At 41.0% G+C, this 262,366-nt stretch overlaps 2 protein-coding genes and 1 pseudogene across 6 annotated transcripts; all 3 read left to right on the top strand.

Moving 5' to 3' along the window:
* Positions 1 to 32,537: 32,537 nt before the first annotated feature.
* Positions 32,538 to 110,388, top strand: CLMN (calmin). Its single transcript, XM_068399217.1, has 13 exons — positions 32,538 to 32,743; positions 84,087 to 84,148; positions 86,758 to 86,853; positions 88,396 to 88,479; positions 91,209 to 91,301; positions 92,604 to 92,794; positions 94,582 to 94,775; positions 95,772 to 95,854; positions 97,303 to 98,619; positions 99,669 to 99,850; positions 101,393 to 101,453; positions 102,499 to 102,560; positions 104,131 to 110,388. The coding sequence occupies exons 1-13, from the start codon at positions 32,662 to 32,664 to the stop codon at positions 104,282 to 104,284; spliced, it is 2,661 nt and encodes an 886-aa protein (XP_068255318.1). The 5' UTR covers positions 32,538 to 32,661; the 3' UTR covers positions 104,285 to 110,388.
* A 12,068-nt stretch (positions 110,389 to 122,456) lies between these two features.
* On the top strand, positions 122,457 to 124,239 carry LOC137661756 (uncharacterized; annotated as a pseudogene).
* A 3,368-nt stretch (positions 124,240 to 127,607) lies between these two features.
* Positions 127,608 to 197,217, top strand: DICER1 (dicer 1, ribonuclease III). 5 transcript variants are annotated; one of them, XM_068397582.1, is made up of 29 exons: positions 127,608 to 127,635; positions 145,119 to 145,184; positions 149,541 to 149,641; positions 158,128 to 158,320; positions 159,261 to 159,423; positions 159,870 to 160,000; positions 161,156 to 161,290; positions 162,151 to 162,311; positions 163,424 to 163,592; positions 165,754 to 166,226; positions 171,468 to 171,600; positions 172,615 to 172,857; positions 172,958 to 173,112; positions 174,027 to 174,159; positions 174,650 to 174,725; positions 175,836 to 175,975; positions 178,348 to 178,527; positions 179,347 to 179,560; positions 179,944 to 180,097; positions 182,288 to 182,470; positions 182,818 to 182,923; positions 183,024 to 183,199; positions 183,490 to 184,273; positions 186,152 to 186,307; positions 190,183 to 191,065; positions 193,109 to 193,377; positions 195,965 to 196,127; positions 196,214 to 196,289; positions 196,581 to 197,217. In XM_068397582.1, the coding sequence occupies exons 4-29, from the start codon at positions 158,177 to 158,179 to the stop codon at positions 196,744 to 196,746; spliced, it is 5,766 nt and encodes a 1,921-aa protein (XP_068253683.1). In that variant the 5' UTR covers positions 127,608 to 127,635; positions 145,119 to 145,184; positions 149,541 to 149,641; positions 158,128 to 158,176; the 3' UTR covers positions 196,747 to 197,217. The 5 variants fall into 5 exon arrangements, with proteins under 5 accessions (XP_068253683.1, XP_068253688.1, XP_068253684.1 ...); XM_068397583.1 differs by lacking the exon at positions 127,608 to 127,635 and adding an exon at positions 127,783 to 127,903; XM_068397585.1 differs by lacking the exon at positions 127,608 to 127,635 and adding an exon at positions 128,782 to 128,846.
* The last annotated feature ends 65,149 nt before the right edge of the window (positions 197,218 to 262,366 follow it).

The raw sequence follows: 262,366 nt of genomic DNA, 5'->3' as shown, positions 1-262,366 counted from the left end.
AATTTTTCCCTGATGGCTGATGGATCAGTCATCCCATCCCTTCCTACTGTAACCACTGGCCTGAATTCAGAGGCACAAGTGAGTCTCAAGGACTGACCCTAATGCTTGCCTACAAATAGGCTTTATGACTTACGCTGAACAAGACACCCAAGCAGTAAAATTATATACTGCTTTCTATATTATGTTTCTTATTTTTCTGCCAATTCCTCCCAAGGATCTCAAGGTCTGCTGCAAGGTTTAACTAATTCTCAACAGTCACCTGTGAATTAAGTTCTTTTTGCTCATTACAGCTGAAATACTATTGCCAGAGCGGAAGATTGCCCCTCTTGAGCATCTCTCTACAATAGCACACAATAGTTTCACTCAGGATTGTAAAAATAAATAGTAACTGCCACAGTTCCTTGCATTCAATCATTTTCATTGTGGATTTTGACGTTCCACTTAAATAATTTCAAATCCAGGAATAGTAAACGCCGAGTCATAAAAGCTTAGGAAATGGGTCGAATCCAGAGTGCAAGGCAGCGTTACAGTGTCCGATCTGCTGTCTCTGATAATACCCTCGCAAGATAAGGGTCTTTTTTTTTTTCATTCCTGAACAAATGAATTGCAGCATGTATGAAATCTCCTGAGGCCATCTGTGACTGTGATTCATTTACCCACCGTATTATGGAACAGATTTTCCAGTGAGTTCAAAACCTGGGAAAGGGGGGAAGGGACTAGTATGATGAGAAGGATCTGTGATCCATATCTAAAAATAAAAATATTATTCAATTGTCATATTTGATGGATAAAGTGTCTGACACACCAGGCGAAGCCATAGCAACTAGATAAATATGTTTAAAACATTTAATTTTGATACATTAAGAATGAGTTGGAGCAGGGGCTTATCGACATTGAAATTAAGCAGACATTTCTAAGTTCTTAAAAGCCTCTGATTTTGTTTAGCTTGGAAGAAATTTTGCTGTAGATAACTTGGAAGTGCAAGGGGAAGTTGGACTTGGTGTACAAAGGAGCAGCTCTGACAGGTCAGGGCCAGCAATTACCTTGCTTTTTCATCTGTTATTTTCCAAGTGCCAGCAGCCCCTACCTGATTTGCGTTAGACCACACGAGGCCCCTCGCAAACTAACAGACCCTTGGCTTCGGCTTTCACATTCAAATTAGTACGTTCATTTATGACCTTAGCTGCTACAAAAATATTTTTATATATCGGGCACTCTCAATATTTCTGCAGTGCTGTTAACATTCAGTAATTGTAATTAGTAACACATCCCCATGAACAGCCCATTGGTTATGTGGCTGTAAGCATCACATTTCCTCCCTGAGTAATTCCACGGATGTTACCGAAGTTACAGCAGGAATTAATTCAGTCCATGGTGGCTGGCAGGGTCAGTGTTTCCACTGCGTGTCATGTTGGTACCCACTGCGGGGTTTTACGTTCTGCACCAGGTCCTGTGTTTTTCATAAAGTGATACCATGCAGAAGGGGGAAACAGTGCAAACTTCTAAAAACTGTTTTCTGCGGACATCTGACCAAGAGTTATATGGCTGGATGAGGAAAATGTTCACTTCCATGTAGTAATTAAGGGGCTGTATCTGAGCAGAGAAGGGTGGAAAGGAAGGCAAGAGGAGTGACACCCCGGAGGAGCAATTTAGCTTGCCGTCAGTCTGAAATCAGCGTGGCCTTTCGCCCGCAGCCGCTGGCACTTGTAAGCACCAGCATCAACTTTTTCCTCCTAAATATTATTCTTCTTAGCCAGTACAGAAGTGAAGAAGACTCATGCAAACACTTTCTTTTCCCTCCTCTTCAAAGGATTGCAAACGCACTCATCTCACCTAACTCACACGGGTGTTGTGGGGCATGAGCTGAGAAGGTGCTGGGGAATAGCAGGTCCAGCTGAGCGTTAACAGCCCAGCTTCCAGCCTCTGGAGAAGGGTTCGCAGCTCTTCAGTTGGGCAAAGCAAGCCAAGTGTGCTTTCTTAGGGGCCGAATGTAGCCTAATACTGCTAATACTGCTACATTACTGCTTTCAACATGACCATCACAGACCATTAAGGACGAAGTAGCTGCAGATTGTACTTCTTTTTTGCTCATGCCTTCACATCTATAGCAAATAAAATATTTCGCGGAGTGCCCATAATGCTGAGTGTAGCTTTTTGACTGAAATTCTACAATATTGGCAAAACAGTGACAGGACATGGTTTACACCAGCAAAACTGCATCTTTTTAACAACATTATTTATTTTTCTAGTGGAGAACTAACATGTATTGGCAGAAATATGCTTTTACTGGTACAACTATACCTGTGTAACAGGCTTTTTTTTTTTTTACATGCCTACGTATATATACCATGATACTCATGATGAGCAACACTTGTAGTGTCGGGTTTGTCTTAGAGAATGCAGACACTAGGCAAGAGGCTAGTAAGTAAAAACAGTTTAGGCTCCTCTCTGTCTCAGCTCTGCTCATTGCTCTTCGGAAAACTGGGGAAGATGATGAGAAACGTGACTGCTTTGGCATTATCACTTGATTTACACAGGGTGGCAACTTGATCCCAGAAAACAGAAATCGAATTTAAAGAAAACCAAAAATCATTCAAAACTGAAGCTGTCCAAAGCAAAACCAAGGAAATGGAAATAAGGGAAAGACACAGCAGTAAGGTTAAAAAAAAAAAAAAGGATAATAGCATGGAAGTGCAAGCTGGAACACAGGAGGTTCCACTTAAATTTGAGGAAAAACTTCTTTACGGTGAGGGTGACTGAACACTGGAACAGGCTGCCCAGAGAGGTTGTGGAGTCTCCTTCTCTGGAGACATTCAAAACCCGCCTGGACGCGTTCCTGTGTGATATGGTCTAGGCAATCCTGCCCCGGTAGGGGGATTGGACTAGATGATCTTTCGAGGTCCCTTCCAATCCCTAACATTCTGTGATTCTGTGATTCTGTGATTCTGTGATTCTGTGAAAATAAAAAAGGTAAATGACAAATGAAGTGACAGCTTTCTAACAAAGGGAAGAGGAAAGCGGGGCGAGCTGCAGATGGAAATGCTGCGCCAGGGGAAGAGGAGGGAGCTGCAGGGAGTGGGAGGAAGGAGGGGGCTACAGAGGATGCTGAATGGAGGGCTGGCCCCGCGGGAGGGTGACACAGAGGTAACAGCCTGATGCCAAAATGGGCCTTTTGCAGAGGCACTGGACAGGGCTGAGATCTCTGTTCTGCCTCTGGCTGGGTCACAGGTGTCTTCCAGTCACTGGGGGGACCAGGGTGAGATCCTGCTGTCACCGGGAAATCACTGCCAAAACTCCTCTTGGCTTTCATTGATTTCACAGTGCAATGGTGATTTCGCACTTTGGGAATCTGGCTCATGGAAGTGGAGGGGAACTGGGGAAGGCTTGATATTTTCCATGACCAGCTGTGGGTGGGTACCTGACTTGCAGGAGACCCATGAGAGGCAGGACTCAGGGTCGAAGCGAAGGCACAGTCTCAGGCACAACCACATGCCCCACTGGGCATGGGAGCCACATCGTGCTTCTGCCAGGGGATGCCGGTGCCACCTCCCATCCACCCCGGACAGCTGAGATGCAGTGAGTCCTCCAGGAGCTGATCTGGAAAAAGGGATAAACACGTCCCCACAGTGCTTCCTATGGCTCTGATGAAATTCCAGCCCCAGCTACATGTCCTGAAGCAGAGCTGGGTTTCCCAAGGGGAGGGGAGGCAGCAGGGCAGCATCCTGGGCAGTCAGGCTCCAGCCTGGGCACAGCTGTCAGCCTGGAGGGGCACGGCCACGCTGGGGATCTGCTGCCCCACTTCAGCTTCTTTCCTCGGAGCTGAGCAGAAAAGCAAATGCCTTCTGCTAAAAATCAAGTCTAGAGATACTTTTTAATAACATTTCCAGTCAGGAGCCACATCACTCGTGGTAAGAAATTCCAACATCTTCCACGTTGTCGCTGCCTTGCTGTGTTGGGCTCTCCAGCTCTCTTTTGGCAATTGGCCAGGGGAAGAGTGCTCCTGGCGCAGGGGGATGCCCCATCGCCTGCAGAGGAGCCGGAGGCTTCACAGCAGCCAGCCCTGGCCCTGCTCGCCGCTGGCAGGCAGACTGGCAGGGAACCAGTGAGTCTGGTCTCTATCAGGCGTTTGGCAGAACTCACCCATACCCACAACATCCTTATAACCAGCAGTTTTCGAATGGCTCCATTTTCCCTCCAAAACCATCTTCGTCAGCGTTGTACTGCAAGGCTGAGGCCAACAGAAATCGGCTTCTGACCATGCCCGCTGCCAGACAGCATCACACACTGTGCCTTTGCCTCCTGGGCTGTCTCCAGCCTCCTTGGATGGTCCCAGCCCTTCCTTCAGCCCCTGCCATGGGGTGCTGGTGAGTTGTAGCGCAGCTGCCTGCCAGCAGCACAGTCCTCTCCAGAAGGCACCTGGCAAAGCCTGAGAAAAGCTAGAGGGAAATGGTCTTCTGAGAGGAAGGTTAAGTTTCTGCATGAATGCAAGTGACCTCTGCCAGCGCCTGCCTGCTGTGCTGGAAGGGCAGCTGGCGAGTCTGGGTATCTCCTTTCGCTTCAGAGCAGTCCTGAAACTTGAGGTTTCATCCCAGGACGAGCAAGCTTGGCCGCTCTTGTCTTCCTGGGGCCAAATTTTGAGAAGACCTGTTCCTGCTCTTGTACGCAGTGCCCTTTCTAACGCAGATGAGCAATTCATATTTGTCCTTGATAGAAGCCTTGCCTCACCTCAGTTATTTTTATGGTATTTTAACCACTAGTCATCCACCTTGGTTTTGCTGTGGAAGGAGCTAAATGCGGCAATTAGCAAGAACTGGCACAGTGCCGCAATATTTTGTGGTGTGTTTGGTGGCTCTGTCCCCTACCCACCTGGCGTGGCAGGGTGCGTTACCCTGTGAGATGGCAGGGGTAATGCAGATGGGAATGGCCAATACGTGCGTTGCTGGGTGATCCCTCCAGGACAGAAAAAAAAAGTGTTTGATTTCTTATGACAGAAAACAGGGTCATGAGGAGAAGACTCATGTTAAGCAGGAGGAGGAGAAATGTAAGCATTTCTTTTGGTGCCACTTTTTTCCCAGCCTCTGAAAATGGAAGTCAACGTCTTGGAGAGCTGTGGTGGATCAAGTCAGTAATCCAAGGTAGCACCACACTACTGTGAACACAGGTTTCATGCTATCAGTATCGGGAGCTGGATGTCACATTGCTCTGGATGTCTTTGCCTAAACTTGGGGGAAAACTTGAGTTCAATAAAAAATGACATTATTTGTGTTAAGGCACAGGCAGCTCTTGCTTGCTTTTGTGCAAACCCATTGATACCAGAGAGAGAAGAAAGCCAGAATGTTTCTACTGGCACCTAACAAGTATCTAACAAAAATCACACTCAGGTGTGTGTGCCATGCTGCTCAATCTCTGCTCAGGTGAGCACAGGCAGAAGCGCCAGCACCTGGCCAAAAAAGGATCACTTCTATTTTTAAACCCATTTGTTTAGCATCTCACCTGTGAGGAGCCTGGGCACCCAGGCGGCAGTGAGAAAAGCTGGGCAGCTCCACGAGCAGAGAAGTCCGTGAGGTCTGCAGGCCAGGACCGCCCACCTGGGAGCCTGGGACCCTCACAGAGAGGTGTATTCCCATAGTGCTGGACACTCACTCAGTAGAAAGGTGCCAGATGAGAGTGGCTGGGACTGAACTATGATCTGCAGAATGACGGATTATCTGATTTTTTTATTTTATTTTTTGGAGGACTTCACTGATAAGACCCTCCTTGGAGAGCCCATGTGCTGACTGGATGCAATCAAGTTTATATCTCCAATTTGCACTGTTGCTATAGGAAGCTCTTTTAGGGGCACATGTGTGTGCACGCACACAGGAGGCTGAGAGGCTCTGTTTCCTCTGCCCCTTTCATACCATGGCCTGAAACATTTGTGTTTAAATTACATCATATCGTGCAAAACCTCTTCTGTTTCAGCTGGCCAAAACCAGCTGTTATTTCTTCTTTTGTTTGAAATAGCAAACCAAAACAGTGTTTACTTTAATTCTTGAGAGTGTCACAGATAATCTGTAGGATGGAGTCCTCATTTTCTATGTACTCCGAAACCACTGAGTGTCACGCACAGCTGTTGGTAGTACAAAAAAATGAAATCAAGTTGCTCAGCTCAGACAAAAGCAGATAAAAGTTCTGTGTGCATTTTCCTGTAAGAAAAAAAGGAGGAAGAGATGAGGAGAAGAATCTTAATGTAAAAGAAATGTGAGGATTTTAGAGACTCACAGGAGGATAAAAGAATCTGAAATCTGCCAGTAAAGAGGGATCTGTTGCCTTCCTGAAGCATGGGGATCTAATTACTCTTTTTTCCTCCCCTTCATTATAAAACAGCTATTGCAGAACATAAATGACCTTGTAGACTCACTAGATATTCCTGCCAAAAAGCGTATCCATTATCAAGTAATACATTTTCTGCTTGTGGAGATCCGGTGTGCTCTTTTGAAAAGCAGTAAGTTCTCTTCTGACTCCCTTATCACATTTCAGGATGCCTTTAGTCATGGGACTCTGCTTATTCAGTAGTTCATGTCAAATTTACTTCAGTAAGCAAAAGTTAAAGTTCTTTGAGAGTTGCTTTCTTGTTCCCCAGTGAGGGAGGTGCTGGTCTTGCTCCTTCGCTCACTAAAAAAGGTTTGAGGTTTGCTGTTGATTTCCTGGTGGCCACGAAGGCACAAAACAATACTTCTCAAGAACAAGTCTCTTTGGAGCTATGCTAATTCGCACCATCTGAAGTGTCTTTTTGCAAGAAATCAGCAGCAAAAAGAAAATTGGTGTTTGAGACAGGCACTTTGAAAGGTAGAAATGATGACAGAAGTGGGTCTGTAGAATTTTAAAAGGCATCATAGTTCAAATCATCCTGGTTGGCTGTACTGCTACACAACTTGCACATCACGAAACCTAGGTCTCTGATAGGGAATAACTTTAGATTGAAATTAGACAACAATAATTCTGGAAAAACAAAAAACCCAAACACTAGATGCCATCTGAAATGGGGTGGCTGCACCCCAGTGCCTTTGGGGACAGTCCCGGCCAGCCCTCCCTCCTCAGCTGTTCCCAGCAGCAGCTCAGGACTGGCTGCAACCCGACTGTGGACCATCCCAACAGGTTAACCACAGAGGTGACCACGCAGTGGGAATGGTCACTGCGAAAAGTAGTAATATAAGTGCAATTGAGAGTCTCAAGTTCAGGTGAGTACATTGGCCTCTGATGCCAAAACCTAGATTTGAGTCCTTTGCTTCGTGATACATTAAATGCCACAATAATAAAAGATTATAGTTTTGTTAAGACTGAAAAAATATCCACTGTTTTTGGCTTAGAGAGTGAGCCTTTTGTTTGCTCAAAGTAAGTCATAAATGCGAGTTGTGCCCTTAAGAATACAGCTACTCACTTTCATTTAAGAAAAATTAATATTGCTGTTGTTACTGTGCCCCACATTGTAGTCGACCATAATGGCACTTGAGTTTTTATTGTTATTGTAAAGTATTCAGATAGTTCAGTCCCATGGGGAATGAAACACCAACCATTCGTGTGCGATGCATCTTCTAAGTGCAGGTTTACAATAAAAGAAAACAAAACAAAAGGGTTTGCAGTAAAAGAATCCCAGAAATGCAGAAAATTGTTCTGATTTTTTTAAAAGATATTTCTTGTCAGGACCGGTCAGTTATGATGGCCTTCCCAGCCGTGCCGAAATACTGCGTGTCTCATGTTCACACCAGGGTCATTAACAGCTGTCCCACGTGCTCTGCGCACCCAGAGGAAGGCACCTTATCTCTGTCATTTTGTGGTTTCCCTGAATTCTGATATGAAGCGACATGGACTTGGTCTGTTCCACAAGTACGTGTTAGATATTCGAGGCTTTCTCAGCGTAAGAAGTCCAGCGTCGTCACCGGGCTGAAATTCATGGCTCTTCCCAACTACAGTATTGCCTCCCACCCATCCTCTTGACAAAGGGGAAGAGGGCAGTATCTGAGCATGCTTTAGTACAAGTTCAAGCCGTTGCTCAACAGGCTACACAAATGAAACTTGATGTGGATGAACAGTCCACTTCAGCAGCAAATAATACTTTGGCTTTGGCATGGTTACGGCTACTCTTACCTTCTCCTTGCAGATGGGGCCAGAAAGTTCTTTTGCAGGATCTGGAGTGACCCATATCTAGCTCATTATGTTCTTGGAAATAATAATGAATACTTGAGAGAAGATCCCCTTCAAGGTTCATGTCGTTGTCCCCACTTACAGAGGGACAAGGAGAGGCCACAGACTGCCTGCACAGGGTTACCTGGCAGCGCGAGGGCTTCAGGATGACAGGGCTAGTGTGATGGGTCCTTCACAAGAAATACAGTTTTGGGAGTAGGAGGGCTTTTCCTGAGCCCAGCATCCCTCTCAAGCCAACGTCACACCAGGGAGCTGTGCAGTTCATGCTCTAGGGAGAGAGATGACCAGGATTGCGCCTGAATGCCAAATCCTCCTGCCCGCTGTGCTGTGCTGGGAGCCCGCGGCTTCCCCAGCCATGGGCAAAATGAACCTGGTTTCTGGCTCACTTGAAGGAAGCAAGGGGCAAACCCCATTGCTTCTGCAGGAATGGGGCTTCTGGCAAAACGTTCTAGAGCCACTGATTCATTGGGCCAAGCAGTCTCTAACAGCTCATCACAAAGTTCTCTATTTTGATTTGAATAGAGTGGATAAAAATATCAGTATTTACAGCTTCTGTTTTAATTTCTGCTGATCAGTTCAAATTTTTCTTCTTGTTTGCAAATAAATTCTTTTTAAATGAGCTTTTCCCCTACTCATAGTGTCCCAGTAGCTTCATCTGGGTGGATGTGACCCCTGGGATCCTTCCAGTCTTGCTGCTGACCTGGGAATGGTTCAGTCAGGTCACCTGTAGACTCCAGGCAAGTCAAGGCTATCAGTCTCACTGTGCTTTAGTTTTCCCTTTTCAAGGTAAATATAGTTCAGTATTAGATAGTTCTACCATTCTCTATCCCTGGAAAAGAGCTCCATGCTGAAGGAGAAATGGTCTTTCAGGTAAGGCAGCGGACTTGTTTGATAAAGACTGTCTTCATTGCTCTGCCATCGATTTGTTACGTGATCTAGTCCTGAAATACAAATTTTCCCTCTCATAAATAAATATATTAATATGTGTGGCAGGTTAAATGGAAATATATATTGATATTTTTGAAACTACTAATAATTCCATAGAAAAGCTTTATAAGTAGCTCTAAGCAAATACCCATGTCTATCAGCATCAGAAGAAGCAGATCCTGGTTTCAAGTGAATTTGCATCTTGTAGTTGATTTTTTTTTTAACTGGGTTAGGCTAAAGCTGCAGCATGTGTTTGTGAGAGAAGACTTTATGAATGCCCTTAGCACTGGAAAGAGCTCAATCAGAGTTACCTTTTATTACACACAGGATATGTACTTAATCTAGAAAAGACAACTTAAATGATGGGTGGATTTTTATGCCTAATAAAGCATTAACCATGATCTAGGCTTTTCCTGCAGTTAAAGTATTTAGAATGGCTCTTTCCTGTGTGGATTCTCTGATGTCTCTCTCCTCTACCTGGCTGCTTATTTAACGTAGAAATTGCAGAATCATTTTGTGATTTCTACTCCTCATTCAAATCTGGTTGAAACTGGTCCATGAGGTCAAAAGTGGTTACTGCAAGGGCAGATAGAGATGCACAAACACACAGAGTGTGATCACATAAGCCTTCTTACCCAAGCTAAAAATAGAAAACCAATGAAATACCTAAAAATGACTTTAAAAGATTAAGCTTGGGTTGGAGACACTTTTTTTCATCTCCAGTATTAACCATCAGTATTTTGCTGTCTGGCCTCATCATGCCTATGGGGTGCAGGGTAACCCACTGGCCCCGGCAGTGGTTTCGGTGATATGGACACCAGGCAGTTGTACCACGACCTCATCACCTGAAGGACTAGCACGTGGGTGTAACTGTTGCCTTCAGGGAGGAAAAGCTTTTGGTCCTACCCTGTGTAGCTGGGTTGCCAAATCATCCCTTCTACACAACCCTCTCCAGGGAACACCACTGCCTCCTAACTTACATATTTTGATATCACAAATCATCATGGAAATAGGATTAAGCCAAGACTCAGATGAGAATTTCTTTCGAAATTTGGATTAAAATCCTCACAGCGGGGCCCCGGGGGGGCTGGGAGCCTCCAGCATCAGCACCTTGATGATGTGACTGTGAGGGTACACCACTCTTTCCCCATAGGACCTTCCCCAGGACAACAAACCCACCAGCCTGCAAGACACCGAATCCATCTCTATTAATGAGGATGACCTACCCTGATGTACCCCAGTGGAGCATGGATTAACCAAGCAAAAACCATCATCGGGTCACTTTTTATCAGAGAGTAGCTTTTTGCAGGCGTGCGACCTGTTTTAATTTGTCTACTCAAAGCCTAGGACTTTTTGCTTTTGCAGAGAACAGTTTCCATTCCACCTGCCGCTTGCCACAAAAGTGTAGTTGTGTTGCCACGCAAAACGGAGACGGCTGCAGAAAAACACCCAGGCTGGCTCAACAAAAGGCCCTAAACGTGAGGGAAATGTCAAAAAAAAAAAAAAAAAAGCAGATGTAGCTCAGCCAATGCAAACATGTAGGAAACTGTGCAAGGGCTCAGAAGAGAAACCAGATTGCTGTTGAAATAGCTGGTTAACATTTTGTCTGGAAGCACAGCTTCAATAAAATAGGTAAGGAAACCAGCTAAGGACCCCCAGTGGCAAACATATTTATTGAGAATCCAATAAAAGTCTCAGAACAAATAGCCTGAAGGACCTGTAGACACAGCCTCTGCTGTAATAAAAATGCAATACAAGGCATCAGGGAACTGGTAAGGGAAAAGGGCTGCTCCATGAGAAAGCCAAACAAGAATCCCAGAGCACGAGGCCTGGAGACACAGGCTGGGATGTAATAAAATAACTGCCGTTGGGGAAAAAGAAAGGAAAACAAGACATCTAACAAAGGCACAAAGAAGCCCCAGATACCCCAGCTAGTCTAGAAAATCAGCATAAGTTGCCGTAAAAACACATGGGAAAATAGTAAAAGAATAATGGCTGCAAAGTGATCGACTCCTGCAGGTACCTAAAGGCAGCTCGTAGGCGAAGGTCCACAGGAAGCCATGTCAGCTGCAGTAAACTCTGAGGGTGCCTAGGAGACAAACCTGTAAAAGGTGACAAAACAGCGGCCTCGGAGGGGCTAAATCTCTGCACTGGAGAGAGATTTACATTAAATGCAAACCCCCACATCGCATGGAGCTGCAAATTTTGTTTTATTTATCTTGGTCAGCAAAACTTTTCAGTAGGTACAAAAAGATGCTAAAGAATTTCTATTACAAGCTCACAGGAAAAATTGGTTTCAGAGAAAACTGTTGACTCAAAGAGTTCAATCTGTACCCACTATATTGTGAATTTTCATGTACTGTAAAAGCAGTCAGAAAAATGGACGATTATTTATTGTCAAAGTCATTGTCATGTTAAGTACTGTTAATGAAAATGACATAAAATAAGGGTTTGTAGGAATAAGCAAGACTTTTTTATTAAGGCAAATGAGTAAATTGAGAAAGAAGGTGATTTTCATTTCCTGGCTTCAGTCACACGCTGCGGGTCATGGCCATAAAAGAGCAGTTGCCTGTTGCAAGGCAGGGACCCTCATTCTCGGGCTGCGCTGCTCTCTGGACCCCTGCCCTGCTCACAGAAGGCGTGTGCAGACAGGACAGGTCTAGGCTGGCACCTCAGCAGCACATCCTCCTGGCTGATGGCACACCAGCGTGCCTTGCTGCAGAGAAAGGTTTCCGTATTGGTAGGTCTGCACCGCTGCCCCTGGCTTCACGGTCAGTGAGCGAGGGTAGCATGTGACGGTCCTGCCTGGGTTTGGGCATGTCACCGGATTTTCTCCAGATAAATGCCAGCCGTGGAGGAGCTGTGGCACACACTCGTGCTATGACTAGCACAGCTCTGCAGTTGGGCTCTTTGAGTCTCTTCAAAAATTCATTCAACCCATGCCCAGAGGTTTTGCTGCCTTCTTTTTTTTAATACATAAACTTCTTCTGGAACAACTGCAGAGTTAATTTGCTTAGGAATGTGTTAGTAGTTGGCAGTAACAAAGTATTTTTTTTGTTTACAAGCCTCTGAACTAGGAAACCTAACACTGAGGGTGTTAAGTGAGACCCATGAATCCACTTGTAAAGTTTTACTTTACATTGCTGGCAAAGAAGTATGTGCTTTTTCAACAGCTCTCCTTCCACCTGTGTGTCAGCTCTGTTCCTTGCATGAATCCCTCTAAACCGCCTGCGCTCCTGAAATTGTCCTTCCTGAACTGGGCTTCCTGGGCTGCAATGATCTTAGGGCTTGCTGGGCGCATTTTTTAATGGCAGAGCATGGTCTTTCTAAGATTTCTGAATGACTCTTCAGCCAAGGAGGTAGCAGGCTGTTCCTCACAGCCTAGATCTCTCCAGCTCCCATTGATAGCTTGGGGTGAATTTGCCCTCCTCGGGTTATTCACAGTGTCACTCCCTGCCAAGGAGACTTCAAGTTATAGCCACCTCTTCCAGTTGTCAGGCCACCTGATGTGGATTCATCCAGCACTACCCAGGTCGTTCCCATCCACTGCTACGCCATGAAGTGCTCTGAGGACACGGTGGTGTCTGCAGTTTGCTAAGCCGTACGTGCAGGGGTGCTCTCATCACGTGCAGGTCTGGAAGGAAGGAAACCCAAAAAGACCAGTTACAGCCAAAAAAGGTTAAGCTGTTATGTCTGTGGTCCAAAAGGGTGGTGAGCTGAGCTCATTCCACCAAGTCTCTTACTAATCTGGTGCTCTCATGGGTGTGAAATATTATCAGCTGTTAGAGTTATTAACCAGTGTTAACCAGGTAATGCGTGCACTGAGCTATGTTTAAGGTTAACTGTGCCATTAAGGGCTTACAAACTCAATTAAAGATTTTAGTGCTCAACAGTTAATGGTTAATTTCTGCAGATGTCCTGTTTCCAATTACTATTCATGTATAATGTAAGCAGCATGGCATCACACTTCAACTCAGACAGACCGATTTTTTTTTTTAATATATTTTATACCAGCAGAAGGTTTCACTTAATTGTGTAATACCCAATATTGAGTATTCCTGGAGTGTCTTTGAAATCCCTCTTAAATCCCAAGTATTTTCACCTTTCTTTTTCTATTATTATCATCACCGTTCCCTGCCTCACTTGTGCTCATCTAACTCCACAAAAGCATGGAGGTGTTCTCCGCGTTGTGCCACGACCCTGCTGCCCTACGGGAAGGGATGCACGCTGAGAAATGGCCCTCCTGGACCCTGCAGCCACAGGGAGAGCCTCGGAGATCTTTTTTCTGTCTCATTGGAAATGACGTGGGAAGCTCACAACCCCCAAAGCGTATTGAGAGGCTCAAATGCAGATTTAAAAGCCTCCATTTGAGCCTGCTGAGTTTGGAAAATTTTAAGCAACAAAAACGCTATTGTAAGACTAACTCTGATAAGGGAGCGTTTGACTAAATCTGCCGATGGGACTTAACTGGAAAGTTCTGGTTCCTGGAGTTACACCCAGGTAGAAGGAAGCCTGCTACTGTCAGTAAAGAGAAAGAGTGAATAAATCAGCTCTCAACTAATGAGACAAATAAATTCATAACTGGAAGTTACATTCTTAGCAACTCACACGTTAAGAAAAATCAATTCCTTTCTATACACACAACTGTGATATTCCTCAGGAGAAATACTCTCAGTTCAGCAAAGAACGTGAACACGTACCTAACTCTGCACATGCGAGTAAATCTACGCTTATCGATAAATTTAAGAATATAATTAAATTGAAATTAAATATGAAATGCCTTGGGAATTACTCAAGAACTTAAAATTCAGTCATTTAAATGCAACGTTGAACTGGGGCCTCTGGGAAAAAAGGACCCAGGGAGATGCACACCACTCTTGGCTTGCAAAACCCTCTGAGATGGTTTCACAAGCACTTTGAGCCATGTGATGATTGCACTGTTATTAAAAAGGCATGTCCCACCTTTTTCCCTGCCGTGCTTCCCCAGTACAGCAATCGTTCAGGTTGTTTGGCCAACTGAATCAGCAAAATCACCTAGGCAAGAAACAATCCTACAAATATACTAATAATTTTCAGATGTGTGTGTTCTCCGGTTGATCTAACCACGTGACTGCAGGCACTGGCACATGAGACACAGAGGGGAGGGCACGGAGTGATCCCACCTCTTCTGGTGGCTGCAGTCTTTATCAGGTCAAGCTGATAAGGAAACCTCACGTGCTCTGAGGGCCTGTTACAAAGTTCGCGTCATTTGGAAAGTCTTCACAGTCACTTCTGATCTGTTCTATTACATATGAAATTGCTGCTCTTTGAGTCATTCTTTCAGGTAGAAGAGGTGTTCTGGAGGATATCTACGGAGATAATGTTCTTTGAGATTCACAGAGATACGACATCAGTGCCTCCTATGGTGATACAGGCTATAGTCAGTCTCTGCAGAAAATGGGTGAGCCACCCAATGGTAGAGATCTATTTTTTTCTAAAAGAAACATCAACAGGAGTCATTAACTAATTAGTGGTCTAAGTGTGCTCAACCATTGTAAAGTGGGAAAGATCAGAACAAGAGGCTAACAGAAGGGAGATACAACTTCAGCTATTAAATACAAAAGAGGCAGTGCGAAGTTCATGTGATGGCATATCTAAAAAATACCATGGATGGAGATAACAGATGACTGGGGCCCAGAATTTGTCTAGATGTCTCCAAAGTTTTGGGGTGAGATCCATCCTTTTCAGGTGTGCAAAGATTTTACAGTGTGGATAGAGCTGCTCAGGGCAGAAGTTTCCACTCTGGTGGTTGTTCATAAGCTGGGGGAGAAACTCCAGCAGGATGTAAAGCCCATCCTAATGCTCAGTGCTTCTTTCTCCAGATGTTAGGGGCACTTTTTAACCTTGTCATCTCCACAGGAATACAGACTATTGGGCACCTCTAAATGCCCCCCACCGAATCCCCAAAGGAGAGAGACCAACCCACACAAGTCTGTCAATGGAGAGCAGGTGAGAGGAGGAATGAAGCATGTATAGTCATCATGTCCTTCATGGGATCACTGGATGAGGTTCACACGGGCCACGCAAGTACCGTGCAGTGTAGAACAGATCCGAAAACACAGGATTTATCTATTAAAGGACAATATGTGGCCAACATTTTCCTTCATTTAAGCTAGTGAAAATAGAGATACAGACAATCCTGCTTAAGGATGTGTTTCCACTTAGTGCTGAGCACCTTGCTGAAGACATCCGTTTTTATCAGGCATTTATTTTACAACAGCAGTGGCACCTTTAACCAAGACCAGGCCACCAGAGTAGAGAATAACCCCAGCTCCCTATGAAGAGATGAAATCAACTGACGAGTTGAAAGGGTTTCTCAGACCTCATTGGATTTTTCTTTGCTTTTCTTTTTTCCTTGATGGAAACTCAGAAAAGTACTCAAGCAGATGGCAAAGTGTTTCACAAATACCTTGTATAATTTGGCAACCACCATGTTCCACATCTAATTTCATTACAGCACACTGAATGTTTTGGGATTTTTTACAATGGTTTTTACACCTTTAACAACATGTTGATTATTGCGTTTCGAAATAACTGACTCACTTCTTTAAGAATAACTTAAGTGAAAATTTCATTTAGATTTGCAACACCTGGAGAAAATCAACATCATGTGACTTGTAGGCACTTCTAAACAGGAAATACTCCATTTATTTTTTTAGCTGTGTTTGTGTAATAAAGTCTAGCATCCAAGTGTGAGCAACACATTTTCTTGTTTTATTAAACAGCATGAAAGGATTTATTACTTCTCCACTGAATGCACTTCTGGCACCAAATGGAGCTGGACAATAATTGTCAGGCACTGTGTTTAACATTATGAGAAAACACCTTTGGTGGAGTTCAGAGTTTATTGTATAATGAAAAATACACCTAAATGGTGAGGCTTCCTTTGAGAATTTGCTTGGTGAGTGTAATCTCGGGTACTGCTGCTTAATAAATTGGATTCTTTGAAATAGAAATTAAAGTACTGAAATAATATCTAAGAAGGTTATTTTTCTTTTCCTCATCCAGCTATGCAAAGTTCCTTGAGAAAGAAAGCAAAATAGAGGGAACGGAGAACATTTGTTCCACTGCTCAACAGGTTAGGGCTGTGAGATGCTCTCAAAGAGAGTACCACGCTTGGGGCTTCTCTCACCCCGTCCTCTGATCTCTCTCAACTGCACTGGCTGCTCCTGTCATCCCACCCGAGGATGGAGCTGGATGTGAAGGACTTTCTTCTCTGTTTTTATTCCCTATATTGCAAGGGAAATGCGCCCTGGGCAGGGAAGGAGCCTTGAAGATGGGCTTGGCTGGAGAGAAGAAGGTGCTGAGTGTTTTGCAGGTGTGCAGTGTTCTTGCGCCATCAGGAGTTCCCCAGAAACAGAGACTGATGAGAAAAGGGAGAGGTGTGGTCAAAATCAAAGTCCTGCTCTTCGGAGGATGAGCAGAGGGGACCGATCTGTAGTGGTCTGTTCACAAGTTCCCTGCACTTCGTACAGGCAAAGGTGCCCACGCAAAGTGGATGGAAAACATGGGTGGCAGAGCTTTATGCTCTCTTGACACTGTCACAAATGACTGCTCAAGGTTGAAATAAGGAAAAGACCCTGTATATCTCTATGGTCCTGGGCTGACAAATTCTCCCCACGGTCTCAGTGGAGCATTGCAACACTCAACATATGATTCGTTTTCCACTGAGACTGGCAGTGCATGTGTTAGAGGTTTCAGGTTAACTACAGGAATGGGAAAATGCTTTACACAATCCCCAAATTAGGGGTTCTGACTAAAGAAAAAGCTCTCCCATTAATTGCCTTCCTCAGTCCAGGACAGCAGGCTCTGAGCGCCAAAGCATATCCTGCCCTGCTGCTCCGATGAGGAAGGCAGAAAGATGGGGAGGTGAGCACGGATGGGCCTGGTCCCCCAGATCCTAAAATCATAGAATCCTTTAGGTTGGAAAAGACCTTTAAGATCGAGTCCAACCGTTAACCTAACACTACCATGTCCACCACTAAACTATGTCCCTGAGCGCCCCATCTAAACATCTTTTATATTCCTCCAGGGATGGTGACTCCACCACTTCCCTAGGCAGCCTGTTCCGGTGCTTGAAAACCCTTTCCGTGAAGAAATTTTTCCTGATATCCAACCTAAACCTCCCCTGGCACAACTTGAGGCTGTTTGCTCTCATCCTATCACTTGTTACCTGGGAAAGAGCCTAACACCCACCTCACTACAACCTCCTTTCAGGTAGTTGTAGAGAACGATAAGGTCTCCCCTGAGCCTCCTTTTCTCCAGACTAAACAACCCCAGTTGCAGGGAAACACTGAAAAGCTTCTTTCTGAGAATTACCGCAGTCTTTGCCTGCTAACCTTTAATCCCCCTCCTCTTGAGGGATCTGTAAATGAGTACGTTGGGTTATAACCTGGGAACTTCACCTTTTTTTGCATCGTGCCTCGTGTATCCCCGTGGTGCGGTTTTACCCCCCGCATCCCGCAGTACCCCCCACCGCAGTGTGCTGCCGAGGCCGCGGGCAGCGCGGCGAGCTGCGGGCGGCGCCGGGAGAGGGCAGCGGTGCGCAGCGGTGCGCAGCGGTGCGCGGGGCTGCGCCCTGCCCGGCACCGGGGGCTGCGCCCTGCCCGGCACCGGGGGCTGCGCGGCTCCCTCCGCCCAGCGCCAACGCCCGGCTCCCCAGAACACGGGGCGGGGGGCGCACACGCAGGCATTAGGGGCGATTTTTTGCATCAACCAGAGGGGCTACAAACTTGCTTCTTGGCTGAGGTTCTTTGCTTTGACGGTCAGATGGTGCGTTAATCATCAGGCGTATAGAAATGCATCCTTAAATCGCCCGACTAACACAAGAAGTTTCCTAAGGAGCTGCAGGTTTTAAGGCCAGAAAGGACCTTTACAGTGAGACAGTCTGATCTCTTGTCTGAAATGGGCCTTTCACTGTGAGCCCTGCAAACAGCACGGATCCCTGTGGAGATCCCTCCTGTGTGTAATGCAGAGTGAGGTGGGTGTGTGGTGGGAAAGTGGCGTCCTCCTCTGATGGCCTCTCCTCTGCTCCTCACAGGGTTCCCACCAGCTTGGCCTGGACCTTCCTGCCCTGCAGATGCATGTGCAGGGAAAGGAGCACCAGAGGAGGGAAGAAGAAGAAAAGTGGCCTTTAGTCAGCATGGAGACCACCCTCCCAGAAAAGCTACCAGGCTAACAGCCAAAGGATTACAGGGCGGACATAACAAAGATATCTACAGATCAGGACTATTGCTGGAGCTCTGGTTTTCCCCATCTTGTAACACCAGAAAAGAGGGCCTTACTTGAAAAGTGAAGGTGGGGAAATCCAATGAGTCATTCCTCTTCACACAACCAGGCAGCACAAAAGCTGCTCCTAGGACAAACTCAAAAGTTCTTCATTGGCCAATTTAACCTGTTATCAGACCTGTGTGTAGGTAACACTAACACTCAGAATTGCATTAGTTAGTATTGACCAAAAAAATCAGAAGCAACGTTAATAATGTGTCTTCTTTTATGCCACTCTCTGTTTAGGCAACCAGGAAGGCTTCCAACACAGAGGTCAGACTAATTCACATCTGCTCAGCAAGAGGTTCTTGTGTCTTTTGATTCTCGCAGCGCAAGTCGCGCTTCCATGAGAGGACACCGGACAAGATGCCCCTCCTGCCTGACCCCATCTGACCAACCCTGTGCTCCCGTTTTCCATAGTGAAGAAGAGCTGCCATGTATGTTTTCTTTAAATCGCATTTATTGGTTACTTTCAGTTACTTCTTGTGAGTTTACATGATCCTTTTCATTTGAGTGTACTGAAGTTCTCATTGGCAATGCATGAGATCCACAGGTGAGGCAAACAGAAAACAAAAGAAAAACCTGTCTGTTAGTCTGTGCTTCTTGCACTCACTGAAGGAAATACAGAAAATGACAGCCAGTAAATATAGTTAAAAGTAATATAAATCTCCAAATTATTTATGCTTTTACACACTAATGTCTTGATGCAGAAAACAGTTACGCACAGAATTAATGTTACCACCATGACAATCCCATCATGGCACATTTGCTGTAGGTATTTGCATTTTTATAGAACCAGAAGCCACAATAAGATCTTTCAGTTCTACCTCAGTTATGCAAGTTGCAGGATATTATGTCCTTATGAACATGTGGATAAATGTCATTTTGAGGAAAATTATTACAATTAATAGATATTATAGTATCAAGACCTGATTATAAATAACAAGGCCATTGCTAAAATGGGGATACTTTCCACCCAGTTTTAAAATTCGTCTGGCAAAAATAGGTCAGGCCACCCTAAATTGCATTTGCTGCATGGTTCCAGGCAGTTCTGAAATCAGTTTGGAGGAACTGATTTAAAACTGATATAAGATGCATGGAATAAATTGCAACCTCAGGGAAAGCGGATCGTATTTTTGTGATTCTGCTGTGAGCATGAAACTTTGGTTGCCCAAGGCAGAATAATACCTGAACCTAAGAAATCAAATTTGAGGCAGAATTGGTCAGAAAATGTCCTGAAAACAGTCTTTTTCTTATATTATAGGTATGTATGGGAAATGAATGGCGAACTTCTGATGCAGTTCTTAGGGTCATCCTCATTACCTTCATAATCCTCACTCCTCACAGATCATAGCTGTCTCCTGGCAATCAATCAGACCCAGGGGTCACTGATCCAGGGCATCAAGCCTTCATTTGGCTGGGAAATGACTCCTCCCGAGTATACTGCAGTTGCACACACAAAGGTATGCACTGTATGAAGGCCTGTTCCTATGGAAAAATGCAGCTGGGATTTGAGCCATTGCTTATATTTTTACTTGGTCTGTTTTTTCATTAAGGTATATCCTGTGTGATACTGATGAGAATTCTTGGGTGACTAGACAACCCCATGCCTGGAGACTGTTTCCACAGACAAAAAAAAACTAGCCTGATAACTCATATCGGTGAAACTGAACTCTGGTAGGAGTAAAAATAGTTACAAGTATTTTTTTAAATATGTCTAATTCCTAGTTTCTACACAAAAATCCAGAGCTGGCACTCTCATCTCATTTTAACAGGTGAGACATTGTTCCTGTCTTACGATTCAGCAAAACAGCTAAGCATGTGCTTATATGTGAACGACAGCAGGGATGGAGGGAGGGAGAAAAAAATAATCGAACATAGCAGTTCTTCCTAGGTGGGCCTGGACCCTGGAGGTATCTTGGGATGAGGAGGTGGTCATTAGAAATCAGGTAATTACATCAGGGTTAGCCAGAAAAGATTACTTCTCAAGAGGACAGGGAACTGGGAAGACCTACATGGCATTGATAGTCATTGGTATTGATTAATTGCATGACAATCTAAAACCAAGCCAATAAATGCATAGCCAGGCTCCAAGTCACGTCTGCTCCAGCATCATCCCCACGAAAGACATGCACATGGCAATAATTCCATCATCCCAGTGTCTGCGACCTGTGCAGGAAGAGGTTAATTCCCTCTCAGCCTTGAGAGCCAAAGCTCTTGTTATTTTTGTTTTGTTTTTTTAAAAATTGTGTGGAGAAAGAGGCAGGCTTTAAATATTTTCGTAGGCTACTTGGCAACAAATTGTATGTGATCTTTATAAAAACAATGACTTCTCATAGAACTTGCATTGTGTTTGAACTGTGTGCTAATGGCTCCTGACCAGCACTCAGTGGCTGGTTTGTGGGAAGAGACAGGGAGAGACGTGTTGTATTGTGCACTGCTACTCCGGCTCTCTGAGAAAGATGGAGCTGTCAGAAGTTGAGGACCAGGGTGGGAATAAAACTGTGGCTTTTACAGGACATAAAATGCATTAGGTGAGACTTGACACTGGCTGTGGTTGCGCACTTAAGGCCACTGCTGCGGGGTGTAATCTGCACACGCGATGTTGGGCTCCCAAATATAACTGATGGCTGCAGGCCTGTCTCCTTTGGTCTCAGGAAATTAGCTGCCTACCCAATATTTTTCCTTCAGAAATGATGTCTACTTGTCTGTGGTAAAGGCACAATTAAACAGATTGTAATCCTTTCCCTATCAGCTGAGAACTGATTTAAAACTGACACATCGTCTGTTCAGCTGTGCAGGAAAGGCAGAGCATACCTGTGCTGGCAGCTGCTCAACGTTCATTGAAATCAGCTCAGAAATCATGAGATTTCTCAAACAATAAGCTTACTTTTTTCTTTTTCTTTTTTTTTTTTTTAATAATTTTTTCCCCCTCCATTTTGGCCCTTTCACCTTTGGGATACAACTGAAGCACATTTTCTCAGGTTTCTTCCGCTACTGCTGAAGCCAAAAAAATACTTCAACCCCCCAAAAAATTCTCTTCCTGGTAGGAAAATGGACTTTTAAGAGAATATCATTTGCAACAGCAGTGAGAAGAAAACAGTGAGGATTTCTGGTACTGGGTTTGCAACCCCTTCCATAACCTGGGGAGGTTACACCATTTCCCTGCACTGATGGCCTTAGGTTGGGACCTTTTGAACCATTCCCGGTGAGGGTAGAGGGATTAAGCACGTGCAGTATCAACTGGGTTGCTCTAAAAGAGGGTATAACAGAGAGTTGTACACAGGTGTATCTGATATCCTACCTTAAAATGTGCATGAATAAAAATTCTGATCACTGTTGCTTCGCTTTTACCAGTCAAAATGCAGCCATTGCTTTCTGTTTATACTGGTAATAATGAAACCACTTGGCTTTCCTGAAACTTCCTCCATGTGAAGACATGTGAGTGTAGCAGCTCACAAGAGCTGGGAGAAGTAGGGCATGGTAAGCAAACAGCATCCAGTCCTGTAAATAAGATAATATGAATTCAGAGAAGTTAAGCGACTTACATATGATCATGTATGCCCTAAGCCAGAGCCAAACTCAAACTAATGTCCAGATTTTACAAGTTCAGGTGCTCTGAATTCAGTGACTGATGATGATAGCTTCCTGTAGGTGTGTAGCTATTTGTGTTTTAACTCTCAGAACATACCTAAATGGGGAAAAGGAGCTCTCAAAACGTGTCATGCAGTAGCAGGGCACCCACTGACTATCTGAGCCTCTCTCTGCAGATATCATGTGAATGTCATGAGTCTTTGTGAAGTTGCATGAGAGGAGCATGAGGCAGTGGCTCTTTGTGAACAGATGTGTATAACTGGTAGAGATGGCACTGAATGAACACAGAAGTGTTCACATGTTCATATTCCACAAACACTCTTCTGTTTACTCCCATATTCATTAATTCCATATATACATGTATGTACATACTTAGATAATTTTATACACACCCATGGCAGAGAGGCCATACAGGCTACACACGTACACAGGTATGAACTGTCCCATAACAAATATCTAGCAATATGTGTTTTCAAACATTGAGGCAATGGTTCTGTCTATAAACGCAGGATAACCCTGCGAAAAATGGACCGTGTGTTTTAGTGACCATCTTGCTGAACTGATAGCAGAGAATTAAATTATGACTATCAAACTATTCACCTTTGTCAACGGATCTAATTGCAATCTGTTTGATAGTGACAAAAAAAATGCCATCTGATTGCAGCTTTGTAGCTTTGTGAATGAGTGAATTAGTTCACAGTGGCTGAGCACTAACTGCAAACTGTTATCACCTCGCAGTTGCTGTTACTACTTCTGCTTTACTCAATGGCTTCATTTTCTAAGGTAGAAATCTGTAAGGAACGGAATTAAAGCTCTTTGACCTAGTCTGTGTAAGAGCTGGAAAAATGAAAAGAAAAACAACACCCTTTTAAGATAAACCTCGCAAAACTAAAGGCAAAGGACCATTAGCCAGATCCTCTGATACCGCTTTTATGTTACAGGCAATTACGCTTTGCACCATTAACCCCCTTTTGAATAAACTGTACTGTGTTTGAGTATGGCACATCTTCTAGAAAGCCATGCTCTCTCTCTGAAGACAGTAAGAGTTGGCAAATCGTCATTTCTCTGGATGACTGGCTCACTATTAAAATCTCATCATTTGGATTCATCTTGGCTTCAGCTTCTGGCCATTGGTTTTTGTCTTTCTTGTCCCCAGTGCACTCAAAAATGCCTTGATGCCTGCTGTTTTCTTATTAAGAAGAAAATTAACTGTATGTGTGAAGAGTCCTGAACACTTTGCCTCTTCATGAAACACTTGAATAGTATTTCACCAATCATCATAAGAAAGAGCTGCTGGATGGATACATATTTTTTTAATCAATTGTGCAATAAAATGCAACAAGATGTGTAAAAGCACGTAAAAGTCACTGAATACAACAAGCAGAACTCTCCAGCATGATGGCATGTGGTCACACTCTCACCTTATCCTGGAATCTCGAAGAGCTCCCATGAAAGTTTGTTTGAATCAAATGGGATAAGCCATTGACTTGTGTAAAAACACGTGAACTATAACAAAGAAAATCCTGGACTGTTCAAGGTCTGGGCAATTGGGCAGCCTTACCAGACCTTACCAAAGCTAGGAGATTTGGCAGATTTTTTCATTGTCAGTTCTGCACTCTTGGAAACAGTTCTTGCTCTTGGGACTTCCATTCAAACCCATCATTCGCTACTGTGTTGGTTTTGGCAGGTAGGAGATTGCACCAAATGCCTTTTGTTTACCAGTTCGTCTATGAGGAGAATTACAAAGTGTTTTCCATCCTCAAACTTTCTTTTCAAATTACACCAGTTGAATTTTGTACTAGGATATAGTCTACCAATTCAAGTCAAGGGAGTTATAACATAAATGGATGTATTCCTAAGCCCTTCTCAGAAGCAAAGTACACGCATTTCTGTCAAAGTTGACTTAAGAATATTTGCCAAGTGATGATGCCTCATACTCTTGTCTTCCTCCTTAACTGCTGTTCATTTTTGCAAAGAAGTTATTAAACCAGAGAAAACGATGCATAAATACATACAAATCTATCAATTCCTTAGCCCCTCAACAGTCATCTCTGTGATCCAGGCGTGATTGGGCGATGCAGGGGGAGGTTGGACATGGGGAGAAGCAACTTTAATGAAATCCCCATGCTGAACCATTGGCAAGTTATCACTTCAGCCTTCATTTCTCTGCTCATGCACACATAAACCAAGCACAGGAAGTTCTTTTTGGTGCCTCACACCCCACAGATACCATTGTTTGTTTTCTCACCAGATTTTTCTGTTTAAAGGATGTGTTTAAAAGCCAGAGCTTGATTCTTATCTATTCTTGTCCCCCTTTACCAAATGCACAGTGATAGGAAGCAGGCAGCCACCTCTCCCTAGAAACATGTCCTTACTGGGATGCTGCTCTCCAACCCAACACCAGGGCCCTGATGACCCCAGCAAAGCAGGGACATCAAAATTTCCTTAAGCAAAGGCTCCACTGTGTGTTCTCTAACATGACTTTTAAAGTGATTAGTCTTTAAGGACATATTGGTTAGAGGTTGATAAAGCCTGATAGATGCTTGCGGTTAACTGTGGTCAGGTGAAGTACCACCAACTATGACTTTTAAACTTCCACCTACAGCAACCAGAAGGGCATGTCTGACATTAGTAGCACTCCTCAAGGTCACGCTTTGAAACATGGTAAAGAGAAACTTCCGAAATCATCAGCCTCTTTCTGCTAAGTAATGACTGCTGGGTTTTAATTCACCCTATTTTCAGAGGCTTCTGGCAGAAATCTTGACATTAAATATTCAGTGAAATACAAGTTAGGTATGAAAATGCCTGCTCCAAAAGAGCTTGGAACCATTAGTGCATCTCATCCTGCAAAAGCCTCCGCCTGGCAGGTTATGCATCAGAGTCATACACTTTTTACCTCAAAAAATGATCAGCTTATTTATCAGCTACGGGAAACTGCCCCTCCATTTGAACCATTTACATATTTCTGTTACTTGCAAAGCTAATATTGTTTGGGAAGGCCAGGGAAGGAATCTCTTCTCACATCTCTTTCACAGTCAAGCTGACTTGACATTTGATGTAAAACTGAAACCTCTTCTTCAAATAGAAACAAACAAATAGGAGAAAGGTTGAATTACTTCTGAAGGGAGCTGCATCGACAGGCAGTTTAGCTGAATGTTGCATTTGGAGAATATTTGACATCCCCAGTGCTGTGAAAGAGGTCAGGAAGTTCAAAAGGAGCCTTCTTGTTTGCTTGCTTCTAAGAAACTAATTCATTTTGTTATTATGATGAAGTACACAGAATAGATCACATATAACACACACATTCGTTCTTCCACAAACATTTTATTGCAAAAATATGCAGGTTGCTTTCTATAATATAAAATACTATTTCAGGGCTTGTAGATTTTGTTTCAATCAGGTTAAGCCAGGAAATTACAGAAGATTGCAATATACAAGAGATTTGAAATCTGCAGATGGAAAGCTGTGTATAAAAGCCAGCAATGTTATCATTATTTTTATAGCATCTGCAACTGCAGTGCTTAAATACTGTAATCACTACCTGCTGCCCTGCTTTCCAGTCCTAGTATTCACAGGGTAAAAACCAGCCTATGCAATCTCCATTGTCGACTTGAAGCATTCACTTCTGGTTGGTGTTGGAGACAGCTGATTTATAAATTACACTGTGTTAAATATTTGTAGTTGTGTCCAGAAATAGTCTTTCCCAGTGAATATTATTGCAGAGGCCTTGACTTGTATCTATTGTGTATACAGTGAAAGTACCCCAAGTTTCTCTAATCAAGATAATTCAGGCAGAAGAAGGTAACCTGGCTAGCTACGGTCACCTGAAGCTGAACATAGGGCAGCAGAGTGAGTTGGCCTGCCCAGAGTGACGTTCAGCTCTGGCTGGATTGCTTCTCCCTACACGACTTCACCAGCTTACATAGCTCTACAGGATCTTACTGTCAGGCATCATCACCTACAGAAATATCCACCATACCACATCACTGCTTTGTTGTCCCTACGTCCTTCCATTCCCTATGTGGCATAGGCTCCTCCGTTTCTTGGGTCATTGTTTAAGCTGCTGCTTGCACCAGGCTGGCATCTCTACCTTTGCATGGAGACCAGATAGGATGAAACAATAAATCTCATGTTATGGGAGCGGGCTGGGAAGAGTTGGAAACTCCTAGGAGATACTCATTTCTCTCAAGATGAAAGCCTTACTTTGTGGGCCTTTTTCCTGGCCTTTAGGGTGCTACACAACACCTATAGCTGGAAAAATGATCCAACTGTTGCAAATGAGCAACTTTGCTCAGTATCTACTGGGGCAATGAATCTTCATAGCGTGCTGGAGCATACAGAAGGGAATCTGAAGGTACTGAATTCAGTTGGCCACAGATGACTGAGAGCAAGTCAGGCTCAAAGGGGCCGAATGACACAATACTGTCACATGGATGAGACCAACTGCATCCCACATCCATCAGAAACAGAGGAAAAATAGGAAGGGGGAAAAGGGGAAAATTAATGAGCAAGTTTCCAAAAACTAGATGGAGTTTTTACTGTGTCAAGTCCTCTCTGAATCAAGGAAGGGTTTTGCCCTAGTAAAGGGGGAGATTTTGAATGAAAGGCCCATGGCAACAGAAACAAATCAGCTCCACAAGTACATAATATTCAAATGAGTTTTACATAACTACTCTCCTTTTCTTCCAACCTTCAGACTGCATGAAAGAACAGCAGAAAACTAAATGAATGTAAGAAAACCAGCCTGCAGGCCAAGGAAGGACCTTTCCCATTGCTTCTGTCAAATAAAGCATGCATGTTCTCAATAAATCACACCTTAAAATAAACCACACTCACCAAAGCAAATGAAAAAACAACAACAGAGGAAGGACTGGGAGTGACCTACACAACCCTGCTCTCACCACCCCAGCTTCCCTGGTGAAGAATCAGAAGGACCTCACCTGCACAGCCCTTCTACATGGAAGCTGTGCCTGATGTGACACCATCACCCCAAAAGACCCAGCCTTGAAAATAACACTGCTCACTGGAAAGCGCATTTTGCTACTAAGTTGGTTCACCTTGGTAGCAAGCAAATAAAACAAATTCAGCTGAACTTGTCCAAGTTAGAAGCCACTGTAACTCCTGGCATTATTCGGAACTGTGTGATGAAACTTATTTACAGCACATAGAGACCTTCTAGCAAGTCCCATAGTCTACTTATTGCCATTATGTGGCAACAGTTGTCATGAATCAGTGTGGCTCATCAGTGTGGCCTACGTAATGAACTTCTGGGAGTCTAGGAAGGAGGAGACACGAGTGAGTAGAAGAAGGGAGGCTGGTCAACATCCAGAGTTTGTACATATACTCAGAGGTACATTGAGGAAGGGCAACAGTCAACACACCTCTTTCCCTGTTAGCATTTGAAAGGGACCAAGAGGAGGACTGGATAGTGGGGCAGAGCACCCCTGTTTCTAAGCTGGTATTCATTTTATTGATTATATCAATTTTATAAATTAATTAATTTCCTGTTATCGAACTTCAGCTAGAGAAGTAAAACACACATTTTAGTGTACTCTCCCTTGCCTTTAAAGCAAAAGTCATAAAGCACTTACATTTCATAGCTTATTTGTTTTTTTGCACGTGACCTCACCTCCTCCAGTTGCTTAATCCTCTTACTACAATATCTCTTATTCCTTTTGCTCCTTTCCTGAGTGTCTCCTGTTTACTTGGTTGAATTAGACTGTCTTTTTCTCCTGACTTTTCTGGTGTTTTGCTTTGAAAGTCTCTTTTACATGGTTCCACTCCCATTTTTTACATGTGTGTGGGCAGAGGAGCCAGACTAAGGGGTGGCTGCTGTCAGACAGGGTAATAGAAACGAAATCTTCGCTTAGCTATTCATCTGGCACAGCTAATGAGTTTTTTCTCATGGTTGGCACTCCTTGGTGTTTCAGATACAGGCTAAACAAGGAAAATGAAGTGTCGATGAGACCTACGGTGGCACGATTATTGCCTTGAAATGGAGTCACCATTCAGGTCAGGCTGTGCTGTATCTGTAAAATATAAGAGTTAAATAAGAACTTGGATTACTTTCCTGTGTTACAGACTTCAACTTTCCTCCCTTTTCCTCATTCAGCTGTAGGGTAAGAAAGCCTCCATTTTCAGTGCTCTTCCAGGAAGACTTCAGAAAAACTAAATAGATGATTAAACGTTGAGCGAAATCCTCACCCTCTCTGTAGCCCCTTTAACGAGCCAGAAGAGCATGCAAAGACTCGAGGGCCACGCCAGTAGTGTAGGGGCAGGACCCAAATGCCCACCACCTTTCCAGAAACACTATTTGTTGTGGGCAGAGGAGCACCTTGCAGGCTTGTAGCATTCAACGAGGATGTTTCGGGAATGTGGGCAGAGGGAGGTCTGGCAGGGATCAGTGTGGAGTTATTTTTGTAGCTCTTTGCCCAGAGCAGCCAGGGATGGCTAAGGCATGCCTGGATAGGAAGTTACACTCTCTGAGGTTTGGGTTGAATTTACACAATGTCCTCACATGGACGTACCTATTGCAAGACAGACAACATCTTTTTCTGGTTACCATTGGTCTGGAACTGGTTTAAACAAAGACAGAAAATAATCTATTCCTGGAATGACTGTTCATATGGGGAACTCTGTTTATAAAGCCAAAGCAATTTATCTACAATGGCATAAAATATCTTCCTTAATCTCATAAATAGGTTCCTTTGTGTCAGACACCTTCCCTTGACTTTTCATCAGGAACCACAAGGCACCCTCCATATGGACAGGCACAAAGCCTAGCTGTAGGATTTGAGGGTTTTGTTGCTACTGTCAGACAATCTTCAAGTATAAATCTTCTTCTCAAACTGAGAATTCAACTCATTAAATCACTCACAGGTAAGATATGCAAAGGATGGTAAACTAAAAGCTTTTTAACATCTTTACTCTGCATACACTAAGAAGAAAAAAGATGAAGGTGATGTAGAACAGTGGTAAGTTCCCCATGAACTTCCTATTAGACTCCCTGCCTTCTCATATGTGACCAAAATCTTTTTTTTAATAAACTTGTTATTACAGTTCAGAGTCTCTGCCAAGTGTTTACGGTGTTGCCCTAAGCAACAAGTCTGAGCCAAGGGACTTAATTAAATGTAACCTCCTTTTTCAGTCATAGAATTGTCTTTAAACATCAAAAGGCAAGTGAACTTTAATAATAAAATCTGAAATCACTTTTTCTTTAAGAGAAGTTCTTTACTCCTCACTGTATATAATCAGTTGCTTCTTAGAAGGCATATAGTATTTTCACAGATAATTTCCCACAAGCATTTACAGATTTTATGACAAGTAACATAACGTTTGGAGTTCTGGCTTTATGTGAGAATCTCAGATTTCATACTTTCTTCTTGAGCTGATTCATAGACCACACAGTTGCAGGGAAGAATGTAAAAACTTAAAGAAAAATGTTTATAAAGGATGCCTGCTTTTGATCTCACAATTTTTTAGTGTCCTTACAATTTTAGAGGCTTTAGAGCTTTTCATTTTGGAGCACTTAGTTCCACATATATTGGAATTTTTTCTACAACCATCTCAGAGGAGGTTCTACCTATGAGGGCTTCTGCTAACCGCAAAGTTGGTTTGGGGAAGGTGCTGAAGAGCTATCTGAAAGTCTCGGATGGACAAACGCAGGTAACATGGCTGCTGCCTCCCTGGGCAGAACTGCAAACCTGCTACGTGAAACTGGACCAGAGTTTTCATTCACAGTAGCTCACGGCCCAGCGTATTAATGTAAGACGAGGTCAATGCAGCTTATATTGATGTGCTGGGCTAGAAACTGGAGTGGCCAAACCTGCCAGATGAGCCTGGACCCCGGGCCAAGGTTGAGGTCCTGCCTGACTCACTGCCAGGAGAAGGGCAGTCTGCACTGTCGATGCTCTCGCCTCCCATGGGCGCAGGAAGAGAGAGCAATCCCAGCCTGTGCTGCCTGCTGGACCACACTAGCTAGGGCCATCTTGCCTTCAGAGGATGGGGCTGCACAGAGCAGATGCTTTCCCAGGTACAAAAGGTTCAATGCCTTTCTCCTCTCCCTAAGCGGAAGTTTTAACTTCCCCATGCCCACAATGTTAATCATTTACAACATCTTAAACCCAACCTGACCCTGAGACCCAGAGTGGCCAGGACAAATGCAGCTACCTGGCAGGCTTGGAGATATCAGAGGCACTGGGGCTGTACCCTCAGCCACCTTGACAGTGGAGCTGGGCAGCTCTCGCACAGGGGCATGGAGCAGGGAGAAACCAGTAATTAGCCCCAGAAAAATGTGCAGAGAGCAATGAATCACAGCTGTAATATCACACGTCAGGTGGGGCTGGCAGCGAGGAGTTACTGGATTGCTTTCTCTGACCTTTGCTCCTTCTACTACACCTCAGTGTTCACTTTCTGTATCAGAAATAGTGTGGCCAGTGGGGCTAGGGAAGTGATCGTCCCCCTGTACTCGGCACTGGTGAGGCCACACCTCAAATACTGTGTTCAGTTTTGGGCCCCTCGCTACAAGAAAGACATTGAGGTGCTGGAGCAAGTCCAAGGAAGGGCAATGAAGCTGGTGAAGGGTCTAGAGCACAAGTCTTATGAGGAGCGTCTGAGGGAACTGGGATTGTTTAGTCTGGAGAAAAGGAGGCTCAGGGGAGACCTTATCGCTCTCTACAACTACCTGAAAGGAGGTTGTAGCGAGGTGGATGTCGGTCTCTTCTCCCAGGTAACAAGTGGTATGATGAGAGGAAACAGCCTCAAGTTGTGCCAGGGGAGGTTTAGATTGGATATCAGGAAAAATTTCTTCATGGAAAGGGTTGTCAAGCAGTGGAACAGGCTGCCCAGGGAAGTGGTGGAGTCACCATCCCTGGAGGTATTTAGAAGACGTGTAAATGGGGTGCTCAGGGACATGGTTTAGTGGTGGACTTGGTAGTGTTAGGTTAACGGTTGGACTTGATCTTAAAGGTCTTTTCCAACCTAAATGATTTTATGATTCTTCTGCTGAAGGTTGCAACTGTACTGATGCATTCAGCCCACTTGTGTAACTCCTGGAAAAAACAGGTCTTCCCTGTCCTCCAAAATGAAGTCAAAGCCCAGCACTGAGATATGTTCAAAGCTGGCTGAGTTCAGATCCATTTTCCTTTTCACAAACTGTTTCTTCTGCTCCTTGCATTCAGGTTTATAAACTCTGTGGCACAGCATTCATCTGTCTTACATTTGTGCAAAACTTTTGAGCTGTGATATGTCAACAGCTGAAGATCGCCGCAGACTCCTGGAGACCAGATCTTGGGATTGTTGACTGCTGTGTGTTATAGCGCTCTGAATAATTCACTTATTAGATGCTTTATGGATGACTTTGCCTTTTCACCATCTCCATCTGATGTTGAGTCGTAACAGAGGAATCACCAGAGCCGGCTGTGGGAAGAGCGCTGCATTCCTGAGCTGGGTGAAACAACTGGTTGTGTGGAGTAAGTGTTTACTTGGGGTCACATAAACACTTCCAACTTGAAAGGACCACAATCTCTAGATCCCAGTTTGTTTATATTTAACTTTGTAGATCTCAGCTTGTGTGTTTTGCTGGTCTAACTAATGATGCTATACTAGTCTGACTGGATTGTGTCAAAATTTGCTGTTTACTTTATACAGCCTTCATGGTTTGAAAAGAAAATAGGCACCAAAGTACAAATAGTGGTATATCGTAATGAAATGCCTTGTATGTAAAGGAAATTTGTAAAGCGCAGATCTCAGTGATACTGAAGAGCCTTGATAACAATTACTGTCCAATTTTGATGAAAACCCGTGTAAATTAAGATATTCAATGTGAAAATTCACCACAAAGGAAATCTGACAGCCTAAACAGACTAGCAAGAGCAGGCTAACTGAGGATGCAAACGGCGTATTAGTGCTTTCAATTTACAGCGGTGCTTATTGCACCTCCACGAGGAAAACCTCTGTGCCGTTCATACTTTCTTCTTTCATTTCTGCCGGGGATGCGTGACATTTGTTCCAGGGGACGACACTTCTCCCGTCCCCAGGCACAGCAAGAGACAGCGGGCAAGAGCTCGGTATTGTTCGCAGCCCCCCTGCTGCCTCAGCAAGAAAAAACGATTTATTTGGAGTGCCGACAGGCCGCTCCCGAACGGGATGGGGCCAGGGGCGGCAGGGTGGGCGCTCTCGCCGGGGGCAGCGCCGCCGGGCCGGGGGTCGCGGGGGCCTCCGCAGCGCCGGGGCCGGACCCGCCTGCGCCCGAGGGGGTGGCCGGAGCGGGGGGCGCGCTGCCGGCCACGCCGCTCTCTGGGGAGGCGATGCCGGAGCCCCCCGCCGCTGGTGAGGGGGGGAAGGGGGGCGGCAAGCGGGGAGCTGCCCGCGACGGGTGCACGGCCGCACCCGCGCCCCGCTCCGCCCCGCGGCGCGCCAGCGCTCCACCGCCCCCGGCCGGGCGGAGAGAGGCAGGCGGGCGGGCGGGGAGGGCCGCGGGGCGGGGCGCAGCGCGGCACGGAGAGGGGCCGGCCCCCCGCCCGCTCCGCTCCGCTCCGCTCCGCTCCGCGCCCGCCGTCGGTGCCGGTGAAGGCGGCGGTGCGGTGCCGCCGGCTCCTGCCGTCCCCCCTCACCCCGCCCCGACCCCGGAGAGGGCGGCCCCGCGTCCCCATGGCCGGGCAGGAGTGGGACTGGTTCCAGCGCGAGGAGCTCATCGGACACATCAGCGACATCCGAGTGCAGAACCTCCAAGGTAAACCGACACCCCCGGAGAAACCCCTCCCTCCGCCCCCGCGCCGCCCCGCTCGCCTTCCTCTCCTTCCCCCTGTGCCGGTCCTTCCTCCTCCGCCTCTCCCCGTGCCCCCGCGTGGGGCTGCCGCGGGCTTCCCCGCCCGCCCCGCCGGGCCGCCCGGTGCGGGCTCCCCCGGCTCCCCGAGGCGGGGCCGGAGCGGCCCAGGGGGAGGACGGCGGGGCCAAAGTTTGCCCCGAGCGCGGCGCCGGGCCCGCACAGCCCGCGGAGAGCCCCGGCGCGGGGGCGAGCGGCGCCGGGCCCCGCCGGAGGGACGGGGCGCGGGGACTCCGCGAGCGCTGGGGATGCTGCGGCGGCGGCACAGCCGGTGTCCCCGCCCCGGGGGCACACTGCCACCCACAGCCTCCTCCCGAGGGCCGTCGGGGAGGGGGCTGCGGGCTCCGGCTCACCTCTCTCCCTCTCGGGGGGACCTGGCCGGCGCAGAGCGAGTGGTGCCGGAGCTCACCCCAGCTCCGCGGGTAACGGGAGCTTTGCCTTGGGCTCCCCGCGGAGCCCGGCAAAGGCGCCTCGCAGGCGGGAGGCAGAGCCCGCCCTGCCACTCCGACCTGGAGATGCGGAGGTACTCGGCCGCAGTCAGGGTACGGCCCTAGCTCCGCATCAGCGCAATCCGAAGGGAAGCCGGTGACTATCCGAGTGCTCAATTTACTGTACCTTCTCATAACCCACTGTTGAATAAACATGGGCAGAGCTTTTGGATAAATCATCTACGAGATGCTCTCCTATTCTGCCACAGGCTGTGCTGGCGTAAGGGATGCAAATACCTAGGTTTGAATGTAGTTCGGTGTCAAGGTAGTAGTTCCTCCAAAGTTATGTTTGCTCCACATCAGCTAACTCCTCATGATTGGCAAGGACAGCAAGAATCGATGAAAGAAGAAAAAGCAGCAGTGGTTTATGGGAGAACAATTCATTTAATATAAGATACCAGTCTTAATCAACAGCTCACATTATACTGCAATGTATCTTCATGTTCCATAAAAATAATAAACTTGAATTATAGGTCATTATCTCTTCCTGTTTATGCATAATGATATTAAAGCACTGTCTACTGGCAGAGGCAGTGCAGTTGCTCGGAATTAGTTTTGATTTGCCTTGATTATAGAAGATGTATAATTTATCAGAAAAGAGAGCCAAATTAGCCATCCTTTCAGCTCTGATGTTGTATTAATGCAGTTAACTGCTCATGGGGTCACTCCACAACATTTTGATCTGCATCATCATAACCTCTGAAATTCAGATTTTGCGTACAGCCAGGGCTGTTGATTCTAGGTTGAACTCCCCTTGGGTTTTGACAGTCTCTCATTACAGTGTAATTCTACATTTCTGACTCCTGGCTCTGTCTCTTTCGATTGTGTGTGTTAGCATGGATGGCCTGCTTCTGATCTCTTGTTGCTCAAAACTGTAGGGATTAAACCGGGTTTAATCGTTAATTCATGGGCGTTTTTTGAGAAGGAATAGAAGGAGACATCTGTTCTTAAAAAGAATAACACGATTTTCATTTTGCCTCTCAATCATTTGTGTAAGAAGGAGTTAAACTCATTTCCCTTTCTGGAACTTAAAATGCATTTATACAGATGCACACAGCCTTCTCTAAAATTCCTATAGTCCTGTAGGAGAATGTCATCCTACGGGGCAAATTCCTTTGAATAACATTATGTTCATGAAAAAAAAACGCCTGTTCCCTTCTTACTATACAAGAGGAATTTTGAGAGATGTATTAGTTGTCACCTTGCTTGCGCTACTAAATAGGGTTTTAAGAAGTTTTATGCCCGGTGTGTGCTATTACAGAGGAGAAAAGGCATTTGTTCTAAGGTGCTGCTCCAAAGCAAGTGATAACATCTATCATCACTTACAGTATATATGATTTGTAACACATAGTTCTCACATTATCTTCTGGAGATGAAAAACATTTTACAGATGGTGAGTCTGATACTCGGGAGAGTGTGATTTCACTCAGGAGCTCAGTGGCAAAGCATGTTGCTTCTCTTCAGGATAGCTTCTTGTAAAATGGCAGCATATGCTCTATGTTCATATGTAGTAATTAAACTTGCTCCTGCTTTATTATTCAAAATTCATTCTCTCCTCTCAAAACAATGCGATATGAATCACCGCTAGTATCGCCTATCAGTTGCAGAATCAGTAACAGTTTTGATGTGCTAGAAAGTCGTGAGTCTAGGATGGAAAACTAGCTGAGGATGATGCAGAGTTTCCAGCAGCCCCAGCAGAGCTGCTGCAGACCCCTGCTACTCAGGGCCACCTGAAGGACCTGGCGTGGTGAGGGTCCTTGTCTGCTGCTGCATCTTCTGCTCCTGCAGCACTCTCTTGCAAGACCAGCTGTGTTTAGGGTAGGTGCTAGGAAGTTGATGGTTTGTTTTATTCCAGAATGCTCCCTTTCAATGGGACATTTTACATGTGTGAAGGTGCTTCCCAGTCTTGGGGACCCCATGACGTGAATATAGACCCAAGAGGGAGTATATTGTAAGGAAAGGATGGGAGGCAGCAGCTAAATATTTGCAGATACGAACAACACATGAAAACACTGGCATGTCTGCATGCAGAGGTGGAGACTTCTGCTGCTGATGCACGCAGCCAGCCAAATATGAGGTCTTTCAGGTCTGAAAGGCTGATAGAGGCATTACTGTCATGCTGTGTCCAAGCCATCCTGCACAGCAGCTGATGGAAGAGCCCAAGGAGATGAGCCCAAGTGGTGATGACCGTGAGAAATGGTACCACCAGCACCTGAGCAGCCTAGCTGGTATTAAAGTTTCTGCAGGCATCACACAGCCATCTGATGTAGCAGTTTTCCATACCCTTTCTGCCTCCTTTTTTAAAAGCTAAAATGATTCATTTCTCTTGAGAAGTTGTTCATTATGTCTTAGCTAAGCTATAGAGCACTGCTGACATAAACTACTATTTGAAGATGACATATGCTGTTTCAGTCTGTTGCATCTTCCCTCTGTAGATCGGTAGTTCCACATCCAGGAAGGATCCAGGATGCTGATTAATGGGAAGTGTCTGCTCTCACAGAGGTGCTTTTGCAGTGGTATGATCCCACCAAATTCAGGAGTTGTTCTAGATACATGTGCTGGGTGCAGAAGGAGCCTCAGGAACTGGATATTCTGTCATGTAACTGATGGGTGAAATTATGGCGTGTGAGGGATTTTCAGCTTTTTCACAGGGACACTAAAACTGACAGCCAGGGGTGAATTTTGCTAAAAGGACTGGACATAGGGAAAAACAAGGATGGTTTTAAAAATGGGATTAAGTCTGGATATTTAGACATAGGCATATGATGATGGGCTTTTATTTTCCCTTTCCATCAAGATCTGAGATTTTTCATTTTATTTTTTCAGTGAAGGAACTGATAGTTCAAAGCTGTTGCAGGTAAGTGATGCTAAAAGCCAGGTGCACTGCTTCCGTTCTCGACAGAGGTCATTTCAGAGAACAGAAGCAAAAGTGGCAATCTGATGGCGAAGAGGAGAGGGGAATGTAAAGAGTGAATAAGCGCCAGGTGTAGTGATGCACAAACTGAGTTCCTCACTCCAGGTCTGTTCGGTTTCTAAATGCATTTAATAAACTGATATTCTTGTGTTCTTTGTTCTCTTTGTATATTCTCCATAGTGAATTTCTCCACATACTGAACGAGAAAAATAGAAAGCCTGTGCAGAATGTAGGAGCGCATCATCCAGCAGTGGAATGCTCAATAATTAATTTCCTGCCAGGAGACTGTTTTGTTTTTTTTTTCCTCTTTCTTTCTTTCTTTCATTACAACACCAGCGGGAACATTTTGTTACAACACAAGAATATTTTAAAATCTTCCCTACTGGAAGCTTGATTTAGGATCATCAAAAATATACTCCCTTATGTGGTGAATTGCACTGACTAGAAAGAGGCAACATCCTCAGCAGGAATTACTCTGTTTTAGATGATATTTTGGTCCTGTGCTTTGCAATACTCTGAATGTATATTTAGTAGTACATATCTCTCCTTACACTGCTTGGAATGAAATATATGGAGATGAATACTTGTGCAGTCAGATGTTTCGTTCATCTCTGGTGAACAAGTGCTGTAACCATCAGTTTAGAATAATTATGGTTTGAATGTTCATTTCATATATATATATATATATATATATATATAAAAAATAGAATACATAGGATGGAATAGTAGAAGTCTACCATTCTTCTATCAGACCACTAGGAAGCCCGGAGTCCTGCTACTCATCATTTCGCTACTCAGGGTTTGAGTCAGAAACCACAGAAATCTGTAGATTCTTATTCCTTGATTTCAGAATATTTTCCTGAGTCTCAGGCTTGCTCTGCTGAGGTTGCATGGCCTTCAAGTATACTTGGGGGGCTACACAGGAATATACTGTAGCCTTGTCAGAAATAATGCAAAAAGCAGTGATGACAGGCTGAAAGAAACACAGTGAGCAATACCAGCCCCACTGGCTCCCCGTCCTTGCCCTAGTTTGTACCTTGGGGTGAATCACTTTGTCATAAAGTCCCAGCACTCTCTGATTTTGCTTGTATCCCCATTTGGATGCTTAAGATCTAGACTTTTATAAGTTTTACACAGTGGTAACTATAGTCGTTACTGGTATGAACCTCAGCTTCCTCTGGGATAACAGGTCCCAAAGTCTATGTCTTAAGAAGTAATACGGGTCCTTAACTAATAATAGATAATTCTCTCTGTCAGTGAGAGTATGTACAATACTTTGGGGAGCTTATGCATCTCTGATGGACATCCAAAGGCAGGTGCTCATAGTCAGTCAGGAACTCTTGAAATTTTTTCTCTCTGTATCTCTGCTTATCCATTTATTTATAAAGCATAATTCTTATGACTGTTGCACTGAACTACAGAGAGTATTTTTTTTTTAATTACAATATACAGCAGCATTCAGCCTGTTTGCTATAGTTTGACATGCCTCTCAAACACATGGAAATTTTATAAATGGAAGGGAACCTTTTTTAATGCATCCATTTATTCTGACAAAAGTAAGGTGCTGTAACTGTTCATTACTTTAACAACTCTTCCATAAGTTGTCCCCATATTCAGCAGGATTTTGTTCTGCCTGTAGACATGTTCATTTCAGTGGAGCTCCTTGTAGATTAAGGTGACGTTTGGAAAGACTAAATTGCCTGGAGAACCTTAGGCAAAGTCCTGTTAAACCATGAAGTGATGCTATGCTATGTAAAAGTGAAGTTAAAGAGGCCTGAGAGTTATAATGCAAATCCCCAAAATAAAGTTTCAGATCCAGGAATAAGAAAGCAAAGATAATGCTGGAAACGGAAGTCTTCTGGTGAGGATGGTCTCTGTAAGGGCACTCTCATACCTGACAGTATTTGTCAGTGATGGAAGGCAGACTTACCTGTTCCAGATGTAGGAAACCCTGGCAGTGAAATAAAGGAGCAGTGAGAGGTAAGACAAAGTACAGATTGCATGTTTCAGCATGCAGTTTTAACAAGGTCAATGCCTAATTTCTCTAACAAATTAGAAGTCTAGGCTCTCTGTCCCATTGCACAGATGAAACTATACCAAATTCAAATCATGCCCAGTAGCTCCGCAGTCAAATGAACTCTTACACCTGCGTGTTAACACTTCATCGTGAGAGAGTGTTTGTATTTGGCATCCAGGCATGGACCTGACTCAAGGCATGGGGTAAATCTGCTGTCACTTGCCAACATCACCTCTTTCTTTCCTTGGTGAGCTGTTCAAGCACTGACCAGCCTCAGTGTTAGGAGAGCTGGTGACATCTCAGACAGTATCGCTTGCCTGAAGTTGAATGGCATTAGTTTAAAAATTACAGTCTTCAAAACACTCTTAAAACTAATGCTGATTTAAAAATATAAGGTACTTCTCATAGTTTCTCCTGATGGTTTTTTGTTTTGTTCACTCAGCTTGGACAGAAATTCAAACAATTTTCTTTCTCCTAAAGACAATTTCAAGGTTATGTCTCTTGTATCCTGAAGTATTTGTAGCATTTACTTTGAAAATATTACAAAGGAATTACTTTTTGTTTCCTTTTTCCATTTTAAAGACAGCTTTCTGTTGGACTAGAAGAAGCAACCTTGGGCATTTTGGCTTGTCAGTGTCCATTTAAACATTATTTGTTTGTGTCCTGTGCCGTTTAAACTTACTGTTATTGCAGAATGATTGTTAAGGGCATATGTCTAAAGGGGGAAGAGCCAAATCTATCTATCATCTGTCTTGTCATGTAGAAGTCAAAAAGATTCTCAAAATTATGTATTCAGGAGAAGGAACTACCAGATAAGCAGTCACATCTGTGTCAGTGCTTGGGTGGTGAAGGGCATCACAGCACCTTTAAGTATCTTTTTCTACATCTTTTTACCTGCTATTCTATTTTTATCTCTCCCCAACCAGCTACATACAGGGACTGTAGGTGGAGGATTGCACGATGGATTTTACTTCATTATAATTGCTGCATATTTCTGGGCAAACAGCTGAGCTGTGTTTTAGCTGTAGTTTGAGGCTTTACAGCCACACAACACAAGTTTAAATCAGCATCTTCTAAGGAGGCTCGTAATAGCAACAGCCTGGATGTCTACAAGAGTGAATGCCTATGGACATGTAACCTGCAAGCAGAGAGGATTTCTTTCTAAAACCAGAAATCCCACTGAATCTGAAAAGATGTTGTCAAAAACACTTAAATGATAACATTAATTTCTATGCTCATTACTTAATTCGATGGCATGATTCAAGACATATTTGTTGAAACAGTGTAATACTTCGAGGGATTCTGTTAATTATTTTCCACAAATTCAGACATATATAATTTTATGCTGTAGTGTCTTGAAAGTTACTTCTGATATGTATCAGTGTAATTCAGATCCAGTGAATCTATGAACAATGAGTTACCCTATTTTTTTATACTTTTTATGTTAGCATCTTTTGCTCTTTCTAGTCAAAAATGAGACTTTTCTAGACCAGTGTTGTTGACTGCTTCATTACAGAAATTTTAATGTTTTTCTCTTTTGGTAGTATCATTCCAGTTGTTTACAAAATAAATGCTTACTAAATGTGTGCCACAGGTTTAATTTCAAATAGAAACATTTTTATTGCAGTCCTTGTTGTCTTTAATGCATGTATCCCTTTAGATCTTCATCCTGTCCTAATTAAGACTGGGGATGTATGCATTTTGTCATGTCCCAAGCTGGGCAAAGAAGCCTCTGCTCTTGCGCAGTGTCCATTACCAGGAAACATGGCTGTTTAGTGGCGTGTTTATATTTACACACCAGCCAGACCCCGGCCCTGCGATGCAGATCCTGCGGGCTGCGGTGCTGCCTCGCTCTCTCCGGTGATGTTCCATACATCTGAGTCCATCCAGAGCCCTGCTAAAGTCAGGGATGCTCTACCCGTACCCACCAAATGGCCCAACTAGGTCAGATGGTGGCACCAGTACCTTCAGGTGCACAGGGATTTTAAGTAGCAGACCCAATCTTGTCTGAAGGCAGTAAATCTTATTCTACTTGTCTGTACTGGTGGATTTATGGCTTTTTTGGCAACTCGACTTACCACTTTTCTGTTTCACGTTTGAGTTGGCTTGGAGGCTCACTCTTGTACTTACCTGAGTTGTAAAACAAATCTCAAGTGTCTGATTAACCCCCATCACAGTGGATGCCATGGTGCTCCTGTTCTTATACTGGGACCCCCAGGGCAGGTGCTCCACGTTTTAACCAGACTTACATGGAAGATCAGATTCATAGAATCATAGAATGGTTTGGGTTGGAAGTGACCTTAAAGATCATCTAATTCCACCTCCACTGCCATGATTCAGGTCTTGCACCAGAGACTGTGCCTCAGAGGGACTGAAACTCTCTCAAGCAGTGGCTGTCCACAGTGGCACGGCAGTTGCAGTCTCCAGGTTAAGACAGTCCTGAAAAGAAAGTGGTTTGTATGTTGCACCAGGGAGAAGGTATTTACAAGGGAGAAAATGAACTTCAGATAAACTGCCTACCTGCATTTTTTCCCTCCCCGCCCAGCTTACCATCACCATCAATGGTAACATGGTAGGTCTTACTGTTTTGGACCTATCCCTCAGGATAATTCATTTGTTAGTACCTCTGAAACCTGTGAAAGGTCTCTGACGTGCACTAAGCTTGCTGGTGCCTCATAACTCTCAAGTGCTTACGGTAAACTACATTTTTATTCTTCCAGCCTGTTTTTCCTGTGTTTTCTTAAAGAAATCCACGTAACAGTACAATAAACCCCTCAATGATCCAGTGTCCATGTGTTATTCATGTGTTGTGAGAGCCGTATCACAGCCTGAACTGTCCATTTCAAGGGACTCCAGCTGAAGCTCTGAATTGCTGCCAAAGCCCAGGGACTGGTTGCGTGCACAGGTTGTCCTTCTGTTGTGCACTAATGGCCAGAAGTACTTTGTCGTTTTGTTCCAGTCTTTGCAAGGAAGCCCCTAATGTATATCAATAGGTGTTCTGCGTATGCAGTCAGAGTAGTTCACAACTAAGGGCTGATTATGCTTCTCTTGTCTCAGTGAAAAATGGGAAGGGCAAGAGAGTCCTGGCGACAAATGAGAGCAATGCCAACTAAGATAACTTTGTTAAAAACTGATCCTTCATATGACTGTGTCTGGACACGTGATTAAAGCTTTCTGGCTCTTACTGATGCTCATGATAAACACGGGCTGCAGTTATAACTTAATAAAGATAGAGTATTTATAAATAACATAGTATGAGATGTCCACTTCAGACTTACTGTCTGGGATATATGTAAGGAAGGAAACATAAATCTGTCTGGGCTGTTTGCCCAAGGAGAGTAACCAGGCGAACAGAAGTGGGCAAAGGGGGAAGAGCCACGGAAAGCAGAGTGCCCGATCCCAGCTGCGTGGTCCTCAGGAACCTAACGACAGCGCAGGAGGGACTGCGGCCAGCACCCTCGTGTGATACTGAAAAGTGGTGAATCATGAAAATCTTGCCCAAATGAGAAGAGAAGCTTTCAGAGACAAATTCCCATTGATTCTCCCTTTTTGGCAAGGCACTTGGTAGGCCTATTTCTGTTACAAATCCTGAGCAATTCCAGCAGTTACTGAAGCATTTGGTCCCTGTGCTTGTTCTCAGGTTCCATGCTGGGTAGGGGACTTCCCGGCCCTGATGATTAATGCCACTGAACAGCATTTAGTTCCTGTTACTCTCAGCTATTTTTTTTGGTCCTTTTTTTTTTTTTCTTAAAGATCTCCCTGGATACAGGGCAAGGAGTGATTTGAAGTTATAGGGACTCTTGTGTGAGTTTTTCCATTTCTGCCCATTATAAAAAAAAAGTTTTTAAGGGACTTAATGTTAGTTAAAAAGAACTTGTGCTCAGCTCCAGAAGTTAATACGATTATTGACCTTGGCTCAAGGAAGACAAGAGTATGAAATTTTGCTGGCTAAGCTGCATTTCTTCTTTTGAAGGTAGATGGTCTTTTTGATGTATTCAATGTTGGCCTTTCAAAACTTTAAAACACTGTGTGTTTATCAGAAGGATCAAAGAAGGTAGGAGATTTAACTGTCTTCAAAAACTGTGTGTATCAAGAGGAAGCACCATGTTTTGGTTGCTAATACAGTTAAGGGACACTATAAAGTCCTTCGTCTGTAGTGCTGCAGTTGACAGTATCACTCATCATGAGTTTATTTTAATTTAAGAACTTGGAGGTCACACTGGTGTGCCTCCTCTGAAGTAAGGAAGCGGTTGTGACCCTGGTGACGGTAGCCTGTGTCTTCAGAAGGGCAGCTCATGCTTCCTGTCCAGTCCCGGGCGCCACCGAGAGGGGCCATCCCCAGGTGCTGAGAGATCCAGATGTAGCTGCGGAGGTCTGGAAAGCTGATATCCATCGGTCTGTCAAGACTGGTTTGCAACTAATTAACATAGCCAGTTATAGTCAGTTTTTGTTTCACCTGGTCAGATCTGGGGTACCTTTCAAATCCTTGACTTCTGTTAATTTGGGGGGGAGTCTAAGCATTTTTTCATTGTCTATCCCTCAGCTGGCTCTAGAGCAAGTTTTTTTCATGCATATTGAGCCCTTCACTTTTATGCTGAGACTGATGATGGAAGTCAGCTGCAGAGGTGGTCTGGATGCCTACAGCAAGCTCAGATGAGACCCCTATGTTATGTCAGTCAAGTCAGTAGACAGCTTTGTCATTCAGGCACTTAATTATGAACCGAATGCTCACTTGACCTCTTATATTCTCATTTCACTAATGAACCAAAACTTAGGAAGAGTGACTGACTGCAGAGCTGCTGCGGTTTGGGCTCTATGAGCCAAAGTTTCCACTCATTTCATTTATCACACTAATGATCAGTTTTGGAGCCTAAAACCAGGCTGCTTCTCAGGAGCTGCATGGAAAACAGCTTAATGTGCTAACCTGACATCCACGTGATAAAAAGATTGGCGTGGGCTGCCCACTGCATTTTGGCTTGCTGGTCCTGCTGCATGTGTATGTTCTTGCACGCTGCATCCTTACAGGAGGATGGTGCTGTTACGGATGTGGAAGTAGCATTTAATAACCATGGTTTTACAGAAAGGGTCTATGCTTGAGTTCTAGTACTCAGATAATATTGATGTCCATAGGCTTTCTTTCCCACTGCTTTGTGTTCATCTTGACTAAAACTGAAATGTGTTCTTAATACATTCTAGCAGGGATTTATTTCTATTTCTTTAGTATTTGAGTGTCTCATGGTTTTGATGTATTTCTCTAGATGACACCCCTATGTTAGGGTTAGGGATCAAAGGCACATGACAACCAGAAGATTTATTTCAAAGTTATCCAGACAGCCTAACGGCATACTTTTCCGTGTGTGAACATGGAAGGTTTTCGTGGAGCAGGCCTTGAACCTTGGTCTTATCTTTCCAAGGTGACCATTATAACTACCTGACCAAATTCCTCTCTTCACACTTTCTTTTTCTCTCTTTCACCATCTGACAGCAAAAGGTAACAATGTCATCTAACAATTCACATGAGCTGTAATATATATATGCTGCCTTGTCTATTGTGAACTTTTACAACTTGATAATTCACATGAAGCTACTAGCCCATCTTTCATCCCAGCATGTGGCGTTCCCATGTTTGGTGGCAGGCGTTTTCTTTCTGCGTTTGCTCGTGCTTCTTGGTGTTCCTGCCAGTGTACACTAGTTGATGTGAAGGCTAACTGAGTGCAATCAGATTTCATTTTGCCTTGGCTTAGGGGTTTTTTAATGCAAGAAGAACAAACTGTTTGTGAAATGGAATCAACCTGCTTTCTTCTACTTCTCCCTATTTGTGAAGATGCATTTTTTCAAGTCTCATGTTGATCATCTTTATGAGTTACTATTTATAATCTTAAGGAAAGACCTTTTTTCCTCCAAGTGCTTTGGAATTACCTCAGTCAAGATCCAATGACCTGTGCTCCCTCTGCTTCTTCTTACTGTGCTTTCAGTTCACTGAGTTTGTTCCAGGAGTTTTGTTTGCTTTGATTTGAGTATGTGTTGCTAGAAAGGAGATAAAGTGGAGCTGGGAAAGGAAGAAAACTTGCTACTAGAAGCTGGAAAAGGGTAATTCACAATGAACATCTCCAGGAACTATAATTTGTTTTCTTTGAGGAATGTATGCTAATAAAAGCTTTCCGTTTGCATGCATAAATGAATCAGATTAAAATTTATCCCAGGCTGAACTTGCTGTCAAATCATACTCTTCAGTTCAGTTCTCAGAATCATCTAAATGTTGTTTTAAAAGAGAGCAGTGCTATATCCACTGTCCTGAAACCCTGTCTCCCTCGTGCATGGGTCTGAAAGAACCCGGCAGGGCAGAGAGGAAGACCAAGGGAGAGCTTGCTTGGGGCACTGATGAGACACATTAATCCTGCATGAATGTAGAGAGAGAACTACCTAAAGATGTCTGTCTGCCCTGGATTATTATAATGAATGTCCTGCAAGAGAAGGAAGTCAGAGAGTTAAGAGAAACAAAACTAGAAATAGTAGAGCAATCAGATTTTGTTTTTCCTTTCTGCAAAGGTCATAGAGGAATGAGGCAATTAATTGCCTCACCTTGAAATGCAGTTTATAATGGAAGCTCTGCAATACCTGAGAGTGTAAGCTGCCATGACTTGAAGCCAGTTGCAGCAGGTGTCTTGTGGAGTTACAGCTTGATAAATAAGCCATTCTGACCTGCTCCTGGAAGGCTCCTTCTTTGTTTTCTTTTCCCAGGTTCTCACGCTCTTTGGCATTTGTGTGGTGATCTCCATCTCGGCTTGGCTTCATGACGTGAGCAGAGGAAAGCATTGCTATCTAGTCTCATGATTCGCGGAGATGGGTTATTAATATGGAAAGGAATGAATAGATGAGAGGTGTTTTGCTGAGCCCTTTCCCCCCACTCTCTCAATCTTTCCCCCCACTGGAGAATAGGAAGCTCTGAGACCCGGTAACTGCTGAAACAGCCTCGAGTCGTCCCTGGGTAGGGCCTCCCCACTGCACACGGGCACTGACTTGTGATCAGCATGTGTGTAGGAGCTGATCCATCGCTTAACGCTTCTTTGGGAACCCCAAAGAACAATAATATCCTGTTGACTTGGATTTTACTATTTATATCCATCAGCTGAGCAGCCGCCTCCTCTGCCTGCTCCCTAGTTACCAGTCTGTAAATCTCTCTTTGGACCATGTTGTCTGTTGCATTGTTGATGATATGATTTTAATTTCAAGACAGATTTGCTTGAGGCACTTAGAAAGGCAAATGCATTGATGAAGAAAGGTGTCAGCTTTTCTTGCCTTGTTAACCTGTTAGCTTTTTGGACATCATGCAAAGAGACTGGCAGGAAGCTAACCTAAAAATAGGGGGTATCATTAGAAAACAGTACAAACCTATAGCTATGCAAAGAAGAAAACAATGTGGTCCCTTATAGGTATGTTTGTGGAGAAGTGCTGACATACACCTGTCACATTACATACTGAATCCTGCCACCCACATACTCTCCCAGCAGTTTATTCCTTTCTTTTTTCTTTCTTTCTTTTTTTTTTCCCATTTTTTTTTCTGCAGCAGATTTTCAGTCTGCTTGAGTAGAAAAGGTGTCATCTTCTTCCAGAAAAACCCTTCCCTGGCTTTGAAACATAGGGAAAAACATGTCAAATTTAGCCTGGTATTTCTAGGCTGCTTTTTTAAAGGTGAGCCTTTTAAGAGAGGCTGTACAATTTACTTCGAAGAGAAAAAATACAGTCAAGCCTGTGGGCGTCTGCTAGGGTGAAGTGAAAAGAAAGCAATTATTTCACTGCAAGCTTTTTATGAAGATTTTTGAGGCTCCTATCAGAAATGAAATTGTGTTAATAATGGGACTTTGTTATAAAGCCCAATTGCTTTGGCTCTGATATGGATAAACCCATCACGAGGGGAGGGAGTTAAACCTGATCTGAATCAGAAGCAGCCACGGTGCCTAGTTTGAGCTGTTTTAAATGCCATGAACATGGCTCACATAGTTCCCTAGTTCTGCTTCAGTGTCATCTTGCATGCAGGACTGTGGACTTAATTTCCAGAGACCAGGTCTTTCCTGAAGACCTTGCTGGTGTATCCACCAGGGAAGCACCACATAGCTCTTGGCTTCCCAGTTCCCTCTTGTTTGCACTTTGGGAATGCGATGGTGCTGTACAGCTCCCCTCTCCTGTGCTATCGCTCCCCAGCTCTGCCTTTTGAGGTTTTCTAGTGCATGTATATCCTCCTTGTTAAACCACTGCAAACAAAATACAGGGCATGTTCAGCAATTAAAAGTGAACTGGGAATACTCAGAGAAAATAGTATATTTTCTGAAACCATTTTTTAATTATAGTGAAAGCTTCGTGCTTATAGAAAGTTTGGAGTATTTTTGGTACCATCTGGATACCTAAGCTTGGACAGCAAATCACTTCTGACATAATGACGACAGTGTATAATACTGTGTGCTACTAACCCGTGGCTCATTAATGTGGAGGCACATGGATTTTCATGCAAAATGTTGATTTGCCATCTGTGCTAGTATTCTTTGTATGAAGTGAAAGACTGCCCTTTGTGTTGAGATTGCAATGGACCCATTCTGCTTTTAATGACTTCTCCCTCTTGGACCAAATGGGTAGGTCACAGGACAAAATAAAACTACACCAAACAGTACTTACTGCTAATGGTTATTTACTTTACTTCCAATGTGGGAGCTATCAAAATTTATTAAAGGTGGAACTCTCAAGATTAAGTGACATTTTTCTGTTCTTCTCACTTCCCCTTTCCCATGCTTTGGCTTTCATGTGCTTTTGTGGGCTCTAAGCCCCTGGTCTTGGGGAAAATGTGAATTCCTTGTATGCCTCTTGTAGATGACAAAACCTAAATCGGATAGTATGTGAAGGACAGTAACCTTGCTAGAGTTAAAATGGTATAGGTAGATTTAAAATGGCATAGGTGAGAGTTGCCCATTGAATGGCTTGCAGCTTGGTTTGAGTCGTGTTGCTCCTCAATTATAAAGTAGCTTAGAGGTTATTTACCTTCAGAGCTAGGAATTGGCATTTTGCATCTGGTCTAAGTCTGGTGATCCTCATCTTCATTGTACTTCTCCACTGACTTTTGAACCACTCTTTAAATTCTTCTGCCTTCGTTGTGAGGCCTTTTATATCTACAGATTCATAGTTAAGATTCTTATATAGAAGGCGTTGCAAAGCAGTCTGTCTCGTCACCGTCATGTGATTTGAAATAGCACAAAAAAAGATGGTTTAGTTGCTCAGAAACTTTATTCCACTATCATATAATTGGTAGCTTCATTCATCCTACTGAGTTTCACAAGCCAGTACTGATGGTTTCCAGATGAAACCCATCAAACCCAGGGACGTTTAACCATCTTAATTTTTCTTCATCTCTCTTGAGTCCTTCTGCTTTTTCATATTCTCGACCCTGAGAAATAGATGGAACATCTTTAAGTAAGTAAATAAGTATATTAGCAGTAAAGATTTAATCCACTTCAGTAAATTCATGAACATAGTATGACTTAGCACAGTACAATTAAGGGACAGATTCTGTTTTCTTGCACTTCCAGTAGTTCTACTTCTGCAACCTCGTGGAGATAAGCTGCTTTATGGAAGATATTGATCTAATTTATTAATGAGTTTTTAAGGTAATTTTGATATATAAGTAAACAATACCAAAGGGGAAGGAAAGGGCTTAAAAAGAGATTCTTTCTGATGTGTTGTGACAAGAGATGCAGAGTATCGGTTGAGGGGTTGGGCTTCTCTCAGGACGCTGTAGGAGAAGATGTTTACAACAGGACAGCAAGAGAAACACTGCTCCAAAGGGGCTGGAGCCAGAGAAGCTGATGGAGCAGGAAGGTGACTGATCCCGGTGCCTTAGAGGCAATTCCGTCTCTCTTAAGACACAGTGAATGACTCTAACTGGATTCAGTAACAAATTGGAAACAGCAATGGCGAAGGCTTTCGTAGCTCATTGCGGCTAACTTCTGGTGGGGTCTAACAAAGCAGAAGCAGCAGTGGCTGGCGGCAGTCGGCAGGATATTATCAGAGAATTGGCTGGACTAGCATTTTCTGAAACTAGAGAATGTGAATAGGAGAGACTTGAACACGTAGGTAGATAAAAGCCTATGGTTTTGCCTGCTCGGATGAGGCAATCCAAGGGCGTTTGCTGGGGACGTGGAAGAGGAGGTGGTTATGGCATAGGAAACAAAAAGATATTTTGATGCTGTGTTCATGACTTAGATCCACCAAATTATGCACATGCCCAAGCCTCTGTAACTATAAGCTGTTACGCTTGCCTTCATCCTCCCTTCTTGTCATATTAATATCCTTGCTTGCAGCTGGGATCTGATCTTGCACCCACTGAATTGTTTGCCACTGAGGTCAGTGGGGCTAAATTGGGCTACTGCAGTGGAGGAGCCGCTCATCTCTGCCGGTCTCATGTGCAGGTCTCACATGCAGAGTTGCATGCTAAGGCTCTGAGCACACAGTGAGGGTCCTCCAAGGGCTACAGTATGGCTGTGGGCAGTTTATATAAACATATCTGCCTGGAGTCCAAAAACCTGAATGTACAGAAATACATACCAGAATTAGATCCAGATCCTCAGATCAGCCTGCATCTCATGCACTTGTCCTTCTTTGGCATGTTGTCAGGCGGCCCAGCAGCACATCTATGCATCAGGGGTGATGTGGAAGCCCCCGGGTGGGTGGATGTTAAAACAGCTTTATGCATGTATTTGCCTAGGTGTAGGAGGCATTATTATGGCTTCTGGACTACTCAGCAAAGCAATTAGCAAGTCCGAAAGGTCTTGCCTCAAGGCTATCAGAAGCCATGAATTATACATTTAATTCTCTATCCTGCCTTCCATTTGTCTAACACGCACTTTCAGAAGATCGTGTAATGTCTTATTTTCCCCTCATGTAAAAATTCATCAGCCTAGTGCCCAGAGCAGGGCAATAGGAAAGCCTGTTCGCCATCTCTTCGCAACATACAACTTTTTTTTTTTTTCAGGTGGTTTTTATGAAAGAAAATGCTTATTGCCAGACAATAATATCTTTAGGCTATTCAGTACCTTCCATGATGAGAGTCCTGAGAGCAATAGCAATCTGCTGGGCCTTCAGCAGCAACAGCTGCTGCCTGCCCAATGCTATTAAAACACAGATTTTAGCATTTATTTACAGTACCATGGAGCAATGAACCTGGCCGCTGCCACTCTGATATGGTGTAGCTAAGGAATAACATAGAGTGTGTCTATGTAAGTACACTCAAAAGTTAATCCAAATTAACTTTCCTGAAAGTCGATCAGCTAAACCACTCTGGATGCCAGCATGATGGTTTCTCTGCAGAACGAAGGTGGCTCTACCTCAGCTGTTTATAGTTAAATGTAAATTGAATTAAGGATGCTTTTTTCCAGAGGTGGATTACCTCTGCTAGTGTTCTCCTTGAGACAAGCTGTTAGCAGCACAGGTCCATCACTGCCTGTTTGAAGTCGACCAAAGTCCCAGCAGTGGAGGTGGATGCAGAGCAAGCGGTGAGTGTGGCAGAGAGGACCCTGACCTCCGGGTTCGGACCGGCGGGCCGAGCGTGTGCTTTGTACCAGGATCAATACCCATGGGGCTGGGCTCAGTCCCAGCCGCCGGTGCTGGAGGCTATGCCGGGAGAGGCCGGCAGAGGAGCGGTTTAGCTGGAAAGGCTGAACACAGAGCCCTGTCTTGCCAGAGCGGTGGGGCTGAGGCTAATTTGGGTGTAATTCTGGCTTTTACTTTTGTTGTTGCCTTGAGGCAGTGAGGAGGAGTTGTGTGGCTACTCTAAACAAAAATAGGCTAGGAAGGAAATTCAGGAGTATTTCCCTGCATTTTGGTCCCAACAGAAAGTTCACTGGGGATGCCCGAGCTCTTCTTAATAACAAGGATGCTGAAAAGGACCACACGTCTGTGTGTGGGTATGTTTACTGTGCAGCTGACAAGGCAGACTTATATACCTTAATGTGCTTGGTTCCTGGAAGCAGTTTATTAGTCCTCTTCAGACTTTGGGATGCTCCAGGGAAACCTCAGCTTCCTTAAACTCTCGTGGGTATCCCTACGCTGCCCTGTGGCTATATATTACCTGCTCATCTGCTGATCCGTGGGATACAATTATTCCTCCAACCTTGCAGAAAATGCTTTCCTAGTGAAGTGCAGTGACAGTGAATGTGGAATGAAAAATGGCTTTCAACCACTTCAGGAGCTTGTTGCCGCCTCTCAGGAGTCCCCGAGGAATCCTGCGTGCCTGCAAGGGAGCCAGCTCATCTCCAGATCGGTTGTTTGGGATACAGACCCACCTGCACTAGCGATGGTAATTCCGGGCAGCGTCAGCTGGGAGGTAATTTGGTCCCCAGGCCCATTGCTTTGCTGCTGGGGATTGCCGCGGATGCTGGGATTGCAGCATGTGGAGATGGAGGAACTCACAGACCCAATGCCCGTTGCTAGCAAAATTATCCAAGCTTTGTTTCCAGGGCTGGCATTCCCATGCTTTCTTTGCCCTTCTGCACTGAAAATCTTGTTTGGTTACAAAAGTCAGTTATAAACTGAGGCTGGAAGTCTCTGACTTACAGTAAATGTAAAATTTAATTGTTAGGATGAGAAATATTTGGGTAGTGAGGTGGCTGCCATGATATAAGCAAGGCAAGGTTTGTAGGGAGAGGTAATGTCTTTTAATAGGCTGGCTGATAAATTGCTTTGTTGTTTTTCCAACTCCTGTTTGTTGGCCTAATAAAAGCTACTACCTCACCTCAGACTTTTTTTTCTGTGGCGTGCTTATCTGAGTAATAGAAATCAATGAAGTTAGACTAGTGCAAGTGGTCACGTTTCCAGATTGCAAACTAGGAAACAAACGAAGTCAAGGTTAATTTGTATAAATCCAGGTTATTTATTGCCTTGCTTGTGTCACTTTTGTTCTCTAACTTGTGACCACTGAGAAAAAAAAAAGTTCTTTCATTTATACAGTGTAATCTTTTGAAAATACATCATCGCTTCAATAGCATGACTACAAATAAATAAGATTACAGCAGTGACTGACTGAGAATGGCAAGTAACCAAAAAGCACAGCCAGGGCCTAGCCTGACTGCAGTTGCAAATGTGAAATTTTGGCCTTGATAGGTAGCAAATGAATGGATTAAACTAAAATGGTAGGCAGGAGAACATTGCTTAGCTATGCTGCTATAACCTGACTTTTCCAGGGTCTGCCTGTCCCTGAACAAAGTCACCCATTAGTGTTTCATGATTAAAAAGCAATGCATAAAATGCACCTGTCCAGTTTGCAGGCTTGTTAGTAATTCCAGCATGTGTAATGTATCAAAACAAGACGTTTCATTGCTTGGAATATAAATATTACAGAGCATACATACATTTTCCCTAGCTTATTTGACTACGTAGGGCAAGGCCTATTTGAAGTTCATCCTACCTTAGTTTATTTATGCATGGAAAGCACTCCAGGGAGGGGGCATGAGTGGAGGCTGGGAGATGCCTCAGTGTTTCCCAAGGCCCGGCCAGGCTGTTGACGTTGTTCCAGGATTGGACGTTCCCAGGAACAGGCACAGCGTTGAATTCACCTTTTCTGTTCTTGAGATGGCAAGTAGAGAAATGTGGAAATGTGCTTTAATTTACTAACTCAAGATTTGATTTACTAATGAAGCAGCCACGTTAGGGAGAGCGTCGGTGTAAACAGTAGGGAGGTTGTTTGGACTGCTCGCTTCGAAACTGTTTTGGCAAATGTTTCCTTGATGAAAACACAGTCTACTCCTATCTGCAGTCACCGTAACTGCTGGTATTACATGCCGGGAAGGTTCCTTGTGTTGACTTAGTCCTCATTAAAGCTGTGCATTTCTCATAGCCGTGACTCTTAATGACAAACACCTTGAGTCGCGGCTCTTTGTAGTGACTGGATGTGATCCCTGAACCTAGCCGTTCTGCCTCATAAGGCCCCCGGGATGCTCTTTACAATTTTGGCTTAATGGGTGGCATTTCTCTCGTTTGAGCCATAGCTGTCCGGAGGTTGGATCCCCTCAGCTAATCGTGCAGACTTCCTCTGGAGCCGTGACTTTCCCCTGTCTTCGATGGTTGTTTGCAGCATGTGAGAATGTGAAATGCTAAATGCTGGGAAGAGGAAAGGACCCTCATTTGCTGTGAGAGAATTAGGCTCAATTTCTGCCTCTGCTGTAACTCTGCAGACACAGAAAAAGATTTGGGGCCAGCAATGTAAACACTGCGAACTACAGGGTAAGCCCTGCTGCTACCAGGATGGCAGGAGCACAGGGAGGAGGCAGAGGTTGCCCCGATTTCCTTTTGACAGAGTCAGCAAACACTAATCCTTCTCTGCCAAAGGAAAGTTGCCCCGCTCGCTCGCAGGGAGCCCTCGCTCACGTCAGCCCGTGTTTATGCACCGCACATGGTACGAGAGCAAATAAAAGAGCAGAGTGTTCTCAGCTGAGCCCCCCGCCCTGTCCTACATAAACACCGCCTTGTTTAGGCAGCTTGGCTAGTCATTTTTATTTCATTTTGCTGGCACAAACTCCTTTTGTTTTTTTCCTGTGGTGTTTATAGAAGAGTGTGGTCCATCTATTAATCGAATATGGTCCTCGCTCGCCGTGTCTGCCTGGGAAACCTCCAGGTTTGCACATCGGCACTGCCCTGGGTGAAGACCATAACGTTACCGGCGAGAGTCAATGCCACTGCGTATTCTGAATTCACCCTTATCTACTTACCCATATTCCTTGTTTTCTTTCATAATGCAGATTGACTATATCAAGTGCCTATGCACAGGTAAAACTGTGTTTGTTAGAATTGAGTCAATCAATCAGGTTAATGCTGAATTAACGGGACAACTAAAAGTGAAGAAAACCTTGGGTATGGTTGAGATGTTCATCTCTGGAGCAAGGCAGGGTGCTCTGACTTACTTGGCAGAGATCCATTCATGCCCAAAGAGCATTTTGCTGAGGAAAAGAACAAACAACTCTACCAAATCTGAGTTTCTGTTAATCTAAAAAAAGTTGTCATTTGATTTCAGTTTTTGGTCTTTTATCCGTGTTCTTGCTTTGTTCCCTTGTCCTCCTCTTCCCCATCCCACCAGCCTGAAATCATCAAGTGTCATTAAATAACTTCTAACAAAATCAGAGCTCTGATAGTTGCAGAGCTCATTGCTTTTCATAGCAAAGCATGCAAGTGTGGAGCAGAAGGCAACTCTAGTCCTTCCTCTCCGGAAAAAAAAAATCTTTCCCAGGTCAAAGAGAGAATTTTCAAGTGCAAAACTTAATTAATACTTGGAATGTAACCTTGTTCTAGTGATGTTAACTGTTTTTAAACAACCATTGAAGTGGTATTGCACAAAAAACAGTGGAAAGCCCCTACAACACCCATCACGTAGGTGCTAACTCTTGTCAAGAGTCGCCTGGCTACTGTCTCCCTGTCACTTCTACCTCGCCATAGTGTGCCATCTTGTACGTGTCTGAACTATGTTGAGCTTGTCTGGAAAGAGACTGGAAGTGTTTTGGGGTAGTAGCTTTGTGTGTGTGTGTATAGCTATGCAGTCTGGATCAAACTCTCTTTGATTTTAAGCTCTGCTAATAATTAACCCTCAGCTTGTAATAACTATCCAGCATAATGATAACCACACCTCTGGCTCTTGTCCACGAGGTTATTAGGTACGTACCACACAGCGTATCACTTTCACTCCGTGTCTGAGAGCTGATGTCTGTGAATGTGAATTAATGTGAAATCATCTAAATTAGGGACACTTTCCGGTATCTTTTTCCAAATTCTGTTACTTTATAGGCAGATCTCAGTTCATCTGTCCTTTGACCTTTTACGTCAGGCTTGGGGAGAATTCTTCTTGCAGAGAGTTCGTTAAAGCTCTTGAGCACACATTGTGTGCTATGCTTTCATGTTTGCATTAGTGATGGTGATTTTTCATGTCAAACTGGTTTGACTGTGAACTATGTGAGATTAAGTCCACATCTGTTTTATCTAGATAATTTTTTCCTGCTTCCATGTTATGTGAAGGTGAGTATGCAAAGCAGTAGTTGGGTCTCTGTGTTTCTCATCAGTCTTTCTCTTGGACTCCTTGAGGTATGGGAGATGCAAACAGGCAGCAAGCATGTTTATTGCTGCCAATCACCAATGTTTTGGCACCTCATGTTACAGAGAGGCGCAGAAATTAATGTAATTTTTGCTTAAAATATCGTCTGCTTTAAATATCAGCTGCTCGTTCTTGTCAGGTGCTTATTTCCTTTGCCCTAGCTGTGTTCCCTCAACTGATGATTGTCATCTGAGCTGAAATATTGGCACAGGCGATTCGGCTGCAGAGCTGCATGATTGACTCTCATTCTGGTGGCTGAAACTCAGCGAGGAGAAACTTTCCGTTGCAAACCAAAGGGAGCTCACGCAGCCCGGGAAGGGGGAAGGGGAGCAGAAAACTCATCTCCCCTCCCTGCCTGCTGCCTGACCCGGCGCGGTGACCCCGCATCTCGCTCCGCAGATGGTCCCTCCTGAGTCTTCCAAGTAGGCGATTTACGGCCTCTCTCCTTAAGTGCATGAGTGAAGGAAGGGGAAAACTGAGCTGTAGTTAATCTCATGTTTCTAAGCAACCAGGTAATTCTCTACAGCCGATCCCTAAAGGGAAATTCCTGTTTTCCTGCACCCCTGCTCCGCTGCAGCGGAGGACACCTTCACCTCTGCCTTCTTCAGCTCCTGGGACCCAGGACCTGGGGCGGTGGAGTCTGAGGACAGTTACAGGTTTTCAGTATTTCTCCAAATGTCATGGGGGAGGGTGAGGAAGCACAAAAAGGGAGCTTTGTTAATGGTTTCCACACAGTGCATGTAACAGGTAAGGGATGTTCCTTGCAAAATCAGTAGAATAGAGGGAGTGTGAAAAGTTTAAATGTTTTACCCAGGGCTAAACTTAAAATCACAGTCACAAGTGGGGGCTTCCTCTGCTCCCAAAAGCATCTGAATAATGTATTGCAAATCCTGTTTACACTGCTGTAAAGTTTTGGTGATAAAAATGACTGAATTCTATTTTGAGTCTGAGCCTCTCAGGGTGACTATAAGGGACTAGCCTTTTATTAATAAGAGACTCTTGAACTTGAGACTGTAGAAATAAGAGTTAGAGGAAACAGAGATCAAATGACATCTCTGAGCTGCTCCACCATCTGAAGACTATGGATGCCTGGTTGGGGCTCCAGAGTAATAATTAGTAGACCTTTTTTTGAAGGAAACCACATGAACCATACACAAGCAGTTATACTGCATGAACCTAAATCTGTTCAGCCCCACTAGTAAAGGTGACATGTGGTGAACCCAGAGGTGTGCTGGAATGGTGTGGGAAACTGGGCAATTAGCCCGAGTCCCAGCTCCATCCCCAGTGGGGAACCTCAGCGCCTGCGCAGTGAAGCAGGGCTGGAGAACTTGAGAAATGCTCCTGTGGGTCCAGGGACATGTTTTTCTCTTGCTGAAGGCTGCCCCTTTAACCAAATATAAATGCTGGTTAGACTAGGGGAAAAAAACCCAGGGAATACAACAGTAGTCAACAGGAGGGAATATAGTTAAGAGAAATGGTCATGCCTTGGACATGCAGGACAGATAGAGCACTGACTCGGGGTTTGGGCTTTTTGACTTGCCTGGTATTTGATAACCTGAAGCTCAACTGAGAACTGGTCCCTGTTGTCCTTTTTCCTGTGTATTGACAAACATGGGCTATCAGCAGATGCGATTCTGGGTCATACGGACATTTAGGTCATATCCAGCCTTATCACTGTCCAGAAAAATGCACACTAAACCACCCTGCATGAGGGTTTTACAGCTTGGTTAATCAGATCCTTGAAGCACATTTCTTTAGAATAAGTCTACAAGCCTGATGCATTTAAGCCTGTAACAGGTATGTGCTTTTACAGGGTGGAGTACTGGAGTAGGTAAAGTGCTGACCAGGCATAGCACCTCATCTGTTGTACCTCCTCACTGACCACAGGAGAGCCACAGAGCCATGCTTCTGTAATGGCCAAGTAGCTTCTCTCCCCTCATCGCTCTGGCACTTCACTGGTTTGCATACTTGTAATGCAACTGGAGGTTCACCCAGACACGACCGACTGAATGGCTGCCCTGCCCATTGTGCAGCAGTGCACGGGCTCACCTCTCATGAGGATACGTGGAGGAACACAACCAGGGCTGCCTGGAGCTAGTCGGTTTGTATCTCAAGGCAGGAAATGTTGTCAGAGCAGATTATGTGAAATGGCCAGGAAATCTTCCAGCAAACTCATTTTAATCTTGGGTCTGGATATGTTTATCTGTTTTCACAGAGCCGTAGAAGAGTGTGCATTGCAGGGCAGCGTGGTTCACAGGCTTCCACTCCAAGTTCAGTTGTGTAACTACTATCAGCATGGCAGGTCCTGTGCCATGACATGAGGCTATGGGTAGATACCAAGGAGTAGTGTCTGACTGGTATCTGGCAGCATGTGCAGAGTAATAGGAAGCACGATGAGTTTCTTCCTCTCTTGTACCTTTGTTGAGGATCTGACCATGGGCAAAGAGAAAGATTAATGGGTAGGAAGTGCCTGAGAAGGCAGAGAGATTAAAGCTGTTGTAATTTTGGTTTGGGAACATGGCAAAAACATTCTAGCTGACACCACTGGAGTTGCATTTGAGGTAGCTGTTTTCTGTCAGGCGTGTCTCCTCTCAGCACCAACATGGGCTTTCATCTGTCCTTAAATTAGTGTTAATTACAAGTCATTAATTTTTTTTTAAAACAGCAAAACGCAGCTGAAAGCAATTACTGCTAATTGCTAATTTGTGTACATACACCCAAAATTGTAATCTCTTCATCTGAACACCCAGTTCTTACTGGAGTCAGTTGATGTGTTTTTGCTACCATTTTTTACTTCGAGTTTGGATCGCATGATAATTATTCTTTTTAGTGGCTTCTCTGAAAGCTACCAAATCTCTTCCTACAAGTGCTGTGATCTTCTTGAAAGCGTGACCTTGTTAACTGTTAACGAGGCCATAGTAAACAGATGTTCTTTGGTTTTGGAAGTAAAGCTTAAATGGCAGTTGTTGACATGGGGAATTGCTCAACTTAATTCTTGTAAGTTGTGCCTAAAATGCCCCTGAATTTCTGTTAGATCTCTATTTCATCTGTGAACAACGTCATCCTTTTTCAGCAAGCTAAGGGCCACACAGACTGCTGTTCTTGTGCTGGTAAATTCATGGTACAGTTCAGCGCTGACCTCTGCAATGCTAGGTCTCAGATTGTTTTGGACTTTAAAAATTTAATTCAGAGATATCATGGCTTCTCTTTCCATCTGCACATTTTCATCCTTGCCAGTGTAAAAAAGATTCAAAGCTGCCAAATTCTGCTAGTGGGAAGTGGCCTTTCTGATACTGCAGACACAATCTGGTTGAACAGATTGTTAGGTGGGTTGAAAGCTGACGGGATCACCTTTGGCTGGACTCCAGGAGATCAAAGGGCTGACATCCAGCTGGCACCAAGTAGTGAGCAGAGTACTCGGGGCTCAATACTGGGGTCCGTGTTGCTTGACGTTTTCATCAGCAGGCTGGTGAAGACAGTGTGCCTTCCCCAAATGTTTTGATGGCACTAAATTAGGGGGAGCAACTCACATGGCAAATGGGAGAACTTAAATCTAGAGGGATAAACCTGGGCATGAGGTCAACATGAAGCTCATGGAGTTCAGTAAGAAAAAGCAAAATGGTTTGCACCTCGGCCAGAAGGAAAGTGACTGTATAACTTGTAGCCCAGCTGATATGGATGTGGGTATTACCCTGGGTGCCAAAAGATGCCAGTAGATATGGAAGTTGCAAACAACCCAGCAGTGTACCCTGATCATGAATAAGGCAAACCCTCTATGGAGCTACATTGAGGGGGCCATGGCCAGCAGGTTGTGGGAAGTTATAATGCCTCTCTACTTGGTTACTGGGGAGGCCACAGGTGGAGTGCTGTGTCGAGTTTTTGCCCCCCACCCCAGGTCAAGGGGGATGTGGAGAGGGTCCAGTGGGGGTAAGGTAACTAGAGCACATCCTAGGAAAAGATATTGTGGGACACGGGCTTCCAGAGGTCCCTTCTATCCAGCATGCCTGTGACTGCATGAGGAGTGACCCGATGTGCATTGGCATGGTCTGTGTTTTCACGCTGTTCTTCTTGAACGCTGCCTTTTTGCAGTTCCAAAGGAGACCTGAAAAAATATTAATATGCTAATGCAGGAGAAATGTTAGTGGGTAATTACCAGGCATTAAAACAATGGCCTTTCTTTGTCTAAAATAGCCCAGCTTTTAAAAAGAACTGAAGGAGGAAATGCAAGTGATTCTTATGCCACCTAGTCATAGTGATGTTACAGGACTGCCTGCCGTGTTTAGAAGAAAGGCAGTGTTGCAAGTGCTCAGGAATTTCTTTCCAGAGGCCAAGAACTGCACCTGAGCCCAATGCTCGCTCTGCACGCTGCCCTTCGGGCTGCCGTTCCCACAGCCAGCAAATGCCAACTGTGATGTGATCGTTCCTTAGAGAATATTGGTTGTGACCGATGCTGAAATGCTTCATCCTCCAGTAGCGAGGACGCATTCGTAAGTGGAGGCGGACAGAGGACTTTTCCATGATCTGTCTTCAGGAGTCTCAGTTCAGTTTAGTAAGCTGAGTATTCAAAGGGACTTTGTCTTCAACAGCTGTTCCCTGATTTTTCTTGTTTTCACGTCCTTGCCTCAAATGATAGATCCACCTCTTAGCCTGAAGTATATCCGTAGTACTTTTCCTCCCACTAGTAAGGATAAGAGGACTTCTGACTGTGCCACTGGCACTTCAAAGCTGTTGGGTTGTTATGGAGGAAGGTGCAGCTGCCAGCTCTACTACAGACCTTGCACGTGTCTGTGGGCAGCAGAGCCAGCTTCCATCGCCGGGCTATAACACAAAGATTTTTGGAGTGGAGAAGCATTTGTTCCACCTCTCGTCCTGCCTGGATAGGTGTGGATCATGCTGTGTGTGCCCAGCTGATGTCAGCGAGCCCCAGCAGAGCTGGCAGCACCCAGCCCTCTCGGAGGGGCTGCCAGGGACCACACCTAGCAGCAACCTTTGCAGCTTCAGTGAGAGCAGGGATTTTAGTAGGCATCACCGATGGAAAGTGATTTTGCAGGCCTGGTCTATATTTAGTCAGCTTCTGTTTGTGCAGCATTAAGTCATTGGAACAAGAGAAGTTTATTGTTTCATTTCCACCAATGTGTCATCTTGCAGCTAATGCAAGTCAAATCCCACAGCCTGAGCGCAGCTCTTGTTTAATCATGTGGCACATTTCATCGGGGAGCAGCTTGTAAAATTAAACCGAAAAAGAGGGAATCTTCATCTGTCTGTAACGTGGCACCAGCGTGGGGAAAAAGGACAGCTGTGCGAGTCCCGTGCAAGGCAGGGACATGCCTGTGCGATGAGCATGTTACCCAGCTGAGAGCCAGAGTGACTCAGGACCAGTGGGTGAGCGCTTTGCACGTCAGACCTCTGCTGCCAGCCTGATCTGTGCACGTCTGAGTGATTGATCTTTGACTCTTCTACGCTTTTCCTTGTATATGAAAGTCTTGATCTGATAGATGTTGTTCTGCTCCTAAATAAAGATTTAATCCTTGTACAGAATACCTAGTGCCTTTTAATTATTCATTCCTTCAGATATGGAATAACCAGCATAGAGGATCCTTTTATGGTTAGCTGGGTTTAGAAGGCAGCAGCCCCTTGTGATTCCAATATTTAATGCATGAGCAGGGACTGAATCCTGCTATCATCAGGCCTCCTGAGATGGTGCATCAGCTGCTGCCTTTGGGCAGCGTAATGCATAGATGCCTGAGAGGCATTTTATTCATTTTGTCCTGACCTGAAATGTTACAGCTGGAGTGAGTAGGTATGTGTAACGCTGCTCTAACCACAGCTATCTCAGAGCAGCATCAGAAATGGGCTATGGATCGTTCTGGTTTTCTAACTTGTTGTCTGGTAAGGAAGGGAACTACCTCTGTAGATCTGTGCCACCTTATCTGCTGTGAGACGGAAAGAATGAACAGAGAAGGGAAGAGGAACAGATAACTGTGTACCAAGATTACAGAAAAGATCAAAGACTGAATGGGGAAATCAGCGCCAGTGAAACAGGGGGGTGGGAAATATAAATGCAAAGGCGGCAAGAGGGAAGGTGGTTCTTGATCCTTATGTCTTCAGCCACTTGTGAAAAACAAGTTCTGCCGTTTGCATGATTGGGAATAGGATTCAGATGAGCAGCTAACAAAATGTGTAATTCAACTGTTCTAAGTGAACAGTATGTCGACTTTATTCTGTGGCTTATCACAGGATAGGTAGAGGTAAGGATTAGGGACGGAAGAGAGAGAAAATGAATGAACTGTTAAGACAGGGACTTCTCTTGCAGTGCAGGCCTGGTGTCTCTTAGCAGCCCTGCAAATACACAGCAGAGAATGGACAGCACCCTCTTAACATACATTACGCTTAGTTTGTATCCCAGCTCTACGTTACAACTTTTAATGCTTTTAAGAATCTCAAGAATGTTAAGTTTTTGTCAGTTATTTTTTCATAGACATGCAATCAAAAGATTAGCTCTCATCCTGAGACCTTACAAAGTACTCATGAAAGGTGGTGACACTGGGGCATGGAGACGAATTCATTTGTTTGCTTCTCTCATGTCGGTGGCATACCTCAGCAATCCTCTGCTCTAAGTACTGGACTACAAATATTTCTGTAAATACAACCATTAGGTACAGCCATCGGATCACTCAATATTTGATTAGACATACCATAATTTTCCATCTTGTGTGAGGACTCATGCTTTGTTTATGAAGTGTCTCCAGTCTGGACAGCAGCAAAAATCTGTGTGATGTGTGTGTGACTCAGGAGACTAAATAAAGTGGCTCAAGGGCTATTAAGACATACTTTTACATACAGTTTAAATAGAAATAAGCCAGTGCTGCTGCCAAGACAGGCAGAGCTATAACACACCCTTTTCCCCCTTGGCTTGTACAGGCATAAGTGTTTGTGTGACTGTGCAGTGAACTGGATCGAATAACCAAGTTAAAATAAACCCTTTTGTCCACCAGGTTAATTTTAGCTGGCATCAAGTCCTGCATCTGGTTTCCCATAGAATCACAGAAGGATTTAGACCTCTCTTCCCTATTTCCCACTTTGTGCAGGCCATTTGAGTTTGTGAACTGCTGGAGAACATTAAGCAGCAGTTAGTGCAAAGGCTATCTGCGTGCCCTCGTCAGGTATGTAGACTGTGAATCCGTGATAAAGGTAGGGAAAAACAGATGTGGCACTATGCTTCGAGTTTAGTCATGTAGCGCTAAAGGATGAAACAGAAAGCAAGTCATCATTCTGTTGGGTCTTTTCTTCCTGATGAGATGCCTGATTGGCATTGCAGACTTGCAGTTGTGAAAAGCCTGCTTTTGCTGGTGAAGCCTGTTGTAGGCAGTTATTTCTCTGTTTCTCCATTTCTGATTTTGATTGCTTCCCAGGATAAAGTCTTGAATCCATCTACATTAACATTTCTAAGTTAGAGAGATATAGTTTAATGTTTTAGTTACAACTGCTGTTTCCAAGAACAGGTAATAGAGAATGACATGTGAATGAGTTATAAACCTGTTCAAATATTATATTAATATTAAAAGTAGTAGGTAAAACTTATTTGCTTTTAAAGACTGTCTCTCACTACCTTCCGTGAGAGTATCCCTTCCCTTGTGAATAAGCTCGGATCCAGGCTCTCCACAGCCATTCTGTTTACAGGTATAAGGGCTTTAGTTTGCTTCCAGACCTTCATTGGCAAGGAACTGAGGGTAAAGAGGGACATGCTGATTCTGCTCTTCTTGCTCTGCATTTGGATACCCTCAGTGGGTATAAAAGGAAGTCTGAGGCTGTCCTGGGTTGGGTAGCAACTGGCTGTGCTAAAATATAAGAAGAACCAAGAGCAGACTTGACATTAAATTTTTCCCTCCTTCTGTTCGATTCCGGGACATGGTGCACAGGCTAATGGATAACAGCCTAACTCATGAGGCAAGTGTTTCCTTACGCCCCAGCTCATTAAAACCAGGGGTTAATTTAACACTACCTAGCCCATAGCTGTTAATATTGAATATATGTTGTTACTGTACCATAAAGCAACACAGAGGTGATCGAGATCACACGTGGGCTCACTTCTCTGCTGAAGTCCCCAGAACGTGCAATGAAGAGTTTGGCAGCTCTGCGCTTACTTGCCGGCTCCAGGAGACCAGATAAGAACTGATGTCTTTTAAAACTTGGTGGTACAAAGTTAACTTGCTACTTGTTTTAAATAATAAAACTGCTAGGTTAAGTTTATATTAGTTCACCATTTTGTATTATGTGGGTTTTAAAAAAAATCTGGTTCTACAAGCTTCAGGATGGATTTACTGTACTGTTGAACTACAGTGTTGTTGTTTGCTGCTTATGCTATTAAGTTACTGTGTTTATCTCTGAAGATAATGAAAATGAACTCAAAATTGACTTTGCTTTGCAAAGCTTTTAGGAGGCAAACTCTTGGCAAGGGAAATCAGCCTCAACCCAGCATTAAGAATACCTTTTCGAATGATTTTCTGGAAAAAAAGATAAAACCTACATTTGGGACCCAAATTACTGTGGGAAATAGAGAAATTGAATGCGTATGGGGAAAAATCACACTGTCTCTAATTGCTTTTCTTGTCATGTGTCTTGGAACATCAATAAATGTTAAAATAAATGACATTTTTATAAGGGTAGGGGTGCATTTTTCTGAAAGCGTTAAGCAAATGCTTCAGCTGTTTTCAGAATGTAGCATAAAAACTAATCTGGCAAAGGAATAAAAGATGATGGAAATAATCCTATTAAAAACCCATGTCCAGAAAACACTGGCAGCTTACTAAAGAAATATCCAGTGGGTCATTTCAACAGTTTGCTAAACAACAGCTATATTGTTTGGGCCTCTAAAGTGTAGGTGACCTGAAATCTCCAAATAATGCTTCGGGCTCCAGAGGTGCACTGAGATACCTGTACTTTCTCATGAACACCTTGAGTCTCCCTGTGACACCTTCCTGCCTCATTCTTTTCCTGCTTGTGTGCCAGGAGAGGAGTCTAAGGTGTCTGTCTGCAAACATGGCTGCAGGGCTTATATCCTATTCACAGATATTTAAAGATATTTTGCAACTAGCAGGATTAGATTTTGGGTTCTGTAATAAAAAAGTTCCTTCTGCCAGGTAGACAGAATAAGCTAGTTAAAAATTCAACAGATCTCTTCATTCTTTATGGGTCCATAAAACTGAGTACACTTTGCAATTTAAAAAAAAAAATCAGAAATGCAGTATAAGTTTAGCCAAAACTTGCAGAAACTTCACGTTTCAGTAAATTGTTGGATTGGATGTTCCTTTTTTGGAGCTACAAAAGTATCTGAGATGCTAACACTGATATGAAGGGAAAATCTAGAGATGGATTAATGGACACTTAATAATGTGCATAAATCCTTCCTTTTCTCTCTTCCTTCCATCCAGAATCCTCTTGGCATGGGAAGTGTTATTTTCTGACACTTTGCAGTTGCGTGGCCCTTTTGATGCATCATACTTCCACACTTTTTTCATTTGGGGGCAGAAGCTCTGAGCTGCTGATTAATCTTATGAAGGAGTCAGTGGTCCTTTTGGAAATCTTCATAAATAGCCTTTAGTCAGCTGAGGAATAATGTACTTACTGATGAGAGTGATGCTTTTTAAAGGAAATGGCAGACATAGCTGTTTCCTAATTGTTGAAGACATTTAAACCGAAAGCAGTTTAAAGCATAATGCTGCTTCTGTGGATGCTTCTGTAGAGGAACCTTTCGTGTCCCTGAATTATTTACCATGCTGGTCTGCTGTGCTTGCTTTTCTGTCTGCTTTTCACATGTATGCAGAAAAAAAAAAGACATAAAAATGCTTATGATTTTGCAGCCACATTTTTTCCTTGCCCTTGAATAAAAGGAGATGATTTTCTGTCACAATGGCGTAAAGGGACGTTCCTACTGGAGGTCAAATTATCAAAGCTGAAGAAAGAGCCAGAGAAGCAGTATGTCTCTGAGGAACCACAAGAACTGCTAAAAAGCAAGATGGAGCAATTTATATTCAGCTTCAAGGAAGAAACACTGGTTACAGAGGGGAGGACTTTGGAAAGCACCAGCAAGACAGTCTGTGTGCACCTGGTGAGATACAAGCCATCCTTGCAGTGCTTCCATGAGCTGGTCTTGGAATTAGCCTGGGTCGTTCTGAAACCAGCCTTTTCTGATCTTTTCTGAAACTTGATATTTTCTGGTACTTGGTGTATGTAATAGAGCTGAAGTGGTCAATGTAGCAAATAAGGAATAGAAAGGGAAAGCAAAATAACAATACCTAGAAGGACTATACATCCAGTATAAATTACCTGGAGAAATGGGCTTCTTGGCAAAAAACGCTTATGTGCACATGGAAGCAAGAACAGAGCCTGAGTGCTGAGAGGACCATAGCAGAAAAAAAAATAAAATCAAAAAGCTTTACTTAATTTTATTGGCTAGTGGTATAATGGTGGAGGAGATGACAGGCTGGTGGAGGAGATGACAGGCTGGTGAATCTCCAGTATTTCTTTCTGCTGTTTGTTGCATCAGTTTTTAATAGGATGGAATGTACTTTTGGGGGAGAAAAAGGTATGCAGGTTGTTTTTTCTTTTCTGGCTTGATTCAAGCAGAAGAGGGATGGATGGTGGGAATGTGTGACTTTACATCCCAGGAAAAATTTAGAGGAACCCTAGAGAAATGCTTGTTAATAGCAAAGGCAGCTGAACTCTTTGGGGAGACGATAAAATAATACCAGCCACTAGCGTGGAAAAAGTTTCCAGGCTGCAATTAAAGGAGCTTGAAGAGATTTAAAACGACAGAAAAAGTAGCATCTTATCCACTGTGCACATTTTAGATAGTGGCACACAAAGTATTAAGTAAAACTCCTCATTGCAGGATGGGGCGAAGGAGGGAGGACGGCACCATGCGTGTCCCAGGCTGGCAGAAATCCCCACAGGGCAGCACCGTTGGTCTGCAGGGTCTGGGGAACCCGGCTCTGGGCAGGCATGGTGCTCCAGCCACAGCATGGCTGCTCCTGGGGTTCCGCCCTGCCGCCCTGATGTGCATATGGGACCCACTGTCGTTGCACAGGTGGTTTAGCAAATGGGGATCGTTTCGACAGAACTGGGTTAGGAGTGAGTTTCTCTGCAGTTTCAAGAAGAATTGGCAAGAGGGTACAAATCTGGGACGGTGATCTGGGATGCTGACAGTAGTGATGTGGAACACAAGGGCTTGCGTCCACAAATGTGCACCCAGAGGACGTGTGGATAGTTGAAGGAGGCCTCCTTGGGTCTGTAACTTCATAATGAGGGAGACACTTCTTTTTCTGTCTAAAATGACCAAGTTGAGGACAGAAATTATCCATTTCCAAGGACTGATATGCCTGATACTACTCATACCACCGACTATATTCAGGGCAGAGAGTATCCCTGTTTTAAACCAGGAATGAGTATATGGTTTGCAGAGCTAGCTGAAACACGTCATATCACTTATGAACCTCTTAAGTATAGACAACTGCAGACATTAACTTGGTTTCATGGATGTTTTGGTACAATTTGAAGCAAGAACTAGAAGGGCATCTAAGGGAAAAGCCTGAATTGGTGCTTCCAGACTGAAGGTGAAAATTCAGGTGTGTCATACTGGCCATTGACCTCTCATTGATTCATATTACAACCTGAGAAACTATAAGCTGCTAAAGAAGTCTCTTCTCCAAAATATGTGGATTGCTGACAGCATTCCTCAGTGGTGGAACAATTCCACTTCTCACCTCCATGTCTGAAGTGGATACAGTCTCAAAGCCATAAGAAATGGCTGATGAGTGTCTCCAGATGGATGCAGATCATTTGAGGTTTAAGGACTACAAGATGAGAAGTTCCTGCCCAGAAGCTGCAGGTGGTGGCAGATACACTGGAAGGGATGTGTCCTTGGGAGTGCAGCATGGGTGGCTTTGTGGAAAAAGTGCTTGGATGTTCATTGGATGTACACCTTACATGTAGGTCATGAGATGGGTAGTTGCAGCAGTTGGGGACTGAATTGCTTCCTCAGTAAGAACATAGAGTCCTTTTTGAAAACTGTGGGGTTCTTCTCCTTTGGTCCAGGTGCAATTCCTGGAAAAATACCAGTTAAGAAACACTTTTTTTTTTTTCTCAGGAAAAAAAACAGAGGCAGCAATGAGATGCTTTGAATTAAAATAGCACTCTCATATAGCACTGCACCAGCAGAATTTATCAGAATCAAATTCTTAGCTTTGTATTTGACTGATAACTTCTCTGCCCAGAGCTTGTTCCAAAGTACCAGGATGCTCTTATGGACCAAAGGCAAGTTCATTGGACAGTGGGTGCTGGCACTGCTAGAAGCTGCAGGTTTCTTTAAAAGCACTCAGTTGATACTGTAATGTTTCCTTTTTAAAGCAAGTAAATACAATGGCGACCTTGTCTGTCAAGAAATTCCATTGTTAGGCAAACCTTTAAGAGCAGCATTTTCCATATTCTGAGTTGTTCAGCAAACCTACACTTCAGTACAAGGACCTCTCCTGATGAAGGAAGGGGAAGAAGAGGGGTGTTCGTACAGCCTTGTCAGCCCAAGGCAAAGCAGGGACAGCCCAAGGCAAAGCAGGCAAAAGTGGCATTTTGTGATCTCTGAGATGCAATTAGAGGGCAGGCTGAACTAAACAGATCTGCAAGGGGATGGAGAAATAAATTTCCAGAGGATGTTGGCATCAGTGAAATAGTGCTTGCTATGTGGGTAAGAGAAAGTAACTGCTCTTTGCGTTGTAGTCCACATCAAGCAGACTGTTTCTAGTCTAAAAATATTCTCTGTGGTGACCTGTCTGAGAATAATTTCGTATCACTTTCCTGACTTTATTTCTGGCTTTTGATTTCCCATAGAGACCTGGAGTCTGATGGATTAGACCTGTTTCTGAGAGTAATTGTGGCAGTCCTGTCTCGGCAAGGAAGGACTCCGTATCTGGAATGTGCTTTCCTTGGCAAGCGCTGGGTGGTGGCAACCTTCAGGGTGTGACAGGAGACCTATTTATTTACTTTGGTTCTTATGCTTACTGTAGGGGTTTTTCTGTGTGTGTCCAACTTCAGATGCCAATACTTCTCTCCCACCCAGGGGCTCAGTGATAGCTACGCCCTGTAAGACATACGCTGCGGAAATTTTTCATGGCTGTTTTATTAACAGTCAGGCTGGTTTAACAAGGCCAGCTGCTTTATAAATAGGGTAATACATGTTAAATTAATAAAGTCATTTGTTAAAGTAGTTGACTTTAACAAGGGGTGTTACTTTTTACCAGTAAAAGTGAATGAAAAGCTCTTGGAGCAGGTAGCCAAAAGGGTTGTCTTAACCAGGTCCTTCCTCCTCCTCATTTTTTTTTAATGTTTCTGTCTGTCTAAGGGTGGGACCATCCAAGATCACTCAAAGAAGACTGTAAACTGATGTCGAATATGGTAACGGTCATCTACTTAATCTGCAGTGGTGAAAGTCCTATTGTAGATTGGACAGACTGGGCAATATTAAAAAAGAAAACCAAACCTGAACCTCTTGCCTTCCCATGAGCACATAGATTGCTATATGAGCATGAAACTGCAAAGGTTTCTCACTTCTCTATCTCGCAGGGCCTTTTATCCAAAGTGATCTTTTGCTTCAGCCTAAGGACATGACAGAGTGCCTTCAGCCCAGGTTCTCTCTGGCCTGTCCTCAGCTGAGACTCGTCCACTGTAATACTTGATAGAAGAATGTGCTGGAGGCCATATAGTCACAACAAAGGTCGGTCTAGTCAAGTATCTCTATCTGACAGTGACCAAAATGGGTACCCAGAATAAGAACAGGGCAAGCATTTTTCACAATTTCCTCATCTAGTCTGCAACCATTTGCAAACCAGGGACTTCCAGAGCCAGAAGGGAGTTCATTGTAGTTAATAAACGTGGGTGGATTTCCCATCTGTGAATGTGCCTCCCCTTAAGCCCTCACTAAATGTGTTGAATCCACAGTATCTGCCTGTGAGGGCTTCCACAACGCAACTATGTTGTGTGTGAAGAGGCAATCCCCTTAATTTTGTTTTTAAACCTGTGCTCTGATGTTTTCATTTGATGTTCCCTAGTTCTTTTGCTGGGAGAGACAACAACAAATTAGTCTCTCTCAGTGCCACTTACAATGTTACAGACTTCACACAAAGAGTAGAAAATATTCTGTCAAATCTTAAGTCTTCCTTTCTTTGGATCAAACGATCTTTCTCTTGCCACCTCTCTTGTATCAAAAGATAAAAGAATTGTTTGTCACTGAAAAAATCCACCTGCCAGGTGGGTAGTCACAAGAGACTGGCGTGATGTCTTCCAGCACCTCTGTTCTGGTGAAGCATAAAGAAGACAGGGCAAAGGCTGGTATCACCCACCCACTTTTTTCAGAGCCAGCTCTTCCTAGGCAGAGACACAAACCAGCAAACACTCTGACAAACACACTGCAGCTTGGAGATCTTGTTAGGAAACATGCCAGGACGAGCACTGCCTCCTAGTTGTAGGTGGATATTGGCAAGAAGTTCAATGCAGGGTAACCAGAAGGGATGCTGGAAATAGGCAGCTTCTTCTTCTTCTTGCATTCTCACAGTGAAGTATTCGCCAGCATTTATGCTTTATCCTTGAAGAAACTTAAGACTAATGCTTACATTAGTGCCTGGGCAAGGAGAGAACCCATCTCCTGAAACCAAGCACCATGGTTGACCTCACAGATTTCTTCCTAAATGCATTAGGACTTGCATCCACTGACTTCTGGAAGTAACTTGGACCACAGGTTACTGTTGTTGCTCTCTCAGTTATTAAAAATAGATGGATCCTGAGAAATTATGAGATTTGACTAGAGCAGGGAAGTTTCAGGGATACTAACTCAGCACTGATTAGCCCCTCTCTGTACTTGAAGAACAAACTGTTAGTACAAGATGAGTGGAGCAGCTGTATTTAGAAACATGTTTCCAGGGAAACATTAGTTTCTCTGGAAGACAACCCCGAGACATGAAATTTTATGTGACTCTCGGGACAAATGTAAGTTTGAAGACTTTTTTTTCCCCCTACTTTTTATAGCGAGTACATTCTGCTCCAGATTTATCCGTTTCAGACCTGCATGGTAAAACCTATTTTAACTGTGGAGTCCAATATCTCAGTGGATTTCATTAAGAAAAGAGCCCACACAAGCTGCAGTTTAAAGATCCATCTCTTGCATAGCAACTGAAGTCAAATCAGCACTTTCTAAGCATATCCTTACGTACCGTGCAAAGTGTGACTTCAAGAGCAAGGCTCGGGGTGTAACTTGGCTTCTTGTGTGACATTAGACAAATCAATTAACTGTAACTTGTTTGTAAAATCAGTATAGTAATAATTTCTTTTTCAAGTTTTTTCTTTCCTGCATGTTGTCTGTGACAAAAAATATGTCCTTTGCTGTATAATTGTACTTCTATACATGATTGTATCTTTTTTATTTTTTTTTTTAAATGGAGAAAGTGGCCTGGAAGTATATAGGTGGAAGGAATTATATAATTAAGCTTTAAAATCCTCAGTGGACACAGAGGTAAATCAATCGGTTATTATTTTTCCAGCAGAGACATATGAGCCAATGCTGGTATTTGTAAAAGTCAGCATTTATCTCCATTTTCAGTTTTCTGGCCAAGGTAGGAGAGGGCAGATAAAGTTTGTCTTGGGAGTTTGAAAAGCCTATGGTCCTCACTTCTCATCTGTTAATGTCAAAGAGTCTTTGTTTGCTTACACGTGTGAGGTTTAATGTGACCGTCTGTAAAACAGCTATAAAATTAAACCTTTTCAGTGTTGAAAGAACAGAGTAACCATTATTTATGTTGTAATAAAATGTACTACGGATTAAATCTGTTTGTTTTAGCAGACAAATAAAAGCTAAATCCTGATGCCTATCTTTAGATGTAGGTACTGTCGAGGAAGAGTCTCTGTGGGAGACGGCTGTGCCCAGAGCACTGCAGGGTGTCAGATGAGTGGGGGATGAAGGCTCTCCAGACCTTAGAGGTGTGCAGCATGTTGTGGTGTCATAGCATCAAATCCTGATTAAATTATGTGCTTAGGGATTTCTGACAAGCTTTTCCTACTTAATTGCCACCCACATGTTACATCTGGCATAGAATTGTTAGTAGTTATATTGCTGTCTTTGGTCCATACTTGCTTTCTTTACTTTTATCACCTGCTGATCTCCAGCAAAGCAGGAAAAGCCCTCTTCTGCCAACCTATCTCCAGTCAGATGGTTCCCACCTACTCTGCACACAACACAGAACGTGAAAATGAAGAGTGTGCATGTTATTGGTGTTGCTGTTGCTGACCGTTTGAAAACAAACAAAAAGTGAAATAACTGGTCTGGCGGCCAGATGCAGCTGTAGTCAATAGTGTGAGCTGACTGGCATAAAGCAACACGGAGTGAAGTTATTTTTCAATCAAGTGAGGCTTTACCGTACTAATCCACTGAAACTGCAAAGGCTGTTTTCAGTAAACTCGTCACTTTATTAAATGGGAGCCAAAGCCAAAGGAAATCCACTTAAGAAAGAAAAGTTCAACAATGTAATTCTGCAGCTGTAGAAATAAATTGAGATAGAGAAGGTGTATTTTCAAAGCCATTCTTACAGCTAAATTGCAGTCATTATTATTAATGGAGAAATAAACTAAAAGATAATCATGAAAAGTTTCACTCTCTTCTTCTAAGGGAAGTTACACCAACAAAATTCTCATCCTGACTTTTCCAGTGACTTGCTTAGGAATGTAATGTTGGTGAGCAAGGGAAGAATGGTATGCTGGTGAAGTTCAGTTGTAATTTTTTCCCCTTGGTTGCTTCCAGTATCATAAGGTTAGTAGGTAAAAGGTATAGCTGTCTTTGCAACTTTCCTGAACTGGGACTGAATTTTATACAGGTGCAAACAAAACTAGCACAAGAGTGGCACACTGTTGCATCAAGTCCTGCTGACATTCCTTTCTTGACTGGATAAATGATGTTACCGATAAGCAGTTGTGTTATTGTTAGATAGATGTATCACAAAAATCATCTCATGAATTGCTTGTTTTCTAAACATTAAGGCCTGACTGTGTAGTTGTCACCGAAGTATCTGACTTCCTCTGCAGTCAGTGTTTGTGGGTTTAATTTCAAGACCCTTTCAAAGCATGAATGGTTCCACTGTTAGAATTGAGAAGCACAAAGATCATGGAGATTTTCCAAAGGTCTGGAAGGGATTCCTTCAGTCATTTAAGACTTTAAGCCTTTCCCTCTCCACCTTCTACATAATATTTTTAATAGAGGTCATACTCTGGTATCCTTGACCTTCCCAGCAATATGTTGTAGCAGAGTCTAAATGCTGTTTGGCATTGAGAGTCCTTTTATTTTTTTTTTAATGATACCTCAAAGTAGCATCTTTTGCTTAAAGACTTACTGTTTCCCTGTTGCCATGCAAAAGGCTGCAATCAGGTAGTTGCGTTCCTGATTTTTTTTTTCTTTACGGAGATTTCATTGTGTTTCTAATCCAGAGGGGAACTGACTGTACAATCATGTTTTAGTCATGATTACCCAGTTCTCTAGTCTGACTTTGCTTGTACTGTGTGTGCTGTGAGTGCTTTGATGAAGCTCATTGCCATGCACACTTCAAGCCTGCCAGAGTCCTTGGAATACTTAGTAGTGTCTTTCCATGACCCCAAAATGACAGACACTGGGGATATATGGCTCTCAAAAGCCATGATTCAGGTCTCATATTCCTGAAACGTTTGGTTTGCCTTGGGTCATTTCATACAGCTGTAAAGAGTAGAAACTGTTTGCAAGAGTTAAGCTTCTCACCTTAAAGCCAGGCTCTCAAAACCAAGCAGTTGCTGAATGGTGTGAGCAAGGCAAGGCACTGACTGATCACTGAGCAGGACCTTTACCATCTGCAAGACCTTCTCAGCTTAAAGTCTCTAGGTCTAAGTGTAGACATGGCCTTAGTGAAGAGAACATCTCGTCATCCTCTGTTGCCCAGAATTCACTGTCCATGGTTGCACTAGCTCAGCTGATCTCAACGTTGTGGATAAGAAGGGGCTGCTGACATCAGAGGCTGCGTGCAGGGCAGCCTTCCTGGTGCTTTTGGTGTCTTTTCGTGTGTTACTGGATCGTCCAGCTGAGTTGCCATAAGGAGCTGGAGCGTGTAGTCCTGAAAGCAGCAGTGTCCTTGCTATCCTCTTCTGTTTCTCATCCACCCATCTCACATCCTACAGATGATGAAAAATGGAGGCCAAATAGTGATTTTTCTGTTGGAGAGCACACACATTCCAGCTCTGTAAGTACCTGCAGGCCTAAAAAAGGTGGATGTATCATCTGTTAACCATATCCAGCAGATACCAGCGGTCCTCAGTGGTGAAATTGGCAGGTGTGCCGGTGACAGTGAGGAAAAGAGGCAGAACAGGAACTGACTGATTAGAGCTCTTCTGACTCCTACAGAAGCAGGAATGCTGTCAGTCCTCATGCTCTGCGTTATTCCCATTGCACAACATTCATGGTTTGATGTGGCAAATGGATAAAAAATGCGAGGAACACACATTAACCAGAATCCTGTCGTTTGGACTTGAGGCGAGAGATGCAAGGCAGTGCAAAAGCAATGTCGGCGGGGGAGAGTGAGCTATTCTGATAGTGTTTGGGCATATATGTGCTCTCAGGCCAAGGGCTGATGTACACAGTAGGCCAGCTCTGCTGCCAAAATGCTGTTTGACACCCTCCCTTGTGCTGGCCAGAGTGTTCGCTAAGCCTCTTAGTGGCAGTGCGGGTCTGTACTGGGTTAAAAGGGATGTGAAACTACGCTTCTGCGTGGTGCAGCTTTGACATTCCACCAAGCTGGCTGCAGTGACTGAACGGTTCCTTCTCTTCATCTCTATCGGTCTTGGGGAGTGGCCAAGAGCACCAGGAAGCTAGGGAAAAATCATTTTAATTGGTGTTAAAAGCAAAATAAAAGTAGAGAACTGATTCAAAGGGCTGTTGAAACCAGACCCTCTGACAGAAGCTCCCTCGGTTTCCAAAGTGCCTTTACTCCTCTTGTGCTATGGACTATGACATATATTTGAAGGTCCGCCTTTCTCTGGAATGTCTGATTACTGTACTTCTGAGTACAAGCTAACATAGCAAATAAAATGGCTTACGTCCTGTTTTGAAGTATATCTCTTAAATCCATCTCAGGAGGGATCGTTATGCATGTTGAGCACAGTTCAAAGCAACAAAATACGTGTTCTTTCCGTGAGCTTTTTTTTTTTATTTTTGAACTTGCCTTTTGGAAAGGCATGATGCCATATGAGCACCATTGAGTGTGTTAAAGGAAGGGCTTGTTCCTTGCATGATAATTAGTCCCTGAAGTTCTTGGTGCTTCCTTTTTCTCCTTTGTAATGGGAGACAATGCTATGTCTTGTCTTCAAGGATGTGAAAGTCTGATAAGGAGGATCACAGAGCTCATCGGGTTGAAGAAACTGTGCAAAGACTATGTAGTAACAGGTTTTTGCTTGAAAGAAGATTATCTTGCTATGAGTAATACTGTACATCAGAAATGCCTCTCTGCTAAATTTTGTTTCTGGAAATGTCCATAAATAACACAAGTATTTGTTTGGCACTCAAGTCCAAATTCTTTTACGTTTGATTTTTCTTCCGGGTGGATATTCCCTGTGGGCCATGAAGGAGAAAGAGTGAGCTTTCATGGTTCCTGCCATATTCTTGTTGAATTTTGGAAAAGAATTGCAAAAAATAAACAAGTAGAAAGGTGGTTGTTGTCCTGGAAGTTACAGATTAATTATTTAATGAAAGAGTCAGGAGGGAGGACAATGTCAGTGTTGAAGACGCATGCAGTGTCTATAGCTCATTGTGCTATGGTCTTTTTATGGCATTGATTTAATGCCATAAAATGGTACTATTTCAGTGTTGGATCCTTAGAACAAGAGAACCTGTATACACATTTATTTTCCTTGGGTTTTCATCCTGGTGGATTTGCTGAAACCTGCCTTCAAGCGTACAGCTAAAAACGTGGAGCTCCATCAAGAGCTTCATCAAGGGCTGCATTGCCACATTCTGGGAGACTCTTAGGAAGAACTGGGATCCTGAGTGTTACAGCAGGCCTCAATCCAAGCCTAGTCCAAGATTTTGTCTGACACCTTCTAGTTTTGATTAATTGGTAAGCTGTGCCAATGCTATTTCTGAACGTTCTTCACACATTACAGCCTGGTTTCAAAGCCTGCTGGATCAAAAGAAAGACTGCTACTGACTTCAGAAAAATAATTTCTCTGCTAACTTTTGGCAGCTGGATAGCATCACCCAGAACAATGCCCAGGACTTCCAACTCATGGTTCCCTGTACTACCTAAAGCAGCGCTCACCAGTGTGCAGAGGGGACCAGGCTTTCTGCTGTGCTGCCCACGAAGCTTGTGTTAGGGTTAGAGTGGGGCAGAGTTAGGGTCAGAGTCGTGTGGGGGGAGGCTACACAATTGACTTAGCTGAGCACTCAGAAGTTTGCCATCCTTGATCTGCCCATAACTTCTTCTGTGGCAGCTACCTTTTTCTCAGAAAAGCAGGTGTGACTCTCTTCAAGCACACCTCCTAGAAGGTCATTTAAGGCACAAGGCAACTCTTCAGGGATATCCACTGGTCCCTGCTAGGCTCTTGCATTCTATAATGCATCTTAAAAAGGACCTCTACCGTAGTTCATCTTTTTAGCCATTTTAATCTAACTTTGGAAGCTTACACTCTGTCTTCATCCATTTTTAAGTGGCAGTTGCCTTGCTCTGTGACACAGCACCTTACAGCGCAGCTCCCATCTCTTACGTTGTGTTTTTGGCTTAGTTTTCCTCTCCATACCTCCAAAAACAGTCTCGTACCCTCTGCTTCAGATCACGTGTCTGGCCTACAATGGACAAAGCATCTGCTTATTCCTCCAAAGCCACAGGATTTTGTTCTAGTTAATATTAATCTCCGTAAATCGCTTCAATCTTTTGGTCTTAGAGTTGCATGTATTTCTGCATGTTTCTAATATTCATCTGACTACCATGCTTCTCACTCTATTTCTTCTGTGCTGCTTAGTGGCTTTGATAAGAGATATTAAAGGGATGGATAAATGCGAGAGAGGCAGAACACAGTGTGATTCTGTACAATTTTCACTAGGGAGACCCATTTGAGGCCCCTGCCTTTCTTGAGCATACCAGTAGGTTTTGGTGGTCCATGCAGTGGGTTACTCTTTCTGGCTTTTAATACTGTTTTTGCAGTACTGCACATGTATAATTAAGTTTTACTTCTGAACCTCTTCTGAATCTCTGTGGTGTCCTGTTCAGAAGGCTTCATAAGCATTTCTTGGTTTGGATTATATACTGGCTGGGTAGTGTCCCCAAGTTGTTTGAGGACAATGGGGGAAGCAGAAAAGAGGAATCTGGAAGCTACAGGCACCCCAACAGGCAATTCTTTGTGATTTCATGGCTTCTGCAAGGTAGTTCTGTGTCACACCACGTTTGTGGTCGCCTTTCCTTACCTGATTTTAGAAAATGAAACTACTGTCTTCTGAGTACAAGTTTCCCACAGGTAAAGGCAAATTCCAAAGAAGATTATATGTCTCTGGCAGTTGTCTCCTCAGCCCTTCTGTACCATACCATAGTTCTTTGAAGGTCCTGGTTACTAATTGCTAGAGTTAAAATTTTGTTATAAAGACTGATTCCTGTAAAGGAGCTCAGGAAGCTGCCCAGGTCTTCTGTTGGAAGTGGATGTGTTGCTGGTCTCCTGCACCTGCATCTTCTTCCTTCTACTCACAGATTCAGTTACATCATTTTCAAATGCATAAAAGTACAGTTATGCAACTGTATTAACCTATTAACCAACCTATTAACTGACGAATATAGGAAGCAGTAGGAATCTGGGCACACGCTAGTTCTCATCTGACACCAAATGTCAACAAATAACCCTGACACATAGTGTGGGTTTTGTTGGGCATCTTTGCTCCTCTCAAATTATTCAGGCTTTAGCACTGTTGTCAGAACTGATGTAAAGCTGAATATCTTGTTGCATTTCAGCTTTTGATGTCTCAACAAAATTAACCAGCCAAAAGGACTTCTTTTTCCTCTCTGGACGGAAAAAACATAAACAATAAGGAATGTTTCACATTCTAAGTTTGGCTTTCTAAGTTTGCCACAACAAATAAGGGTAAATACAGGGCAGTGGAGATGAAATGGACTGGACTTTGTGACTAGCCGTTACTTGGTTGAGGTAGGATGGCTTCTGGAAGCTGTTCTTTTCTTCTTAGATGCTACGGGCATAGCACGTAGATCTTCAGTCAGAAGTGGTATATAGATATTGGTGCAGATATTGGTGTACGTACAGGGCATTCTTCTCCATGTCAGTGGGAGAGACAGGGCTGTGCTAGTGCTGGTAAAACCACGTTGGTGTGAAGTCGATTCAAGAGCCATTCCTCTAACAAGAAGATAGTGCTAACAGGTACCTGGCTGAATGCAGTGACTACAATTTTGTTGTTTTCAGAAGGGCACTCCTCATTTTATTTTTGAGCAAGTGCAGAGAATCAGCCCTGATATACTCAAGCAGGTAGAAAAGGTGCAAGAAGAGGTTGAAATTGAAGCTAAGTATTGCCCTTTGAAGCAGAGTTCAGCACTGCAGCAATGGCAACGGTTGGACATTTGCCCATTGCAGAGCTAGGGACCTAAATACCCCCAAGAAACATGAGCAGTCCTAGGAGGTGAACCGTTTGTAGAAACCAGTACTAGTGCAGCAAACACCATTGGAACACAGTGAACCCTGGGCTAGGAGTAACTCTTGAGTCGAGATGCTGTAAATGTGCATTGCTCCTAATGGCCACTGCTGGTAACAGCAAATCCAGTTTATTTTCACGTACGGAAGGAGGTATTATGCTCCTTGTACAGCATGTAATATACCACAAGAGGTGGTGTGCAGAGTCTCAAACCCCCTTGCTGGATCAACGCTTAAATCACTTGTTAGATCAATTCCAAAGCCGTTGAATTTAACCTAATTACTACTTTGTTGTGTCCAGTAACATGCCCAGTAAACACTGATGTTTGTTTCATTCAAAGTGTTCAGAGAAGAATTGTATTTCTCTTCTTGAAAATTGTCAAGTTTTGTTTCATAAGAGAATTCCTGGTATGTAATGAGAAATTTTGTTAATCTGTTCAATAACATTTTCCATGTGTATAAAAAGTCATGAGAACAAAGATGTTTACTTTGTGATTGAAGGGTACAGGGAGGGGAATCTTAACCATCTGCCACTACCAAATTACTTTTCAAGGGAGAAAAATAAATCCTTCTTGTTTGAAGCTATTTTGATCAGTAATAGTAATATTTTATGTCGTATGTCTCTTCCAGAGCCCAGTAGAATTTACAAGCAAATTCATCTTTCTAATGCTTTGGTAAGAGGAACATCTGTGTCAGGCATCATGAGGATTGAAGCACTAAGAGTTTTTAGAAATCCCATACTCATCCTGCAATATTTGTCTGGTGTATGTAATCCTAATATACCAATTGCAGCAGTAAATATTTTGCTATAACCAGACACTGAACTGCAAAAGAAACCTGTTCAGCTGCAGCTAATGAAAATGTAAAATGTAATGCCCGTGATCCTGCCATGTTTGTGTTCTGCAGCACCAACCTGTGTTTTAAAGAATTTTGAACCAGTAAGACTCAGACTCTGCAACTTTGATGGAATGAAAAAGCCTCAAGCTTTCAACACCTGCCATAGAAATTTAATAAGGACCCTAATAAATGGGTCAGTTTCAACAAACAATTAACAACTTCATCTGGAAGTCTTAGAGGCCCTATTTCATAGGAGGTAACTTGAGAGCAGTCTCATGTTATATAGTGTAGTTAATGTTTCCTTTAGAAAACCAGAGTTTTTAAGATTTAATTTTTCATGTGCTCCAAATTACATCAAATTGGCATTTGGTACACAACAAAGCCTTCAACCCCTGTACAGATCAAAAAGAAAATTTATATTAATCTTCTAAGCTGTTTGGGGGTTACTTAAGCACAAGGAAAATATACAATTCCCAGGAATTCGGAAGCTTATAAAATGAATTTTGTGGGCAATTTGGATAAAATTATTCCTTACACTTTGATTATACCATTAAAATTCACGCCTCTACAAATACGGAGATTTTCTTTTAAGTACTGAATACTCACTGAGCAGAGTAGCTGCACTGCACCAAATAGACTTGAGAGGAATGTGTTCTCCTACATGCTGTCTTACATTGTGAGCTATTTTTTCAGCTTCTTGCAAAAATATATAATAAGAGATTAAGTCTCTGAGGGTTCATAGTTCAATGTGTTTAATGTAACTCTGTGCTGAGATGAAGCAAAAGTAGAAAAATTAATTGCACTTTTCCCTGCCCTACTTTACACACTTCATCTTAAACCCTCCATTTACTTTGCTGTCACTAGCTATCCCCCATCCAGTCTTCCTTTCTCATCCCCCCATTTTTTTTGTTACAGCTCCTCTCTAACCAGTCTTCCCAGGTTGGACGTGTTGCCTGCATGTGCCCTGTCTTTTGTCTTTGCGTCTGAACTTTGTCCCACGTGTTGTGTTTGAACAGCAAAAGTTCTCCTGGACAAGGATCTGTGCTTCCTTACAGCTGTCAATATCCTGTACCTAACATCAACATCCTGTATCTGATGTCTGACTGCTCATTGTAACTAAATTTGCCCATATGGCATATGCAATTATTTGCATCTACATAAGCAAAAAAAATGTAGAACAGCATTCTAGGACTCCTGTATCCCAGCTGCACTGTATACAGAAGCTTATTGAGGCAGATCTTGGTCAGACGTCACCCTCTTTTTTGCTGGTTTGACACCAAAATTCAACCTGGCTACTCAGTGCCATCAGTCTGGATCAATGCAAAGATAAAACCACCTAATTAAAACAAAAACCTAAATGAAGTTCTCTTTAGCTAATGCTATTACAGGCAGCCTCGTCATCATGTGTAAAAACAACACGGGCTTTCATGTCTGGAAACACACTTTTCAGTATTTGAGACATAGTAGCACAAGCTTGGAATGTTGCAGGCAGCAAATGAGCAATTTTAGGTAAAATCGGTTTTCTAAGATGTCAATCTGGCTTCCTTCATGAACGTTGTTTGCAGAGAAAACAATATTCAAACTCGATAGTATGATGACTAGTACTCAGAACAGGCCAGTCTGAGTCACAGTGTAGGAACACCATGGAGCCCAGTTTAAAATCCAGTTCTCGTTTTATTTAGTGGCCTGTAGTTTGGGTAGTTCAAAAGTAGATTGTTCAATGTGTGTTCGTTAGAGCCTGATTGATTGCTTGGCTGTATGAGCAGGAGTTTTGGGGTGACAAAGGCAGAAGGAGAGGAATTTGCATTTCCTAAGACTTAGGGTGTCTGAACCACATGTTTCATTTTGGAGTTAGGCTGTAGTATTTGAATACCATACATTTGCCCATATATTTTTTGTTGTTTAATAAGAAGTGCCATTTTCCCCTGATCTAAGACTTCGGCAGATGCTCGGATACCTCCAGAGCTGTACAGGTTATGAGCTGGTACTGTGGTAGCCACTGGTTACTGATGAAGTGGATATGGGACGATTCTCCTGGAAAGTCATTGCCTCTGAAGCCAAGAGCAATCAAAGCATCCTCTTTCATGATTAGGAGGCCAGCATCACCATTTCTGTCTTGAAAACTTGCTTAATGTTAATAACAGGTATATCTTGTATCTATAGAGGTTATAACCTGTGGTAGAAATGAGGAAGGTGGCTTTTGTACATATTATAAAACTAGTAGTTAACAAGATGTCTTGAAGGTAAGTTGCAAGTGGATCTAAAAGCCAGCTTGGCCTGTTGTGAAGGTTTTAATGTCATCTGATGATGATATCCTGGATGAAATGCTAATAGCTTTGGAAACAAATTTAAGTGACCTTTTGCTTTGCTTTGCGAATAATATCCATACATGCAAATCAAGCAGGTTTCTGAAGCTATGTAATTACACACTGACAAGTGTTCCACTCAAATCAGTTTCCACGTTTCATAGTTCCTTCATGTGCCCAGCCCCATGGTGGTGTGCCTCAGAGGATTATTCATAACTGGTTCTACAACAACAGAATAAATAGTATTTAAAAGCAAATCAATATTTGCTATCTCCAATTCGCTGTTGAATGCAGAGGCTGTTAGGGGATTGGCTTCTTGCAGGTATTGCAACAGTAGTGACCTTTGAGATTTCAGGGAAGAAGAAATGGCATTAGCAGTCAATGCCTGAGGAATTTCTAGGCTGGTGGGGAAGGAAATACTGCCACAAAGGGCAGCAGTCAAACTCTCTTGTCCATAACAGCTTAACGTTAAATTTGCCCAAGTGGTGTTTGAACTAGCTTAGTTTTACTCTAACAAACTCCAACAACTCTGACAAATTAGTTGCCTTTGCCGTAAGATTTGACAAACCAGAATACATATCTTTGTGAATATTTATTTGCCAAATGCCTAGGGTGCAGATACTGTGGCTGAGCCAAATTCTGCCAAATTCTGCTGTCCTTTAGGACACAGTTGTGGGGCAGAGAACTGTGTGGGTTGTACAATAGGGTCATCATCCTGCCAGTACACCTTTCCTTCTCTAAGGGTTTCTCCCCCTCTAAATTATTGCAGCTAATACCTGTTTTGCAGTGCCTTACCTGTGTACGTTGATAGACATACTGTGCCTCTGCAACACCTTAGACCCTACTGTGAAAGCATGCTGCAGTTCAGCTTATGGGAGGAGTATGGAAGACCCAGCTGCTGTGTGGTGGTCAAAATTTCTCTTTATAATTTTTTTCTTATGTCAAGGACTGAGTTGACCTGAACCAAAATGGCAATTTCTAACTTTTTAGTACCTTCCAGCATTAAATCTTTGAATCGAACCCTCACAGCAGGCATCCTTCTTTTCCAGCATAGGATCTGTGTGCAGGCCAGCCATATGGTGTGTGTAATTATTATTTTATAATGGTGTTATTGCTCTCTAGCTGCACAGTAAACCCAGTGCAGTTTCAGTAAACTACATGCATCAGCATAGGAACTTTAGACTTGAGTGATTTTCTTCACTTTTATACAATAGTAGGTGTGAAGGAGAAGATTCCATTTAATTTATAGAAACTGTATAAAGTTCACAGAGTCTCTACAATCGTCTCAAATTAAAAGGTTGTGGAGAAGAGGAGCTGTACCAACGCTGGGAGGTCCACAAAGCTAAAGAGGAATAACAGTTAAAGGCACACATCAGTAAATACCTGTGCTGAACTTTTCCCATTAACTCTACCATTGAGCATATGGACTGCATTAGGGGTCTTTCTGCTTTAGGGATTTTATAAACATGCTTCCTCCCCTTTCCTCTTCCCTGTCCAGTTACTATTGCTTTAGACTACTACAGAATCAAATCATGTCCATTCTGGGGTCATCGTTCTTACTGGAAAGAGGCTGTTTGCTATAGAAACATTCACTGATTAGTGTCAGAAACCTCTGTCTGTATGCAAGTGCTTTCCTGAATGTGCCTGGGGTTTTTTTTTGGTGTCTGAACTCCCTGAAGCAGTAATACCAACTTGGCCTGCCCATCCTTTCAGGCATATGTGCAACTCTAATTTGCATCGATGGCAGAATTTCTGCAGCAAAATTAGGAGCCTATGTGTGCTGAGTTTTATGGATGATCTGTAAATAAATACAGCTCTCTTTTGCATCCTTATTTACCCTGAAAATGAAGGTTGCCAAAGTGACTGGTGAAAAATAGGACCTGAAATGAAGAAACCAAGGCTCTGATAAAATCAGAAACTGTTGATTTTGCTTCTGTGTACCCTTCTGTGTTTCCTCTTTGATTTTGGTCGACTTTGAAAGTCTGTATAGCCAGCCCATTTGATAAGGTCTCCTGTCCTCTCCGAAAACTGGCACTACCCACCCGAGCATTCCTGAGCGTTTCAGACAAGCTTAACAAAGAGGTGGCCCTGCTGCCTGCACTAGCTCCTGTACCCGTTCTGCCTTCCCCTTTGCACCAACACGTGCATTTGAACAAAAAGAAGTATATCTGGGAACAGATCTGGCTTAACATTAACCTCCACCCACCCTCAAATGTTAATTTTAACAGATCGATTGTGGAAGTTACACCCTCGGTGATACATAGCACTTCTGCTGCTCAGGCACGGATGTGTGAGTGCATGGAAAGCCAGTTCTGGGGTCAGAGTGCTGAAGTATGGGAAGCCCAAGAAAGATGTGACACATCTCTTAGTTTATTGTACGTTGAGATTTGTAGGTGGTAAATGCTGTGGGTTTTTTACAGATATTCTGGAATCCTAATATAATTTACAGTTTCATTTGTAGAGAGCTGTTTCAAATCTGTGCACATTCTTCTAAGATATTTTAAGAGAAAAGCCAACAGCAATAATTAGTTTGGCATTTTCCATGTTTTCTAAAGTACTTTTTTTTAACCAATCTTACATAAAATCAGGTTTTACAGGAATAAGAGAACTTAAAAGGCTTGACTGGCCATCAGTGACAGATGTAATTCATGCTGAAAGCACCATTCCAAAACATCAAAATAAGGAAAACAATTATACATATGATTAGAGGCTGCTGACCCTTCAGTTAAAATGATCAAAAAGAACAATATTAAAATTTGATTTACAGAAGCTACTACTTAGCCTATAATTAGTCTGACCAATAAAAACAAACCAGACTTTTACAGAATGTGATTTCCCAGCAGATAGGTTAGCTATTTTCGTAGGGCTGAAGAAACACAAAATGGTTTTAAAATATATTTGATATGCTCTATGAGTAAATTGGAATACAGCATATAACTAGTTTTAATGGTTTTTGTTCATAAATTGCCAGATTTCCTTAATTCAAGTGAAATTTGAGAACCACTTGAGAATAATTGTCTCTAAAATGAAATATTAGTCAGTCTACTTCATTTATATGAAATATATGGTTTACTTTTTTATATTAGAAAGTAAATGAAAGTTGGTCAGTAATATGATTCCCCTTACACTTTTGCTGTAGTTCACTATGGAAATGAATTCAGGAAATGGCAGAAGTGATTAAAAACTCTTCAGCTGGCCCAAGAGCTATTTGTACAGCACCTAGCATACAGCACTTCTGGCAAGGAACAAGCACTCCTCATCTTACTGCAATATAAATAAAATGATTCTTCAGTGTAGGGACTTGGAATTTTGATTTTAAATGGACTCGTTAGGAGATTGGGAAGATGAGATTTGATGAGGCTTTTCCATCATAAGAATGAAGACAAAATTGTTGTGTTGGCTAATGCAGTCCTGTTCCCTTGTGCATGCTAGTAAGTACATTGGAATCCACACCAGCCCAATTTGCATGAGGGTGTCAGAGCAATAATCCTATAAATTGACATAGAAGGGTCAAGCTGCCTGCTCAGAGGCTAACATCACTGGAGAGCTGTGCACACCACATAAACGTTCACCTTTCAAAAGCTATGTTGAAGATTGCAAAACTAAGAGAGATTTCTTCCTACATCCTTTAGAATGTATCTACAAGTGTATAGCTCATGTCTGGGCAAAGAAATTGAATAAAACACCATAGCTCAACCTTGTATCTCCCAATTTGGAATGTATTTGTTTTATTCACAGGGCTCTCATGAATTCTGCCTTTTTTTGTGCATCAGTTTTTGAAATTTCCTACCAGCTTTCCCTCTTCTGAAAACTTAAGTTTTTTGTTTCTGATATTTCCAGTGGAACGGGAAAATGTACAGAAGAGGACCTTTACCAGATGGATAAACTTACATTTGGGAAAGGTAAGACTGACAAACCGTCTTGATATTGAGATACAAGGACACAGCCATAGACAAATTGCATTTAATTCCTTTTAAAGTAGTTAAAATTTGGAAACAAAGTTGACTTCTGTGCATATGGGGATGTTTGGAGGAGAATGAGGGGAAGTTGAAAGCATGTTTCTGGGTAAATGAAAATTGCTTTTCAGGTGCAACGAATGCTTGGCTGGCTTTAGTTCATCTCAGGTGCATTTAAGTCTTTAATGCTGCTAACTTATCATGAGGCTAGAATTTTCCCACAGAACGTACCCATATAAAATCAAATGTAGCTGAGGCTGCTCTGAGGTGATGATGACTGTGTTCTTCTCTGGACTGGAAGTTCAAACATCTGAGGCATCATGGCCAAAGACAGATGTTCTTTAGAATCTGGCTTCATCCCAGATCTGCAGATGGGAAACATTAATTCCTTGTCAGTCATGTTTTGGGGGGGCTGTATGATGGCATCTTTACATATCCACTTATGTTAGACAATTATTTTTTGGACATCACTTCATATTTTTATGATGTAATTTTTTCTTAATCACACCATAATATGGCTACGAAGCCTAATTTACTGTTCTTATTGATAGTAGATGAGTACTAACTCTCCTGAGTAGTCTGCCATCCAGAGAATGATTTTCCTCCAGTTGAGGATGAAAAGAGAAAAAAAAATCTTAATATTATTGAGACAGCAGCAATGCTTAGTGCAGGATCAAGGAATGAGACCAGTTTCCTGATCTAGACGAAGTCCTGACTTGGACTGGAGTTTGAGCTTCACAGTGCTTTTAATATCTGTGGCTAAATTTCATAAAGTACAGACTGAGACTAAGTTTGGGCTACAAGGTGACTCTTAGTTTAGCTCCTATAGTGCTTGGGAAGTGATTGCATTTCAGACATAGTAAAGTAAAGGAGTTTTAGAAGAAAGGCATCACATATATAGTTGCTTAAGTCCACTACTCTGCATGAGTGTTGCTGAAGGAATAAAGGAATACTCAAATCTCACTGGAAAATCAGAATAAGGCTAGTTGGAAATGTTTTGACTGCAGTTGCTTCCGAAGGTCTCTCAGAACGAAGACAGTGTTACGTGATGCCTTCGTGAACCAGGCTCTAGGGCTTTAAACTAACTGCAGTTTTGGAAGTTGTCAAAAAGGGTTGTCAAGTATGTGACTGTGGAGAAGGTCTTTGATTTATAGAAGGAATTAGATCATGAAAAAGGCTGTAGGGTGCTGTTAATTCTGCTGTGCCGAGCATATGAAGTCTTAGAAACTTTGTGGGTAGGTGAACTGTTTTCTCTGGAGTGCAAATTCTTTTCCTCTCTGATTCAACAAAGAAAAATGCTCTTCTGAAGAAAGGGCAAAAGTCTGCTGCTATATTAATGTTTTTCCTGGAAGTGGCATAATAAACATACCCATGTAAATAACGAGAGCTGCACTAGAGCTCTCTCTAATTACAGGTGATTCCCTGAGGACACCTACTGATGAACATGGCTTCTGCCTTTATCCTCAAAGAAGCACTTCTTGCAGAGTGGCTTCTTTTTTTTAAAGGCAGCAGTGAAGTCTTCTTCTTGTACTACTTCAGGAGACTTATAGTGTGGTGTGTCCCCTTTTGGAGCAGACCATCTCATTTGGGTCATCTTTTGAGAGGACCTGGTTCTGCTGGTCATGGGATAATTGGGAGTAGGCTGCATCTTCTGAGTTCTGGTTGTTCTTGTCCTAAGTACTGAAAGAATAAAAAAGGTTTGGGTTTGAGGCTTTCAGATAGGTTATTTAATTTTGAAATGAATGATACTTTGCTTTCGTTCAGTAGGCAACATTGTTTAGTACTCTTGGCTAGATTAAAGACTAGTAACAAAAATGTATGGTCCCAGTTTGCCAGAAGCAGTGCTTAATCGAACAGCAGTGCTTAATCGAACAGCAGTGCATTGGCCAACCAGAGATAAAAAGACTGGGCTCTTCAGGGACACGTGAGTGAGTGACAGCCAAACACAGCATAATTGCTGCAGCTGAGACTACCCCTAAGGGCTGAGCTGACTTGGTTGTGTGCCTCACAGCACACACATCATCAGAAACCTCGGTGGAGTGAGGAGATGGATCCCTTTGGAGGAGTTTGCTGAGAAGAGAGAGACATAATACAAGAAGCTGCTGTTCAGAGTACTTAGAAAATACTGGGAAACAGCATGGCACCACCAGAAACCTTGCAGAGGAGACAGGACATTGGGGCCGGCTGGATTGCGGGCTTACTTCAGCATAAAGTGGGAGTTGCTTCTGCTGGACTTGTCTTAGTCTGAGGGATCAGCACCCAGCCCTTGGGTGGTCACTTCCTAGGCAGTCTTTAGGGTGAGATTCTGTTATGGGAAATCTGGAATAAGTCCTTGTCTGATCTCAATTACATGAGTACTATATCTCAGTTTTAGCTCACACACTCCTAGAAGAGAGTTGCCACTAATGTGAAGAATAGTCAGCCCTTTCTTCCTGCAGGCTAAGATTTATTTTTAGTATTTCTGTCTTGTAAAATTCTCCTTCTTACTCTCTGAAATCATGGTGACTTACCAAGCAGTACTGCTTTAAAAGCTACCTGGTTTCTTTTCTTCACAGTGCAAGCCTCCTCTGAAAGTGAAAGACTTGTTTATTGATATACAAGACGGCAAAATCTTGATGGCACTACTGGAAGTCCTATCAGGACAGAAGCTGGTATGTACACAAGAGGGAGAAACCTCAGTAGGTATGGAGCTCTGTATGTTACAAGCAACAATGTATGGACATCCAAAGAATAAGGGAGAATTTGGTCCCCTGTCTTGGGTATAGTAATAAGCATTTCAGCAAGTTTGTGGTGATTTCGTTATGTTACAGGCTGGTGTCCTGAGCTGTAACTTAGATTTCAAGGAAATATATAACAATGAGGTGTAAATGGTATGTAATCAGTGTAAATGTTCCTACCCTCAGGTTTTTTAAAACTTTAATAGATTAATGCTCACATAGTCCATTTGGAGATCACCCAGGTCACATTACCAAGAAAAGATGTATTTGCTGTATTATTTTTTTAATCCATAAATTCTGCTTTTATTTTGTCTAAGATAATTATGACAGTTAATAGGTCTGCTGATGCTTGGTGCAGTTGTGAATTTAGTTCTGTTATCCTGGCTCAGGTTTCATTAGTCTTACCGATATGGTCTAAATCAGAAGGGCAAAGCTTCACTTATCAGAATCTTTTCCTCTCCTCCTTTCTTTGTAAGATCTGTATGAAGTTCCACATGCCAGAAATGGAAACACCCAGTGCAAATATAAATGACCAATTACAGCTGACTTCAACGTTTCCTTTCTACATCAATCTCGTCAGCAAGTACTCTCTTCTGTGTGGGTATCACACTTGGATAAGAGGAGAGACCTGTTCTGTGGCCGTCTCACCACTGCAGATGCACTTGCATCTGCAATGAGGAGATGCAAGACCTAGTGATGCTCTATAGTGACTGAACCATCTGCATACTGCAGCATGAATGGACACTGGGGTCACACATTCAGAACCACCTGTTTTTTAATATTCTTGCAGTTTTAGGGAGCTGTAGCAGAAGCAGCAGTGTCTCAGTGTACATTCACACAGATTGCATTGAGAGCCAGGCTGGAAAGGAATTGAAGGGGAAATCACATCCCTAGGCTATGCCCCAGGAGGTCAGGGAGAAGGGCAAGGAAGGAGGTAAGGTCAGCTGGTCAAACGTTGCACCGGCAGCTAGGTGTTCCTGCACACATATGATACAAACAGTGTGCCAAAGTGCAATTGCAGGGAGACAGGCATGCAACAAATCTGTTTCATTTCTGCCAAAATGAAGGCTTCTACCTCCCACCTGCCCATGTCTGCTATGAAAACTGCTCACACTTCCTAATTAGGATCATTTAATTCAAGAGAAAAAAAATCTATTATTACAAATTTTCAGGTAAATTTGATCGTGTGACTGAACGTTGTTGGGGAGTGATTACATAAATAATCAACGTGGCAGGTCCAAGAGAGTGATAATATCTGGAGAGCAGGAAAGCTGGTTGCTAACCCTGTTTTGCTACAGCAAGGGCAGATCATGTAGTTGAAGCACTTCACTGATCAGAAAAGATGGCAATATTTTTCTACAGGTAGATTTCCTTAGCATTATTTTGCCTCTGTGTTTGTAGGTTTTTTTGAGCTTTGTATGTAGTGGTGAATAATTCCACCATTTCTAAAAACAGCGTGGCTCTTATTTTTTCTAGATGCATGAATACAAATCTTCAACCCATCGCATTTTTCGTTTGAACAACATAGCCAAAGCACTCAAGTTCTTGGAGGACAGTAATGTGAGTATTTTCAAAGGCTGGCCTTAATAACCTCTCTTGATGTATATTGCAAATTGTAATTGTTGTAATTGTAACTAGTCTGATGTGCTGCATGTACATAAGAGTCTGAAAAGTCACGTAAAAATGCATAACGAGAACACCTAGAGTCTAAACCAAGGATTATTTGTTCATTTCATAATGTAAAAGTTCAACAGGATTAAAGGATCAGGAACCCAATATTAAAATAAAAAGAAATGCAAGTAATCTTTATGAACTGGGTCTTAGTGGCATTACTTCAGTTATGCTGAAAGTAAATGATTTTCCTTCCTTTCATCAGAAACACTTTCAGTATTACAAATCATGTATTTATCTGGTAAACTGCTGTATCAGCTGATCATGAGTCAAAGGAAAGAGAAAATTAAATCTGGGAACATGACATAAACGCATAATTCCAGGAATCAAAACCTTAGAAGGATATAACTTCCCTAATAGTCAGTGTGGCCCTACTGCCACATCACTTCCCACAGTTGTAAGTGACCAAGCAAGGTCAGACCCTGTAGCTTGAAATTATTCAGTCTTTTTTTTTTATTTCTTTCATTAGGGCTTTATTCCAAAGCCCTGTGGATGTGGCCTGTGTCTTGAAAGCTCTCTAGTCTTGAAAAGTGTTGAGAAGTAATGGGGTAAGAGAAGTCCCAGCCTCACAAGTCATATACGTGGTATACCCAGATCTTTCAGAAAGAGAAAACCAATATTGGATCATGTCCTATAAAGGACTGAAGCATTCTTGCTGTACTGAAAGATCTTTTTATCTACTATCTGAAATAAAGTTTTGCAGCTTATCCACTATACCATCTCGGAAGAAAATGTAATTGATGATGATCCTGTTGATTCCAGGGTGCAAGTACTCTATAGAGCTTAAACTTCGTGCGTGAGGAGGGATCTGGTGTTTGTGTAGGGGCAAAACCCTGCCTTGCCTGGAATGTCACAACAGCAGCTGATGTCACCTTGCTGCTTTCCTGCAATGAGCTTAGCTCTTGCTCTAGAGAACGTGCGGTGATGCTAGTCATGCAGAAGAGTCACTGCAGCCCAAGGACAGGAATGAGCATGGTGTGGGGCCTCAGTGGATCTCTTATAACCTGGCAGATGTGGGACGTTTAACCTCCTTTAACTTTTTTCCCCAGGAGAGGATGTGAAAGGTCAAGAAGTTGTCCAGTAACTTCCAGGTGTTCCAGTCTCCTTTTGGAAAATCCACTAGGGGAGACTGCTCTGGCCCTAAATGTGTATGTCTATATGTCCTGCTATAGAACTGCTAAGAAATATTTTACAAGTTCTCAGATTTCTTAACAGTTTCCCAGTTGATGTTTTCTACCCAAATCCAGCTAAGGCCCACTGGCAGATGAGATTTTTTCTCTCTGTTGATATCAACACATTGCAGAGATGCAGCTGAAGCATGTCTGGTTGCCAGGACCTCGCTAGGGGACAACCTAGAACCTCAATGAGCAAGGCCAGGCAGGAGGAGCCTTGGACACAGGTGGTCTTTTAATTAGTGGTGCCAAAATTAGTGGTGCCTACTTTTCTATGGATTTCTTGTTTCCTTAAGAGTAAGCAGTCAGTATCTTATAGCCAGGTATCTCTACTGGGCTGAGTGACAAACAGAAGCAGCAGTAAGAGGACAGAGCTGACACTGAGAGAAGTCTAATGATAAATGGCACTTGCTCCCCATTTTGGAGAAACTGCTATTCAAATGTACTACGTCGTAAAAGGTTTTCCCATGCCAAATACCTTAGAGCTAGCAAGAAATCTGAGCCTTGAAATATGACAGCTGGAGGTGTCTTCTTGCTGAGATTGAAAACTGTTGTGTGAACCACTAGATAAAAAGTTATTTTGCTTTCCTTTTTTCAGTTTAACCAAACCGGTTAGTGAAGGTTGGTGATGAAAGTGTTGGCAAAATGCCTTGGCTGCCAAGAGCTTCAGGGTTAGATATTAAACCACAATGGGTGGAACCCGTCAGCATACGCTTCTGAGGAACTGGGGCAGCAGAGTAAAGCACTGCTAAGTGATTCATCATGTACAGGATTTCTCAGTAATAAACGGGCTGTATGCTGGGCTTTAACTTGCTCTGGGTGCCATGTGCAGTACTGACAGCTTCCTTGCTTCCTCCCTCCTCCATGACCTTTGCCAAAACCAAGTCTGTGTTGTCTAAGAGAATAACATCCTGGTGTTATCAGGTGGAAAAAAACACAATGTGGGGAAGTCTACAGTACGCTTGGATTAGGCAACTCTATCCTTTGCTAACTGATCTAATCAGAACTCTGTGACAAGCCGTGTAAGGTGAGGTAAGCAAGGAGAAAGGCGATGCAAAGCAAAACACAAGTAAGCAGGTCTTATTAGGATTTTTTTTTTTTGTACAAGAATTGACTCTACTTTTTAAGAATAGGATCCACTGGAGGGGGCACCATCTTGTTCCATTTTTGTATGGAGGAAACACATTTGTGGTCCTGAGGATGCAGAACTGGGCTCGCTTCTGTTCTGTAGACTGTGCTGGGGGCTTGAGATAAGAGTTCCATGAGCAGGGTGGTTGTGATGAGGGCAAATTATCATTAAAACAAGATTTCAGTCTTGCTTTTTGGCTGGCCAGTCTGTGGCAGAAGTGTTTTGGACATTCCAGTAGTCTCAGTTCAAGCCAGTGCATTTTTTGCATTTACCTTGTTGCTTTGAATTCGGCTCTGAATTTATGACCTCTTCTCCAGGTAAAGCTTGTTAGCATCGATGCAGCAGAAATAGCAGATGGAAATTCCTCTCTGGTACTTGGACTAATATGGAATATAATCTTGTTTTTTCAGGTAATAAAACTTGAGTACTTTAATCAAAAGTGAACAATTTTCATGGTATCAATCTATTCCAGCTGAATACTGATTTTTAAATTGATTTGTAATCGTAAAGAACATAATTAAGCATGCTAAACCTGAGCTTTTCCCTCTTAATATACATGAATTTTAGACCTGCAGCTGCTTTCATTTTACTTCATTGGGCCTATTTTGGTGTAAATAGGAGACAATTTAAGCCCTCGTTTGACTTGGACGAGAATTAGAGCTTCAGATTACTAATTTACCTTCTCTCCTGTGCCTTCTCGGGGTTCTGCTCCAGATTCCCTGGATCTAAACCAACGTCTCGGGTTTGGTTCCAGGTCACAGTTTATTTTCAATAACCTTTTCTGGATTTGGTCCAATGTGGTGGGAAATTCCATGTAGAATCACTGATCTCCAGAGACTTACTCAACATGGCAAAAATTCACAACTGATGTAGAGGGCCAAATGAAGGATCTTTTAAGAGCCTGGAACTGATAAAACTGATTTGAGCCTGAAAATTGATTTAGCCCCAGGCTTAGTTTAAAACTGCTCCCTAATCTACATGTATTTTGAAAATGTCCTTCTAGACAATACCAAATTCTAATGAACAGAGAGAGATGGAGGGAGGGTTTCTGCAACTCTCATAAGACTGTGAGGCTCTTTCATTCTCTTGGGCTCATTTCTAAACTGGCTACAAGTTTAAAAAATTATCTCTGTCTTAAAGTTGCACTGGGGTTTCTCTCCCTGGCTGAGCTTCTCAAGCTGAACAGTGGTGCACAGCACCAGTTTGGCCACGAGTCTGACTCGAAGGCAGAGATGGTGTGACTAGAATCTGTCACCCCAGCAGCAGAGGGCACGGGGGACCTAAAAGCAGCAGAGTGGATAATTTGGACTCAAATATCAATGCTGACCAGGACAGGAGTGCTGCTGCAGGTCACCATTTCTTGACTAAAAATACTTCACTCAAGTGAGTCCTGGGAAGAGAAAGAACAATTTCAGTTAAACTTTTTATTCTTTCAAGGACATGTTTCTTTGCTTTTTGTTTAATGTGAATTTGCTCAGTTCAGCCTTAACTGATACCTTGCCCTTCCTGTTTCCTGGGGTTGCCAGCTGGGCTGCTGCGGGCTCTCATGCCTGTGCAATAGAAGTCAAGAGTTATAATGGACAGGTCTATAATTACCTCTTAAAATTCAGTTATGGCGCTGTTATCTTTGGAGTTTGCATGAAAACAAGCACTGAGTTCTCCGTGCAGCTAGTGTTAAACGAGAGCACTGTGTGTTTTGCCTTTTATTACAGATTAAGGAGCTGACAGGTAACCTCAACAGGAACTCCTCCTCCTCCAGCCTGTCCTCTGGGCCCAGCGGTCCCGAGTCAGACACATCCCACCCCAGCACTCCCAGCATGGAGAGGAACATGTCTGTTACAGTGAAGGATCAGCGGAAAGCCATCAGAGCCCTTTTAATCTGGGTTCAGAGGAAAACCAGAAAGTAAGCTAACAAACCCTCGTGGAAAAATGTGCTTTGCCACCTGCCCTTTTGAAGCTGAATCCCTTTTCTCCTGCCCTGTGTGTGCATTACCGTGCACTGTGGCTTCTGCTTTTCAAGTTGCAGGCACAAGGTCTCTACATGGGGGTGTATCACTATGGCCATGTGTCCACAGCGGCCGTCTGACCTTGAAGCCATGTGCATTGCTGGCTGCATGATTTCAGTGTTAAATGTTAACTTGCACTAATCTGCTTGGCGCTGTTTAAAACAGGATCATTCCCTTCTCCCCTTATCCCCTAGCTTTCGTGCCATCTATTTGATATCTTTTGCTAATTAAAGGGTAGGCATAAACAAGGGGTGAACTGAAAAACCAAATGTATTGAAAGACTTTAGCTAAACAGCCTTTTAAATTAAGCAGCAGCCCTGAGGGAGCTCCTCTGTGTGCTGCAGAGTGTCTCGAAGGACAGAGCCTCTATTAGCATCCCTCTTTCCTCAGAATTAAAGAGGGGAAGGGAGTGTATCTTAGGTCACTTCTCATGAACATGTAACATTTGGGTCTATTTCTACTGCTCAACACATCTCTCTCCTCTTTAATAAAAAAGCAGTTCTTTTGCCAAACCATTTTGTCTAGTAATGCTTTAACCTGGCAGAGTTACTGTCAGGTTGAAAAACTTTAGTGTAAGATGTCTAGTGCACGTGTAAATGCTTGGAGTGTATTTTACATATATTGGTATCTGAAGAGAGGACTGCCAGAGAGTTTTAAAGAGGGCACGGCTCAAACTTACTTGTACAAGTTGGATAGCTGAATATTTGGCATTTTTGTCAGTTGGTGGATTTACATGTCCAAATCTGCCTATGAACACAAACATTCCGTGTCTAATGTTGAAGATAGATAGATACAAATTTACATCTTAAATACTTGGTCCTGTGGGCCACATCATCCTTTGGTTGTCTCCAGTGAAGCTACGGGTGCTTGTTGTGCCGATAAACTTGTCCCATTGAGGTCCACAGTTCACTGCTGCCAGTGCAGACCATAGAGGAAGCACAGTTTTAGTCCCAAAATAATGCTGATAATGTCATTAACAGGGAGGTGGTACACGGAAAGTGAGGACCAGAGAAGTAAAGGCCATAGACTTTTCAGTCCAGTCAGACCATACAAATTGAAAACATCTAACAGGAGAAAACTGTTCTTGCAACTGCAGTACTAAAAACATAATAGTCCAATGACCTGTGCAGAATTTTCTGTTCTGGGGCTGTATTTCATTGCAGGTTTGATGGTTGTTTTTTTCCTCCAAAACTCTGGGCATTTAACACACTTGTGGTTTATGCATGTACTGACACTATTTGCATTTGGCAAAGCACAGTTTTCTGCTATAGAAGGCCAAGTACACAGGAATGTGAATCATTTATGCTTATGTTTTTAAATACTTAAGTGTTGGCAGTCTTCCCAAGCTATGGTATTAAAATGCTGGAGAGCAACAGAAACAGGAATCACAGAGACATTTAGTTTAGTGAATGTTAAATGTGGTTGCTGAGTTCTTGAGGACTTTGCTTTTACTGCTTCCCACAAGCAGGTTGATGTCAGCTGTTAGCCACACTGATCCAGTTTGTGAATCCTTGTGTTTTATGGACGTATTTTGTGTGTTTCGAAATCCAAAAAGATCTCAAATGTGACTAGTGAAACTCAGCAACCTTACTTTTAACTTTCAGGAGTCTTTGAAAATGATGATGCCTTTACTTTGGATTTTGTAACACGACCACCCATGTAAACTGTATGTAATTCTGTTTAGGTACGGTGTTGCAGTTCAGGACTTTGCGAGCAGTTGGAGGAGTGGCCTTGCTTTCTTAGCTGTCATAAAAGCGATAGACTCTACTTTGGTAGACATGAAGCAAGCACTGGAGAAATCGGCTCGAGAAAACCTGGAGGATGCTTTCAGCATAGCACAAAACAAGCTGGGTGTTCCTCGGCTCCTAGAACCAGAAGGTAAAACATCTACATCAACTTTGTTGGGTAACATTCAAACTATAATGAATTCATGAATATTGCATTGTGATACCTCCCAGAAACCTCCCAGTGATTAGGCTGTTGATGTGATCAGTGTGTTGGGCTGATTGATAAGAAAAATAAAAACGAATTGGTCACTGGCTTGTAGTCGTATGCTTCCAGTCATATTTATAAGCTCCTTGGGGGCAGAGATCTTACCATAGTTTTAGCTGTGTACACTGATCCTGGTTAATGTTTAGATGCTATGCGACATCTGCATTACTAGTGGGCATTAATCACCACCCTGTTGTGCTGAGAGGTGTCTCAATGTATTAGCACCATTCCGTAATGCCTACAGTCTGCAGAGACTAAATGTTACTCCAGGATGAAATGTGCGAGACTGCTAAACCAGGAAAACGGGTAGACATCTATGCAAATGTATTTGCATCCCCCAGTTTTTCCTTTTACAATGCATATATACACACATATATATATTTATATATGTAAACATAAGCATATATTTGTATATATAAATATATGTATATAATGGAGCTGCTTCTTGCAGTATTTTTTACTGAACTCTGCTAGATAGGTATTAGGCCTTGATTTTATGATTGAAAGTACAGATTGGTTATTTGTGCTTTCATGGGTCACCTGTTAGAATACTGGGGCATCCTGCTAAAAAGAAACCTATGTGCTGTCACTTAATAAGATCACTGTCTAATAACTATATGAAGGTAGATGAAAAGGGACCGTGATCAGGGTTTGGTATGTGTTTGGAAATACGATAAAATTCATGTCAGTAAGATGTTGAGAACTCTTTCGAGTACCATCAACAGTGAAAAGGATTCTACCCTCACTGATCTGTCAGAAAAGAAAAGTGTTTGTAGCTGTTATTTCTCTCATCATAAAAGCAGGATAAATGTCTGACGATCTGTTCCTCTGCAAGAGCATTTTAAGGCTATGTGCTCAAGCCCCTTGCATCTGTCTCCATAGATATCATGGTGGAATCACCCGATGAACAGTCAATTGTGACGTACGTGGCGCAGTTTCTGGAACACTTCCCGGAGCTGGAAGGGGTACGTGCTTACTCCTACGTCACATCATTTTTTAAATTTGCTTTGGCGTACTTAATAAAGTCAGACATTGCTGTGTTTATCTTCTAGGTTTCTTTCTAAACTATGTAAAATAAACTACAAACTCAGTTTTAATTTTTCACATTTTTGTTAAATCCAGTCAAAAGAGCTTTCACTGGCGATTGCAAAATGCTTTAGGTAGAATTGTACTTTTAAACATTTGCATCCAATTATAACTTTCAGAGGTCAGAACTGGTTACATAGGGCTCTACTACTTTGTTATATTAGTCTCAGAATAAGGCTGAAATTTATCCCTTCATCTATGATGATTCATTGGACTTTGAATTTCATTTTGACTTCTATCATTTTCTCAAGTTTGAGGGCCACAAGCAATGTGAATTTAGCAGGTATCAGGCACAAGATACCAGAGACTGAATATTGTCAATGCAGCAGTCAAAAGCACTCACTGTAAGCATGAAATAAATGGCAGCTTAAAGGACCAGGACTTTAATGCAGACTTTAGCAAAAATAAAGAATTGAGGAGCAAGCAGGGACTGACAGCATCAGGGACTGACAAAGGTCTTTTGGAGAAACGGAGGATAAACTTATAGAGAAATTGAAGAATAGGAGACAGAAAACTCAAGGGAAAATGGGAAGTCCCAGGAACTGGACAAGAGATCTGCGTAAGTTGAAAAACTGTTCTGGAGGCTGCTCATACTTCCTGACAAACCTAGTTCAACATAGTCTTTTTGGTTTAAAAGGGTTCCGAAGGGACTGAGTGTCCCTCGAGTATCTGGGTAAGTTTTTGTGCTAGAGTACGTGCACATAAATGATGGTTCCTACACAAAAGGCATTTCTTCTCATTTCTTGACTAAATGTTCCAGTTGGTGTCTATTTTGGAGCTTAAAAAATTGGTGGGCATTACTAAAGTCACTGGAATTAAAATTATTATAATAATCTAATTATTATTATTATTAGATTAGATAAGCAATAAGATTTGTTGGCATTAAGACTTGTAGGCATTTTAAAGGACAAAGAAAAAGCCTACTTTTTTTATTAAATACAATCTGTTGGAATGGAATAATCTAGTATATTAATACATTTCACAGAGGATTTAGTGGACTTGTTAGATTTATTTTATTCCCAGGGTTTGGGATTCTGTCAAAAAGCCAAGTCAATTATCTGCACAGGTGCAGCAGGGAGAGATGACATTAACAACTGAGGAGTAGGCTTGTCTGTATTCTAATCGTCCTGTACAAGTGGCTTCTTGACATTGAGCTTTGTTCAAGTCACTTGACTTTCCAACTTTCACAATAAGTGAGTCATTAATTGGCCCTTCACAAAGTAATGGGGTGATGGGCTAGGTAGTTATTCTTTCTGTAGTGTTTGGGAAAAGTAAAATGGTATCTGAGGTATGATTTGTCTTCTAATGGTGTATCATCACTTAACAGGAAGACTTTACAGATCCTGACAAGGAGCTTCCAATTGAGTCCACGTACGTCCACATCAAAGACTCCCCTTCAGAGAAGGAAGGCAAAATCTTGATTTTAAGTGAAAGTGAAGAAAAAATGTATACTGTTAATCACGAAAGGAGTCATCCTGCTCCTCCAAAAGTTCATATTCCTGACACCCCTGAGGGAATCCCATCAGAAACCATTCCTGAAAAATGTAATGGGAAATTGAGTCAAGTGTTAGGTGATTCACAGGAAATGTCTGAAGAGGAGCCTCAGAGGCCTACCTCACTGAAAATTACAGGATCTGTCAGTTTTGAATCCAATTCCTCTTGGGAGCTTCTAAGTGATAAATTCATGCCAGGTGAAGGGGGCATATCTGATGATACACTGAAACAGAACAGTGACCTTTCTCCAGCTGTTCTGACAGATCAGAAAAATTCTGTTGACTCTTTTGAAGACTACTCTGAAGAATTAACTAAAGAAACCTCTACTGAATATGACAATGAAACTAAAAGCCTTTCAGCCAATACTTCTTCTTTGAGTCCATTATCCTGGACTTCAGGTATACTTACAGATGAATCTATAAATAAAGTAGAAGAGAGCAAACCCCAATCTTCAATTCTTTTACCAGAAGATACCTCAAAACAAGAAGATACGCATAAGTATGTTCTTCATCTTCTAAATGAGGAAATACTGAAACTTCCACAAAATGAGCATACAAACCAATCACCTGTCTTTGAGACAATAGAAACTAACCATTGTTCACTGAATGGTTCTGTTCTCAAAAGCCAAGAACTATCTACACGGCATGAAACATCTGACAAATCTCTCTCAGATGTACCTAAAAATCCAGAGGACCTCGACAGCTGTGATGAAGTTGAGCCTTCAGCTGAAGTGCTACCCAGTTCTTCAAAAGTATCTGTAATACCTCACGATCTCTTTTATTATCCACATTATAATGTTCCCATATCAGCAGTTTTGGATGCTTACCTTGAGCCTTGTATTGAAGGTTATGATACTGGAAATGACAAAGCTTCTTCTGAAACACTAACAGATGTTTTACATGAGAAGGGCTTACCAGAACAGAACTACAAGGAAGAAGTTCCAGAGCCAGACTTAGGGAATAAGCTAGATGACCCTCCATCAGAAATGGATATTGAGGATGGCGAGGAGGAAACAACAGGTATTAACAGTCACATGAATTCTTCCAATGAAAAAGAAGTGCCATTACTAGTAGGAGAAGAGTTAGAAAATGAAAAAGATGGCCAAAAGGCCATCAACCATCAAGATTCCACTATTCCACAACATCCTGAGGTATTTTGGTTTTTTATTACCAGCATTTCTTTGTGTATATATGGGGGATTAGCATCTGACCTCAATGGTTTTCATTTGCTTTCATTTTACAATGCTTTGGAGAACTGTGTAAAATGTACTTGGTTTCCTGTCTTGTAACACTGTTTGCCACAGCCCTCTACTGGAATGAATGGAATTGCAGATCCCTGAGAAGATCTGACAATAAAAGAGAGAATAAGCCCTAATACTAATACCTACTTTAAAAAAACTACTGCAAAAATGTGAATTTTAACTACGTTTTAAAGTAATTTGAGGCTCCTGCATAATCTTAGGCATAAAAGCTTATCACAGAGGGTATTTTTAATAATTTTTAATGAGGTGAACAGAAAGTAGTATTGCTGATACAGAAAGGATATAAGCAAAACTATTTTTTGTGTGAATCCAAATAAGTTTGCCCACGAAAACTTAAACCAGTTTGAGTAGGATAAGTTACATGGGTAAAATGAAGGCTTGTCTACACTGGATGAAAAGAGGGCAATTTTTGGTAATTATTCTGTATATTGGATTTAAGCAATTTGCTACTGCATCTCTTCTTGCAGACATTGATTTTGAATTGTCTTACATGTTTTCCAGTGCAGTAATTGTAGACAGTGTTTTTCAGGAATGAGTGTCCATTTAATGTTACTCCACATGTTGCTTAGACAAGTTGCTTGGATGCGTTTTGGTCATGACACTAGAGGAATGAAGTCAATTTGCTGTTAGCTTCAAAGACTAATTGGGGATAGATTAAAAAAAGTCTTAGTGGATTACTTCAAAGAGCCATGTCATGTCATGACTTCTTATATAAAAAGAACTGACAACTAATTGTATGTATGTTGAACTCATGATACTTTATAGCTCAATGTATCCAAAACGATTTTCAAGAAATGAATTGCTTTTTATTCTCTTCAGTGAGACTTTCAATCTCATACTACATGCAATTTAGCATCTGAGTAGGCTACACCACTAAGATATTTGGAAGGGTGGAGAATCAGTCTTATCTGATGCAAAGCGTTTCTTAATTTCAACAGGCCATAGTAGACCATCTAGAGGATTTATCGACAGCCATAGAGAGAACAGAGAAGAGCAGTAACAGGGAGAAAAAAGGGAAAAATATGATCAAAGCAGAAGACTTACAGATCTCAGAAGCTGGCATTACTACCCTGTCACAAGATAAACTGGAAGAAATTGCTGATAGTCAGGAATTTAACAGGTATTTCACATTAACTTTGTCTTAAATACACCTAACTGGTATGAATGCCTTGTCTTCTGAAGTGTGCCCTGACCATTGGATGTTTCTTGTAGACTTCTTCTAGGAGCAGTGTATTGGGACTCATTGGCTTCTTCCTGTGTTTCTCTTAAACATGTCGAGTGATTTAGTGCCAATGGGACTTGATTTGACTTTGCTATACAAACTTTGCTACACAAAACCCAACTGGAACCCCAGTGCATTTTGAACATGGCAGTGTTATAACTGTTTTCCAACAGAAAGAGTATTTTGTAACATAGATGAAATAATTCATGTGCATTGTGACACTATGTGGAAGTGTGACACTGCTTCATTCCAACAGATATTTGTTGGCCTTTTTTTCTGTCTATGAACAAGTGAACGGGATTGTGGTAGGTTGACCTTGGCTGGCCACCAGATGCCCACCAAGCCATTCTCTCACTCCCCATCCTTAGCAGGATGGAGGGAGAAAGTAAGATTAAAAACTCATGGGTCAAGGTAAAGGCAGTTTAATGAAAAAAAACAAAGGCCATGTGTGGAAGCAAAGCAAAAGAAGAAAAAAAAGAAAAAAAAGTTTTATTCTCTACATCCCATCAGCAGGCGATGTCCAGCCACTTCCTGGGAAGTAAGGCCTCAGCAAGTGTAGTGGTTGCTTCAGAAAACAAATGCCTTAACAACGCGCGCGTGTGTGTTGCCAGCTTCCTCCTTTCTCTTAACTGTTCTCGCTGAGCACAACATCATAAGGTATTGAATATCCCTTTGGTCAGTTTGGGTCAGCTGTCCCAGCTATGTCCCTTCCCAACCTCTTGCCCACCCCCAGCCTACTGACCTTTGGGGCGGGTGGGGTTGGAGGGACTGTCTTGGTGCTGTGCGAGGACTGCTCAGCAGTAGCCAAAACAGTGGTGTGTTACCAGCACCGTTCTAGCTACAAGACAAAGCACAGCACTATAGGGGCTGCTATAGGGAAAGTTAACTGCACCCCAGCCAGACCCAGTACAGAGACACTCAGCTAATTTTACTCCAGTCACTTCTGTTCTCTCTTATGTTCTAATTTAGTTCTTAGCTAATGTATTTGAGTGGGACATGAGCTGTAATTTTTTGATGGTTATCACTATAGCACTCTAATGCTTTTGAAAGAATTTTCTTAGAAAAACCCATTGTCTCCTTCAAGCTTTCTGTTACCTGCAAGGTCTGTCATTTTTTTTATTTATATAGACAGCCATAAAATCTGGGCTATACTCTCACTTAGATGTAAATGATGTTAAAGGTGCAAAAACCCTATCAGATACCATTTTTCAGAAAAGATTCCAATTTGACCATACGGATTTTTTATTGTGGGTCAGATTTTACCAAAGCTATTTTTTATAATGTTACTGATAAAGTCCATATTCTAATGTATGCAACAATGCATATTTGTGGTTTTTTTGTAGCTTAAAACTTGCATGTGCAATTGCAGTGTCTCTCTTTGAAGTGAAAACAAAACTTAGCTTTATGGATTTAAAAACTTTGTTTTTACATACATTTCAGAACCAGTGACAGTGATTCCAACCTATATCGCCGAAAAAGATCTCCCAGTACTTCTGAGGAGGTAAGTATGTGGAAATTTACCTATTGCTGTTTTTCTGTTTCTCTTAAACTCCAAAAGTTCACATAGTGTGAAAGGGTCTACTCTATAGATAAACTCTGTGATAATGCAATAGCCCTGTGACTTCTAATAGTTGTAGTGCCAAAACCAGGCATAGCTGAAAAGCTTTACTGAACTCTCCTAAATGCATGGAACTGAACCATACTGAACCTTGAACAAACCCACAAAGGAGTATCTAATACTACAATTAAATCTATTGTAACTTTAAGGCTTACTTCATCATAACTGTATAGCTGCAACATGTCGCTTCTTTGAAGCTGCCTTTATTTGCTGCTCCAGTTTGTTTCAGTTCGTGCAGTTCCTGTATGTATGTTGGTGTCCTGGTCACAGCCCTGCAAAAATGCTGGGTGTCTCTTGAAGTGCACTTTTTATGAAAGATTGGGCTCTTTCCCTCTCCTACAGAGTAGCGGTGTATTGTATTATCTCAATAGCAGCAGCTAATCCCAAAAGGATTTTAGTTGTAATGTGAAACTGCATCCTTAATGGCAGATGAAATTCATATTGGTTTCTTGAGAGCACACTATACAACTAAGCTCTGGATTTTTATTTTTTAAGTCGAAAGGGAGAGCATCAGCAATCTGGGCATGCTGAGCAAGGATAGGAATATGGCTTTTTTCAGCACAAAATAAAATTGGAGTTTTAAAGAAATGTTGCCACCAATGTTCAATGAAACTGACGTTTCACACAGATGCTTTAGTTTTGCAATGCTGTCAGAGCTACTAGAAATATATATCAATGAGGGGAGCTTTATTCAACTGAAGGAAAGCAGTTGAAAGCAAAAAAAACTTCTTTTTTCACAACTTTTCTCCTTTTCTGTGTGTGTACCAGACTGCAGTGGTGGATGTGCTGGCAGCACATTTATAAGCACACTTTCATTTTATTTGAGCAAACGTTAGACATACTCTGCATAAAATACACACACAATTACCATCTTTGTGAGATGCTGAATTTTATTTTTTTTATATAATCTATTCCTGGTTTGTTTAAGGAAACCTATGGTGTAAATGAGCAGAAGATGACAGATACAGGTGAAAATCCATTAATCATCAGGTGAGTCGTTCTTGTTCAGTCAAAGCCTTTTGCAAGGAATCGATAACTCCTAGGTGCTTCTAACAATGCTACAAAGGGAAATGAAAATTAACTTTAATGGCAGAGACTGACTGGATGTCTTCTGTAATGGCTCAGAGTCCGTATTTCCCATAGGTGTAAAATACAAAACTTCTTTACTGCTCAATCCCCCCCTTGACTAAAATGCTTTTTCTTGACTTGAGAGGAAAGATTTATCTGCCTAAGCAAGATTGTGAGCACTCTCCCCACATGGTGGATATTTCAGACCAAGAAAAGAGTGGGAGGACTTCAAATATGAGGCCCTCTGGCAGTGATGACTCTTTCCAGGTTTGGAAGACTGTCAAGACATTGTTTATTGTGGTCAGTGCTAGGGAAACACAATACTTCAGGGGAGTTCTGACCTCTGTTAGAGCACCCATGAGTTCTTATAATTTGTATGTGTGTTTAATTTAGACTTAGGGTGATGGATCCTGAATGCACAGTGTGTATCCCTTTGGTATTAGGGTCTACATATCTGTAAGAAACAAGGATTGCTTTAGATTTTCCCTCTCAGTTGATACTGAATAGTACCTCCCAGAACTTCTAGTTAAAATAATGGTTGCATTTAAATGCACAAAACACACAAAATATTATCGGGATCCAGTGTCCGGGTCTCACTTATGCTTCTGTTAAAAAAATACATGAATAGCTGTCACAGTTATGCCTGTTTGCAGACTGCTGACATTGAGCAAGTTTTGTGTAATACTCAGGTATATATCCAGTGTAATATCTGAGCAAGTAGGATGCTCCAAGCCAGAAAAAGGACTCATTAAAACAGGCCAAAAAACAGTTTTCTCCAAAAGTAGATTAAAACAAAGTCTACCAGAGGGTGATTCATATAATATTATAAAATTATAAAAATGAGTGTACCGTCTTGTGCCTTTTAAAATAAGACCTTCTCTTGTCTTATGTGCCCAGTGGTGCTGGCAGAGTCCATCAGGCTTTGCCTTTATGAACTGCAATTGGAAATTTGGAAAGTTGGAATTTTGGAAAGTTGGAATTTTGGAGTTGTCCAACAAAACCCCAACTGCTAGTTCATTTCTGGAAGTCTTGGGCTTTTTCTGTTTAATGTTCTGGTGTCTGACATGAGAAGCTCTGAAAGTAGATGATTTGGGGAAAGTATATCAAGTCAGATACAGTGTATAAGTAAGATTGTGGAAGTGTGGTGTGTTGGCCAAAGCTATGTTTGCTGTTCTTTACATAAAAAGAGTATCTTTTTGACTGACGGAAATCACCTTACATAAAGAAATGTACTGTAATGGCATGTATTTAAACGATCGGAGAATTTGTCCAGAGTTTTCAGAGGATTAATTGCTATGTAGGTTGGCTCCTAAGGAAACACACTGCTAAAGCCGATTATGCACCTCATACTCTAGCTGAGACTCCAACTGACTAGATTGAAATGGTTCATTAAACTGCTTTTAGTCTGCCCTCTGGCCTTTACAGTAGATGTTAACAGTGAGGGTTTTTTCTTCTTTTTCCTGCCTCTTACCAAATTCGCTCCTGTTTTCAGGAAGAAAAAGGACTTGGAAGCAAGTGAGACTCCAGCACCAACTCATGAGATTACGATTGTTGAGCAGCCAGAGCTATTCTACTTCATCATTTTCTTCTGGGTGCTGGTCTACTGCCTTTTACTCCTTCCACAGCTTCTTAGCAACAAAGTTTGATCTCTCTGAGGTGTGGAAAAATAAAGGACGGTGGCTGGATTGCTTTGTGTATCTGCATATGAATATGTTCCTTCAGGTGAAGCACAAACAGAAATGTAGGACCTGGTATTTGTGTTTATTATCAGGTTGTCCTCAGTTCCTCTACTGTTGTGCTATGACAGTGTCTAAGCACATTTTATATTATGATAGTTGTGTAAATATATATAAAAATTACCTGATTTAGTAGACGCAGTTTTGTACATTTGTGCCTTGCTTTATAAGATGCTAAATAAAACCAGATAATTATCAGTAGAAATATGAACAATTCAGAGCTCTAGTCTTCAAAAATTATTCTTCTGGCTTCATTTATTTAAGTAGGGCCTGACAGCTGTGGAAGAGGGGTGGTGTTGACTTGCCTAGGAACCTGGCCCACCTGCAAGGGCAAGGCTAGAAATGCTTTTTCGCATTTTCCATGGAATTCTTTGAGAGAGCTGGAGGCAGAGCAGAGCTGCAGGTGGTGGAACATGCTTACCCCAGGAATTGATTACAATTCTGATGGCAATCCAGTGGAGCAACAAAACCAGGCTGAAGGTTTATTTCAGTACGGGAATTTGGTTTTTTAGGATTTAAATTAATTTTTGTCGTGCACCTTTTGTTATGTTTCATTCGCAGGAATAAATTGGGTGTGGAGAAGTGTGAAGAACATACATGCTAGCTGCGTCTTAGGAGGGATCATACGGGAAATCTTAGTCCAGAAACTTCTGTAGAGAATACCTGAAGAAACACACTTTTTGTACATTACTGATGGTGGCCATCTTTGAAAAGATGTTCAAAAAGCTTAATAATTTTATTAGGAACAGATACCATGGTTTTGGTTTCGTTTTTTTAAAAAAGTACCTCACTGCTTCTGAGGCTGCTTCTGCTTCCTTTTCTCTGCTGCTTCACGGATCATATGAAGATTTCTCTTTTTTTGAAGATACAAAAAATAATAGGTAACTTAATTTGCTGAGGCTACTGTTAAGGCACAAGTGCATGGTAAAAGGATTAGAAATATCCTTTAAGTGCCCAAATCAATAGAGAAAGAAATAGAGACAGATGTAAAACTAAATACAGAGAAATGTTGACAGCAGGTATTGACTTTCTAGTGCAACTGAAGAGACTTCTGTGGCTTGTCCATAGACACAGTTGAGCCACTTCTGCATCTTGTAATTTTTGTCCACATCAGTGATCACTTTAGGATATTGGATGTAGGATTTTTGCCAGAGAAGGTGTACCTGTGCATTACAGGACAAAAGAGAAGGCTTCAAATTCAATTTAATAGCAGTAACTTTTCTCTGTGTCACTTTTAGCGAAGTCACTGCTTTTCATCGGCACATTTTTAGTTTCATAGTACACTTTATGAGACTACGTCGTGTTACTGCTTCCACTTGAAAATTTGTAAGGTTGACTGCAATGTGCTTCATAAAATGAGAGGTTTCATAATTTAGTTTGAGTGAAAGTTACAACACGTGGCTGTAAGTTTTACATATTTTGTTTTAGCATAAGGTGTATCTCACCCTGGCTTAGTTTTCAGCTGAACTAATGGTACGTGGTGTCAGGACACATCAGAATATATAGCAATTTATTTGCAGGTATTTAAAACCTGGTTTTAGTCATGTCATCTGCTGGGGTAATCCTAACCGTCCATCACACTTCATTCTTCTGTATAAGCCTTTTGTTTCCCTGGGATTTTTCTTCCAAGCTGCAGTTAGAATTCACTAGCAGCAGTGCATGGCAGGAGTTCTTAAACATTGAAGGTAAAAACCTGAACCTCTTTCAGTCAACAGAAAGCTGAAATCTTTTCTATTCTGTCCTGTCACCGTTGACTAGAGCTGGATTCAGCCCATGCCATGAACCTAAAAATAAGATCATTTGTGCTTGGTGAGGAACAGATCCAAACTTCCCAACTTAATTCAGTGTAAATCAACATAAGGAAAAAAAATAGTCTTTCATCTTGCTGATGAAAATGTTCAGCATTTTGAATCATCTGACTTGTGATGCACGAATCTATTTGTGCTTGTTGATGAAGACAGTGATACTTTCTTCCAAAAGAAAACCTATGTTAGAATTTTTGAAGATGCTTTCTTGAAGTAGGCTAAAATATAACATTGAAGGGCTGGTGCTTTTTCTCTGAAAGAATAAAACTTAACACAAGAAACTTTATATCCTTATCCTGAAAAACAGTGAATACCAGGCTGGGGCATGGCAGCTATTTAATAGCAGCAAGTAGCAATGTACATTAGTTTGGAGCAAAACTGTTGACAGCTCTTCATTATGTGCCACTCCTCATAGGCTCTGTTGGTTTATGACAACTTTTTCTGAGCCTTTGTATCTTATTCTCTGGTTCTTCCACATTTCTTAGTCTTCTTAGTCTTCAGCAGAGATTATCTGGAGTTGGATTACAGTCTCTTCATAGAACATTACAGATATCAAAGTTCAGTCAAATAAAATAAGCTGCCTTCTTGTCTTCTCTCCTTCCTCCCAAGAAAATTAATCAGAATGAGGAGGTCTTTGGATGTCTCATCTAAACAACTGACATCCATAAAGAATGGAAATGTGAATGAGAATGCACTGATGCTGGGAATTTCATTACACAGTATTTTCTTTCAAGAAGGAGAAAACACAGGATTTTCTTTCTTACCTCCCACTGACGAACAGTGAGTGAAACAGTGAAATGAGCAGTTTAAATGTCAAACAGCACACAGCAATTGTCTTGATCATCTCACCCAATGTTTAAACTGATGTACGCTTTCCAGCCTATCCCATTAAGAGATGGAGATTGTTTCTTCCATGCAAAATAGATGAAAAAAATACTAAATTAGTCCATGATACTTGGTATGAAGTTGCTTTCCATATTTGGGTTCGTTTTGTTGGGTTTTTTGCTATAACAGAAGCAGTCTACCTTAGTCATTCCATGGGTAAGAAGATCCAGGCTAAAGAGTTAAGAGTGATTATACGGTCATGGTCAACTGTGCATGAAAAGAGACTGAACTCTTCAGGGTTTTTGCTATTACTTGAAACTGCAAAAAATTACATCCCCCACTTAAACTGACTTGTAAGCCTGCATCTCTTCTTCCACAGCGCAAGATCCAATCCCTCAATGCAAGTGCCCTATTCTGAAAACACTGGTTGTTGCACTTTGTGTCTTATTCTTAGGTTACAGGCTCAAAGTCTCACTGTGAAGCGTTCACTATGAAAAAACCTGTTTAACTTGCTGGATAGAGGACTGGCCTGAGGTAGTGGACATTTTAAAGGCTGGTGGGCGATCTATCATCTATCCATTTTCCAATAGATATGTGCACTGTCTGAACAAGGAAGTTTTTCCTAAATTTTTTGCCTGGGTTTTTGAAAAATGCTAAGCTTTAACTGACTGCATTTGGTATTTTGACTTAGCAGCAGAATTGAGATAAGCAAGGGTACCAATCTATTAAGACCGTTTCTAAAACCTTGTTGTTGAGCAAATGTGTGGGTAGCAGAGTATTGTGAAGTTTAAGTGTCAGGAAGTGCTTGTGGATCACTGGATAAAGGATGTTTGGTGTTCACAGAAGCACCATTAAAGACTGAGAGACAACTATAATAGGATGGTTCAATGTTATTGTAGTCATGTAACTTAACTGCAAAGTGTTTCACTGTGATTTTATAGAAAGTGCAAGGAAAGATATGCTATCAAAGACAGAACCCCACTAAACATTTATGGGGCAGATGTCTTAAGAGTTGAAGAACATAACCTACAAACTGAATTGAATATAGCCTTTGCCAAATTGTAGGAAATGATGAGTGCAAAGATAGGGCAAGCACAGATTACAGTAAAAAAAGACAATCACTTTTCAATGCCACAAATATTTTTGAAGGATTGGGCTCTAAAATGTATTTTTATTGAGTTTCTAGATTGTAATGAATGTGTCTACAGAATTTTATGCAAAGCTTGAGAGTTCAGCTGTTTTAAAATGATTTTTTATATAGCAGTGATTATTTTATCTATATATTTAATAGAACTGTAAAACCATTTTAAGAGTACCTGTAAAATTCTATGTATGTGATATGATTATTTATTAATTATGACTCACGAGAATGAACATTAAGCTATGCATTGGTTGTGTCATCCATTTGAAAAGTGAAAACTGCAAGCAGGAGAAGAGATTTTAATGAACTTGAAAAACATGGGAAATAATTGAATACAATTGTGTGATTCTTAAAGCATAGCAATATGTCATTTTGTGATGTTAAACTTTCAGCTGAAGTTGCAAAATATACTGAGTGATTAAGCTGCTTTCTTCCATTAAAACTTCCTGAGGCTGAAATTTCTACATGTTGATATTTGGTGTCTAAACACACTTAAATCCTTTGCATCTTATGGAGACTGTCAGTTTACTCCAGCTCAGCATGACTGTAACTTCTTTATCCAGGTAGTGCTCCACTGAGTTTACAGGGGTACCATGCAATACCCAGGGGTTTTTTAGGGTTTTCTGCACCAATCCCCACAGAATCAGAGCTTTAGAAGATTAATTTGGCCAGTGTATGGGGTATCATATTCAGCCATCTAAGAAGATACTAGTTACAATAGTGCATTATCACTTTCGCTGGCTTTAAGTACTTGGACTCCCTTCTTGCCAAGCTCAAACTTGAATGCATCCAGTGATGTGTTCAGTTCCTCAACTTCTGTGGAAGTTAATGCAACACATCTGTGTGCTAAGCACACACTACAGGATCTGGCCCCGAGAGGACTTAAATCGACGTTAATCACATAGGCCAGGAAGTAGCTGAAGCCTATGCATTGCCCTTAGCGCTGGATCCCCTCAAATCCAATGTACACAAACAATCCTACTGACTTCAGTCAACCCCATCATACGCATAGCATTTGTTTGCCTAAATTCTGCAGGATCAATACTCTCTTTCTTTTAGGAAGTTAACACCTACTTCCATTTTTGATTAAGAGAACAGCAGCGGGGAATGAATGGCTGGAAGACAAGAAGACGAGGGTGAGGTTACAGGCTGGAACGTGGCTGTGAAAGTTCCCAAACCACTACAGCTGAAAGCTCTTACCCTGACAATAGGTTGCCCGCTGTTTAGCATTGAGCTAATAGGTAGTGGATCTAAATGGAGGTAAAAAAACCCTAGTTTTTGTATTTCCAGGTTGTGCAGTTTTTTGTCAGGTAAATAACATCAAATTCTTCTCCTGGCATACCATTGATAACACTAATTTACAGCTGCCCAACTTGTGATTGTTCACATTCCAGGTTTGTATCTAAACAGGACTTGCAGTATGGCTTGTTCCCACCCACACCACCCCAAGATCGTGAAGCTCTCCATGCAGGAGGATGGGAGGTATATGCACACTAAATTATGCAGGAAAGTCATATTTTGAATGGGGTAGCTTGCTTCCTCTGTCCATTGCTTGACAACTCTAGAGCTCACAAAGGGTGAAAAATTAACCTTTATATTCTCAAGTCCATTTCAGGGTTATCTTAACTGAAATTGTGGAACATCAGAGTATTTATTTCCTCCTCTAAATGTGAGACATGGAAAACTTCCTTCCACCTCAGTGGCACTTTTGATGACTCCTTTCCAGGCAGCTGCTACTGCTGATATTGGAAAGCGAGACCTGTGTTATTTTCTCACCGTGAGGGGAATGTCTAAGTTTATGTCTCTGGAACATAAAATTGGCCCCTGGGTGATTAATATACTTCTTTCTTCATGAAAAGGTCAGAAGGGTCAATAAAAATAATTAATTTTACCTCAGTAAAAAATGCTAAAACCTACCATTCCAAGAAAGGCTAGATCTTGGCCTTCACTGCTGTGTTCCGGTCAGGTAATATTTTATTCCCAGAGTAGTTCCATTACTTTCACTGGGCCTTCCTGGAATCTCTTTGATGCATGGAGTAGATTTGCTCTGTGTCCAAGGACCATTTTGTACAGGGGGGGTCCTGATCCATGGCCATTATTAGACTCTTAACAGAAAATCACCAGTGTTTAGTTAGAAATGACTGGTCTGATTTAAATCAGGTAACGTTCAAATTATATGCTGCTTATTTTTTGAGAGAAATAATGCAGTCATTTTTTAATGCCAAATAATTTACACAAGTCAAATAAGTATTTTTATTGTAATTAAAAAAATACAAATTCTGCTTTTGTCTTGAACAAAACAAAACATATTTTAGTAGGCATGCCACTTCGTGCTATTGTATTCTGTGCAAAAAGCTGAAGAAACTGTTTTACCCTTCTTGTTAAAGATTTCCAGTTTAAAATGTAATCTGTAAAGTGCTAGTTTGCTGAAGAGTTAATGATGGACTTTTAAGCTGAAGAAATATTTTTTAAGTGAGGAATGTAATATTTAAAATACATGTTTCTCTTTGGCAAGCGGTGAGGAATGATGCTTATTTAAATGAGAACAAATGCTGGAAAGATTTGAGGGGTATCAGGATATACTGAAGGAGATGCATTTTTGTGTACTTTCAAATACATTTCTTCTGAATGCTTTCAATCAGTGGTTTGTAGTGAATGTTTGTAATTGTTGCTCAAAGCTAATTTTTGTGAGAAAGAAATATATTCTTGTGTATAGTTGGTACACTAGAAAATAAAATGTTTTTAGAAACTGTTATGCTGTAATAAGAATAGTATTTACTAGCAAATAGTACTACTTTATTTTATAAAATCTCCAATTTTGAAATAAATGGACAGGCTTCCTGTATATAATCTGTTAATCTGTGGGTTTGTCCTTTTCCTCCCAAGAAAATACCTTCAAACACCTCAGTTCAGGAGAGATCACCAGTTTGTTCTTATTTTATTTATTTATTCATTATTATCATTATAATATATAATTTGTATATCATATATTTATATTATATCTAATATAAAAATTATTATATGTTGTTTTTACTTATTCATTCATTTTCATGTCCAGAAATGCTATTCACTTCTTAGCAGGGAAGACATCAGTAAACACAGCAAATTCATAAAGTGCATTGTTTCCCCACCTACCCAAAAAGTTACTTTTAATTTTAGAGGAAGAAACTAAACTTTTATTCTGGTCAACAAACAGAATGAATTTTAATATTTTGTAAAAGTGAATATTTAGTAATTTATTAATGCATAGAAACAGGCATTATAAAGGCAAGCCGTGGGAAAGCTTACAAAAACAGTTGTGCTGAATTATATACTGTTCTTACAGTTCAGTTTATCATCTGGCCTGTTTCTATGTAAATGTTTAGACTTGTGGATTAGTAAATTACTAGGTGCAGTACTGATTCATATTTACTATGTTCCTCCCCCTACACCTTAATTCCCTTTGCCGTATATGAGAAAAGGAAAATAAAGTACAACAAGAGATGCAATACAGTTCAGAATCAGCCCCATGATCTGTCTCCTGAAAAAGATATCTAAACTGGATAAACACAGAGAAAGAAAATAGTATCTGGGGAATGGAGTAGGAGTGCTTCTTCTCTAATTAAATTTTGGTGGGTATCACGCTTTAGGAATTGTAAATGTTCCTCTGTCCTTCTACAAAATCAAATGTGCTTCTCAACACCCTTGCACTAGCTGGTACCTGTCTATCCGACCATCCTCCCACAGACCTAGTGCTTGTAGGTAGTAAGAGAATATTCATAATGCTGTTGAGAATTTGGGATATTTGATAAGTCAGTCCTGTTAGCCGTGCTGCCTTCATTACCATAACTTTAAAATCTCCAGATACAATCTGAGACCAGTAGCTTTTACTGGTGTCATGAATGATGCTTAAGTGGAGAATAAGAAGGTTGTGACTTTTTTTTAACTGTTTCTTTTTTTTTTTTTTTCAACTGACACTGTGATTAGGAATTTGTAAGTTGACTGGGGGGGGCGTGAAGTTCACATATGCAAGATGGGTCAGCTCAGAGCGTGGGAGTAGAGTAAGTTTTTACACAAGTATGGGATCCAAAATTTAGTTCAAACTCTAGTTCACTGCTCTAGGATAAAAGTAATTCTAATAGAAACTGCAAAAATAATATCCCTTATTGTTGCTGTGTAAACACAATTTTTGTAGCTTAAAGAAGATGCAAGTGCAGCACAGGAAACATACCCATCTGGATCACAGCAGCAATAAAGACAAGCACAGGGTTCATTTCAGATAAGCCACCACAGGCAAGTATACATACTGAGTATGCACTCTGTCTGTGTAGGAGCCCAGGCCTCCTAAGGATAACCTCTGGACGTCATGCCTATATTCTGGTTGCTAGTGTATACTGAAACCTTTGTTCTCTCTTCAGTGCTTATTTTTCCTGATTGGTAAACAAAAGCCAGCAGGGGCAGGAGTACTTCAAATTGCTGGGCAGATATAAGAAAACCTTAGACTTGCACTGTGATTTCTATTAAGACACCAATATGCAGCAATCATCTTTTCTTGAGTTGCTATTCCTATTGATGTTACCAGGATTATTTCCAGGACAGTTAATTGCAATATTTTCTGAAATGCCTTTTAGTGACTAACTCCATTCCTTGGTTAGACAGTACCACTGGCAGTTCTCTGTCCTTGCCAAACTGTACACTTCACCTCGGAATATCATGTCACATATGATCAAAGGAAAATGTATAGCTCCATCTGCTGTAAATACTTTGAACTGATTATTTTTGCATTACTTTTTTATGGCTGATCTGTACACTGGGAAACTGATTTATCATTTTGCTGATACGTATTTTCTGCATGTTAGCAATAATCAGGATAAATACAGCAGCTAAGTACGTTTATGCATTGAGAAGTGATATTTCTCAGTTCTCAGTCAAAAAGGAGCACAAAAGAGTATGTATTTCAAGGACATTAGGAACTTTTGTTAATTATTCTATGATAGATCTTTTGTACTGTGTCATTGCAGCTGCTTGTGAAATGCAGAAATTACATGACTTGCTTAAATCAGTGATGGATGAGAATAGATTCCCAGTTATGCTTCTGCTAAGCAATGGCTTTCCACAATCAGGAACAGCAACATTTTTTTTCAGGCAGTAGTCATCCATGCTGCGTCCCTACATAGGAAGAGTGAATGAGCTGATATCCCATTTTTTTATACTGATTTAAAAGGAGAGACCAGCAGTTTAAAGAGGTCAAAAAAAGACACTAAAGGAGTTAAAAATATTGCAGTTTCTCTTGCACTAGGGAAAACGTCTTTATTTAGAGTTATGAAGTCTGGGTCACTGAAGTGCGAAAGCATGCCAAAAAATTTTTTTAAACAGCATCTTAGGGGCAAACAAAAAGTTTGTGCAACCTAACACCTTTTTACAATCTCAGCTCCAGTTTTAGGAATGGAATCTGTTCAAAATAGACTCATTCTTTCTTCTTCCAACTTCCTCCTCCATAATCATACCTGCAGCTTTTTCTCATAATACATTACAGCTGTTATTATTAGCACTGTGGTTCAAAATGCTCGCAACTGCTCTCTTCTGCAGTGATTCACAACTATGAACTGGGAAACCTGGTAGCCAGACTAGGGGCCGTTTGAGAGGAAAGTCTCAAACTAAATTTTCTCTAGTGGGATGCAGAATAGACACATTCTTTCCTGGCCAGAAACTTGAATGCAACACTCCGGCCTGTATTTTCTGGATAGCTGCCAGCTTGTTTCAAAGTGCATTATTGAAATAGTGTGTGACGCAGTGACAAAACAGCATCATGGCTGTATCAACAGGAGGGAACAACAGAGGTCACCATTGTCTCGCAGGAAGGAATCTCCTCAGAGTCCATCTTAGAACCTGGTAAGACCCGTAAAGCCAAAAAGCACAAAGCCTGGTTTCCACTAGCATGATTACACAGTTCTATAGCATGAACAAAGACACTTACTTGTAACACAGTGATTTTTTTTAAAAATTGCAATTTTCCTCTTTTCTAACCCAAACACAATTTTTTCTTACCCTTACCCAACGGGAAAAAAGCAGAAACAACCCCCCATCCCTTACTAATAAGATTTTTTTAAAAAGAAGAAGGGAGATAAATGTCTCTGTTTTTTGTTGTCTTACAACAGTTATCCCATAGAGTAAAATGTCAGTATTTCCAGTACTAAAGATAGGGGGAAAGCTGTATTTGGTACATTATTACTTATTCTGTTCCGGATTTTAATTAGTTGGGCTATTCTATTCTTTTCATCCAATGGCCTGTTTGCTTTGGGTTTATAGTTGGTTGTGTGTTTTTTACCAAACACTGAATGCCAAGCAGTTTGAAATGTGTGGAATTTTTGAGAGTTGTGTATCACATTGATGACTTCATCTTACTTTTCTTTAAAAATCTTTGTAAGAAATTTGTGAAATCAACGTAAAAGTCAAATTTTTATTTGGACTTAAACTCTGAAGGTTATCTGTCATAATACAAGCATATGACATATAATATCAATTTTTTACAAAGGAGAGAGGATAGTGGTGACAGAAGAATAATAAGGAATAGCACAAATTTTATCCTAACTGTGCTTTTAAACCAAAAACGCCTGTCAGCAGGCAGGCTCAAGGAGGAAGGAGCTGTAGAGAAGGACGGCCTTTTTTAATATGAAAATAACTTCCAGAATTCTCCTGGCATTCCTGTGTTTCGTTTTCTGTGTTTTAAGTATTCTGCTTGCCTTCTCTTTGAACCTACTTGAATTGGATAAAATTCATTATTTAATCATGGCCTGCAGAGGATTAAGGAGGGTTTCTTTCTGCTCTATTTTACGTTAGAAATAATCAAGAATGCCAATTTCCTTCGTACTTTAGCTAAAATTGGAAAAATAGACCCATATGTTCCGACAGCTCCCACTGGATAAGACTGAACAGCTGCTCCTCTTTCTAAGCTTTTGTCATGGGATGTAATTATTCTTCCATCCATAAAAACCAGAAGGATGCCCCTTCAATGCTATAAAAATACCTAATACTGTAATATTGAACAACATGGGCATTACAGAAGACGTGCTCTAAAGAGCAACAGAGGTTTGAGCCAAGAAAACACTTAATTTGATAATATCCTAGGCCTCTATATCATTTTTAATCTGAAAAAATTTTACTATGGTTGGTTTAAATGAACCTGAGAGTGCTCCAGTTAGCTTTATCTTCTCATACTGATCTTGTAGACACAGTTATATTAAAGAAGATGGCAAGTCCCTGACAGAGTGCAGATGGAATGAGGGAGGCTGGACCTCCAGTGACAGATCTTCCATTGCATACACACTGCCTTCAGCACAACTTAAAAGGGGAGTGACTGGCAAGAAGTGGCTTTGCATTGCATTCAAGATCATCTTATTCTTCTTTATTAGGCAACAAGGACGATCTCCAGTCCTTGTGTAAGTATATGTGATCTTAGGAGACTCCTAACTTGGTCAGCTGGTGCTGTACTTGTGCACCTGACACATCTTGCAGGGTTTTGCAACAGTGCAAACAGGATCAGGAAAATACAGCACATAACCAAATCCATCCATCATGGAAAAGAGGTGCCACGAGAAGGCAGAATGGGGCCAGCTACGTATATTTACATTATTTAAAGATTTCCTTCCACAAGAGTGACCATATTGCCCACACGTGGCTATATCGTTACATTTTTGGTGTGGTGATTTGTATGAGCAGTCAGTTCACAGATCTGACCGTTCATGAGCACTATAGGTAGGCCTGTTCTTCTGAGCTTTAAGTGCGTGTAACCTGTCAAGATGGTAAATTATGGTAAAATACAGTATTTTTTCCCTTGCACAAAAAGTAAGAAAACTACTGAAAAGTAACAGAGCTTTTTGATGGGTGTGTTAGTGAAGGACAGGAAGGAAGATTGAAAACTGAATTGTGCATTTACCAGTTAAAATGACACCAAAGCAAACTGTGGTCTGTAACATTAAAGATTTTCACCACTTATGTCCATCTTTTGTGTGGTGGTGCAGACCCTCCCTGGGCTGCGTTGCGATGTCAGGAGCAGTCAACATTCTGTTCTTGTGTTAATTACAAGCGCAGTGGGCTGGGACAGTCTGGCACTCTCTGATCTTGCCTACCGGTGCAGTGAGTTGGGACAATCTGGTGCCTTCTTGTCCTGGTACAGTGAGTTAGGACAATTAGGGGCTCCTGAAACTCCTGTTGCCTGGGAAACATACCCAAAACTCCTCCTGCCTGGATCATAGCCCATGCTGAAAAGTGCCAAGATTACCTGGCAAGAATTATGGCCTTAACGAAAAAGTACTAACCAAAGTCAATCATCTTAGGATCGCTGTTTATGGAATCACAAGTGAGGTCCTTTGAGCTCTCCAGGATGACAGCAGGCTGTGACCCAGTATCTCCCCCTGAGCTGGGACACCTCTCAGGGTAGATTTCATGAGGTTCACAGATCATCCACTGATAGATGCCAATGATGAAGAAGGGTTCAAAGATCATCTGCTGGTAAATGCCAATGAAGAAGAGTGAGTAATTCAGTATAATTGGATTTCGTGAAGTTCAAAGATCATTTGGTACCAGTAATTCATTATAATTTACAAAGGAGAAAATCTAAATCATAGGTTAACCTCTGTATTTGTGTGAGAGTGTGTGTGTGTGTTTGTGCGTGTGTAATTTGATTTAAGAAACTCTGTTGTAAGTCTTGTGTGAACCTTGCCATTCTCGAATCTCTAACTAAGTCACTGTTTGATTATAGCAACTTTCATTAAATCACTCTGTTAATTGGCTGATGATCAAGTGTCATTAAATACCTTACAATCTAATCCTGTGATTTACCTAATAATAAATCCTAAATTGCTGTTAGCACAAAGTTGTTTAAAAACACAATTTGCAACAAACTACCTTCCACTCTCCAAACCGTGATGAATTGGTGTAGTCGGCAGGATAGCAAGTAGTGTCACCGATTACTTACGAAAACACGGTATTAACCCAAACCCCAGCTTTTCAGGAGAATGGATCCATGAAAATTTGTGTGATTGGGAAGCAATAGAGAAGTAGCTGGATGCTGCAAGGAATTCAACTAAGGATGGAAAAGATAAAGGTATAATTTGTACAATGCTAGGAATGCATTTAGAAGAGGCATACCAGGAAAAGAAAGAAATGAATAGTAAGATGAAAGATATGCAAGGCGAAATGAGGGACTTAAAGCTACTGAACTGTTACTATCTGAAAATAGAACTACTGCAAAAACAATTTCAGGAAGCTCATTTAAAAATGCAGAAGCTAGGAGAACATGTTGAAATGATGTTAATGCAAGCTACAAAACCCTCTGACACAGTTCAAATGAGAAAACTAATAGTGTCCCCTGAAGATTGGGATGGTAATATTTGGGATAATTCAAATAGTAACAGCTCAGAGGAAGATAACTCCCTCCACCCGTCTGAGCCTCCCCAATACACTGCTAGACCAATTATAAAAACAGAAGAAACGACCAGACCACGGGGTGGAGTGGGAGACTGCACTAGAAAAACGATACCATTCGATCCAATTCAAATGGCCAATTTACAGGAACGTTACAGCCGCAAGCCTGGAGAAACTGAAACTGAGTATTTGTGGCATGCGTGCTTATCTGGAGGGGACAGAATTTTACTAAATGGGGATGAGTCAAATGGGTATTGGGGACTGGATGTTTTTTAAATGCTGGCCCTGACCTCCCAGATGATTCCCATTCAATAACAAGTAGAGTGGCATATTGGGCTGGAGGAATAGACGCACTAGAGAGAGGAGAACCATCTATCACACCTATAAAATCTCTAGAGGAACTTTCAGTTGCAGTGACAAAGGCTGCCTGTACACAGGCTATGCATGAGCGTGCTCCCCACAACGTTCCTATCTCAACAACTGTAGATTTTGCCATACTGAAACTGTTAACGAGGGGAGCCCCAGCTATACTTAAACCTCACCTCATTGCAAAGCGAGACAAAATTAAAAGGGACACAGAATATAATGCTCTCTTAGCCATAAAGGCTGACGACAATGCCGCACAAAGAGCCATAAGACATCTTCCCACCTGGGCAGAATTAATGCATGACATCCTAAATCATGGGTGAGAGATGGGATGGGATGATCTGTTCAGTGGAACAAAAAATACAGGTCGAAATCTTAGACAAATTAAGCAAACACCCCAGAGTGACTCTCGAAAACCAAAACCCATTGATCAACAATTGAGGGCCTGGGAAAGAAGGAATGAATTGTGGCAATGGGTATTCCCAGAGCCACTATTCATAGACAACCATCTGGACTTATGCTAAGCTTGATAGAAACTTTTCAAAAGCAAGACATAGCACTGTCACCTGCTAATGCTCCCCCGCAACTGGCTCCCGAGGGACCTCACAACCCTCACTTTCCTCTGTGAAAGGAATTAAAAGAATCGCAGGAATGGAAGCCAAAAAAACGGGTAGGCTCTGGATGGCTATTGGGCCTGCCTGTCCAGAAAATCAATATTTACCAATGGATAACCAATGAAGGCCCTTGTATTATGCTTCCCATAGGTTCTCACCAACAACTAACTAAATTTCTAATAGACACGAGAGCACAAATTTCAATACTAACGCAACAAGATGCTGAGAAGCTGGGCATACGACCCAGATGGCAAAGAGTTAAAGTCACTGGAGTAAACGGAGCAAGTGTTGTTTGCCAAACTGCAGAGGTTAATTCATAGCTCCCAGGCGAGAAGCGCATGTCGTCTACTCGCTTTGCAATTAAAGAACACAATGAAAATATTTTAGGTTTCGATGTTTTGAATGGCCGAACCTGGCGCCTGCCGGACGGCAGTGTGTGGTCCTTCGGTTCAGACATTGACCCTAACCCTAACAGAAATCTGGAGACAACAGTGCGTGTACGCTGCACAGCCCCTGCGCTCCCAGATTCAAAGATTACTAATGTCCCGCAGTATCCAATTTCTGCTGAGGCACAAACTGGAATTTCTCAAGTAATAGCAGATTTGGAAAAATGACAAATTATCTCCAGAACCCACTCCCCATATAACTCACCTGTCTGGCCAGTTCAGAAACCATATGGGAGGTGGCATTTAACAATTGATTATCGATGCCTGAATGCTAATACAGCCCCGCTAACAGCTGCTGTACCAAACATTGCAAACTTAACAGCTACTTTGCAAGCAGCTGCACACCCATGGATGGTGATGCTAGACGTGAAAGATATGTTCTTTATGGTCCTCTTACAGAAGAAGGATAAAGAAAAATTTGTTTCTACTTGGAAGGTATACAATACACCTTTAACAGACTCCCACAGGGATATAAACTTTCTCCCACAATTGATCATGCTGCACTTGCTGAACTTTTACGAACAGTCTTGCTCCCTCAAGATGTGAAGCTATACTAATATATAGATGATATTCTAATCAGAGGAACTTCCCCTGAAAGGGTGAGGGGAAGCAGCAACAACAATGCGGCAAGCTCAACATAAAGCAGAAATTGAGATGTCACCCGAGAAACACCAAGAACCAGGTAAAGAAGTAAAATTTTTAGGCACTTGGTTATGCAGCAATTCCACCAGACACCCTAATTAAAACAGAACAATTGCAGATCCCTCAGTCTAGGAAAGAATTACAACAGCTCATGGGTACCTTAGGGTACTGGAGGAAGGATGTACCTGGATTTTCTGTCATTGCTTGCCCACTGTAATCACTTTTACGAAAGGGAAAACCATGGAAATGGGACCTGGAACATGAAGAGGCAATCAAAACCTCAATGCAGGAATTAAAAACATATCAATCACTGGGGCCAGTTCACCCCCACGATCCTATTACAGCAGAATGGGGTTTTGCAGAACATGATACTCACTGCAATCTATTGCAAACTGGCCCTGAGGGACCAAAGAGATGTTTATTACTCAGTTCAACTGCATTTAAACAAACAGAACAGAGATACTCCGAATGGGAAAAAAGATACTTGTCTTTAGTCCAAACAGTTAAACAAGTTGAGAAAATACACCAGGAACAACCTGTTCAGACTAGAGGGCCATTTAATTTGCTAGAAACGGTCCTAAACGGAACTGCTCCCCCAGAAGAAATTGCACAAAAAGCTACCACAAGGAAATAGTATGCTTACCTTGGTGGGAGTAGCAGATGAAATGCAATTGACTGAAGGACATACAAAAATTTACAAATTACAAATGCCTATAAACACCTACTAGCACTAAAACAGCCATGTACACCTTCACCACTTCTAGATGCACTTCCCCTCACTGAGAAAACACCAACTGAGGGCATTTGGTTTACCAATGTCTCAACAAAAAGAATAAATGGTAAACGGCAATATAAGGCTGCTGCATTAGAAATTAACACTGGCAAACAAGTAATAGAAGGAGGTGAAGGTAGTGCACAAGTAGGAGAATTAAAAGCAGTTGTTCCAGCAGCACAAAACAGAGCAAAAGTTATCTACGTCGTCTCCTACGCTGTATGGGCAGGTGCCACACAATGGCTTTGTCAATGGGAAGCCCTACACTAGGAAGTAAATAGTTGCCCAGTTTGGAGAACTGAAGATTAGCAATTATTACTAAACATAGCCAAAAAAAACACCATTCAAGATGGGATGGGTAAAAGCTCACACCAATGACAATAAACCAGCCACAAACTGGAACCAACAAGTAGATGAATTAGCCAGAATTAGGGAAATAAAATCAGAAGATACATCAGATTCTGAATGGTATTGATGAGGGGAATGGTTACAGCAAAAACTAGGACACACAGGTCGAGAAGCACTTTACTTTGCAGCTCAAAGCCGAGGCTGGCCTCTAAACAGAAAAACCTGTGAAACCATCCTTAGAGAATGCCCCCTATGTAAATTAAAATTGGAAACAGATCACCCTGCTAAAGCACCACCCCTACATATCAATAAAGGGAAAACTTTATGGTCTACATGGCAAATTGACTATATGAGGCCATTCAAACCCTCTGTGGGATATTGATATATCCTCACAGGAGTAGAAGTAGTCTCCGGCTTACTTACAGTAACTAAGTGCCAGAAAGCAAAGCGAAATACCATACGAGGGTTATCGTCTTGGTTCTCAAGTCTACTTACTCCTGATGTCATCCAAAGTGATAATAGCTCACACTTCTCATGTAAAGAGGTGCAAGAGTGGGCAAAACATGAGGAAATTCAATGGGTATTTTGCACCTCCTATTACCCTCAATCAAATGGGATGGTAGAAAGAGCTAATGGCCTACTGAAAAGAAGCCTTAAGCCACATGAGGCCCAGTGGTACACTGGTACACTCTCCAAAGTACTTCATCAATTGAATAATCAGTATGGGCCCATGGGAAGCCCTATAAGCCCAGCATTCTTTACATAAATTGAGCTTAGAACTCCACCTTCTGGGAAAAGGGAACATCCAATAACATTACAGCCAGGACAATCAGTAATGGTCAATCTACCATCCATTGGTACTGTGCCAATGACTCTAACAAAACCTCATGGCACACTTCCCTGGGAAGATACCGATAGCAATGGTGCAAAACACAGAATTAGTGTACGGTGGATTTTCCCTTCTTTCTAATGGGGTAACGTGTTCGGAAAACCCCACCAAGGACAGTCTACTTTACCTTTTTGTCTTGCAGTTTCCTCCAAATTGAAAGGAAGAAACATCGTTCTACTACTACTGAAGATTTCAATTACATTTGCTTCCCCATGAATGCTGACCTGTCTCAACTTAGTTATCAATCAAGGACTCAGGCACAATTGTGTCAATACAGATAAGCCACCCATTTTGTTATTAACAGACAATAGGATAAACGTGATCTGCAAAACACAACCATCTGTTACTGAAGGATGTGTATATAGCATAATTATTTACAATAGCTCTTACACACCATATAGAAAATGCTGTAACATGAATCACTGCTCAATATATGACATAGTGAAAGAACATTCTGATGTTAAAATACCATGTATATGGAACACTCTAGAGGGACGCAACATAATATTAGGAACAATGTCTCTCAGGACCACTAAACCTATCGCAATGATGTCAGTGCTTACTTTGAATACTCCCCCAGTTTTATTAAGGAATCTTACTGAGAAAGCCCTAGAGTGGCCATGGTCTCAAGCTCATGTTAAGTATCCCAGGACCATGGGAACACTCTCTGCTAAGGGAAACCTAAGTTTTTCCACGGTGGTCATACACGGAACCGAAGTATACTTGGAAAATGAATGGAGCTGAGATAAAAATGAAACTGATGTTAATAAAGTTCCCTGACTTTGGGGGATGGCAGGGGAAGAAATTAAGATAGAACACCGGATGATCAATGGATCTATCCATGAGAAGGCAACAGATTTCTGTGCACAACATTACATCAAACACTGCAGACATGAAACGTTGTGCCTCTGAAAGGTTGGACTGTTGGTACAATGTTACTTTAGTACAACTTGTTTTCATAATCTCCCTCTGGGCTCACAAGGATGTGAGATTATCATTTACATTTAAAATAAACATTATTAAGCCTAGCACAACACCACCTACCACTCCTCACTTAACTTCCACAATTATGAAGGACAAGAAAAGTCTCTCCCCACAAATATCAAAAATTGGACCCTATGCCATCAAGTATACAGGCCAACATCAAGTGCTATTTAATCCATCACGGTCTCTCAAATGAGTGAAACTATCAATGCAGCTTAATATCTCTGCAATCAAACCTACCTGCTCACCATTCCTGAATAGATCTTATACAGGATGGTTAGCACGGTTGCATGGACACACCCTCACGTCTCCAAGATGATCAAGAAGAGATGTGACTGGTATCCTAGGAACAGGATTAGGAGTATTAAACAGCATGGACTCTGAAGTTCTAGCAAACAAAATAAGCTCAACAACAAGTAATTTATACAAATTGGAATATCCATTACGATCTTCTCTATCAGCATTGGGAACCAACCAATGGCTCTTATCTGAGATATTACCCCAATGGGAAAGAATTAATGAAAAGGATCACCAACTAATTGTAAATGCACTAGGTGCAACCCTAATTAAGACCTCTCTTGCTCTTAGCCGTATTCAATCTCAACTGTGGGTACAGTCTACTGTGGCAGTGATTATAAAGGAAGGTGAACATGACACCTTGCCCACTGAAATTCAAAAAATAATCTGGGATAATGCAACTAAATTTGAAAGGAAATTCCAATCTTGATGGCATCTAGTTCATTTCACTTACAACCCCACCAACAGTAAAGCCACAGCTTCTGTTTTGAGAATTCACAATATACACTACAATCATTGCATTAGGATTAAATCACAATGGAACTATACTCTATCCATTGGAACATAAGAGTATGGGCCCAACAAAACAAAAACAAATGGCAAACTATCGATGTTGATAAATGTGTTGTACAGGAACAACAGGAATTTATCTGTGAAAGTAACACCATTAAGGCTCAAGACATTGGTCTTGACACCAAGCAAAGTGTTTGTCATTTTGAAATACACCCCAATGAAATCCCTGAAACTGCACTAACAGGTATTGGAAATGGATGTGTTTGTGTAAGAACTCTTTGTGATTCTATATTTACAGACAACACCACTGTGAAAACAAATAACCACTAAAATATCTGTATTTGTAATTTTACCAGAATTATAGGATGCAACTTTAACTATTCAGCTCCTGTTACAACCTGCCAATTGCTACAGTTAAACTACACGTCATATCAAGATTTACCTACTCCCATTGGAATGAATCTTACATTAACAAGAGAACTGTTGCAACATGACCTGAATCAATTGCTAAAAGGAATTCAAAACAATGGACAAAAACCCTGATTACTGCCCATCATGATGCAAAAGAGATGCACCATATCCTAGAAAGAGTGAAGAAAGATGGGGAACATCACTGGCGGGAAACCCTTTTTGGATGGTCTCCAAAAGCAACTGGGACACTAAATCTAATGCTACACCTCATTGTGGTTCTATTGGCTCTTGTTATACTATGTTTACTATTGAACATTGTCCTATATATCAAAGCTTGGAAAATAACGAAAAAATTATGCTATCACAAAAACCTCCCCGTATTGATAATGTTGTTTAATCCCATTTGAAGAGATAACATATATGCTTTTAATAGTTATAGAGGTTAAGCCTAGCATAAGTTTTCTCTCAAATTATAACTAAAATACAACATTGCCTATTTATAGGCACAGAGGCAAGAGGTGACCACACCACCACTTTGTGGAGAAGGTAGATTGACCTCGGTCACAGGGTAGAATGTGGTGGTGCAGACCCTTCCCTGGCTGCGTTGCGATGTCAGGACCAGCCAACATTCTGTTCTTGTATTAATTACAAGCACAGTGGGCTGGGACAATCTGGCACTCTGATCTTGCCTACTGGTGCAGTGGGTTCTTGTCCTGGGTACAAGTACAGCAAGTTAGCATGATTAGGCACTCCCTCACCGTACTTGAAACTCTTGTTGCCTGGGAAACATACCTGAAATTCCTCCTGCCTGCATCGTAGCCCATGCTGAAAAGTGCCAAGATTACCTGACAGGAATTATGGCCATAATGAAAAAATACTGACCGAAGTCAATCATCTTGCATTCCTATAATTAGCGATCCTAAGTGAGGCCCTTTGAGCTCTCTAGGATGGCAGCAGGCTGTGACCCAGTACCTCCCTCTGAGCTGGGATGCCTCTCAGGGTAGATTTCACGTGGATTTTTCCTAAAAGTAGGTTTCACATGGTTTTCTATGATCATCTGCTGATAGATGCCGATGGAGAAAAGGGTTCAAAAATTCTCTGCTGACAAATGCTGACAGAGAATAGTGAGTAAATCACTACAACTGGATTTCACGAGGTTTCAAAGACCATTTGGTACCAAAAATTTTATATAATCTGCAGAGAAAGAAACATCTTAAATGACAGGTTTAACCTCTATATCTGTGTGTGCATGTATGTTCGTACGTACGTGATTGAACTTAGGAAACTTCGTTGAATCTTTAAGTCACTGTGTTGAGTACAACAGATCTAATTAAATCACTCTGATTATTGACTGATTAAGTATTGCTAGAAAATAATTTAATCTAATCTTGTGATTTATCATAATAGTGTTAAGAAATCTTAAATAGCTACTATCTCAAGGTTTTATAGGACCCATAATAGCATGAATCAATACCACTGAAATCCCTGTATCTAATTCCCTTAGATATAAAACATTGGTCAAGTCTGGGACTAAGTCTGGATCCAGCTGCACCTCGACTCCTCTCTGAGAAGTTTAGAAAGCAAGGGGGTCCATTCTGAACCTCGTGACCCAATGGGAGGGTCTTCCTTACCCTTTTGTCTCCGGTCTCTGTATAAATCATTCTAGCCTGATTCTAACTCAATGGTCCTTTGTATGTTTCTTCCATGTAGTAAGTAATAGAGTGAACTTTGCCGTCGAACTCTGTTAAGTCGCACTATTACAAAATCATATTAAAATTGCTTTTGCTAATACCTTTGACAGTGATTCTTTAAGCGATCTAAATCACTCATTCGCGACATTTTGGCACAGTTCTTTCTTCCACGCTCAGAAAAAAAAAAACCATAACAAAACCAATTCACAACCAAACCCTTTCTTGTTGGTCAGCAATTTCATTTCTCCATAATGTAAATGAAACCCTGAGAAGAAGGGCATCAAGGTAAAAAGGATGAGCTATTAACTCCATGGAGAGTAACAGGATAATCTTACAGCTGAACATTGACACTGACAAACACCCACTGACATTGCAGAAGATGAGCACAATGCATTGAAGAATAGGTAGGGTGATTTGAGCAGATGCAGCTTTTTCATGATCACTTCCAGACACAGCTCTTCAGGAGTGAAGCAGCAGTTTTGTGCTCCATCACTACTGTAATTGATGACAAGATATTCAGCAAGACAATTCCTTTCTGGTTCCATAAAACCATTTATTTGGGGATGTGACCAGATGCTAGTGGGATGTGATTATTGCATTTCAGCTCTTGGACGATCCATCAGGACTTACACTAGGCCAAGGGACTTTCAAATTCCAAATTTGAATTTACAAGAGTTACCCGTTTCATTACATGACCTAAGCATCTCTCTGGTCCAGGCTGTGGCTATGGAGCTAAGTCATGCAGTAATCAAGCCTGGAAGTTTGGTTATTAGTTACATACCTGTGAGGAGGGTTCAGCCTTCCTACCAGTCGCAAAGAGAACAGTGTTGGCAGGCGATGCCATGGGAGGTGGGAATGAGGGAATTAAAATTAACTGAGATTGGAATTAAAATAAGCTGTAAGGTAGCTCCAAATGTGCTAGTTCTCATAAACTGATTCACTCCAGTCCAATGTTCTACCTTAGAGACCAGTTATTCACACTTACAACTGAACCTTCTCCTACATCGGGCACTGTATGGCAGTCTTGTGCTACAGCCCAGTTTATGTTGATCATTTGTTCATAGCTTTTTCATTGTCTTACGCTTTCCCCTCAGTTTTCCAAGGACACAGCTTCCAGATTTTTATGTCAATTTTAATGAAAATAAAAGCTGGAAAACAGCAGCATGTGAGGCACAAGAGAAACTGTGTTCCTATGTTTCAGCACCACACATTTCCCCTCAGTTCTTCATCTATGGCTGAAGGGTTTTGATGGTGGAAAAGTCACCCTACATCAGCTCTTTAATCAAAGAAATTTCAGAGCACTTCTAAAAGAATTTAGTTGTAGCTATAACATCACTCAGGCAAGTGAGTGTCGACAAGAAACTGGAGCGAGACCAGTGGTCCAGCTAGTCAACAATCTGCCTTAAGCAATGGCAAAAGAAGATGCTGCTTAGGGAGTACACATAAAGGAGCCTTAGGGAGTCTGTCCTTCCACCTTCTCGGCCTCGCACCAGCTCCCTGGAGAAAAAGCAGCACTTTGCCTTAGGCAGGAAGGACACTCCTCGTGGAAGTGACGGTTTGTGCGTAAGGAGGGGGGGATTTCACTACACAGCTATGAAGGAGCTCAGTGCCACTCTATCCAGACACTGGCCAAAGTCACCCAGCACCCGCCATTGCTGCCAAAGGGACTGCCTTCCTCCCAGGGCTTGCCTGCAGCCGTACGACAGGACAACCCCATTCCCTCCCATCGCCTCCCCGTGACCAGCCCTGCCTCAGAGGGAAGAGCGGTGCCCTGGAGGCGGCCTCAGCGCCTCCGCACCCTCCCCACTTCCCGCCGGCCTACCCCCCAAGATGGCGCCCGCCACCTCCCGCGCGCGCGAGACCCGCCCAGGCGCGTGCGCGGGGGAGGGCGCGCCGGGGGCCCGTAACCTCGCCGTGCTCCGGCGGGGGGAGGGGAGCGCGCGCGCACGCACGCACGTGAGCCCCGGGACATCCCGGCGGCTCCCCGCCGGCTGCTGTGTCCCGCTGTTTCATTGGCTGCCTTGTGAACCTTTCACCTTTTACCCGGCCTTCGGCACCAATCGCCTAGCTCCTTTCATAGCGTGGGGATGTGGAGTGTGTGAGCTGCGCAGGGTGGGATTCTCGGAGCGGGCTTGCGTTGCGGGCGTTGGGCGGCCCCCGTTGGTATGGGTGGGAGGGGTGGGGGAGGTGCTCTGTTTGCGTAGGGCCGGCAGCGCAGGGGGAAGGGAGGGGGAGGAGGCTGTCCCGGGCCCAGGTGAATGGAGGAACCTGACAGTTGGGGGGAGTGAGGCGGCGGCGGGGAAATGGCGGCGGCGGCATCAGCACAATGAGACGCGGCCTGTAGTGGGGGGAAGCGCCGGGCTGGGTCCCATCCGACCAGGTAGGAGATGGCGGCCCGGGCGCGCTAGCCCCTCGCCCCGGGAGCTGCATGGCGGCCAAGCACACGGGTGTCGGAGCCCGCCGCCCGCGCTGGCCTGAGCCCCCGCAGCCCCGGCGCCGCCGCCGAGCGGGGTGGGATGGCGGCGGTAGCTCCCTCCCCCGCCCTCCCGCCGATGGGGCCCGGTTAGGGCTGCCCCGCCTTCGCCCCAGCGGCCGTCCCTGTCCCCGGGGGGCCCGGCCGGTCCCGGCACCGCCAGCACCGACCTCCGGGCCCCGGGATCGGCCTCGGCGACTACCTGAGGGCCCCGACGCCGGCAGGGCCCGGGCTCCGCGTGTGGGGCGGCGGCAGGGCCCGCACGGCGGGGGCCGTGCTCCGGCCCCTCTCGGCTTTGTCTGCTCCAGCTCCGCGCCCCGCGGGCAGCCGCGCCGGAGGCCTGCCGGGGTGGGCGCCCGGGGGGCTTGCGCTCGGCCTGCGGGGCTGGGGTTCTACGGAGCCCTGTCGCCGTGCTGCGATGGGCTTGGGGAAAGCAGCGTGGGGTAGTAAAAGAGTTTCCACTCTGAAGTGTTAAAGGCGGTATAAGAAACTCTTAGCTCTTCGCTTTGCTTCATTTCTGTCCTGTTCCAGTTTAAACGAAGGCAGCACATGTAGTGGAAAAAACGTAGTGATAGCATAATCGAGGCAGACCTTGTGCTGTGTGGTCTTAAGTTGAAAAACAAAAGGTTAAAAAGACAAATATTTGTGCATTGGACTTTGTTGTTGTGTTAGGTAATCTAAAAAAAACCCGAAGGAGTAGAAAATGGATTGTGATACTGATACCTGAAAAAAAAAGAATATTTTTTTGTGTATTATCATTAACCAGAAATTATTGTTTCCAAAAAGCAAATCTCTTGGTGATTCAGTTAACTTCAACTGCTGAAAGTCTGGAGGACGTTTGGCACTTCAGGTGATCTGTTATGAGTACTTTTGATGTTAAGGTTTTGAACTTCCAAGTTATGTGGTGAAAGTGTGTAGGCTGGGAGGTGATTACCACCTTCAGAGAAACAAGACAAAACAAAAAATCAAAACAGGATTAGCTTTGCAGACACTTGTATTAAGTTTTATGCTTTTACTTTTTATAAGCCATTTTGGATGCTCTGTTGAAGTGCAAACTGCAGGTGTATGTTTAGTAAGTTGTGTAGTGGTGTTTGTTTTAAAAAATTTAATACAGACACAAACTGAAATTGGTTTCTATTATGCCATAATTATTCTCCTAAATCCTTCCCTTTCCCATTTGCTGTGTCTACAAGATGAGCTGTAGTTTATTTAAAAGCTTTGGAGATGCTGCTAGGAAGTTTTCAGCTGGAAGGTGCTTTTAGATTCATAATCATTGGATTGTTACTTAGGATTAAAAAATATATATGTATGTATTCAGAAGTGCTGAACTCTGAATGACCTACTGCTGTTCATGAAAACATCTTGGTGATACAGTTCTGTAAAGTGGCAGCGACAGTCGAAAGGTAAATAATGCTAGAATTAACAATTAATTGAGAAGAAAATGGTATCAATATGCCATTGTATAAATCCTTTCTGGGGCCACGTATTTAATACTAAATGCAGTTTGGGTATTTTCCCTTTCTCTCTCTTCTGCCTCAAAAAGGTTGTGCTACACTAAGAGAAAGGTAGATTGAAAATTGACTAGGGCTTTTCACCCAGGGAAAGAGATGCCAGTGGAGGGATAAGAGACATTATGGAACTTAGAGTCATGAAGAAAGTAGATAGGGAGCTGTTGGTGTGTGGTGGGTTTTTTTTGTTTCCCCTGTTTTTTGAAAGATGTCTGTATTCTACAGATTCAAAGCAAATGAGATACTACTTTACACCATGTGTAACTAAAATACGTGGTGCGGCAGCATATTGGGAATGCCAAAAGTTTACAAGGAAGTTGAAACAATTAATTTGTAGGGAAAATCTTCTCAGACTCATCAAACATCAAGGTGACTGATCAGTGGGAGGTATTCCTGCTTGCCCTGTTGTTATACTCCTTCGTACATGCCTTCCATTGGTTACTGATGGAGGGAAGCCAACAAGCGAGAAAGCTGTTTTGTCTAACATAATATAATAGTAATGTTTTTATAGAAGTTACACTTGTTTTTGAGAAATACCTTGGTCTTTTGTAGCCTACAAGAAGAAAAAAAGCAGAACCTGCAGTTCAAAAACACTGTTGTCATGGTTTTTGTGTACTCCATAGATGTTTCTCATTTGCTATTTAAAAAATTTGTGAAGTACTTTTCCAGTTTTCAGAAAAGTTAACAGATTGCACAAAGTTGTTTTAGCACAGCTGATTAGAGTGTGAGTATCGCTACTTCACCCATGTTCACTTTCAGTATGAACTGACTAAATGTGCATTAATCTGTAACAATGCAAATTACTGGCAAAACCAAATACAAAAATGTGTATCCTTCATAGAAGAGCAAGGAACCATTTAGTAAAATGGGTTTGGTAAACTTGGAGCTGAAATTCTCCGATTTCTCTTTGTATAAGCTTTAGAATATAAGTGAGAGAAAGCGTTCAGGGAGATTTTGAAATAGATTGTACGCTTTAGGGATGACGAGCATTATAGTAAGTGCTCAGGCTACAGACAGGAGTTTTATTTCAGGGCATGATCTAGTCTATTGGGCAGGAGAGAGATCATCAAAACATTCTCTGAGATGGGTCGTTCCATGATTCTGTAATTGTCTGTGAGGAAACCCAGTTGCTTTTTTTTCTCTGACGTAGCAGGTACAAAGTAGGGAGTGTACTGAGCTTGATAGATTGTTGGCAGAACAGCAAGATGGTTCCTGTGCTCCGCTTCCCTCCTGTCCTAATGCCTAGCTGTGTAACCACTGACCATCTGTATCCCATTGCCTTCATATGTTCAACAGTAATTTCTTCAGACTGATAGCACAGAAGCTTAATTTTTTTTTTCCCCCAGAAAGTGGCTCCCTTTAAAGAAAGTAAAATATAATTATAGTATCATATAGAACAGGAGCTTCTATATAATTGTATGCAATATGCTTTTAGAACACTCTACCCTGAAGGCTAAGAATGATTGGAGTAGAGGAGAAAGCGTGATTTTTCTTCACACCATCCAGACATCTTTCTTCATCCTTTAGCCTTTCATGACTTCCATATGTATTGTGATAAGTCAGAAGAGAAGAAACCTGATATATAGTGAAAACTAAAAGTTCATTTTTTTTAGCTGAAGTTACTGCAGTCTTTGGTTGGGTTTTGAAGGTTCGGTGTTCAAACTGTATTGATTGTTTTGGGGGATTGGATGGATGTAGGAATGTCGTTAGAATAACTATTCTAAAAGACTGATCTACAGGACAAAGCAGTGCCAACTTCAACGTATGCCATGATGTTATATTAGGTGAACTCTTAGTTTTGGTAGTTCTTGTATGCCTTACCTAGTAATGTCATAACTTTTCAAGCTTGAATGTTGAGCTCTATCTCTCAAATCCCCTTGTTATTTCTGCTCTATATTGCAGACTGCATTAGTTAAGTAAATTTGTTGTGACATTTGTCACCTTCAAATCTCTGCAGCTTTTGGAGTCGTGAAGCAGAGAGCTGAAACTAGTATCAAGGAATTTACGTGCATTGGTGTGCAGCTGGAAGTGTTGATATGTCCTCTGGTGAGAAGAGAAGGAAGAGCAATATTCTCCAACTTCGAGCATAAATACTCCTGAATCAAAGAGACTTTAGTACCTTTTGTCATGGCTTTTACTTAAGTGCAACACACTCGTGAACCTGTGATCTTTGTTTTGGTTGGCACAGGTGTTACTTTTGTGTCCCTTCTTACCAAGGAAAAAGAACCAGAAGTGTTCTTTCTTGATCCTTGCTAATAGGTGATAGTATTGTAGAAAAACTTGTTTTGCTGTGCTTTGCTTTCCTTTATGTCGGTGGCTCAGTATTTATGCTATGTAAGCTGGCATGATCAGTTTCTAGATGCCACTAGATGCCTGTGTTTTGCATCTTCTATTACTCTTCATAAAGGATCAGTTCCTTTGGGTTCACCAAGTAAGTGTGAATTTGTATCTGAGATGCAGCAGAGGGGCTGCTGACTGGAGGGGTTGGTTGCTGGAAATAGAGGTGTCAGGTTGGGACTATTACAGCAGGCATTGATATTTTTTTTAGTTTTGTTTTAAATTGCTCATCAATATCCTGGTGTTCTTTCATTTGTACACAAAAAAAAAACACCCAGACCCCTTACTGTTAATTATTAAAACCCGTTTTCCAGTGCCTCTCTCCTTTTTCAGAATCTGATTCCCAATGAATTGTCAAGCCATGTAGCAGCCTTTTCCTCAGCTGAGATGCTAATAAGTAGCTGGGTAGTGGTAAAAAAAATTGGTCTTCTTGAAAACTTAAGAATTTAGGATTTTTTAAAAAATGTTTTGATTTTTGAAAACTGGTTTGGAGTTTCAGATCTGCCCATTTCCTGATAGCATAAATTTCCTTTCCTTAGGAAGTGAGGCAAATACAGCTTGCTTTGTAAAGTTAATTTGTTTGACTCCATTGAGGTGATTTGGATATGCAAGCATGTCTGGGCTGGCTAACTTTATGATTCATGTTTCTCTTTTGTTTGCAAAGACTGCTTTGTTTCTGATCTAGATCAAGTTTCTTACAGCTTTCTTGCAACTCTTACTGGCTCTTTATGATGACTTTGGCTGTATATTTTCTTGTTCAAGAAGAAATGAACAAGACTTACCTACCTAAAGGTGAAGTTGCTTTGTAGCTGGTAGTAAAAACTTCTAGAGGTGATTGATGTTGTCTAGAATTCAGAAAACAACTTCTCTCACTGGCTCTGAGTTTTGGCAAATTAAGTCAAGTATGTCTCTTTTCACCTTCTCCTTTGAGTTTAACTTTCAAGTACTTAAAGACAGTTTTTAAACATTTATATTCTGTCTCTCTAAATTAAGACATTTAGATATATTTAACTGACTTATTAATTATGGCTTTATGAATTTATAATGTTCATTGATTCTATTTGATCATCTTCAATCAGGGTGTTAGTGCCTGGGATCAATCTCAAGTAAGACTTTTAGTTCTTCACTTCAGCTTTATGTTTCTGAGCAGACAAACCTGACTGTCTTGCTGTCTTCATGGTCAATGGCTAGTAGGTTTTCCTTTTTGGAAGAGGACATAAAATGAAAGAAAGTGCTTACAATACAGCTAAAAGCTTTGGCCTCTCATTTTTTTCAGTGGCCCACAACCTTTTGCCATCGTTCCACTAAAGTTAAATGCCTATATGATCAAGTTGCTATGTAAAGTTATTAAGAAGTGATATGATGTCTGTGAAAAATTAAAAAGACATGCCCCCCTACCCCCCTCTGCCCCAAGTTACTGAAGATCATTTTTAGTTACTCTTGCTGTCTAACATAGTGCTGTCTCAGTGATCTCCAAGGCAAGAAAAAGCTGTCTGTATAATCTAAAGATTATAGGCTAAAAATCAAGACATGTATACCCAGGTATTCAAGTCCATAGGTTTATATGCTGAATAGATCAGTTGATTGTTTACTGTGTAATCAGAAAGACTATGATTTAGTGAAATCTTCCTCTGAAGAAATGTGACTGTGCTCTGTTATGTAGAAGTTGAGAAGTGAAACCTACCTTGATTAATATTGAGCTGTCTGGAAAATGGTCTTCTCAAGACTGTGTGTTACCTAAACTGAGTAGAAGGTGAGTTTTCAGTGACAAAATTCATGATTTCATAAAGCTGCCTACTGACGGTTTCTTATCTCAGTGGATGAGGGTCTACAAGGAATTACTGAACGATTTTAGGGCATGTAGTGACTGGCATAATGCTGAAGCAGGTGCTGATTTCTGGCAAGCATTTTTAGTAGCATGCCAATAATACTACTAATGTATACACTGCCAACTATTAACGGTTGTTAAACTCTTTTATCGGTTCATGCTGTTATTGCTGTCTGCTGCCACTAGGTGTTTCTTTTTGCTCTATTCAACTAGCTTTGGACTAGACAGGAAGAAGTTCTGTTTCTGGAATTTTTAGGTTTATTGTCACTAGTGTAACACAGTTCAGCAACAGTTGGCAATAGAGGAGAGAAGCTGGTGTCTGGTTTTGAGTGACAGTCAAAAACCTGTTGCATCCAATTCGCTTGTTTTCTGTGATGTAGGCAGTCTAGTGGCTGTCAAAATGGATGACAACTGTCTCCTCATGCCAGCTCTAGTACTCATCTGATCCCCATCAACTGCTTAATTCAGCATGCTGAACCAGCAGAAAGCTTAGCTAGGCCAAGGAAAGAAAAAATCACTTGGTTAGTGTGCTGAACTATTTTTCTCCCAAAGAGTCAAGCAAGTGTCAAAGCTGTTTAGAGAAGGGAAGGAGCAGTGAGAGTGGGGTTGCTTCATCTAGCACTAGGTTGTCATGGGATTGGATCCACAGTCTCGTGAAGTGTAATTCCAAAATACTACTTTCCACTTGATTGTCTTTCTTACCGTATGAATATTGATTTCCCACCTATTAATTAAAATAATTGTTTACTACTTTTCTCAACCTTCCACTTTCTCGCTTATTGTTAATAGCTGCTGTTATAAACAGGTGTATTATTACAGTAATCTTGTGGGTTTTTAATATGAAAATCATGTGTGGTAAATCCAGGATATGAACTGAAGTGGGGGGGGGAAAAGCTTATAGTGTGTTATGAAAATGGAATAAAAATTCCATTAGATTTAACTACATTTCTTTAGTGCGTAATATTCTGAGACTTTAACAGCTTTTTAACAAAGGTAACAACCATCAGAAAGTGCAGTAATCAAAATGAAACGTTTAGGCTCTAGCAATTAGCTTGGGAAATTCAGATCCAAAGTTATGCCTAGTTTAAAACCTCTCATTTTTATCTAGTGGCAATTTGTAGTTGTGACTCTGTAATTAGGGAGCTGTGCAAGAAACTGCTTAAAATTTTAGGACCTCTTTTCCAGTTTTCCTCAAATGTAGTGATTATGTATTCCAAGATAGTAATATAATCAAATACGAATCAAAGCCTAATAACCTAGAAAATGAATGTTTTCCTCTATTTACTTTTCCATTCTTCTGAAAGCGATGGGGTGTTTCTTTTGGTAATTGTGCATTCAAGTTCTCAGGCTACTATGATTAGCTTTAAAAGCTCTTGAAAGCAGAGTGATTAGGCTTCAGTGAGGGAAAGGGAAATCATTGTCGTGATTTTAGGAAAAAAAAATCACCCCACCCCCTAAAAAAACAACCAAATAAAAATGAAAACACAGAAACAAAACCCAAACCAAACCCAAACTAACAACTCCCTAGTTTGTTTACCACCCCACCAACATGGTAGAGGTTTGTAATCCTTAATTTGAAACCAAAGCTTTAGAACCCCACACTATCCACAACAGAAGTCTTTAAATAACTATGTGGGAAGTTCAAAAGTAATAAGTTGGACTAGCTGAGAGAGGCAAGTCACCTTTGTAAATCAGAAAAACTTCCTGATTTTTCTTTTTTCCCCCAACTTGAGTAAGGTTCTGTTTCTCCCCACCCCATAAATTTGCTTTCAGAGAAGAATGGGGGGCAGGGTTAGGCTATACAAAATTTTCCAGACCTTTTTTTTTCAATAGGCTAAACTTGATTTTATGATGAAAATTGACTGCAGTTTTTGTTAAAACATGTAATTGAATGGTGATAGTACAGGTAAGATATATTAAACCTTTGAGAAAGAATATCCAAAATGTAGACAGTGTGTCGTTCAATATCAAGAGTTCAGCACTTAAAGTGTGGGCTAAACTTTTGTATCTCATTGGATTTATGGGATAAACAATACTTACAAGTTTCAGGCATACTTCTAAGGCATTTACAGGCATACTTCTAAGAATATTAGTTGACTGTGTGTATAATGTTCATATGAAATAGTAGCCAATACTTAATGCAGGAATATTTGCAATTGATGTTATAATACTGTCTAGAGGGTTAATTAAAAAGACAAAGGCAGAAAAGTTTAATGTAAAATATTCATATTGTTTAAAAGTTTGCAGTCTAATTAGGGGATATATGATCATGGATGTGCTACTCAAAACAGTAAATCCTTTTTCGTACTAGGCATCCGAGGTGCATGGGCTGTATCTTGGGCTGTAGTTTGACATACGCTTTAGATGGTATTTCTGCCTAGAAAGAAAATACCTATGTGTCCCCAGCTAGTGGTATTTGTTTTTAAGCTTTATGGGTGCATTCTGAAGTTGTATGGTAAAGTGGATTAAAGGAGACTAATTTATCTAAGAAACAATTTTATTCTGTGTGATTTCTTTATTATGTTACGGTCTGTCTCTAGATGTGGCCACAATTACCTGGAAACAGTTGTGCCAGCATAAGAGAGGGTTGGAGGCAGCATGTAGGTTGAAGAGTGAATAAGAGTTATGCTCTTGTATGTATAGCAGTGCCATATTAAATGCATATTAAGCTGTGATCTAGGAGCCTTTATCATACAGCATTTTATCTTGCTGCTGCGTGAAAACGGAAGAAAAGTGATAAAATACAAAGTGTCTTTCCTGTGTTTTGTCTACACCAGAGATACCATATTTCTTCTGTGATTATTTTAGAAAAGTTTGACTGTAAAACCAGACACAGATTTTTATGAGCATATTTGAGAGTGCTAAAATGAAATACCAATCTGGTGAAATTAGGATATGTTAAACCTCTGCATATGCTCTGTGTTTAATCCTGCTAGAAAAGGAATAATAATGTCACTCTTCTCAGTGACAGCTTGCCCGTAAGGGCTTATCACACTTCTACTTTTTGAATGAACCTCATTGCCTTAGTTGATTAGTCTTAGTTTCTCGAAGCTCTTGTCTGTGCAGCAAAGTCAAACTTTTAAAAAAATATAGCTTTAAAATTTCATTTCAAAACTATATTGCAAGTCTTAAAGGCCTAGACTTATAGCCTGTGATTTTTCTGTTGGTTTGGTTTGGTTTTTTTCCACCAGTTAGTTTTAGTACGTGTTTGAAAGATGCTGAAGTAGCTAGAATTATAAATTATGAAAATCGCCATTTTTTAATGAATTCTATGTAGTTATGGAGAAGAGGAAAGTTTGTGTGTTGGAATTATGTCCTACCTTCAGTAAGTATCTGTCTATTCAGTCTTTAAAATGGTGAAAGCTAACGTGTGTTTTTCCAAATAATAGGACTTTTGATTTTTGTTGTGCAAGAAAGGTGTTGTAATTAATCTGTTAACTATAGAGAAGTTAGAGATTTCTTAGGCGTGTAATCTGCTGAAATCATTCTGAAAGTCATACCAATCAGTTATCTGTCTCTTCAGGCATCTTAGTGCGTCTGTTTATGCTTACTCAAATAAGTCAGGTCATTAAGTATAGCCGATAAAAGCAAATTAATAATTAGTGAATGAAATTGAAAGCCAGTTGTATTTAAATATTTATTTTGCATAACATAAAGTTTTATTATTATAACTTTAAGATATGTTTGCATTAATTGAGTTGTAAATTCTTTCCAAATACACCATAATATGCAGGGGAAAAAATTGTTCTACATAATGGAATATACCACTTAATAAGCTAAATTATGTAATTACTTGAATGTTAATAATAGCTGTGACACTGCCCTCCTAATTAATCGGATGCCTGTATTTGATAGTTGCAAATCAAGGTAAATAATACCAATATGGAAGCACTTGTTTCTAAAGAAAACTAAAAAAAAAAAACCAAAATAAGTTTCTAACTGATGGAAAGGTTAGTTATATGAGTAACCTTATATGTAAGGTTTCCCAGTATAAATCAAGATTAAATTAAGGGGTGTTAATGCCTTCGATTTAATCAGACTTGCTGTATTGGGATGTTATGGTGGAGTAATTTACCTTAAAATGCTTGATTATTCCCCCGCTTTTAAACGAAATTATTTCGTTTCTTAGGACTTTTAGTAAGGTGGTTTGGGTTTTTTTAAACAGAAGTATCTTTACTTTTCCAAGACTTTGATTGCATTCATGTTTTTCCAGTTTGCTTCTAGAAACTTGCTCCTTTCTTTTTGTTCTCTCATAACTAGACTGAGTTCTTTGTCATTTAAATGCTAGCAGTGCTTCTTCTGATCCTGCCTAAAAGGTTATGTATTCCTTGCAGCTGCTCGGCTCTCCATACCCTTCTGTGCTGCTTTATGGGTGCCTTCAGAGAGTCAGGATTTGATTGACCTCTGGAGAACTACATATTCAGTCAGTCTGACCTGCTGGAATTGGTCATCTGCAGGGTACTGTGAGGATAAACAAGGGCAAGAAAATACTCCTAATCCAGTACTCATCACTAAGTGAAAGTATTGAAGTATTTGCTGCCCAACAAAAAAGTGTCAAGGAATGTTTCCACAATGTGCCTGCCCTAGAAAAGTCATGAGATGTCATACACCGGGTTTTCTCAAGTTAACGCAGATTGGAAGAATGATATGGTGATAACTGCAAAAGATCATGTGTGAATCTGTATTTTCTTTTCCCAAAATGAAAATGGTGGAGATGTGTTCTACTGCTTATCTGATTCTCGTGCCATCTCCCAGTCTTGTCTTGTCAATCACCAGGATTTCTGCAGTGAATGTACCTGCTAGGCTGTCACTTTTTTTTGTAGGTCCTAATATCCAGAGTAGACACTTAGGACATCAGCAGAAAGGGGAGGTAGTCCAGGCTCTGCTGATGCAGCTGTCGGGTAGATCTCACAGAATTTGACTGTGTTTTTTCCAGAGCTGGTAATTCAGGTAAAGCAAGATCTACAGTGATATTTTTAGAAGAGAGGCTCTACTGAAACTAGTATGTTTGTGTTCTGTCCTGAAAATTCAGTTCACAACTGATTGAATTACAGGACTATATTTTAGTGTTACAGAAGAGAGGAACTCCCTTCAACTGATGACTGTAGACCAGGATCCTGTAGGTAGTCTGTCTTTCCAGTGCAATATTGTGCCAGTTATTCAGACAGGGTCTGGAATTGAAAGAACTGTAGGAATATATTAATTCTGAGTTGTGCTCAGCGGAAGATTTAATTGGTGGGTGCAGTACTATATTAATTTAGTTATATTGCTTCCAGAACCCAAACTAGTGTCAGAAACCCTCAACTGCACCATTTACAGGGATTTAACTCCTTTAAAACATTATTTCACAGCCCTGAGTGGGTTTAGATAGAAAAAGTGGAATTGTTTAGCAATATTCTATGATCTTTCCTTCTAACCTGCCTCAATAATCATTAAAGGAGTGATGCAGTGTTCAGTAAACCACAACTGCTTTGATGTCTGGAGCCATCCTTTTGTTTGCATAGCTGGGAATGCTTTTGCTTATATTCAGAAATAGCTTTCACTCCATTCTGAGAAACAAAGGGTAAAAAATTAGCTTATCTTCCCTCCCCTCTTTTTTTTTTATGGTGGCTATAGCAAAACCACTTATTTCAGGTTTTGAAGCTTTTTTTATCATTCAAAAAGGAGGAGCAACTTGGATCTTTTTTTTTTTTAGCCACATAGTATGAGTATCCATTACTATATATGTAATGTGCAGAGTTAATGTGAAAAATTGGAGTAATGCTGCACTGGACTGAAAAGATTCTTAACTGCGATGTAGACTTGGCATTAGGTAAAGATACCTATTAATATATATTCAGAGAAATCTCTCAAGGATACCTGTTTTATCTCCAGTTATTCTTTTTCATCTTTTTTGCATTCCTTCTGCTACTGTGAAGGATTAACAGATGGATGAGTCGGGAATGGATCTGTTTTCTGATCAGTGTCTGTGCACTGGAAGTGTTACTGGTGGTTAGTTGTATCTGTATTGGAGCTAAGGGACCATTATGAATGGGTTACTTCACAACTAACGTGGTTGTTGTGTGTAACGTGGTAGGCTGTTCATCTGTTTGGCCTTGTGCTGTCTTTCATTAGTTGATCAGAATGTCAAAAGCTTTCAAAGGAGGAGAAAAATGCTTTAAAACTTAAGCTTCTTAATCAACTTTTAGATACCTGTAATCCCACATATGGGGGAGAGGAAGCTGTTCCAGTTGAACTTTGTGGATCTTGAATATTTCTATTTTTCAAAGTCAATAGTGATTCAATATTTACTCTTAAACCTAAGACTTCCGTTTAAGGCATCTGTTAAAAATCAAGGGTTTTTTTCTTCAATGAAAAAAAGTTACACAGCACAAGATGAAGTCCTCAAATCTTTGCAAACCATTCCAGTTTTTCTTACCTGTAGTTCAGGACTGAGAATACACAAAACAAGCACATCTTATCACATACTGTCATTTTTTGCCACCTTACCTCAGATAAAGACTTCAGCTCTCCCAATGCTATCTTTACCCAAGTAAATTCTTGAATATATGTGAATCAGTTTCAGTATCATGTCAATTGTTCTTGAGGGTCAAGAGTGCTACAAATAACCTTTTATACGAAAATGCTACATGAAGCTTCTAGCTTTATACATAAAATGTAATATTTATGGTTTCTCACCAGTTTTAAATCCCACTCAGTGTGCACATCTATTGTGCGTTATTGGACAGTGCTGAAAAGTGAAGACTGATGCATTAAAATAAATAAAAATTGTTAATTGATATGACCTACCGAAGTCTTTTATTAGTTTGTTTAACTGTAAAGAATGTAAAGAAATTATCATGTTCTATTCTAAATGCATATATTTATATGGAGGGAAAGAACAATATCTATAAAATGCTGTAGCTCTTTAACGTGATGCTCATTGTATTCAACTACATATGTAAGATCTAAGTACCTGCTTCTATGCTGATGCCTAACGCTTCAGTACGATATAAAAGCCTCTGACTGATTGCAGTTCTTTTTAGTTTGTCTCAACTAGGAAACGTTAATTACTGCTGTTAAGTTATAGGTTATTTTAATTTTTATGAATAGAAAAATTTGAAATAACCGGAATCTATGTAAAGTGCTTCATGGTGTGTAACTTTTATTATCATTGGTCCATTAATGCTGCAGAATGCACTGCGCTTGTTGATTTGAGGCTATCATCACACAGATAATTAATGCTGGCCTGGTTGATTCTCAGCTTTTAAAACAAGAAATGGCTCAATGTAAAAGGTTTGTTTTTCTGGCTGTTCTGCACGGTAGGTTGATTAGCCAGATACGTAGGCTAAGATACTAAGAATTATCTTTACTAATGACCTTTTCCATTTTGGAATGAATTCAGGTCAGTTTACAATCAGGAACATGTATTCTTGTCTTGCCACCATAACATGGGAAATGCTGTTCTTTACGTCTTGTGTGAGAGCCCTTGCAAGACTGTATTCCACAGAGCATTTTCATCTACACTTTTAGATGTTCTTACATATTCTGAGAAAAAATTGGTGGGCCTATGGAAATGTCTTACCAATGATTCATTTTTTTCTTCAATAAAATGAAAGAATCAGTTATACTTTGGTGTTGGTTTTTTTCCCTCTGATGTTATATCTGTGGAGATTGGATTCTGTGGCATCTGAGCAGCTTTGAATGTCTTCTGAATTTGGAAACAAAAATAGTCTCTTTATACTGCATATTTTTATGAACTTAATATTGACTGCATCCTAGCTTCACATAAAAGAAAATTCCAGTAGTGTACCTGCAAGTTCTTGGCAGGGAAAGAACATGTGCAGACATGTAGTGTAACTGGTGAGAAGCCTTTCTTTTTCAGGAAGACAGATTAAAAACTACAAAGCCCAAAGTGTAATTGGAGTAAATAATGTGCTAACCAGTACATAATACTTCTGTATTTTAAGGTTGCATTAGGATGAGTTAGTTTGAGGCAATGTTAGTAATAAATACATTCTTTTTTGAGAATAAGCCAATTGTTTGTACACTGATTCTTGGGTGATACATAAATTGATATTATGACCAACTATAGGAGGTTTGAACTCTCATTTTAGACGTGGTGGAAATTCTAGAGGGTGACTTAAACCCCAGAGATCTGCAGGTCTTGCATCATACAACTAATGACTTCAGAGAAAGTCTTTTGCGATGTAAGACTCTTAGTAATTGTGGATGTTCTGGCACAGAGATAACAGAAGACTGTCCAACACCCATGTTTTGGGAAACTTGACTTTTTGCCACATGGAGAGAAAGGATTTATGTTTATGCAAATAATGGGATTGAAATCTCCGCATGGGGTTATATTCAGGGGGCAGCTGCTGCTTTTACTTATCATGAGCAAGAATAATTGGTGCTGTGGAACTGTACTTGCCTCACAGCTTGTCTGGGGTTGGGGAAGAGAGAAATTCCTGCCCTAATGTCTGCTTAATTGCCTTCCTGTGGAAAGACATAGGTGCCTGAAAGTCTTGAGCTAAATAAACTAAATCACAAGTAAATAATTTGGTAACCAAGTAAAGGACCAAATGATAAATAAATTCAGATATGGTCAGTTATCCCTTCTTGTGATACTGATATAATGATAGTATAGATATGTACATAAATCAGGATCTATAAACTTAGCTGTGGTTTTTCGGTGGGTTAGTTTTCAACAACTTGAAAAAAAATTGAATTAAATACTATGTGAAATAATTTAATCCTAATTGCTATTAAATGTATTAAATGTGTGTCAGAGTGTTCATATAGCTCAGAGATGTGTCCTGAGTGTAATTTTTTTTCCTGACTTCCATGGAGAAAGCTTAGTTCCTTGCATGCTAAGAGCATTTTGTTTTGGAGTTAATCTGAGGCAGTAGGGAGTTTGTACTGTGGTTTCTGACCAGCGATGTTGTTTGTACCATAATAAACCAAAGAAAAATATTTGAAATATAAAGTTGTGGAATAACACATGGAAGAGAAGGATGAGTCCTGTTTTATAGTCACCCCTTCCCCCCCGGCCCCCAGCATCTGCGACCAGCTGTAATTACAGAGAGACAGGATGCCAGCCCCGATGGACTCTTCCTCCCAGTCATAACCGTAGTTTTTACCTTACCCCCTCTGATGCTGCAGGACTTCGATTCATGCTGGAATTCGTTTGTGTTTGCATGAAGATCATTCACTTCATCATAGCTGTGTTGTGAGCTTGAGAGTCCAATTGCATAGATGTTCTTGAAAGATAAGAACTTCATTTTCAAGTTGTTAACAATTTGAATAATAGTTTAGTTAAATAGTAACATCATTATTGGGATGGAGGGAGTAGTTTAATTTCAAACTGTAGAAGATGTTGAAGAGCAAGAGCCTTGCTAGTCTGCATTTCAGATCTTTTACTTCTAAAATTTCAATCCTTTTTCTGACAATCTTTTTTAATAGCAGCAATTAGGTGTCACATTAACATGATTATTTTCAAATACTGAATTACAAAACCAGGAAATAAAAAATAAAACCTGTTGATACATTCTTCTGTGTACTCTTTGATATATTTGGATATTTGGGTTTTGTATTAGCAAATATTTAAGTAGGAAATGGTCAAGATACTTGAAGGTCTTGGCTGAAATTGACAGAAGTAACTAGTGGTCACTTGTAGATTGCTGGAGCACTGGAGATTTGCAGAAGTGACTGGTGTGTCACTTTTTGGATACTTCTCTTGATGTCTTTATAGGAACTGATTTTTTTTTTTTCATGTTGCTGCTTTTTTCTTTGAATATTTGATGTTTGTGGTGTCTAGTTAGACACTCCAAATGGCTAGTTATCTTGGAGCTCTCACCTTCTATCTTTAGATAAAATATGTGAATGTTGAGCTCTTAATAGAAGCCTTTTCTTAAAAAAAAAAATAAATGGTGGCATTACTGTTCAATAGAAGACATTCTAGAAGTCTAATTTTTAGCAATGTCATTAAGTTTTTTTCTTTTTCTCTCTTTTGCTTTCTTTTAACAAGATCCCCAGTCACTGTAGAGTGACATGATATGTATAGATAGATATATATATTTTTTTATGTGGTAAAAAAAAAAAAAAAACCCTCATCAGATTGGACTCCGGTGTTACAGTTAATAAATGCTGGAGTGGTTGGTTATGTTGTTTGCTGTGGTAACCCCTACCTGTGTCCATTGTTTGCCTGGGATCATTGGGAAGCTGCAGATGCTTTTGGCCTGTGGACAGGAAGGGTTGGCTCTACTGCAACAGGCTTTTGTCTAAGTGGGTGCACCAACACCATTTAGATGCTAATGTCATATAAGCTCGCTGTTTTGTACTAGAACTTGACCGCATCTCAGGAATGCGGCCTGTCTGGTTTTATGTTGGCTTCGCCATTAAAAGAGCCTACTGTAATTCATGTCTGCCAATCGATTAAAGCTGCAATCTTCTCTATGGCTTTGATGTGCCAAAGGAAATTGTTGGGGCCGGTGGAGAATTACATACTTTTTTTTGGTTCTCCCAGATCTTACCTGGTGATCTGTATGCTTTTTGTTTGCCATCTACAATCAGGAAATAAAGCAAACTTGCTATGTGAAGTTGTATATGGCATTAGCTTTACTGACAGAGTTGAACTTTTTATTTTCTGTTCATGTTTGTTATATGGTGGGGTAACTAAATGCCGTATTGTTCCTTTCTGCTTTTTTTTGCAAATATAAGGTGGAGTATAGTTACATATTTTTACCGGAGGTGTGACAGTTTTCTGTTAGGTTATTTTCTGGTTCAGTGGAATATATATTCTGGTTCATGTTTTAGAGGCGGTGAATAAATGAATAATCTAGGCATAACAGGGACATGTTATAATGAATTTAAGTTCTAGTCGCTGCATCTTAGCAGCAATTTGCTGTATTTTGTGCAGAAAAAAAGATGTGTGTATGGTGTAAACAAGAATTTAAAAAGCAGCCTTGGGAATAAAATTTTTGTAGGCCTATTTTGTACATGAACGCAGTACTCGTGCGATTTTCTGTGCTGCACCCTCTACATATTCTTCTTGTAAAATAATAACGGTTTGTTTACTTTGTTTTCTCAAAACACATACATTCTTTAAGGTTTTTTTTAATGTGTTGAATAATAAGCTTCTTCAAGATTTCATTACTGTATTAGGTGAAACATACGTGGAGGGAGCACAGGGGAGGAAAACTCTAAGTCTAGTTGGACTCGGCTAGCAATTACTTTAGCAGAGAAAACAAAATATGCAAATATCTCCTGAGCACTCTTAAGGCTGATCTTTCAGACACTGACTGTCTGTATCCCAAGCCAAAAAAGGACATATGATAATTAGATTTTGAAGGACCATGTGCTGTTGCTACAGAGCTAAACATTAAAATGCAAGAAAGCAGACTACCACATGGCACAATTGATTTTTATGGCAGTTCATGTTAAAATGCTCTCTTTTTATATTGCCTTTTAGGTTACCTAGGGTGAAACAAAATTACAGGCTTGGAGACTCTGGAAAAGCTCAGCATCAGCATTTGAGGTAAAAATGAACATACTGAAGTAATCTTGGGAGTGTCCTTCTTGTTAACTTTATGGAACTGATTGGAGTAGAAATTTTCATCAAGATCCATTTTGCATTTAAGTTTTCAGTATTGATTTAAAAAAATTTGACTTTAGAATCTCTTTTTAGGTCTGGGAAAACTCATACTTTAGGTGAATATAGCATGTAAACTTTTTATTTTAGAGCTTTGAGAACACGGTAGATCTGCTTAGATATGCTATTTTTGTTTTAAGTTGTAGTTTTATAGAATGGCTCATACATCTATGAAATTCTTTGTTGTGTCTTTCCTAATTTTACTTGTATAGCTAAATGTATTTTATGCAAATCACTATCTTAATTGCACAATATTGTTAAAAAAGAAAGAAGGGTGGTTGTAGTGGGGGGACTCTATTTTGAAGGGAACTGAGGGCCCCGTATGCCGACCAGACCTATCTCACAGGGAGATCTGCTGCCTACCTGGGACCCGGGTAAGGGATATTACCAGGAGGGTCCCTAGACTAGTTCAACCATCTGATTATTACCCATTGTTGGTTGTTCAGGTTGGCAGTGATGAGGTTGATGAGAGAAGCCCTAGGGCAATCAAGAAGGATTTCAAAGCACTGGGGTGACTGGTTGAAGGGTCAGGAGCACAGGTAGTGTTTTCTTCAATTCCTCTTGTAGCAGGCAAGAATGGCGAAAGGAACAGGAGAACCCACCAGATCAACATGTGGCTTAAAGACTGGTGCCATCAGTGGAATTTTGGCTTTTTCGATCATGGGGCGGGTTGTACGGCACCAGGCCTGCTTGAGACAGATGGGGTTCACCTGTCTAATAGGGGCAAAAGGATTCTAGCCTGTAAGTTGGCAGGGCTGATTGAGAGGGCTTTAAACTAGGCTTGAAGGGGGAGGGGGATAAGACCTGGCTTGCTGGAAATGACCCTAGGGGGGAATGCCAGAGTTAGGGGAGAAACCAATAGCCCAACTGAAGTGCATCTACACCAACGCACGCAGCATGGGTAACAAACAGGAGGAGCTGGAGATCATTGTGCAGCAGGAAAGATATGATGTAGTCACCATCACGGAAACGTGGTGGGATGACTCGCATGACTGGAGCGCTGTAATGGATGGCTACAAGCTTTTCAGAAGGGACAGGAGAGGAAAGAGAGGCAGTGGGATGGCCCTTTACATTAGGGAGTGTTTCGATTGTATAGAGCTTAAGGATAGTGATGATAAGGTTGAGTGCCTATGGGTAAGAATCAGGGGGAAGGCCAGCAAGGCAGATATCCTGATGGGAGTCTGTTATAGACCACCCAACCAGGATGAAGAGGCAGATGAGCTATTCTACAAACAGCTGGCTGATGTTTCACGATTGCTAGCCCTTGTTCTAGTAGGAGACTTTAATTTGCCGGATGTCTACTGGAAACTCAACTCAGCGGAAAGGAGGCAGTCTAGGAGGTTCTTGGAGTGTGTGGAAGATACCTTCCTAACACAACTGGTTAGTGAGCCCACCAGAGGAGGTGCCCCACTAGACCTGCTGTTTACAAACAGAGAAGGTCTGGTGGGAGATGTGGTGCTTGGAGACCGTCTTGGGCACAGTGACCACGAAATAAGAGTTTTTGATTCCTGGGGAAAGAAGGAAGGGGGTCAACAAAACCTCTACCTTGGACTTCCGGAGGGCGGACTTTGGCCTATTTAGGACACTGGTCAAGAGTGTCCCATGGGAAATAGTTCTTGATAACAAAGGGGTCCAGGAAAGCTGGACATACTTTATGAAAGAAATCTTAAGGGCACAGGAGCAGGCCATCCCCATGAGCCGAAAGACGAGCTATGGGGAAAGAATTCCGGCTTGGTTGAACAGGGAGCTTTCACAGGAACTTAGGGAAAAAAAGTAGATTTATGATCTTTGGAAAAAGGGGCAGTCAACTCAGGAAGAGTACAAGGATGTTGTTAGGTCATGTAGAAGGAAAATTAGAAAGGCAAAAGCTCAACTAGAACTCAATCTAGCCACTGCAGTAAAAGATAATAAAAAGTGTTTTTATAAATACATAAACAACAAAAGGAGATCAGGGGAATATCTCCATTCTTTATTGGATGCGGGGGCGAACACTGTGACCAGGGATAAGGAAAAGGCTGAGGTGCTTAATACCTTTTTTGCCTCAGTCTTTCACAGGAAGACCGGTTATCCTCAGGGCAACTGCCTCCCTGAGTCAGTAGACAGGGACATGGAGCAGAATAGACCCAATGTAATTCAGAAGGAAGTAGTTAGCGACTTGCTGTGCCGCTTGGACGCTCACAAGTCTGTGGGACTGGGTGGTATCCACCCAAGGATACTGAGGGAGTTGGCAGAAGAGCTTGCTAAGCTGTTCTCCATTATTTATTATCAGTCCTGGCTAACTGGGGAGGTCCCAGATGACTGGAGGCTGGCCAATGTAATGCCCATCCACAAGGAGGGCCAGAAGGAGGATCCTGGGAACTACAGGCCTGTCAGCCTGACCTCAGTGCATGGCAAGGTCATAGAACAGATCGTCTTGAGTGCTGTTACACAACACACACAGGACAACCAGGGGATCAGGCCTATTCAGCATGGGTTTAGGAAAGGCAGGTCCTGCCTGACCAACCTGATCTCTTTTTATGACCAGGTGACCTGCCTAGTGGATGCGGCAAAGTCTGTGGATATAGTATACTTGGACTTCAGCAAAGCCTTTGATACTGTCTTCCACGGCATTCTCTTGGATAAGCTGGCAGCCCACGGCTTGGACAGGTGCACACTTCGCTGGGTTAAGAACTGGCTGGATGGCTGGGTCCAGAGAGTGGTGGTGAACGGTACCGCATGCAGTTGGCATCCGGTCACTAGTCATGTCCACCAGGGCTCAGTACTGGGCCCAGTCCTGTTTAATATCTTTATTGATGGTCTGGACGAGGGTATTGAGTGCACCCTCAGTAAATTCGTGGATGACACTAAGTTGGGTGGGAGTGTTGATCTGCCTGAGGGTAGGAAGGCTCTGCAGAGGGATCTGGACAGGTTAGGTAGATGGGCTGAGACCAATGGCATGAAATTCAACAAGGCCAAGTGCCAGGTCCTACACTATAGCCACAGCAACCCCATGCAGCGCTACAGGCTGGGGGAAGAGTGGTTGGAAAGTGGCCCAGTGGAAAAGGACCTGGGGGTATTGGTGGACAGCTGGCTGAACACAAGCCAGCAGTGTGCCCAGGTGGCCAAGAAGGCCAACAGCATCCTGGCTTGTATCAGGAATAGTGTGGCCAGCAGGACTAGGGAAGTAATTGTCCCCCTGTACTCAGCACTGGTGAGGCCACACCTTGAATACTGTGTCCAGTTCTGGACCCCTCACTTCACGAAAGACATTGAGGTGCTGGAGCGAGTCCAAAGAAAGGCAACGAAGCTGGTGAAAGGTCTGGAGGGTCTGACCTATGAGGAGCGGCCGGGGGAACTGGGATTGTTTAGCCTGGAGAAAAGGAGGCCAAGGGGAGACCTTACCGTTCTCTACAACTACCTGAAAGGAGGTTGTATTGAGGTGGGGGTTGGCCTCTTCTCCCAGGCAACTAGCAACAGACTAGAAGCCTCAAGCTTCACCAGGGGATGTTGAGGTTAGACATTAGGAAAAATTTCTTCACAGAAAGGGTTATTAGGCATTGGAATGGGCTACCCAAGGGAGGTGGTGGAGTCACCATCCGTGGAGGTGTTTAAGAAAAGACTGGATGTGGCACTTAGTGCCATGGTCTAGTTGACACAGTGGTGTTAGGTCAAAGGTTGGACTTGATGATCCCAGAGGTCTCTTCCAACCTGGTTGATTCTGTGATATTTTTACTTTTACTTAAAAACACTTGTTAATGTACTTAGGAAGAAATGGTGTTGCTTTTTCATGAGCTTACTGTATTAATTGCAACTTCAAACACTTTAAAGAAGTTTGAATTCAGATTTTATGTTTCTAACATTTAAATGAAATGAAAATACATGTGCATGGAAAAAGCAGTACAATTACACAGAAGATAGTAAAATTATATAGAACATACTACTACTGTATTTCTCACATGAACCAATTATTAATATCGTAGTAATCTGTAAATAGGATTAGGGAAGCGTGCTTTCTTTGCACATTTACACTACCAAAAATTAGCTTTTAAGTCACTCCTTTAAATTTTGTTTCTAATACTACACTAAAATAATCCATGTTCAGGATGATCTTAAATAATTGATTTTCTGTCAGCAAGTTTTACTGTAGAGTTGACACATTTAAATGTTTATAAGCAACTGAATTGCCACGATTAACCCTGCTATTATAGTTTCCTTTTCAAACCATTTTTATAGATAATAGGTTTTGTTGTTGTTGTTTTTAAGAGCCGAAGCTTGCAAATTATGTGATTAATCTACAAGCTGATATCATGATGTCAAAATGCAGTTCGGGAAGCATAAACACAGAGACTGCGGAAATTAAAACGGTAAGATTATGCTTTGTAGTATGGGAGAAGCAGGTTTTTACATATCACTTCACTGTATTTACCTATTTTATATTTAAAGCTTCTCCGGGACCTTAGACTGAAGTAACTTCTGTGTATGAGGTTATAGAAAATTATGATGAATTTCTTTGGAAAGAATAACGAAAGCAGCTACTTTATTTTAGCCATAGATGGTTAGGTGCAACAATGGCATGGATAAAAAAGATGTTTGTCATGAAACAAGTGCTTTGATATTTCTTATGAAGCTGAATATGATTAGAAATGTATTTGTTTTTTTAAAAGAAGGTGTGTGTGTTTAAATATTTCTTGTGGATTTTATATTCAAATGTGGTTGCATTGGTGAAATACATTCAATTTGGGGAAAAAAAAAAGTGGGAAGAGGGGAGATACGAAGGGTTGGAATTAGAATTGCATTTATGTTGTTCCAGGTAGGAGATACAAAGTAAATAGTGAGGAAAGTATATGACAGGTAAATTGTTAAGGCCTTAGTTTCAATAATATGCTTCAGTTTGAATTGAGTTCAGCAAAAACAGGAAAAGAGGCTATCTGATTAAAGCTATGTAGAAGAAAAAATTGATATATAGTTTGATAACATTAGGAAGACAGAAACGTATCTAGTTTCACTCGTCCTCACCTTGCCTTGCATCTTAGGTGCCATACACTTCACGTTTTATCCTTTGTCCTCTGTTTTAAGGAGGTAAAAGAAGAGGAATCTGCATAGCACCAGTTCTGCACCACTGATTAAGCAACTACGTAGTTGGGACTGTTGCACAGGGCCTTTTACATGTATTTTATAAAAGGAAATAGTTTGTTCCAGAATCTGGCTGCATGTCTCTATTTGTTAAAGGAAAAACATCCCCTTTCTAAACTTTTTATTCTGAATGCCTCATGTACTGGTGTCACTATAGATATGCTAGAAAACTGATTTTTGTTTTCACGTTTTTTTCTGTCCTGGTAGATGCCCTACAGCACATGTATGTTATGCTGATATATAGTGGTATAATCCTTTTGCTTTAGAGACCGTTAACAGTGTACAGCATCATAACTTTGTTGGTGTGAACTGTAACTTGCTGGCTCTGTAGATAGAGCTAGACTAATTGCAACAGAAAGTGTTTGGTAGACTTTTGCATCAAATCCAGGTTTGGTCATACTGGTGACTGAACACTAGATGAAGGACTTAAGGGGTTGCGTGTTTTTGTGAGTCTGTGAAGTGTCACGTTGTACTCCATTCCTCTCCTATGTACAGACGTTTAGGAGGAGTCTGCCAGGAATTCCAGCTGTTAACTATACTGCATTGCTTGTAGAAATGCTTCAGAAGCACCTCATTCAAATGTAGAGCCTCAGTATGATCTTCATTTAATAATATCTTCAATGAAACTTTTCTGAACAACAGAAAGCAGCCTTTGCTGCTTTGGTATGTCTTGGTGTGCTATTAGAGACCAGTGTTCTGCTTGTGCTGTTAGACTGGTTCTGTATGAGAAAAGCAGAACAAATTAAATTCTTCTAGTTCAAGATGAACATTCACAATGAATATTGATGGTTGTGCTAGAGAAACCAGTGAAGCTGGCTATTATGGGAAAGCTTACATTTGAGCTTTGGTGAGCATTTATGCATTCTGTTTGCCCTTCTCGAAAGGGAACAGATCTGAAATACACTTTTTTCCGTTTGTGTTTTTTTTTTTTCCTTTAAGAATGTTGTAAGACCAAATATAAAAACTGCTGTTAGGCAGTGCATGTGGTGAAGGTCTTTGAAGGATAACAGATAAAGGAGTGTCTCGTGCCGCTGTGTTGTATGTTAAAGATAGCATAATATAAAAGAGATTTCTGATTCAGCTTGTTGAATAATATTGCTTGACGATATTTCCTTACGTTAGACCTTCTGGCACGAATGGTGTTGTTTAGAAACTTTGAATTTTGAGTTGGAAGCAGAAATCTCAATGCTTAATTTTCAAAGTATCCTAGATACCGGCTGCTAAATGAAGAGGAAGAAAACCTTTCCCATGACAATGAAACTTTTTCACTTGTTTGAGATGTTTGAGTTTTGGGCTCTTTTCCCCAAAGAAAAACCTGAGTGTGTTTGTATTTTTTTTTTTTTAAGTTCTCTAAGAAAACTGAAGTAACAGGAGTAATATTCACAAAATACGCCTTTGGACTATCACAGGAAAAGTAAAATCCTTTTTAAAAGTATGCTTTTAAAAGCAAGTTTAGATACCAGACGATGTAGGAATCTTATATGTTGACCTTCACTTGAGCAAAAAAATTCTTGCCACTGAATGTCTATAGCGTAAGTAGAAGTCACTTTACTGCAGACTTCTGCAGTAGTTAGATATTTTACATTTTGTACATTAACATTTACATTCATTTTCTACTCTGTATTTTATGTTTGTATTATTTTTACTGTTTTCTTTTTATTTGTTCCTCCATTACCCAAGTAAGAATTTTCTTAGTTCTTTCAGCAAGTTAATATTTCATGTAGCATTTGGACATAAAACTTACTATAAAGAATGCTATATTCAGACTCTTCAGGTGTTTGTGGAAGAGAATATTCAAACAGCAAGATTTTATTCATATTTTTTGTATAAATTGTGGTTTATTTACTTCTGAGTAAGTGAATTTTTCCTTTTCCACCCCTTGAGGCTAACTTTTCTTTTTGGCTGTTGCTGAACATCTTTTTAGATAATAAATTGGACATTGCTGGACAAAGGTGAAAACCTACAGCATTAGAAATAATTTTTGTATCACAAGGGTTGTATTTGGTAAAAGTTTACAAATAAATGTTAGTGAAGAAGGCAGATTTATTACTGTCATACACAACGTATTTAATTTTTGTTGTTAGTAGGAGATATTTGTAGTTTTGCATTAACTTGGTATGAATATAATGCATACTATGCGCGCAAATGGTGGTAAAAACTTGAAAGATGTGTCCCCAGGGCTCTAGTCTTGTCTCTGTTTACTTTGGAGCGTCATTCCATAAATGTTTTAAACAGTCCTTGGAGCATGACTAGATCCAGGATGTCTTATCCCAGGTGATTGCTCTATATGTGGTTTGGCTTGTATTCCTTAGTGTTTCCTTAAAATTTTTTTGTGCACCAAGGGACTGCTTCAGCTTGGATATAGTCCCATGACTGAAAAAACCTACAGCACAGTTCTAGAACTGCTGTAGACTGGAAGAAACTGCTGCTAAATGTTGCTGGCTGTTCATTCCAAACCTTGTGCTGTTTTGAAATAAAGTTCTTTAAATGGTAGAACAAGGGGTTAGTTTTAGCTCTGCAGTTCACTATCTGTTCACATGTGTACTAAAGTAAGGACATCGAGTTGTGGATTTTGCTCTTAAAACTATCAAGACTGATGGCCATAAAACTGGACCTTTCAGTATTTTAGTAGAACAGGTAAGCTTGGGCACTGTGCTGCTTTGTCTAGCTTCTGTAACCTAGTCCAAAACTCCAGGATGCAGGACTTGTTTCCTGTGTTTCCCCTTCCAAATTAGGCTTCAGCAAGTTCTTACAGTTCGTTGTTCTATCAATTTTCAAAATAACACAGTGGATAAAGATGGAATATCTTAGCAAGTATCTTTGTTACTCACAGTGGCTGAGCAGGGCTAGTTTGGGTTTTGTGTGCTTCCCTGTTAGCTAGTTTCAGTTAGGTAGGTTCAGTTCCCTTCTGTCCGCAAATTCTGAACACATGTACTTACATCTCAAATGTTTTCAATTTAAAACCTGTTCTTCAAGTAGATGTGTTTTTTTTCCCTTTTTATTTCTAGATGGTCCTGTACTGCTTTTCTTTTGTTGAAGAACTCGATATTTTTTCTTGCTGTTGAAATAGAGACTTAGAATGATACAATTACTTCATTATTCTGGCTTACTCCCATAATAATGTTGACATTGATCTTGTCAAATCTTGTATACTTCCAATACAAATAATATAAATGAAGGCCAGGACTAGGAAACTTTAGCACAACAGGAAGTAGCATTGATGATTTAGGGAGAACTTTTTTTTTTACCTGAGGTAGCATACAGTGGGAGGGAATTTAAGCTATTTCAAGTGTGTTCTGGCTCACACAAGCTTAACTCTGTTATTTTGCTAATTAATTGTGCAGTTTATCATAGCTAAAATCTTTTTTTTTTTTTCAGATCACAGGTTAATAATGATATGGTTAACAGTGGCAGGCAATGTTGTTTTGCTTGTGCTTACTTTTCAAGTTACAAACATGCATGCAATTCTTCCTTTGCACTTCAAAGACTTTTGAGAATGCTTTGTGATCTTGATGAGATGATTTACTTGAGGGCAGGTGTTTCATGAAGATTCACAGAAACTAAAATTGTAGTTTAGAGTATATGTTGTTTCACAGCTCTTGTGGATCAAGCTGGAACCACATGTAAGTATAAATCCTCTTGCTTCTTGCAGTGTGGTAGCTAACCTAGTATCACTGTCATGAAGTGTGTAGCAAAGGAGATATGCTTATTTGTGAATATGAGATCCTATGCTTGTTTTTTATTAGCAACCTTCTCAAGTAAGGTTGGTTTTCTTTCCTTAATTGCCTCCTGGTGATGTGATGTAGCAATTTTATATGTTCCCAAAGTAGTATTTATGATTTGGAAAAGAAACACAAAATAGGTGGAATAGTAAGCAAAGAAGAGGCACTGATTTCTAAAGTGATTTCTAAAACTGAAGTGGCTGGGCTTACATACAAGAATGGTTGGGGAATCGGCTTTAGCTTTTATTATGCAAGAGGTTTGATTTTTTTACATTTTTTTTTTTCCTGGTCCCTTCTAGCCTTGAACGATTATGATGGCTGTGACCAGGTCTCATTTTAAACAAAGCAAACACTGATTGTGTTTCCACATGAGTTGCTATGTGTTAAGTAGAGAAACATGCATGAGACTGTGCTTCCAGCCCAGTGGAAAGAGACCTGGGGGTGCTGATTGACAGCTGGCTAAACATGAGCCAGCAGTGCGCCCAGGTGGCCAAGAAGGCCAATGGCATCCTGGCCTCTATTAGCAATAGTGTAGCCAGCCGGTCTAGGGAAGTGATGGTCCCTCTGTACTCGGCACTGGTGAGGCCACACCTTGAATACTGTGTCCAGTTCTGGGCCCCACACTTCATGAAAGGTGCTGAGGTGTTGGAGCGAGTCCAGAGGAGGGCGACCAAGCTAGTGAAGGGTCTGGAGGGTCTGACCTACGAGGAACATCTGAGGGAGCTGGGGTTGTTTGCCTGGAGAAGAGGAGGCTCAGAGGTGACCTTATTGCAGTGTACGACTACCTGAAGGGAGGTTGTAGAGGAGTGGGAGTCGGCCTCTTCTCCCAGGCAACTAGTGATAGGACACTAGAAGAGGCCATAGCCTCAAGTTTCGTCAGGGGAGGTTCAGGTTGGACATTAGGAAGAATTTCTTCTCAGAAGGGGTCATTAGACATTGGAACGGGCTGCCCAGGGAGGTGGTAGAGTCGCCATCTCTGGATGTGTTTAAGAAAAGACTGGACATGGCACTTAGTGCCATGGTCTAGTTGACATGGTGGTGTCAGGGCAATGGTTGGACTCGATGATCCCAGAGGTCTCTTCCAAGCTCATTGATTCTGTGATTTCAACAAAATATTGTAGTCATGATCAAGACTTCTGTGTTCTTCAAAGGATTTTTTTTGTATGTATTACCAACTAGCATGATACTCGTTGGAATATAAAAACAGAAGCTAGATATGTTAAAGGAGAGCTTCATCTATGAGCATGGGCAGGGGGGAGAGGTCAGGGACGACACACCTTTTCCTAAGTTTTTTCCCTTCTCCCGTACTCATACACCTAAGCTGTCAGTTTATACAAAAGCTTCACTTAGGTTAGCAGTGCCCAGAGTTTCCAGATGCTTTCTTGCCAGTGGTTGGGGAAGATTGTGTATCGTGCTACTATCCTTGGCATGTGACTGATTTAATTTGGTTAATCACATACTGATTAACATCAGTACATTTGATGTGCAAATGCTCAGTAGATCAGGATGTCAGCACATACACATCTTGCCTGCTGGTTGTCTCCTGTGACCCAGAGCTGTGGAGTCCCAGTGGAATAACAGCCGTGAAGCCACTAGTTCCAAAGAGGGATTGAACCAAACATCTTCTGATTGTGCCAGATTTGAATGCTCTATAAAGTTACTAGTTGAATTGTTAGAACAGAACCTGCATGTGCTTGTATGCATTGTTTGAAATGTATAAAAACAATTTAAAAATCCGCCAGAGTCTTTGTATTATAATTGAATAACAATGTGTTAAAGATTTTTATGATGAATGTAGACTGTGTTGTTTTCTATTTGCTGCTAAATAAAGCAATATCACATTGATCCATTTTATCTATTTAGATAATCTGAAAGACTCAGGCTGAAATGTAGCATAGTTTACAGGACTGAAAAGGTAAATGAGAAAATTTGCATGAGTTTGGAGATTTTTTTTCCAGTTGCTTTTGAATCAATGTCTAAAATGTCAAGAGCGTTCTTTAGTACATCCTGTGCAAGTGTACATTAATTTTTTTTAAAAAACATTTGCATACATCTTTTCTTTCTGGAGTCTTCTCTCCCTGACAGTTTCTGTGAAGCTTAAATTAAAATATCAGACAAGATTCCAGCAATATCAACACAGTTCTCTTAGTAAAGAAATACTGTTTTTGACAGAGAGGGAAGTACATTGATTGCTGAGCCAAAGACCAAGAAGTTACGTTTACCCTCTTTCACTAATGTTTGTCTTCAAAAGAGAAATAATTCTTTATAATGGAACACAACAATGTTGCTTCAAATTAACCGCACTGTTCTTCAGGACTCCCCCTATCCCTTTGGAAAAACCTGAGGCAAAGCTTTATCTCTGACTACTTTCTATAAAGTGACATTACTTTGGCATGAGTCTGTGAGGGGAGCGATCATGTAATTCAATGTATTGCCTTCTCTTTATTACACAAGATATACCTGAGATGGAAAACTAGAGAGAATCGGTTTGATCTCTTTTGTTAGAGCTTTCCATAGTTATTTATTTAGTTAATTTAGAATGTAAATCAGTGTTTAGACATGGCACAAATTATAATATTTAACTTAAAAATGTGAATGTACAACAAAGACCTAAAATGTTGTATTAGTTGACGACTGTGTTAAATAAAATAAAATTTCATCTTGGTACAAAAATAAATGAATACTTTTTTTTTAAAGAAAATTGTACTGCTTTATTTGTAATATCTCAAAGCAGTTATTTCCCGTAACCATTAGTGGTTATTATTTTCTATTAGATACCATATCATACTTTTCTCAGTTTTTTGTTCCCTAGTGCACATTTGAAAAACTTAACCAACTTTCCTGTTATATAGGAAAGCAAGGACATTTCTGTGCAGTAGGATGATAATTAACTTTTCCCTATGTATTTCTAAGGAATGATTAAATTTGAAAGCATTGTCAATTTTATGCATTTCTCATTTTGAGATTGATGCTAAAATGAATATAGAGCATCAAGGAATTTTGAGAACTAACTTTTGAAAATATTGTTCTGATGAATAGGGTATGTATCTGATTCGAAGGGGAGGAATTGTTAAAAATTTCTTGATTTTGCAGTATTTTTGCATAATACTTCAGCAGTATTTTTCTATATCATCAAGCCTTAATAATTTTCCCTGGGCAAGGTAGAATTGAATTTTTTCTTTTTTTACCTTGATCATTCCTGACAGATAGCAAACATTTTTAAAAACCCTCAGTGATGAGGACTTCATAGCCTTAGTAGAAAAGTGTTCTTCAGTGCATGATCGTTGTCAAGTTGTGAATGGTTTGTTTGTTTATCAATTAGAATATCTTTCTGGAAATTGGTGGTTAACTTGATAAGGACTAATGGAGAAAGGAACCCTTTTCAGAGTCATCAGCAATTATTTATAATACTTCTGCCAGTTCCTTAAACAGATAACTTTATCAGAATCTGTTGATTTGAAAATACTGAGGTTCTTGTGTAGTTCCTGTTCTTTTCCCACTGATTAGAATAATGTTCCTGTTGCATGTGTGTAAAACTTTAACTGGTCATAGGGACTTTCTGTTTGGAAAGAAAAATGGAAAATGTGATCCTTATTTATGCGTGTGCTCTAGAAAAATCAGTCTTTTTCTTTCTTGAAGTAAAACTAAAACAGCTTTATTGTTTTAAATTTGTTCTTAAAGGTATTTTAAATGGGATTCTGTCAGGACGTAAATGGAACTTTATTCTGAACGTATGTGTGTAGATCCAAATGCCTGGAATGAACTTTGCCCTGTAAAGTACAGCTCTCTTCAGATTTCTTTGGTACTTTGATAAACACACATCTTTAAGTGGAAAAGTGCCTGTAAATTTAAAATTAACATTTTCTGCTGAAAAGAGTATGAGATTTAGGACTTACTAGAAGCAAAATTAAGTAATGTCCTTTTCTTAGAATAAATTTTGTCTTCTTGCTTTATATTGTGACTGTATCTAATACTGTTTCTTTTTCTTCTCGTAGTAGGCTGTGCTGGAACAAAAATGCAATGAAAGAAACACTGGATGAATGAATGAAAAGCCCTGCTTTGCAATCCCTCAGCATGGCGGGACTGCAGCTCATGACCCCTGCTTCCTCCCCAATGGGTCCATTTTTTGGACTACCATGGCAACAAGAAGCAATTCATGATAACATTTACACGCCAAGAAAATATCAGGTACTAGTGATAATACTAATACTGTAATGTCAGAAAAAAAGTAGAATTAAATCAATTAACTTAATAGAAAAAGAACTAGAGCAGCTGGAGAATGTGCAATGTTGCACACAGTCTAGGCATGTCTCTCTCACAGCTCCACCTGTTGTGAGTTAATTGTGTATCTTTTACTTTAGCTTGGCTGTGTGCTACACTTGTAATATCCCCCATTCCCTCCTCTCACTTTGCTCTAATGAGCAGAACAAATTTTAATCTTGAGTATTCTCTTGCTGCTCTCTTGCAAAATGCTGTTAGGGACAAATACAGTAAACATTACACTGCATCTCAATTGTACGCACACAATCATGTCTCCTCTCTCTGACCTTCTGTCTTCTACATGATAAATCTTGATTTTTTGGTTCACATGCAGATCAAAGCAGCTCAGTAATGTCAGAAACTCTGTCAGAGCACTCATTTTCATTTTGTTAAGGAGACATATTTCCGAGTTCTAGAATTTCAGTTCTCTCTGCACTGCAGAGGTGCCTGAATGGTAGCATTTGGTTAGTATTACTGAAAAGTTTAGATCACCTTGAGCCAATATACTTGCTTATTTGGCTGAATTGGTGTATACAGTTATATTTAAAAGCTCTAGCTTCTTCACACAATGTATCTAGCAACAGAATCATCTATTAAAAAGATATCATTGGAAAGCTACTTAAAATAGCAGCAAATTGTGATTCTAAAGGATTTAGATTTAGAAGACAGACTATATATAGTGTATGTTAATGTTTTTTGAAGGACTGTGACAATACATTGTTATGAAAGAGACGTATTATGTGACACTGGAAAGATCTCTAGAGATACTACTGACTTGCCTGTAGTTTATTTACCACTTGTGTTATTTTTTTGTCAGCTTTTTCACTTCATTGATGCAAGTTAGGACATTATTATTTTTTAAACCTAGGTTGAACTGCTTGAAGCAGCTTTGGATCATAATACAATAGTCTGCTTAAACACTGGCTCAGGGAAGACTTTTATTGCAGTACTACTCACTAAAGAGCTGTCCTATCAGATCAGGGGAGATTTCAACAAAAACGGAAAAAGAACTGTGTTCTTGGTCAACTCAGGTAAGAGGAAAAGTATACTAAGTTCCTAAACATGCTGCTAATATTTTCATTGAATATTCCTTAAGAGAAGTTCTGTGAAAGCAAAGTTGGGAGAAACTTTTGCATAAAGTCTTCAACAGCAAGGGTGCTAAACTGATTAAAGAATGTGATACCTTTCATCTTTTGCTTATAATCCATTTATAGAACCCAGTTATGTCTATCACATCTTCTGTTTCCTGGTTTAAAATTAAGACATTGAATCTGAAGCACAATTTAGTTACCAGTCTTGTTTCCTTGCTGTGGTTTTACATGGGGGCAGTTGCCATGTACTCCTGGTTTAATATTAGTCTAAGCTAAAGATCATGTTATGAAACATGGTGCTAGGTAATATGACATGCATCTTGAAAATTAATGTATGAAAAGACCTTTAGGCGATTGAGATTTTTTATGTATTTTTTTTTCTTAAGCAAATCAAGTTGCTCAACAAGTGTCAGCTGTCAGAACACATTCAGATCTTAAAGTGGGAGAGTATTCAAGTTTAGAAATAACTGAATCATGGACAAAAGAGAAGTGGAGTCAGGAATTCTCTAAGCATCAGGTAATGTATTAAGTATAAACTATAAATATAAGTAGAGTCTACAGTAAGTTACGCTTGATCAGAAGTGATAATTTCTTCCACTTATACATTGACTTTTTTTTCTAACAGAAATTCAGCATATTGGTATTATTTGTGTATGAATTTTGAGGCAAAACGTGTATAGGGCTTCTCAGGTTGTTTTAAAAAGGCTGTCCTCTTAATCTTTTGTTCTCAGTCTCCCTGACTTGTAGTTCATGATGATGATGATTGCAGAAGAAATTTTGAATGTGCATAGTGTACTTTAAATGCCATTAAAAGATGTTTAATTATTAGGTAATAAAAAAGATTATAAAATTGAATGTTCTCTGGGGATGCAGCACATCCTCTTTGGCATGCACTTTATTTCTGCCGTTTGGGTACACTATTTCTGTATAGTTCTCTTTTTAAATGGAAAATCATTAGCTTTAATGGTAACATTTTCCTTGGTGGTTCTTGGACCCTTCCTGTTATAATCTTTTTTCCATGCTGATCTAAGTATGTTGCAGTAATGCAAATATTTGTAATTTCTGGGGGTTTTTTTCTCCAGCATTTAGTAGTGGCCTATGAAATATGTCTGAGGACCTCTTGACAAGTGAAAGTGTTACTATACTTAATGGAGTTCAAAGTTAATGTAAAAATAGTGCATAATTTTATCAAGAAACTCAACTTTTTATCTATGATATTGTACAAGAAATGAGTTTTCCTTTAAAAAGAATTGTGGTAGCATCCTGCTTTTGTGTTACAGCTGCGAGTGGTTATGAGTTTATGAGGAATTATCTTTCTTGCCAGAGACATGATCATGGGACACATAAGGGACACTAACTTGTTATGGATTTAATGACATTTGTTCTGTGTAGCCTGGCTGGTGTTTATGTTGTCTGCTTGTTGTATTCATTTTTTTTTTTTCCTGAGGCATATGACTGGAGATACATATAAAATCTTCAGACAGATTACTTTCTCAAGTAGAGAGTGGTTTATTCTCTTTTGTCCTTACCTGGTGTTGTATGTAGATGAATAGGAGTCAATATTTGCTAATATTGTCTAGCAAGACCTGCAAAAGGCTCTCCTACTTCACCTTGACCTAAGACAGCTTGCACTTTTCTTATACTGACGCTTTTTTTTCCCCTTTCAATCTAGGTTCTCGTTATGACATGTCATGTTGCTTTGACTGTTTTGAGAAATGAATATTTATCCCTGTCAAATATTAATCTTCTGGTGTTTGATGAGTGCCATCTTGCAATCCAGGATCACCCATACCGTGAAATTATGAAGGTGGGTTTCCATTGCATGAATGTTTTGATACTTGGTTGAGTCAGGTGGGAAGGCTGGAGAAGTAGGAACTGTTGAAGGCAGCTTTTGTTACCGAGGAAAAATATCAGTGGAACCATATTTTAGCACGTTCTGGGACTGTGAAATTACTGTAATGAATTAAGACTTCAGTGATATTACAAGATATAAAAATAGTGTATTTACTGTATTTTACAGTGGGGATTAAAGAAAAATCTGGCATTAATGGAGGAGAGGAGCTAAACTTATGGAAATAGGGGAGTTTTGTAAACTCACCTAAAGTTTTGTTCATCAATAACATTTAAGTTTGGGAATGGGTTACACTAATTAGTTTTTATTATTTTTAAAATACTGATTTCTAAAGATATTTGTAGGGCTCTTTCGGGATATTCTTAGCTTCATGTGGTATTTGGCTTACACAATGCAAGAAACCTGTGTAATAGTTGTCTTTCCAAATCTTGCTTCAAGTTTAACCAGAAGAGCACATGTCTGTCTTATTTTTTTAGATGCTACTTTAGTTTTTGCATGGTGTGGAATTATTATGATGTGTGTGTTGTAAATGTGGCAAGGATATTCTGTGCAATGCTAACTTGTTTGTTTTTTTTATATTTTTTCATATTGTAAATATTTACCTTTAAAGATTATTACTGTTAAATGTTATTCAGTTTCTAATTTAACTCCAGTCAATAGAACAGAAAATATTCGTTCAATGTTTTGTTCCTTTTCCAACACCTACTGTTGAAATACTAGTTTCCAACTAAGCATCTATGTTTGCAGTCTACTAGCTTGATGGTGGATTTGCAGGATAACTGTCCTAAGGTATTTCATTCTGTTTTACTTCATAGATCTGTGAGGATTATCCATCATGTCCTCGAATTTTGGGATTAACAGCTTCAATTTTAAATGGGAAATGTGATCCTGCTGAGTTAGAGGAGAAGATCCAGAAACTGGAGAAAATTTTAAAGAGCAATGCTGAAACTGCAACTGATTTAGTGGTCTTAGACAGGTATGTTGTACAATTATGGCTGTTAAACTGATGCCTGCATTTTCATTTTGGGTAGAGGAGTAAACCAGTAGAAATATTTCCTCTTTTAAATTTGGGGAGAGTTTGTGTGTATGTGATGCCATTACTTCTATTTGGGGTGGGGAGGGAATGTTGAATTGCTTTTCGAGTAACCAGTGTTGAAGTACATCTTTCCTTAAACTTAGGTCGGAGGCTGATTGGCCTTGATATTCAGAGATTTTCTGCAGTTGTTAAAAACCAACCAAACAAAAAGACCCAACAAAACAACTAAAAAAAAACCAACCAACCAAAAAAAAAAAAAACCCCAACACACCACCAACCTAACAAATTCACATTACACAACACATTTCTGAACTTGCAAAATGCACTGTTGTATGTTTAGAGGGTAACTGGTTCATGTTCAGTGTATGCCATAATGTTGCTATTTAATTTAGAAAAATGTTGCAGTATCCAGAGTGCAAGATGTTCTTAATGCCAGAAAAGTTGCATGATATTTTTTTTTCTTTTTTCAAATGGGTAGCCTGGGTTTAGAGTGATGAAAGACAGAGGGAGATGTGAGGAAGCAGTAAAAACAATACTGAAGTAGCAGAGCAAGTGGATGTTTTCCTCTGTGTTCTTACAGAATGTGTGAACCATTTGCTTTTAAGAATTTCTCACTCACAGCTCTGCCATTCGAGTAATTACTTGTGTGTGTATATGTAGACCTAAATTGGTCTATATATGCGGATTGTATTTGTTTGGCATATCAAAAGAGTACACTTTGGAAAACCAAACTGAAGATGATAGTAAAGTAAATTCAATTTGCTTTGCCTTAAGTTTTCTGATAATTGAAATGAAGATAGTGGTATTAACCTCCTTTTTAGGGAGTGTATTAGAATGAATGATCTTTTAGAAAGAAGTATTTGGGGTGGTGGAGGTTTTTTTACTTTAAAGTGTTTAGCTGTGTAAATATTCATTATTAATTCATGGTGGGGAAAGAAATGTACTTGAATACGCTTCATGTTGCTGTTGTTACTTGCTGTATAACCTTAACAGGCTAAAATAGCTCTGACTTTCAGAAGCTGTATTTAACTTTATCTTTGCCCTCAATTAAGATATACTTCTCAGCCATGTGAGATTGTTGTAGACTGTGGACCATATACTGACAAAAGTGGGTTGTATGGAAGATTATTAAAGGAATTGGATGAAGCACTTGCTTTTCTAAATGACTGCAACATATCTGTACATTCAAAAGAAAGAGATTCTACCTTAATTTCTAAGCAGGTAAGGACATCAAGCTATGGGAAGAACCTGGGGAGTAGAAATCTTACTACTGTTTTTCTTTGCCATGTATGTTACAGTACTGAAAATTGCTAAGCTAGCCATCCTAGACTATATGAGCAAAAAGACTTCTGATTTTTGTACTCACTGGCAGCGCAGGTCTTTTCATAAATGAGTGAGGCTTGAATGTCAGCCATTGATTAGAACTGCATCTAGTTTGAGTTTCAAGTTTGCTTAAGGCAGTAAAATAATTCTGCACCCTGATGTTGTGGGCCCTTTATTCTGAAGTCAAGAATTTGATGTTGTCACAATCTCCCGTGACCTTTGAATAATTCAATACAGAAGAAGAAATAATGCCTCAGGAAGTAGTTGGAAAAACTGTACCCAGATGTATTAAAAGATGATAAAGTAAGAATTCAAACAAAAATTCCAGCCATAGATCTACAATTTCTACTATTAATCTTAGAACAATATTGGACTAGTGCCACACCTTGCTGGAATGGAATTTGAACCTCAAGTTTGCTGCTAACTTTCTACGTGTTTGCCCCTATGTTGTCATGCAAGATGGCAGAGTCCAGAAGGCATGGTGTATTTAGCAGGGACCTGTCACACATGGGGTCCAGGCAGCTTTTTTCCCATCTTGGGCTTTGTGGTTTGGAATTGCTTCCTGAGGTACAACTATGTAGGTATGTGAGTCTTTGTTTAACAAGAAGTCAGTAGTGAGTCACATTTCTATAACAGCCCATGAGGAAGGTGGAGAACATATTTCTTTCTTCAGCCCAAAGTGTTCCAGTTTCCTTTAATATTCTTAGAAACCCAGCACTCTGATGCTGTCCAGAAAAAGATAATTTGGGCCGGAGGGGAAGGTGATAAGGCAGCTTATCATGGCTGCATGAGAAAAGGAAGTCCTGGTTACTTTTGTGCTAAACTTAAAATGTAATAGGCTAAAATATATAAGGAATGCTGGCAGCTGGGGGCAATCGCCAGGATTTGCATAGTCCAGAAAAGTGGATTAGCTGCTATGCTTCTGATGCACGTAACCAACGCTCTGTGCTTGTTTTCTGATCCAGTAGCTCTCCAAGAAGATGGAGGCACCCATATTAAGGAAAAACAAAACAAAACAACAACAACAACAAAAAAAAACCACAAAAAAAAAACCCAAACAGTTTTCAGCCTGAGGTGCATTTTGTCTTGGCACTGGAGATCATCAGGCCTCTATGTGCAGTTACAGTTAGTTTAGATAAATTTTGCCCTTAAGTCTTACAGCTAACAAACCTCAGGGAGGATAGTGTAAAGACGGTGATAACTTGTTCTTTACTTCCTCACAGAAGGGAAGAAAGAAGAGAAATTAAAGCAGCAACTGAAAACTGTATCATCCTGACTGTTGTTATAGTTCTATCGTAGTTCTTCTGTTGTAATAGTACATCCAAATCCTGAGTCTTTTTACTAGTATTGTCAATGTACCTCATTTCTGGATTCCTAGTTTCTTGTTTGAACACTTGACTCTTCAGGAGGAAGCAACTTGCCATCAGATAAGATATTGATGGTACTCAAGTGCCTATGCTGTGCTCTGAGTAGGGTATAGATCTCTCTGTTTTTCCTATTCCATCCACACATACAAACTCGTAATTTTTTTCCTTTGAGAGAGAGCCTAGACTTGCTAGGATTACATTGAGGCCACTGTACAACCTTCTGGTTAGATACTTTCGAAACTGTGGCAAGTGTCAGTAACAAAGTATAAGTGCCCAGTAAAGCGTTTATTAGTTCTATGTTAAACAAAGCAGAATTATTCTTTATATTTATCTATCTGCCTCAAGAAGTATTCTCCTTTTTAGCATAATTATCTTAAGGTAAGTTTTGAATTACAATTCCACAAAATTGTAAAATACTCTTTAAACTTGTTTTTTTTTTGAGATTCAGAAATGTACAAAGTTCAATGTTTAGTTGTAGTAATTTAGGGGAGAGGGGAAGACTTGCTCCATTAGAAACACTAAAGTTCCCAAGATCATCTAAATAACAAAAGCAGACTTCTAAATATTTTTGTAATAGAACAATTGTCATAATTCTTACAAAGATTGTTCTATATGAGAAACAAGATCCCAGTCTTAAATGAATAGTTGATGAATGTACTCTTTGAACTGATACATTAATTCATTTGTTGTAGATATTGTCGGACTGTCGAGCTGTGTTGGTTGTTCTGGGACCCTGGTGTGCAGATAAGGTAGCTGGGATGATGGTGAGAGAGCTACAGAAGTATATCAAACATGAACAAGAGGAGCTGCACAGGAAATTTTTATTGTTTACAGACACTTTCCTAAGGAAAATACATGCACTCTGTGAAGAGCACTTCTCGCCTGCCTCACTTGACCTGAAATTTGTAACCCCAAAAGTAATAAAGCTGCTTGAAATCTTGCGCAAATATAAACCATATGAACGGCAGCAGTTTGAAAGTGTTGAATGGTATAACAATAGGAATCAGGACAATTACGTATCTTGGAGTGATTCTGAAGATGATGATGAGGATGAAGAAATTGAGGAGAAAGAAAAGCCAGAGACTAATTTCCCATCTCCCTTTACTAATATTTTATGTGGAATTATTTTTGTGGAAAGAAGATACACAGCAGTTGTTCTAAACAGGTAAAGCTTTTTATTCTATGATTTAAAAAAAAATCATTTGTTAAAAGAAAAAAGGCAGACACAGCTGCCAGCACATGGATGTTAATGTCATGGATATGTAGAGGATTGTCTTATATTTTCAGAACTCTATTTTAAAGTTGGTTTAGGAGATCATACTGGATCTGTGTGAAGAATAACAAAAATAATACAGGCTATGTGTATATGGGGTGGATATACAAGCCCTAAACTCAAGGGCTTGTTTTGGACCTGAGTTTGTAGTTTGATTCCTTTAGAAGGCAAAATGTGAAATACGGTACTTAACCTGTAAAATAGCCATATACTGATTTGTTTTGATCAGTTTTTAAATTTATATTTGCAATGAATGCTGGAAACTTCTCTAACCTACTGAGTGCAATACTTCTGGAAATTTTACCATTACCTTACTAAATCACATTATTATATGATCAAAGTCTACAGAAAATCAAATTTGCCCTTGCAGAAATATCTCTTAAGATTTACTGGTACTACTTTAACAGTTGGTGTTTATAAAACGCCGATTCAGTCAAAACACTAAGCACTTCCTTATCCACCAAGGAAAGTATGAACCCTGGAATATTTGCCAAGATATACTTTGCAATACTCTAGTTCCTTATCAGTTCTTATTCCTAAATATGATCCATGTTAGTTATACATTACACTTAATTGTTAAATGCTATTTGCCATAAACCGTGAATGACATCTGATTTATTCACCTATCTTGATTTTGGGTTTTTGGTAGCCTTTTTTGATAGTGTGCTAGATGTCCTGTACAACTTGTTTATTGCATTCTGGATACCTCTGAATCTGACCCTTCTGTTGTTACCTTTTTGCCTGAGTCAATAGTTCAAGTGCATAATACATTCTTTGATCTGCAGACTTGTCTGTTTTTTGTGCACCCCATCTTTTTTCTTTGCCTTTTTTGCATTTTTAAGTGTTTACATAAATATGCAATGTGAGGCAAACCTAAGCCATTCAGTGAAATGAACATGTTGTGTTGATAACTCCTAAAGAAATAACATTAACAGATCTGATAAATTTTTGCTGAGCTGAAATAGAGTATTTCATGATCCAACAGGGAGTGAACACAAATGTGAGGTTTTTTGCTTCTCTGTTCAGTTATGAATGTGATTTAGATTGTACTCTTTCTCCACTATGCATTCTTGTAGACTGATTTATGCACTATACTATATCCTTCTCCCCCTATACTTGGCACTGGTGAGGCCGCACCTCGAATACGGTGTTCAGTTTTGGGCCCCTCACTACAAGAAAGACATTGAGGTGCTGGAGAAGAGTCCAAAGAAGGGCAATGAAGCTGGTGAAGGATCTAGAGCAGAAGTCTTATGAGGAGCATCTGAGGGAACTGGAATTGTTTAATCTGGAGAAAAGGAGACTCAGGGAAGACCTTATCGCTCTCTACAGCTACCTGAAAGGAGGTTGTAGAGGGGTGGGTGTTGGTCTCTTCCCCCAAGTAACAAGCGATAGGACGAGAGGAAACGCCCTCAAGTTGTGCCAGGGGAGGTTTAGATTGGATATTAGGAAAAATTTCTTCACTGAAAGGGTTGTCAAACATTGGAACAGGCTGCCCAGGGAAGTGGTGGAGTCACCATCCCTGGAGGTATTTAAAAGCTGGGTAGATGTGGTGCTTAGGGACATGGTTTGGTGGTGGACTTGGCAGTGTTAGGTTAACAGTTGGACTTGATGATTTTAAGGGTCTTTTCCAATCAAAACGATTCTGTGATTCTATTATTCTAACTGCTGTTGAACCTGACAGAAAATGGTGTCTAGATCAGATAGGTAACCAAATTCTGCCATCTTTAAGCTTTAGGCACCTTTGGTACAGGTTATTGGCAGCAAAAAATAAAACTATATGTAACTTAACCACTTCTGAAAGCTAGCTAGCAAACACACAAAATGCTCCTTTACCTCATGTAACACACCTGGTCTCAAAATACCTGGATGATCAGCAGACTTGAGCTGTTGGAATTAAGACTGAAAGCCTTCAGTGGAGAACCTCACTGGGGGCTCACTTCAGTTGAGTGGATTTACTTAAAGGCCTCTGCTGATTGTAGCTATACTTATGCTGTATATACAGGTGGAAAGACTTATCTCTTGAATAAGGAAGTCATGGGTGTTTGAATTAGTACATCAAAACCACTTGAGCTTCCAGTAATCCAGTATGAATCGTTACACAGAACTCAGTTAAAGCAGAAGTATAATTTTTCTTAAAATATATTTATTATGGTAGTCTTTAGAGACTAGAATCCCATTTTATGAGGTCCACGATGACTGAGGAGGTGCAGAATTCATGGCATGTGTTGTATGTTCTGGGAGAAATGGGTAGGAATTTTCTCTGAAGCAGTAATTAGAGCTAATATCTTTCTTTAGGGATCTTTAGCAACAGCTACTGCACATGTTGTAAATACTACAAATTAGAAAAAACACAACCAAACAACAATAAAAAAAAAGTCAACGTATTCTTTTATTATTATTATACACAACTGATGAAGTGGCTCACTTACTGCTTTATTTGGCGTATACAGTTGAGTTCTGGTGCCTATAAGCTCCTTTTCAGAAGAGAAAACGTTTTCCAAAGTCCAGTTTCCATTTTCGGTAGTGCTTCTCAGCTCCCTTAGAGAGGGGTCTGAAAGGAGAGGTTTTGTATCTATTTGAAAAACAACACTTGTTATCTACCACTGGTAGTACTTTTTTAACCACAAAGTTGAAGTCTTGAATGTTTCTCAAGAACTTGCCAGAGATGTGCAGTGAAATGTTTATTCAGATGTTTTTAATTGTCCATTTCTGTAATAAGTGAGATACAGTAAGAATGTTGAGATGCTTAGTAGGTGCTCAAACTGAAGCTATATGACTTGACAGAAATGTAATGTGAAAAGAGAAATTAAAAAAAAAAATTAGAGGTTTTGTCCAGTTATTAACCCATACTTTCTTCATATGTCTGTCTCAAGAGCCTAGACTGTATACAGAAACGTGAATCCCCTTAGCCCTGAACTAATAAATCACATGCATTTTAGTACAGGAGGATCCTTCTAGTCTGTTACCGTAAGGATAGCGAGCTATTTGCCACTTCTCCATTCTCATGTCTGTACTCCCAGTCCATTCTAGTTTTAACAAATTGCAAAGGAGGTCAGTCTTCAAGGTGTTTTATGTTCCTATAGATCTTGTTTAAAACAGTGACCAGGTAAAGGGGAGAGACTTCAGTAGTTTTCCAAGGGTAGAAAGGGCAGGGAGAACATTCCCATTTACCATCTGGTTTGGCAGCAGCTCACTGGGCAGGTGGTAAGCATGTAGCTGGGGATTGGCACAGCACCCATCTTATATGTGAGGCAGAACTGCTAGAGATGTAACTGGGAAGGGTTTTGCATTGCTGTTGGTGGTATGTAGAGGCAGGCTGTCCTTTGGATATGAGGAGCACCTGGTAGTGGATGTGCTATGAGCAAAGTGGTACTGGCATGGCTATCATGAGACATGCAAGGGATGTAATTTTTTGGATATGATCCTTTTTTATTGGCTCTGCTGCTCAAAAACCTGTTACGGTTGAGAAATTCCAGGTTCTGTTCATGCTCAAAACAGCTGAACTAAGGATGCTACAGAATAATTGCTTTGATTGCACAATGTAATTATGCTTTTAAATCCATAAATGCCTAGTTCTAGATTCAGTGCATTATTTACATGAGCAATCTTCTACCTTGTCTCTGAAATCAAAACACTGTAGAAGCGAGCCTTTTCTGCTTCTGTAACCTGGAGAAGGATGTAGGGGAATAAACTGAGAGCGTGAATGGTCCTCACCTCTCTGTTCAGTGTTCTTTTAAAGAATTGGGTTAAATCCTTCAATTGTAGATACATTTGGGTTAATTCCGGAAGTAGTAAACATCTCACTGTGTAGGCTGAGCATGGCATTTTGTCATTAGTATACCTGAACAGAATATGTATTTTAATATTGAGGAGAATAGCAATCTGTTTTAACCTAAAAATTTACACCTTATATTGAGGAAACTTACTTTATTGAGGGAGCAGTTATAGATCTTTCTGCTAAAATCAGTCATAATTTACAGAAAATGAGATTAACTAAAGTGGTTGTGAGTAGGGTGCCTTAACAACAGGGAGCCTTAGAGTAACAGGTTTAAAAATACCTGGTTTTACCATGATAGGTCTGAAATGTGTATGATGCATGCACACTCGTGCTGTATGTATGCAGTCTGTCTTTTATTATCCTTACGGAGGCTTTCACTAGAACTACTGTTTTTAGAGATGACTAAGGTCAGTTTATATGTTAGTGTGGCTTAATTGTCATGCTTCTGGTTTTTCTTCTAATATAGGTCTCACAAACAAAAGATTGTCTTCCATTTTTTGGACAGGCTGGAGAGTTGGGCGGGGAGAAATTTAATGAAATATAACAAGGGCAAGTGTAGAGTCCTGCATCTGGGCAAGAACAACCCCATGTACCAGTACAAGTTGGGGACAGAGCTGTTGGAGAGCAGCGTAGGGGAAAGGGACCTGGGGGTCCTAGTGGGCAACAGGATGACCATGAGCCAGCAGTGTGCCCTTGTGGCCAAGAAGGCCAGTGGCATCCTGGGGTGTATTAGAAGGGGTGTGGTCAGCAGGTCAAGAGAGGTTCTCCTCCCCCTCTACTCTGCCCTGGTGAGGCCGCATCTGGAGTATTGTGTCCAGTTCTGGGCCCCTCAGTTCAAGAAGGACAGGGAACTGCTAGAGAGAGTCCAGCGCAGAGCCACGAAGATGATTAAGGGAGTGGAACATCTCCCTTATGAGAGGCTGAGGGAGCTGGGTCTCTTTAGTTTAGAGAAGAGGAGACTGAGGGGTGACCTCATTAATGTTTATAAATATGTAAAGGGCAAGTGTCAAGAGGATGGAGCCAGGCTCTTCTCAGTGACATCCCTTGACAGGACAAGGGGCAATGGGTGCAAGCTGGAACACAGGAGGTTCCACTTAAATTTGAGGAAAAACTTCTTTACGGTGAGGGTAACTGAACACTGGAACAGGCTGCCCAGAGAGGTTGTGGAGTCTCCTTCTCTGGAGACATTGAAAACCCGCCTGGACGCGTTCCTGTGTGATATGGTCTAGGCAATCCTGCCCCGGCAGGGGGATTGGACTAGATGATCTTTCGAGGTCCCTTCCAATCCCTAACATTCTGTGATTCTGTGATTTTCTGGGTTGTGTGACTTCTAAAAACACATGTAATGTTTTTAGGTTGATAAAAGAAGCTGGCAAGCAAGATCCAGAACTGGCTTACATCAGTAGCAATTTTATAACTGGACATGGCATTGGCAAGAACCAGCCTCGTAACAAGCAGATGGAAGTAGAATTCAGAAAACAGGAAGAGGTAACTTCAAGAAAAATAATTGAAACTAGCAGTACCTTCAGAACCTTTTGTTCTTGTCTTCTTTTGTGTATGTGTGTGACTCATTAAAAACAAACCAAAACAACAGGCTGAGTCTGGAGCACAGTCATTGGAAGTTCAGGGAATACCCTGGGTTAACAAGTATGCATACTCATTGGAGATACAGATGTTCTTCATTTAAAAAAAAAAATGTTTGGAGACATTGCTATGTTGCATTACACAAACAGAAATTAAAACTTCATGTAAAATCATGTTTGTGTCTAGTCAGATCATCAGCCATCTAATTTTTCTGCATTGGGTTAGTAGTACTACAGTAATACTGTAAAGAAAATCAAGGTTCCTGACATTTTCAACAGTTAAGCTGGTTTTAATATTTATCTTTGCTAAAAGTGAATTTAGTAAATCATTAAATGACATAAATATAAAAACCCATGATTTTGACCTCACTTAGAGTATGTAAAGTATTTTGAAAGCAAATGCATTTATCTCTCATGCCTGGCTGGGTTGTCCTTCTGACCTCTCTCTGTCCCCTGTCCCTTCCCCACCCCCAAAACCTTTCCTTATTATTGTTGAGTGAGTAGTGTAAATACCAGAAGTACCAGCTCCAGAATGTGCTCCACTGCAAGAGGATCTTTCAACATGATTCAGAAATGGTTGGAAAAGATGCTCTCCTGAAAGCCGCATTTTTTTTTAATATTACAGCTGAAAAATTGTACATAAGTAGGTGGGATCCTCTCCATTGCTAGTGGCTGTAGTAGCTTCTTGGACTCACGTAATTCCACATACCAGATTTGATTCCTAGAAACCTGCCTGTTCTGATAAATAGTCTTGCTGTGTTTCTGAAAAGATTCTTTGTAATAGTTTTATATCTGCATATGTAGACAAGTTTTTCAAATGTCTGATCCACTTTTCTTGGGTTTACTGTCTTTTGATGAATCTGATGATGGAAACAGATCTCAGACTAATCTCTTAAATTTGTTTTTGCTACTTTTGCAGGTTCTTAGAAAATTTCGAGCACATGAGACCAACCTACTTATTGCTACTAGTATTGTAGAAGAGGGTGTTGACATACCAAAGTGCAACTTGGTGGTGCGCTTTGATTTGCCCACAGAATATCGTTCCTACGTGCAGTCAAAAGGAAGAGCTAGAGCACCAATTTCCAATTACATTATGTTAGCAGATACAGACAAAATCAAAAGTTTTGAAGAAGATCTTAAGACGTACAAAGCAATTGAGAAGGTATGAGGTCAAAGGAATGTGCCTGGTTTTATTAAATGTATCATAGTATTTTTTTAAGGGAAAAAAATCTCTCATCATGTTCTGTTCTTGAAATGTTAAGATCCTCAGAAACAAATGCTCAAAATCTGTTGATACCAATGAAACTGAAACTGAACCCATCGTTGATGATGATGATATATTTCCACCCTATGTGTTGAGGCCAGATGAGAACAGTCCGAGAGTTACTATTAACACTGCTATTGGACACATAAATAGGTAAGCGGCATATTCACTTTTTACTTCTTGTCTTTGAGTTAAAAGTTTCTTAGTCTGTCTTGCAACATGGAAGCATAGGCTGGGGCATTGTACACATTTCCTCTTAGGAATCTTGACAGGATTTTCTAAAGAAACTGGTCACAGTGGTTTGAAGAGATAATTTGCTTTTTGTGTCTTTATCCTACAGAGGTTCTAGCTCTGATAATAAATGTAGTGATACCGATTCCCGTTTAGATAAAAGCTGCCCTGAAAACATTTGGTTTCAAAACAGGTAGTAAGATTATTTTTTTGTTTCTTTTTGCTCTTGACAAGCTAGCTTTAAAAATAAACAGAAGCGGCTTGTTAAAACTGTAGTAAAATCTTCCTGTTCTAGTATTGACATTTGTAATAGCAATTTGTTGTCATGTTTCAAAACAAAAAAAATAGTAAGTAAGCGGAACATAATACAAGTCCCCAAGACAGGGTGGCATTACTCATGGGCCATTAGGAGGTCCAATATGGTTTAACATTAGCCCGTTTGCATTTGACACCAGTTTGGGAGAGGAGGAATTGAGTGCAGCAGAGGAAAGGCTACCATTCAGTGGGGGAACCATGACAAATAGGAATAGGACAGCAGTAAACTCAAGAGATTAAACAAAGACAAATGCAAACTTTGGGACCTGAGATGGAATAATCGTGTGCATCATTACAATCTTGGAACCACCTTGCTGGAGACCAGCTTTGTAGTAAAGGACTTCGAGGTCTTCTACTCAGTAGTTAGTTGAATATGAGTCAGTAGTATACCCTTGCAGTGCTCGGTATGGCCTGAAATAATCTTTTGTAGTGTTTACACTGGTAAGGCAAGACTCCACTGAAATGTTTTTAGGTTTCAGTTTGTGGGTTTTGATGATTTGTAAAATCTTTTGTCAACTTAGGTACTGCGCTAGATTGCCAAGTGATCCATTTACACACCTAGCTCCCAAGTGTAAAACCCGAGAACTACCAGATCATACGTTTTACTCTACGCTTTACCTGCCAATCAACTCACCTCTTCGAGCTTCAATTGTTGTAGGTATTTGGGGAAGGAAAAGCATGGAAATAAGTGAATATGTTAGTATAGATGTGTCTGTTCCATTTCTAAAATTAGTTTTATTCTTGTTAATGAAAATAACTTTTTGTTTTCCTCTGTTGTGCTCTGAAACTGTATTTAGATCACTGTTTGTTTCTGTTATAATCTGTTTCCCAGCCGTTACTGTTTATATAAGTATTTTTGCCTTTGGAATATTCTTCCCAGTGTCTTGCTTTTTCTTACATTTGTCTCAGTTGTAGGAAAATGTCCTTTATTGGTTTTCATCAATAGTATCTTGAGTTCTTGTAATTTCGGCTTCTGTTGAACAGCAACATAAGCCTGAATATCTTCACAAAACTGTCATCAGTGTATTTTTTTTTAAAGTTTTGCTTACCTAATATGTTTGTGTTAAATTAAACTAATTAAACATGTATAATAAGTAATGTGCTAATCAACCAGATTTTTTAAGAAATATTTAAATATTTATAGGGTCCTCCAATGAGTTGTGCAAGACTGGCTGAGAGAGTTGTAGCTCTTATTTGCTGTGAAAAACTGCACAAAATTGGTAAGAACTGGTAAAGCAACACGTAGTTGGTAAAGCATATTTTATAATTGAGAAATTGTACATTGCACGGATGTTATGCATATACATGCATTTCGTCTATAGCCGTCTACTATAGCTTCCTTTCTCTTGCCCTGTTTTGTGATATAATCATGTACTTACTAATTTAGCTTACACCTTGTAAGCTAAAGATATATTTTCCGGGGGAATCTTGTTGTTTAACATATTTTGTCTTAAACAGCAAATGCAAAGTTAATACAAGGCACGTGGATTTTGACATTGAATATACTTAATGAAGGGGAAAAGAGTCTTGTTATCTAGAAGATGTTGATAATAGATCAGGGACTACATCCTGCAGCCAAAAAATAACTTGTTTTTTAAAGTGAATTGTAACAAATTAAAATATAAAGTACACAGCCCTAAATTTATTGTGTTCTCTACCATATTATAAGTCATGTTCCAAAAATATGACATTGCAGGATTACTTCAGCTCTTTTGTCTCTAGTAAGTGTAATGGAGCATATTCTTTATTGTGGAATGTTTTAAAGATAATTCCATGTTATGGGTGCTTTGATGAAGTACGGAAGTATTTATATATTTTTTAAGTAAAAAAAATTGTAGGTCTGAGGTTTGTATTTTTTTCTGAGTTAAACTTTTTGATCACTGCACTCATACCAATAAATGTATCCAAGAATAACACCATGTTGGCTCAGCTCAGTGTTGAGAGTGCACATTCAACAGTAGTAATTCCCTTTTTAGGATGATACAGAAATACACCTATTGCCTCTTTTGAGTGATTTTTAAATGAGTATTTCAGTCACTGTTTTTTAAGGGCAAAAAGAGTTTATTTTTCTTTGATATTTTCATTATAGAATTCAATTTTTTAATTAAAATTCAGAGGTTTTTTTACTATAAATAAGTAGTTTTGACAAAAATTCAACCTTTATCACTCTTTCCCCAAAGTTCCACTTTCGGAGCCTTGCAGTAGTAAGTGTATTTTAAAAACTTAGGTGAGGTGTTTTCATGAGCAATCACATCTACTGCATAGTATCTGAAGAACCAAGATTTGATTGTTCATAATGCTATTTCTTTGTACTCTTTCATAATATTCAGGTGAACTGGATGATCATTTGATGCCAGTTGGTAAAGAAACAGTTAAATACGAGGAGGAGCTTGATTTACATGATGAAGAAGAAACCAGTGTTCCAGGAAGGCCAGGCTCCACAAAACGGAGACAATGCTATCCCAAAGCTGTTAGTATCTCACTGCTGTCCACATCTCCAGTCGAATGCTTTATGTATTGATAAGACAAAATTGCCAACTCTAAATCTTATCTGATAAGAATCTTTTACAACAAATCTTGTATTTGTAGTGGAAATATTTTGCAGTTTTAGCTGTATGGAAACAGCACTATTACCTGAGTGATCTTATGGGACCATATGCTTTGGAAGCATGCCTCTAGTTCAAAGAATGTACACTTTCTGTAAAGCTTGTTGACTGTATTTGCCTAGTATAGAAATAACTGGGAGGTAAAATTGTCCTGCATTAATAATCTATAAAATCTTTAAGTTCTCTGGTAAATATACTAGAGCAAAGGAAGAATTACTGGCTTTCTAGGCAGATAATTGAAAATTGAAGGAGATACCCAGGGAGCCAAAGTTATCAGCCAGGTGCTAAACACAGAAATTTTTTTTTTTTTAAGGTGCTTGGTTTTGTTTGGTGAGTCTACTGGTCGAACAGAGAATTTCATAATTTTCTGTTTAAATCTTAGAATATAAAATAAGTATACTTTTAATATTTTTTACTTTTAAAATATTTCTAAATATTATACTTAATATGCTAAAGGGGTCACATAAGATACTTACTATAGCTGTACATTATTAAGTAACTTATCCACAGATCTGTTACAACAGGTTTCAGCCATATCAGTTTGTAGAATTGGACTTCTTAGATAGTATTTAGGGGGAATGTCCAATACTTTAAAAGTAAGAGAAAATGGAGAAAAGAGGCTTTGTCGGAACCTTCCTTCTTCACTGCAGTTGTTATAGGTTCTGTCTAAGGTCCTTTGAATAGGACAGGTAACTCATTCGGAATAGATTGCAGAGTAGCTTCAGATAATCTTTACATTTCATGGAGAAATCGATAGCCTTTGGTCACATGTAGGAGTGTCAGCATGTACACTCACAGGAGTAGGCTACAGTGCTGTGTTGTACTTTAACGTGCAGCCTCAGTTATGGTGATAGCCCTTAAGTAATTCCATTCTTGGCATCCTCTGCATGCCCCAGTTTTATTAGTAGTTTAAATAATTGGTTATTAGGAAAGCTTAAGAACGAATACTGTGGCATCACAGAGTATATTACAGAGGGGACAACAGATGAGAACCTTTTTCTTGCAAGATTTCACAGTTTGAATCTTTGCCCAGTGTTTCTTGGTGCTTCTTGTTACAAGTGCCTTTCTCAATCCTCTTACTTCACTAGTGATTGTTGGAATAGGAGTGACTTGTAAAATGCATGATTATGGTATCTCTTATTTAGAGGAGTTGATTTGTTGAGTGATGCATCATTCTTTCTCAGTTATTTTTTTAATACAATATCCAAGAATACTTCCCCTTGCTTTTGTCCCGACTTTTCACATCTGGAAAACAAGCTTTGGCAAATGTTGAAGGTCTACAAGATCCTCTTGGGCTTAATATAGTTATTAAACTTATGAGTAATTTTCCATTAAGCCAAGGCCATAGTTTTGCCACAGTATAACTTTAAAATCCAGGACTGTATGTATTGCAATTTAGTTTTAGATAACCAGGAGGATCATTTTTGAGACCTACAAAGTAATGATCTCCTACCAAACATAAAGCATGTTTTTTTTGAGGTCTATGACAAATGTGAGCAGCAGAGTTAAAAGTGCTTGTAGCTGTTGTGAGTATTCACAGTTGTGAGCTAGAATTATTACTAAAAAACTTCTGTAGTCTAGTGCCTGGGCAAAGGGGCAATATATCGAATTTTTTTGGTGTGTTTGTCCCAGGTGTATAAAAAACATTTTTTGACACTTCTAAACAGTTCTGATGGGGAAAAGAATCCATGTTAGTGAAGCTGCAAGTTCAGGCAAGCTTATATGAAAATTGAATTACTGGGATTTAGGTTTTTTTCCTGTGCGTACATGTTTTTGTTTTTCTTTCCCTTTTTTCTTTATTTTTTTTCCCCTTCTATTCTTAAGGTCCAAAGACCTTGGACCTAAGATGTGCTTCAGAGTTACTCGCTAAATATGGAAATTGGCATTAAAACTTTAGTTGTATTTGTGGTGAGGTGCTGTCTGTGTTCTACAGTTACTTACATTTCTAACACAGGAAGTTTAGGGCTGTAATGGAAGACCTGGGAGCATTGTGCTCCCTTGATGCAAGTGTTCGGACAGATCTCATGGCTGCCAGGCCAGGCTGCTGACCAAACGTTTTTGCTAAAGAAAGAAAACATTACTTAAGTCCAGATTAATTTCTTTTTATTCCTAATTTTTAGCAATACCTTTCCAAATAAACATGCGAAGCCTTGTTCTAAAAATAGTCTTTAGGTGAATTTTGCTGATTTTTATCATGTTAATGTTTGGGGTTTTTTTTTTCTTTTTTGATTTTTAGATTCCAGAATGTTTGAGGGATAGTTATCCCAAACCTGATCAGCCCTGTTACCTGTATGTAATAGGAATGGTGTTAACGACTCCTCTACCTGATGAGCTGAACTTCAGGAGACGAAAGCTATATCCTCCTGAGGATACAACAAGATGTTTTGGCATATTGACAGCCAAACCTATACCTCAGGTAATGAATCTAGCACCTTTCCTTATTCTATATGCCTTACAACCTGTTATTTTCCACTTATTCCCTGCCCCTAGACTGAAGAGTTGGAAATGATCAGAAGTGCTGCTTATGTCAAGAAACCTCCAGAAAATAAGTAAAAATATCCATCCAGTCCAGTGACCACTTCATTTTCTGTCTTTAGTGATGGAACAATCTGTTTGGTTTTGCTGAACTTCTGTTTTACAATTTTATTTTTTATTATTTTACAGTGGCAAATTCAAAATGTTCCTCCTCTTTTATATGAGGTACTATAGGAGTGGTGCATTGGCTACAGAGATGGCCTGCAATGCTACCTTATCTATATGAAAGTTATGGTGACAAGTCCTCTCAGCATTCCTAGTCTGCAGCAGCAGAAAAAGCAGGCCATGTTAATTGAAATTGGCACCTCTTGCTTTGGAAAATTTTTAATAAAAAGGCATTTTCTGTGGATGAGACTCAGCTGAGGAAGCTTTTTACAAAGAAGAAAAAAACATTTCAGGAATATTGCTGGTTTTTACATTTCTTCCTCCATAATGGAAGAGATGTCCATTTTTACTTGATCTTATATAAAGAGAAGAGCTGTAAAACACAAGGAGAACTACTAAAAAAAATAAGGATCATTCTTTAAGTCTTCAAAATCTCACGTATAATTGAAGGTTGTCAAAGGTCAAAATTCTGATCCAGTTTGCTGTGGGGTCGTGCAAGCGTTGTCTCAGCATCTGAACTAAACAATCGGTACTCTGTAGAGGAATCCTACCCTGGATTTTCTCTCTTGTTTTCTTTTGTTTTTTTCTTATTTAGATTCCTCACTTTCCTGTGTATACTCGCTCTGGAGAGGTTACAATATCTATTGAGCTTAAGAAGTCTGGTTTTACTCTGTCTCTGCAAATGCTTGAGCTGATAACGCGACTCCACCAGTACATTTTTTCACATATTCTTCGTCTTGAGAAACCTGCGCTAGAGTTCAAACCCATAGAAGCTGATTCCGCCTATTGTGTTCTACCTCTTAATGTTGGTAAGAACAGAGCTCTTGTTTTTTAAATATTCATTTTGAATTCCTTTAGCAACATGTTTGTTAACGTTTATGTTAAATTTCAGTTGTTAGCTGTAGAAATAATACCATACGTGGTAGTGTGAAAATTTGTCGGTTAGATTTTTATTACTTCTCCACAATGCCAAATTAGTTTTAACTTGGTGATGTGAGTTGATTTATAGCAGGTTTCGGCTGACTCCGTAAGGGTCTAAAATCATATATATGTCTCCTTTGAAATTTTTTTGAAATAATCAAATGTGTGTATAGAATAAGAAAAAAAAATGTTGTAATTTACAACTTCCCAGAAAAGCTCCCCCTGGAAAAGTCTCCCCTGAATAACTGAGTTATGGGTTTTCCTTTTTAAGTTGATGACTCCAGCACTTTGGACATTGACTTTAAGTTTATGGAAGACATTGAGAAATCTGAGGCGCGTACAGGCATTCCCAGTACACAATATACAAAAGAAATGCCTTTTATTTTCAAGTTAGAAGATTACCAGGATGCAGTTATCATTCCACGGTGAGTACTGTATGCATACTTCAGGTATGTGCCTATTGTATTTATACAAATGCAATAAGGGGATGCTATGATCTGCAACAGAATTGCTTCTAAGAAATGTATGCTATTAATCTCAGGTTATCTGGTGGTGTCTCAAATAATTTAAAGTTATTTTTTAGTCAATAGTTAATCTTATATAGTAGGATTTCAGTGTTTAGGCCTCCGAAGACTCATTACCCTTTTATTGGGAATAATAGACTTCACCACAAAACTTACGTAGTATTCTGATAAAATGTTGAGACTTCATCAAGAACTAGCCTACTGAAACCAATTTTAATTTGGAAGATTGAGCAGGAGTCCTGTACTTTGGTTACTGCTTATTCACACCAAAGGCCTGCTAAAGAAAGGTATGCTGTTGGTAGATGGAAAAATTAGCAAATGAAAAAGAGCAGTTAAAAGAATCTTTCTATTGAGTGGTATTTAGAGGAGAATTTTACATCATTTTATGTACTAGATATGCAAAGGTTCTCCAGAATTGGTAGGTTTTGTGGAGACTTAATTATTCCTATGTCATTCGGCGTGATGTGAAAAAAGAAAATGGACTGACTGGCTTGTGCTTGTACCTAGTGTATTGTAAACAGTGGTAGTTGCAGAATATATACAGAAGATTAATATTAGTACTTTGTTTTGGCCTCATCTGTGTTAGACTTTTTCCTTTAAATGTCTTCCTACCAGTGCTAATGAATACAGTGGTAAAAATGCTAGCGTAAAAAAGTGGTGTCAGACCATCACTGTGTATAAGCATTACTTCATTCATCAGAGTTTACGTCATGAAGTAGCTCATAGGTGGTGTGAATTAGCACAGTTGCTGGACCTCAGTGAAGCTATGGTATTTCACCTGTCTGAAGATCTGGCCACAGTGCCTAAACTAGTATTACTCTTCCCCCTTCGTCTCTTTTTTTTTTTTTTTTTTTGATTGGGGATGGGGCTGTGGTAGGTGCCTGAGTACACCTCTTTATCCAATGGCAACTAATAATTCTTATTAATGTTCAGGTGTGGGAGAAGCCAGAAAACTTTTGACCTTGTTTCATACATTAAGAAATCTCAGAATTTCAACTATTTCTATTTTCAGTCACCATAAAAATGGTTGGAAATCTGTGCTTGTCCTTCTCTGTCCTGCTTGGTTGTAAGCTCCTCAGGGGGAAGCATATACAGTGACTGTGTATTGGAACAGTTCTGATTGATTGAATTCTTCAGAATAGACATGATTATGATAAGAAAAAAGGATTTCTGAAAGCTTCTTTAAACCAGCATGTTCTTAGTGAAGAAGTTCAGACAGCCGGGGAATATGGTTTTCTTTAATTTTTCTCTTAGAAGAAAGCTAAAAAAGATTCATTAATAGTGGTTAATTATGCCTATTTAGATATTTGAATAAAAGCTTAAATAATAGATGCAGCAGATCAAAGTATAAAATAAGCTAATATGCAAATCTAAATATTGAATGTTGATTTAATGATTTTTATATTATTACTATTATTTTCCTGGGCATGTTTATCACCATAGTATCCAATGAGCATCAGTAGCCACAATAAAGGTGTTGCAGCAGTCCAGCTTTATTTTTCTAACATTCTACCTGTATTACAAGAACTGCATTGTCCTTGGAAGTCTTGTGAATTTACTTTACTAGTATTTGGGATTTGTATTTTAACTTATTTGGAGGATGGCTTGGTTAAAATGCCGGTTTAGATGTGAGGTAGTACAACCTTTCTATGCAGTAGAACTCCATTTCTACTCGTAAGCACATAGGAGACTAGACATTAAAAAACCAAATTATAAAGTTTAATTGTTACATGTGTGGAATTAAGAAATTACCACTTGCAGCATTACTCTGGGACATGTTGTCCAGAGCTTGACTTTGTATTAGATATTGAAGACCTAAATCCTGCACTTAATTTAAATGTTTCTGTAGAGGGAATTCTGTAGATTATAGATAGACTTTATTCTTCCTTATCTTATAGCACACTTCTCATTTAGTGTTTTGAGTTAGCTAAACAAATGGTTTCTACAACAAAAACACACACCAACCAAAAACCTCAAGCGAGCTATTTAACAGTTTATCACCTGACCATATTAGAACATCAAGAACTTAGCACAAGCTTTACCCTAGAGCTATAACATATGCCAAAATATTCTTTTTTTTTTTTTTTTTAGGTATCGAAATTTTGATCAGCCTCATCGATTCTATGTAGCTGATGTATACACTGATCTTACTCCGCTCAGTAAATTCCCTTCCCCTGAATATGAAACTTTTGCTGAATATTATAAAACAAAGTATAATCTTGACCTGACCAATCTCAACCAGCCGCTGCTGGATGTGGACCACACATCTTCAAGGTATCAACAGTCCTATTTGTGTCTGATGTTTGTAGTTTGACAATAAAGTGCCTTTTTTTTTAATATAAATTATGGATAAATTTATAAAAAAAATTTATAAATTTTTATAAATTACGGCTTGTGTTTTCCAAATAAATTACTGATTTTTTTTTTTTCTTGAGGAGTACTTAACTTACGTTATAACAACTGTAACTGAGTCCATTTTTTCCCAGAGGTAACTGTGCTGTCTCTTCATAATGCAATAAGGTTGAATACTAAGAATAAGTCATCACTTTAGAAAGTTTAGGCTGGTAAGTTTTATTCATTAATTATGTACTTACATTAAAGTATTTTCGTGTGGTTTTTAGACTTAATCTTTTGACTCCTCGCCATTTGAATCAGAAGGGGAAAGCACTTCCACTAAGCAGTGCTGAGAAGAGGAAAGCAAAGTGGGAAAGTTTGCAGAATAAGCAGGTAAAATAGAAGTATCTAATTCAAGTTGCCTCTCTCTTAACAGTGATCTGACAACTACCTTTACAGGTAAAATTATTTTCTTCCCCCCTCCTCTCCCCAGATACTGGTTCCGGAGCTCTGTGCTATACATCCTATTCCAGCATCGTTGTGGAGAAAAGCAGTTTGCCTCCCCAGCATACTTTATCGCCTGCACTGCCTTTTGACAGCAGAGGAACTAAGAGCTCAAACAGCCACTGATGCTGGTGTAGGGGTTAAATCACTTCCTGCAGATTTCAGGCATGTATTTTTTCAATGTGTTTTTCAATACAATACCTGACTTCATTGGAAAACAAGGTCAAAACTTAACCATTACTGCATGTATTTAAAACTGATATCCTTTGTTTCACTTATGTCAGTTTTCAGTGGAACATAGTTTAAAAAGACTTGATTGTGAATGGTGAAGTTAAATGCTGCAGTCAGTGTTCTTTTCAGAAGAGCATGGCTTTTTTTAAACACGTATGTGCATATAGTCGTCTTGTCTTGTGATAATATTTTTTTGTTAACAAAATCAGCATGTATCTTTACAGATATCCTAACTTGGACTTCGGATGGAAAAAGTCTATTGACAGCAAATCCTTCATCTCTATTCCTAACTCCTCTGTAGTAGAGAATGAAAATTACTGTAAGCACAGCACAATTGTAGTCCCTGAAAATGCTGCACATCAAGGTGCTAATAGAACCTCTTCTGCAGAAAACCATGACCAAATGTCTGTGAATTACAGAACATTGCTCAATGAGTCACCCAGTAAACTCCAAATTGATGTCTCGGCAGAACTTGCAGCAATTAATGGTGTTTCTTATAATAAAAATCTTGCCAATGGCAATTGTGATTTAGTTAACAGAGACTTTTGCCAAGGAAATCAGCTGAATTACTGCAGGCAGGAAATACCTGTGCAACCAACTACCTCATATCCCATTCAGAATTTATACAGCAGTGAGAACCAGCCCAAGCCCAGCAATGAATGTACTCTACTGAGTAATAAATACCTTGATGGAAATGCTAACAGATCTACCTCAGATGGATGCCCCAAAATGGCAGTGACCACCAGTACTTCAAAAGCTATTAATCTTTCAAAAGACAGAGCAGATTCTGAAAAGAACCCCTCCAGTGGGTGCTTCTCAAAAACTCTTGGTCCTAATCCTGGTCTCATTCTTCAAGCTTTGACTCTTTCAAATGCTAGTGATGGATTTAATCTGGAGCGGCTAGAAATGCTTGGTGATTCATTTTTAAAACATGCCATCACTACATATTTGTTTTGCACTTACCCTGATGCTCATGAGGGACGGCTGTCATATATGAGAAGCAAAAAAGTAAGTAGTAACGCTCCAATGATACTGTGTAAAAGGCATGCTGTAACAAGTTGTATATATAAAAATTTTGCTAGAAGATTGAATGGCAACAGGTTGATTTAAATCCACAGCTTTGTTGATTATGCATTGGGTAGCGTGCATATTAGGAATAAAAACTACAGGATTAATGTTGCCATGACTGTCATTGATTGAAACTGATTTCTGCAGTTTGTTGAAATACAAACCAGCTGATTACCAGCCTAAGAAAGGACAGGACTGAACAGGCTAAAAGCTTTGGGTTAGTGAGGATGTTTGGTGGACTGAACACTAGAGCTGCATTGAGTAGAAACTTTTTAACAGGAGTGCTTGAATGAGGACTGAGAGTTAGGAGCACAGAGCCTTAGGTTGTAGCTTTATTTGACCTTTCATTTGTTTCCTCAAAAAGTTACTTTCCATAAAAGCTTTTAGCATGATCTTACCGGAACACTAAAAACGAAACAAAAAAATCTTAACAGAACTGTTGCATCAAGCTGGTGAAGGGTCTGGAGGGTCTGACCTACGAGGAACGGCTGAGGGAGCTGGGGTTGTTTAGCCTGGAGAAGAGGAGGCTCAGAGGTGACCTTATTGCAGTCTACAACTACCTGAAGGGAGGTTGTAGTGAAGTGGGAGTTGGCCTCTTCTCCCAGGCAACTAGCGATAGGACAAGAGGACACAGCCTCAAGCTTTGCCAGGGGAGGTTCAGGTTGGACATTAGGAAGAATTTCTTCTCAGAAAGGGTCATTAGACATTGGAATGGTCTGCCCAGGGAGGTGGTGGAGTCACCATCTCTGGATGTGTTTAAGAAAAGACTGGACATGACGCTTGGTGCCATGGTCTAGTTGACAGGGTGGTGTCAGGGCAACGGTTGGACTCGATGATCCCAGAGGTCTCTTCCAACCTGATTGATTCTGTGAACTTTTGAAAGTATTTTAAAGTAAGTGTGAACAGTAGCGAGCAGAGTCTTCAGTTGTCAGTTGTCAGAGTCTTCTGCTGTTTTTAAATTCTGGAATAATCCATCATGTGAAAGTTTGTTTTGGTTTAGTTTTTTTTCCCCACATAATGTGATAACTTGAATTACATTCTAAGGATTTGATGGTCTACTTCTAATAAAATGAATCACTGAGAATTAAATGATTGAATAGTTTAATCTTGGAAAATAAGGAGGGCTAAATAAATTGCACAGTTCAAATAAAAGAAGTGATTGAATATTAAAGTTCAAATTTCAAGACTTTGAAAAGAAGCATGGAAAGTGTGTTTAAAATGAGAAACGACGATCAGAAGTTGATAGTTAAAAAGGAAAAGGAAGTATGTTTGTGTATGTGAGAGTGCTTTTTTCTCTTTAAAATATTTATAAATACTTTGAGGCTATCAAAATAACATCTGGATTATGACTTAATAAGATTTGTTATACAGGACTGTTTTAACCATTTCTACTGACAATGTTTAGGTCAACATACCGATAATAGCAATCATTTTTCATTCCAAATCTAGTCTGAATGTTGATTATTAGTACTAGTAATTAATGACACTTGTACAGGGTATATTTACTGTTATTTTATAAGTAGCAATAATTTTTTTGTTTTGCAAAGAGAATTTAATCTATCAGATTTGTTTAACTGAAAGTGTCACACCTAATATGCTTGGCTTTACAAAAAAAAAAAAAAATCAACAAAAATCTGTACCTTGCTGTGGATTGGTTGTATTATATTAAGAAAGCTGAACTCCCCTTTGAGCACTAGAGAAACTGCATAATGGTACAAGATCTGGCTTGACATGTAAAATTGTTTTGCTCCTTTTGCATTTTAACCTATTTTTATGTAAATGTATGTCCAGAGGTTTACCAGAATGTTTTTCTTGAAGGTCAGCAACTGTAACTTGTATCGCCTTGGAAAAAAGAAAGGACTGCCTAGTCGTATGGTGGTATCGATTTTTGATCCCCCAGTCAATTGGCTTCCTCCTGGCTACATAGTGAACCAAGACAAGAGCAACACTGATAAGTGGGAGAAAGATGAAATGGTAAGACTTTATTTAACTGTGTTAAGGAATAATTATTTGCGTGTTTGTATTCTCTCATCCCTACCTCCTCCCACCCCCTAGATGTTTTGCTATGTTTTCAGGAAAAAAAAAAAAAAGTAAATCTGTATCTTTGTTTCCTTTCTAAAACTTCACTACAGCCTACGGAAAATGAGAGGAAAACTGATCTTGAGTAGAACCTGAAGGAAGGAAATTTACTGGACATCATCCAATAATGAGTGTATATATAAACAGAAAAGCAGAGAAGAAAAACTTTTTTGCTTGTAGTTAGCATCCTCTCAGGAGTTGTTCTGAAATTTCTCTTGGAAATTTTAAACAGAATTATCATTACTGATTTTGCTGTAGTATGTATAAGCAGAAGATTTTCTGCTTTTTAATAAATAATGAGTTTACCTTTATGGAATATATGAAAAGGAATTGCTGTTTTTCATAATGCTGAGGCAGAACGAAGATTAGAACTGGCTTGAGAAAATGTTCAATATTGGTTGCTGTTAGCTGCACCATGGATGTGACTGAGAGCTACTTCTCATCCAGAATGCAGTGCTGGCTTAGGCACTCTCAATAGCGCCAGAAGCTTCAGAATGACAAAACTTAATGAGGAACAATGCAAATTATGTTCTGACTAAACTTATTGTATGTCAAGAGTAGAAGTGCATGTGTAAGAAATACCACTGATCACAGCAGTCAGTAACGTAATCTTTAAGTGTTTGAGACCAGTTTGGAGGCTGGGGGAAGAGGGTGGAGGGATTTTTTTCTTTTTCCCAATTTTGAAGACCACACTCGGATTGTAGAACCACCAGAGGGCACATGAGAGGACTGTTAGGTAGATGTGCGGTGCAATTAAATTTTTATTGCAGAGTAAAACCACCTGATTATTGTGGTTCTGTATTGTGCCAAGTTTTCATTTCAAAGAGACTTCCTGCTATACCTTTCTAAAAATAGGACAGCACATTTGGGACAGGAGCTAATCATTGGTTTTAAAAAGCTTTCAGTTCTCCATAACTTTTCAGTGTCCTCTTCCTCTTTGCTAGTCACTGTTTATTTGTAAATAAAAAACACAATTTCAGACCAAAATGCAGACAGTGATGCAACTAAGAAGTGTTTTTTCATGCCAAATAGATATTTTGCTTTCTTGGGTGTAAGTTTCATTCTCCGTCCATGGTCTGATGATCTACAAGTGGGGCTAGAAATCTCGTGGCATTATGAAAAATTATTACGAAAATATCCTAGTTGGTATTTTTTGTGTTATCAAGCTTTATTAAAGGGAAGGATCTTCCTTTGTTCATTTGATCAAATAGATGATTTCCAAAAAGCATGAAAATATTGATTGATCTTCAGCTTATAAGTGGCCATAACATTCAAAATCAGTTAGGTATTCTTTAAGAAAAGGTTCATTCTTCTGGGGTTCATTGTTGATTTATTTTTGAAATGCTATCTAGTGATGAAAAAAGTCAACTATCAGAATTGCTTCCTGGCTCCTTTACCCACTGTTCATTCTTATCACTTAGAATTTTATTATTTTTTTTTTTATACAAGCAGCAATGTGCAGACAATGTTAGGGTAGTTCATGTAGCTGTCCTGCTAATTAGATTTTTTATTTTAAGAAACTTCTGAATGAAATTGTACTAAAAATTAAATTTATCATTTGTTAAATCTTTGTGAAAACAGACACCAAAATCTGTTTTGAATCGCTCATATAGACACGTCTCATTCAGAGAGTGTATTTTTATTTCAGTGGCGGATATGACAGGTGGTGTGTAACAAGAAAAAATCAGCACTATCTCTAGTTGGGACTAGTTAAATTAGTCTTGTTTTGAGCATTATACTGCTACTAGTATCCAAAATAACTATTTCAAATGAAATTTTGCTGTCTCTTTCTGACCAATGAAAGTTACAGAAATCCCTGCTCTGTATATGTGAGATAAGTAATTAGAGCAGCAGAAATTCTTTTGGCAAAATGCCTAAACTATGATCTTCTATGGCCACTTTTTCTTCCTCTCCTCTCATTGCTAAACCTGACTAAGCCTGTTCCATCCTGATGAGGAACATCGTGATCTGTTTGATCCTTGGATGGTTTCAAGTGCTACCTAATGCACCTTTCATTTGCCACCCGTCCACACCTCTAGAGTTGTGCATTTGGCCCAAAGGGAGAGGTCCCCAGTGGTAGCATCTGGTTCTCACAGATTTGCAAGATTACGTGGCTGAGACCTACAATATGACATACATAGACTGGGGGCAGATATAGGCTGTTTCACTGGATTCAAAATGCTGTTGGCTTTCAGGACCCAATCCAGAAAAGCACTTTGAATCTGATCTTGCTCCTATCAAATTTAGTTGCAGAATTCCCTCTGACATCAGTGATGCTGGGTTGAGCCTGTGAATCGTCCTTTTGGTGTTAGGAAGACTGCTTGTTCATTTAGCTAATATGTTTTCAGTGCTTTCCTGGATTGGGGCCATGGTAAGTTGTACAGCATTGTATAGCTTGGGCATATCTGTTCCATTTATACGTTACATCAGTTCATACTAATTTGCTCAATATGAGCAGGGAAAAGACATGAGACATCATTAGTTTTACTGTTGTGGTTATGGATGTAAGTATTAGAAAATTGGTGACAACAGTCACTTTTCTTTTTATTAGTTAAGGCTGTAAGTATAGTGTGGAAAAAAAAAAATTGAAACAAATATGTACTTGTTTAAAAGGATAGGATTAATACTAGTTGCCCTTGCATTGAGTTATTACCCTACTTTATGATTTAATGTATATGTTAATATTCAGTTTAAAAACAAACCACAAAAATCTACATTACAGAAGTGTGACATTTTTTCTACTTTTCCATTTTTAGATGTGCTATTTTGAAATCCTGGTAATACTAAATATATGACAAACTGGAGAGATTTCATATTTGTTAAAATAAAGAACCACAGTACGTGTTAATAGTTCTTACACAACCAAAAATTGGCCGATATCTAACAAGCAGCAGGATCACTTACTGAATCCCCAACACATGCAGTCAAGACTGTCATCCACATAAGCATTAGATTCTTGCCAGCTAACTGGTATTAGACTCTCATTTTTGATCTGTAGTACAAAAATCACCTAAACTGATTCACTAAACTTACTTTCTACTAGTTTGCCAAGTAGACTGAATTAATTTGCAACTGACTGTGTTTGAGAGCATAGATAAATGCTAATTTATCTCTCTCTCTCTCTAATTTTGCTGCTTCAGGTGATGATTATTGAAGGACTAGGGTAAAGAAGTTCTTACAGTTGTTTCATTGAATGCATTTTCTGTTTGTGTGTCCCAAAACTGAGATTATTGTGATTGTGACTATGGTAAACCCTACAAGCCCTTTAGTATTTGCCATAGAAGGATGTAGACAGAGTCTTCAAAATTATATTGATTAAACATTTGTAATAACCTTACGCAGCAGCTAGAGAGAAGGATGCAACCAAAATTGTTTCTTGTACTTCTCTAAATTAAATTTAGAATTCTTTCTTTTGTTTACTTCGGCGTGCAAGTGTATAATGCTTAGTGTTTTTAAAATTAACTGTAAGTGTATCACATTCAAGGATAAGCACGAGTTCCTATGAAGTGCAGCATATGTTATACGTAGAGCATATGCTATTATAGGTTAGTAGTAAAGGTTTTGTATTCCAAGACAATTATTCTAATCTTAGAATGCTAGTGTTAATTGAGGTTGTATTGTACATCTCCTCAGACATTGTAATTAGGAACATTAATTTAAAAATCAGTCTTATTATTAGCAGACACTACTCAAATCTTACTCATCTCACAGTTCAGGAGTAAGTTTCTCATTTCCCTCTTCAGTACCATATTTTTTGTGTTCTTTCATAGGCAAAGGAGAACTTGTTGGCTAATGGTAAACTTGATGATTATGATGATGATGAAGAGGATGAAGACCTAATGTGGAGGTCACCCAAGGAAGAAACAGACTTTGAAGATGATTTTCTGGAGTATGATCAGGAGCATATCAAATTCATTGATAATATGTTAATGGGATCAGGGGCTTTTGTGAAGAAAATTTCTCTCTCACACTTTTCAACCACTGATTCAAACTACGAATGGAAAGCACCCAAAAAGTCATCCCTGGGTAATGTTCAGTTTTCTTCAGATTTGGATGATTTTGACTATAGCTCTTGGGATGCTATGTGCTATCTGGATCCTAGCAAGGCTGTTGAAGAGGATGATTTTGTAGTGGGTTTCTGGAATCCATCAGAAGAAAACTGTGGTGTTGATGCAGGAAAACAGTCTATCTCATATGACTTGCATACAGAGCAGTGTATTGCTGACAAAAGCATTGCAGACTGTGTGGAAGCCCTCTTGGGCTGCTATCTGACCAGCTGTGGTGAAAGAGCTGCTCAGCTTTTCCTGTGTTCATTGGGGCTGAAGGTGCTCCCTGTAATTAAAAAGACTGATTGGGAAGGCACTTTGTGTGCTACCAGAGAGAACTGTAACAGTGAGCAGAAAAATCTTTTGCCAAACTGTGTTTCTGCTTCTGTAGCTAATTCAGAGCCTTCTGTGTATAAAGACCTGGAGTATGGCTGTTTGAAGATTCCACCAAGGTGTATGTTTGATCACCCAGATGCTGAAAAAACCCTAAATCACCTTATTTCTGGTTTTGAAAACTTTGAGAAGAAAATAAACTACCGTTTTAAGAACAAGGCTTATCTTCTTCAGGCATTTACTCATGCCTCATACCATTATAATACTATTACTGGTAAGTTGTCTTAAAGAAGCTAGGTTTTTTTTCCTGTATTGTAAATGTAAGAGGAGCAGTATATGTTGTGTTCCCATACATAGTCTTTTTTTAGACATCACATGATACTTTAAGGAGTCAATAGCCTCTGAATACACAATCTTAGAAAATAGTATCTTGCCCCTTATTCAGAGGGGGATATTTGTTGAAGCTGTATCTCAATGATTATTCATATTTTGACTTGATACAGATAGAAGATTTACTTAAGTCTAACCAAGTTTTGGGAAAGAGCAGCATTTTTCATTTCTGATGCCTTATCACTAGTTGTATATGACTGACATTAGATCCTCATTTGGCTGAAATAACTTATTGTAGAACTCTGGAAAATTGCAGTGTACTTCTAGAAGTAGTGACCATGTTTTGCAAATATATTTAGCAAATTTGTCCCATAATTTAAACCCAAGAATATTACCCTTTGACTGTACTTCTGAAGATTAAAAGTAGACTATACAATTTTTATTAGCTGAATAGTCTATAGGATATCAAAATATGGAGACTTCCGTTTGAAGTTGTGAATTGGAAGGCTTAATTTAAGTCTAGGCATTTTATTGCGTAAATATTTAAATTCAAAGTTTGAAGCAATTGACTAAATCAGACTACATATTAATTTCAGGTTAGCTGCTTAATGTTTCTGTACATGATCTCATAAAAGATTTTCCAGCAGTACAAATTTGTATTTCTGTAATCTTCTTGAATTACTCTTGCTTATACTAATAATTTACTATTCGTTCATTCTAAACCTTTAAATATTTTCCTACGATAATATGCAATTAAAAACAAACCATGGTAAAATTCCAACCCTATTTGTAGTGAATGGCAAATTCCTGTGCAGTCAGCGGTCCGAATTTTTCCCCATAGTGAATTGGTTCCTTATTCCAAGGAGTAAGAAAGCTCTGCTTTAATTGAAGAAATAAGTAATTTTGAAATGTTAGTACATTGAGAAACAGTTCTGACAGAAGATGGAAATGCTGCTTTGGTTTTTCATCCTAGGTGATATTACCCACATATATGTGTTTACTTTTTACAAGTATTTCACAAAACATATAGAAGGTAGATTATTCCTTTTCATATATATACTAACAAACAGAAACCTTTAGGCATAGTGTCTAGATGAAATTACATTGTTGGTAGCAGAAATTTTTGATTCCATTTCTATTTACCAAGTAAGACAGTTGTGAATTGCTGTTACCTGTAAATTTTTCTCTTAAGGAGTAGCTAGCAGTTGAAATCTGGCAGCATCTTAAGTTTGGCTTCTATAAAAGCGACTTGGTACTAGCCATTTCACTCTCATGTTACTTTTGTAGTAATTTTGTCTTTCTTTCTTCCTTCTCTACCCACCTATTCCTGTTTGCTTTCAGTAAGGTTTTTCGCTTTTGTTTATATTCTAAAAATACACCTTCATAGCTCTCCTTTCCCATGTCCCATGTCAATTTTCCAAACAGCAAAGACTTGGCAATTTTAGTTTCCAGTTTAAAAGATCCATTCTGAATGGGAAACTTTGTTCAATGCTTTTTGAGAAATCTAGAAGTGTGGAAAATTAGATGAAAAATCTCATATTGTATGTTCCACATGCTTTTAATAGATTGATTTCTCTATTAATTTTTTTGAGGTTTGATTGTTATTGTTTTCAGATCAGCCTGCTGCTGGAATCTCTTGATTTTACTTTTTGGAGTTTCTCAGCACAATGTGAAGATCTTGAGTAAAAGCATTAATTGATTATAAACACAAGTGTTTTGCTAGCCTGACAAATTAATATTGGGTTCAAAAGTGGCTTTATTGTTAGATAACTTCTGGGTTTTCTATTTTTTTTTTTAAATAATTCAACAACAATCTCTTTAAACACAAAGATACCTGTTCTAAAAAACAGATTGTCTTTGAGCATTGGTTAGTTTGTGGAATTTACATGGCAGTGTACCAAACCTCCTATCCAGAAAGGCCTGGAAAGAATGTGTGTGTTAAACTTAATTGTGGTGTTGTACATTCTTCTATTTCCAATGCTTTAAGATTGTTACCAGCGCTTAGAATTCCTGGGAGATGCAATTTTGGACTACCTCATAACCAAGCACCTTTATGAAGACCCGCGGCAACACTCTCCAGGAGTTCTTACTGACCTACGATCTGCTCTAGTCAATAATACCATTTTTGCATCATTAGCTGTAAAGTATGACTACCACAAGTACTTCAAAGCTGTCTCTCCTGAACTGTTTCATGTTATTGATGACTTCGTGCAGTTTCAAATGGAAAAGAATGAAATGCAAGGAATGGATTCTGAGGTTAGTGGAAGTAGAAGAAACGTGTTCAGTATCTGATTTGAAGCATGTCACTGGGTTTCTTGGCGTGATGCGCATTTTTCTAATGTTTTAGTTTTATGCACAGCAGCCGTAGAAGCAGGTTCTCAGCAGTAAAGCATACAATATGCAAAGTAAAATACAATCTTCAGAACGTATAAAGTCAATAAGAACATTCAGAAAATAATTAAATTGAAACCAATGTGCCTCTAGGGTTTTCTGTGATAGTCACTATTTTGCTTTTGTGTTCTTGTTGGCGGGGGGGGATGCTTAGCTTGCTTTCTTCGCTGGCAGACTGGAAGCACTACTATAACATGAAATTGTGATGAGGAGTTACTAAGTCACATAATGCTGACTCAGGATAGGATATCCATGCAACATCATGACCAATACTACCTTGGTGCAATGCTGGGATTGTTTAATATAGCACGCTGACAGAGATTTCCACTGGTTTCGGTCTGATGATTTCTGCTGCAGCAGGTGTCATTACACTGTACTCGAGGGTGTTTTGACATGCTCCTAAAGGCTTTATATCTGCTAGCCAGGGAAACATGTACATCTTTCAAATAAGCCACTTGAAAAATAGTTTAACTGGAGACTTGCAAACACAGATCATATCTGTGTTATGCAGGAAAGCTAATGATAATGAACACCTGTTTGCTGGAGACTGGACTAAAACTAACTCATTTAGATAAGCTGCTCAGAAAATGTATGAGAGCAAGGGCCTTGTGAGTCAAATTCTAATCAAAGTCCTGGAAGAGACGGACTTTCTCATTATCCTTTCTTTCAAAGTGTTATCCAATAGATATCCCTAACAGTTTGTCTTCTGACAAACTGACCAGTCTCAAAAAATATTCTGTCTGAGAATACTCCAGCACTGAATAAACATGTTGTCTTTGTCTTTCTGATATACAAAAGCTTGGGAATCAAAGTACTTCAGTTACATATATGTGTTTACAGCCCTTGCACTCTGTTGCAGAGTGAAATCCATATGTTTTATAGGAAGATTCAGAAAACATTGACTAAGAAATTTGTCACTGAAATTTAGATAATATAAATTATTTTACATCAGAGGATCAAATTCTATTATACATCTTGTTTACTTCACAATATGAGTGAAAAGGCTAAAAACTTATTTTAAGAGCTCATAGTAGTGATTTTTAGCTTTGTTCAGTTTTTGCTAGTAGGCAGAAAGATTGTGTAGAAACTTCCACCAAAGTTGCAACCAAATAGTGTGATAGCTGTTTCAAATAAAATTCTTGTTTCACTCTCCCTATGCCTGCTCCCTATCTTGGTCTGGCACTGAATTACTGAAACTCTTGTTTCATCAGAGTTAATGCAGGAGTCTTTATTTCTGCAGTTCATGCCAGCTAGACTGGTTTCCATGTGTGTCTCTACGTCATCTGCTTTTCTTTTTTTCAAATCTCACTCCTGAAACATCTGTTGTCCCTTGCCTTATAGCTCTTAGTTTTTCTCTCCTTCTGTTATTTCAGTATAGCTCAAAAGTGCTTCAGTTTGCACTTGAGATGAAATACGTTATTCAAAACAGCTGAATTTGTTTTTTAACATAAAAATGCCCATTTGGAGTGTGTACACATCAGGTCTGACTTCTTGTTTTATTTTAAGTAGAAATATTGGGTGGGACTAGTTTATGAAGTATTATGGTGACTCTTAAGATGACTGAATTGGGTTTTAAACCCCAAATAGGGGCCAAATGGAGTGAGAGAGTAGCTGCTGGGAGAAAAGACCGACAGAAACTTATTTCTCTTTAGGCAGAGGAGGGTGACGGTAAAAAACTTTATTTTCAGGTTACTTTGTTTGGACTTAGGTGAATGTATATTATAAGTATTTGAGGTATTTTTAGTAAAGGATTAGATTAACTCAAGACCTTTAAGACATGTACTGAAAGTTTAGTTTTAATAATGAGAATAGACTCTTGTCTTAAATTAGTAGCACAGAAGAAAATGCCGCCTGCTACATTTTAAAAATATCTAAGTGTGCTTGTTAGTTCAGTCTGATGTTGCTGGTTATCAGTTATTAATGGCTTATTTTACTAATGCTTGTTTCATGCTTGTCTTCTGGGGTAAATGAGGTACGGAGAGGTACATCTGACTTTCATCCGGAGATTGAGCTTACAGATTTTGAAGTCTCCTTCTAGGAGATGTTTAATGTATGAACTCTTCCTTTGTTATGAGTAGCTTTCTAGTATTAACTGATAAAGCCAAGTCTGTTTCCTATTGGAAAAAACAGACCCATGGTGAAATCCTACAGAATTATTACAGGAGGAATTCACAAAGCTCATAAGGTCTCTGTACGCAATGGTGTTTGGGATTTTTTTTTCGCATTTGAAAAATGATATATCCAGCAACTTGGTTTCATTGGGGAATAAAAGAACAATTTCACTGTGGAAAGTTGTCAATGAAAAACTTAAAGGAAGCAGCTCAAGATAGGATGTAAGAGAGCTTACATTTCTGAAGATCTTGGTTTTTTTTAAAAGAAGCAATTGTTTTCTCTCTTTTCTCCTCCCCTTCTCTCCCCCCCCCTCCCTTGGCTTTTTTTTAATTGCAAACAGCTCAGAAGATCTGAAGAAGATGAAGAAAAAGAGGAAGACATTGAAGTACCAAAGGCCATGGGGGATATATTTGAGTCCCTTGCTGGTGCCATTTATATGGATAGTGGAATGTCTTTGGAAATGGTTTGGCAAGTGTACTATCCAATGATGAGGCCATTAATAGGTATTGTCAGCTTTCAGAAAAAAATTAATAATTAAGTGCCATCTGCTGTGAGGAGAACAAAGCTAATTTTTTTTTTTCCCAAATAGAAAAATTTTCTGCTAATGTGCCCCGTTCCCCAGTGCGAGAGCTGCTGGAAATGGAGCCAGAGACGGCCAAATTTAGGTAAGAATATACTTTCTTTGGTACATACTGCCATAAAATGTTTTTAAGCTGTGCTTCATGAACTAGTGAGGATTTTTAAATGTCATGAGTTATTTTTAATTTCTTTTACACTAAGCAGCTAGCGTGATCGTTGTTCACTGATTTTTTTTTTTTCCGTGCATAACTTTCTGAGAGAAGTAGTGATTTCTGTTTAACTATACTGCTTTAACTTCTTTAGAAAAGAGAATGTAGGTCTCTTATTTCACATTAACTTGCCTAGGCAGTAAGTAATTCTTGTGTGTATTTTTGCAGTCCTGCAGAAAGAACTTACGATGGAAAGGTCAGAGTAACAGTGGAAGTTGTAGGAAAGGGAAAGTTTAAAGGTGTTGGCAGAAGCTACAGGATTGCCAAATCTGCAGCTGCGAGAAGAGCACTACGAAGCCTCAAAGCAAATCAACCTCAGGTCCCAAACAGCTGAGACTCCTCTTAGAAGTAAATAAAATGGGGGGGAAAAAACCACATACAAATAAAGCAAATTTTTAAAAATGTTGATGTTGAGAGGAACAAATTGGAAGACAGAATTTAACGTTTGTTTGATAACAGAATAGATAGCAAAACATTTAACATGTATAAAATTTTGGAACTAATTGTAGTTATAGTTTTTTGCGCAAACACAATCTTGTCTTCTTTCCTCACTTCTGCTTTGTTTAATCACAAGAGTGCTTTAATGATGACATTTAGCAAGTGTTCAGAATAATTGTTGTCAGGTCTTTTTGGTTTACTTTTATTGTCAGTACAGCTTTGCTTAGTGTTAGAAGGCCAGGGAGCTTACGCCTAATGCATTTGCTAGATTTATATATAGTAATCTTGAAATTCTTCAATCTGTGCACTAGTGCCAGTCATAAGCAGTTGATAAACTGTACTGGATGATTGGGTATAAGAAAGAATAAGTGTGCAGATTCTCCCTTTTTTTTCTCTGTCATTTTCTAATTGTGCACAGTGCCAGTCATAAAGCAGTTGATAAACTGTACTGGATGATTGGGTATAAGAAAGAATAAGTGTGCCAGTATTCTCCTTTTTTTTTTCTTTTTTTTTTCCTCTCCATGTCATCTTTTTACATTAAGATGGCATTCCCAATCATTATTGCACTTATTTGTTAGGGACAGATTTTAATTGAAATGGCTGGCATACTGGTAGAATGAAACTTCAGTTTCCATCTGCCACACAGTCTTGCATAAAAAAAGGTTCTTGCCTTAAAAATAAATAAACCCTCATTAATAATCTTTAATTTCTGATATTTTTTGGAACAAATGTTTTACATTCCCTTCATTTTGTTATGCATTTTACAATGATACAGCTCTATATTTACAGTACAACTCATTACTATAGCTGTGACTTATTACAGGATTATAATAGAAATTGTATTCATATATATGTAATTAGGTTATTTTTAACAATTCTGAGGAGGTGGTTAGTCTACAGTTTTTTTTTATACCATAAACAAAATATGGTCTTTGGCTAAAATTCCAATTTTACACAAACCTGCAAGCTAGGTAGTTCCAGTACTGGAAACAGTAATGAATAATTGCACAGTGCAAACTGTCACTCTTAACAAAATAACCTTAGACATATCACACCTAAAATATGCTGCAGATTTTATAGTCAATTGGTTACATATTTAACAAACAGAGCACCTTTACACTTAGAGATATTTCCACGTAAATTTCTTACTGTACTTTTCAGAGTTGCGTGCATATTTCACTTACCAAAGCTGTGCTGTTAAATAACATGAAAGTTGATGTTTGAGATATAACTGCCGTACTTTTGATACATCTGTGATTTAGGTCCTTAATTTAGAGAGGCTAGCTCATTGGTGTTTTGGTCTACTGGGGGTCGGGGGGAAATCATACTTTTATTTTTTAGGCTTTGCCTATACTTCTTTAATTAGATTTTTGTAGGCACTCTTCACTTAAATACCTCAGTTCTTTTTTTTCTTTTCTTTTCCTTCTTTTTTTTGCATGCATTGTTTTTTTCTGTTTTGGTGCTATGTTTATATATTATGCTTGAAATTTTAATTTTTTGCACTGTAACTATAATACCTCTTAATTTACCTTTTAAAAAAAGCTGTGGGTCTCGTATTCCCACCAATATCAGTAGAGGTTTGCTGCAATTTTGCCCTGTTAATTATGCTTGAAGTTTGAGAAAGCAGAGCAAGGTGTTTTAACGTTTTCCAGCACATTAGTTTGAACTTGATGCTGTGTCTTATGTATTAAATTACAAAAAATACTGTATTTCCTGCTTTTAAACCTTATTCCTTTCCTCACAAATGCACACTAAAACAAAGCAAAAACTGTCAGCTCTTGCTTTCTTAACAAAAAAATAAAATAAATGCCTTAGTGACAAGGGGTAGACATTAAGCTTTTCTGAAATACAGTTTTCAAAAGTTCGTATATTTTCTATCTCAGTCATTTTTCATCCTGCAAAAAGGACCATTCTTCTATTTGAAAGCAGCATTGTTATAGAAGTCAGACTAAGAATTAAAATACTAGCTTATTAAAACTTCTAGCATTTGTTTGGTACTTCAGTCATGAAAATGTAACAGGGAAGTATAAGACCCACAAGTCTTGATGTGTATAAAACAAATGTGAGATGGAACAGTAAAAACGTGCAGTCTAATTTTCAAAGGTAGATTGCTTTGAGTTAGATTTTTAAAAAGAAAAAAAAACAGCCTGTGATTTAAGTTATGGCTCTTTCTTCGTGGTGGGAGTGAAGTTTCTTAGAGAAAATACGTAATCACTAATGTTAACAATTCTGTGTTTCTGGCCAGACATCAATCAGCAGATAACATCAGACCATCTAGAAAGTCTTAAGTAGTTTTAACTGCATTATGAAAAACTAAAATTTGGGGTTTTCAATGCCTAAAATTTCTTACTGATTGTTACAAGGTTATAGATTCTCAGGGGTTTCAGGTAATTGTTAGCAGTAAAGTGCTACAGAGTGTTTTGATGCAAAGAAAATTAACTGAACTTGCTCTGTGTTTCAGAATAGTTTAATGATCACTTTGTTACTAGATGAAGCCTATGAATTGGAAATCTGAAATGTGTAGTGGCTGACTATAAATTAGTTTCTGCTGCTGATGCGTTTTTAAATGTGTTTTAAATGCCGTAATTTTTTCCAGTGTGACCTCATTGAAATATTTTTTTTATCCTTTGAGATAGAAAATTCATATTAGTTTCCATGTTATACATCTGTGTGTTTTACCCTACAGCTGATATGATTTTGATATTGGACAGTGTATGCTATTAAAGACCTAAATCTGATCATTTGAAGGTTGGGATAGAAATCACTTGACATGCTATAAGCACAAGTGTAAGCGGACTGTTGCAACCCATCTTCAAAAGCAACCACACAGGCTCATCATAAATAGTGTGGGGGTTAGTTGGCATGAACCTTGTTTTTTTATCTGAGTCTTGTTATACTGTACTTTAAACAGTCCTCCTAACTATGCTGCGTTTTTATTTTTTATGGCTTTTTTTGCGCTGTTCTGTTCATGTAGCACAAATAAGCATTGCACTTGGTACCATGCTTTACCTCATTTCAAGGAAAAAAATGCTTAACAGAGAGGAAAAATGTGGTTTGGCCTTGCTGCTGTTCTGATTTACTGAATTTGAAAAAGTATAATGCCTGCAATGTGTCATTTACTTGCACAACTTAAATAGGTCATTTTTAATGTCTGTGGCATTTTTACTGTATGTGGAAAAATACAAGAAAGATGTGTAACAAGTCTTGATTGTATTTTAAAGCTATTGTTTTTCTACTACATCATTTTACTGTTATGTGAAGTAATTAAAATTAGAATGACCTCTGACACTCCAGTAATTATCTCTGAACAAACCAACATATTATGCGTATAATGTAGTTTTTGCGAGAAGATGCCCCTAGTAATTTGGTCAACCTCAACTAAATCTCCGCTCAGTCTGAATATTGAGTGCCCAGTAGTGATTTCTGAAGCGTTTGTTTGGCTTGGTGCTGCTAAAGTCCATACAGAAAAAAAGCCTACTGTTTTTAAGTCTCATTACACAATAGTATGTTGGGACTGCAGAGTACAGAACTTGGATAAGACCCAGTTTCCGTGCTGGGGAGGAATATAGTGGTGGCCCAGGGATGAGGTACCAGATCCTCAGCTAGTGCAAATTGATGTGGTATCATTTTAATCAGTGGAACTGCATTCTTTTACATACCTGAAGATCTTGTGCTTATATGTATGTGGCAGAGTTTGGGTTTTCCTCCTTGTAAGCAAATACAGAAACATAAATGGGAAAATGGTTTTTATGTTGCTGCATATGACATAACTATGCTAGTTGCATTTATCTGTATAGAAAGTGAAACCTTTGTATCCCAGTCACAGCAACACACGTAATCCGAAAATGACAAATAGCATCGTGGTCTGCTGTGATACTACGCTTGCCTCTGCCTGACAGTATTCTGGGTTTGTATGTTCTGGGTGGGGTTCCCTACAAAAACTTTCTCATGGAAATCTCTGTATTTATTACGTGAGTGAAGCGAGAAGGATTTTGATTTTTGGTACTTAATTACTGACATTTATCCTTTTCCAATTGCTCTGATTTCAAGAAGTTAAAGTTAATTTCCTTACTTTCATATTAGGTTTAAAACTTAAAACACTACAGTTCATGACCATGAAATGTAATCTAAATATCAACTGTAACTCAAGCTGAATTATGTTACCAAATATCTGGAGGTCATTGTAGTATACTCCACTATCAGTTAAAATTAACTTCTGTCAAAGCTAACTACATTTCTTAAAAATAAATTTTATCCAATAAAGTCCTTGTTTTTTTTCCCCTCTTATTTGAATGCCATTACAGACTACTTTAATTGCTTTGTAGATGCACTCAGAATTTACTGCAGCAGCAAGTTGGAGAGAAAAATGTTTGTGAACAAGAATTGGAAATTGCAGGCATTTTTATTGTAAATAGTTTGACTGAAAAGATGGTTAAAATCAAGTAGAATGAATAACATATAATTTGATGGACAATAAAATATTTACCATCACATGCTGCAGCTGTCTTTAAGGGACATAAAATGTAATTCATTCATACTGTAATCATGCTGCAGAAGTTTGCAATCTGCACCTTATGGATCACAATTACCTTTAATAGTTTTTTGTAATAATTGTAGCTGAGTATATCTCCAATAAAGTTATGGTCTGTTCACCTTGCATTGTCTTTTTGCTTTTGTCTTTAGTTCCTCTTAATCTTTCCATAAATCTTATAGAGTTTACAAAAAATTACTTTTCGGTCTCAGTCTAAATAAAAAAAAAGTTGTGAAAACATTATTTCTTGACCTTGTTTAAAGACAAGTCTGCTTGTCTCCTTCCTCTGATGAATGAACTGTCTTCATAGCTATGTGAAGACTCTTAAGGGACACTCAGGTTAAAAATTATGATGTACGTGCTACAATTTGATCTGTGTTGACCATTATACCTGCAAAATTCGGTTGGAGCTGGGAGGCCCCAGAGCACAAGAGTTCAGTAACACAGGTTTGCACAATTCGGCACATGTTTTAAGAATAACATGTTTATATTAGCTGATAGTCTCAACATTAACAACATAGATTTTAATTATTTTTTCCATTTGTTTTCTGTTAGTGTTTCACTATCCTGAATATTGAAAGCGTGTGTGTAGAGTGTTCAGACTGGCAGAGATCAGGAGTCTTCCTTTTTGAAAACTTCCCAATGCAGTGGTCAGTTTCTTGGCATCTGCGATGAGCAACTTCTGCTACACCTTTTGTCTTAGGATGTAGAGACAAGCCTGCTGAACTGCTGATGGACATGGTGGTACCTTTTTCTGGGACTTGGAGGAGGGCCAAATCACCCAAGTCTTTCTACGGGTGTCAGTTTGTTCGTTGTCTCAGCTGTAATGAGGCAAGCAATTCTCAGCTGAGAATCCTGAGGAACCTTGTGGGTCGTCTTTGGCTTTCCAGCTCTTTTTCCCCTTCTAGGTTCCTCCCTGACACTGATGGCACTGGTAGGTAGGGCCCTTTAAGCCCCAGTGTGTAGGCTAGTAAGCCATAGTAGGGGATGACAACACAGCCCCCACCCTCCAAGTTCTAGCAAGTGGGGCAAATGAGAAAACTTTCTTTCCCCAAATTTTCTACAGGAAAATAGGCCTGAAAATAATAAAAAAAATAGTTGAGCATGCCATTATCTTCTTGTTCATTGTGGAGGAATGAGATGAGGGATGGCCATCTAAACCTGAGTCTCAAAGGAAGTGGTCCATCCCTTGCTGGGTGGTAATGTGAAGCATCCAGAGTTCTCCAGAAAGTCAAAGTGTAAAATCAGTGAAGATTTTGCGTCAAAAGGCAGGTGACTGCCTTTTTTGTCAGTGTAGGAGCACCACCTACTTTCCATAGGTTTTGAGTACAGTGTAATAGCAATGGTGTTGAACCTGCATAACATAAAGATCCTTTTAGTGTTTTAAATTTAAGCTGCTCAGAATGCAGCAATGACGGGGTTCTTCCTGCCCCCTGAAGGAACATCAGGCTTGAGTTAAAAAGAGGAATAATTAACTTGAGTAAAGCTGTAACATCAAGACAAAGATTTTCAGGATAGTTACCATTTGTCATCCTGACAAACCTCAGTGGCCACTTTATAGAAATTGAAAAGAGAATACATCTATGTCTATCTGAAGAAAGAGTTTACAGGTACTGGTTTCTCATCTCCTTGTCATAAGAATAAACATGTTTCATAATTGCATCAGTAGAGCTAAGATATGTATTTAGTTAGCTACTAATTGTTAAGTAAAACCATACCGAAAAAGGAATTTGAGTGAAAACTGAGGGGAATAAGTTTTTGAATATGCTTGCCCTGAAAAGAGGTAGTAACAAAGCTAATCATAGTCCAGAAACAGATTTGGTGCTTGGCTGGGCCTCCCTAACAGTTCTGCTGGAGTCCAGGTGCAGGATCTGTTCCTTAGAGGAAATCCTCACGTCAGTGGACACAGGCAGTACTGACATGTAAGTGGGTTTTATTTTTCTCATAGCTGTGATTATGTCCTTCCTTATTGTGGAACATGAACAATACTTTCATTTTGGTGAGTAAAATAACCAAGGACCTTCCATATGTTATGAAAGAAGTACCATTTACTTTGCAGCTTAACCACCTCCACAGACCTGGCTTATATTATTATTTTTTTTAACATTACTTTATATTTTTTTTTTTAACATTACTTTTTTATATATATTTTATTGGAAGTCTCGTGCTAACTCTTAAATTGAAGTAATTTTCTTCTGTTAACTTGAAAATTTCCTGTAGTTTTGGGTTCCTGTCCAGCTCCCACTGAAGTGACTGGGAAGACATCCACTTGGGCTCTGTAATTTGTGTGCATTTGAACTTAACACAAAAGTCCTTCAGATATAATAAGTGTAAATTCCAGATGCCAAGTAAAAGTTGAGAAATGCAGTGATGTGCAAAGGCAGCCTCTTCTGTTTTGCTTCTATTTTTGAAGCTCTTAAGTAAAAAAGGTGGCACGTTTGCCAGCTACCTACTTTTGAGAAAGCCCACCTATTGTGGTGAATATCCAACTGCTTGCTCCATTTTCTTTTTCTAGGTGGGTAAGACAGTGGGGAGGAAAGAGGGAAATCTTCCTCACAGCTTTTATTAACATCTAGGATGCTTCAGCTAACCAGGGGTGCGCTCTGCAGACAGCAGCATCTGGACTAACTCCTACCCATTTCTTCTGCTGTCAGTGGAGCCACGTCAGCAGCCGCAGGGCACCGTTCAGTTTTCCTGCCCTTAGATCACCCTTTCAACATGAGGTGAGTTGAATGAGAGAGAGGCCCTTTCCTCCCCACACAGGGCTGGCACTTAGCTGATGAGATGCATCCCACACTGCAGCTTGAAGCTGGAAATGTTTGTTCAGGGAAGGCGATGGGGCAAGAAGAGATTTCATCTAGCTGCAGCATGGCCAGGAAGTCACTAATTAGTCCAGGGTCATGCTCATCTCTTGCTGAGGTGAGGATGATCCCCTCTTTACTCCCACTTGGCCTGAAGCAGGGGAGTGAGTATGAACTGTTGAAGCTGTTCCAGCACTTGTAATAAAATGTTAAGTTTGGAAAGTTCACTTACCTAACTCTGGAGCACTGAGCTACAGGACGGCACTGCAGGATCACCAGTCTAGTCTTCAACTATATATACCTTTAAGAAAGTAGTTTTCACAGAATTACATCAATTTTAGGGTAAGGTTTTTAACTTTGTTTTATAAATAAGAATCTAAATAAAGAGAGGAGAAGCACTATGGTTGTGCGAGTTGCCTATCGCACAGCTACTAGCATTAGCACAAGCATCAGTGAACACAGATAGCATAGACATCTGCTTCCATGTTCTTATACCACAGCTGTCTACACCAGCCAGTTTTGCTTTCATGTATTCATGCTCCAGATACTAGAGTTTAGGCAAGACCCTGTGTCAGAACAAAACCCTCCCTGCATTCAGTCAAGCCACAGTATCTTGATAGCTGAGATCTGCCCTATTCTCACACATGTATAGCAATTAACAGTGTTTTGCAGCACCAATTTTAAGTTAAGAAATTATTGCTTTCAGGGTGATTCTAGCTGGAAGAGCAGGGCATTATGTTCCTGCCAGCAACACTCATCACCTTCCTCCCAGATTTACATAGTACATGCGCTCTAGGCAAACGAGATCTCATTGTACAAGCAAGCATGGCACAGGCAGCCATACTCCCTGTCTGGCCAACTGGCTGCTGTGCAGGGCTGTGCCAGCAAAAAGCTCACTTAAAACAAGGACAAAAGTTCCCAGAACTCTGCCTCAACAACCGTGTTGAAGTTGCTGGTGGTGGAGACGGAATCTACTGAAGATGTAGTAAACATTTTTTCCTGGACCAAATGCCTTTGCTGGCCTTTAAAAAGTTGCCCTTTCTGTGGAATCCATCAGCTAGAAAGGTTCCTGCACTGAGCACCACGCACTGCCTGCCGTGGAGGGCTGAATTCCCAAAGAGCGCTGGTGTCCCCAGCAGGTACAGCAAAGCAGAGGAGAAGGGCAGTTCAGCCCTTCCTGACCCACCTTGCTGAGCTGAATCAAGCACACATCCTTGTGCGTGTGCATTGCAAGGGTACTCATTTTACTAAATGTTTGGTTGCAAGCCACTAAATTAGTGTAAAATAACCACACAGCAACCTCTGTGGAAGGTTTCTTGTAAAGTAATGTTGGTTAATTGGCAGTTTAGCTAAGGTGAAGGGTTACTTAATGCAGCAGCTAAATAAATCACAACAGAGCGTATGGCACATAGGCTACAAGAACTGAACTAAATGTGAGTATATAATCTATGCTAGATATATAGCAGCTGATTTTTGTATAGGATTTGGTGTGTTGATGTGTGTCAGAAAATCCCAGAAACTGCAGTGACTGAGGCAAGGAGTGATGGGGGACCTGCATAAACAGCTGAGTCGTATCAACAAATAGAGAAAGTTGTAGGCTGGAAATACTTTGGAAGAGACGCCAAGATTCAGAGACACCTCGAATATAGAGAGGAAAGGGAACAGACCTGGGTGACTCCGCTCATGAGTCAGCTCCCCAGAAAGGGGTGAGCATTGTGGAGGAGGGCTGGGAAATGGTGGAAACAGGCAGAGCCAAAGCTTGCTTATGCCAACATCGAGTTTTAAGGTGACAGTGGGAGATGCAGGAGGGACTGGGAAGAAGAGGCCAACTGAAGTAGAGCCTTGCAATAAGCAAAGGTTGAGCTTGGCCACTGGGGTACTGCAGAAGTCACTTACCAGTTTTTGCCACTTTCAACAAACTTTAAACCTCAAGTATTCCTGAACTTAGACCTCTGAGGTCTAAAACAAGTCCTGTGGAGTTTGTGACTCTTTGGATGTCACCCTTGTGAAGACTCCATGTCTTAACTGCAATAGTGAAAACTCTGCCTTGCATCCAAAGCAGGCTTCTGGTGAGAACAACTGTGGTTCGTCCACTGTGCCAACAGTAAAGGTACAGTTTCTGTGCCAGCCACGCCACAGCAGGCATGGTGGGGTTATCTTTGATAGGTGGGAAACTCTTTTGGCTGTTAGGGATAAGACTGTAGTTGTGGCCTTCTGACATCACTCGGCTTAAAATCCCCTGCTGTTTTTCACCTCGTGATTGCTCACACTGAGAGCTACATTTGCTCATCCTCCCCATTGGCACAGTCTTCTGTCTTTTTTGAAAAAGCATCTCTGCCCTGAGCCTTCACCAGGATGGTATGTCTCAGAACTAGAGAAGCAATTGCAGCTTAGGGTTTCAGTTCTCTGGTTGAAGTCTAATAGGCAGCAGTAAGCCCATCGGTGGTGATTTTCAGGGGACAGCTTTTGACTGATTTGCTTGTAAAGCTGAATCTAACCTAATGTTCATAAGTTGATTCCTTGCCATGATCAAAGAGGTTCTGAGAAAGTCCTTGTAAGGCCAGGCTGGAGAGATTTGGGGCTGACATGGAGCCACAGGAGACTACTTGGACAATTACGGCAAGTATGAAGAAGCAGATGAAGCAGTGATTGCAGTCAACTGAGGAACACAAATATTTTTCCATGGTGTAGGTAACAGCAGTCTTTGATGGCCAAGTTCTCACTGGGTCAATGGCCTAGCCATAAATACATGTACCTGCCTGACTTTTTCTAATATTGCATTATTTTTGACAATTTCACCCAGTTGCCCACCACAGAGGTCCCTGGTCAGTGGGCTCCCATTATCCCATGGTGCAGCTGGGGTTATCCTTCGGGGAATCTGGGCAGTGTAGTGTGGCAATACTGGAGCTGGAGCCTTCAAGCCTTTGGCTCAACTCCCTCAGCAGCCAGGGGCTGCACCACAGGGAGGCTCGTCCCTTTCCCCGACCCACTGCCTGAGGGCTGGAGCTGAAGGCTGCAGCTTGGCCCTAGGGTCGAGACTGCTCACTGGTGATGATTACCGCAAGAATACTCCGAATCAGCGCATGTTCTGCCACGGCTGCCTACGCACCTCCCTCACCTGCGACTGGGGTTATGCCTTTTATATGGTGCTCCTGAGACTTTGGTATAATTTTCTCCGCTTCCTATCATCACCAACCATCACTCTCGACTGTCAGTATTTATAACTGCTGTGCACAATTACTCTCCTCCCCTCACCCCCGCTCTGCCCCAGAGACAGCTGTATTTCCACAGTGAATGAAGCAATTCCTGTATGTATGATTTTAAAGTGCTTTGGGACCCTTTGGGAGAGAAGGTGCTATTGTACAAGCACAAGATATTATTAAAACAGGAATCTGTGTAATGGGTGATAAATTTTGATACTGTATGTTTAATATAATATGACGGTTGTAAATCCAGTGAATTACCATAGGTATTTGCTGTGCAGTGTGTTTATGAATTGTTTGGGCAGGTGTTTTTCAAGTCTCAGTTTTTCACACAAAACGTGAATTATAGGACAGTTTAATAATATCCTTACTAGACTCCAATATGCCACAATTAGCTGCAGAAATGTTATCACTTGATGGCTGAGCTTGGTTGCTTGATTAAGTTCATGTATAAGAGGGTAAATGAAAAAAGCAGCATGGAGAAAAGAGATCTGCGGAAGTAAACTTTTAGATCTGTCTTTGATCTCTTACAAGCAAATATCTTTTAAAACTACAGAAATCAATAGTTTTGGTATTGTCCAACTGTATTTTACATATACTTCCATATAGGTTAGAAGCAGTTTTGTTTTGATTGCTATAATGAAATAGTTCTCTAAAAGTTTATATTCAACAGTTATACTTTTCATATTTATTGATGTGAAGGGATATCTGTACTGCACATGTTATTTGAATCAAACCTTGCCGGATAGTTTTAAAATCAGATCCAAAATAATGTAATTCAGGATTACAGAGGGTTGGAATTTCTTATTTTTACTTTTTTACTGACTTCCACATAAAAAAGACTTATAAGACCTTGAAAAAATGTTTCCGTTCTCTAAAGAAGACAGAAGTGCTGTATTTCACTCTTCCATCTGCTTTTGTACTACAAGCTGAATCTCATCCTGAGCTGATGTTACACCAAGCAGCACAGCAGTAAACTTTCTAGAGGTAGGGCTGGGTAGAGGTTTTAAAACTTAGCGACTGAAGAACACATCTTCTCCATCACTACAGGATTTTGCGAGTGTAACTTAGGCTGTCATTAGTTTTATTAAAGCCTATTGCCAGCATTCTTTGGGATGTGGAGCCCTTTGCTTTTCACGTAGGTGCTTGCAGCTCCTGGGGGTTTGCCATGACTTACGCACCTCCGTAGTTGTTGGTGGCACCTTCCAGACGAATGAGTCTCAGGGCCGGGTTTCAGAGCTGCTGCGCTCCCACCGCTCCAGCTGACGTCCAGAGTGGCTGAAGGTGCTGGGCATCACCACCCGCCTCTTCAAGCCCTGTCCCATTGCAGTTCGTGCCTCCCTGAGCATCCGGGAGCTCAGCACCACCGGGATCAGGCCCATCGTTGAGCGTAGCTGGGTCTCACTAGCGTGACGTTACAAGCTGGTAGCTCGGATGGAGGTTTACTTAAACATTTTGTTTCCACTTGACTGGCGTAAGGAAGGCGTTTGCAGCCTGCCTCCCTCCCCGCGCCGTGCCTTGTGTATGTGTAAAACTGCCCTTGGCCCCAGATGATATGTTTGCATTTCATAATTAATGCTGAACTCGACTTGAGGCAGATACCAAAGGACGATTTCTTAAACAGACGTTGCAGGTCACTTGTAAGTTATTTGTCAAATAAGTTTCAGAGCGCAAGCCGCTGCTTTTGCCATTGTAACCAAAGGCGTATGCTGTTCAGCAGCAGTAATTACAAAGCCAGGGCAACGCAGGGAAAATTCATCTTATTTAAAAGTGTTTTAGTGTCACCAAACAGCTTGCTATGCCATTAGGCAAGTTTTGCTAGACACGTTCGAGTTGAGGGTTTTAATTTGTTTGAAGTATTCTCTAAAACAGAATTATGTTGGAGTTTACATAAAATGAGAGAATGACATGAAAAGTTTTAACTTAAGCAGCAAAATATAAAGGCTAATCTTATTTAAAAGTAATATGTGTGTCTTGATTGAGTGCCCAGATACACTCAACTGGGACATTTTAGTGGAATTGGTTCTAAGCTGTTACACTGAGTTATACAGAGTAGGTTTTCCTGAGCTCACATTGCCAGACCTGAAATACTCTTGTGGCTGCATTTAATAAAGAAACGAAAGTCTTGGGTAAGGGGATATGATTTTTTATGACAGAAGGAATGCAAATAACTTTTAGTCTCATTGCCTAGACCGGGTTTGGTCTGATTTGATGGAGTTTAATAATGACTTATAACCTGTGCTGACAATGTGCAGACCCGCACAACGTCATTTAACTCATTTATTCTGCTTGCTGTAAAAACAAAGAGATGGCAAATAAATATATGGAAAGTTCATTGTTTGTCAGAGGGCCCAAGCCAAAAGTTTTCAGTGACCTTTTAAAATATGGTCCCAGGCTAGTACTAAAATGTCTGTCACTCAGCGCACACACTTGCACAATTTGGCCTTTTAACCCGTGCATCTTGTTTTTCTCTCTTTCAACTGGTTGTATGAATTTCAAATCAGCTGCAGCTATTTAAGTTTTTGCATTGGAGGATTACTGTAAATTGCAGTCTGACAATTACAATGTACAGCGCACAGGAGAGTTATTAATGGATAGGCCTACTGATGGCCTTTCAGCGCTGACGAGGGCCTGGTGTTCCTCACCCGTAATTAGATCCAGTGGTCGGGGTCTGCGCGGATGAGGCAGGGGAGGGGGTCGGCCGAGGAGCGCCACTTTATCAGAGGAAGATATCAATTGATCAGAGATAGTTACTATCGGCAATGTCTAAATCTCTAATTCACCTTCTTCTTAATGACTTGTATTGGCTTAAGAAGCTAAGTTATTTGACAGCACGGAGCTCAGCTGACAAAGCCACGCAGGTGGTTTTAATAGAGGATTTCTGTTGCTTGAGATTTCACTAAAGACGGAGCAACAGTTCAACAGACACAACAGAGGCCAGTAAAAACCCCGGTCTGCTGCTCTGCTCGGCGAGGATACCGGCGGGGCCCAGGCTGCAGCGAACCGCCGCTCCCATTTACGCAGCGCTTTTTTCCTTTGCAAACCCTGCACAAAGGTTTTCTCTGAGGTTTCAGTACTTATTTTAAGGAATGAATCTTATGTGGGCATAAATTATATTTGACAAATGAAAACCCTTTGGGGGGGGATTTTTTTTTTTTTTCTTACTGCCCTATGAAAAACATTTTCCAGAACATGATGTTCCTGAAAAATTAAATATGCTTTTTAGGATGAAAAGAGAGTCCAATGCCAAGGAAGAACTGGTAAGCTTTGTAAAAGTTGAAGGCAATGGTCATTTACCATTGATGAACCCAGAAAATAAACTGACTGCAAGCCAAGTGCTTAGATTAGACATGGCATCACAAACCAAAATTTCAACTTTTTAATGACCAAAGAAGCAACAGTTTTGTGCTTAGATTATCACTGTAAATCCAATAGGAGATGGGCATCTAACTCCTCAAGGCACTGCTGATTCAGCCCTGATCCGTTCTTGAAGGATTACAACACCTGCTGGGAAGTTTTCCATGCAGTAAAGCTTGTAGCCAATCTGACGTTCACAGTATGTCCCAGAGGTTTTTTACTATTATTATTATTATTCAGATTATGTATACCCATGGCGAATATAGGTTTGAGTCTGTTAAGGCTTTTTTTCAGGGTATACATTTGTTTAAAATCTTGTTCCAATCTCTTAACACATATTGGAGTAAAATCTAATTGAGTAGATCACTGACGTAGGCAGAACTTTCTGTTGTTCTCGAGGGAGAGCTCAACAGAAAAGCAGGTCTGTGAGACTTTGCATTTTAGCCTTGAGTGGAAACATATTTATCAGTACAAAGTGTGCTTTTTTAAAGCTGTTCTGGAACTAGCAAAGCTGATGCACCTATCTTCTGGGTTCATTACCAGGTTTGTGACTTCTGGGTTCATGTCATGGTTTGTACTTGTGAGCACCAGTTCACCATTTCTACTTCCACTGGACTTTGTAACCCACCTCTGTAAGCTATGGCAGTTCCTAGGTCAGGGACCACTGGCCTGAAGTGTTAATAAATACACTGTGCACCTGTAGCGTGCTGATATCTCAAGATCTCAAAGTGCCTTTGAAACTTGCTAATGATGGTTTATAAAGCCCTGAGTGTTATCCCTGTCAGAGGAGAGAACAAAGGCAGAGGGAAATAAGTAACTGTCCCAAAAGCAATAAATTGTTAAATGGTTCATTAAAATCTGCCCAGCCAGGGATATAGACTGAGCTAGAGAAGGAATTGAAATCCCAACCCTTTGATGCTGATGGTGAGAGTCCCATTGGCTTCAGTCTTGCCAGGACTTTACTGGCATGTTTTTTTGCTTTACATAAGGAGAGCACCCAGGAGCCAAAGTCATGGATGAGTTACCACATAATTATAAACTTTCCTCATTAGATGTCATTTTGGAGCTGACTGAGCTAGCTAGCTGGGGTGTCAGTGTCATCCTGAATTTAACATGGATGTACCAGCAGAAAGCTAACAGTAGAATGGTGATGAGGTGTAGGGTTGCTTCTCTGTACTATGAAGCAAAGCAAAAGCATGGTGATAATAGTCATCTTCAACCCTAAATGTACCTATTCTACCATGGACAATGAGGGATGTCCAACAAGTCCTTTTCAGAATAGGTGTGTAGTTCAGCTGTTTGTTGACATGTTTTTATTTTATAGTTGCACGTGCTTATCCCCTTAGACTTCTGCTTTTTGTGTTTGAAGTTACATTGTGCAGGGAAGATTTCTTCACTCGTTTGTAAAGTAAACTGCACAGTGAAAAGCTATTACTGACATCTTTGTATGCTATTATCTATTCACAAATGACTAGTGATGGTGGGGGCAATAAGCAATGTGGCTCTACAAGATGCCAATGTACCACAGAAAGGTGTTTTCCTCCTATCCCATGTCTTGTGTGAGCTGCTAGGTATTGGTAGTGGGACAGGTCTGACTCTCTGCCACGCTGTCTGCAACTACGTGCCAAATAATAGGCAAAAGTTAAACTTCTCACTGAGGAAGACTTTGGCACCAAGAATCAAGCACAATCCTTTCTGTTGCTGTAAGTCTGTCTTTCTTATTATTTAATTTTCTTCTAAGTATGGGTTGGAATGTTTCAATTACTTTATTTTACTCTACCTGTGATCAAGGACTGGCCGAAAGAATCATTTTGGATGCAAAGAGCAAACCTTGATCACTCAGCCCTCGAAGGTGACAGTTTTGGCACACTTGGAAGGTTCAAAGCAGGGGGCCCACATTCTTTGCGCTTGTAAAAAAGGGAACCTCTGCTGACTCAGTCAAGCTCTGTTCATTTACACAGAGAAGATAAGGCCCAATGGTTTGGTCTATAATGGTTTCCATAAGAGACATCTCAGCTGTCCCTGTAGTAGTCTGTGTGGTGTGAATAATCGCCAAGCTGTTAGCAATTTTGAGCAAGCCTGTTAGCACCATGATCTGATCAGCTGAGTTTCTCAGAGAGAGGTTGCTGAGCCATTCTGTCGCTCACAACTGCATTGCTCTTGCGATTTGCGTCTTCCTATGAGGCAGTGTAACACAGGAGCTGCTGGTATGAGGTGCGTCTCCCCCCTTTTGCTGGCCAATGGTGACTGTGCCCCACTATGTAATAGTTCCATTCAAACATGCTTATGCAATTCAATGACTTTGAAAGTAGTTGCTTTCCTGCTTAATGGCCATTAGCTAATGACATTGGGGAAGCTGATCAAAAGAGGGTACATGGTAGGTGGTCACCTACCTGTGACCACAAGTGTGCCCACGAATCAAGACAAAATATGATTTTTTGTGCATTGGAACGTGCATCTATACTTCATCTTTCTTCCACCAAGTAAAAAAGTCTACTAATTCAATCTTTAGTGTATATATCTCTCTCTCTACATATATATATACACACACTATATATCTGTGTGTATGACTTGCTTATGTATGACTTACACAGAATCACAGAAGCACAGAATGTTAGGGATTGGAAGGGACCTCGAAAGATCATCTAGTCCAATCCCCCTGCCGGAGCAGGATTACCTAGATCATATCACACAGGAACGTGTCCAGGCGGGTTTTGAATGTCTCCAGAGAAGGAGACTCCACAACCTCTCTGGGCAGCCTGTTCCAGTGTTCAGTTACCCTCACCGTAAAGAAGTTTTTCCTCATATTTAAGTGGAACCTCCTGTGTTCCAGCTTGCACCCATTGCCCCTTGTCCTGTCAAGGGATGTCACTGAGAAGAGCCTGGCTCCATCCTCTTGACACTTGCCCTTTACATATTTATAAACATTAATGAGGTCACCCCTCAGTCTCCTCTTCTCTAAGCTAAAGAGACCCAGCTCCCTCAGCCTCTCCTCATAAGGGAGATGTTCCACTCCCTTAAGCATCTTCGTGGCTCTGCGCTGGACTCTCTCTAGCAGTTCCCTGTCCTTCTTGAACTGAGGGGCCCAGAACTGGACACAATATTCCAGATGCGGCCTCACCAGGGCAGAGTAGAGGGGGAGGTGAACCTCTCTCGACCTGCTGACCACACCCCTTCTAATACACCCCAGGATGCCATTGGCCTTCTTGGCCACAAGGGCACACTGCTGGCTCATTGTCATCCTGCTGTCCACTAGGACCCTCAGGTCCCTTTCCCCTCCGCTGGTCTCCAACAGGTCTGCCCCCAATTTGTACTGGTACATGGGGTTGTTCTTGCCCAGATGCAGGACTCTACACTTGCCCTTATTATATTTCATTAAATTTCTCCCCGCCCAACTCTCCAGCCTGTCTAGGTCCCTCTGAATGGCTGCGCAGCCTTCTGGTTTGTCAGCCACTCCTCCCAGTTTTGTGTCATCAGCGAACTTGCTGACAGTGCACTCTATTCCCTCATCCAAGTCATTAATGAATATATTGAATAGTACTGGTCCCAGTACCGACCCTTGAGGGGCTCCACTAGTCACAGGCCTTCAGCTGGACTCTGTTCCATTGTCCACCACTCTCTGGCTTCTTTCCTTCAGCCAGTTCACAATCCACCTTACTGCCCGATTATCCAGACCACACTTCCCCAGTTTAGCTGCGAGGATGCTGTGGGAGACCGTGTCAAACACTTTACTGAAATCAAGATAGACCACATCCACAGCTTTACCATCATCTATCCACCGGGTTACATCCTCATAAAAGGCTATCAAGTTAGTTAAGCATGACTTCCCGTTGGTGAAGCCATGCTGAGTGCCCCTAATGATCCTCCTATCCTTGATGTGCCTAGAGACGGCACCAAGGACAAGTTGTTCCATTACCTTTCCAGGGATGGAGGTGAGGCTGACCAGTCTATAGTTACCCGGGTCCTCCTTCTTGCCCTTTTTGAAGACTGGAGTGACATTTGCTTTTCTCCAGTCCTCAGGCACCTCTCCCATTGCCCACGACTTAGCAAAGATGATGGAGAGTGGCCTAGCAATGACTTCCGCCAGCTCCCTCAGCACCCGCGGGTGCATCCCATCAGGGCCCATGGATTTATGGACGTCCAGGTTGCTTAATTGGTCCCTGACCCAGCCCTCATCAACCAAGACAGATTCCTCCTCTATTCTGACTTCCTCTGGGGCCTCAGGGATCCGGGGCTCCTCAGTGCAGCCTCTAGCAGTATAGACAGAGGCAAAGAAGGCATTCAGTAACTCCGCCTTCTTTTTATCCTCTGTCTCCAGGGCCCCCACCTCATTCATCAGTGGGCCTACATTGCCTCTAGTGTTGGCTTTACCTGCAATGTATTTGAAGAAGCCCTTTCTGTTGTCCTTGACCTCTCTTGCAAGGTTTAATTCCAAGGAGGCCTTAGCTTTCCTAGTTGCCTCCCTACATCCTCTGACAACAGACTTATATTCCTCCCAAGTGGCCAGCCCCTCCTTCCATGATCTGTACACTCTCTTCTTCCACTTGAGTTTGCCCAGCAGTTCCCTGTTTAACCATGCAGGTTTCCTGGTACCCTTTCTTGACTTCCTACCTGCTGGGATGCTCTGATCTTGAGCTCGGAAGAACCAGTCCTTGAATGCTAACCAACTATCTTGGGCCCCCTTACCTTCTAGTACCCTGTCCCATGGAATTTCCCCTAGCAATTGCTTGAAAAGGCCAAAGTTGGCCCTCCTGAAGTCCAGGGTTGTGATTTTGCTAGCTATTCTGTTCCTGCCACATGAGATCCTGAACTCTACCATCTCATGGTCACTACAGCCAAGGCTGCCCTCAACCTTCACCTCTTCAACCAGACCCTCCTTGTTAGTGAGGATAAGATCCAGCAATGCTCCTCTCCTAGTTGGCTCATCCAGCTAGGCTCATTTGCATCAGAAAGTTATCATCAATGCACTGGAGGAACCTCCTGGACTGAGGATGGCTGGCTGAGTAGGCCTCCCAGCAAATATCAGGGTAGTCGAAATCCCCCACGACAACCAGGGCCTGTAATTGCGAGACTGCTCTCAGCTGCCTGTAGAAGGCCTCATTGCCCTCCTCATCCTGATCTGGTGGCCTGTAATAGACATCCACAACAGTATGACCCCTGCCAGCCTGCCCCTTAATTCGCACCCACAAACTCTCGACTTGCTCCTGATCCGCCCCTGGACAGAACTCAATACATTCTAGCTGCTCACTCACATAAAGAGCAACTCCACCACCTCTCCTTACTGGCCTGTCTTTCCTGAACAGGACATAGCCATCCATGACCACATTCCAGTCATGCAAGGCGTCCCACCGAGTCTCTGTAATTGCCACTAGATCATAGCCCCCCGACCGAACACGGATTTCTAACTCCTCCTGCTTATTCCCCATGCTGCGTGCATTGGTGTACAGGCATTTCAGGGAGCGAGCTGAGCACACCAATTTCACCCCAGGGGGATGGGAGGCCTCCTGGTCTACCTCAACACTAGAGCGTTGCCCCAGTGTTGCAAGCCCAGCTACCACCCCATCCCCCTTCGAATCTAGTTTAAAGCTCTCCGAATGAGCCCTGCTAATTCCTGTCCCAGAACCCTTTTGCCCCTACAACATAAGCCTTTCCCATGTATTACTGTCAGGCCTGGTGTTTTATAAAACCAGCCATTATCAAAGAATCCAAAGCCCTGCCTGTAGCACCAATCTCGTAGCCAGGCATTTATGGAGAGAATCCTACTATTCCATCCCACGTCAAGCCATCTGACGGGAAAGCAAACAACAAGCTCCACAGCTTCTGATACGAAGCACGGCTGCAAAAAGCATTATAATGAATAACTGACTCCTGTCTTAGTGGTGCCTTCTTCTTTTTAGTCCTTTTTAAAACAGAGTCTGTTTTGACTGCTTCACTATACTGTTAACAGACAGATACACTCAAAATGTTGGCAGTTATGTTCAAGGCTGGATTAATATAGGTTTGTTATTTTACTACCATATCCAAAGGCAAATACTCCTACTGGACTCCACCCTTCAGCTGTGAAGTAGGTTGTAAATCAGTCCCTTTTTTGTTGTTTTTAAAGTAGTTTAGGGTCTTTAAAATGGTATGTAACATTATTACAATCTGCTTGAATATTGTACAATTTCTAACTATTTTTTCTTTTTTATATCCACTTTTCTGCCACTCAGAAGCTACTAAAGAAAACAATGCAGTCACTACTAATGCCAAAGTGTAGCAGAAGTGCTTATAATGTTCTTAATTACTCTTCTCCTGCAAGTATTTAGGTGCCATAATTTTTAGCTTGCTAAAATAGCCCAACATTTACAGAGGGAAAGAATGAAGGCCAGGTTTTCAGACTTTGTCCTTTTATCTTTGAGGCTGGAATGGATAAATTTGTCCTTGCTTCTTCCCCTAGGAAAGATCCAGGAGGTGCACAGCTAGCTGTCCTTGTCCTTGTGCTGCCCTCCTTAATGTAGCACTAAGACTATGGAAAAAAATATTCTGTGTCTGGAAATATGGAAGGAAATGGCTACTGGGTCAGGAGCCAGCAGTTCTGATGCTAGCACATGTTCAGCCACATCCATCAAGTGCTCCATGACCTGTGAAAATTATAGCCTAAAATATCCCTGCTCATTTGTTTCTGTTTTGAAATCATGGTCTCTGGGTTTATTCTCTTTCCTCAAAGTCAGAGCAATGTAATCTGAATGCTGGAAGAAACAGTTGTTTGAGCTGATCTTCTTAGATTCATGACTGATTCTAAAAATAGGGCCCTCCTGTCCATTAAGATAAGACTGAAATGCCGGTGACATTAAGCATGGCTAATAGCTATGGTGTTCTGCAAAAAAACGTCCCTCCTGTCTAGCAGGGACATTGCGTCTGTCTGGTCTCTCAGACCTATGTGAGAGACTCCAGTCTATCAAGTGTCATGTCCCACCATGTTCTAGCAGCTACTGTCCCAGAGGGAGGGACCCAGCAAACATACGATGGTTCAGAGCTCTTGTGATAAAGCTTGTGTGCCCTGGAAAACGAATCTGCTTCTACCTCACCATGTCCTCTTCTGATTTCATGTCCCTGAGTCCCCCTGTGCGGTTTGTCTTCATTTTCATCGCAAGGCTCCCTTTATCTGGAGTCCTACTGGATCTCACATTCCCCTTTGCGTCTTGCCCCTGCTCCGGGGAGTGAGCATGGGAGTAACACAGCGTGTGCTGGGGAGTGCTCAGCCTCACCTATGGCCTGGCACCTGTGTGCAACATGCTGGGCAAACCCAAGGCTGCTGGCTATGTTGGAAGCATGTTTAGAGCCTCCCAAATGCAAGGACTAAAAGATGAAAAAAATTATGATTTTTCAGTCGCTATAAGCTAACAACTGTGTAGATTGACATCCAGCCTTGCTTTCCTGCCCTCCCAGCGCTGTGCTCCTGCCTCTCCCCAGCACCAGCATCAGTGTTTGCGACTGCGCACTGAGCTGGGCGAGGGAACTATTCCCATTGCAGCTTATCTTTGGGTATTTTTTTTTTTATGGTCATGTTAGCTTTCAGCTGGATCAGGTTCCTCATCTGACCTACTGCATAACTTCAGGAGCACTGGCATCGACACGAGGGAAAAGGCAGGGCTACTGAAGGTGCGGGAAGCATGAGCTGACACCAGCCTCCTCTTCCCCTGCTTGCAAGCCACTGCAAGACTGCTGGCCATGTGTTCCCAGCCCATATCTCCCATCACACCAACCATGGGAGCGTGACCAGCACCAACTCCTGACCTGATGCTCAGGTTACTCAACGAGACATTGTGTCTGCGTGCAGCCAAGCTGTCCCGGCACAAAAAAAAAGCATTGGAAATGGATGATGACAGGTGGGAGAGGGAGAGCTGGGCCAGACTAGGGCGGCTGGGTCAGACTAGGTGTGGTGTGAAACTGAGCCCACGCCAGAGGCACGGATCAAAGCACCATCTCAGTGTGTTGATGTCAGACACAGCAAGCGTTTAGCAATGTACTTCAGTGGTGAGACAGAAGTTTACTTAATACTTCTGGAAGATATCAACTCACCTCCTTCCCCATGCGCAATGCGCGCACAGACACACACACACACTGGCTTATTTGTTGGCGTGGAAAAATGCTCCACCAGGAGCTGCATATCCCAGAACGCAGCTCTGTTTGCATCTAGAGTCATGATGGATCACTGTGGGGAGCCTTAAATCTCTGCAGCTCTCAGATCTCTATCAAAAATGGGGGCAGCTGGAGTATGCTCCATTTAATGCAAACTACATGCATAGCTGGATTCCTTACCACCTTGCCAATGCCACCCCCAACTGCCAAGGTCTGAGAGCCCCTGAGTCTACTGAAACCAAAAGGAGGTGAGGACTTTCTTTGACTGGGATGCAGATTTTTTAAAGGGAACTTGGGAAATAATTAACACATAATTAACCTGTGGAACTTTCTGCCAGAAAGTATTACTGAGGCCAACCGCTCTGCAGGGTTAGGAATTTATATGAATAATAAGAGGTCCAAAGTGGAAAAGGTATCGGCCTTCAAAGCAGGGAGGACATCATTAACCAAAATGAGTTAAGGAGATGGTTTTCTTAAGAATAAATTATTTCCTAGTGGTTTATTATGGGATGTCTTGCGCCTTCCTGTGAAGCCTCTGGGAATAGCTACTGATAAAGGCAGTAGAGCACTGGTGTGATCCACTCTGGCAAACATGTTTCCTATTAAATATTCAGTATTGCAGATGTTGTGCTCTAGAGCTAATAGAGCAGTGCTCACCCTGGTTCCTACTGTGCTCCAGGAAATAATTGCTTGTTCAACTGATTTGAAAAATATATCTTATTTGATCCCAGGTCTGTCACTCCTGAAGATTGCCATTATTTGCATGATTCATTGTCACTTCATCTCACCTGCAAGTTGTTTGTTAGAAATGAAAAACTACATTGGAAGAATCCAGTCTCTTTAGGGAGTGAACTACACAAGGGTGTGACGTAAAGCTGCCAGAACAGGTCAGACTGAGAGGCCACCCTGCTCAAGATGCACCTTTGCAGTCGCCTATAGGTGTCTGAGGAAAGAATATAAGCAATGGAGTAAGTGTAGTTAGTCTTCCTGGTAGACCATCTGACTCCTGGAGCTTGAGGCTGCATCCCCACCACAGGTCTTAATAGCCACTGACGTTTTTAGTTCCTCATTGAAACATTTTTATATTTCACATGCTGTGGCAGTGACATCCAATGTTGTAATTACACCCTGGATGAGAAGGGGCCTCCTTTTGATTGTTCTGAGCCTGCTTAGCTCGCTTCCTCAGCTTCCATTGGGTGGACAAGAGTGAACAGTCATTCCCACAAGTTGTTATGGCCACAGGGGCATCTCTCATACCTTCTGCCTCCTGCATCTTCCCAGCTTGTCATCCAGCAGATCCTGAGACATCTCAGAGTCTCTGGTTGCTCCCTTACTCCCCTCTTCCAAAGAAGAGCTGAAGAACTCTTCCCCAATGTGTTCAGCAAAAGAGACACTGGGGCTTGGAAATATTAATCTCTGTTTTGCACCCTGCACCCCTCACCTATTCAAGCAGTAGGCTTGAATTCCTTTTCTCCTTGTCCTTGCAACAAAGATAAAAGCTTTCTCTATCTACTTTCTCTGTAGCATTTGTGATTTTACACACCTACTGTATCTCCTTACACTCTCCACTAACACACAGTTATTTCTTTTCAGTCAAAGTACCTTTTCCCCTGACTGCTTCCATGTATGAAAGTTCAATACATCCTTGTCTTTTACCGCCCCTGGTGGACTTCTCTCCAATATGCTTGTTGCTTTTCCCTTTTGCAGTTCTGCTGCATCCTGCTAGAGACTGGGCAGCCAAAACAGCATCAGGGATTCACGACATGAGGGCATCATGCAGTTACACAGCGGGGTGGTGAGCACTGTGGTTGTGTTCTCATAACTCTAAGATCATGTTTGCTCTTTAGACCACTGTGAATCCCAGAGCTGATACTTTCAGAGGACAAACCACAATGAGACCCAGATCTCTTTCCTAAATAGTATTTGAGCCTGCTTAAGGAGCACAGCTCCAGGAACAACTCCTTGAGACAACTCCTTGTGGGTATCTTCTCTCCACTGGGGAAATGAAAAATGATTCTTCTAGGTTTTTCATAAGAATGGAACTGTGGCCATACAGGATCAGACCAGAAGTGCATCTTGCCCATAGCCCTGTCTCTCTGATAGTGGCTTGTAGATGCTAGGGAAAGAACCAGATGTTACACTATGATATTTTCTGTATATATTTTCTGTATTATGCCAGTCTGTGGCTTGGAAAATTCTTGGCCAGGAGGTTGGTTCCTCTTTTGGTTCTCACAGTCCTTGGGGGGCCTTTCCTCTGTTCACTTTCACACAGATTTTTGAATACCTTTTATTTCAGCTGTTTATTAACTTGGAAAAGGAACTTGCCCTTATCTTTGAAGAGCCCAGGTCTGGGTAAAAGGGGGTAAGATCTCTTGGTTTTTGACCTTTTTTTGAAACTCCAGGCTTGTTCATCTGACAGCCATAACAGCCACAAAAAGTATCCTTTCCTAATATGGTCTCCTTGTCTATTTGTCTATCCATCCATGTCAGAAACCCAAGGGGACTGCAGCTCATGAAAGCCCTCCAACCGAGCTTGAAACTAGCAGCCTCATAGTGCTTGGAGACCACGGTGAGGCGCACAGCTCTTGATGGGTTATTCAGCCTTCTGCTGCCATGACTGCACTGTTATCAGTACCCAGCAAGTCAGATGAAAGCTAGCTCTGCTATCTGCTCAAGTTGCAATCACGCCTCCAGGTTGCAGTATAGACACCCCCTCTGTCTGAGAGTGTTACACTACATGAGTTCTTCCAGTTATAATAAATTTACAGTGAAATATTAAACACTGGCATATACAATTTTTTTGGCAAAAAGAAGCAAATGTTGGAATCTGAATTTAAAACTGTAATGCAACAAGTGAACATGCAGATTTATGGGCTTAACAAACACATACAACTTTTGAGACATGCCTAGCAGACATCATGCTTTTAAAAAGTCACAGTTCATGTAGCTGTCACTTCAAACACTAAGGAAACTGGCACTCCCAAAGTGCTAGCAAGCTCTGGCTGGACAGTAACAAGACTCAGAGGTCTAAAATTAAAAACTGTCCAAGAAAACGTATAACTTAAAGACCTCATTCTGAATGTTTTATACCACACTCCAGTTTGCAAAGAAATGGTTGTCTGATTAGCTAAATATAAATGAGATGTTTCCACCACACCTTTGGTAGAGGAAACAGAGCTGTTTGTAATGGAGCAGCTTCCATGGGGAGCATTATGAGCCCTGCTGATTGAAGAATGTCTTCTCCTACGAGGTTTGCTTGCCTTTCTCTGGCAGATGTCTAACCAGTGATGCTGACACATGGTTTACACAGTGGCCCATCTGAATGTCACTGATGAATAGGATGTATTCTAGTTCTGCAGTTATCAGAAGCCTCATTTCAGTTCGCAAGTCAGATAATTTTTCTTTCTGTTACAGCATTTTAGTAATGTCAGCTTGGAAATCTCATTGTAACCTCTTTCGGCAAATGAGGTACACTAACCTAATTGAGACCTTTAGTATAAACAGACAAAACTCCCTGGGTTTTGAGACCTGTTTGTAATGGAGTCCTAACAGCAGCAGACAGACACCCCTGTGGAAGCAGCTTTCTCCTGCTGAAATGCACCAAATAATTTGATAAATGAACCTTTTTCTTCTGGTGGTCCTGAAAGTTGAAATAAATATCAGAACCCAGAATACAACAACACGTATTATGCATTCCAAGCAGACTTCACCCTTCGAAGAAACATGTTTGTGTTTAAGTTTGGGAACTTAGAAATACAATTTTTCTGGTGAATTGAGACAGGAGAACTCTGTAGTGAATTTATTCTCCACTAACAGGATATTCTGCTGATGCACAGCATTAAATAATCATAGATCAGATGTTTTAAAGGTTATTTTCCATATACCTGGGTGTAGTTTTACAATCAGTTGCCCCCTCCTCCTCATCCCAGAGACTTGCTCCTTGTGCTGGATTTTCCTGTCCTTTCCCTTAGGTTTAGTTGTCAGCCAGATCAAATCCCTCATCCATTTGACCTCACCCCCTCAAGTCCTGCTGTGAACACAGCGAGGGACAGGTACATGTGGCTGAGCGTGAAGGAAAGCATCTCACGTCATTTCAGCTGCAGGCTCAATATTACCTTTTTTGAACCTCTGATGCAGTTCCTTGAGCTGTTGGACACTAATTAGTGCACTGCCTGCCTCGTTCCACTGAATTCCTTGTTTCCCTTGATGGCTCCAGTCACGCTTCTGAGCCAAAGGTTTCTATTGGATATGGCGGGACTTTGCACTTTGGCTTAATTAAAGCACAAAACAGAAACACAATTAAGTCTCATCTATAACTGTGGAATGATGCTCAAAGCACATTGGGAAGAACAGTTTTGTTGTAGTTTCTTGTTCTAAGAAAGGTTCCTTTTTGAGGCAAGTGGAAATAAAAAGGAAAGAAAAAGAAATACTCTTCCTTACAGGGATGAAGAAGAAAAATAGGGAAGCCCATCGAAATCCTAGAACTAAAAAAAAAAAAAAGACAAGAAAAGAAACAATTCCCACATTGCTACTGAGGACACAGCAAAAATGAGTGTTGTCTCTCACCATTGGTCAAGTTCCTTCTTTTGTCTCCCCTTAAAGATTTGAAGACAGCAGCAAGAACCCTGATGCCATTGCACTTCTCAGGTTTACTCATCTCCCTTCTTTCCTCTACCAAACTGCCAGGCTCCTCAGGAAAGACTTATAGTTCATGAAAAGTTCAAGGATTGCTAGGTTGTACATAGAAGGACTGAAATAAGAGATTTTAATTAAATTCCAGACTTGCTCTCGAGTTAGAGTATTGTCACAACAGATTTTCTTTTTTTGAGATTTTTTTTTAAAAATGCAGCACAAAACTAAGTAGGGCAAAAAGAAACTTCTTCAAGAAAATCAGGAAAAGAGGAATCTCTAGACTCTGGGTTATCAGATCTTTTTTGCTCAGAGTTTGTAACAGGCACGTGGTGGGACACAATGCGGTACAGTACTTTTTGAACAATACTAGAAAAATACTTGCAAAAAAGTAGTTCTTGCTTTCATGGATAACTTTTTTTTTATTTGGGTGGCCAAGGCTCCTTACACATGACTGCAATGGGAGGGTTACTGCCCAAAACACAGTAGCAATCTTATCAACTGGGGACAAAATGTACAAAATCCCAGCTGAACTCAAGGACTTGCCTTTCCTGAAGCAGTTACCAGGAGAGCCCATCACAGGCTTTTAACATCTTTCCAGTATTTAGGGCCACTTTTCTCAGACTGAGTCCCACAGCTGGATCCTTGGGAACACAGCTGCCAAAAACATGAATTCTCCACGTATGACCACATGTCCTGCATGTACTTCCCCTTCCCAGTGTGTGTGTATTGCAAGCCTCCTGCTTTCAGCTGTGCTGATTAGGTGTGTGGCTAGAGTTGACTAGCTAGTTGGGATGATTTCTTTAATTACTCCACTGGGAAGATTAAACTATTTCCCTAGCTGTGTCCAATGAGCTGGCCATGTATTTGACACCCTCTATTTACAAGGAGATGACAAGGCAAAACATTTGGTATCGGGTGTAATGGATGGATGGATTATGCAGAAATTTGGAGGCGGTGAAGCAACATACATAAAAATGTGTCGATTGAAACCCTTGGATTAAAAGCCTATGAAAGATTTGACTCCTTTTATTCTTGTGCTGCCCTAGGTACCAAGACAACAGTGAAATGAAAGAACAGCTCATTGAGAGCGCTTTGGGTTCCTGGAGTACCTTCCCACAGACCAAAAGGGTTCTGAAGCTGGCCTGAGGCAAGAAGGAAGACTTGTGAGGGGCAGGAGGTCCCTCGCATGCCAGCGGCCATTGTGGTGTCACAAGCAGTTTCTGGAGGATCTGAAGTCTCTTCTGATAGCCACATAGGGATCTGTGGTGGCTTGGCTGCTGGGTAGGTCAGGGTAGATGTTTGCACCAGCACCTCCCAGTGTTGAGTGCTGTGCTCATATCAAACCCTACCAAAAGTGTACAAAATAAGCTGCTTCTTGCTAGAGCTTTTGTCTTTGGCTAAGGGAATTAATTAGGTAGCCACAGAGAAGAAGGCCAACTGCCTGGTGGGGCAGCGTGATGTGAGCAGGCTGCGTGGTGACAGCCTCTCCCCTGGGACACCACATGTGTGCCTGGGCAGATCTACTAGGGGACATGGCCCCCGTTACCCTCTGCTTGGCAATGTACATTTGTCACCACATAGCATTACGTATTTAATATCTCCCAAGACTTGTATGACATCCAAGGCCCGTATGTCATGAATGAAATGAAGTATTTTTCAAAGTGTAAAAAAACCCTTTAATCCCAGGGACAGTAGCCCTGGATTTTTACATTGCTTCTATCATGCGTTTCTCCTGAGCTAAGAAGTCTGTGGTTCCTCTGGTTTGACCATTAAGCTCTTTCATGACCCTTTAGTGACCCACAGACTGTCTAGCATAGCTTGGTCCTACTTCACTAGATGGAGATCACAGAATCACAGAATCACAGAATCACAGAATGCTAGGGATTGGAAGGGACCTCGAAAGATCATCTAGTCCAATCCCCCTGCCGGGGCAGGATTGCCTAGACCATATCACACAGGAACGCGTCCAGGCGGGTTTTGAATGTCTCCAGAGAAGGAGACTCCACAACCTCTCTGGGCAGCCTGTTCCAGTGTTCAGTCACCCTCACCGTAAAGAAGTTTTTCCTCAAATTTAAGTGGAACCTCCTGTGTTCCAGCTTGCACCCATTGCCCCTTGTCCTGTCAATGGATGTCACTGAGAAGAGCCTGGCTCCATCCTCTTGACACTTTCCCTTTACATATTTATAAACATTAATGAGGTCACCCCTCAGTCTCCTCTTCTCCAAACTAAAGAGACCCAGCTCCCTCAGCCTCTCCTCATAAGGGAGATGTTCCACTCCCTTAATCATCTTCGTGGCTCTGCGCTGGACTCTCTCTAGCAGTTCCCTGTCCTTCTTGAACTGAGGAGCCCAGAACTGGACACAATATTCCAGATGCGGCCTCACCAGGGCAGAGTAGAGGGGGAGGAGAACCTCTCTCGACCTGCTGACCACACCCCTTCTAATACACCCCAGGATGCCATTGGCCTTCTTGGCCACAAGGGCACACTGCTGGCTCATGGTCATCCTGCTGTCCACTAGGACCCCCAGGTCCCTTTCCCCTCCGCTGGTCTCCAACAGGTCTGTCCCCAACTTGTACTGGTACATGGGGTTGTTCTTGCCCAGATGCAGGACTCTACACTTGCCCTTGTTATATTTCATTAAATTTCTCCCCGCCCAACTCTCCAGCCTGTCCAGGTCCCTCTGAATGGCTGCGCAGCCTTCTGGTTTGTCAGCCACTCCTCCCAGTTTTGTGTCATCAGCGAACTTGCTGACAGTGCACTCTAATCCCTCATCCAAGTCATTAATGAATATATTGAATAGAACTGGTCCCAGAACCGACCCTTGCGGGACTCCGCTAGACACAGGCCTCCAACTGGACTCAGTCCCATTGATCACCACTCTCTGGCTTCTTTCCTTCAGCCAGTTCACAATCCACCTCACTACCCGATTATCCAGACCACACTTCCCCAGTTTAGCTGCAAGGATGCTGTGGGAGACAGTGTCAAACGCTTTACTGAAATCGAGATAGACCACATCCACAGCTTTACCATCATCTATCCACCAGGTAACATCCTCATAAAAGGCTATCAAGTTGGTTGAGCATGACTTCCCGTTGGTGAAGCCATGCTGAGTGCCCCTAATGATCCCCCTATCCTTGATGTGCCTAGAGACAGCACCAAGAACAAGTTGTTCCATTACCTTTCCAGGGATGGAGGTGAGGCTGACTGGTCTATAGTTACCCGGGTCCTCCTTCTTGCCCTTTTTGAAGACTGGAGTGACATTCGCTTTCCTCCAGTCCTCAGGCACCTCTCCCGTTGCCCACGACTTAGCAAAGATGATGGAGAGTGGCCTAGCAATGACTTCCGCCAGCTCCCTCAGCACCTGCGGGTGCATCCCATCAGGGCCCATGGATTTATGGACGTCCAGGTTGCTTAATTGGTCCCTGACCCAGCCCTCATCAACCAAGACAGATTCCTCCTCTATCCTGACTTCTTCTGAGGCCTCAGGGGTCCGGGGCTCCTCAGTGCAGCCTCCAACAGTATAGACAGAGGCAAAGAAGGCATTCAGTAACTCCGCCTTCTTTTTATCCTCTGTCTCCAGGACCCCCACCTCATTCATCAGTGGGCCTATATTGCCTCTAGTGTTGGCTTTACCTGCAATGTATTTGAAGAAGCCCTTTCTGTTGTCCTTGACCTCTCTTGCAAGGTTTAATTCCAAGGAGGCCTTAGCTTTCCTAGTTGCCTCCCTACATCCTCTGACAACAGACTTACATTCCTCCCAAGTGGCCAGCCCCTCCTTCCATGATCTGTACACCCTCTTCTTCCACTTGAGTTTGCCCAGCAGTTCCCTGTTTAACCATGCAGGTTTCCTGGTACCCTTTCTTGACTTCCTACCTGCTGGGATGCTCTGATCTTGAGCTCGGAAGAACCAGTCCTTGAATGCTAACCAACTATCTTGGGCCCCCTTACCTTCTAGTACCCTGTCCCATGGAATTTCCCCTAGCAATTGCTTGAAAAGGCCAAAGTTGGCCCTCCTGAAGTCCAGGGTTGTGATTTTGCTAGCTATTCTGTTCCTGCCACATGAGATCCTGAACTCTACCATCTCATGGTCACTACAGCCAAGGCTGCCCTCAACCTTCACCTCTTCAACCAGACCCTCCTTGTTAGTGAGGATAAGATCCAGCAATGCTCCTCTCCTAGTTGGCTCATCCACCATTTGCATCAGAAAGTTATCATCAACGCACTGGAGGAACCTCCTGGACTGGGGATGGCTGGCTGAGTAGGCCTCCCAGCAAATATCAGGGTAGTCGAAATCCCCCATGACAACCAGGGCCTGTAATTGCGAGACTGCTCTCAGCTGCCTGTAGAAGGCCTCATCACCCTCCTCATCCTGATCCGGTGGCCTGTAATAGACACCCACAACAGTATCACCCCTGCCAGCCTGCCCCTTAATTCGCACCCACAAACTCTCAACTCGCTCCTGATCCGCCCCTGGACAGAACTCAATACATTCTAGCTGCTCACTCACATAAAGAGCAACTCCACCACCTCTCCTTAGCGGCCTGTCTTTCCTGAACAGGACATAGCCATCCATGACCACATTCCAGTCATGCAAGGCGTCCCACCAAGTCTCTGTAATTGCCACTAGATCATAGCCCCCCGACCGAACACGGATTTCTAACTCCTCCTGTTTATTCCCCATGCTGCGTGCATTGGTGTACAGGCATTTCAGGGAGCGAGCTGAGCACACCAATTTCACCCCAGGGGGATGGGAGGCCTCCTGGTTTACCTCAACACTAGAGCGTTGCCCCAGTGGTGCAAGCCCAGCTACTACCCCATCCCCCTTCGAATCTAGTTTAAAGCTCTCCGAATGAGCCCTGCTAATTCCTGTCCCAGAACCCTTTTGCCCCTACGACATAAACCTTTCCCATGTATCACTGTCACGTCTGTTGTCTTATAAAACCAGCCATTATCAAAGAACCCAAAGCCCTGCCTGTAGCACCGGTCTCGTAGCCAGGCGTTAATAGAGAGAATCCTACTATTCCATCCCACGTCATCACCTGAAAATGGAAAGAGGGAGGAGAAAACAACTTGTGCCCCAGACTCTTTCACCAACCGCCCTAGGGCCTTGTAGTCTTTCTTCATCCCCCTCAGACTACGGGATGCAGCTTCTTCCCCACCTGTCTGGAAGATCAACAGGGGGTAGTAGTCTGTGGCCTTCACCAGGTTGGGGAGTTGCCTGGTGATATCCCTGATTCGGGCTCCAGGCAGGCTGCAGACCTCCCTGTGATGGGGGTCAGCTCTGCATATTGGGCCCTCAGATCCCTTTAGGAAGGAGTCTCCAACCACTAAAACTCTTCTCTTCCTCCTTGTGGAGGAGGTAGCTATACGCCTGTCAGGTTTTTCTGACTGTGGTGGGACCTCTGATATAGGTTGCCTCTCCACCACATCCCCATTGGACCGGCTGTATTCCATTAGGGCTTCATATCTATTGCTCAGAGGCACCTGTGGAGGCAAGGTAGGCAAGGAGGGCACTCGCCTTTTGCCACGGCCATAGACTTGCCTCCACTCACTCCTCTCCTCTAGGTTATCGTTTTCCACCTGAGAGGGGCAGAGTACAGGGGTCCCTCGATCCTGGGAGCTCTCTGGCAGGTGCTCCCATTTTTGTTGCAGGGAGGGCAGAGCCTGGCTCCACCAGTCTATCTCCATTTCAGCCTCCCGAATGCTCCTAAGCCTTTCTACTTCAGCTTGAAGCCTTTCAACCTGGCTTTGCAGCTGTGCCGCTCGGCCGAGCAGATCATCTACTTGCTCACAGCGCACGCAGCACCCTGACACCACAGAGACACTGTAGCATTCCCTGCAGCCCGCAACCTGCACCATTGCCTCCTTCCGTGGGAGCTCTGTCTGGGTTCCCACATCCATTTTGGTCTTCTTCCACCGGGTAGATACCATTGTTCTTCCACTGAACTGGGAAATACCTGTTGGTGCCACCCCTGGTTCACAGCTCCTTGGCACCTTCCTCGCCTTGTGCACTGGGAGGGAGCCATCGCCCTCCCCAATGAGCTGCAAATGACTGCAGCCTCTCCTGCCCTGGAGGAGCCTCTCCTGCCCTGCAGGACATGCTAGATGTGCCTACTGGTATTAACGCAGAAAGCCACCCTCACTCTCTTGAGTTGTAAAGCTCTCCCATAATGAAAAAAAAAAAAGGATTTATGGACAGGAGATGCTTATGTGGTATATTGGTAATAGCTTTCTCCTTGTAGAAATATATATTCAAAAAGATACAGAAATGTTGAGCTGTCAAAGAAGTGATTGAAGTAGCTACCTATTATCTTTCAAGGAAAAAAACACTCATTTGTCTCTGACCATCTTCTCTTGATGTGGTTTTCCCCAATTAGGCAAAAAGTGCCAGAATTACACTATAGTGTCTGCCAATTTAGCTTTACAATGGCTTGATAATTATAGAGCAGGAAAATAGTATGTCTGGAAGGGTGTTAACTGAAGAGCAAGGGGCCATGTAAATAAACTTGGCAATGATATAGAAAGGCAAGAAAAAGACACTACTGGATAATAGCATTATGGTGTGCAGAAGTTATTTATGTGCAACCAGAGCTTGTCACAAATAATGAGAATTAGAGGAAAGCCCTCGCCCTTGCATGTCAGGCTCACCATGGAACCTCTTTGCCTCAAAAATGCAAACATGGGAGTTTAATTTTATTTCTGTGTTGCACAATTCAGAAAATGAAAACTATGTCTTTTAACTGGGCCTAAAACGTGATCATGGTATCAACCTTCACTTACCAGCTCTCCAGGCAAGTTCCTCTTCAGAGGTAAATCAGCTCCAGAGCAGAGTGGGAAGGGGAATATGGTGCACGGGGAAGTGTTTTTTTGTAGAAACCATGGGTTTTGGTTGTGGGGGAAGTCCAAAGAGCTATAAGGCCTCATGGTTAAAACCCATAAGAGTTATTAACAGTAGATGCTACTCTGGCCATCCCTTCATCAGCAAATAGTGCTTACAGAAAGATTAGACAAAACTTCTATTGATTTCTGTGGATTTAATCAGAGACTTTCATGGCTTCTGAAGGTCTTCAGCCTCTTATATGTGTAAAGAATATTAAATTGCAACACAAAATCCTGCAACCTTTCCCTACTTAAACTAACAGCCTCTGCAAGCCACTTGTGGAGTTTGTCTATATGTGAGCCTTGTTTGCCCATTTTCTGAAGTAGTTTAACCTTGCTCTGAACAAATGCAAGCTTTCTCCACTGTGGCCTGTCTTCACCAGAAGTTATGGTTAGTGCAGCTCTAGAAAAGTAGATTAGCATAAATACAACACTGTGGTAACACGATCCCGTTGCTTTTTGCCTGCTCTGAGCATGTGCAGAGTGAGCTGGCGTTTGCCTGGAGAACACTGTGTAAATGTTCTTTTCCCTCAACTAAAAGGAAGGCTTGTACAGCATCCAGCAGAAGGTCCTGCTCTGTGACAAGGTCTTTTATCTGCACTGAAAAATAAACAAGGACCTTATCCGTAGCTAATAAATATCTTCAGGATTTGGCTCATAGAAATGATAAATGGGATAGGTCTGTCGGATTATGAGGTGTACATAAGATTTCTCAATTTTTTTCTAACTGTGGCTGTACATTAATGGAGACACTATGCCAAAAACTACCCAGTATCATAATATCCAGTATATTGCATAATGCTCCACTTTGTTGGTAGGGGAAAAAAAAAAAAAAAGGCAAACCTAAACAAACAGTTTTCCTTCTGCTCTGAATGAAGAAATGTAAATTTTTAGATGTCATGGTGACACAGAAAACTTAAAAACTAGAAGCAAGCTCACTATTCAGGACTGAAGAGCAGGAGAGTAGGCAGCAATTGCCCTGCATTTTTAAGTAAATCAATTGCAGGGATTATTTTTAAGTTACTGTCCTGATTTTGTGGAGTTGCACTGCTCTTCTTGCACAGAAAGAATGCATCCCACTGCCTGTTGCCCCCTCTCTGGAATCGTATTGCCTCCCTGTGGATTTCCAGCAAACACTTTGACATGGGGAAAGTAATGCTGCGCACAGTTTCACATTTTGTTTATTTCTTTTAATGCAATGTAGCATCCGGGAATAAGGGGGGAAGAGAGCCTGTGTCAGCGGCCAGCAGATGCCCCCTGGGTTGCCAGTGGTCAGTGCAATGCAATCTGATTGAGTTCTCACCTACGGATGCTTCAGTATCATCCCATGTAGCGTCCTGTTGTGTTAAACATCCTATGTGAGAAGAGCTCTACCACTCTCCTTAAAAGCCATTTCCCTGCTGAGTAAGTCTCATACTGACAGTTTTCAGGAAAATTGCAGTTATCCAGTTCAACCGATTAAGAACTGTTTTCCATCAAAACAGTCAATGCTCAACTGTTACCAAGGTTGCTGCTTGCATTGCTGGTGAAACACTGTCTGTAAGTGTGTGCAGTAATGCTGCAGTAGAATGACTGACTGTATTATTGAAGTTCAGCCTAGCAAGTGCTTTCACTACCCTACCTGCTTTCTTATTCCCTTCCCACTTTATACAGTTCCTGCCCTCAACTATGGCACCGAGGCTGCCCATATGGTTGCTTTGGGCTTGAACAGAGTTAACTGATCTGGATAAGAGCAAAGTTTGAACATTAGTTTTCACCTGGGGAGTGGACAAATACAGCCTACCACAGCTGTGCTATGTTGAATGTCTTCCAATATTCCCCTCTAGTCGGGTTTCATGTCTCTATCTAGGGATACGTAAATATTTCTGAATCTGACTTTAAGCGATGAAGGTGCCTCAATACCATCTATTTTCTCTGAAACAGGCCATATTCTTCCCAACTTCTTCATGCTGAGGTAACACAGCTGAGCATCCTGGTCCCATGCCGTCCCACAAAGGCTCCTCTCTGGTATTTCACACAGTTCATGAGTCCTTCTCATCTGTGCTCTCTCCCATACCCCTGTGTTGCTCTGCGCATCAAGCCTGGCAGCGTGCACTGAGCAGCAGTGTGGGGGACTGTAACCCTCCAGCCCCACACAAGACATCTCTCTGTGTGGATGCTCAAACCTCACGTAAAACAGGACCTTCTTGCAGCAGGGACCATCTCCTCTCCCTCTCCTTTGCTGTTGCCTCTTTGTCCCACACCTACCCGTGGCTGGGGTGGAGGACACCTGCCTGCCTCCTGGACAGCCTCACATCGGTGAGGCACCTCTCGCTATGTGTTCGTAGGAGACCTTGAACACTGTACAGCAACGTGTGTTGTTCCTGCTGGTTTCATACAATTGCAAACTGCGTAAGAACAGAGGCATGTCCGGGGCTCGAAAACATCATTCAAGGTGACTGCAGGCCTGGGATAAGCCAAGGTCTCAGAGCTTTCAACGTCTCACATTAATGCCTCCTGGTGATGCACCCAGCAACTGAGAGGCCCTTTTCAGGCCCCATGTTTTAAGAAAGACTTGTCCTGCTTTATATCCTTCAAAACCTGGCTATATTATACATTAAAATGGCAAAAATACTTAGTAGGGTCTCAGCTGTTAAATCTTCCTGGCCTGGCATCTTACTCAGACGTTTGAGCTTTCCCTTCCCTCCTCACTCATACTCCCATGACTTGGGGGAGTCAGGCATATGGGCACTTTTAAAAATCCCCTTAGGAGTCTGTCTGCTTCTCCAGGCGTTTAAATACTTAAAAAACTCTGGCCCATTGGCACCCTAACAAGTTTAATCTCTACATATTTCATGTGTTTCCAGGAGCACTGAGAGTCTGGGAGCACAGAAGTTGGTGGTGTCCCTGCAAATTCTCCAACCAAATAAGCTGGTTACCAAACATACTGAATAACTAAGAGAAAATTAACAACCTAATATCGCAGCTACTTTAAGTCCTTTTAATGGTTTCCTTTCATTTCCATTCACTTGGAAATGACTTCACTAAACGGCTAAAATAAATACATATAGAGTCACTGGGCCAAACACATTCCTGATGTAAGGCCAATGAAGTTGCACTTGGGACAAATTTAGCTCAGTGGGTTTAGGCATGCCTCTCTTTTCCATGTCAAAGGACTCACAGCTGATAGAAAGCACATCTCAGCACATTCACACAGACCGTGAAATGAACACGTGTCATGATGTTTAAATCTGAAGACATACTATATTTCATATTTCACATCAAATAGCACTTACAAAGCTATTTCAGCCTACTTCTGTCCTTCATGATGCCATCACCCATGGAAGTCAAAATACCTGGCTTTTTAGGGATTTTTGCCTCTTCAGGCATACCCCAGTGGATGGAGCAGACCCAGGGCAGGGGGATAAATGCCCTTTCCTTCCCCAGCACAGCGAGATATAACACAGAGAGTTGTGAAAAAAGATTCAAGACCAAAGTGTCCGAGCCTCCGTTCCGTGGCTCCCTGCAGGAAGGGAGCATGGGAACCATAGGGAACAGGGAACTCACTAGAGCAGGACCGATGGCGGTTTCCCTTTGGGACAAGCACACAACACAAAAGCAGTTTGTAATTACCTTTCTGTTCCCTCCTTATCGCACCTCTCCTCTTCTGTGGTGAGCCCAGCGTGTCAGATCCCAAGAATCTGTCCCAAAATATTTAGCTCATTTTGCACATGTTACCTTCCAGTAATCATACACCACTGAGTCATACATCATGGGATTAACAATCCTACACATGGTATAAACAGAACCTAAATAAAATCCCAGAAAAAGGATATTGCCTTTTAAATAAGTCCTGACAGCTGTGGAAAATATTATGCCCCAATACAACCCTCCCCATACGACATACATTAATACGAAGGGAACCCCGAACTGTTCCTCTGGATATTTTGTAAGTTTTTATTTTATTATGGATTGGACATATTGAAGTAAGACTATAATCTTATTGTGCTCTGACCTGTGTTTTTACTGCTCTGTATAAACAGCAGTTACTATGTTAGATGGAGAAATGTTTACAGAAAGAAGAAATAAAAACAAACGGATTTATTGTGTTGCAGAAATTCGAAACAGGGCCGAAAGGGTGCCCATGTGTTTTGTGCTTGTAAGACCTTTTCCTGATGGAAACAGACAGCTTAAACATGACAGAAGCACAGAGGTCCTGCGCTATCAAAAGTAAAATGTAATATCTGCACAGCACCGACTCTCTCCAGCCAGCCTCGCCTGCAATCAAAGACCTTGATAAGGCCCTTGCTGTTATCTGTTCACATACAGCAGGTTTGGGATCTAATTTTTTTAATAGATTTTGAAAATTGTTTTTAAGTGCTAGTGAAAAGTGCCAGATTGACAGCTCTGGAGTCTGGAGTCTCTTTTTAACCGCAGAAAGAGTACAGCACGGGAAATGGCAAAACAAACTTCCTTCCCCAGCCCTGCTCCCCAGCCCCATCAGCGCCAGGGAGGAGGGAAGCACAATGGGTTATCCTTCCCCACTGGCTTCTCCACCAAAAATGCCCAGCCACCAGCCTTCATGGGCTTCGGGGCGAGAAGTCACCCGGGGCACCCATAAAACTGGTCCAGGTATGCAAAGCACTGGGGAAAGCAAGTCTGCATTTTGGGAAAGGCTTTCTCTCCTCCGCTCTTTGAAAAATTGACTATTTCTCAAGACAAAGATCATTAGAGAAAACTGGACTTTTTCACATTTCATTATTTGGCTTCTTTTTTTCTGTTGACATTTTTATTGACAAGCATTATCAAGATCAATGCCAGCATGATCATTTAGGTTTTTCATTTTTCCAAGTTCTGTGGTTTTGGCAGAAAAGAATGCTAATAAACATGTCAGTGATATCCTTGATAAGAACATTGATTAAAAACATCATATGCAAAATCTTCAGCTATAAAACACAGAAGTGAAAAACTGGCTAGTTTTCAACTCTACAAAATGGAAACAATTTTGAAATTTTTTAAGATTTTTGTGTTACATTTCAACCAGCCTTGTGATCCTCCAAGTCAAATCTCCACAGGCTGCTCAAAAAGGAAAAAAAATAGTCTGTTAAGATGAAATCCTGGCCCCACTGAAGTAATCTGCAAAGCTCCAGCTGAATTCAGACCAGCTAGAATTTCACCCCTTATTTGTATACTGAGCAAATCTGATCTGGAGTCGGTAACACATAATAAACATGGGACCCTAGGATGCCATTTTTAGTCACTTTTCAGGGGAGAGCTTTGCTTTAATTTATTTTGTCAACTGTTTCCACTTAGGTTTTTCCTATTAATGCTTCTGTTACCCACTGCACAGTAAGGTTATACCTCATATAAGTTCTTCTTCTCCCTTAACAGTTGTGGTACTTTTGCAAATGTTGCTGTCTTTAATATGTGATTTCAGAATAATGAATGCTTGTCATACTGATTTTTTACTGTCTTAAAATGGGTGGATGTGTTAAGCAATTTACGGTAAGAAACAGGCATGGTATGACTTAAAAATGACAGTGGGACCACAGAATGGGCTGAAACATCAAGACCATCTTCCCAATAATCAGATGTCAGCTATTTGGCTGTTAAACAAATGTTTCAGAATTCATGATACTACAGATGAATTCTGTCCCTTTCAAACCTCCATTGTACAATGTCTGTGTATACATGAAAAATGAATTTCTGAAATTAAATGTACATCAAATAAAACCCTGAAAAATTCTGACAGCCACCAAGTAGGATAAGGAAGGTGACATACACCCTTTCACTTTCATAGAAGAGGAAATCATAGTCCAGGTGCTATTCTTACTAACAGCAAGAATAGTTCATAGCGTTAAAGAAACCAGGGATATGAGGGGATTATCCTGAAATAAGAATGTCAGAAAACAGAAGAAAAAAAAAAAATGTTATGAAGATGTTTCCTTTTTCTTGTATCTTTTAGCAGTGAACAGTACAAATCTCTCCCTTACAAAGAGCTTCTTGCGAAGCTAAAGGCTAGATGTTCTGAAAAAAAGCTCATTGACAAATATCACATCTTGGGTGGAAAATTTTACTAAGTAATAAATAAACAACTGTATCAAAAATAGCTTTTCTAAAGCTAAAACCATTCAGAATTTAATGTCTAATCTCTTGGTTGGTTCCAGGGCTGGGACAAGTACTAGCTGACCCTGCTATGCTCCAGCTCCATCCATCCTCCCAGCAGTGCAAGGCTCCAGCATCTCACCCTGCAGGCTGGGAGCTGTCAGCCTTTCAGTTTATGGTAGTTTTACAGATGTTGCCACTAAATCACATTAAGTACTGAAAAGATTAGATGTTAAGAAGTGATCATACTGGTATAGAATCCCATATTTTGGAGGAAAGAAAGATAATATTTTTCTAATATATATATATATATCTATGTATGTAAAATGGCTATTTGAAGTTGCTTAGAGATTGGGAAAGCTTTAGGGAGGCACCTAACTCACTGAATGCAGGTGATGGTAGGTAAATAGACATTAACTACACAGCCTTGTGAATTTTATGTATTTTAGACTCATGGAAAACAGGGCTGGAAAGAAACTCAATAAGTTAACTATTCCAACTTTCTCTGCTGAGGTGGGATCAACTTTACCTGCTGTGTGGAGTCTAATCTGCATCTTCCTAGCTAGGTGAAGGGTTTAAAGTTATCAGAAGTGTATGATCTATGCAGATCGTGACCTGTTCTTGCTTTCAGACAGCAGAGCTCCGGTGTTACTGTGATTTAGACAGGAATTAAGTGATTCACCTTGATGCTGAAAAAGCTTCTTCAACTCAGCATTGACAGTACTTGCAACACGACTTCTTACCAATGTGTTAGAGGATGATGACTGAGAAATATTCAGAAAGGTATGTGCTGATAAGGCCTAAACCTGTTTTATAGTGAAAATTGAAAAAAATGTTACATATTTATTGTCAGACAGAAACTGGGACACGGTTGCAGGTGCCAGAGGAACAACTCCCAACAGCTCCCTGCTGTTAAAAGGGATGGCCTGGTTGCATGCCCTCTGCTCTGGGGGCCACCTGCATATCCAAAATCCCTTGTGGGGAGGAGATTTTGTATATCATCACATAGGTCTCAATTTTATCACTGCAAAGGGAATAAAAGTCAGTGGCTGAAAAGGGAAACTTTGCAAGGCAGTGATGTTTTCTTCACCAAAAGAGGTCAGTTGCCTCTGACTGCTAGAACAACTTCTCCAAGGCTGTAATGGATTGCCCAAACTGGAGATCTCTGTTGATGTTCTCCAGCTCAACCAGAAGTTATAGCTTTGGTTCAGGAATCACTTCGTGGTCTTTGTTGTTTTATGGCCTTTGTTGTTTTATGGCCTTTGTTATATCGAAAGTCAGACTAGATGATCATAACAGCCCCTTTCAGCCATCAGATCTTTGGATCTATTATAAAATTTTAGAAAAACCCTACCCTGTCTCCAACAAGTTACACGTGGTATCGGTGAAAGTCAGTGGAGAATATTGCCTGTTGAGGTATGTGTGCTCTCAATATATCGTTGTACAAATAGGTACTGTGTACAAAGAGAAAGTGTGTGTGAGTATGTGAATGAAACAAGATGATGCACTACAGAGCAAATGAGAGCTCAATAAAATGAATCTCTATGTAAAACCAGCCATCTAATGGAAAAAGAGAGAACAGATGGTGAAATAACTCTCTAAACAAGCTGCTTCTTTAGACTCTGGCCTTCCACAAACAAGTTGCAAGTATTTCTGATCCATGGTCCAGTGATTAAAGAGAATAAATTCAAAGGAAAAAGTTGGGGAAATCAAAGAGGGGGGAAAAAGAATGCATAAAACCCCAACTCAGTTTAAGTTTCATAGTGGAATATCAAAGCAATATTGAAATATAAGAATATCAAATACCAATACTTTATTTTTATGTTTTACATTTACTGAATCAGTTTCAATTGTATGAAGCCCTCTGCCCTTAAGCCCTATGATATAAATTTTATTGGATTTAAAGGAAACAGATTGGGAATCTGGGACAGAAATATATATATATTTTACCAGTCCAGATTTTATGGTTTTGCCAGAGGAAGCTTCAAAACTGTTTGAAGTGCTGCTTATTTAGTACTACTAACATATTCAGGAGTTGGGGATGGGAAGAAAGAAAGATGTAAGAGAAGGCACAGAGATTTGTGCAAAAACCATGTTCTCCCCCTGGAAGCAATAAAGCGATCAGAGACTGCAAGTGTGCCTGGGGATGTGTGAGAGAGAGAGCAAGGGAGGTGGACGTGGTGGAGAGAAGGGGATCTAGCTGCTAGCAAGGCCAAATACTGCTTCCACCTAATTTTTTCTTTGTCAGTCTGAGGGTGAATGCTCTAACCTCATCATCAGACAGTCAGCTGAGATGATGATGGCCGTTAAAGGCCCGTTGCTGAATGCCTGCTAGCAGAAGGGTGGCCAGGTGCCCCTTCGCAGTTGCTGCCCAGGAGGCTTCATCCCTCACGCTCAGGATGGGGTGGATGTCTAGCACCTTCCCTGCGACCAGCTAGCAGACACCTAGCCCAGCACCTCCTGAAACTCTCGGGCACACAGTGGCACTTCAGAGTGTGTCAGCCAACATTTGTTTATTTCTGTCTTGCAGTCCATAATCAAGTGAGAGGAGAAGCAGTAAAACACTGTGTCTCTGATTGAAGCTTTGCTTTCTGCTGGGTGTTGCAGCAGGCCCTCGCACTTTGCTCGGGCAGAGGTCTTGCATGGGAGTTTGGCCTTCAAGCCACCCTGGAGCAAGAAGAGGCCCTGGGCAGGGAAAGGGCCTGGTCACCCTCTTTGCCTCCTAAGTATTTCCTGAGTCTCTGAAGAAGAGGTGCCTGAGGCACCTCTCCGGTTTTCAGGAAAAATATGAGCATTAAATTGCAATATGCTACCATTTGTAAAACTGACAGCCAGTGATCTGGTCATCCATTAACAGCCTTTGTTACCATGGTGGCAGGGTGGGGGGGGCATAAGTTCATGTTTTCCAAAGACTGACTGTCTGCTTGGCCACCTCCATTTCTGCCTCCTACCAAGCCCTTCTGGCTGGGCATGGAGGCTGTATCATTGGACGACTTAGGCTGCAGCTTCCTCAACTTTAAAAAAGTAAAACTCCATTCCCTATAGAAAGCTGCTTTACTGAGAGGATGAGCATCTCATGGATCATAACTCCTCATCCTGCCTACTTTAGCTATGTGTCTCTTGAACTGGCTGGCAGCAGAGACAGCTGATGGTGATGACCCAAATGCCTGAGTGACTTCATAGCAGGAGTCATCATTTAAGATGTTAGCAAGGAGAGGGAATTAGTTCCTATTTTACTCTTTCAACTCCTGTATGTGAGAAGGTAAGGGAGAGAAAACTTCCTGGAGAATATAAGGAAAGGTGGAAGAAAGTGCAGAAGGCAGGGGAAGCTCTAATATTTCCCGAAGGTTTGGACTATGTCAGTGCCTCCTGGCCATGGGGAAGCTGAGGAAGCCACAAGCTCCTGGACTTCCATAGGTGAGGCAGCTATGGGCAAGAAGATCAAGTCTGTAGTCATGGTGATGTCAGCTGTTGATCTTGGACACTGAGGAATTCAGATGTCTCCGTCATCATTGGTTAAGTAAGGGGACACAAATGGACCAGCCTAACATAGGGTAGGAGAAATGGAGTTCTTCCTGAGGGAGGGGTAGGTACCAGGAGGTAGCTGAAACTGAATGCAGAATGGGTGTCAAACTGCCTTTCCTGAAACTTGTGGGGGGTCTCCTTCAACTGTGAGTAACACTTTTTTTTCCTGAATATTCCCAGAGCTGCTCCAGGCACAGGGGGAAAACAAGAAGGCAGAACAGCTGGTGGAAAATGAAGACTATGGAGTCTTGTTTGTGGCCTTCACTTACATTACTCAAAAATATTCCAGAAGCTCTGTCAGAGAAGGTAGGAGCACGCAGTTAAATCCTCTGCCGTCGAAGGGAGGCCATACAGCTCTGAAATGTAAGGTTCCTATCTGAAGTGCCTTAAATTCACCAAAATGACTATTTGTATAAACATACATACTGCAGAGTAATCTGATTTATTTGGGCATAGGTCATTGCAAGTGTTTACTAATGTCTGTTTATATTGCCAATGCTAGGTACTGTTTTAAGTCACTCTGTCCTCAGAGTTTACACTCACCCTTATGCTAATGTGTCACCACTTACTTGTCACTAAATTACATTTTATATATGTAATGTCTTTAATAAGAGATAGTCACAGCAAATAATTTCTAGAAAAATATTTTTGTTAAGCCAAGTCCTGAGTTCACTTCAGCTATGTTTGTCCTCTGTGAATATTGTAGAGAGCAACTTTGCTAAAGTGATGTTTTCAGGAAAAATGAGTGCCAAGCAGATACTAGAGAATATCAATGGGAAGTAAACTAGAACTACATAAGAGTGCACATTAACACCAATCTTGTGATAATCCAAGCAGAGGGAGTAACAGGTAATGTGTTCAATAAATTTAATATTGGATATTTCTAATTCCTCACTAGAAATATCTTTTGCACTGTAATATTATTTTTTTTCCAAGAGAAAAGACATGTAGATTTAAAAAAAATCTTTCTTCTTCTTCTGAAGGAGCCTATATTAACCAAAAAATGGTTCTCTATTCCAACCTTTCTTTGTATTTCAACAACCAAACTTCCTGTATAAAGTCTTTAAGAATCTGAAAGAATTCTCATGAGATTTTGCATAGGACCTGAAAATCTAGTCATCAAGAATTACAAGAAGTCACCTGAATAAACATATTAAGTAAAAAAAATTGTTTGCCAATTATCTAATTTGAGAACTAAAAATATTTTTGGAATGATCTGGAACAAAAATAAAAGGGTAACTTATATTCAGTTATTAGTGGGATTTCTCAAAACTACACTGAACATCCCCCACAGGTTTCATGACAATGTGAAGCCAGAATAAAACATTAATATTTTCCAGTAATAAAATATTTTTCTTCCTTCTGACCTCAAGGAAAACTTTAGTTGAATTCACTGGACTATAGTATCTAGGCTCTGAAAAGAGGGTTATTGCTATCCAGTGTGGAAAATGTCAATCCATGGGAGAGAAGGGATAACCATAATACCAGTAATGCTGCACAAAAAATCATCCATGTGGCTGCTGAAGGAAGACAACTATAGCATTAAAAAAAAAAATCTTTACTATTAAATTACAATGTGTACTAAAACTTACACTCTGAAACAGACTTTCTTGTGCATAATCCTGGTTAATAAAATGGTTGAAGGTTTTGCATATTTTTTAGCTGATGGTTCTGACAAGTTAAGACTAAATATACATTGCATCAACCACTGTTGTATATATGTTTTGTGCACAAATGGAGAAAATAACATGTTGACTGCAATTTCATAAGACCAGAAGGATCAGTCTCAGATTCATATCTTAAGATAAAACGGTGCAATTACCATTGCAGTCCATCTTTCTGGAATAACTTCAATGAAAGAAAAGTTAACCATAATTGTGCATTTCAATGGAATATAGATGTAGCAAAAATGTTTCAGACCACTGTGATTACATCATCTGCATCTTGAAGATCCCATGCCATTCACTCCCAAGCCCAGCTCAGCCACAGCTCACTCAGTGTGTTGTAAAGATCAGTAATACTGTACAGATTAAGAGAAAAAAACAAACAAACAAGTGCTCATAGGGATTAGTGTGCCAACATACGCAGGTTTGCTAACGTGCCCAGGGAGTGGAGGGTGAGGCTCAGGGGTCTCAACCATGGTCCCACCCAGAAAGTTTTTCTCAAGCCCATGGTGCATAGTGGAGGAACCAGGGTTGATGACATTGTCCATTGGTGGATCCCTCTAATAAGACCGTCGGGCCAGAGGAGACTGCCTCTTTCTATGGACAGTGACATCAGTTTGGGACACCTGAAAGCTTGACAAGGAGCAACTTCTTATCCTTGGGGAGTGGAGTAAATGAGAATAGACCTAATGAACAAATCCCCGTGTTAGCAGGGCAGGGCTAAGACATGTGTCCTCTTTCCCTCTCTTGCGATGTGGATGGACCTCGTTGGGATACTCTTGTTCTGGCACCTTCTGCCAAAAACTTCTGCCTGCTCTAAGGCAGAGACAGGTGACAAAACGCAGGGAGATGATAGGGAGCAAGGGAGAGGACAAGAAGGCTCCCCTAACACCTTTACCACCCTGAGCTTTTGGTTTCTTTTCCATCCCACAAGGCATTGTGTATACATTGTGTATCCTGCTTCTCAGCCATAATAGACCAATGTGATATGCCACATATGGTGCCATGGACCCCTTTTATTTAATCCACCCTTGAAAAAAAAAAGCAGTGCCACTGCCTACACAAGTTATAATACTCACCATTTTAATTTTTCCCACAACTTTGAGGCTTAATAGCTTTAAAATCTTATGAGTTGTAAAAACAATTAAAGCAATAATTTTAAAAATAAGCAGAATGGGACCTTCAAAAGAATGTGAACCTTTAACACTTCACAGTTAAATAAGGGCCTTGTAATACAGTCACTTGAAGGCCAGCCCTGAGAAAACGCAGAAGCATCCTGTGAATTTGTTGATGCTAGTTCAGACAGACTGTTTATTTTCATGATTTCATGGAAGAATTTTAATTTAATGAGTGTTTTATACACTAATGTAAAGCATAGTTTCAACCCTATAATTATAGTGTCAAAATATTTCTGCTTAAACAGCAGCAGCTGACTACAGAAATGTGATTTACATCTGAATTGTATCAGGGGGACACTGCTAAAAATAATCAGCATGTGACTCTTAATTGAATAAAAAAATTAACAAAGAATATAAATGTGTCTCTCAGCCTAAGTCTTTCTGCCTTTCATTTAAACGCTCTGCTTATTTGCTTATTGCCTTTTTAAGGCTAAGGTTTCCAGAAAATGTGTAGGCACAGAACGGCTGTGTGTCATTTTGCCCACCCGTTTCTCCCTATTGCACACATAGCGATGGGAAATTGCATGAGCAAATTGTCGGTTCCTGTCATTGGGAACCTACATTTTTTGAGAATCTCACCATTAATCTTTCAGCTCAGTTTTAAAATAACCAACTGCCATCACGAAACAGGTTTCTTGTGCTGCTTAAGGCTGTCAGCAGGTTTTGGCCAGTTCAAGCCACGTTTTGCTCTTGGAATGGGGTTAGAAATCTTTTTTTGTTGTTATTGTTGTTGTTGGAGAATTCGTCGTTTGATGTAATGCCTAGGGCAGCTTCAGATGGGAGAAATCTCAGTTGTGTGCTCCCAATCTCTTTGCACCACCACACCACTGGAGATGGGAACGCAGCCCTGCTGCAGCTGCCTTGGTCTTTGTCTAGCCCTTGTCCATCTCTAAGGCAGGATTATTCTATAAATTTGTCTTACAGTACCTTCTAGAGGCCCCGGATGAAACAGCATGCCATTGTGCCGGGTGTTTTATGCACTTCCCAGGGAGGGACAGTATCTTCCCCAAAGAAACTACAATCTACAAGCCAAAGCACACAGAGAAAGGACCTTTATCCTTATTTTGGAAAAAAGAGGACTGATGTTGAGGCTACACCCACATCTACTGTGAGTGGAAGGACACGGGATCCTTCCGAATATACACCTCTACCATGTGCTGGCTCCCTACTGGGGAAGGACCACAACTCCCCTCAAAATCTCCTGCGCTCATAGTTCCCATCGCAAGAGAGGGAGAGGTAGTAAGCGAGGGCACCAAGGGCTGTGTCTCCAGTTAGATCAGATGGGGAACACAAACCTGGGAGCTCATGGTAGTGTACAACTGCCCTCCAGTCTAGAAAACTTCCAGGACTATGTTAACTTTCAAATTCAACTGGGAAACCTGTGGAGAAGCAACAACTCTTTGCCCAAGGTGTTTTGTTTCATTCATGCAGGAGAATTTGGGAGGAAGAGAAGCCCATGATTTTGTGTCATGTACACATGTACGCCCATGTTTGTCTTGTCTTCAATGGATGCAATAGCCTGCTCCTCCTCTTCTGCGCTGCCTGAGCTTTTGTGGGTTTAGGTTAAGCAAATCTGCCTTGCTTCTTCAAAGAGGGTTTAAGATAGCTAGCTAGTCTGCAGGAGGTCCTCAGTCTTTTCTCTCAGCTTTCAGCTTTCGGCCAGCTCCTTTGCACATAACAGTGCTTACAACCAGCACTTTCTTTCCCAGCCAGGACAGCCTCAGTAGACCACTCCAGCAATCACGCAGCCAGTGTCAGCATCCCAGGGTTTAGCAAGGAGCAGCACAATGCAGTCCCAGTGAGTTACTGAGATCTCCGTGGCACGGACTGATAGACAAACACCATCTAAATCTGTTTCGTGCTCTTTGGTTGCTATTTTCTAGCCTAAGAATGTACGATTAAGGCCTCACACAACCAGTACGTGATCGTGAATGCATCTACAAGTTAGAAGGAAGTTTCTATTATGTGTGGCTAAATTGTATAAACATTGTATACGTGCATTATATATTGCATATGGACATAGATGTATATGCATGCACACACACACGTGTATATGTATAAATGTTATGCTTCCCTTATTTGATGAAGCACAAATTTGGGCTCCTCTAGAATTCAAGACCTGATCCTGATTCTCATATATGTATTAGCTTTAGTTCGTTGTATTCCTGCAGCACCAGATGCTCTCCAATGCCAGCAATGTGATACGAAACCTTTTTCACAGGGCAAGATCCTGAAATTTTGCTACGGCCTTTCATGACACTAGGATAAACTTGTGTGGATGAATCTGGTATTCGTGTAGTTTTCAATGTCTCTGTGGGAACTGCATGTGCTCTTTTTATTTTCTCCTAAGAATCCACTAAATTGTCCTTTGGATTTATTTCAAAGAAGGGAAAGGGGGGGGAAAAGGCCGTAAAGATTGCTCTTCTTATGCTTTAGTTGTTTTTTTAACTCAATTATATTTTGACAATTCTGTATGAAACTTTGGAGTATGTCTTTGTTTAAGCAGTATACCTTCCATAGGAATAGTCAGTTAAATGTGTATGGCTAGTGTCAGGCATAACAAGCTTTGACAAGGGCATTTAGCGGTTGTAATTCAAATCTAATTCAGAACATCTTAGCGCTGGACCTGTCAAGCACTTGAAATGCACTGTAGCTTCAAAACCAAGGGATATGGTCCCAGTTGTGCTCTGTGTGGCATCAAGATGATGTGTCAACAAGAGCAGTTACAATTACAGGTTCTTTCAAGCATACTAAACTAATTTACAGTACTCTGAAAATGTGGGAAAAGGCCTTGCTAGCATAAAGGTATATGGGACTTTTAGACTGCAAAGGCAAGGCAAGAGGCATGGCCATTTCATTCAGGAGTTTAAATATATGCAGTTTCAGTACCACCTTTGAGGGGGTGGGGGTTAGATTTATAACTAGATATTTTGTAGATAATACTAGATTTTCCTCACAACCATCAAATACCTTTGTCAAATCCTATTAGAATCACACTGCACATTTATTTGACAGCTCAATCTAAAATGCATGCATTTGCTAAGTGAAGACGGGGTCCTAATTGCACTGACACTGACAGGTCCTTTTTTGTTTGTCTCTCCTGTTTACCTGATAAATACCATTTACACTGGCTGTAAAATGCTTCAGCTTCTTCTGCTTACAGGGATTAGAAAACTTAGTGCAAAGGGAGAGGTCTTTCCAGAAGCAGATCTGATCCAAGGATGTCCCACAAAAAACAAGACAGAATTACAGTAACCAACATGTAATTTTAACATCAAGATATAAAAAGACTTGATTTTAAAGTGCACCAGTGATTTAAAGCAGCTGCACACATTTAGAGGGCATTGCTTTAATGCGAACACAAAGGCTAATGGAAGCTTTTACAAAAGAAAAAAAAAATCAGGTTTTATGATTTATCTACTTTTTATGCACAACATTATAGGCCCTCCCCCCAGGGACTCATAAATGTGATTTTTACTTCCCAAATTACAAAGCTAGTCAATTATTTGGGAATGAGTCATTCATTCAAAAGTGTCTGTAACGGGATGTGTTAACCATCAGGAAATTTTACACCAATTGGAATTATAAACACCAGGGTAAAAAAAAAACCTCTTGGCCAACCAGCTATGTCTATTTGTGAAACCTTCAGTATGGAGTGCAGTGTAATGCATGCTGGAGGAGTCCTGAGAAGCTGATTTGGAAGGGAGGAAGGGGTGGTGAATTTTTTTTTCTTTTCCTTTTGATTGTATAATATGTGTTTATTTTATTTTGAAATAATGTAGTTAGCAAGTCTGCAGCAACTGGCAGTCAAGGCTCCTAAAGCACCTTATAAACCTTCTTCGATTAAGCCTTGCAGCCGTGCACAGGGTAAGGAACTGTTAGCCCCATTTTATGGAACGAGAAGCTGAGGGCCAGAAGTGGCTGCTGGTGGGCAGACACGCAAGCGTTTCCTTTGTGGGCCGAAACAGCTCCTTCCCCTGCCACAATTCCATCAAGGCCAACAAGAACCAAAGGACCTGGTTTTGATTTGCATCTCCTTCCCTCTATATCTGCCTGTTGGCCCCCAGGGACTTGCACTGACCCACCCAGAAGTCATCCCTGAGGTTAACAGCGAGCCCTGAGCATGGATGAGACTGATGACTTGTGCCTAAACTGGTTGCCAAAAGATGTACCATTGAAACATTAAATTGTTCTTTTGGCCACTGTAAACTCTAGTTGTATCCTAAGCCAAAATTAGAAAACCTCTGGGGATCTTCATTAGACACTAGTCCTTCAAAGAGGACACCAGCCTGATGATAGAAAGGAAAGAGGAGAAGTACATGTGAATGGACAGGTATGTCTCTGCTGACATTTCCTCTGCTCCTACTTGATAAGGGAGCAATATACTAAGTCCTTCCTCTCTGTCACTGCACTTGTTTCCTGGGTAGGACATTCAGTCTTTGTTCTCAAAAAAAGAAATTCATACGTGCACTTGCAACTAGGTGAATGAAAAATTAAGGGTGGAAAAGTAGGGTAGTGTATATATATTGCTACTATTTTTCAGTAGCAAAAGTATCATTGGGACCTAAAATATTATTTCTGTTTTCTAAAGGAATTTGAACATTGTAAATAACTTCAGTGATGGAAATATTTGCTGTGGTTCTGCACAGAAAACATAGCAAAGAACTGTTGTCCTGCTTGTGTGACATCCTGGCTTTTCCACATCATCTTCTGAAATATGTTTTAGTACAAAGCAGACTCTTAATTACTAGATGTAGTCTTCAGGGTCCTAGGTGATATAATCTGAAATTTAAATCTCAGCTCCTCATACCCAGACGGACAACTGATTTCATGTGCAGAATACCCAAATGCCAATGTAAGGACAGAAGAACAGTCATAGAAAGCTTGGAAAGAAGAGGAGTCAGCACATAGCAACTAGCGACAGGGCAAGAGGACATAGCCTCAAGCTTTGCCAGGGGAGGTTCAGGTTGGACATTAGGAAGAATTTCTTCTCATAAAGGGTCGTTAGACGTTGGAATGGGCTGCCCAGGGAGGTGGTGGAGTCACCATCTCTGGATGTGTTTAAGAAAAGACTGGACATGGCACTTAGTGCCATGGTCTAGTTGACATGGTGGTATCAGGGCAATGGTTGGACTCGATGATCCCAGAGGTCTCTTCCAACCTGTTTGATTCTGTGATTCTGTAATAGCAGCATCCCGATGAGGTCATACACAGCAGGTACTTTGAGGATAAGCAGTACAAAGGGTAACTCAGACTTGAAGAAATGGCCCACAGGGCCTTGGCTAAATATTGTCAAGGATGGGGAGAGCTTCAAGTACAGGAGCAACTGCCACAGTTCTCATCTGTGGGCAGATGCAGAACAGCGAGACGTGTCCTAGGACCTATAGTAGAGAGGTGTACAGCAAGGGCTGAACCGCCTGCCGCTTTATGAGCTAGAGAAAAGATAGATCGCAAACTTTACCCTCACTTAGACCATTTTCATAAGGTTCATTTTCTGAGGCTTTGCACAATGCTTTGTTTCCTTTTTTGTACTTAAATCTAGACCATTGGAGTGCAGAACCAGGTACTTTGCATCAGGTGTTTCCTCACAGCTGCATTTCTGCAGGCTGGGTTGCAAATACTGTGATCACGTGGCTGCCCTGGTGAGCTCTGTTTCCTTTTCTCTGGAAATGGAAGAAAAACAAAGCAGCATCTCATGAATCCTCTAAAAACTGGGTGTCCAGAATCTGTGTCCAGATTGGAATTAAGTGATATAAATCCACCAACACGACAAAGGAATGCAGGCTATTTTAAGATAGTAATAAAGCCAAAGCATGCTTCTAAATAATCGAGGTCATTCCATATCCTGTTTGCAGGCAGTGCCATTATTCAAGGGAAGGCTGGATCCTACAAGGACTTAAAAGTGGCATTACTATTAAGTGCATGATCCGATACAGCGCCTTGAGAAAAGCTATACATAACATAAAAATTACATATATATGTAGGTGTTTGCAGAACTAATTTTTAACAAAGTCAGATATGGGTTGCTGAATCACGCCCTGAGTAGTTTGGCAGTGCATGATGAGAGCTTTCCTTCTGTAAATTACTTTCTGTAGAAACACTTTAACTGAGTTCCAGACAAGTGGGAAGATTAAAATAAAGATGAAAAAATGCAGAGAGAAATAGATTTCCTGAAGTCTTAGTTAATACTTCAAGGACTTATCTGCTACATAAGGCTAAAGGGTAGGTTGTTAAATTTTTAAGTATTTTCCTGACATATTTTTTTTTCCAGAGAAATCTAAAAATGTTAAGTAGCTTGGGCTCAGGTATTATTTACAGTGCAAATCAGGAATTCTTTTTTTCCACCAAACTCACATGCCAGGAATCTGACATAGGATCTGAACTGCAACGATTGAAAATTAAGGAAAGTAAAGGCTATTCTCTTTGTCATCACACTTCCATTTATAGTGATATGCTCTTTTGTTATTAAACAGGCCCAATCAAAACAAAAGGGATACTGTTTCTTTATGAGTAATGCACTAACCCACCAGCAGAAAAAGTTCACATACAACGTATGGTTTTCGGACAGCATAGATTAATTACAATGGCTACAAAATTATTCCTTCTTAACAGCACTTAAATTGTCTAATTATTCACAGCTGTTTTCAATTTGTTTCAGGTTTCTTAATTAGGGGGTAGGGTTCCTCTGCCCAAGTCCTAAACTAGCCCTGCAAAAAGCTAAGAATTGCTTCATCCGAAAGCAGCCCAAGCCCTGGGGCTTATTAGTGGAATCCACTGCAAGATAATTTGTTATTCATACGTATCCATCCACCTCCCGCCTGAGCCTGAGATAAAGATTAGAGAGAGACACAATTTCCTTCTTGTTTGTATAATTATTTTGATCCACCAAGGCAATCATGGTCTTGATGGAAAAAAAATAAGTAGTATTTGCTGTTCTTTTAGAGGAGCAATGCAGGGTAAACAGATATGTTTCAGAGCCAGCACCTGATAATTTTAGTTATGGATTTGGGGTTAGGAGATCCTTGTTAAAATTTAGTGTAGCAGCAGGAGGCTGTGTGTCTAAGGGGTTCTTGGGGAGCAAATACATGTGCAACCTGCAGGTAGGAGTGACTCCTGGGGGATTTAGACTTCCAGCAAAGGCACCTTTCCTGAAGGATGTTACAGAAGGAGACAGCTGGTCTCCGCTGATTTTGGGTAGGGAACTAAGAGTTTATTGCTGAGAAGAACATAACGTTCTCTCCCTCTGTATGGGACTATAAAAGTGGGGAATTATGTCACATTTAAAAAGATGAGGACTCAATTATTCTTTTCAGGTTGCCTCAGATTTGTTCCAGACGTTTTCTTTCCTTTGAATAGTGTCCATGCTTCAAGTATTACAGTTTTGAGAAGTCAAAAGCCACTGAGACTCCTTGTTCTCCCTCTACCTGTGAAACGGTTGTGCATTTTGCATCAGCAGCGTATGTGTAGGTGCAATTCCTGCCCTTTTACGCAGGAATTTGCACTTGGGTTGGGTGGCTGACTGGGCACATGCGGTAAAGGGAGCTTGAGCCAGTTCCAAAGGAAGTCCTACTGGTTTAAATAGGAGTGAGATCAGGACCTGAAAAGATCTTTCAGGTCACCAGCTGCACTTAGCTGGCCTCATTAAAATTCAGGTTCGTAATATCTGTGGGTGAGTGTATGAAAGGGAGTTATAGGGTGAACTGGTCAACAGGTTTGAGGTTTGTTTGTGCTCCCTGTGGACTCCCCTACTGAAAAAGTCCTAAAGAGTTTAATAGGAAAAAAGATCCAATGCTATTCTCTTTTTAACTATCCTATATGATTTAATAGGGAATTATATCCTGACTATGGACATTTTTTTTATGGTTCAGATAACTGTAGGCACGACTGATTTGTGCATTAATGCATTTTTCTAGTGTGTCTCAATTATAGAAACATCTGCACTAAGTGAACTTGAAACCTCTTTGATTCCCTGTGCAAATTCTCACTATTCTAAAGTCCTCATGTTTTCCTATTTTTTGCCTTTAGCTTAATAGTTTCAGAGTGGGTTGCAATAGTATGTAACTGTGTGGGTTACAAAGCAAAAGGCATTTTTAAATATGATTAGTTAAATCCTTCAAAGCCTGAATCCAGAAAACATACCTAGCTCAGCACAGATTGATCTCCTGGAGGTTATTAGCAGCATCTGTTATCTCTGGTAGAGACAAAGACTTTCAGCCTAAATAGCAGTACTTACTCCATGCAGCACTTTATCGGGCTGGGGAGGTTATATGAATCCCCTTTTCCAGTCATGACTGTTTAATGGAAGAGTGGAGTTTTGTCTGGTTTTCAGCCTAGTACACAGTGTGATTTTCTTTTACTCTCTGCTGCCATTTATACCAGTGAAAAATTAGTGTAAGCTGCTACCTCTCAGCCTTTAGGTGGGCTATTTCACAAGGTGCAGGACAGCAGAGAATTTTTTTTCAGCTAATTGGAAAATGAAATACTACTACCTTAAAACACATCGTTAAGTTTGTAAAGTCCTTTCCCAGGTTCATATAACAAGTTTATAGCACGTTGCTCTTGCTCTGGGTCTGTTGGACAGCCCAGGCAAACTTCTGCAGGGGTGTTCGGTGGCGAATGTTTTCAATTCACCATTCCCTGCATGGTACCTCCAAAGCGCAGCTGATACCAGCTCCAGGCAACCAGCAGCACACTCCCTCTGGTGAGATGGCATGAGACCACTTTTGACTGTCTCTGAATGGAGCCCAGGGGCAGTGTAGCTTTCCAGCCACTCCTCCACAACCAAAATGCCCTCCCCCCGCCAGGGGTTTCCCCCCATTTTTTGCCCACCTCAGGAGGTGCAGAGCCCCTTCCTTCCATCTGGCAGTGGATTGCAAGTGAAGGGCCTTTGCTGTCATCTCACTTGGTAGAAGGCAGTCCGCTTCCTGGAAAGTTTTCTGTCCAAAAAAAAGCTAACCAATAATCCCACAAACAGAGACACTGAATTCAATTACTGTCATTACCATAATCAAGAGAGTCACAGTGGGCAAGGGCTGCGTGCTATGGCTCTCCCCTTTGGAAGAAGTAAGGAAGACTTTCATTATGGCAGAGAATCTGGGGACAGACCAAGCAGATTTCCCAGTATCACCAAGGAGTCTGTGGTGGACTTCAGAATTGAACTAGAGGTTCATATCTCATGTATAACTTTTCTGGTTTTTGTTTTTGACTCTGAAATAGCTCTGGTTAAACCTTTCCACCTAGATTATAGATGTTGACACAACTTTCTTATTGGGACACAAACCTCTGCTGGGTCGGTGTATGTTGGTTATCATAGTTACGTGGATATCTGCTCATATACACACTTCTGTGTACCTAAGGGCTAACACCCACTGAAATCAATTAAAAGTCTATTATTAACATCTTTGCCTCAGACCTGGAATAAAAGTGTTTGCACAGATATTTGAAAACTTAGGTTGTACTGTGACCATTGCTCTTTTTTATCCTCTACCCAAGCTTGGCAGCAAGTGGATTTTGACAGGAGAAATGGCACTGGCAGCTTTGAGATGACTGATATCTGAGCCTTGAGAAGGTTCAGTCCGGTTTTGGACTTTTGTGATAGCAGCCTGAAATCTGTCCAGTAAGCTCAAACCATTCTGGAGAGACTTCAGAAAAATTTGGGCCAATATAGTTTTATGCTTGTATGAATCATCCCAGTGTTTTGTTAAGTCTAAACTTAGTTTACATTTTAGTCCTTCATTGGGACACCAATAAGAAAGAAATATCCTTAAAGAAAAAACAGGTGGCGACTCAAAATCAAATCCTGCTAAGATTTCTCTCTCAATAAAATTGCATCACTGATATGAATGCAAATTCTTCACATTGTATATAATATGATAGACTACAATGCATAATAGAATATATATGCACACATAAAACCCTAATGCTTTAAGAGCTAGGATTTAGAAAACATATAGGGAAACAAAATTACATTCCCTGCTGGGCATGATATTACCAAAAAGGATCTAGATAAACTGGAAGGATTTCAAAGAGGAGACGTTTCAGTGACTGGGAATCCAGGGGAATTGAATTACGAGGAAGAATTAAAGCACCTAAAACCTGTATCTAAGAATTAATAAGGAGGTGACTCAGGGCTCTGACTTGCATCTGTACTGGCACCATTTTTGGCTGTTGTACGAAGGTAAATTGAAATGGGGGCTGGTTTACACTGGGCTGTGAACTGCCCTGTTTTGATATGGCTTCACACGCAGCTGAGTCATCTCTGCAGCGGGGCTGGAAACCTTGAAACATGGGGCTGGAAGGGGCAGCTGGGGGCTGAAATGCCGTGGTGCTGCCTGGGAAGGCTGCTCTGTCCCGAGAAGGAGATCAGCGATTCCCAAGTGAAGTGCTGGCACTCGGGTTAGGAAACTGCACTGAACAACCTAATCAGCAGAAGCTGTGGTTTTTGAGGGTACTGGCTACTGCAAGGATGGACCCTAAAGGGCTGCTGTGCCTTGAACTGCTAACAAGTTCCAGGTGCCACTTTCTAGATGCTTTTGTCCCCGCAGGTAGCAGCGGCGTTAGCCCAGGGGCTGTGGTTCAGCTGGGAAACGCAGAGATGCAGCAGGAAAATACAAGTACCCTGCAAATGGCTATCATATGAGACATGGGAAGGAATGAAGTCATGTACTCATGGGCACACAGACAGTTTCCAACAGAGGCAGGGATCCAGCTGAGACCCTGAGGTCCAGGTACGTAAACAAACCAAAAAGTTCCCTTCCCTTGTGGCAGAGCCAGGTTAGAGGGAATACCAGGAACGTACACACATGAAATCAGAAAAATATGAATCCCACCAAGAAAAATTCTTTGTGGTAAGACATCACCTTGTGCATGGACCACTTGCTCTTTTCCCCATTTTCAAATTTTATTTTTTTTTAAAACAGACATTTTTTGCAATAACACATTTATAAACTTTCTTCATGCCCCCTTGGGAAGGTTCTTGTTGTGGGACCCAAAGGACAGGGTTCCTGTATGTGAGATTTTTTCATTTAGATGCAGCAAAATCATATTACAGGAAATAACACTGCTCACTGTGTTTATCTTTCTTCTCACAGACAGGTTGGTTGATTGAACACACCTTTTTCACTCCAGACAAGAATTATTTCCTTTCAGGTATTATCTGACAAATTAGGGTATATTTTCATAAAGAAATCCTACCCTTTATTTTAATCAGTCACAAAATGAGAGCTACTCCTGCGAGAACATGAAAAAAAACAACTTAAAGGTCAACATATTGATAGTATATTGTCATTTTAGGTGTCAGAAGATCCGTTTCATGACTGGAACTCTATTAATAAGGAACTCTGAATTACATATCCAGGCACATAAGACACAGCACATCAGATGCTGATACCGCTTCACTCCAATGTGGCTTTTATGGGTACTGACTGATAAACTTTTCAAAAAGTAGTGGACTCTGTATAAATTCTTACTGAATCAGATCACCAATTACTTCTGTTTCCCTTGTATTTGGAACTTCCTCTTCTTATTTTGTTTAGAAAAAAGTGTACTTATCCCACTTAAAACCATTTCCTTTTTCCTCTTCACAAAGTGAAAAAGCAGGGATGTGAATTAGTAAACATAAAAGAGCTATACATCTGCTGCTATACATCTGCTGCAACAACTTATTGTTGGAAATCTTGAATCCTAATTAAGGGAAAGAAGAGAAGCTGACCTTTGGAGAGCGATAATGTTGTAATATTTTACGTATATGAGCATTTGGAGAAATGCAACCCCTTTTGTGTTTGAATTTATAAGTGAAAGGTAAAATATTATTAATGTAAGCGAAACATGCTTCAAGCAAAGAATAAAGCAATGAATCATGTTAAATGAATTTTTAAAGAACGTGCAAAGGATGTGTTCCTATTCCTGAATGGTTAGTTTCTTGCAAACAAGCTGTTAGGTTGAAACCGTATCTGTGGTTTGCTGTTTAATGAAAGAGCAAGATAAACTGGGGAGACTACAACAATAACGAAAAAACAGAAATCCATGAGACAGGTTTTGTGGGGCACTTCCTCAGGGAGAGGAAAGGCAGGAGGGATGAATTGCTAATGACTAGGAGTAGAACATTTGATGGCATTACCAGGCAATGTAAACACAGGCTAATGGCCTCATCCTGCAACACCTCTTCTGAGGTGCTGAGTGAGCAGCCTCAAAACTGACCACAGCCAGAAGAAGCCTGAGCTTTTTTAGGATGACACCTGAAGTTACGGGGAATGTGGAGCAGGATTTCAGTCCCTGCTGATTTCAGTTCCCACTGCTGGTGGGAACACGGGATCTGGTCCCCAGAACACTCAAACTCCAGAAGTCATTGTCCCCTTCAAGTTTCTGTGTAGGGTAGCCTGAATTTCATGGGCTTTGGTACCTATTTCTGCTTTAAAAACTCCCATCGTTACAGTTTCTTAGGGAGACATTCAGGTCCCTAAATACAGGTGGCTTCCAGCCACCACTCCATAAGGGCATGAGTCTCTTGTAGAGGTCCTCTGTCATCCCTGCTGGCCTTGTGCTAATGTCCTAGGTACCCTCAGAGGTCCAGGATGGCGCTCAATACCTACAGCTAGGCACTGTCACTGCTCCCTTAGTTCCAACAGGAATATCTGGATGGAAGAGGTAGGTTTTAATTTCTTTCAATAATTTATCTCTAAAGTTCCCACTGCATTTGTGCAGGTGAAATGTTCCTGGCTTAGTCTTCTGGAGGTTGGAATTCTCTCTGGATAAGAATCGATTTGGAAGTAGCAGCTCCTTACACAAGTATAACGGATCTTAGACGTTGCAAGTCTATGAAGAGAAGAGTGCCCATGGTTATTGCACTCATCTAAAAAACCAAAACTGACAATCTGCACCAGAAAAGAAAAGCAGTAATTCTGACACTGGAACAATATTATATGAAAGTCTTCTTTATGAGTCTTGTGCCAAATTCAGCTGTTTACGTGCATGCACTCCTTTTGAGCAGCTGGTGCTCTTTCTATGGACGTGAGAGCACATTCCCTCTTGCCATTTTCCCTTCAGCTGCACAACTCCTTCTTCAGGTATGGCAGCTTTAAAACAAAAAAAAAGGTACTCTTTAACCCAACTGACCTTTAAGCATATGGCCTGTGAAAACATCATCTTCTTTATATCTACCGTACTCTGTATATCCAAGCACACGTTTGACATTTATGTTTACCTGAGGCAGTAAATTTTCCTTCTGCTGACGTTGAAGTAAATGCTTTAATCAGAATAAATCTGACTCTTTAAATCATCTAATTACATCTATAGCAAATTAATTACTAAAAATGGCTGTGCTTAAGGAGGCTGGATGTTTCTAGTATTTATTAAGAGCATGACTCTTTTTTTCTACAGTTTCTCAAGAGATTTAATCTCTGCACTAGTGAATAATTCCAGTTCACTTCAATGGGGCTAGTATGTGGGTTAGATGTTAGTAGTTTGAGCCCTAAAATTAATGTGAAAGCTACTGCAGGCAGCAAACTTCTGTGCTCCCGAGGGAAAAACAGGACTGGACAAGGATGAAGAGAGTCATCTTTAACTCACATTGTCTACAAAATGGATGTTCCTGGGAGCAGATGATGTTTGACCCCTTGCAGAAAGGGCTCTGGGCTTTGTGGTCAGCCTGGGTTTGGAGGTGGGATACCTCTGTGCCAAGCACGGAGCTCGAGGCACGGGCTGTGCTGGAGCATCTCTCTCTGCTACCAGCCTCTCACCAGCCTTGGCTCTAGGCAGGCACTGGACTTAGCCCCAGGTCTGACCTACTCCTAAAATACTCTGCAGGTACAGCCTTTGAACCCAAACAGAAACGTACAAAAAAATTTCCTGCAATTTTTAACAGAAAACGCATCCAGCCTCCATAACAACAGTAACTGTCATAATTAAAGACACTCTTTAAAATTTCATTTTGTTGAGAAAGGAAGCTTTGGCTGTTTGGAGGAAATGCAAATCCAAACCCTTTTTGTGAAAGGAGCCTTTAATGACTTTCAAAACCTGCTGTAACTATCTAGGATAACTTAGAAATCCAAACTTCTGAAGATCTCTTTTCTTCCATGCAGATGATTAAAGCAAACTCCCTCTTTTTGTTTTTCATGTCGTTCACAAACTTCTGTCAATTATATTAAACCTAGGTAAGCCCTTTAGTTCATACTTTGTTAGGAAAGAATGTATTTTTCAATTTTTCCAGAGTTTTCATAACATCTTTCCCCTAAGTATGACTGCTGATGCTCAGAAAGCAGTGAGTTTGGCCAAACTTCTTTCATAGATGAAAACTATAATGGGAAATAAAAATAAGAGCTTCCTCCACTCTGACAGACTCCTGTTATTTAGCTTTGTTTCTTTCCCAAAATACTTTAAGAACCCACCTGCAGCTTGATGTTGGGCTGTTGCCCAAGACACTATTGAACATCCAATTTGTGGTGGAAGCATCTTCCTGTCAGATCTCCCACTCTCTTGGTTAAAATGATGACCCTCAATAGTGGTGGGTGTGGGGACCTATGTCTGTGATGCCCTGCAGCCCTGCAAGGGTTTGAGGGGCTGGCATGGCGTGGCAGAGCTGGCTGTGGGGCACACAGGAGGGAGAGAGGGATCCTACTGCCCTAATGTCACACAAATGCTGGGAGAGGCCAACCAAAATTTTAGGGCATTCACCAGAAAGCTGCCATTTGCCGTATGGAAAAACACCAATTTTTCCAAGCCACTGCTTGTACAGTACAAAGGTGGGAAGACAACATCCTGAGGCCTTTCTCTTTGCCAGCTTTTATATGGAAAAAGTGAGCTGTGTCAACCCATGCCAGGGCATCCCATGCTTGCTTCTGGTTAAGCCTGAAAGGTTTAGACCAGCAGCAAAGCCCAGCATCACTGAAGGAGCAATGTGCAGTAACTCTAGGGGCCTGCTTCCCTGTTGAAACCTGTGCAAATCTGAAATTGTCCTGCTAAAGTCAGTGAGGTGACTTCTGTTTCAAATGGACATTGTTCAACTGAAAGTGCTGGCCCTGGGAATTTCAGCTCCTGTGAAATCCGGCTAAGGGTGTGTTTCTGGGCTAAAAGTACTATTGTCTCAGAATTCACGGGGACCCTAAGCAATTCCTCACTCCACTCACAACAGAAAAAATGATCAGAAGCTAACTAGGTAAAGAACAGACTTTAACTGGATAAAAACAACAGCAATTATGGACTTTTTATAAGTCTGATGAATCAGTGATTTGACACTTGCTTGCAAAAACCTGCGAAATTATTGAGGTTTTCCCCTCACTGTTACAATGAAAAGCAAGTCAGAGATTAAACCACTGATCCACCAAAGAGTTCAAACTCTGCTGAAGGGTGGAAGCCAACAGAGATGCCAGATTCATGAGGTCATGTTCAGAGTGAGATAACTCTGTCCAAATCTCATTCTGAACATGAGTTTGCTTTCTGTTATGCATGTGAAACCTTTCAATTTCTCCATTGACTTTAATTTTCAGTTGTTCTAACCTTGCTAGACTGGTAACTTGGACAAAGATGTTAAATAAATAAATAAATTAATAAAAGACCTCATTTGCCAAAGGACAATTTTCTAACTTTCTCTGCTGAGACAAAAAATGTTAAAAAAAAAGCAATACTGAGTCAGCCAGTATTGCAATGTGAGTAACAAAGATGTAACCAACTAAAGTTCTGGATTTAACATCTGTAGGTGCAGGAGGGTCCACGAGCTGCTGTGAATTGCATCGCTAGCTTATTTTCTTTTCTTAAAAGTTTCATCCACACCCTCAAATAAAAGCAAATTTTGGGTAATTTTGGTCCTGAACTCTTTAAAGTGGCATCTAGCCTACAGACTAACAGTAAGCCACAAACTAATGCAAGACAGTGGGAATTTGAATGAATGAATACTGTGAATTTCTGAGGGTGTCAGAAATGGAGCAAATAGCAATCATAGCTACTGATGGAATTATAATTAATAAATCCACAGATTTTTCCCACGGTGTGCTGCTGCAGTCATTCCAGCTAGTTTTTTTTCACCTGTGGATCTCAGACTACATAATGAAATACCTACATTTCACCATGCCCGTTTCATAGACGATGAGGTTGAGGCACTGAGGGAGTCTCACGCCCAGAGTGATCACTTAAAAAAAACTCAACAAAAAGCCCCAAGTGGTCGAAGACATGTCCCTGTTCTGGGTCACGGCATGGACATCCCCACTCAGCCCTGCCCTGGTCACGGCTAGATGGGCTAATGATTTTCTACAGAGCAGGATTTTGTATGTGGTCTGTGACATAGCTCCTGGACAGACCACCTCCCCAACACCATCCTTGGGGACCACGCTGGGGGTTCCTCAAGCAAAGGGGAAGAGAAAAGGGTAAAATATGGTAACAGAGGCACAGGAATTGGTGAAGGGCATCTGAGTCGTACCTGAGTCGATGGCTGGTTTTAACTTTTAATTAACTGGGTATCAGGTTAATTGAACTTCTGAGGCCAGAGGCAGGCTGTTCTCAGTAAATAATTCGAAGCGTTTGCATTCTCCAACACGTTGCAATAGCAGAGATTTGGCAGCTGACTTTGCAGGTGACCCCTGCTAAGCCAGAGTACGCAGCGAGCCTCTTCTGCTAGATTAAAGCAGGGTGAGAGTCATGCAATTATAGCTTCAGTGGGGCTGTGCTGGTCTGAAGCATTTCCAACTTAAAGATTCACTGAGTAACCCTGAGGACATCTCTTGGCATATGTAATCCTGAAAAATACCAAGATACTATAACACACTGATGTAGTTTTCATGTACCAGTAAGGCCCAGATGTAGGTATTCAAGTACTAAGCAACTACTGAAAACATGTAAATCTGGCATTTAAATGCCTTAGAAGATCTTAACCTGAATCCTGAAGTCTTAATTGAACCAAAGACTTTCCACTGACTGCAACAGGAGTTTTGTCAGAGTAAGGACCAAAGGATTTAGTCCTAAATTAGAAGGCAAGTAGTTTTAAAACCACTGGTAACTGGATGAAACTGCTTGTTTTGGAAACTCAGAGCTGCTTTTGTATAGCAGTAGCAGAAATGCTAATGCCATTTTTTTCTTGCCAGTCAGTGACAGAAACAGAAGTATTCAAAAATCAGTTTTTGAATAAGTTATCTACGACTTCAATATCTCAGTGTAGATTTGTGGGCATGCTAAATTTGCCTGTCTGTAGTCATTATCAGATAAAAAAAGACTTTAAGGTAACTATTTGGGTTAAAAATGATAACTTTCTAGTGATCATCTGCACCCTGTCATTTTGACTTCTTAGGCCTGAGGTTTGCAGTGCCTCAGGCAAAAACATTACTGTTACCCTGCCACAGATAAGATGCAACCTGGCTTTTTTAATATATAATATTTATTGTATATTGGGCATTGCTAAAGGGGATCTTATTTTAACTGAAGCCAGATTTTCTGTAGTTAATAGAGTTAGGAATGGTGTATTATTTTCCAACTTGGACGGGTTATTAATACGTATAAGTTGTGAACATGGAAAGAATTCCCATAAATCTGCGCAGTGCACTGCAGTTTACAGCAAAAGAGATAAAGATGTATGAAAAGCTGCTGAGTGCCTGCACGTTACATTCCGACCCTGTTCAAGTGCCCGATTCTGTTCTGTGGCTCTGGGTCTCTTGGAGAAGATGCCTACCTGGGGGTGCCAGCAGGTCCCAGGGTCAGCTCTCCTCCTCCCCAAACGCCACTCTCCAGCTCTGCATGTTTTCCACACTGGTCAGGACAGTCCCCTGCCTCCCCAAAGGGTGTGGTTCAGCTGAAAGTGGGAGGATTTAGCAGGACAATGCAGAAACGTTAAAGGATTGATGACTGATTATTTTTTTCCCCTCTGTTTTAACAGGAAGAGTGGGCAATGTATTTCTTCTGTGTTGCTTAAAGGGACAAGCATCATTCTCAAGTTGAAAAGCCTCACTCCAGTTAATCAGAGTTATCATATTCAGACCTCAGTGTCCTACATCAGGTTTTGGATCTAAAGAAAGTTATATGCACCTATATGTGTAAAGCTGACCTTTTTCCCCTGCTGTGCCATATGTAATTATGGGTCATTTTTATTCAGGCTTCTCTTTTCAGTCACGCACATACCTCCCTTGCACGCACATTCATGCAAACCAGGTGCACACAGAAAAGAATTTTGCTCTAAATATGTATTTAGGCCACAGTAGCTAAGCTCTCCAGTTTCTTCTCCGGATGTGCACAGGGCTTTATGTAAAACCTGGGACAGACTCTCACTCTTATCTGTAATTTCTCAGTCGTCCGGTTCAGGAAACTGGAGGAGATATTCTCACAATATGACTGCTCTGATGCTGCTTCGCTGCATGACTTTGGGCAACACTGGGAGTGCAAAGCCCTACGAGGTGCTGAGGGCTTTGGCCCCCTTCCAAGAAAACACTTATGCATGTTATTGAAGTCAAAGGGAGGACTCACTGGCTTCAGCGTAACCAGTGCTTGCGCTTTCCTTGAACAGGGCTGGAGCATTCAGTACCTTATTGGATCCAGTCCTTGATGTTTTTGTCCAGCTCTCTCTTTCCCTCGTTGTCTGTAAAAATGTAGGTAATGGTACCCAACTTGCAAGGATTTTGTGAGGCTATGCTATATGTAAAAAACGACTCAGGAAAGTGGATTATAAATGTCACTGTATTATTTTGGGGAAGTGTTAGTAGGAAAACAAATGTGATATAATCAGTCTACTTGCACAATATCGATTACCATCATTCTTTTATGTCTTTGGTGCGTTTGTTCTCACTGCACTGTGCAAGGTCACATGGGTATCCCAGCTTTATGGATGTACAGCTAAGGGAAGACCAGTGACTACCATAGGTCATAAAAAAAATCGATGGCCATGCAAAGACTCAGATATCCTACTCACATTGTAACTGCTGAATTGCTTTAACTCATTGCTGCTGAACTATAAATAATCTGGGTCCCAATTCTGCTTCCACCTACACTCCTGTATCTCCATCCCATCCATTTGCCTGTTGCTGTTCTATGTCTCTCATAGGAAAGCTTACCATAGCAGCTTTAGATTCTCTGCTGCAGTATCTCACATTTGATAAGGAGATGATTGATAGACTCGATCACTAAAGCTGAGGTTAGGTAACTAAAGTAAGGCTTACAGCAGATATAAGTACCAAAGCAAATACCAAAGCAAACAGCCCTCTCTCAGAGGTTTACGGTTGTGTTCTTCACAAATCTGGAAGTGGTCTCATATGTGTCTGCATATGCATTAAGCACTGATCATATCTGAGAAAAAAAGCAAAAATGGAAACCTCCCCTAAGGCAAGATCCCCAAACGCATAATTAAGGCACAGAATGCATGGATGGTCGCATCGCTTAGACCAGGCACCGTGGGACACACAGCTGCAGTTTTCTCCTTCTCAGCATTGACAGCTTCCAATATGTGGTGGTGGTATAGGGGGGGAGGTTGTACCTTGTGCTTTCTTAGTGTACTCCACAACAAACTGAAAAATCAGTTTTAAATTAAAAAGTAACTTTCTAATATTTTTGGTTATGAAAAATGTAACTGGCT

Source organism: Nyctibius grandis, chromosome 4, assembly GCF_013368605.1.
Source record: "Nyctibius grandis isolate bNycGra1 chromosome 4, bNycGra1.pri, whole genome shotgun sequence".
Classification (NCBI taxonomy): Eukaryota; Metazoa; Chordata; class Aves; order Nyctibiiformes; family Nyctibiidae; genus Nyctibius; species Nyctibius grandis.
The sequence above is the reverse complement of the archived record's forward strand: the minus strand, read 5'-3'. Positions and strand labels throughout refer to the sequence as shown.

Bases quoted from the DNA above. Each gene is read 5' to 3' on its own strand.
- CLMN (XM_068399217.1), top strand. From the start codon at position 32,662: ATGGCCGGGCAGGAGTGGGACTGGTTCCAGCGCGAGGAGCTCATCGGA. The intron at 88,480-91,208 runs GTGAGTATTTTC...CCTCTTCTCCAG, and splicing joins AGTTCTTGGAGGACAGTAAT to GTAAAGCTTGTTAGCATCGA. The intron at 94,776-95,771 runs GTAAAACATCTA...CTGTCTCCATAG, and splicing joins TCGGCTCCTAGAACCAGAAG to ATATCATGGTGGAATCACCC.
- DICER1 (XM_068397582.1), top strand. From the start codon at position 158,177: ATGAAAAGCCCTGCTTTGCAATCCCTCAGCATGGCGGGACTGCAGCTC. The intron at 171,601-172,614 runs GTAACTTCAAGA...CTACTTTTGCAG, and splicing joins AATTCAGAAAACAGGAAGAG to GTTCTTAGAAAATTTCGAGC. The intron at 175,976-178,347 runs GTTAGTATCTCA...TTTGATTTTTAG, and splicing joins GACAATGCTATCCCAAAGCT to ATTCCAGAATGTTTGAGGGA.